Source organism: Taudactylus pleione, unplaced genomic scaffold (genome assembly GCF_031769625.1).
Source record: "Taudactylus pleione unplaced genomic scaffold, aTauple2 ptg001987l, whole genome shotgun sequence".
NCBI lineage: Eukaryota > Metazoa > Chordata > Amphibia > Anura > Myobatrachidae > Taudactylus > Taudactylus pleione.
This window is the reverse complement of record NW_028286383.1, coordinates 78,086-366,443: the sequence shown is the minus strand read 5'-3', so window position 1 is coordinate 366,443 and position 288,358 is coordinate 78,086. Positions and strand designations below refer to the sequence as shown.

Here is a 288,358-nt window from a genome sequence, read left to right as displayed (position 1 = left end):
TTTAATGATGGGTCAGGATGTAATGAAGGGTCGGTATGTAATGAAGGGTCAGGATGTAATGAAGGGTCGGCATGTAATGAAGGGTCAGCATGTAATGAACTGTCGGCATGTAATGAAAGGTGTTGGCATGTAATGAAGGGTCGGCATGTAATGAAGGGTCGGTATGTAATGAAGGGTCATTATGTAATGTAGGGTCAGTATGTAATGAAGGTTCGATATGTGATGAAGGGTCGGCATGTGATGAAGGGTCGGCATGTGATGAATGGTCGGCATGTGATGAAGGGTCGGCATGTGATGAAGGGTCATTATGTAATGTATGGTCACTATGTAATGAAGGGTCGGTATGTGATGAAGGGTCGGTATGTAATGAAGGGTCGGTATGTAATGAAGGGTCGGTATGTAATGTAGGGTCGGTATGTAATGAAGGGATGTAACGAAGGGTCAGCTTGTAATGAAGGGTCAGTATGTAATGAATGGTCGGTATGTAATGAAGGGTCAGTATGTAATGATGGGTCAGTATGTAATGAAGGGGCAGGATGTAATGATGGATCTGGATGTAGTGAAGGGTCGGTATGTAATGAAGGGTCAGGATGTATTGATGGGTCAGAATGTAATGAAGGGTCAGGATGTAATGATGGGTCAGGATGTAATGAAAATTTAAGATTTAATGATGGGTCAGGATGTAATGAAGGGTCAGGATGTAATGAAGAGTCAGTATGTAATGAAGAGTCGGTATGTAATGAAGGGTCAGGATGTAATGATGGATCAGGATGTAATGAAGGGTCAGTATGTAATGATGGATCAGGATGTAATGAAGGGTCAGTATGTAATGAAGGGTCAGGATGTAATGATGGGTCAGGATTTAATGAAGAGTCAGTATGTAATGAAGGGTCAGTATGTAATGATGGGTCCGTATGTAATGAAGGGTCCGTATGTAATGAAGCGTCAGTATGTAATGAAGGGTCAGGATGTAATGAAGAGTCAGTATGTAATGAAGGGTCGGTATGTAATGAGGGGTCGGTATGTAATGATGGGTCGGTATGTAATGAAGGGTCGGGATGTAATGAAGGGTCGGGATGTAAGGAAGGGTCGGGATATAATGAAGGGTCAGTATGTAATGAAGGGTCAGGATGTAATGAATGGTCAGGATGTAATGAAGAGTCAGTATGTAATGAAAGGTCAGGATGTAATGAAGGGTCGGCATGTAATGATGGGTCAGGATGTAATGAAGGGTCAGCATGTAATGAAGGGTCAGCATGTATTGAAGGGTCAGCATGTATTGAAGGGTCACGATGTAATGAAGGGTCGGTATGTAATGATGGGTCGGTATGTAATGAAGGGTCAGGATGTAATGAAGGGTCACGATGTAATGAAGGGTCGGTATGCAATGAAGGGTCGGTATGTAATGAAGGGTCGGAATGTAATGAAGGGTCAGGATGTAATGAAGAGTCAGGATGTAATGAGGGGTCAGTATGTAATGAAGGATCAGGATGTAATGAAGGGTCGGTATGTAATGAAGGGTCAGGATGTAATGATGGGTCAGGATGTAATGAAGGGTCGGTATGTAATGAAGGATCGGCATGTAATGAAGGGTCAGGATGTAATGATGGGTCAGGATGTAATGAAAAGTTAGGATGTAATGAAGGGTCAGGATGTATTGAGGGGTCAGTATGTAATGAAGGGTCAGGATGTAATGATGGGTCAGAATGTAATGAAGGGTCGGTATGTAATGAAGGATCGGCATGTAATGATAGGTCAGGATGTAATGATGGGTCAGGATGTAATGATGGGTCAGCATGTAATGAAGGGTCAGCATGTAATGAAGGGTCGGCATGTAATGAAGGGTCGGCATGTAATGATGGGTCACGATGTAATGATCGGTCAGGATGTAATGAAGGGTCAGCATGTAATGAAGGTTCAGTATGTAATGAAGGGTCAGTATGTAATGAGGGGTCAGGATGTAATGAATGGTCAGCATGTAATGAAGAGTCAGCATGTAATGAAGGGTCAGTATGTAATGAATGGTCAGTATGTAATGAAGGGTCCGTATGTAATGAAGGGTCAGTATGTAATGAAGGGTCAGGATGTAATGAAGAGTCAGTATGTAATGAAGGGTCGGTATGTAATGAGGGGTCGGTATGTAATGAAGGGTCGGGTTGTAATGAAGGGTCAGTATGTAATGAAGGGTCAGGATGTAATGATGGGTCAGGATGTAATGAAGGGTCAGCATGTAATGAAGGGTCGGTATGTAATGATGGGTCGGTATGTAATGAAGGGTCAGGATGTAATGAAGGGTCACGATGTAATGAAGGGTCGGTATGCAATGAAGGGTCGGTATGTAATGAAGGGTCGGTATGTAATGAAGGGTCAGGATGTAATGAAGAGTCAGGATGTAATGAGGGGTCAGGATGTAATGAAGGGTCAGGATGTAATGATGGGTCAGGATGTAATGAAGGGTCGGTATGTAATGAAGGATCTGCATGTAATGAAGGGTCAGGATGTAATGATGGGTCAGGATGTAATGAAGGGTCAGGATGTAATGAAAGGTCAGTATGTAATGTGCGGTCAGCATGTAATGAGGGGTCAGCATGTAATGATGGGTCAGGATGAAATGATGGGTCGGTATGTAATGAAGGGTCGGTATGTAATGAAGGGTCGGTATGTAATGAAGGGTCGGCATGTAATGATGAGTCAGCATGTAATGAAGGGTCAGCATGTAATGAAGGTTCAGGATGTAATGAAGGGTAAAGATGTAATGAAGGGTCAGCATGTAATGATGGGTCGGTATGTAATGAAGGGTCGGTATGTAATGATGGTTCGGGATGTAATGATGGGTCAGGATGTAATGATGGGTCAGGATGTAATGAAGAGTCGGTATGTAATGAAGGGTCGGTATGTAATGAAGGGTCGATATGTAATGAAGGGTCAGGATGTAATGATGGGTCAGGATGTAATGAAGGGTCAGGATGTAATGATGGGTCGGTATGTAATGAAGGGTCGATATGATGGGTGTCGGTATGCAATGAAGGGTCGGCATGTAATGAAGGGTCAGTATGTAATGAAGGGTCAGGATGTAATGAAAGGTCAGCATGTAATGTTGGGTCAGTATGTAATGAAGGGTCAGCATGTAATGAAGGGTCTGTATGTAATGAAGGATCGGTATGTAATGATGGGTCAGGATGTAATGAAGAGTCGGTATGTAATGAAGAGTCGGTATGTAATGAAGGATAGGTATGTAATCAAGGGTCAGGATATAATGACGGGTCAGTATGTAATGAAGGGTCAGGATGTAATGAAGGGTCAGTATGTAATGATGGGTCGGTATGTAATGAAGGGTCGGTATGTAATGAAGGGTCAGTATGTAATGAAGAGTCAGTATGTAATGAAGGGTCGGTATGTAATGAAGGGTCGATATGTAATGAAGGGTCAGGATGTAATGAAGGGTCAGGATGTAATGAAGGGTCGGTATGTAATGAAGGGTCAGGATGTAATGAAGGGTCAGCATGTAATGAAGGGTCAGCATGTAATGAAGGGTCAGGATGTAATGAAGGGTCGGTATGTAATGATGGGTCGGTATGTAATGATGGGACGGTATGTAATGAAGGGTCAGGATGTAATGAAGAGTCGGTATGTAATGAAGGGTCGGTATGTAATGAAGGGTCGGTATGTAAAGAAGGGTCGGGATGTAATGATGGGTCGGGATGTAATGATGGGTCGGGATTTAATGATGGGTCGGGTTGTAATGATGGGTCAGGATGTAATGATGGGTCGGTATGTAATGAAGGGTCGGTATGAAGGGTGTCGGCATGTAATGAAGGTTCGGCATGTAATGAAGGGTCGGCATGTAATGAAGGGTCGGTATGTAATGAAGGGTCAGGATGTAATTAAGGGTCAGGATGTAATGAAGGGTCGGTATGTAATGAAGGGTCGGTATGTAATGAAGGGTCAAGATGTAATGAAGAGTCAGGATGTAATGAGGGGTCAGGATGTAATGAGGGGTCAGTATGTAATGAAGGGTCAGGATGTAATGAAGGGTCGGTATGTAATGAAGAGTCGGTATGTAATGAAGGGTCAGGATTTAATGATGGGTCAGGATGTAATGAAGGGTCGGTATGTAATGAAGGGTCGGGATGTAATGAAGGGTCGGCATGTAATGAAGGGTCAGCATGTAATGAACTGTCGGCATGTAATGAAAGGTGTTGGCATGTAATGAAGGGTCGGCATGTAATGAAGGGTCGGTATGTAATGAAGGGTCATTATGTAATGTAGGGTCAGTATGTAATGAAGGTTCGATATGTGATGAAGGGTCGGCATGTGATGAAGGGTCGGCATGTGATGAATGGTCGGCATGTGATGAAGGGTCGGCATGTGATGAAGGGTCATTATGTAATGTATGGTCACTATGTAATGAAGGGTCGGTATGTGATGAAGGGTCGGTATGTAATGAAGGGTCGGTATGTAATGAAGGGTCGGTATGTAATGTAGGGTCGGTATGTAATGAAGGGATGTAACGAAGGGTCAGCTTGTAATGAAGGGTCAGTATGTAATGAATGGTCGGTATGTAATGAAGGGTCAGTATGTAATGATGGGTCAGTATGTAATGAAGGGGCAGGATGTAAAGATGGATCAGGATGTAGTGAAGGGTCGGTATGTAATGAAGGGTCATTATGTAATGTAGGGTCAGTATGTAATGAAGGTTCGATATGTGATGAAGGGTCGGCATGTGATGAAGGGTCGGCATGTGATGAATGGTCGGCATGTGATGAAGGGTCGGCATGTGATGAAGGGTCATTATGTAATGTATGGTCACTATGTAATGAAGGGTCGGTATGTGATGAAGGGTCGGTATGTAATGAAGGGTCGGTATGTAATGAAGGGTCGGTATGTAATGTAGGGTCGGTATGTAATGAAGGGATGTAACGAAGGGTCAGCTTGTAATGAAGGGTCAGTATGTAATGAATGGTCGGTATGTAATGAAGGGTCAGGATGTATTGATGGGTCAGAATGTAATGAATGGTCAGGATGTAATGATGGGTCAGGATGTAATGAAAATTTAGGATTTAATGATGGGTCAGGATGTAATGAAGGGTCAGGATGTAATGAAGAGTCAGTATGTAATGAAGAGTCGGTATGTAATGAAGGGTCAGGATGTAATGATGGATCAGGATGTAATGAAGGGTCAGTATGTAATGATGGATCAGGATGTAATGAAGGGTCAGTATGTAATGAAGGGTCAGGATGTAATGATGGGTCAGGATTTAATGAAGAGTCAGTATGTAATGAAGGGTCAGTATGTAATGATGGGTCCGTATGTAATGAAGGGTCCGTATGTAATGAAGCGTCAGTATGTAATGAAGGGTCAGGATGTAATGAAGAGTCAGTATGTAATGAAGGGTCGGTATGTAATGAGGGGTCGGTATGTAATGATGGGTCGGTATGTAATGAAGGGTCGGGATGTAATGAAGGGTCGGGATGTAAGGAAGGGTCGGGATGTAATGAAGGGTCGGTATGTAATGAAGGGTCAGGATGTAATGAATGGTCAGTATGTAATGAAGAGTCAGTATGTAATGAAAGGTCAGGATGTAATGAAGGGTCGGCATGTAATGATGGGTCAGGATGTAATGAAGGGTCAGCATGTAATGAAGGGTCAGCATGTATTGAAGGGTCACGATGTAATGAAGGGTCGGTATGTAATGAAGGGTCAGGATGTAATGAAGGGTCACGATGTAATGAAGGGTCGGTATGCAATGAAGGGTCGGTATGTAATGAAGGGTCGGAATGTAATGAAGGGTCAGGATGTAATGAAGAGTCAGGATGTAATGAGGGGTCAGGATGTAATGAGGGGTCAGTATGTAATGAAGGATCAGGATGTAATGAAGGGTCGGTATGTAATGAAGTGTCAGGATGTAATGATGGGTCAGGATGTAATGAAGGGTCGGCATGTAATGAAGGATCGGCATGTAATGAAGGGTCAGGATGTAATGATGGGTCAGGATGTAATGAAAAGTTAGGATGTAATGAAGGGTCAGGATGTATTGAGGGGTCAGTATGTAATGAAGGGTCAGGATGTAATGATGGGTCAGAATGTAATGAAGGGTCGGTATGTAATGACGGATCGGCATGTAATGATAGGTCAGGATGTAATGATGGGTCAGGATGTAATGATGGGTCAGTATGTAATGAAGGGTCAGCATGTAATGAAGGGTCGGCATGTAATGAAGGGTCGGCATGTAATGATGGGTCACGATGTAATGATCGGTCAGGATGTAATGAAGGGTCAGCATGTAATGAAGGTTCAGTATGTAATGAAGGGTCAGTATGTAATGAGGGGTCAGGATGTAATGAATGCTCAGCATGTAATGAAGAGTCAGCATGTAATGAAGGGTCAGTATGTAATGAATGGTCAGTATGTAATGAAGGGTCGATATGTAATGAAGGGTCAGGATGTAATGATGGGTCAGGATGTAATTAAGGGTCAGGATGTAATGAAGGGTCAGCATGTAATGAAGGGTCAGTATGTAATGAAGGGTCAGTATGTAATAAGGGGTCAGTATGTAATAAGGGGTCAGTATGTAATGAAGGGTCAGTATGTAGTGATGGGTCAGTATGTAATGAGGGGTCAGTATATAATGAAGGGTCAGGATGTAATGATGGGTCAGGATTTAATGAAGAGTCAGTATGTAATGAAGGGTCAGTATGTAATGATGGGTCCGTATGTAATGAAGGGTCCGTATGTAATGAAGGGTCCGTATGTAATGAAGCGTCAGTATGTAATGAAGGGTCAGGATGTAATGAAGAGTCAGTATGTAATGAAGGGTCGGTATGTAATGAGGGGTCGGTATGTAATGATGGGTCGGTATGTAATGAAGGGTCGGGATGTAATGAAGGGTCGGGATGTAATGAAGGGTCAGTATGTAATGAGGGGTCAGGATGTAATGAGGGGTCAGTATGTAATGAAGGATCAGGATGTAATGAAGGGTCGGTATGTAATGAAGGGTCAGGATGTAATGATGGGTCAGGATGTAATGAAGGGTCGGCATGTAATGAAGGATCGGCATGTAATGAAGGGTCAGGATGTAATGATGGGTCAGGATGTAATGAAAAGTTAGGATGTAATGAAGGGTCAGGATGTATTGAGGGGTCAGTATGTAATGAAGGGTCAGGATGTAATGATGGGTCAGAATGTAATGAAGGGTCGGTATGTAATGAAGGATCGGCATGTAATGATAGGTCAGGATGTAATGATGGGTCAGGATGTAATGATGGGTCAGCATGTAATGAAGGGTCAGCATGTAATGAAGGGTCGGCATGTAATGAAGGGTCGGCATGTAATGATGGGTCACGATGTAATGATCGGTCAGGATGTAATGAAGGGTCAGCATGTAATGAAGGTTCAGTATGTAATGAAGGGTCAGTATGTAATGAGGGGTCAGGATGTAATGAATGGTCAGCATGTAATGAAGAGTCAGCATGTAATGAAGGGTCAGTATGTAATGAATGGTCAGTATGTAATGAAGGGTCGATATGTAATGAAGGGTCAGGATGTAATGATGGGTCAGGATGTAATTAAGGGTCAGGATGTAATGAAGGGTCAGCATGTAATGAAGGGTCAGTATGTAATGAAGGGTCAGTATGTAATAAGGGGTCAGTATGTAATAAGGGGTCAGTATGTAATGAAGGGTCAGTATGTAGTGATGGGTCAGTATGTAATGAGGGGTCAGTATATAATGAAGGGTCAGGATGTAATGATGGGTCAGGATTTAATGAAGAGTCAGTATGTAATGAAGGGTCAGTATGTAATGATGGGTCCGTATGTAATGAAGGGTCCGTATGTAATGAAGCGTCAGTATGTAATGAAGGGTCAGGATGTAATGAAGAGTCAGTATGTAATGAAGGGTCGGTATGTAATGAGGGGTCGGTATGTAATGAGGGGTCGGTATGTAATGAAGGGTCGGGATGTAATGAAGGGTCGGGATGTAATGAAGGGTCAGTATGTAATGAAGGGTCAGGATGTAATGAATGGTCAGTATGTAATGAAGAGTCGGTATGTAATGATGGGTCGGTATGTAATGAAGGGTCAGGATGTAATGAATGGTCAGGATGTAATGAAGAGTCAGTATGTAATGAAGGGTCAGGATGTAATGAAGGGTCGGCATGTAATGATGGGTCAGGATGTAATGATGGGTCAGGATGTAATGAAGGGTCAGCATGTAATGAAGGGTCAGCATGTATTGAAGGGTCACGATGTAATGAAGGGTCGGTATGTAATGATGGGTCGGTATGTAATGAAGGGTCAGGATGTAATGAAGGGTCAGGATGTAATGAAGGGTCGGTATGTAATGAAGGGTCGGAATGTAATGAAGGGTCAGGATGTAATGAAGAGTCAGGATGTAATGAGGGGTCAGGATGTAATGAGGGGTCAGTATGTAATGAAGGGTCAGGATGTAATGAAGGGTCGGTATGTAATGAAGGGTCAGGATGTAATGATGGGTCAGGATGTAATGAAGGGTCGGCATGTAATGAAGGATCGGCATGTAATGAAGGGTCAGGATGTAATGATGGGTCAGGATGTAATGAAAAGTTAGGATGTAATGAAGGGTCAGGATGTATTGAGGGGTCAGTATGTAATGGAGGGTCAGGATGTAATGATAGGTCAGGATGTAATGAAGGGTCGGTATGTAATGAAGGGTCAGGATGTAATGATGGGTCAGGATGTAATGAAAAGTTAGGATGTAATGAATGGTCAGGATGTATTGAGGGGTCAGTATGTAATGAAGGGTCAGGATGTAATGATGGGTCAGAATGTAATGAAGGGTCGGTATGTAATGAAGGATCGGCATGTAATGATAGGTCAGGATGTAATGATGGGTCAGGATGTAATGATGGGTCAGTATGTAATGAAGGGTCAGCATGTAATGAAGGGTCGGCATGTAATGATGGGTCACGATGTAATGATGGGTCACGATGTAATGATCGGTCAGGATGTAATGAAGGGTCAGCATGTAATGAAGGTTCAGTATGTAATGAGGGGTCAGGATGTAATGAGGGGTCAGGATGTAATGAAGTGTCAGGATGTAATGAAGGGTCAGCATGTAATGAAGAGTCAGCATGTAATGAAGGGTCAGTATGTAATGAAGGGTCAGTATGTAATGAAGGGTCGATATGTAATGAAGGGTCAGGATGTAATGATGGGTCAGGATGTAATTAAGGGTCAGGATGTAATGAAGGGTCAGCATGTAATGAAGGGTCGGTATGTAATGAAGGGTCGGCATGTAATAATGAGTCGGCATGTAATGAAGGGTCAGCATGTAATGAAGGTTCAGGATGTAATGAAGGGTCAGGATGTAATGAAGGGTCAGCATGTAATGATGGGTCGGTATGTAATGAAGGGTCAGTATGTAATGATGGTTCGGGATGTAATGATGGGTAGGGATGTAATGATGGGTCGGGTTGTAATGATGGGTCAGGATGTAATGATGGGTCAGGATGTAATGAAGAGTCGGTATGTAATGAAGGGTCGGTATGTAATGAAGGGTCGATATGTAATGAAGGGTCAGGATGTAATGATGGGTCAGGATGTAATGAAGGGTCAGGATTTAATGATGGGTCGGTATGTAATGAAGGGTCGATATGATGGGTGTCCGCATGTAATGAAGGGTCGGCATGTAATGAAGGGTCAGTATGTAATGAAGGGACAGGATGTAATGAAGGGTCAGCATGTAATGATGGGTCAGTATGTAATGAAGGGTCAGCATGTAATGAAGGGTCGGTATGTAATGAAGGATCGGTATGTAATGAAGGGTCGGTATGTAATGATGGGTCAGGATGTAATGAAGAGTCGGTATGTAATGAAGGGTCGTTATGTAATGATGGGTCGGGTTGTAATGATGGGTCGGGATGTAATGATGGGTCGGTATGTAATGAAGGGTCGGTGTGAAGGGTGTCGGCATGTAATGAAGGTTCGGCATGTAATAAAGGGTCGGTATGTAATGAAGGGTCAGGATTTAATGAAGGGTCAGCATGTAATGAAGGGTCAGGATGTAATGAAGGGTCGGTATGTAATGATGGGTCGGTATGTAATGAAGGGTCGGTATGAATGGTGTCGGCATGTAATGAAGGTTCGGCATGTAATGAAGGGTCGGCATGTAATGAAGGGTCGGTATGTAATGAAGGGTCAGGATGTAATGAAGGGTCAGCATGTAATGATGGGTCGGTATGTAATGAAGGGTCGGTATGTAATGAAGGTTGAGGATGTAATGAGGGGTCAGGATGTAATGAGGGGTCAGGATGTAATGAGGGGTCAGTATGTAATGAAGGGTCAGGATGTAATGATGGGTCAGGATGTAATGAAAATTTAGGATTTAATGATGGGTCAGGATGTAATGAAGGGTCGGTATGTATTGAAGGGTCGGTATGTAATGAAGGGTCAGGATGTAATGATGGGTCATGATGTAATGAAAATATAGGATTTAATGATGGGTCGGTATGTAATGATGGGTCAGGATGTAATGATGGGTCAGGATGTAATGAAGGGTCGGTATGTAATGAAGCATCAGGATGTAATGAAGGGTCGGCATGTAATGAAGGGTCAGCATGTAATGAACTGTCGGCATGTAATGAAGGGTCGGCATGTAATGAAGGGTCGGCATGTAATGAAGGGTCATTATGTAATGTAGGGTCAGTATGTAATGTAGGGTCAGTATGTAATGAAGGGTCAGTATGTAATGAAGGGTAGGTATGTATTGAAGGGTCGGCATGTAATAAAGGGTCGGCATGTAATGAAGGGTCGGGATGTAATGACGGGTCGGGATGTAATGAAGGGTCGGGATGTAATGATGGGTCTGCAGGTAATGAAGGGTCGGCATGTAATGAAGGGTCGGTATGTAATGAAGGGTCGGGATGTAATGAAGGGTCAGTATGTAATGAAGAGTCAGGATATAATGATGGGTCAGTATGTAATGAAGGGTCAGGATGTAATGAAGGGTCAGTATGTAATTATGGATCGGTATGTAATGAAGGGTCGGTATGTAATGTAGAGTCGGTATGTAATGAAGGGTCGGTATGTAATGAGGGGTTGGTATGTAATGAAGGGTCAGGATGTAATGATGGGTCAGGATGTATTGAAGGGTCAATATGCAATGATGGGTCAGTATGTAATGAAGGGTCGGTATGTAATGAAGGGTCGGTATGTAATGATGGGTCGGTATGTAATGAAGGGTCGGTATGTAATGAAGTGTCGGTATGTAATGAAGGGTCAGGATGTTATGAAGGGTCAGGATGTAATGAAGAGTCAGGATGTAATGAGGGGTCACTATGTAATGAAGGGTCAGGATGTAATGATGGGTCAGGATGTAATGAAGGGTCAGGATGTAATGATGGGTCGGTATGTAATGAAGGTTCGGTATGAAGGGTGTCGGCATGTAATGAAGTGTCGGCATGTAATGAAGGGTCGGCATGTAATGAAGGCTCAGTAGGTAATGAAGGGTCAAGATGTAATGAAGGGTCAACATGTAATAATGGGTCAGCATGTAATGAAGGGTCAGCATGTAATGAAGGGTCAGGATGTAATGAAGAGTCAGGATGTAATGAGGGGTCAGGATGTAATGAGGGGTCAGTATGTAATGAAGAGTCAGTACGTAATGAAGGGTCGGTATGTAATGAAGGGTCAGGATGTAATGATGGGTCAGGATGTAATGAAGGGTCAGGATGTAATGAGGGGTCAGGATGTAATGAGGGGTCAGGATGTAATGAGGGGTCAGGATGTAATGATGGGTCAGGATTTAATGAAGGGTCAGTATGTAATGAAGGGTCAGGATGTAATGAAGGGTCGGCATGTAATGAAGGGTCAGGATGTAATGAAGGGTCGGCATGTAATGAAGGGTCGGTATGTAATGAAGGGTGTCGGCATGCAATGAAGGGTGTCGGAATGTAATGAAGGGTCAGTATGTAATGAAGAGTCAGGATATAATGATGGGTCAGTATGTAATGAAGGGTCAGGATGTAATGAAGGGTCAGTATGTAATTATGGATCGGTATGTAATGAAGGGTCGGTATGTAATGTAGAGTCGGTATGTAATGAAGGGTCGGTATGTAATGAGGGGTTGGTATGTAATGAAGGGTCAGGATGTAATGATGGGTCAGGATGTATTGAAGGGTCAATATGCAATGATGGGTCAGTATGTAATGAAGGGTCGGTATGTAATGAAGGGTCGGTATGTAATGATGGGTCGGTATGTAATGAAGGGTCGGTATGTAATGAAGTGTCGGTATGTAATGAAGGGTCAGGATGTTATGAAGGGTCAGGATGTAATGAAGAGTCAGGATGTAATGAGGGGTCACTATGTAATGAAGGGTCAGGATGTAATGATGGGTCAGGATGTAATGAAGGGTCAGGATGTAATGATGGGTCGGTATGTAATGAAGGTTCGGTATGAAGGGTGTCGGCATGTAATGAAGTGTCGGCATGTAATGAAGGGTCGGCATGTAATGAAGGCTCAGTAGGTAATGAAGGGTCAAGATGTAATGAAGGGTCAACATGTAATAATGGGTCAGCATGTAATGAAGGGTCAGCATGTAATGAAGGGTCAGGATGTAATGAAGAGTCAGGATGTAATGAGGGGTCAGGATGTAATGAGGGGTCAGTATGTAATGAAGAGTCAGTACGTAATGAAGGGTCGGTATGTAATGAAGGGTCAGGATGTAATGATGGGTCAGGATGTAATGAAGGGTCAGGATGTAATGAGGGGTCAGGATGTAATGAGGGGTCAGGATGTAATGAGGGGTCAGGATGTAATGATGGGTCAGGATTTAATGAAGGGTCAGTATGTAATGAAGGGTCAGGATGTAATGAAGGGTCGGCATGTAATGAAGGGTCAGGATGTAATGAAGGGTCGGCATGTAATGAAGGGTCGGTATGTAATGAAGGGTGTCGGCATGCAATGAAGGGTGTCGGAATGTAATGAAGGGTCAGTATGTAATGAAGGGTCGGCATGTGATGAAGGGTCGACTTGTGATGAAGGGTCGGCATGTGATGAAGGGTCATTATGTAATGTATGGTCAGTATGTAAAGCAGGGTTGGTATGTGATGAAGGGTCGGTATGTAATGAAGGTATGTAATGAAGGGTCAGTATGTAATGAAGGGTCAGTATGTAATGAAGGGTCGGTATGTAATGAAGGGTCGGTGTGAAGGGTGTCGGCATGTAATGAAGGTTCGGCATGTAATAAAGGGTCGGTATGTAATGAAGGGTCAGGATTTAATGAAGGGTCAGCATGTAATGAAGGGTCAGGATGTAATGAAGGGTCGGTATGTAATGATGGGTCGGTATGTAATGAAGGGTCAGCATGTAATGAAGAGTCGGTAAGTAATGAAGGGTCGGTATGTAATGAAGGGTCTAATGATGGGTCAGGATGTAATGATGGGTCGGTATGTAATGAAGGGTCGGTATGAATGGTGTCGGCATGTAATGAAGGTTCGGCATGTAATGAAGGGTCGGCATGTAATGAAGGGTCGGTATGTAATGAAGGGTCAGGATGTAATGAAGGGTCAGCGTGTAATGATGGGTCGGTATGTAATGAAGGGTCGGTATGTAATGAAGGTTGAGGATGTAATGAAGAGTCAGGATGTAATGAGGGGTCAGGATGTAATGAGGGGTCAGTATATAATGAAGGGTCAGGATGTAATGATGGGTCAGGATGTAATGAAAATTTAGGATTTAATGATGGGTCAGGATGTAATGAAGGGTCGGTATGTAATGAAGGGTCAGGATGTAATGATGGGTCAGGATGTAATGAAGGGTCAGCATGTAATGAAGGGTCAGCATGTAATGAACTGTCGGCATGTAATGAAGGGTGTTGGCAAGTAATGAAGGGTCGGCATGTAATGAAGGGTCGGCATGTAATGAAGGGTCATTATGTAATGTAGGGTCAGTATGTAATGAAGGGTCAGTATGTAATGAAGGGTAGGCATGTATTGAAGGGTCGGCATGTAATGAAGGGTCGGCATGTAATGAAGGGTCGGCATGTAATGACGGGTCGGGATGTAATGAAGGGTCGGGATGTAATGATGGGTCTGCAGGTAATGAAGGGTCGGCAGGTAATGAAGGGTCGGTATGTAATGAAGGGTCGGGATGTAATGAAGGGTCGGGATGTAATGAAGGGTCAGGATATAATGAAGGGTCAGGATATAATGATGGGTCAGTATGTAATGAATGGTCAGGATGTAATGAAGGGTCAGTATGTAATTATGGGTCAGTATGTAATGAAGGGTCGGTATGTAATGTAGAGTCGGTATGTAATGAATGGTCGGTATGTAATGAGGGGTTGGTATGTAATGAAGGGTCAGGATGTAATGATGGGTCAGGATGTATTGAAGGGTCAGTATGCAATGATGGGTCAGTATGTAATGAAGGGTCGGTATGTAATGAAGGGTCGGTATGTAATGATGGGTCGGTATGTAATGAAGGGTCGGTATGTAATGAAGTGTCGGTATGTAATGAAGGGTCAGGATGTTATGAAGAGTCAGGATGTAATGAGGGGTCACTATGTAATGATGGGTCAGGATGTAATGATGGGTCAGGATGTAATGAAGGGTCAGGATGTAATGATGGGTCGGTATGTAATGAAGGGTCGGTATGAAGGGTGTCGGCATGTAATGAAGTGTCGGCATGTAATGAAGTGTCGGCATGTAATGAAGGGTCGGCATGTAATGAAGGCTCAGTAGGTAATGAAGGGTCAGGATGTAATGAAGGGTCAGGATGTAATGAAGAGTCAGGATGTAATGAGGGGTTAGGATGTAATGAGGGGTCAGTATGTAATGAAGGGTCAGCATGTAATGAAGGGTCGGTATGTAATGAAGGGTCGGTATGTAATGAAGGGTCGGCATGTGATGAAGGGTCGACTTGAGATGAAGGGTCATTCTGTAATGTATGGTCAGTATGTAAAGAAGGGTCGGTATGTGATGAATGGTCGGTATGTAATGAAGGGTCGGTATGTAATGTATGGTCAGTTTGTGATGAAGGGTCGGTATGTGATGAAGAGTCGGCATGTAATGAAGGGTCGGTATGTAATGTAGGGTCGGTATGTAATGAAGGTATGTAATGAAGGGTCAGTATGTAATGAAGGGTCGGTATGTAATGAAGGGTCAGGATGTAATGAAGGGTCAGGATGTAGTGAAGGGTCGACATGTAATGAAGGGTCGGCATGTTATGAAGGGTGTCAGCATGTAATGAAGGGTCGGCATGTAATGAAGGGTCGGTATGTAATGAAGGGTCATTATGTAATGTAGGGTCAGTATGTAATGAAGGGTCGGCATGTGATGAAGGGTCGACATGTGATGAAGGGTCATTATGTAATGTATGGTCAGTATGTAAAGAAGGGTCGGTATGTGATGAAGGATCGGTATGTAATGAAGACTCGGTATGTAATGTATGGTCAGTATGTGATGAAGGGTCGGTATGTGATGAAGAGTCGGCATGTAATGAAGGGTCAGTATGTAATGAAGGGTCGGTATGTAATGATGGCTCGGTATGTAATGAAGGGTCAGCATGTAATGACGGGTCGGCATATAATGATGGGTCAGTATGTAATGAAGGGTCGGTATGTATTGAAGGGTCGGCATGTAATGAACGGTCGGTATGTAATGAAGGGTCAGGATGTAATGAGGGGTCGGGATGTAATGATGGGTCAGCATGTAATGAAGAGTCAGTATGAAATGAAGGGTCGGTATGTAATGAAGAGTCAGTATGTAATGAAGGGTCAGTATGTAATGATGGGCCAGTATGTAATAAGGGGTCAGTATGTAATGAAGGGTCGGTCGGTATGTAATGAAGGGTCGGGATGTAATGAGGGGTCGGGATGTAATGATGGGTCAGCATGTAATGAAGAGTCAGTATGAAATGAAGGGTCGGTATGTAATGAAGAGTCAGTATGTAATGAAGGTCAGTATGTAATGATGGGCCAGTATGTAATAAGGGGTCAGTATGTAATGAAGGGTCAGTATGTAGTGATGGGTCAGTATGTAATGAGGGGTCGGTATGTAATGAAGGGTCGGTATGTAATGTAGGGTCGGTATGTAATGAAGGGATGTAACGAAGGGTCAGCTTGTAATGAAGGGTCAGTATGTAATGAATGGTCGGTATGTAATGAAGGGTCAGTATGTAATGATGGGTCAGTATGTAATGAAGGGGCAGGATGTAATGATGGATCAGGATGTAGTGAAGGGTCGGTATGTAATGAAGGGTCAGGATGTATTGATGGGTCAGAATGTAATGAAGGGTCAGGATGTAATGATGGGTCAGGATGTAATGAAAATTTAGGATTTAATGATGGGTCAGGATGTAATGAAGGGTCAGGATGTAATGAAGAGTCAGTATGTAATGAAGAGTCGGTATGTAATGAAGGGTCAGGATGTAATGATGGATCAGGATGTAATGAAGGGTCAGTATGTAATGATGGATCAGGATGTAATGAAGGGTCAGTATGTAATGAAGGGTCAGGATGTAATGATGGGTCAGGATTTAATGAAGAGTCAGTATGTAATGAAGGGTCAGTATGTAATGATGGGTCCGTATGTAATGAAGGGTCCGTATGTAATGAAGCGTCAGTATGTAATGAAGGGTCAGGATGTAATGAAGAGTCAGTATGTAATGAAGGGTCGGTATGTAATGAGGGGTCGGTATGTAATGATGGGTCGGTATGTAATGAAGGGTCGGGATGTAATGAAGGGTCGGGATGTAAGGAAGGGTCGGGATGTAATGAAGGGTCAGTATGTAATGAAGGGTCAGGATGTAATGAAGGGTCAGTATGTAATGAAGAGTCAGTATGTAATGAAAGGTCAGGATGTAATGAAGGGTCGGCATGTAATGATGGGTCAGGATGTAATGAAGGGTCAGCATGTATTGAAGGGTCACGATGTAATGAAGGGTCGGTATGTAATGATGGGTCGGTATGTAATGAAGGGTCAGGATGTAATGAAGGGTCACGATGTAATGAAGGGTCGGTATGCAATGAAGGGTCGGTATGTAATGAAGGGTCGGAAAGTAATGAAGGGTCAGGATGTAATGAAGAGTCAGGATGTAATGAGGGGTCAGTATGTAATGAAGGATCAGGATGTAATGAAGGGTCGGTATGTAATGAAGGGTCAGGATGTAATGATGGGTCAGGATGTAATGAAGGGTCGGTATGTAATGAAGGATCGGCATGTAATGAAGGTTGAGGATGTAATGAAGAGTCAGGATGTAATGAGGGGTCAGGATGTAATGAGGGGTCAGTATATAATGAAGGGTCAGGATGTAATGATGGGTCAGGATGTAATGAAAATTTAGGATTTAATGATGGGTCAGGATGTAATGAAGGGTCGGTATGTAATGAAGGGTCAGGATGTAATGATGGGTCAGGATGTAATGAAGGGTCAGCATGTAATGAAGGGTCAGCATGTAATGAACTGTCGGCATGTAATGAAGGGTGTTGGCAAGTAATGAAGGGTCGGCATGTAATGAAGGGTCGGCATGTAATGAAGGGTCATTATGTAATGTAGGGTCAGTATGTAATGAAGGGTCAGTATGTAATGAAGGGTAGGCATGTATTGAAGGGTCGGCATGTAATGAAGGGTCGGCATGTAATGAAGGGTCGGGATGTAATGACGGGTCGGGATGTAATGAAGGGTCGGGATGTAATGATGGGTCTGCAGGTAATGAAGGGTCGGCATGTAATGAAGGGTCGGTATGTAATGAAGGGTCGGGATGTAATGAAGGGTCGGGATGTAATGAAGGGTCAGTATGTAATGAAGGGTCAGGATATAATGATGGGTCAGTATGTAATGAATGGTCAGGATGTAATGAAGGGTCAGTATGTAATTATGGATCGGTATGTAATGAAGGGTCGGTATGTAATGTAGAGTCGGTATGTAATGAATGGTCGGTATGTAATGAGGGGTTGGTATGTAATGAAGGGTCAGGATGTAATGATGGGTCAGGATGTATTGAAGGGTCAGTATGCAATGATGGGTCAGTATGTAATGAAGGGTCGGTATGTAATGAAGGGTCGGTATGTAATGATGGGTCGGTATGTAATGAAGGGTCGGTATGTAATGAAGTGTCGGTATGTAATGAAGGGTCAGGATGTTATGAAGAGTCAGGATGTAATGAGGGGTCACTATGTAATGATGGGTCAGGATGTAATGATGGGTCAGGATGTAATGAAGGGTCAGGATGTAATGATGGGTCGGTATGTAATGAAGGGTCGGTATGAAGGGTGTCGGCATGTAATGAAGTGTCGGCATGTAATGAAGGCTCAGTAGGTAATGAAGGGTCAGGATGTAATGAAGGGTCAGGATGTAATGAAGAGTCAGGATGTAATGAGGGGTTAGGATGTAATGAGGGGTCAGTATGTAATGAAGGGTCAGCATGTAATGAAGGGTCGGTATGTAATGAAGGGTCAGTATGTAATGAAGGGTCGGCATGTGATGAAGGGTCGACTTGAGATGAAGGGTCATTCTGTAATGTATGGTCAGTATGTAAAGAAGGGTCGGTATGTGATGAATGGTCGGTATGTAATGAAGGGTCGGTATGTAATGTATGGTCAGTTTGTGATGAAGGGTCGGTATGTGATGAAGAGTCGGCATGTAATGAAGGGTCGGTATGTAATGTAGGGTCGGTATGTAATGAAGGTATGTAATGAAGGGTCAGTATGTAATGAAGGGTCGGTATGTAATGAAGGGTCAGGATGTAATGAAGGGTCAGGATGTAGTGAAGGGTCGACATGTAATGAAGGGTCGGCATGTTATGAAGGGTGTCAGCATGTAATGAAGGGTCGGCATGTAATGAAGGGTCGGTATGTAATGAAGGGTCATTATGTAATGTAGGGTCAGTAAGTAATGAAGGGTCGGCATGTGATGAAGGGTCGACATGTGATGAAGGGTCATTATGTAATGTATGGTCAGTATGTAAAGAAGGGTCGGTATGTGATGAAGGATCGGTATGTAATGAAGGCTCGGTATGTAATGTATGGTCAGTATGTGATGAAGGGTCGGTATGTGATGAAGAGTCGGCATGTAATGAAGGGTCAGTATGTAATGAAGGGTCGGTATGTAATGATGGCTCGGTATGTAATGAAGGGTCAGCATGTAATGACGGGTCGGCATATAATGATGGGTCAGTATGTAATGAAGGGTCGGTATGTATTGAAGGGTCGGCATGTAATGAACGGTCGGTATGTAATGAAGGGTCGGGATGTAATGAGGGGTCGGGATGTAATGATGGGTCAGCATGTAATGAAGAGTCAGTATGAAATGAAGGGTCGGTATGTAATGAAGAGTTAGTATGTAATGAAGGGTCAGTATGTAATGATGGGCCAGTATGTAATAAGGGGTCAGTATGTAATGAAGGGTCAGTATGTAGTGATGGGTCAGTATGTAATGAGGGGTCAGTATGTAATGAAGGGTCAGGATGTAATGAGGGGTCAGGATGTAATGAAGGCTCAGGATGTAATGAAGAGTCAGTATATAATGATGGGTCAGTATGTAATGAAGGGTCAGTATGTAATGATAGGTCAGTATGTAATGAAGGGTAAGTATGTAATGAAGGGTCCGTATGTAATGAACGGTCAGTATGTAATGAAGGGTCAGGATGTAATGAAGAGTCAGTATGTAATGAAGGGTCGGTATGTAATGAGGGGTCGGTATGTAATGATGGGTCGGCATGTAATGAAGGGTCGGGATGTAATGAAGGGTCAGTATGTAATGAAGGGTCCGTATGTAATGAAGGGTCAGTATGTAATGAAGGGTAAGGATGTAATGAAGAGTCAGTATGTAATGAGGGGTCAGGATGCAATGAAGGGTTAGGATGTAATGAGGGGTCGGTATGTAATGAAGAGTCAGTATGTAATGAAGGGTCAGTATGTAATGATGGGTCAGTATGTAATAAGGGGTCAGTATGTAATGAAGTGTCAGTATGTAGTGATGGGTCAGTATGTAATGAGGGGACAGTATGTAATGAAGGGTCAGGATGTAATGATGGGTCAGGATTTAATGAAGAGTCAGTATGTAATGAAGGGTCAGTATGTAATGAAGGGTCCGTATGTAATGAAGGGTCAGTATGTAATGAAGGGTCAGTATGTAATGAAGGGTCGGTATGTAATGAAGGGTCAGGATGTAATGAAGGGTCAGGATGTAGTGAAGGGTCGACATGTAATGAAGGGTCGGCATGTTATGAAGGGTGTCAGCATGTAATGAAGGGTCGGCATGTAATGAAGGGTCGGTATGTAATGAAGGGTCATTATGTAATGTAGGGTCAGTATGTAATGAAGGGTCGGCATGTGATGAAGGGTCGACATGTGATGAAGGGTCATTATGTAATGTATGGTCAGTATGTAAAGAAGGGTCGGTATGTGATGAAGGATCGGTATGTAATGAAGGCTCGGTATGTAATGTATGGTCAGTATGTGATGAAGGGTCGGTATGTGATGAAGAGTCGGCATGTGATGAAGGGTCAGTATGTAATGAAGGGTCCGTATGTAATGAAGGGTCCGTATGTAATGAAGGGTCCGTATGTAATGAAGGGTCATTATGTAATGAAGAGTCAGTATGTAATGAAGGGTCGGTATGTAATGAGGGGTCGGTATGTAATGATGGGTCGGTATGTAGTGATGGGTCGGTATGTAATGAGGGGTCAGCATGTAATGAAGGGTCAGTATGTAATGAAGGGTCAGCATGTAATGAAGGGTCAGTATGTAATGAAGAGTCAGTATGTAATGAAGGGTCGGTATGTAATGATGGGTCGGTATGTAGTGATGGGTCAGTATGTAATGAGGAGTCAGCATGTAATGAAGGGTCAGTATGTAATGAAGGGTCAGTATGTAATGAAGGGTCAGTATGTAATGAAGAGTCAGTATGTAATGAAGGGTCAGTATGTAATGAAGGGTCAGGATGTAATGAAGAGTCAGTATGTAATGAGGGGTCAGTATGTAATGAGGGGTCAGGATGTAATGTAGGGTCGGTATGTAATGAAGGGTCAATATGTAATGAGGGGTCGGTATGTAATGATGGGTCGGCATGTAATGAAGGGTCAGGATGTAATGAAGGGTCCGTATGTAATGAAGGGTCCGTATGTAATGAAGAGTCAGTATGTAATGAAGGGTCAGTATGTAATGAAGGGTCAGGATGTAATGAAGAGTCAGTATGTAATGAGGGGTCAGGATGTAATGAAGAGTCCGTATGTAATGAAGGGTCAGTATGTAATGAAGGGTCGGTATGTAATGAAGAGTCAGTATGTAATGAAGGATCAGGATGTAATGAAGGGTCGGTATGTAATGAAGGGTCAGGATGTAATGATGGGTCAGGATGTAATGAAGGGTCGGTATGTAATGAAGGATCGGCATGTAATGAAGGGTCAGGATGTAATGATGGGTCAGGATGTAATGAAAAGTTAGGATGTAATGAAGGGTCAGGATGTATTGAGGGGTCAGTATGTAATGAAGGGTCAGGATGTAATGATGGGTCAGAATGTAATGAAGGGTCGGTATGTAATGAAGGATCGGCATGTAATGATAGGTCAGGATGTAATGATGGGTCAGGATGTAATGATGGGTCAGCATGTAATGAAGGGTCAGCATGTAATGAAGGGTCGGCATGTAATGAAGGGTCGGCATGTAATGATGGGTCACGATGTAATGATCGGTCAGGATGTAATGAAGGGTCAGCATGTAATGAAGGTTCAGTATGTAATGAAGGGTCAGTATGTAATGAGGGGTCAGGATGTAATGAATGGTCAGCATGTAATGAAGAGTCAGCATGTAATGAAGGGTCAGTATGTAATGAATGGTCAGTATGTAATGAAGGGTCCGTATGTAATGAAGGGTCAGTATGTAATGAAGGGTCAGGATGTAATGAAGAGTCAGTATGTAATGAAGGGTCGGTATGTAATGAGGGGTCGGTATGTAATGAAGGGTCGGGATGTAATGAAGGGTCAGTATGTAATGAAGGGTCAGTATGTAATGAAGGGTCAGGATGTAATGAAGGGTCGGCATGTAATGATGGGTCAGGATGTAATGATGGGTCAGGATGTAATGAAGGGTCAGCATGTAATGAAGGGTCGGTATGTAATGATGGGTCGGTATGTAATGAAGGGTCAGGATGTAATGAAGGGTCACGTTGTAATGAAGGGTCGGTATGCAATGAAGGGTCGGTATGTAATGAAGGGTCGGTATGTAATGAAGGGTCAGGATGTAATGAAGAGTCAGGATGTAATGAGGGGTCAGGATGTAATGAAGGGTAAGGATGTAATGATGGGTCAGGATGTAATGAAGGGTCGGTATGTAATGAAGGATCTGCATGTAATGAAGGGTCAGGATGTAATGATGGGTCAGGATGTAATGAAGGGTCAGGATGTAATGAAAGGTCAGTATGTAATGTGCGGTCAGCATGTAATGATGGGTCAGGATGAAATGATGGGTCGGTATGTAATGAAGGGTCGGTATGTAATGAAGGGTCGGCATGTAATGAAGGGTCGGCATGTAATGATGAGTCGGCATGTAATGAAGGGTCAGCATGTAATGAAGGTTCAGGATGTAATGAAGGGTCAGGATGTAATGAAGGGTCAGCATGTAATGATGGGTCGGTATGTAATGAAGGGTCGGTATGTAATGATGGTTCGGGATGTAATGATGGGTCAGGATGTAATGATGGGTCAGGATGTAATGAAGAGTCGGTATGTAATGAAGGGTCGGTATGTAATGAAGGGTCGATATGTAATGAAGGGTCAGGATGTAATGATGGGTCAGGATGTAATGAAGGGTCAGGATGTAATGATGGGTCGGTATGTAATGAAGGGTCGATATGATGGGTGTCGGTATGCAATGAAGGGTCGGCATGTAATGAAGGGTCAGTATGTAATGAAGGGTCAGGATGTAATGAAAGGTCAGCATGTAATGATGGGTCAGTATGTAATGAAGGGTCAGCATGTAATGAAGGGTCGGTATGTAATGAAGGATCGGTATGTAATGATGGGTCAGGATGTAATGAAGAGTCGGTATGTAATGAAGAGTCGGTATGTAATGAAGGATAGGTATGTAATCAAGGGTCAGGATATAATGACGGGTCAGTATGTAATGAAGGGTCAGGATGTAATGAAGGGTCAGTATGTAATGATGGGTCGGTATGTAATGAAGGGTCGGTATGTAATGAAGGGTCAGTATGTAATGAAGAGTCAGTATGTAATGAAGGGTCGGTATGTAATGAAGGGTCGATATGTAATGAAGGGTCAGGATGTAATGAAGGGTCAGGATGTAATGAAGGGTCGGTATGTAATGAAGGGTCAGGATGTAATGAAGGGTCAGCATGTAATGAAGGGTCAGCATGTAATGAAGGGTCAGGATGTAATGAAGGGTCGGTATGTAATGATGGGTCGGTATGTAATGATGGGTCGGTATGTAATGTCGGTATGTAATGAAGGGTCGGTATGTAAAGAAGGGTCGGGATGTAATGATGGGTCGGGATGTAATGATGGGTCGGGATTTAATGATGGGTCGGGTTGTAATGATGGGTCAGAATGTAATGATGGGTCGGTATGTAATGAAGGGTCGGTATGAAGGGTGTCGGCATGTAATGAAGGTTCGGCATGTAATGAAGGGTCGGCATGTAATGAAGGGTCGGTATGTAATGAAGGGTCAGGATGTAATTAAGGGTCAGGATGTAATGAAGGGTCGGTATGTAATGAAGGGTCGGTATGTAATGAAGGGTCAAGATGTAATGAAGAGTCAGGATGTAATGAGGGGTCAGGATGTAATGAGGGGTCAGTATGTAATGAAGGGTCAGGATGTAATGAAGGGTCGGTATGTAATGAAGAGTCGGTATGTAATGAAGGGTCAGGATTTAATGATGGGTCAGGATGTAATGAAGGGTCGGTATGTAATGAAGGGTCAGGATGTAATGAAGGGTCGGCATGTAATGAAGGGTCAGCATGTAATGAACTGTCGGCATGTAATGAAAGGTGTTGGCATGTAATGAAGGGTCGGCATGTAATGAAGGGTCGGTATGTAATGAAGGGTCATTATGTAATGTAGGGTCAGTATGTAATGAAGGTTCGATATGTGATGAAGGGTCGGCATGTGATGAAGGGTCGGCATGTGATGAATGGTCGGCATGTGATGAAGGGTCGGCATGTGATGAAGGGTCATTATGTAATGTATGGTCACTATGTAATGAAGGGTCGGTATGTGATGAAGGGTCGCTATGTAATGAAGGGTCGGTATGTAATGAAGGGTCGGTATGTAATGTAGGGTCGGTATGTAATGAAGGGATGTAACGAAGGGTCAGCTTGTAATGAAGGGTCAGTATGTAATGAATGGTCGGTATGTAATGAAGGGTCAGTATGTAATGATGGGTCAGTATGTAATGAAGGGGCAGGATGTAATGATGGATCAGGATGTAGTGAAGGGTCGGTATGTAATGAAGGGTCAGGATGTATTGATGGGTCAGAATGTAATGAAGGGTCAGGATGTAATGATGGGTCAGGATGTAATGAAAATTTAGGATTTAATGATGGGTCAGGATGTAATGAAGGGTCAGTATGTAATGAAGAGTCAGTATGTAATGAAGAGTCGGTATGTAATGAAGGGTCAGGATGTAATGATGGATCAGGATGTAATGAAGGGTCAGTATGTAATGATGGATCAGGATGTAATGAAGGGTCAGTATGTAATGAAGGGTCAGGATGTAATGATGGGTCAGGATTTAATGAAGAGTCAGTATGTAATGAAGGGTCAGTATGTAATGATGGGTCCGTATGTAATGAAGGGTCCGTATGTAATGAAGCGTCAGTATGTAATGAAGGGTCAGGATGTAATGAAGAGTCAGTATGTAATGAAGGGTCGGTATGTAATGAGGGGTCGGTATGTAATGATGGGTCGGTATGTAATGAAGGGTCGGGATGTAATGAAGGGTCGGGATGTAAGGAAGGGTCGGGATGTAATGAAGGGTCAGTATGTAATGAAGGGTCAGTATGTAATGAAGAGTCAGTATGTAATGAAAGGTCAGGATGTAATGAAGGGTCGGAATGTAATGATGGGTCAGGATGTAATGAAGGGTCAGCATGTAATGAAGGGTCAGCATGTATTGAAGGGTCACGATGTAATGAAGGGTCGGTATGTAATGATGGGTCGGTATGTAATGAAGGGTCAGGATGTAATGAAGGGTCACGATGTAATGAAGGGTCGGTATGCAATGAAGGGTCGGTATGTAATGAAGGGTCGGAATGTAATGAAGGGTCAGGATGTAATGAAGAGTCAGGATGTAATGAGGGGTCAGGATGTAATGAGGGGTCAGTATGTAATGAAGGATCAGGATGTAATGAAGGGTCGGTATGTAATGAAGGGTCAGGATGTAATGATGGGTCAGGATGTAATGAAGGGTCGGCATGTAATGAAGGATCGGCATGTAATGAAGGGTCAGGATGTAATGATGGGTCAGGATGTAATGAAAAGTTAGGATGTATTGAGGGGTCAGTATGTAATGAAGGGTCAGGATGTAATGATGGGTCAGAATGTAATGAAGGGTCGGTATGTAATGAAGGATCGGCATGTAATGATAGGTCAGGATGTAATGATGGGTCAGGATGTAATGATGGGTCAGTATGTAATGAAGGGTCAGCATGTAATGAAGGGTCGGCATGTAATGAAGGGTCGGCATGTAATGTTGGGTCACGATGTAATGATCGGTCAGGATGTAATGAAGGGTCAGCATGTAATGAAGGTTCAGTATGTAATGAAGGGTCAGTATGTAATGAGGGGTCAGGATGTAATGAATGGTCAGCATGTAATGAAGAGTCAGCATGTAATGAAGGGTCAGTATGTAATGAAGGGTCAGTATGTAATGAAGGGTCGATATGTAATGAAGGGTCAGGATGTAATGATGGGTCAGGATGTAATTAAGGGTCAGGATGTAATGAAGGGTCAGCATGTAATGAAGGGTCAGTATGTAATGAAGGGTCAGTATGTAATAAGGGGTCAGTATGTAATAAGGGGTCAGTATGTAATGAAGGGTCAGTATGTAGTGATGGGTCAGTATGTAATGAGGGGTCAGTATATAATGAAGGGTCAGGATGTAATGATGGGTCAGGATTTAATGAAGAGTCAGTATGTAATGAAGGGTCAGTATGTAATGATGGGTCCGTATGTAATGAAGGGTCCGTATGTAATGAAGGGTCCGTATGTAATGAAGCGTCAGTATGTAATGAAGGGTCAGGATGTAATGAAGAGTCAGTATGTAATGAAGGGTCGGTATGTAATGAAGAGTCGGTATGTAATGATGGGTCGGTATGTAATGAAGGGTCGGGATGTAATGAAGGGTTGGGATGTAATGAAGGGTCAGTATGTAATGAGGGGTCAGGATGTAATGAGGGGTCAGTATGTAATGAAGGGTCAGGATGTAATGAAGGGTCGGTATGTAATGAAGGGTCAGCATGTAATGAAGGGTCAGCATGTATTGAAGGGTCACGATGTAATGAAGGGTCGGTATGTAATGATGGGTCGGTATGTAATGAAGGGTCAGGATGTAATGAAGGGTCAGGATGTAATGAAGGGTCGGTATGTAATGAAGGGTCGGAATGTAATGAAGGGTCAGGATGTAATGAAGAGTCAGGATGTAATGAGGGGTCAGGATGTAATGAGGGGTCAGTATGTAATGAAGGGTCAGGATGTAATGAAGGGTCGGTATGTAATGAAGGGTCAGGATGTAATGATGGGTCAGGATGTAATGAAGGGTCGGCATGTAATGAAGGATCGGCATGTAATGAAGGGTCAGGATGTAATGATGGGTCAGGATGTAATGAAAAGTTAGGATGTAATGAAGGGTCAGGATGTATTGAGGGGTCAGTATGTAATGGAGGGACAGGATGTAATGATGGGTCAGGATGTAATGAAGGGTCGGTATGTAATGAAGGGTCAGGATGTAATGATGGGTCAGGATGTAATGAAAAGTTAGGATGTAATGAAGGGTCAGGATGTATTGAGGGGTCAGTATGTAATGAAGGGTCAGGATGTAATGATGGGTCAGAATGTAATGAAGGGTCGATATGTAATGAAGGATCGGCATGTAATGATAGGTCAGGATGTAATGATGGGTCAGGATGTAATGATGGGTCAGTATGTAATGAAGGGTCAGCATGTAATGAAGGGTCGGCATGTAATGATGGGTCACGATGTAATGATGGGTCACGATGTAATGATCGGTCAGGATGTAATGAAGGGTCAGCATGTAATGAAGGTTCAGTATGTAATGAGGGGTCAGGATGTAATGAGGGGTCAGGATGTAATGAAGTGTCAGGATGTAATGAAGGGTCAGCATGTAATGAAGAGTCAGCATGTAATGAAGGGTCAGTATGTAATGAATGGTCAGTATGTAATGAAGGGTCGATATGTAATGAAGGGTCAGGATGTAATGATGGGTCAGGATGTAATTAAGGGTCAGGATGTAATGAAGGGTCAGCATGTAATGAAGGGTCGGTATGTAATGAAGGGTCGGCATGTAATAATGAGTCGGCATGTAATGAAGGGTCAGCATGTAATGAAGGTTCAGGATGTAATGAAGGGTCAGGATGTAATGAAGGGTCAGCATGTAATGATGGGTCGGTATGTAATGAAGGGTCAGTATGTAATGATGGTTCGGGATGTAATGATGGGTCGGGATGTAATGATGGGTCGGGTTGTAATGATGGGTCAGGATGTAATGATGGGTCAGGATGTAATGAAGAGTCGGTATGTAATGAAGGGTCGGTATGTAATGAAGGGTCGATATGTAATGAAGGGTCAGGATGTAATGATGGGTCAGGATGTAATGAAGGGTCAGGATTTAATGATGGGTCGATATGTAATGAAGGGTCGATATGATGGGTGTCCGCATGTAATGAAGGGTCGGCATGTAATGAAGGGTCAGTATGTAATGAAGGGACAGGATGTAATGAAGGGTCAGCATGTAATGATGGGTCAGTATGTAATGAAGGGTCAGCATGTAATGAAGGGTCGGTATGTAATGAAGGATCGGTATGTAATGAAGGGTCGGTATGTAATGATGGGTCAGGATGTAATGAAGAGTCGGTATGTAATGAAGGGTCGTTATGTAATGATGGGTCGGGTTGTAAAGATGGGTCGGGATGTAATGATGGGTCGGTATGTAATGAAGGGTCGGTGTGAAGGGTGTCGGCATGTAATGAAGGTTCGGCATGTAATAAAGGGTCGGTATGTAATGAAGGGTCAGGATTTAATGAAGGGTCAGCATGTAATGAAGGGTCAGGATGTAATGAAGGGTCGGTATGTAATGATGGGTCGGTATGTAATGAAGGGTCGGTATGAATGGTGTCGGCATGTAATGAAGGTTCGGCATGTAATGAAGGGTCGGCATGTAATGAAGGGTCGGTATGTAATGAAGGGTCAGGATGTAATGAAGGGTCAGCATGTAATGATGGGTCGGTATGTAATGAAGGGTCGGTATGTAATGAAGGTTGAGGATGTAATGAGGGGTCAGGATGTAATGAGGGGTCAGGATGTAATGAGGGGTCAGTATGTAATGAAGGGTCAGGATGTAATGATGGGTCAGGATGAAATGAAAATTTAGGATTTAATGATGGGTCAGGATGTAATGAAGGGTCGGTATGTATTGAAGGGTCGGTATGTAATGAAGGGTCAGGATGTAATGATGGGTCATGATGTAATGAAAATTTAGGATTTAATGATGGGTCGGTATGTAATGATGGGTCAGGATGTAATGATGGGTCAGGATGTAATGAAGGGTCGGTATGTAATGAAGCATCAGGATGTAATGAAGGGTCGGCATGTAATGAAGGGTCAGCATGTAATGAACTGTTGGCATGTAATGAAGGGTCGGCATGTAATGAAGGGTCGGCATGTAATGAAGGGTCATTATGTAATGTAGGGTCAGTATGTAATGTAGGGTCAGTATGTAATGAAGGGTCAGTATGTAATGAAGGGTAGGTATGTATTGAAGGGTCGGCATGTAATAAAGGGTCGGCATGTAATGAAGGGTCGGGATGTAATGACGGGTCGGGATGTAATGAAGGGTCGGGATGTAATGATGGGTCTGCAGGTAATGAAGGGTCGGCATGTAATGAAGGGTCGGTATGTAATGAAGGGTCGGGATGTAATGAAGGGTCAGTATGTAATGAAGAGTCAGGATATAATGATGGGTCAGTATGTAATGAAGGGTCAGGATGTAATGAAGGGTCAGTATGTAATGATGGATCGGTATGTAATGAAGGGTCGGTATGTAATGTAGAGTCGGTATGTAATGAAGGGTCGGTATGTAATGAGGGGTTGGTATGTAATGAAGGGTCAGGATGTAATGATGGGTCAGGATGTATTGAAGGGTCAATATGCAATGATGGGTCAGTATGTAATGAAGGGTCGGTATGTAATGAAGGGTCGGTATGTAATGATGGGTCGGTATGTAATGAAGGGTCGGTATGTAATGAAGTGTCGGTATGTAATGAAGGGTCAGGATGTTATGAAGGGTCAGGATGTAATGAAGAGACAGGATGTAATGAGGGGTCACTATGTAATGAAGGGTCAGGATGTAATGATGGGTCAGGATGTAATGAAGGGTCAGGATGTAATGATGGGTCGGTATGTAATGAAGGTTCGGTATGAAGGGTGTCGGCATGTAATGAAGTGTCGGCATGTAATGAAGGGTCGGCATGTAATGAAGGCTCAGTAGGTAATGAAGGGTCAAGATGTAATGAAGGGTCAGCATGTAATAATGGGTCAGCATGTAATGAAGGGTCAGCATGTAATGAAGGGTCAGGATGTAATGAAGGGTCAGGATGTAATGAAGAGTCAGGATGTAATGAGGGGTCAGGATGTAATGAGGGGTCAGTATGTAATGAAGAGTCAGTACGTAATGAAGGGTCGGTATGTAATGAAGGGTCAGGATGTAATGATGGGTCAGGATGTAATGAAGGGTCAGGATGTAATGAGGGGTCAGGATGTAATGAGAGGTCAGGATGTAATGATGGGTCAGGATGTAATGAAGGGTCGGTATGTAATGAAGGGTCAGGATGTAATGAAGGGTCGGCATGTAATGAAGGGTCAGGATGTAATGAAGGGTCGGCATGTAATGAAGGGTCGGTATGTAATGAAGGGTGTCGGCATGCAATGAAGGGTGTCGGAATGTAATGAAGGGTCAGTATGTAATGAAGGGTCGGCATGTGATGAAGGGTCGACTTGTGATGAAGGGTCGGCATGTGATGAAGGGTCATTATGTAATGTATGGTCAGTATGTAAAGAAGGGTTGGTATGTGATGAAGGGTCGGTATGTAATGAAGGTATGTAATGAAGGGTCAGTATGTAATGAAGGGTCAGTATGTAATGAAGGGTCGGTATGTAATGAAGGGTCGGTGTGAAGGGTGTCGGCATGTAATAAAGGTTCGGCATGTAATAAAGGGTCGGTATGTAATGAAGGGTCAGGATTTAATGAAGGGTCAGCATGTAATGAAGGGTCAGGATGTAATGAAGGGTCGGTATGTAATGATGGGTCGGTATGTAATGAAGGGTCAGCATGTAATGAAGAGTCGGTAAGTAATGAAGGGTCGGTATGTAATGAAGGGTCTAATGATGGGTCAGGATGTAATGATGGGTCGGTATGTAATGAAGGGTCGGTATGAATGGTGTCGGCATGTAATGAAGGTTCGGCATGTAATGAAGGGTCGGCATGTAATGAAGGGTCGGTATGTAATGAAGGGTCAGGATGTAATGAAGGGTCAGCATGTAATGATGGGTCGGTATGTAATGAAGGGTCGGTATGTAATGAAGGTTGAGGATGTAATGAAGAGTCAGGATGTAATGAGGGGTCAGGATGTAATGAGGGGTCAGTATATAATGAAGGGTCAGGATGTAATGATGGGTCAGGATGTAATGAAAATTTAGGATTTAATGATGGGTCAGGATGTAATGAAGGGTCGGTATGTAATGAAGGGTCAGGATGTAATGATGGGTCAGGATGTAATGAAGGGTCAGCATGTAATGAAGGGTCAGCATGTAATGAACTGTCGGCATGTAATGAAGGGTGTTGGCAAGTAATGAAGGGTCGGCATGTAATGAAGGGTCGGCATGTAATGAAGGGTCATTATGTAATGTAGGGTCAGTATGTAATGAAGGGTCAGTATGTAATGAAGGGTAGGCATGTATTGAAGGGTCGGCATGTAATGAAGGGTCGGCATGTAATGAAGGGTCGGGATGTAATGACGGGTCGGGATGTAATGAAGGGTCGGGATGTAATGATGGGTCTGCAGGTAATGAAGGGTCGGCATGTAATGAAGGGTCGGTATGTAATGAAGGGTCGGGATGTAATGAAGGGTCGGGATGTAATGAAGGGTCAGTATGTAATGAAGGGTCAGGATATAATGATGGGTCAGTATGTAATGAATGGTCAGGATGTAATGAAGGGTCAGTATGTAATTATGGATCGGTATGTAATGAAGGGTCGGTATGTAATGTAGAGTCGGTATGTAATGAATGGTCGGTATGTAATGAGGGGTTGGTATGTAATGAAGGGTCAGGATGTAATGATGGGTCAGGATGTATTGAAGGGTCAGTATGCAATGATGGGTCAGTATGTAATGAAGGGTCGGTATGTAATGAAGGGTCGGTATGTAATGATGGGTCGGTATGTAATGAAGGGTCGGTATGTAATGAAGTGTCGGTATGTAATGAAGGGTCAGGATGTTATGAAGAGTCAGGATGTAATGAGGGGTCACTATGTAATGATGGGTCAGGATGTAATGATGGGTCAGGATGTAATGAAGGGTCAGGATGTAATGATGGGTCGGTATGTAATGAAGGGTCGGTATGAAGGGTGTCGGCATGTAATGAAGTGTCGGCATGTAATGAAGTGTCGGCATGTAATGAAGGCTCAGTAGGTAATGAAGGGTCAGGATGTAATGAAGGGTCAGGATGTAATGAAGAGTCAGGATGTAATGAGGGGTTAGGATGTAATGAGGGGTCAGTATGTAATGAAGGGTCAGCATGTAATGAAGGGTCGGTATGTAATGAAGGGTCAGTATGTAATGAAGGGTCGGCATGTGATGAAGGGTCGACTTGAGATGAAGGGTCATTCTGTAATGTATGGTCAGTATGTAAAGAAGGGTCGGTATGTGATGAATGGTCGGTATGTAATGAAGGGTCGGTATGTAATGTATGGTCAGTTTGTGATGAAGGGTCGGTATGTGATGAAGAGTCGGCATGTAATGAAGGGTCGGTATGTAATGTAGGGTCGGTATGTAATGAAGGTATGTAATGAAGGGTCAGTATGTAATGAAGGGTCGGTATGTAATGAAGGGTCAGGATGTAATGAAGGGTCAGGATGTAGTGAAGGGTCGACATGTAATGAAGGGTCGGCATGTTATGAAGGGTGTCAGCATGTAATGAAGGGTCGGCATGTAATGAAGGGTCGGTATGTAATGAAGGGTCATTATGTAATGTAGGGTCAGTATGTAATGAAGGGTCGGCATGTGATGAAGGGTCGACATGTGATGAAGGGTCATTATGTAATGTATGGTCAGTATGTAAAGAAGGGTCGGTATGTGATGAAGGATCGGTATGTAATGAAGGCTCGGTATGTAATGTATGGTCAGTATGTGATGAAGGGTCGGTATGTGATGAAGAGTCGGCATGTAATGAAGGGTCAGTATGTAATGAAGGGTCGGTATGTAATGATGGCTCGGTATGTAATGAAGGGTCAGCATGTAATGACGGGTCGGCATATAATGATGGGTCAGTATGTAATGAAGGGTCGGTATGTATTGAAGGGTCGGCATGTAATGAACGGTCGGTATGTAATGAAGGGTCGGGATGTAATGAGGGGTCGGGATGTAATGATGGGTCAGCATGTAATGAAGAGTCAGTATGAAATGAAGGGTCGGTATGTAATGAAGAGTTAGTATGTAATGAAGGGTCAGTATGTAATGATGGGCCAGTATGTAATAAGGGGTCAGTATGTAATGAAGGGTCAGTATGTAGTGATGGGTCAGTATGTAATGAGGGGTCAGTATGTAATGAAGGGTCAGGATGTAATGAGGGGTCAGGATGTAATGAAGGCTCAGGATGTAATGAAGAGTCAGTATATAATGATGGGTCAGTATGTAATGAAGGGTCAGTATGTAATGATAGGTCAGTATGTAATGAAGGGTAAGTATGTAATGAAGGGTCCATATGTAATGAACGGTCAGTATGTAATGAAGGGTCAGGATGTAATGAAGAGTCAGTATGTAATGAAGGGTCGGTATGTAATGAGGGGTCGGTATGTAATGATGGGTCGGCATGTAATGAAGGGTCGGGATGTAATGAAGGGTCAGTATGTAATGAAGGGTCCGTATGTAATGAAGGGTCAGTATGTAATGAAGGGTAAGGATGTAATGAAGAGTCAGTATGTAATGAGGGGTCAGGATGCAATGAAGGGTTAGGATGTAATGAGGGGTCGGTATGTAATGAAGAGTCAGTATGTAATGAAGGGTCAGTATGTAATGATGGGTCAGTATGTAATAAGGGGTCAGTATGTAATGAAGTGTCAGTATGTAGTGATGGGTCAGTATGTAATGAGGGGACAGTATGTAATGAAGGGTCAGGATGTAATGATGGGTCAGGATTTAATGAAGAGTCAGTATGTAATGAAGGGTCAGTATGTAATGAAGGGTCCGTATGTAATGAAGGGTCAGTATGTAATGAAGGGTCAGTATGTAATGAAGGGTCGGTATGTAATGAAGGGTCAGGATGTAATGAAGGGTCAGGATGTAGTGAAGGGTCGACATGTAATGAAGGGTCGGCATGTTATGAAGGGTGTCAGCATGTAATGAAGGGTCGGCATGTAATGAAGGGTCGGTATGTAATGAAGGGTCATTATGTAATGTAGGGTCAGTATGTAATGAAGGGTCGGCATGTGATGAAGGGTCGACATGTGATGAAGGGTCATTATGTAATGTATGGTCAGTATGTAAAGAAGGGTCGGTATGTGATGAAGGATCGGTATGTAATGAAGGCTCGGTATGTAATGTATGGTCAGTATGTGATGAAGGGTCGGTATGTGATGAAGAGTCGGCATGTGATGAAGGGTCAGTATGTAATGAAGGGTCCGTATGTAATGAAGGGTCCGTATGTAATGAAGGGTCCGTATGTAATGAAGGGTCATTATGTAATGAAGAGTCAGTATGTAATGAAGGGTCGGTATGTAATGAGGGGTCGGTATGTAATGATGGGTCGGTATGTAGTGATGGGTCGGTATGTAATGAGGGGTCAGCATGTAATGAAGGGTCAGTATGTAATGAAGGGTCAGCATGTAATGAAGGGTCAGTATGTAATGAAGAGTCAGTATGTAATGAAGGGTCGGTATGTAATGATGGGTCGGTATGTAGTGATGGGTCAGTATGTAATGAGGAGTCAGCATGTAATGAAGGGTCAGTATGTAATGAAGGGTCAGTATGTAATGAAGGGTCAGTATGTAATGAAGAGTCAGTATGTAATGAAGGGTCAGTATGTAATGAAGGGTCAGGATGTAATGAAGAGTCAGTATGTAATGAGGGGTCAGTATGTAATGAGGGGTCAGGATGTAATGTAGGGTCGGTATGTAATGAAGGGTCAATATGTAATGAGGGGTCGGTATGTAATGATGGGTCGGCATGTAATGAAGGGTCAGGATGTAATGAAGGGTCCGTATGTAATGAAGAGTCAGTATGTAATGAAGGGTCAGTATGTAATGAAGGGTCAGGATGTAATGAAGAGTCAGTATGTAATGAGGGGTCAGGATGTAATGAAGAGTCCGTATGTAATGAAGGGTCAGTATGTAATGAAGGGTCCGTATGTAATGAAGGGTCAGTATGTAATGAAGAGTCAGTATGTAATGAAGAGTCAGTATGTAATGAAGGGTCGGTATGTAATGAGGGGTTGGTATGTAATGATGGGTCGGTATGTAGTGATGGGTCGGTATGTAATGAGGGGTCAGCATGTAATGAAGGGTCAGTATGTAATGAAGGGTCGGTATGTAATGAAGAGTCAGTATGTAATGAAGGGTCGGTATGTAATGAGGGGTCGGTATGTAATGATGGGTTGGTATGTAGTGATGGGTCAGTATGTAATGAGGGATCAGCATGTAATGAAGGGTCAGTATGTAATGAAGGGTCAGTATGTAATGAAGGTTCAGTATGTAATGAAGGGTCAGGATGTAATGAAGAGTCAGTATGTAATGAGGGGTCAGTATGTAATGAGGGGTCAGGATGTAATGTAGGGTCGGTATGTAATGAAGGGTCAGTATGTAATGAGGGGTCAGTATGTAATGATGGGTCGGCATGTAATGAAGGGTCGGGATGTAATGAAGGGTCAGTATGTAATGAAGGGTCCGTATGTAATGAAGAGTCAGTATGTAATGAAGGGTCAGTATGTAATGAAGGGTCAGGATGTAATGAAGAGTCAGTATGTAATGAGGGGTCAGTATGTAATGAGGGGTCAGGATGTAATGTAGGGTCGGTATGTAATGAAGGGTCAGTATGTAATGAGGTGTCGGTATGTAATGATGGGTCGGCATGTAATGAAGGGTCGGGATGTAATGAAGGGTCAGTATGTAATGAAGGGTCCGTATGTAATGAAGAGTCAGTATGTAATGAAGGGTCAGTATGTAATGAGGGGTCAGGATGTAATGAAGGGTCAGGATGTAATGAAGGGTCAGTATGTAATGAGGGGTCGGTATTTAATGATGGGTCGGCATGTAATGAAGGGTCGGGATGTAATGAAGGGTCAGTATGTAATGAAGGGTCCGTATGTAATGAAGAGTCAGTATGTAATGAAGAGTCAGTATGTAATGAAGGGTCGGGATGTAATGAAGGGTCAGTATGTAATGAGGGGTCAGGATGTAATGTATGGTCATTATGTAATGAAGGGTCAGGATGTAATGAAGGGTCAGTATGTAATGAGGGGTCGGTATGTAATGATGGGTCGGCATGTAATGAAGGGTCAGTATGTAATGAGGGGTCAGGATGTAATGTATGGTCAGTATGTAATGAAGGGTCAGGATGTAATGAAGGGTCGGGATGTAATGAAGGGTCAGTATGTAATGAAGGGTCCGTATGTAATGAAGGGTCAGTATGTAATGAAGGGTAAGGATGTAATGAAGAGTCAGTATGTAATGAGGGGTCAGGATGCAATGAAGGGTTAGGATGTAATGAGGGGTCGGTATGTAATGAAGAGTCAGTATGTAATGAAGGGTCAGTATGTAATGATGGGTCAGTATGTAATAAGGGGTCAGTATGTAATGAAGTGTCAGTATGTAGTGATGGGTCAGTATGTAATGAGGGGACAGTATGTAATGAAGGGTCAGGATGTAATGATGGGTCAGGATTTAATGAAGAGTCAGTATGTAATGAAGGGTCAGTATGTAATGAAGGGTCCGTATGTAATGAAGGGTCAGTATGTAATGAAGGGTCAGTATGTAATGAAGGGTCGGTATGTAATGAAGGGTCAGGATGTAATGAAGGGTCAGGATGTAGTGAAGGGTCGACATGTAATGAAGGGTCGGCATGTTATGAAGGGTGTCAGCATGTAATGAAGGGTCGGCATGTAATGAAGGGTCGGTATGTAATGAAGGGTCATTATGTAATGTAGGGTCAGTATGTAATGAAGGGTCGGCATGTGATGAAGGGTCGACATGTGATGAAGGGTCATTATGTAATGTATGGTCAGTATGTAAAGAAGGGTCGGTATGTGATGAAGGATCGGTATGTAATGAAGGCTCGGTATGTAATGTATGGTCAGTATGTGATGAAGGGTCGGTATGTGATGAAGAGTCGGCATGTGATGAAGGGTCAGTATGTAATGAAGGGTCCGTATGTAATGAAGGGTCCGTATGTAATGAAGGGTCCGTATGTAATGAAGGGTCATTATGTAATGAAGAGTCAGTATGTAATGAAGGGTCGGTATGTAATGAGGGGTCGGTATGTAATGATGGGTCGGTATGTAGTGATGGGTCGGTATGTAATGAGGGGTCAGCATGTAATGAAGGGTCAGTATGTAATGAAGGGTCAGCATGTAATGAAGGGTCAGTATGTAATGAAGAGTCAGTATGTAATGAAGGGTCGGTATGTAATGATGGGTCGGTATGTAGTGATGGGTCAGTATGTAATGAGGAGTCAGCATGTAATGAAGGGTCAGTATGTAATGAAGGGTCAGTATGTAATGAAGGGTCAGTATGTAATGAAGAGTCAGTATGTAATGAAGGGTCAGTATGTAATGAAGGGTCAGGATGTAATGAAGAGTCAGTATGTAATGAGGGGTCAGTATGTAATGAGGGGTCAGGATGTAATGTAGGGTCGGTATGTAATGAAGGGTCAATATGTAATGAGGGGTCGGTATGTAATGATGGGTCGGCATGTAATGAAGGGTCAGGATGTAATGAAGGGTCCGTATGTAATGAAGGGTCCGTATGTAATGAAGAGTCAGTATGTAATGAAGGGTCAGTATGTAATGAAGGGTCAGGATGTAATGAAGAGTCAGTATGTAATGAGGGGTCAGGATGTAATGAAGAGTCCGTATGTAATGAAGGGTCAGTATGTAATGAAGGGTCCGTATGTAATGAAGGGTCAGTATGTAATGAAGAGTCAGTATGTAATGAAGAGTCAGTATGTAATGAAGGGTCGGTATGTAATGAGGGGTTGGTATGTAATGATGGGTCGGTATGTAGTGATGGGTCGGTATGTAATGAGGGGTCAGCATGTAATGAAGGGTCAGTATGTAATGAAGGGTCGGTATGTAATGAAGAGTCAGTATGTAATGAAGGGTCGGTATGTAATGAGGGGTCGGTATGTAATGATGGGTTGGTATGTAGTGATGGGTCAGTATGTAATGAGGGATCAGCATGTAATGAAGGGTCAGTATGTAATGAAGGGTCAGTATGTAATGAAGGTTCAGTATGTAATGAAGGGTCAGGATGTAATGAAGAGTCAGTATGTAATGAGGGGTCAGTATGTAATGAGGGGTCAGGATGTAATGTAGGGTCGGTATGTAATGAAGGGTCAGTATGTAATGAGGGGTCAGTATGTAATGATGGGTCGGCATGTAATGAAGGGTCGGGATGTAATGAAGGGTCAGTATGTAATGAAGGGTCCGTATGTAATGAAGAGTCAGTATGTAATGAAGGGTCAGTATGTAATGAAGGGTCAGGATGTAATGAAGAGTCAGTATGTAATGAGGGGTCAGTATGTAATGAGGGGTCAGGATGTAATGTAGGGTCGGTATGTAATGAAGGGTCAGTATGTAATGAGGTGTCGGTATGTAATGATGGGTCGGCATGTAATGAAGGGTCGGGATGTAATGAAGGGTCAGTATGTAATGAAGGGTCCGTATGTAATGAAGAGTCAGTATGTAATGAAGGGTCAGTATGTAATGAGGGGTCAGGATGTAATGAAGGGTCAGGATGTAATGAAGGGTCAGTATGTAATGAGGGGTCGGTATTTAATGATGGGTCGGCATGTAATGAAGGGTCGGGATGTAATGAAGGGTCAGTATGTAATGAAGGGTCCGTATGTAATGAAGAGTCAGTATGTAATGAAGGGTCGGGATGTAATGAAGGGTCAGTATGTAATGAGGGGTCAGGATGTAATGTATGGTCATTATGTAATGAAGGGTCAGGATGTAATGAAGGGTCAGTATGTAATGAGGGGTCGGTATGTAATGATGGGTCGGCATGTAATGAAGGGTCAGTATGTAATGAGGGGTCAGGATGTAATGTATGGTCAGTATGTAATGAAGGGTCAGGATGTAATGAAGGGTCAGTATGTAATGAGGGGTCGGTATGTAATGATGGGTCGGCATGTAATGAAGGGTCAGTATGTAATGAGGGGTCGGTATGTAATGATGGGTCGGGATGTAATGAAGAGTCAGTATGTAATGAAGGGTCAGCATGTAATGAAGGGTCAGCATGTAATGAAGGGTCGGTATGTAATGATGGGTCGGTATGTAATGAAGGGTCGGTATGTAATGAAGGGTCGGTATGTAATGATGGGTCGGTATGTAATGAAGAGTCAGTATGTAATGAAGGGTCGGTATGTAATGAGGGGTCAGGATGTAATGAAGGGTCGGTATGTAATGATGGGTCGGTATGTAATGAAGGGTCGGTATGTAATGAGGGGTCAGGATGTAATGATGGGTCGGTGTGTAATGATGGCTCGGTATGTAATGAAGAGTCAGCATGTAATGAAGAGTCAGTATGTAATGAAGGGTCGGGATGTAATGAAGGGTCAGTATGTAATGAGGGGTCAGGATGTAATGAAGAGTCAGTATGTAATGAAGGGTCAGGATGTAATGAAGGGTTATTATTATTATTATTATTATTATTATTATTATTATCCTTTATTTATATGGTGCCACAAGGGTTCCGCAGCACCTAACAAGTACAGAAACAGTACATAAAAACAGTTGAACAGAACAAGAAAACACTGACATACAGTGTAAGACATTGCGGGACAGGTACATGGTATATAAACACTGACGTATGTAATACCCACGCCTATTAGGACTTATACCTCCTTGGAGGTTATAAAGGAATTCACTAGGCGGTGTTGTTCCCTCTAATGGAATGGGTACAATTTCTAGTGGTTATTAGCACTAATCAACAGTCAACTAGTCATTTACGTGACTTTTATTAATACTTTTAAAACATATGACCGGATGAAGGTACTGACACTTGAGTAAATACTGAACAAACCAATGCACATATATCACTACTTTTCACATTTATCGCACACAATAAATAACTACAATTTTATTATGCAGGAATCACTGCACCTCCGGTCTGTGCGTCTGTGGATGTAAAGCAGGTAACACATGGCATTCAAAACAACTTAACTCAATATATTAATTCCTAACTATTCATCCTACCATCTATCTCAATATCTTTGGTCTATCTTAGCTAAAGTAGTCAATACGTTGCTGGCCAGATATCTCTTTACCGGTGGTGCACACTTGTCCCAATGTACATTTTACCCCTTAATACATCCGGTTCCCTCCTTAGAGCTCTGCGATGTAATGTGGCGATACTCCTATGTCACACTTTCTAAGGCTCGCCAGAGAGTATTTTAGCAACAGCTATTTAAATCCCAGTTTTCGCCTTTTATATCGGTCCCGTGCAATACTTGTAAACTGGCAAACTGTTTGTGGGACTGACACGGCGCAGCCGGTTTCCTGGCTTACTCTCGCACTGCAAGGTAGTAGTCCTTGGAATAGTATAGATTTAATTGCAGAAATCCTGTCTCACTCTAATCATCCTCATGAGGGTAGCTGACTTGTATGGGGTTAATCTGCAGGGGAATAGTCCGTCAGAGCGGAGCGGGTGAAAGGTATGGTATTCGGAGGGTTAATGGGAGGCGGAGGAGGTATTCTATCTGCTAGCGCTCCCTAGCGTCGGGGTACATTAGCTGACCACTAGTGTTAGTCTTTTTTAGTGTCCAGAATGGTCTAGCTGTGCGGATGAGGATAACGGGAAGACGGTTAAAGTGGCTATGCTTCTAGGCGGTAATTGGTGTGTGTCCTCCACTGAGCAGCTACAGGTTAATACAAGTCTATTTTGTTTTTATTACTACAGACCTTTTCCTATGGTCTCTCAGGATGAACAGGGCTGTCACTCAGTCCAAAGATCTCCGCCCCCTTTCGTCCGGGCCGGCCCCTCACCACAGGACTCAGCCACAGACACCGTCCTGGATCTCCTCCTCTCCCAGCTGCTCCGCCTCCTCGCTGCTCCGCCTCCCTCCGGCAGTCAAGCTTGCCCTTCTCAGTCGCTGCGGCTCCTTCTGGAAGACAGCCCTCTCTGGACCCGCAAAAGGATCGACGTCGTCAGGTAAGTGCGTTTCTTCCTATCGTCTACCCCGCGATGCCAACCGCTCAAAGACCACCAACCGTCCTTGCACCCCTCTTTTATACCCTCCGTCTAGGTCCGTAGCCCGCGGCGGGGTTACACTCGCGGCGGCTCTCCTCCTGCCGGTTCCGCGCGCCTGACCGCTGCTCTGGGCTCGCGGACAAGTGGCTCCCCTCTCCAGTCCTCCCCTGCCAGGGGCAGGCGTTCACTACGATGAGGTGGTCTATAGTCTCAGGGAGCATAAGGGAATTCTCTTGCATGGGGACATGACATAACTACATTTCTCCTTGGCCCAACATACGTGCACAATACAACTTTAGATAAACATACTATATTCCTTTACACTACTATCTATGGATAATATACTTTAAACATTTTACACCTGACCCCTCCCCACATTCGGGGTTGTCACACATACAGAATAAGACATTGCAGGACAGGTACATGGCATATAAACACTGACACACAGTGTAAGGCATTGCAGGACAGGTACATGGTATACTGTGTGTCAGTGTTTATATACCATGTACCTGTCCTGCAATGTCTTATACTGTATGTCAGTGTTTATATGCCATGTACCTGTCCTGCAATGTCTTACACTGTGTGTCAGTGTTTATATACCATGTACCTGACCTGCAATGTCTTACACTGTGTGTCAGTGTTTATATAAGACATTGCAGGACAGGTACATGGTATATAAACACTGACACACAGTGTAAGACATTGCAGGACAGGTACATGGTATATAAACACTGACACACAGTATAAGACACTGCAGGACAGGTACATGGTATATAAACACTGACACACAGTATAAGACATTGCAGGACAGGTACATGGTATATAAACACTGACATACAGTGTAAGACATTGCAGGACAGGTACATGGTATATAAACACTGACACACAGTATAAGACATTGCAGGACAGGTACATGGCATATAAACACTGACATACAGTATAAGACATTGCAGGACAGGTACATGGCATATAAACACTGACACACAGTATAAGGCATTGCAGGACAGGTACATGGTATATAAACACTGACACACAGTGTAAGACATTGCAGGACAGGTACATGGTATATAAACACTGACACACAGTATAAGGCATTGCAGGACAGGTACATGGCATATAAACACTGACATACAGTATAAGACATTGCAGGACAGGTCCATGGTATATAAACACTGACACACAGTGTAAGACATTGCAGGACAGGTACATGGTATATAAACACTGACATACAGTGTAAGACATTGCAGGACAGGTACATTGCATATAAACACTGACATACAGTATAAGACATTGCAGGACAGGTACATGGTATATAAACATTTCTGCAACAGTATCAGGATGGCAAAAATCAAGGGTTAGGTATTTTTATAAGGAGTATAGAGTAGATAATATAAGTAAAGGAAGGAAAAGCAAATGAGAGAAAAGGGCCCTGCTCGAGAGAGCTTATATTCTAAAGGGAAAGGGCATACAGACAGGGGTGACACAGATAAGGTAGCCAGTGCCCATGGAACAGAGGGTTACAATGACAGATGGGTGGATTCCAGTTTTACATTATGTGAGCAAGTAAAATGGAGTAAGATTTATACCTTTGACATTCTACTTTATGTGACAGTATTTGTAGGTGTCTGTGGAAAGCCATGGTTGTTACTGTAGGTCTCTGTGGAAAGACATGGTTGTTACTGTAGGTCTCTGTGGAAAGCCACGGTTGTTACTGTATGTGTCTGTGGAAAGCCATGGTTGTTACTGTAGGTGTCTGTGGAAAGCCATGGCTATTACTGTAGGTGTCTGGGGAAAGCCATGATTGTTACTGTAGGTATCTGGGAAAAGCCATGGTTGTTACTGTAGGTGTCTGGGGAAAGCTATGGTTGTTACTGTAGTCATCTGGGGAAAGCCATGGCTATTACTGTAGGCGTCTGGGGAAAGCCACGGTTGTTACTGTAGGTGTCTGGGGAAAGTCATGGTTATTACTGTTGGCGTCTGGGGAAAGCCATGGTTGTTACTGTAGGCATCTGGGGAAAGCCATGGTTGTTACTGTAGGCGTTTGTGGAAAGCCATGTTTGTTACTGTAGGCATCTGGGGAAAGCCATGGTTGTTACTGTAGGCGTCTGTGGAAAGCCATGGTTGTTACTGTAGGCGTCTGTGGAAAGCCATGGTTGTTACTGTAGGCGTCTGGGGAAAGCCATGGTTGTTACTGTAGGCATCTGGGGAAAGCCATGGTTGTTACTGTAGGCGTCTGTGGAAAGCCATGGTTGTTACTGTAGGCACCTGGGGAAAGCCATGGTTGTTACTGTAGGTGTCTGTGGAAAGCCATGGTTGTTACTGTAGGTGTCTGTGGAAAGCCATGGTTGTTACTGTAGGTGTCTGTGGAAAGCCATGGCTGTTACTGTAGGTGTCTGGGGAATGCCATGGCTGTTACTGTAAGTGTCTGTGGAAAGCCATGTTTGTTACTGTAGGCGTCTGTGGAAAGCCATGGTTGTTACTGTAGTCGTCTGGGGAAAGCCATGGTTTTTACTGTAGGTGTCTGGGGAAAGCCATGGCTGTTATTGTAGGTGTCTGGGGAAAGCCATGGCTGTTACTGTAGCTATCTGGGGAAAGCCATGGTTGTTACTGTAGCTGTCTGGGGAAAGCCATGGTTGTTACTGTAGGTGTCTGGGGAAAGCCATGGTTGTTATTGTAGGTGTCTGGGGAAAGCCATGGTTGTTACTGTAGGTGTCTGTGGAAAGCCATGGTTGTTACTGTAGGTGTCTGTGAAAAGCCATGGTTGTTACTGTAGGTGTCTGTGGAAAGCCATGGTTGTTACTGTAGGTGTCTGTGGAAAGCCATGGTTGTTACTGTATGGGTAAGGTGTGAACCAGCAGTCTCAGGTAAATGTAGAAATTGGTGAAAGTCGTAGTTGTAAAGAGATGATCAGATGTAAAATAATGATAAGTTGTGATAGCGTGTGATAGAGTGTGGATTCCATAATGCACATTTATTGATTTGGAGGGTGATGGGAGACACGTGATATTTATTCCATAGTAAAGCCGCTGTATGTGTGTGGGGCCTGGATTTGGTGATATGTCACCAGATAATAATAGCAGAAGGATAGAGAAGTAGATATAGTTCTAGGAGGTGTGTAAACGTTTTTTATAGTGACACAATGAGGTTGTAATAGTCAATGTATGATGAAAAGAAAGCTCATAAATTTTAGGAGGAGGGGAGTGAATCAATACGGCTGCAATGAGCACAGAGAGGTGAGATTGAGGGAGAGTTAAGGGTTTTATATCCTTAGAGAAAATATAAAGAATAGTTTTGATGAAAGGAAATGTGTAGTACATGGTGATTATTGGGTTTGTTACTTTAAAACTGATTTCCGTAAAATTTGTCTAAATCTGAAATTACCTTAGATGTTGGTCAATGTTTGTTCAACTGTTTGATTAACTGTTATGTAATCACACTTGGTGCTTTTAACCCCAGCTGCCCCTATACTGAATATAAAGGAGTTGTATCCTTGATTAAGACAGGCTACATCTGACTCAGTTGGTCTGCTGATCAAAGGAGATAACTTGCTCTGAGTTGGAGCAAAAACCAGGCCAGATATATACCATAAACTATGCTTCACTGAACAATATATACTACACATGTAAAAACAAATCTATGCAAGAGATTAAATATCACATACATTTAAAAACTGCACATGATTGCATGGTCAGTATGTAATGAAGGGTCAGTATGTAATGAAGGGTCAGTATGTACTGTGGATGGTGTAGTTGATAACTCAGGGAATAACTATTTTCAGCTTGACAAGACAGAGACTGAAATGTGTAATCATGCATGTTCTAGCCAATGTACAGTAGCCAATGATCTTACAACTATAACAGAGTCAGGGCAAAATATAAATGTTATGAACAGCCATGTAACCAAGGTTTTAGCAGTGACTACACACAGTGCTGCACTAAGGAAAGAGTGTACATTATCCTATTCACCCACTCTGTGGAGGCAACAGCATTGAAAGAGTATATATTAACCCCTGCAGGTGTGGAGGATAGCTCACTGGAAGGCAATCCCCCTTCCCCCTCCCTTCTCTACTGTAATAGCTGAGGAAGGGGGGCAGCCTCCCAGTCTGCTGCCCCCCACTGAGCACCAGAGTGTGTTTAAAGCCTGTCACAGCACAGACCCAACTCTGGAGTCTATAAGGGCTTGTGCCAATCAGGTGTGTGCAAAAGGTGACACAAATAGAATATTTTTGGAAAATGGGCTTTTGTATAGAGAGAAAAACATCAACAGTGAGCATTTAGCTGTAATGACTGATTGCATTGATGCAACTGATTGTGCCGCAGTCCTACAGGGATGTCTTGTTGAAGGTGGCCCATGAGATTCCCCTTGCAGGACATTTGGGGTATCCTGAACCAAAGCCCAGTTAATACACAATTTCTACTAGCCCGGCATGATGACCGACATAGCTAACTACTGTCATTCATGCCATGCATGCCAGGTTGTTGGGAAATCTTGGGCCTTTTTCACATCATACTTACTGCCCTTGCCAGTCATCTCAGAACCTTTTGAACGTGTTGCTTTAGATATTGTAGGGCCCCTAGTTATTCCCAGTAGCTCTGGGAAGGAATATATTTTAACAGTGGTAGATTATGCCACCAGGTATCCAGAATCAGTGGCTCTGTCATCCATCAGGGCAGATAAAGTTGCTGATGCCCTTATAGCCATATTTTTTAGGGTGAGGTTCCCAAAAGAGATGTTAACGGACCATGGTACCCAGTTCATGTCGAACCTCATGCAGATCCTCTGTAAAAATATGCATGCGGATCACTTCATTACGACCCCATACCACCCACAGACCAATGGTCTCGTGGAAAGCCTCAATAGTACCCTGAAACATGTTGCAGACCTTTGTGGAGTCCCAGGGAAGATATATGCTTTGCATACCATGAGGTGCTGCAGGAATCATCCAGATTCTCACCTTTTGAACTCCTATATGGGCGCCGCTTGGGAGGGTAAGCTGGTCACCCCTGAACAGTCATTGGTACACTATGTGGTACAGTTCAGGGAAAAGCTACAATCTCTGATGGGGGTGGTGCAGGAAAACTTGAAAGCTGCACAGGCAAAACAAAAGGGGTGGTATGATCACTACGCGAGAGAGGGCATACATGAGGTAGGGCAGAAGGCCCTGGTTCTAAACCCACTGCAGCAGAACAAGTTGCAGGCTGCCAGGAAAGGACCTTATACCCTAGTATAGTGCATTCATTATGTAAATCATGTAGTGGTACAGGAGGCAGGCCAGAAAAGACAGAAAATATACCACAGTAACATGCTGAAGGTGCATCATGACAGGGAAGCCTGGCACTACACACCTAGTGACACACTACACCCGTAGCAGGCACATATTACAGGGAAGCCTGGCAATACACACCTAGTGACACACTATACCCTTATCAGGCACATATTACAGGGAAGCCTGGCAATACAAACCTAGTGACACCCTACACCCGTATCAGGCACATATTACAGGGAAGCCTGGCAATACACCTAGTGACACCCTACACCCGTATCAGGCACATATTACAGGGAAGCCTGGCAATACACACCTTGTGACACCCTACACCCATATCAGGCACATATTACAGGGAAGCCTGGCAATACACACCTAGTGCCACACTACACCCATATCAGGCACATATTACAGAGAAGCCTGGCAATACACACCTAGTGACACACTACACCCGTATCAGGCACATATTACAGGGAAGCCTGGCAATACACACCTAGTGACACCCTACACCCGCATCAGGCACATATTACAGGGAAGCCTGGCAATACACACCTAGTGACACCCTACACCCGCATCAGGCACATATTACAGGGAAGCCTGGCACTACACACACTAGTGACACTACACCCATATCAGGCACATATTACAGGGAACCCTGGCAATACACAACTAGTGACACACTACACCCGTATCAGGCACAGATTACAGGGAACCCTGGCAATACACACCTAGTGACACACTACACCCGTATCAGGCACATATTACAGGGAACCCTGGCAATACACACCTAGTGACACACTACACCCGTATCAGGCACATATTACAGGGAACCCTGGCAATACACACCTAGTGACACACTACACCCGTATCAGGCACATATTACAGGGAAGCCTGGCAATACACACCTAGTGACACACTACACCCATATCAGGCACATATTACAGGGAAGCCTGGCAATACACACCTGGTGACACCCTACACCCGTATCAGGCACATGTTACAGGGAAGCCCGGCAATACACACCTAGTGACGCACTACACCCATATCAGGCACATGTTACAGGGAACCCCGGCAATACACACCTAGTGACACCCTACACCCGTATCAGGCACATGTTACAGTTCCCGGCAATACACACCTAGTGATGCACTACACCCATATCAGGCACATGTTACAGGGAAGTCCGGCAATACACACCTAGTGATGCACTACACCCATATCAGGCACATGTTACAGGGAAGCCTGGCAATACACACCTAGTGACACACTACACCCGTATCAGTCACATGTTACAGGGAAGCCTGGCAATGCACACCTAGTGACACACTACACCCGTATCAGACACATGTTACAGGGAAGTCCAGTGACACACTACACCCGTATCAGGCACATATTACAGGGAAGTCCGGCAATACACACCTAGTGATGCACTACACCCATATCAGGCACATGTTACAGGGAAGCCTGGCAATACACACCTAGTGACACACTACACCCGTATCAGGCACATGTTACAGGGAAGCCTGGCACTACACACACTAGTGACACACTACACCCGTATCAGGCACATATTACAGGGAAGCCTGGCAATACACACCTAGTGACACCCTACACCCGTATCAGGCACATATTACAGGGAAGCCTGGCAAGGCACACCTAGTGACACCCTACACCCGTATCAGGCACATATTACAGGGAAGCCTGGCAATACACAGATAGTGACACACTACACCCGTATCAGGCACATGTTACAGGGAAGCCTGGCAATACACACCTAGTGACACCCTACACCCGCATCAGGCACATATTACAGGGAAGCCTGGCAATACACACCTAGTGACACCCTACACCCGTATCAGGCACATATTACAGGGAAGCCTGGCACTACACACACTAGTGACACTATACCCATATCAGGCACATATTACAGGGAACCCTGGCAATACACACCTAGTGACACACTACACCTGTATCAGGCACATATTACAGGGAAACCTGGCAATACACACCTAGTGACACACTACACCCGTATCAGGGACACATTACAGGGAAGCCTGGCAATACACACCTGGTGACACCCTACACCCGTATCAGGCACATGTTACAGGGAAGCCCGGCCATACACACCTAGTGACGCACTACACCCATATCAGGCACATGTTACAGGGAAGCCTGGCAATACACACCTAGTGACACACTACACCCGTATCAGACACATGTTACAGGGAAGTCCGGCAATGCACACCTAGTGACACCCTACACCCGTATCAGGCACATGTTACAGTTCCCGGCAATACACACCTAGTGATGCACTACACCCATATCAGGCACATATTACAGGGAAGCCTGGCAATACACCTAGTGACACACTACACCCGTATCAGGCACATGTTACAGGGAAGCCTGGCAATGCACACCTAGTGACACACTACACCCGTATCAGGTACATGTTACAGGGAAGTCCAGTGACACACTACACCCGTATCAGGCACATGTTACAGGGAAGCCTGGCAATACACCTAGTGACACACTACACCCGTATCAAGCACATGTTACAGGGAAGTCCGGCAATGCACACCTAGTGACACCCTACACCCGTATCAGGCACATGTTACAAGGAAGTCCGGCAATACACACCTAGTGATGCACTACACTCGAATCAGGCACATGTTACAGGGAAGCCTGGCACTACACACACTAGTGACACACTACACCCGTATCAGGCACATATTACAGGGAAGCCTGGCACTACACACACTAGTGACACACTACACCCGTATCAGGCACATATTACAGGGAAGCCTGGCAATACACACCTAGTGACACCCTACACCTGTATCAGGCACATATTACAGGGAAGCCTGGCAATGCACACCTAGTGACACCCTACACCCGTATCAGGCACATATTACAGGGAAGCCTGGCAATACACAGATAGTGACACACTACACCCGTATCAGGCAGATGTTACAGGGAAGTCCGGCAATGCACACCTAGTGACACCCTACACCCATATCAGGCACATATTACAGGGAAGTCCGGCAATGCACACCTAGTGACACCCTACAGCCATATCAGGCACATATTACAGGGAAGCCTGGCAATGCACACCTAGTGACACCCTACGCCCGTATCAGGCACATATTACAGGAAAGCCTGGCAATGCACACCTAGTGACACCCTACACCCTTATCAGGCACATATTACAGGGGAGCCTGGCAATATACACCTAGTGACACCCTACACCCGTATCAGGCACATATTACAGGAAAGCCTGGCAATGCACACCTAGTGACACACTACACCCGTATCAGGCACATATTACAGGGAAGCCTGGCAATACACACCTAGTGCCACACTACACCCGTATCAGGCACATATTACAGGGAAGCCTGGCAATACACACCTAGTGACACACTACACCCGTATCAGGCACATATTACAGGGAAGCCTGGCAATGCACACCTAGTGACACACTACACCCGTATCAGGCACATATTACAGGGAAGCCTGGCAATACACACCTAGTGACACACTACACCCGTATCAGGCACATATTACAGGGAAGCCTGGCAATACACAGCTAGTGACACCCTACACCCGTATCAGGCACATATTACAGGGAAGCCTGGCAATACACACCTAGTGACACCCTACACCCGTATCAGGCACATATTACAGGGAAGCCTGGCAATGCACACCTAGTGACACCCTACACCCGTATCAGGCACATATTACAGGGAAGCCTGGCAATACACAGATAGTGACACACTACACCCGTATCAGGCAGATGTTACAGGGAAGTCCGGCAATGCACACCTAGTGACACCCTACACCCATATCAGGCACATATTACAGGGAAGTCCGGCAATGCACACCTAGTGACACCCTACAGCCATATCAGGCACATATTACAGGGAAGCCTGGCAATGCACACCTAGTGACACCCTACGCCCGTATCAGGCACATATTACAGGGGAGCCTGGCAATATACACCTAGTGACACCCTACACCCGTATCAGGCACATATTACAGGAAAGCCTGGCAATACACACCTAGTGACACACTACACCCGTATCAGGCACATATTACAGGGAAGCCTGGCATTACACCTAGTGACACACTACACCCGTATCAGGCACATATTACAGGGAAGCCTGGCAATACACACCTAGTGCCACACTACACCCGTATCAGGCACATATTACAGGGAAGCCTGGCAATACACACCTAGTGACACACTACACCCGTATCAGGCACATATTACAGGGAAGCCTGGCAATGCACACCTAGTGACACCCTACACCCGTATCAGGCACATATTACAGGGAAGCCTGGCAATACACACCTAGTGACACACTACACCTGTATCATGGACATATTACAGGGGAGCCTGGCAATACACACCTAGTGCCACACTACACCCGTATCAGGCACATATTACAGGGAAGCCTGGCAATACACACCTAGTGATACACTACACCCGTATCAGGCACATATTTCAGGGAAGCCTGGCAATGCACATCTAGTGACACACTACACCTGTATCATGGACATATTACAGGGAAGCCTGGCAATGCACACCTAGTGACACACTACACCCGTATCAGGCACATGTTACAGGGAAGCCTGGCAATACACACCTAGTGACACACTACACCCGTATCAGGCATATATTACAGGGAAGCCTGGCAATACACACCTAGTGCCACACTACACCCGTATCAGGCACATATTACAGGGAAGCCTGGCAATACACACCTAGTGACACACTACACCCGTATCAGGCACATATTATAGGGAAGCCTGGCAATGCACACCTAGTGACACCCTACACCCGTATCAGGCACATATTACAGGGAAGCCTGGCAATACACACCTAGTGACACACTACACCTGTATCATGGACATATTACAGGGGAGCCTGGCAATACACACCTAGTGCCACACTACACCCGTATCAGGCACATATTACAGGGAAGCCTGGCAATACACACCTAGTGACACACTACACCCGTATCAGGCACATATTACAGGGAAGCCTGGCAATGCACACCTAGTGACACCCTACACCCGTATCAGGCACATATTACAGGGAAGCCTGGCAATACACACCTAGTGACACACTACACCTGTATCATGGACATATTACAGGGAAGCCTGGCAATGCACACCTAGTGACACCCTACGCCCGTATCAGGCACATATTACAGGGGAGCCTGGCAATATACACCTAGTGACACCCTACACCCGTATCAGGCACATATTACAGGAAAGCCTGGCAATACACACCTAGTGACACACTACACCCGTATCAGGCACATATTACAGGGAAGCCTGGCAATACACCTAGTGACACACTACACCCGTATCAGGCACATATTACAGGGAAGCCTGGCAATACACACCTAGTGCCACACTACCCCCGTATCAGGCACATATTACAGGGAAGCCTGGCAATACACACCTAGTGACACACTACACCCGTATCAGGCACATATTACAGGGAAGCCTGGCAATGCACACCTAGTGACACCCTACACCCGTATCAGGCACATATTACAGGGAAGCCTGGCAATACACACCTAGTGACACACTACACCTGTATCATGGACATATTACAGGGGAGCCTGGCAATACACACCTAGTGCCACACTACACCCGTATCAGGCACATATTACAGGGAAGCCTGGCAATACACACCTAGTGACACACTACACCCGTATCAGGCACATATTTCAGGGAAGCCTGGCAATGCACATCTAGTGACACACTACACCTGTATCATGGACATATTACAGGGAAGCCTGGCAATGCACACCTAGTGACACACTACACCCGTATCAGGCACATGTTACAGGGAAGCCTGGCAATACACACCTAGTGACACAGTACACCCGTATCAGGCATATATTACAGGGAAGCCTGGCAATACACACCTAGTGCCACACTACACCCGTATCAGGCACATATTACAGGGAAGCCTGGCAATACACACCTAGTGACACACTACACCCGTATCAGGCACATATTATAGGGAAGCCTGGCAATGCACACCTAGTGACACCCTACACCCGTATCAGGCACATATTACAGGGAAGCCTGGCAATACACACCTAGTGACACACTACACCTGTATCATGGACATATTACAGGGGAGCCTGGCAATACACACCTAGTGCCACACTACACCCGTATCAGGCACATATTACAGGGAAGCCTGGCAATACACACCTAGTGACACACTACACCCGTATCAGGCACATATTACAGGGAAGCCTGGCAATGCACACCTAGTGACACCCTACACCCGTATCAGGCACATATTACAGGGAAGCCTGGCAATACACACCTAGTGACACACTACACCTGTATCATGGACATATTACAGGGAAGCCTGGCAATGCACACCTAGTGACACCCTACGCCTGTATCAGGCACATATTACAGGGGAGCCTGGCAATATACACCTAGTGACACCCTACACCCGTATCAGGCACATATTACAGGAAAGCCTGGCAATACACACCTAGTGACACACTACACCCGTATCAGGCACATATTACAGGGAAGCCTGGCAATACACCTAGTGACACACTACACCCGTATCAGGCACATATTACAGGGAAGCCTGGCAATACACACCTAGTGCCACACTACACCCGTATCAGGCACATATTACAGGGAAGCCTGGCAATACACACCTAGTGACACACTACACCCGTATCAGGCACATATTACAGGGAAGCCTGGCAATGCACACCTAGTGACACCCTACACCCGTATCAGGCACATATTACAGGGAAGCCTGGCAATACACACCTAGTGACACACTACACCTGTATCATGGACATATTACAGGGGAGCCTGGCAATACACACCTAGTGCCACACTACACCCGTATCAGGCACATATTACAGGGAAGCCTGGCAATACACACCTAGTGACACACTACACCCGTATCAGGCACATATTTCAGGGAAGCCTGGCAATGCACATCTAGTGACACACTACACCTGTATCATGGACATATTACAGGGAAGCCTGGCAATGCACACCTAGTGACACACTACACCCGTATCAGGCACATGTTACAGGGAAGCCTGGCAAAACACACCTAGTGACACACTACACCCGTATCAGGCATACATTACAGGGAAGCCTGGCAATACACACCTAGTGCCACACTACACCCGTATCAGGCACATATTACAGGGAAGCCTGGCAATACACACCTAGTGACACACTACACCTGTATCAGGCATATATTACAGGGAAGCCTGGCAATACACACCTAGTGACACACTACACTCGTATCAGGCACATATTACAGGGAAACCTGGCAATACACACCTAGTGACACACTACACCCGTATGAGGCACATATTACAGGGAAGCCTGGCAATACACACCTAGTGACACACTACACCCGTATCAGGCACATATTACAGGGAAGCCTGGCAATACACAGCTAGTGACACCCTACACCCGTATCAGGCACATGTTACAGGGAAGTCCGGCAATACATACCTAGTGACACCCTACACCCATATCAGGCACATATTACAGGGAAGCCTGGCAATACACACCTGGTGACACCCTACACCCGTATCAGGCACATGTTACAGGGAAGCCCGGCAATACACACCTAGTGACGCACTACACCCATATCAGGCACATGTTACAGGGAAGCCCGGCAATACACACCTAGTGACACCCTACACCCGTATCAGGCACATGTTACAGTTCCCGGCAATACACACCTAGTGATGCACTACACCCGTATCAGGCACATGTTACAGGGAAGCCCGGCAATACACACCTAGTGACGCACTACACCCATATCAGGCACATGTTACAGGGAAGCCCGGCAATACACACCTAGTGACACCCTACACCCGTATCAGGCACATGTTACAGTTCCCGGCAATACACACCTAGTGATGCACTACACCCATATCAGGCACATGTTATAGGGAAGTCCGGCAATACACACCTAGTGATGCACTACACCCATATCAGGCACATGTTACAGGGAAGCCTGGCAATACACACCTAGTGACACACTACACCCGTATCAGGCACATATTACAGGGAAGTCCGGCAATACACACCTAGTGATGCACTACACCCATATCAGGCACATGTTACAGGGAAGCCTGGCAATACACACCTAGTGACACACTACACCCGTATCAGGCACATGTTGCAGGGAAGCCTGGCACTACACACACTAGTGACACACTACACCCGTATCAGGCACATATTACAGGGAAGCCTGGCAATACACACCTAGTGACACCCTACACCCGTATCAGGCACATATTACAGGGAAGCCTGGCAATGCACACCTAGTGACACCCTACACCCGTATCAGGCACATATTACAGGGAAGCCTGGCAATGCACACCTAGTGACACACTACACCCGTATCAGGCACATATTACAGGGATGCCTGGCAATACACACCTAGTGACACACTACACCCGTATCAGGCACATATTACAGGGAAGCCTGGCAATACACAGCTAGTGACACCCTACACCCGTATCAGGCACATATTACAGGGAAGCCTGGCAATACACACCTAGTGACACCCTACACCCGTATCAGGCACATATTACAGGGAAGCCTGGCAATGCACACCTAGTGACACCCTACACCCGTATCAGGCACATATTACAGGGAAGCCTGGCAATACACAGATAGTGACACACTACACCCGTATCAGGCAGATGTTACAGGGAAGTCCGGCAATGCACACCTAGTGACACCCTACACCCATATCAGGCACATATTACAGGGAAGTCCGGCAATGCACACCTAGTGACACCCTACAGCCATATCAGGCACATATTACAGGGAAGCCTGGCAATGCACACCTAGTGACACCCTACGCCCGTATCAGGCACATATTACAGGGGAGCCTGGCAATATACACCTAGTGACACCCTACACCCGTATCAGGCACATATTACAGGAAAGCCTGGCAATACACACCTAGTGACACACTACACCCGTATCAGGCACATATTACAGGGAAGCCTGGCAACACACCTAGTGACACACTACACCCGTATCAGGCACATATTACAGGGAAGTCCGGCAATACACACCTAGTGATGCACTACACCCATATCAGGCACATGTTACAGGGAAGCCTGGCAATACACACCTAGTGACACACTACACCCGTATCAGGCACATGTTACAGGGAAGCCTGGCACTACACACACTAGTGACACACTACACCCGTATCAGGCACATATTACAGGGAAGCCTGGCAATACACACCTAGTGACACCCTACACCCGTATCAGGCACATATTACAGGGAAGCCTGGCAATGCACACCTAGTGACACCCTACACCCGTATCAGGCACATATTACAGGGAAGCCTGGCAATACACAGATAGTGACACACTACACCCGTATCAGGCACATGTTACAGGGAAGCCTGGCAATACACACCTAGTGACACCCTACACCCGCATCAGGCACATATTACAGGGAAGCCTGGCAATACACACCTAGTGACACCCTACACCCGTATCAGGCACATATTACAGGGAAGCCTGGCACTACACACACTAGTGACACTATACCCATATCAGGCACATATTACAGGGAACCCTGGCAATACACACCTAGTGACACACTACATCTGTATCAGGCACATATTACAGGGAAACCTGGCAATACACACCTAGTGACACACTACACCCGTATCAGGGACATATTACAGGGAAGCCTGGCAATACACACCTAGTGCCACACTACACCCGTATCAGGCACATATTACAGGGAAGCCTGGCAATACACACCTAGTGACACACTACACCCGTATCAGGCACATATTACAGGGAAGTCTGGCAATGCACACCTAGTGACACACTACACCCGTATCAGGCACATATTACAGGGAAGCCTGGCAATACACACCTAGTGACACACTACACCCGTATCAGGCACATATTACAGGGAAGCCTGGCAATACACACCTAGTGACACCCTACACCCGTATCAGGCACATATTACAGGGAAGCCTGGCAATGCACACCTAGTGACGCCCTACACCCGTATCAGGCACATATTACAGGGAAGCCTGGCAATACACAGATAGTGACACACTACACCCGTATCAGGCAGATGTTACAGGGAAGTCCGGCAATGCACACCTAGTGACACCCTACACCCATATCAGGCACATATTACAGGGAAGTCCGGCAATGCACACCTAGTGACACCCTACAGCCATATCAGGCACATATTACAGGGAAGCCTGGCAATGCACACCTAGTGACACCCTACGCCCGTATCAGGCACATATTACAGGAAAGCCTGGCAATGCACACCTAGTGACACCCTACACCCTTATCTGGCACATATTACAGGGGAGCCTGGCAATATACACCTAGTGACACCCTACACCCGTATCAGGCACATATTACAGGAAAGCCTGGCAATGCACACCTAGTGACACACTACACCCGTATCAGGCACATATTACAGGGAAGCCTGGCAATACACACCTAGTGCCACACTACACCTGTATCAGGCACATATTACAGGGAAGCCTGGCAATACACACCTAGTGACACACTACACCCGTATCAGGCACATATTACAGGGAAGCCTGGCAATGCACACATAGTGACACCCTACACCCGTATCAGGCACATATTACAGGGAAGCCTGGCAATACACACCTAGTGACACACTACACCTGTATCATGGACATATTACAGGGGAGCCTGGCAATACACCTAGTGACACACTACACCCGTATCAGGCACATATTACAGGGAAGCCTGGCAATACACACCTAGTGACACACTACACCCGTATCAGGCACATATTACAGGGAAGCCTGGCAATGCACACCTAGTGACACCCTACACCCGTATCAGGCACATATTACAGGGAAGCCTGGCAATACACACCTAGTGACACACTACACCTGTATCATGGACATATTACAGGGAAGCCTGGCAATGCACACCTAGTGACACACTACACCCGTATCAGGCACATATTACAGGGAAGCCTGGCAATACACACCTAGTGACACACTACACCCGTATCAGGCACATATTACAGGGAAGCCTGGCAATACACAGCTAGTGACACCCTACACCCGTATCAGGCACATGTTACAGGGAAGTCCGGCAATACACACCTAGTGACACACTACACCTGTATCAGGCACATATTACAGGGAAGTCTGGCAATACACACCTAGTGACACACTACACCCGTATCAGGCACATATTACAGGGAAGCCTGGCAATACACACCTGGTGACACCCTACACCCGTATCAGGCACATGTTACAGGGAAGTCCGGCAATACACACCTAGTGACGCACTACACCCATATCAGGCACATGTTACAGGGAAGCCCGGCAATACACACCTAGTGACACCCTACACCCGTATCAGGCACATGTTACAGTTCCCGACAATACACACCTAGTGATGCACTACACCCGTATCAGGCACATGTTACAGGGAAGCCCGGCAATACACACCTAGTGACGCACTACACCCATATCAGTCACATGTTACAGGGAAGCCCGGCAATACACACCTAGTGACACCCTACACCCGTATCAGGCACATGTTACAGTTCCCGGCAATACACACCTAGTGATGCACTACACCCATATCAGGCACATGTTACAGGGAAGTCCGGCAATACACACCTAGTGATGCACTACACCCATATCAGGCACATGTTACAGGGAAGCCTGGCAATACACACCTAGTGACACCCTACACCCGTATCAGTCACATGTTACAGGGAAGCCTGGCAATGCACACCTAGTGACACACTACACCCATATCAGACACATGTTACAGGGAAGTCCAGTGACACACTACACCCGTATCAGGCACATATTACAGGGAAGTCCGGCAATACACACCTAGTGACACACTACACCCATATCAGGCACATATTACAGGGAAGCCTGGCAATACACACCTAGTGATGCACTACACCCGTATCAGGCACATGTTACAAGGAAGCCTGGCAATACACACCTAGTGACACACTACACCCGTATCAGGCACATGTTACAGGGAAGCCTGGCACTACACACAGTATTGACACACTACACCCGTATCAGGCACATATTACAGGGAAGCCTGGCAATACACACCTAGTGACACCCTACACCCGTATCAGGCACATATTACAGGGAAGCCTGGCAATGCACACCTAGTGACACCCTACACCCGTATCAGGCACATATTACAGGGAAGCCTGGCAATACACAGATAGTGACACACTACACCCGTATCAGGCACATGTTACAGGGAAGCCTGGCAATACACACCTAGTGACACCCTACTCCCGCATCAGGCACATATTACAGGGAAGCCTGGCAATACACACCTAGTGACACCCTACACCCGTATCAGGCACATATTACAGGGAAGCCTGGCAATGCACACCTAGTGACACCCTACACCCGTATCAGGCACATATTACAGGGAAGCCTGGCAATAAACAGATAGTGACACCCTACACCCGTATCAGGCACATATTACAGGAAAGCCTGGCAATGCACACCTAGTGACACACTACACCCGTATCAGGCACATATTACAGGGAAGCCTGGCAATACACATCTAGTGACACACTACACCCGTATCAGGCACATATTACAGGGAAGCCTGGCAATACACACCTAGTGACACCCTACACCCGTATCAGGCACATATTACAGGGAAGCCTGGCAATGCACACCTAGTGACACACTACACCCGTATCAGGCACATATTACAGGGAAGCCTGGCAATACACACCTAGTGACACACTACACCCGTATCAGGCACATATTACAGGGAAGCCTGGCAATACACACCTAGTGACACCCTACACCCGTATCAGGCACATATTACAGGGAAGCCTGGCAATGCACACCTAGTGACACCCTACACCCGTATCAGGCACATATTACAGGGAAGCCTGGCAATATACACCTAGTGACACCCTACACCCGTATCAGGCACATATTACAGGAAAGCCTGGCAATGCACACCTAGTGACACACTACACCCGTATCAGGCACATATTACAGGGAAGCCTGGCAATACACACCTAGTGCCACACTACACCCGTATCAGGCACATATTACAGGGAAGCCTGGCAATACACCTAGTGACACCCTACACCCACCTGTACCAGGCACATATTACAGGGAAGCCTGGCAATACACACCTAGTGACACCCTACACCCGTATCAGGCACATATTACAGGGAAGCCTGGCAATACACACCTAGTGACACACTACACCCGTATCAGGCATATATTACAGGGAAGCCTAGCAATACACACCTAGTGACACACTACACCCGTATCAGGCACATATTACAGGGAAGCCTGGCAATGCACACCTAGTGACACCCTACACCCGTATCAGGCACATATTACAGGGAAGCCTGGCAATACACACCTAGTGACACACTACACCTGTATCATGGACATATTACAGGGGAGCCTGGCAATACACACCTAGTGCCACACTACACCCGTATCAGGCACATATTACAGGGAAGCCTGGCAATACACACCTAGTGACACACTACACCCGTATCAGGCACATATTACAGGGAAGCCTGGCAATGCACACCTAGTGACACCCTACACCCGTATCAGGCACATATTACAGGGAAGCCTGGCAATACACACCTAGTGACACACTACACCCGTATCATGGACATATTACAGGGAAGCCTGGCAATACACACCTAGTGACACACTACACCCGTATCAGGCACATATTACAGGGGAGCCTGGCAATACACACCTAGTGACACCCTACACCCGTATCAGGCACAAATTACAGGGAAGCCTGGCAATACACCTAGTGACACACTACACCCGTATCAGGCACATATTACAGGGAAGCCTGGCAATACACACCTAGTGACACACTACACCCGTATCAGGCACATATTACAGGGAAGCCTGGCAATACACAGCTAGTGACACCCTACACCCGTATCAGGCACATGTTACAGGGAAGTCCGGCAATACACACCTGGTGACACCCTACACCCATATCAGGCACATATTACAGGGAAGCCTGGCAATACACACCTGGTGACACCCTACACCCGTATCAGGCACATGTTACAGGGAAGCCCGGCAATACACACCTAGTGACGCACTACACCCATATCAGGCACATGTTACAGGGAAGCCCGGCAATACACACCTAGTGACACCCTACACCCATATCAGGCACATGTTACAGTTCCCGGCAATACACACCTAGTGATGCACTACACCCATATCAGGCACATGTTACAGGGAAGTCCGGCAATACACACCTAGTGATGCACTACACCCATATCAGGCACATTTTACAGGGAAGCCTGGCAATACACACCTAGTGACACACTACACCCGTATCAGTCACATGTTACAGGGAAGCCTGGCAATACACACCTAGTGACACTCTACACCCGTATCAGGCACATATTACAGGGAAGTCCAGTGACACACTACACCCGTATCAGGCACATGTTACAGGGAAGCCCGGCAATACACACCTAGTGACGCACTACACCCATATCAGGCACATGTTACAGGGAAGCCCGGCAATACACACCTAGTGACGCACTACACCCATATCAGGCACATGTTACAGGGAAGCCCGGCAATACACACCTAGTGACACCCTACACCCGTATCAGGCACATGTTACAGTTCCCGGCAATACACACCTAGTGACACACTACACCCGTATCAGGCACATGTTACAGGGAAGCCTGGCAATACACACCTAGTGACACACTACACCTGTATCATGGACATATTACAGGGGAGCCTGGCAATACACACCTAGTGCCACACTACACCCGTATCAGGCACATATTACAGGGAAGCCTGGCAATGCACACCTAGTGACACCCTACACCCGTATCAGGCACATATTACAGGGAAGCCTGGCAATACACAGATAGTGACACACTACACCCGTATCAGGCACATGTTACAGGGAAGCCTGGCAATACACACCTAGTGACACCCTACACCCGCATCAGGCACATATTACAGGGAAGCCTGGCAATACACACCTAGTGACACCCTACACCCGTATCAGGCACATATTACAGGGAAGCCTGGCACTACACACACTAGTGACACTATACCCATATCAGGCACATATTACAGGGAACCCTGGCAATACACACCTAGTGACACACTACACCTGTATCAGGCACATATTACAGGGAAACCTGGCAATACACACCTAGTGACACCCTACACCCGTATCAGGCACATATTACAGGGAAGCCTGGCAATACACAGATAGTGACACACTACACCCGTATCATGGACATATTACAGGGAAGCCTGGCAATACACACCTAGTGACACACTACACCCGTATCAGGCACATATTACAGGGAAGCCTGGCAATACACACCTAGTGACATACTACACCCGTATCATGGACATATTACAGGGAAGCCTGGCAATACACACCTAGTGACACACTACACCCGTATCAGGCACATATTACAGGGGAGCCTGGCAATACACACCTAGTGACACCCTACACCCGTATCAGGCACAAATTACAGGGAAGCCTGGCAATACACCTAGTGACACACTACACCCGTATCAGGCACATATTACAGGGAAGCCTGGCAATACACACCTAGTGACACACTACACCCGTATCAGGCACATATTACAGGGAAGCCTGGCAATACACAGCTAGTGACACCCTACACCCGTATCAGGCACATGTTACAGGGAAGTCCGGCAATACACACCTGGTGACACCCTACACCCATATCAGGCACATATTACAGGGAAGCCTGGCAATACACACCTGGTGACACCCTACACCCGTATCAGGCACATGTTACAGGGAAGCCCGGCAATACACACCTAGTGACGCACTACACCCATATCAGGCACATGTTACAGGGAAGCCCGGCAATACACACCTAGTGACACCCTACACCCGTATCAGGCACATGTTACAGTTCCCGGCAATACACACCTAGTGATGCACTACACCCATATCAGGCACATGTTACAGGGAAGTCCGGCAATACACACCTAGTGATGCACTACACCCATATCAGGCACATGTTACAGGGAAGCCTGGCAATACACACCTAGTGACACACTATACCCGTATCAGTCACATGTTACAGGGAAGCCTGGCAATACACACCTAGTGACACTCTACACCCGTATCAGGCACATATTACAGGGAAGTCCAGTGACACACTACACCCATATCAGGCACATTTTACAGGGAAGCCTGGCAATACACACCTAGTGACGCACTACACCCATATCAGGCACATGTTACAGGGAAGCCCGGCAATACACACCTAGTGACGCACTACACCCATATCAGGCACATGTTACAGGGAAGCCCGGCAAAACACACCTAGTGACACCCGACACCCGTATCAGGCACATGTTACAGTTCCCGGCAATACACACCTAGTGACACACTACACCCGTATCAGGCACATGTTACAGGGAAGCCTGGCAATACACACCTAGTGACACCCTACACCCGTATCAGGCACATATTACAGGGAAGCCTGGCAATGCACACCTAGTGACACCCTACACCCGTATCAGGCACATATTACAGGGAAGCCTGGCAATACACAGATAGTGACACACTACACCCGTATCAGGCACATGTTACAGGGAAGCCTGGCAATACACACCTAGTGACACCCTACACCCGCATCAGGCACATATTACAGGGAAGCCTGGCAATACACACCTAGTGACACCCTACACCCGTATCAGGCACATATTACAGGGAAGCCTGGCACTACACACACTAGTGACACTATACCCATATCAGGCACATATTACAGGGAACCCTGGCAATACACACCTAGTGACACACTACACCTGTATCAGGCACATATTACAGGGAAACCTGGCAATACACACCTAGTGACACACTACACCCGTATCAGGGACACATTACAGGGAAGCCTGGCAATACACACCTGGTGACACCCTACACCCGTATCAGGCACATGTTACAGGGAAGCCCGGCAATACACACCTAGTGATGCACTACACCTATATCAGGCACATGTTACAGGGAAGCCTGGCAATACACACCTAGTGACACACTACACCCGTATCAGACACATGTTACAGGGAAGCCCGGCAATACACACCTAGTGACGCACTACACCCATATCAGGCACATGTTACAGGGAAGCCCGGCAATGCACACCTGGTGACACCCTACACCCGTCTCAGGCACATGTTACAGGGAAGCCCGGCAATACACACCTAGTGACGCACTACACCCATATCAGGCACATGTTACAGGGAAGCCTGGCAATACACACCTAGTGATGCACTACACCCATATCAGGCACATGTTACAGGGAAGTCCGGCAATGCACACCTAGTGACACACTACACCCGTATCAGGCACAAATTACGGGAAGCCTGGCAATACACCTAGTGACACCCTACACCCGTATCAGGCACATGTTACAGTTCCTGGCAATACACACCTAGTGATGCACTACACCCATATCAGGCACATATTACAGGGAAGCCTGGCAATACACCTAGTGACACACTACACCCGTATCAGGCACATGTTACAGGGAAGTCCGGCAATGCACACCTAGTGACACACTACACCCGTATCAGGCACATATTACAGGGAAGCCTGGCAATACACCTAGTGACACCCTACACCCGTATCAGGCACATGTTACAGTTCCCGGCAATACACACCTAGTGATGCACTACACCCATATCAGGCACATATTACAGGGAAGCCTGGCAATACACCTAGTGACACACTACACCCGTATCAGGCACATGTTACAGGGAAGCCTGGCAATGCACACCTAGTGACACACTACACCCGTATCAGGCACATGTTACAGGGAAGCCTGGCAATACACCTAGTGACACACTACACCCGTATCAAGCACATGTTACAGGGAAGTCCGGCAATGCACACCTAGTGACACCCTATACCCGTATCAGGCACATGTTACAGGGAAGTCCGGCAATACACACCTAGTGATGCACTACACTCGTATCAGGCACATGTTACAGGGAAGCCTGGCACTACACACACTAGTGACACACTACACCCGTATCAGGCACATATTACAGGGAAGCCTGGCACTACACACACTAGTGACACACTACACCCGTATCAGGCACATATTACAGGGAAGCCTGGCAATACACACCTAGTGACACCCTACACCCGTATCAGGCACATATTACAGGGAAGCCTGGCAATGCACACCTAGTGACACCCTACACCCGTATCAGGCACATATTACAGGGAAGCCTGGCAATACACAGATAGTGACACACTACACCCGTATCAGGCAGATGTTACAGGGAAGTCCGGCAATGCACACCTAGTGACACCCTACACCCATATCAGGCACATATTACAGGGAAGTCCGGCAATGCACACCTAGTGACACCCTACAGCCATATCAGGCACATATTACAGGGAAGCCTGGCAATACACACCTAGTGACACCCTACACCCGTATCAGGCACATATTACAGGAAAGCCTGGCAATGCACACCTAGTGACACCCTACACCCTTATCAGGCACATATTACAGGGGAGCCTGGCAATATACACCTAGTGACACCCTACACCCGTATCAGGCACATATTACAGGAAAGCCTGGCAATGCACACCTAGTGACACACTACACCCGTATCAGGCACATATTACAGGGAAGCCTGGCAATACACACCTAGTGCCACACTACACCCGTATCAGACACATATTACAGGGATGCCTGGCAATACACACCTAGTGACACACTACACCCTTATCAGGCACATATTACAGGGAAGCCTGGCAATGCACACCTAGTGACACACTACACCCGTATCAGGCACATATTACAGGGAAGCCTGGCAATACACACCTAGTGACACACTACACCCGTATCAGGCACATATTACAGGGAAGCCTGGCAATACACACCTAGTGACACACTACACCCGTATCAGGCACATGTTACAGGGAAGCCTGGCAATACACACCTAGTGACACCCTACACCCGTATCAGGCACATATTACAGGGGAGCCTGGCAATACATACCTAGTGACACCCTACACCCGTATCAGGCACATATTACAGGGAAGCCTGGCAATACACACCTAGTGCCACACTACACCAATATCAGGCACATATTACAGGGAAGCCTGGCAATGCACACCTAGTGACACCCTACACCCGTATCAGGCACATATTACAGGGAAGCCTGGCAATACACACCTAGTGACACACTACACCCGTATCAGGCACATATTACAGGGAAGCCTGGCAATATACACCTAGTGACACACTACACCTGTATCAGGCACATATTACAGGGGAGCCCGGCAATACACACCTAGTGCCACACTACACCCGTATCAGGCACATATTACAGTGGAGCCCGGCAATACACACCTAGTGCCACACTACACCCGTATCAGGCACATATCACAGGGAAGTCCGGCAATGCACACCTAGTGACGCATCATGTCAACACTGGAACCCAAACCCCAATGTGACAGGCAGCCTATCGCACCTCCCCAGAAGTAATAGCATCCTTAAAATGGGAGATGCTGCAGCTAGGGGTGATTCAGAGGTCCCACAGTTCTTGGACGGCCCCAGTAGTACTGGTTCCAAGGAAATGTGGGGCACTCTATTTTGTGTTGATTACAGGAAGCTGAATGAGGCCAGTGTTTATTGCATACCCAATGCCTAGGATAGATTACTTGCTGGATCAGCTGACCCAGGTGCACTACATCACTATCATGGATCTCAGCCGAGGGTACTGGCAGATTCCATTGTCTCCTGAAGCCTACGAGAGGTCTGCATTTATCACCCCATTTGGGCTGTTTGAGTTCCTCCTCATGCCCATTGGAATGAAAAATCTCCCTGCGTCCTTCCAGCACCTGGTCAATGACCTGATGGCAGACCAGGAGGGATATGCAGTGGCGTATTTGGACAACAATGCTGCGTTCAGCCAGACCTGGGAGGAACACCTGAGAAATCTTGATAGTGTATTGAGCAAAATCACTGGGGCAGGTCTGACTATCAAGCCAGAAAAATGCCAGCTTGGTATGAGTGAAGTGTAGTACCTGGGACATCATGTAGGGGGAGGTATTCTGCACTCAGAACCGAGCAAAATGGAGGCTATCACAGTATGGCCTACCCCTTGGGACAAGAAACGGGTCAGGTCATTCTTGGGGACTGCAGGGTACTACCATAACTTTGTACCCAACTACAGTGCCCTTGTGTAACACACTAGAGGGTGAATGTATTGATTTGTGTAAATGCCATCCATTAGTAGGAACTTCACACCTTTTTTTAGTCTTTGGGATCTCCTGTGCCACAGCAGAGAGGAAGGTGGTTCCCAACCCTTACACAGTATCTGACACAATAGGTAATACAATTATTTTTATTACACCAGAACACATCACTTTTGCAAAATTCCTTGGGAAACAAAAGTTAGTACATAAATGTCACTCTGTAATATGGTATTAAGCTGATAACCAATTACCGTATATACTAATATTACAACTATCCCGTTTGAATACTTGGAAGTATGAAAATTCCAATTATCAATCTAGTAGTTACCGTACTTGCAATAATCTTACCTTAAACTAAGATTTGTTTATCAGAATCACTTGTTACAATCAGTTAAATATATGGATCCAATTACTAACCATAAATAACTTTATCCCTCAAATCTTCCTTGGCCAATCTTTCAATGGTGCACTTATGCAGCAATCCTAGTTAATTCCAATTTAACTAACAAAGTGATTTTCCTGGTAGTTAATTAATATGCTGCAGACAACCTTATCAATTCTTTCCTTTGACCTTGCAAACTTTATGAAGGACTCCGTTGGGAATTGCAGTCACTAATTAATTCGCAATAAAGTATTTTTACAACAGTAATGAAAATTTTATTATAACTGGGTACAATTGGTACAATTAAGCTAACAATCCAATTTCATTAGCAATCTCCCTTGAACTCTCCCCAGAAGCTCCAGTTGAAAACCTGTTAAATAGAAGAAAAAAAATGTTGTGCTCCCCCCCACCCCAAAAGAACAACCAGCCCATGGCTTTTAGTGACCCAGTGCTGATTGCACTAAATACAGGGGAAAAATGACATAGGAGCCCCCTGTATTAAGCACAACCAGAACCAGGGTATTCAGAATCAGCCCTGGTTGCCAAAACACAGGCAACAACCGATGAAGGGGTCCTGTGTATTTAGCACAACCAGCACTGGGCACTTATCCAGTCCTGGTTCTGGAAATACAGGGGGAAAAAATTTGCAGGTTGCCCCTGTAAATTCCAGGTTATAGAGCCATATCTGAGTACTCATTGGGTGAGAGAAGTGAGCCCCCACCTCTCTCAGCCAATGAACGGCTCCCTCCATTGAAGTCAATGGTGGGAACTGCAGAATAAACTTTAGTAACCTGTGGCTCCATTGACTTCAATGGAGGAGCTGTTCATTGGCTGAGAGAGGCAGTGTGACTGGATGGCTTCCAGCTCCTGATCACAGCTTGGGATTTTGATCCCCACTAGACCTTGGGGTATCAGGGATTCCCACTTACCATCAGTGACCGCCTGTCAGTGACTCTGCAGACCTGTGCTGTGGGCATGTAACGATGCTGCAACCACGAGCTCCTCCTATCGGCACTCGGAACCGCTTTCGAATATCCAGGCTCTTCCTCGGCACCTGGAACCACTTCTGCTGCGTATGCGTTTGACTAGCTGTGGCCACATCCCCTGATTGGTGTCGGCTGATTCCTCCTGATCCCTCGCAATGGACCAGGTCTGCACGGTAGCTGACAGAGGGCTTGAACTTGGAGACATGGAGCTCTTACCCAGCACAGCCGGAGGACGGAATAGCGTTTGACGCAATTCTGTTGGTCGCAGGATTGAGATACAATTGAAGTCAGGCAAGATGTTTATTGCTCAAAGTCTTAAAAAAGACTCAATCTTCCGAATGATGGGGGATATCATACAGAAATCTTCTCATTCAGCAGCTCTTCTCCTCAAAGAATTTACAGGGTTGTACAATTTTACCAGGCACGATACCTTCTTTTATGCCACTCCAATACACATTTCCACAGGGGGTAAGCCCGCCCTGTGGTTTCCAACCAATCATCTTAAGTGCATGACCTGTGCATGTGCTGGCCACATGCACGTTTAACATTGTCCCCTATGGACAGGGAGGAGTTGTCACTCCTCGGTGTCCGAGCCCGCCCACAGAGCTCTGCACACCCATAGCTCCGACTCATCTGGAAGGCCCAAAGTTTTTTCCTCCAAAACTGACTTCCAGGAATCTGCTAAAGGACCAAGCCAGCCACCTCTGCTTGAATCTGAGCTCCAGGGGTGGGCAAGCAGGGTCCCCGGGCACAGTTTCCTGGCCAAAGAACGAAAGCTATTTTAGAGCTCCCTGAAATGGTTAACTGGCTGCCTTAGCCAGCTTCCTATGCACCACCTCATACCACTTCCAGGCATGAGGCTGCATAGGAGGACATTTTATTTCTCTGGAAGGGGCTGGAGGACCCAGCAGCCCACCGAGGACTCTGGATCCCCTGGCCATCCAGAGAAATTATAGGTAAGTGCACTTTTTCCTTAAATTATACACTTAAAATGATACCTTTTACATACAATTTATATATACATTTTATTTAACAATATGTACCTGTCCTAGGGGTGTGTTTTTAACTGTGCCCAGTGCTGGGCTTTACTTAACTCAGCCCTTACATGCTGGGACACTGGGAGCCGAACTCCTAGTCCCCAGCATAGGGCTTTCAGCTCTGCAGCCTGGGACCCTGCCCTGGCTGCAGCAGCGTTAGCTGTACTCAGCAGTGCTCAGCTGCTGCTACCTTCTCAGCACCAGGGGTCCAGGGAGCTGGCTGCAGGCACCTAACCCCTGCAGCCCAGGGACTGTGGCTACCTAGGTGGTCTGCTCACAGCGCTGGAGGTCCTGGGAGCTAGATCTCCCTGTCCCCAGCATGCAGCCACTCGGCCATGCTGCTGGGACTAGGTTCCCAGCATTGGCGCACAGTGCCCCTGGTGCCGTGCACAAGGGGTTAACCAGCACCACACAGGGAGCTGGCTAGCCTGGTCTCCCTGCAGGTGGTGCTTATCCCTCAGTCTGGGACACTTGTCCCGGCTGCCATAACTTCCTGCCACCCTGGCATGCTGGGAGCACTGCTCCCAGTCCCTCAGCAGCAAGCACACAGCCCTACCATCTCCGGAGAAGGCCCAGGGGCTGTAGTGCAACACACAGCCCCCTGGCACCTACCACCTTGCTGGGTAGCTGGGGTGCCGGGCGCTGAGCTCCCAGCAGTTGGCATCCCACCCAGCAGTCCTGACTGCAGGGGCAGCCTCCGCCAGGTCCACCATTGCCGCCCCGCCAAAGCTCACCTCCGGCAGCATGCAGCACTTCACTACAGTCCCCTGGTGCAGCGCACCGGGGGTTAAACCACAGCGCTGCTGTGGCCAGAGCGGATCCGGCTGCGGAAGCATGAAACACCCCCCCACACACCCGGCGGCTAGCGCCAGTAATACATTTCAAAGATGGCGCCTAGCACCAATAATACATTTAAAATATGGCACCTAGCGCCCTTTGTCCCATTAAATATGGTCCTGCAGCACAAGGGGTTAACCCACTTCAGTGCTGTGGCTGCCATTAGCATTGTGTGGCCAGCCTCCGGCCACAGGCAGGGTTCAGGTTTTACATTTTTTTTGTTTTCTGAAGACCTTGGATGCCTACTTTGGACAAGGGCACCACTCCTGGTAATTTAGGTGAGTATGTATGTATGTATGTATGTATGTATGTATGTATGTATGTATGTAATGAAACTGTACTTTCATGGTGTGTGTTGTGTGCTTTTTTTACACATTTCTTTACATGTGAACTACAGGTACCAGCGGGCCTTTAATGCCCCACATGCTTGTCCTTGTGGTTCTCCAAGCATGCGGGGGAGGCTTGCTGGGACCTGCAGTTTGACTGTAAAGATAATGTTGATAATTCTACTTTTTACACACCACATACTCTATCAACCCGCCACCCACCACCCAGGGGTGGTGAGGATAGCCCTGGGCTATCAGCCTAGGCCAGGGGTGCCCTGGAGAGGGGGACCCCTTTATTGGGGGGTCCCCAACTCCCCAGAGATCCCTAGTGGTCAGGACTGATGCTGCGGCTGGGGGGCCCGGTCAAAGGGCTCCCCTGGCTGTGGCATTAGCCCCCCCCACCAGAAAGGGTCAAGTGCTGGTTTTAATTATAGGGGGACCCCTACGCATTCTTTTCCCCCTATAATTAAGACCAGGACTGGCCCTGCTGCCTGGTGCTGGAACCTATTTTACGGTGGAACCCTACTCAATTTGTTCCCGTAATTTTAGGTACCAGGACAGGGTGGCAAGTCTGGGGCCATTTAGCCTTTTTTTGGGGGGGGGAACCCTATGTCATCTTTTTTTCATAAAATTAACCCTAAAAATATATTTTTTAAAAACAAGCAGTCTGCATATATTTCACTGATATGTGCAGCCTACTTGTTTAGGAGATAAATTCGGGCTGTTAAATTGGGGCTTCAAATCAGACAGGATCGACCAAATACACCATCAAAACGATCCTGTCAAAACTGGGACCTTGGCAAATTCCTGATTTTAAAAGTGAAAAAAAATTCCATTTTTGATCGATCCAAGCCAATTTCAAAAACGGGAAAAATTGGGAACAACACGAATGTTAATAATTTTACCCCATTGTCTTTTGCTGTGGAACTACAGGTCCCTGCAAGCCTTCCCCGTATGCTGATACTTGGAGAACCACAAGTACCAGCAATCGGGGCATTAAGGGCCCACTGGTACCTAGTTCCATAGCAAAAGCAGTATTAAAAAACCACAGAACACAGACACCATTTATTAAAACTTACATGCGCACTCACACCAGCACCATCCATCATCACTGTGTCATAAACCTCATGCCACATTTACATAATAGCAAGAATCACAATTGCGGTCCTTGCTGAATCAGGTCCTGGGGTAGATGTGGAGTAAAGTGGATAATGACACTCTCAGCTGGGTTACAGATCTCTCCAGCTGTCACTCACCGCCTTCATGCCCAACCTCCGAACCACTGCCTTCCATACTATTGATCACTCCAGTCCACCTCCGACTCCACCCTGCAGAGGACCGCCTTTAGTTTACAATGGGTAGCCTTATGCATAGGCTGCTCCGCCTGAATCACACCTTTGGCTCCACTTTTCTCAGCTCCTTGCTGTTAGCTGTCCCACAGTGTCATGGTCCACACTCTCTCTCTTTCTCTTCACCCAGCCACCGACTGTTACCTCGCAGCCCAAGTGCCGATGAATGCTCTTTTTAAGTCCTCTTCACCCTAGCTCAGTCTCCATTGCTGCAAGCACCAGATTTTAAATGCATATTTTTGTGCAGACAGATGCCTCTAACTACGGTCAGGGAGCTGTCCTCAGTTAGGTAGATGGGCAGGGAAACGAGCACCCAGTCCTCTACCTGAGTAGGAAATTTCTCCCCCGTGAGGTGGCATATGCCACTATTGAGAAGGAATGCTGTGGGCATTGCAAAAGCTGCAGCTGTGCCTCTATGTGAGAGACTTCATGGTAATTACTGACAATAACCCACTCAGCTTGTTGCCGGGGATAACGGTAAATTGCTGAGATGTAGTCTCATTCTGCAGCAGTACTCATTCACCACACAAAAAAGTGGCAGAGCGTGGAAATGCCAATGGACTCTTCTGGCAAGGCATTAAGGTAGTCTCCATGGCACAGGAAAGTATGTAATGGATGATCGCCATCTCCCTAAGCCATATTTAGGAGGGAGGTTCAACCTTCGCCATTGGTTATGGCGATTCCTCTAAGTTAGAGCTGTATGCATTCTGTGTGCCCTGGGTAAAGTTGGCTCATGGTACTATGAGTAAAAACCTGGCCGTGACCATGATGTGGATTATTATAGTTCTCCCAAAATGTATATTTCATAAATGTCTGTTTGATATGAATTGGTAGTGAAAACTGTGTCTGCATTGCATAAGCCACTTGCTTGGAATTCTTAGAGTATATGTATTTATGTAACTTCCTGAAGTAAGACAGAGGAAACATATTATTCTTCATTCATTGTGGTTTTACCCAGCATTTTTTGTTCTGTGGATCGAGCATTGATCTTATGGGAGGGCATGACTTTTGTTACTAACACTTAACACCATTTGGTGTCTAATCAAAACCATATTCATGCTTGCATGTGCGTACTAACACTGTTCCATCGAGTTACTAACTCTTTATATGTGCCTTACCTTATCTGTCAACTTCAGCCAACTTCATGGTGTATTTTTGTTGTGTATTTTTGATGGTTATGTGCAACATTCATATTTTAAACCGATATTTCAATTTTATTGTATCACAGTATTTTCCACTTGCTATCCATGTGTAAATGTACTTTCAAATGTTTTTTTCAAGTAATTTTTTTTTTAAAATAAGCAGCCATATCCGAGCGCTCCTATTTCTTTTATTCTATATACAGACATTGCCAGTAGTAGCTAAACTTTGGGGATCCAATCATGTTCCTAAAATAGAGGCTTCTTAGTATAGGAATTGGGAACAGCTACTGCATCACACCTACCCTCCTGGGATGGGGGAACGCTATGCTTAAGTTAGTAAGAGGGTATTCCTATATGATTTTGTATGATTAAAAGCATTTTTTAATGGCTTATTAATCCAACCTTTTTCTTATTTGTGGTTCTATTCCTTAAGAAATTATGCTTAGATTCTTGCACAAGGTTACAAAAACCTTGGAACATGTTATCAGGAGAAATACCTATACTCAAGGCCTATACTTCGATGTTCCCAAAACAATCTGCATGCTCTCGGCACAATCAGTGTTCATGAAACCACTCAGAATTTGTCAATACATCATCTGGGACATTATATTGTCTTTTTGTTCTTAAATGTACCAAGTATTGTTATGTTCCTAAATCACAAACCCTGAAGAAAGGAATGTTAAACAATTCTATGAGAATGTACTTATGAAATTTGTTTATCTGAAAAGTAATGTGATTGGCTAAAATGTGTAATATACCCCTTTTATGTTTTCAATAAATATAGTTGATTTCTGAACGAGCCCTTAGAAGCGGTTCAGTGCAGCATTATACTCATATCTCTGTGTTGAGTGCCTTTACTGCTCTCCAGTCGACTGTCTTGGGTCATTGTTTTATTTCAGGTCCTCAAAGAACATTGAAGGTGGTTGATACAGGTGTTGGGACACCCCAATACCGGGACAATAGGCTGCTGTGTGCCTCCATGCTTCTCAGGGAAATGGCTTCTTTGTAACGCAAGGTCTGTGGACAGCAGGCTAGCAGGATCTTCCAACTCCTGTACCCAGCTCTGCCTAAGTCCTGCCGCTCGGGATAGGCACTCCACTCCACTCATATCTCTCTCAAAAACCCTCAGTTTGCTATTAGGTGACACCCCTGAGCCCTAGTATTGGGTGCTTTGAATACAGGGGCTGTCTACAAAGCAGTTAGTGAGTCTGTTGTTCCTTCCCCCCCGGCCCACCCTGTGGATTTCAGGTGCTGGGCAGTCTCACAAAGGCCACACTAGTACAGAGGAAACGTAGTCATATGAATAAGGGAGATGGCTCCCTGGGGCTATAGAAGGAGTCCCTGTTAGCCTCTTGTTGTCATTTGTGATGTCAGAGGCCATAGAGCTGATTCTAGCTTCCTGTCTTTAGCTTAGAGAGGAGGGGGCTGTGTGTGTATCAGCTTATGGACTTCCTGTAAGTAACCCAGCACCTGGCTAGGTTTAGAGTGCTCTCAGGCACACTATTTCACCCCCACCCCTGCATCCATAATGCTGATATACACCATTATGGGGATGCAAGGGCACTGTTCCCTAATACCATGCCTAAATACAAACATCATTACACAGGTCATATGCATTCTATAAATACCATATCAGGATTTAGAGATATTATGTAGGGTTAACTATTACAGACAGCAGTAACACAACATCTTCATTATTCACCAATATAAGGTCTTAATAATGTCAACAGCAATATGTGATGTATACACACTTCACATGGGCCAAGTTCTACTCACACACAGTGACCTGACTCAGCAGTGCCCTCTCCTGATTATCCTCCTGCCCTTGTATACTGGATAGCAGAAACAGGCTGTAAACCTGCCAAGCTGCATGGTTAGTACGAAGCTAGGGGGGGGGCACTTGGGTCATCACAACAGGTGACTACATAGATGGGTTTCAGCCCTCTGCACAACATGGAAAGTATTTTCCACTGAGCTTGAGTCAGGCTTTGGATGGCTTTGTGCTGTTCCTCCATCTGCTGAAGCATATAAAGGGTGGAGTTCCACCTCGTAACTACCTCTTGCAGCTGGTGACAGGGCAAATTCAGCATTTCCTGCAGGTGCTGCAATCTTCTACATGCGCCTGGTGAATGGCGAAAATGTCCAGACATGTTTGGGGGCATAGAAAGCATTTCCTGCATGGCCCTGTCATTTTTTAAAGCATTTTGCACCACCAAGTTAATAGTGTGAGCAAAACATGGCATGTGGGATAAAGTGTTCTGTCTTTATGTCTATATATCCACATAAACAGGATTGTTATATATAAATAATAGTACTGGTTATGGTCCTGCATAAGGTGGTAAGTCAGTAAGGAAATGGTTTAGCAATATAGATGTTGCAATTTGCATCAGACTGTGCTAATATAAAGGAATCTACTGCAAGATAGCAGACTTCACATTCTTACATAAGTCAGTCATGGCTCCAAAATAGGAAATTTGTACTCATTTATTAATATATTAATTTTTAATCTGATGTTTGTTCACAATTACAAATACACATAATCTACAGACAAATACAACTCACATTAGTCAATATATAAAATACACAAAACAATAAACCTCTATTGAGCATATATATCTACACTAAAAACCACTTTGCTACTTGTGCATGATATGGCATGAATATTTCACATCAATACAAAGGGTAAAACCAGAGCAATCCAATTAGAATATTGATCATGTGTCCCCCATATAACAGTTGAATGTCATGTACTGACTTGCCAGCCGAATATTAAAAACCGCTGTACCTATCCGTTGTACAGGTCAGGTAATATAGCGTTGCGGTGAGCAAATAAAGATGCCAATTTCTCCAGTGAAATAGGTTAATGCTATAGGAAGTATGGCTAGGCACAAACAATCATACCGTCTCCCTTGGCTCCTGCTGCGCTGATATGTTATCCTCAGCTGTCCTTAATACAGGTCAGCGGTGCAGCACCTCTGTATGTAATGGGAGCTGGTTTCTCCAGTTAAAGTGAGCAGGTGTTGGAGCAGGGGTATCTGGAATCAGTAGTCCCTCAATCTCCCCTCGTCTCTGCTCACTTGACAGTACCGCCCAGCTAAAATAACAATGCCGATGCCGGTCTGCAGTGACGCCGCGGAGAACAAATTGCGGCTGCAAACAAACCAGCTGGCGGTTCCACTGGAGATCGTCCACAAGTAGGAAATGCTGTGTAGTAAGGGGGAATCCACTGACGCGTTTCGCCCCTTTCAATGGGGGCTTTTTCAATGGTTTAAAATGGTTTAGCAATATAGATGTTGACATAAAAGAGAGGGGTATGTTAAATAATTTTTATCCTATATGTATAATCATTTGTAGATGATAATACAATATAATTGCAAACACAGTAAAAACACACTAAGAGAAGAAAAAAAAAAGGGAGGAAGGGAGGACAAGATGTGCAACAACACAAAAATAGATAATCAGGACTTGGAATCAACAGTCCTGTGACGACCTATGTACCCCCCGCCTGATACAAGCCTGCAGCTTGGGTCGTCCCAAAAGCGTGTACATTTTTACAGCCTGTTTCTGCTTTGCAGTGTATAAGTGCAGGAGGTGGGAAATAGATGTTTCTCCTGCTCAGCACCATGGCATGTGTGTCAGGGGAATGGGACATATTATATTCACATGAAGTATTTGTGCATCACATTGTGCTGGGGACAGAGAACTGTGTATTGGATATTAATAGGACCTTATATCAAGGAGTCTGACCATGGCGGGAAATAGTCCCTTATGTATATACAAGTGTTTGTGCCTATTAGTGTATTATGGCCCTGATTCAGAGCCGGACGCTCTGACCAGAGCGCTCGCTCTGAATCAGGGCTCACCTCCATAATTATGGAGCGTCCTCCTGGACGCTCATATAGCTGTGGGTCACCACCCACAGCCTATACGAGCATGCAGGATGATGGTCGCGATGGTCTTGACCATCGCGACCATCGCCAGTGCGAGCAGAAGCCTGCGGTTGAGTTTCTCAACCGCAAGGCCAGGAGTGATTTTGGCTCTATCAGAGCCAAAATCACTCCCACTGACATCACTAGTGATGTTAGTGGGCCGGCTTCTGACGTGCTGTCAATCAACATCGACAGCATGCCCCCTTTAATCAGACACTACGAGCGAAGGAAAGTCCTTCGCTCATCGCGTCTCACGCATGCGCACGACGGAGCTCCCTCCGTCGTGCACATGCGCAGTGCACACCATCGACCCACTTGCGAGCAGATAGCCGCTCGCGAGTGGGTCTGAATCAGGCCCTATATCTCTAAAGCCTGATATGTTACGTATAAGATGCATATGGCATATGTAATACTATAATGTGTGATAAGGAGGCAGGGGGGAGACATCCCCCTCCCACATGAATGTACAGACATGGTATCTGTGTATGCCTGCTGATACCACCATAGGAAGTTACAAAGCTGATACCCCCATGTGACGATTAATTGCAAGAATAATCGCCAGAAATAATATTTTGTGAAATATGAAGTCCTTTAATTGAACTGTGTGTGTCTAGAAGGGCTGAGGCATTACCCCACCTCTTTTGAAGTTAGGCATTCCAGGAAGAGGGGTTGATAATGATCTATGTCCTGTGATTTGAGGAGTGTTATATAACTGTGTGTCCTTTAGTTCTATAGACTGTATAAACATGGTATGTCCATTGCTATTTGGTGTGCTGGTCAGAAAGGGCTGGAATCAGCAAGTGAATGGCTGTCAGGTAACCAAATGATGTATATCCCTCACAGTGTGAGGCCATGTGTGACCAACTCTCCCTTTTTATGACCCCTGAAGTCAGTGTCCTAGATCATAATCCCAGAACCAGACCTCCTTGTACCCCAGTGCCCTACTTCTAAGGACTATTGTTATGCTATCGAGGCTGAGATAAGGATTCTGGTATTTACTATAGGTCTAGAAGGTGGAAGTTGAAGAGTGAGTTATATCATCACTTATCTTTAAAGCAGGGACCCTGCTAGTTTGGCCAGGTAACCCTGTATTGGAAATCTATTAATCTCAAACCCTGCTGACCTGATTGGGAGACCCTGTTAAGTATGAACAAAGAATTAGGGATGTATAAAAAGAGAATACCATCCAACATTCAATGTTCACTCCTTGGGGTTCAGACAGTCAGGTCTGGGAGTGCATCAGGATATTCCTGTGGGTGAGATCCCCCCCCCCATCACCAGTGCTAAGAACTTTATTGTGAGTTGTCTTAGGGACTCTGATTTATTTCTCTCTTTTATTTTGTAAGAGAATATTTGCATTATAATCTGTTTGTCATTTTATTAATATTTTTGTAACTAAGCCTTGAAAATATTTTTTGGATTAAACACATGTAATCTAGCATATTCTCCGTGATTCTTGTTGAACTTGCGTGCCTGGATAGGCCCATGCTACATATTTGTGTCTCATTTGAATGTGATTTATTATTAATCTGTTGGGAGATCGCAGACCTCCAGAGAACAGTCTGCGTGGTGGCAGAAGAACCATGTATTTTGGTAAGTGACCGCGGTGCGCCGGCATCACAACCAGCTGATCCAGATTGTTGTATCTGCGAGTCAGCCCGGGTTCGTGACACCCCATAGCCCCCCTCTCTCTAAGCGCTAGGTAGGAAGCTATAGTCAGCTGGATGGCATGTGACATCACAAATGACTATGAGGGGTAACAGGAATTCCTTCTATAGCCCCAAGGGAGCCAGCCCTCTTATCAACCTGATTAAGTTCCTTTGTACCAAAGGGGCCATTGCAAGACGGGCTGGCACCGATATCCACAGGGGGGAAGCAGGGAATGAGGTGATCACTAACGGCTCAGTACCCAGCCCCTGCGCTCAAACCAACCAATACTAGGGCTCAGGGGTGGCACCTAACCGTGGGAACATCAGAGGTTTTATAATGGCAGGTGCAAGGGTTTTGAGGGAGTTCTGCCCTGAGACCTGAGGGGAGAGGAGTCCTAGCTTACATAGCAGGATCCAGGCTGGGCAGGAGTCGGGAGACTCTGGCCAAGTGTACGCTCCCACTGGAGCAGTCCCGTGGCGTGGGACTGGTGTGCCCCCTGACGCGGGGTGACTGGTCTGCACGCCCTGCTCCTGCTGAGCAGAGAACGATCAGGCCAAACTGGCCGGGAATAGCAAGTCAGGGACGGAGGAGCCATTTCCTGGAGAAGTGTGGAGCCTCACAGCAGTCGTGCACAAGGGTACTTCACCCAGCCCAGGCCGGTAAGCCAGACAGAGTAACTGTCCACTGTTCTAACACTAATGCGGCCTCTGCTATAGGGACATGTATCTTGGTTCCCAAAAGTTTTAGCTAATACTACTCGCATTTCTGTATATATTGTATATAGTTGTAGTTGCTGTGTTACATGTAGAAGTAGAGTGATATGTAAAATAAAGGTATCGTTATACCTTTGGTATTGTGTCATTTCCTGTGCAATCTAAAGGGATTCCTAAAAGGACCCGGGGTACCGTGCGGAGCTATTTACAGTTGCCTTTCTCAAGGCGACGAGGGCCAGTAGGCGAAAATAACGCACTCATAAACCCGGGATCCTCACATGTCCTGAATTGTTAACCAGCAGTAAGTCATTAGGATCTGATGATATAAATGGATGAGGGGTCCACTGAATTGATTGTACAATCAGAATCCCCTCTGATGGTGTTAATGTAGATATTCAAGTAATAATTGAGCAAGATACAAAGTGCCTTTAAGGACATAAAGTCATCCTGTGGTATGTTCAAAGTTTGATCAGAGCTGATAGGTCCATGCAGTGTGGTATTCCTCATTGACCACGGCTCTGCAGTAGCCGTGGCCCGCACACAGCCAGCTTCGCTGCTAGTCAGACAGTTCTGGGGGTTCCCCTTTATGTAAATCAGGATGTCTCACCGGCCCGAATTCTGTGACAAGTGTAACAGACCAAACAGGCACGGCAGCCAGGATGTAGAGGTCATCCCCCCGCTCTGCTGCCGCGGAATATTCACTCTGCTCCAGTGAGCAAAGGGGTGACCGCAAACAGACAACCATCATGCAGTACGGGGTAAGTAGTGATTATTTACAGCCACAGCACAGGGAGTGGGCTCTACATCCTGGCTGCCGTGCCTGTTTGGTCTGTAATTATATTGTATTATCATCTACATATTATTATACATATAGGATTAAAATTATTTAACATACCTCTCTCTTTTATGTCAACATCTATATTGCTAAACCATTTCCTTACTGACTTACCACCTTATGCAGGACCATAACTAGTACTATTATTTATATATAACAATCCTGTTTATGTGGATATATAGACATAAAGACAGAACACTTTATCCCATATAATTGAGCGCTCGCTGACACAGACATTTTTATCTGTAAAACATGGCATGTGTTGGAATTCATCCAGCTGTAATGCTCGCACAATATTGGTGGATTGTCTGAAATCACAAATCCTGGGGATAGTCTAAGCAGGGTAAGCCATTTTGCAATGACTTCCCTGAGTTTTTCTAAGAGGTTGTCAGCAGTATGCCTCTCAGTGAAACCGGTGATACACAGAGTAGCCCGCCTCTGAATGAGCTGCTTTTTTAATATTGCGTTTTCCCTGTTCCACTTGTCCACATATCTGTGGATAAGTGGTCACTGGGTACAGCAGCATTTTGGAGGTCATTAATTAAGTTTTTTTTAACGTCCCTGTACAGGCTGTGAATTGCTTTTCTAGTGAAGTGGGATTTGGTAGCAGGGATAGAGGACCTCAATTAACTGTCTAAAACCGATTGCATTATTGGCAGATATTGAACGCACATCTAATACCAGCATAGATGTTATGGCGTCAGTGATCCGCTGTACAACTGGGTGACTGTTGTCATACTTGCTCTCCCTTGCCAAGGATTGTTTAACAGTCAATTGTTTTTAGAACTACTACTAGTAGTCTTCCTGGTCCCCTTCTGGGATGAACATCCACCCCCAGCAGCAGCAGCAGGCATAGTGCTCAATGATTTTTTATGAGGAATCCAGGATAGGGGAGGACTGAGTCAGCCTTATAAAATTGGATACAGGACTACTTCTGATCATGATTGAGGATATTCATTATGAAGGTGTTGGTGGTGAAGATGCTAGGAAAAGCCTTGCAGGTGCGGGATTTTTGCTATTCACGCACCCATTTGAATATGCCCCTTAGACTCTCCTCAGGGACTTGTGACATTTCTGAGTTGGTTCCTGTGCCTTAACAATTTAAATTTTTTTTAAATGCCTTTCCTTGCCACTTCGTGTGGTGAATGGCATGTTGCCAATTTTATGTCTTTCTGCAGCTAACTTTTCCTTTGATGTTATTTTTTTTACCAATGCAAAAGATTGATTTTGATTTTAGATGCCCTGACTTACGCCTTTCATGCCCTTGGGCATCAGCTTTATTAGATGTTGTAGACGGACTAGTATCATCATGACTGGTGGCACTGGCAGCAGCTCCAGCACTAGTATGTGGTTCCTGCTCTCCTCTCAACTGATTGTTCTCCATATCAACAAACACAAATGAAGTGGGGTACAGCACACATGTCAATTTGTATCAATTTTAAATATTACACTGCAGTATCAATGACCTACAATGTCACAATATTTTTTATGAGTAAAACGCTGCGCTACAATTTAGAGTATCACTAGTTTTTTAATGAGTAAAACATTGTGCTAACACTTACAGTGTCACAAGAGCACCCCTGGACTAGGCAGCAGCCCCTTGATGAACACCACAGCACCCCTATATGGACAACAAAGCACCCCTGTGGAGTGCGGACAGACCACCTGCAGAGTCACGAATACGTGGATGATAAACGGCGGTCTGGCTGGCAGTGTCACCGAACAATCTTTTATTTTTTGTGGAATGATAATTATTAATCTTAATTAACTTTTTATTTTTTGTACACTGGGGAAGAGCACACCTGAATTGACAGAGTACCCTTGGACAACACAGCGCCCCATTATGTACTGCAGCCCAAGGCCCTTGATGGACAGGACAATACAGCAGCACCCCTATGTGTACTGCAGCCCAAGGGCCCTTATGGACAGCACAGCAGTGGCCCTTTATGTACTGCAGCCCAAGGGCCCTTATGGACAGCACAGCAGTGGCTCTTTATGTACTGCAGCCCAAGGGCCCTTTTGGACAGCACAGCAGTGGCCCTTTATGTACTGCAGCCCAAGGGCCCTTATGGACAGCACAGCAGTGGCCCTTTATGTACTGCAGCCCAAGGGCCCTTATGGACAGCACAGCAGTGGCCCTTTATGTACTGCAGCCCCTTGATTGACAGGATAACAGTAACACAGCAACACCCCGATTTATGTACTGCGGCCCCAGCCAAGACAGCACGTCCTAGTTGTTTCCTTGACATAACCTAGGCAGAATGTTGCAATCAAAACACAACTTTATTTCAGAATAGACGGTACAGGGTTATACAGAAATAGAGTTCTCCAGATTGTTATGGAAAAGTTTTGGGAAAAAAATGCAAAAATGTTGCGCCTATTTGTACTAACAGTAACAGTAAAAGGCTGCAATCTGATTACATTACAATTATTCATACCTCTTACAATGGAATGATCACATGATAATTGTGTCATAATCAAATGACAGTTAAGCCTTGAGGAGAGATAAAGTGGATGGATGTAAAGTACCAATCAATCAGCTCCCAACTGTCACTGTACAGGCTGTGTTTAAAATATGTCAGAAGCTGATTGGTTGGTACTTTATCTCTCTCCAAGGCTTAGTGCATAGACCCTTAAATCTGTAGAAATCACAAGATATACTATTCTGGACATTGTAACTATAAGCAATTTAGTCATATCAATGTTGCAAATAAATTGTAAGCTACAGTATGTAAGATGTATAATATTTATTCCTTGCCATCCTAAAAAAAATCTGTTATCTCTACTTTTTACTGCCGTCCCTTGGAAAAAATTTCAGCTGTACTTGAATTAAAGTATACTTCCACAATTTCCAAAACAACTTCCAAAACATATTGATCAACCATATTAAGATGGATGCTAAACACACATTTGCTGGGATCACGGCTGACCGGCCTGACAGCAACCCTACTGCAGCAAGGTATGGCCATGGCAGTAACTTCCTGCTTTAGTCAGATACACAGAGTCACAAATATTCAAAGTCCTATGGATCACCAGCCATAGATTACACCTGGGATGGAAGCGCAGTTCCCAGTCACATAGTTACAAACATCATTTCCCTCCCCAAAATCACAGGTTATATTCACCTCAATATTCCCTCTGTTGGAGATAAAGTAGGGGAACTGGGAGCTAAGATAGGTGAACAGTAGATGAGACCTATTCCGTAGGTATCTCCCCCAATGGTTGGGGACAGTCGATTCGCTGTGTAGAGTGTGTCAGTGAGTCTGGACCCTGTCACTGGTAGCTAAACATGATAAGCATGATGTAATTATACAGGTCTACAATAACCATTTAACCCATGCCTCTATCCCTCTCCTAACTATACTTTAATAACAACCATGACCTGGCAACCTATAAGGAGAACAGTTATAGATCATATAATAACCCCATAGTGTAGATAATAACAGCATATTTCAACTGACCTCAGAAGAACAGCATAATGGTAATATTAATAGTATGGAAGCATGAAGGTAATGTCCGTAATATACAGTAAAGGAGATGGATCTTAAGTGCCTCTGTGAATTAGTAGCAAAAGTTTCACATTCATACCAAGAGGTCTCACAAACAAACTGCATGATGCTGTGTAATGTGCTGTGACCCAATAATCAGTGGCGTAACTACCGTGGGTGCAGGGGGTGCGGGACTATGGGGTCCGGACCAACCCGGGGCCCGGCTTTCCCCCTGCACCTACGGTGCCAGGCCACTGTCCACTGCCCTTCCCTCCGCACCCTCCTCACTCCCCTATCAGTCTCCTCACTCCACTCTACTGCACTTACCTGCTCCGGGAGCTGCATGGAGAAGGAGTGCCACTGATCGGCGCTCCACCTCTATTGGCGTAACTACGGAGGGTGCAAGGGGTGCAGTCGCACCCCTGCACCCTCCATTTGCCGGGCGCCCGCTGAGTGTGTTACCAGCGGGCGCCCGGCTCCTATCCTCCTGGCGGTAGCCGGAGGACGGAGCTCCCTCCGTCTTCCGGGTCCCGCAGTGTACTATGGGAGTGACGTCATAACGTCACTCCCATCGTGCCAAGGAGCGGACGCCGGGGATGGACGGCAGCAGCACTGGAGCGGGGATAAAGTAAGTGTTTGTTTTTGTTTTTTGTGTGTGTGCGCGCGCGGTGGGGGCCATCACTACTGGGGGCAACTACAGGGGCTCACTACCGGGGGCAACTACAGGGGCCTATTACTGGGGGCAATTACAGGGGCTCACTACTGGGGGCAACTACAGGGGCCTACTACTGGGGGTAACTACAGGGGCCTCACTACTGGGGGTAACTACAGGGGCTCACTACTGGGGCAACTACAGGGGCCAACTACAGGGGCTCACTACTGGGGGCAACTACAGGGGCCTACTAATGGGGGCAACTACAGGGGCTCACTACTGGGGGCAACTACAGGAGCCTCACTACTGGGGGCAACTACAGGGGCTCACTACTGGGGGCAACTACAGTGTCCTCACTACTGGGGGTAACTACAGGGGCCTCACTGCTGGGGGTAACTACAGGGGCCTCACTACTGGGGGCAACTACCGGGGGCTCACTACTGGATGTACTGCATAGGGGGACCATTACTGGGGAGCACTACATTAAATAAAAGGAACTGCATAAGGGGGGCGGCGGCAGCTGGGGCTGGCATAGGTGCTGGGGGGTGGTACATTTTAGTTTGGGGGGAGGCACCAACATTTATCTTGCCTCCGAGCACCTGGGATGAAGTTACGCCACTGGCAGGGGGGCCTCAGACCGGGGGGGGGGGCAAGAGCGGGACGAGATTGGGGGCCGCGGGCTGAGAGGGGGGCCCATAAAAATTTTTGCTATGGGGCCCCTGTAGGTATAGTTACACCCCCGCTATAATAAGCTGTGTAATGTGCTGTGTGATGTGCTATGTGACGCTGTGTAATGTGATGTGCTATGTGACGCTGTGTAATGTGATGTGCTATGTGACACTGTGTAATGTGATGTGCTATGTGACGCTGTGTAATGTGCTGTGTGATGTGCTATGTGACGCTGTGTAATGTGCTGTGTGATGTGCTATGTGACGGTGTGTAATGTGATGTGCTATGTGATGCTGTGTAATGTGCTGTGTGATGTGCTATGTGATGCTGTGTAATGTGATGTGCTATGTGACGCTGTGTAATGTGCTGTGTGACGCTGTGTAATGTGCTGTGTGATGTGCTATGTGACGCTGTGTAATGTGCTGTGTGATGTGCTATGTGACGCTGTGTAATGTGCTATGTGACGCTGTGTAATGGGCTGTGTGATGTGCTATGTGACGCTGTGTAATGTGCTGTGTGACGCTGTGTAATGTGATGTGCTATGTGACGCTGTGTAATGTGCTGTGTGACGCTGTGTAATGTGATGTGCTATGTGACGCTGTGTAATGTGCTGTGTGACGCTGTGTAATGTGATGTGCTATGTGACGCTGTGTAATGTGCTTTGTGACGCTGTGTAATGTGATGTGCTGTGTGACGCTGTGTAATGTGCTATGTGACGCTGTGTAATGTGATATGCTATGTGACGCTGTGTAATGTGCTATGTGATGCTGTGTAATGTGCTATGTGACGCTGTGTAATGTGCTGTGTGATGTGCTATGTGACGCTGTGTATTGTGATGTGCTATGTGATGCTGTGTAATGTGCTGTGTAATGTGCTATGTGACGCTGTGTAATGTGCTGTGTGATGTGCTGTGTAATGTGCTATGTGACGCTGTGTAATGTGCTATGTGACGCTGTGTAATGTGCTGTGTGATGTGCTATGTGACGCTGTGTAATGTGCTATGTGACGCTGTGTAATGGGCTGTGTGATGTGCTATGTGACGCTGTGTAATGTGCTGTGTGACGCTGTGTAATGTGATGTGCTATGTGATGCTGTGTAATGTGCTGTGTGACGCTGTGTAATGTGATGTGCTATGTGACGCTGTGTAATGTGCTGTGTGACGCTGTGTAATGTGATGTGCTATGTGACGCTGTGTAATGTGCTTTGTGACGCTGTGTAATGTGATGTGCTGTGTGACGCTGTGTAATGTGCTATGTGACGCTGTGTAATGTGATATGCTATGTGACGCTGTGTAATGTGCTATGTGACGCTGTGTAATGTGATGTGCTATGTGATGCTGTGTAATGTGCTATGTGACGCTGTGTAATGTGCTGTGTGATGTGCTATGTGACGCTGTGTAATGTGCTGTGTAATGTGCTATGTGACGCTGTGTAATGTGCTATGTGACGCTGTGTAATGTGCTATGTGACGCTGTGTAATGTGCTATGTGACGCTGTGTAATGGGCTGTGTGATGTGCTATGTGACGCTGTGTAATGTGCTGTGTGACGCTGTGTAATGTGATGTGCTATGTGACGCTGTATAATGTGCTGTGTGACGCTGTGTAATGTGATGTGCTATGTGACGCTGTGTAATGTGCTGTGTGACGCTGTGTAATGTGATGTGCTATGTGACGCTGTGTAATGTGCTTTGTGACGCTGTGTAATGTGATGTGCTGTGTGACGCTGTGTAATGTGCTATGTGACGCTGTGTAATGTGATATGCTATGTGACGCTGTGTAATGTGCTATGTGACGCTGTGTAATGTGATGTGCTATGTGATGCTGTGTAATGTGCTATGTGATGCTGTGTAATGTGCTGTGTGATGTGCTATGTGACGCTGTGTAATGTGATGTGCTATGTGACGCTGTGTAATGTGCTGTGTAATGTGCTATGTGACGCTGTGTAATGTGCTGTGTGATGTGCTGTGTAATGTGCTGTGTAATGTGCTATGTGACGCTGTGTAATGTGCTGTGTGATGTGCTATGTGACGCTGTGTAATGTGCTGTGTGATGTGCTATTTGACGCTGTATAATGTGCTGAGATGTGCTATCTGACGCTGTGTAATGTGATGTGCTATGTGATGCTGTGTAATGTGATGTGCTATGTGACGCTGTATAATGTGCTGTGTGATGTGCTATCTGACGCTGTGTAATGTGATGTGCTATTTGATGCTGTGTAATGTGCTGTGTGACGCTGTGTAATGTGATGTGCTATGTGATGCTGTGTAATGTGCTGTGTGATGTGCTATGTGACGCTGTGTAAAATGCTGTGTGATGTGCTATGTGACGCTGTGTAATGTGCTGTGTGATGTGCTATGTGACGCTGTGTAATGTGCTGTGTAATGTGCTATGTGACACTGTGTAATGTGCTGTGTGATGTGCTATGTGACGCTGTGTAATGTGATGTGTGATGTGCTATGTGACGCTGTGTAATGTGCTGTGTGATGTGCTATGTGATGCTGTGTTATGTAATGTGCTATGTCACGCTGTATAATGTGCTGTGTGACGCTGTGTAATGTGCTATGTGACGCTGTGTAATGTGCTGTGTGACGCTGTGTAATGTGCTGTGTGACGCTGTGTAATGTGATGTGCTATGTGACGCTGTGTAATGTGCTGTGTGACGCTGTGTAATGTGCTGTGTGATGTGCTATGTGACGCTGTGTAATGTGCTGTGTGATGTGCTATGTGACGCTGTGTAATGTGCTATGTGACGCTGTGTAATGTGCTGTGTGATGTGTAATGTGATGTGTGATGTGCTATGTGACGCTGTGTAATGTGCTGTGTGACGCTGTGTAATGTGCTGTGTGATGTGCTATGTGACGCTGTGTAATGTGCTATGTGACGCTGTGTAATGTGCTGTGTGATGTGTAATGTGATGTGTGATGTGCTGTGTGACGCTGTGTAATGTGCTGTGTGACGCTGTGTAATTGGCTATGTGACACTGTGTAATGTGCTATGTGACCCTGTGTAATGTGCTGTGTGACACTGTATAATGTGCTGTGTGACGCTGTGTAATGTGCTGTGTGACCCTGTGTAATGTGCTGTGTGATGCTGTATACTGTGCACTGTGAGCCTGTGAAAAGTAATGTGTGACCCTGTGTAATGTGATGTGTGACACTGTGTGATGTGCTGTGTGATGCTGTGTAATGTGCTGTGTGACACTGTATAATGTAGTGTGTCGCTGTGTAATGTGCTGTGTGACGCTTTGTAATGTGCTGTGTGACCCTGTGTAATGTGCTGTGTGATGCTGTGTAATGTGCTGTGTGACACTGTATAATGTGCTGTGTGATGCTGTGTAATGTGCTATGTGACACTGTGTAATGTGCTGTGTGATGTGCTATTTGACGCTGTATAATGTGCTGAGATGTGCTATCTGACGCTGTGTAATGTGATGTGCTATGTGATGCTGTGTAATGTGATGTGCTATGTGACGCTGTGTAATGTGCTGTGTGACACTGTATAATGTGCTGTGTGATGCTGTGTAATGTGCTGTGTGACACTGTGTAATGTGCTGTGTGACGCTGTATAATGTGCTGTGTGACCCTGTGTAATGTGCTGTGTGACACTGTATAATGTGCTGTGTGACCCTGTGTAATGTGCTGTGTGGCCCTGTGTAATGTGCTGTGTGACACTGTATAATGTGCTGTGTGACCCTGTGTAATGTGCTGTGTGACACTGTATAATGTGCAGTGGGGCCCTGTATATTGTGCTGTGTGACCCTGTGTAATCTGCTGTGTGACCCTGTGTAATGTGCTGTGTGACACTGTATAATGTGCTGTGTGACCCTGTGTAATGTGCTGTGTGACCCTGTGTAATGTGCTGTGTGACACTGTATAATGTGCTGTGTGACCCTGTGTAATGTGCTGTGTGACCCTGTGTAATGTGCTGTGTGACACTGTATAATGTGCTGTGTGACCCTGTGTAATGTGCTGTGTGACACTGTACAATGTGCTGTGTGACCCTGTGTAATGTGCTGTGTGACCCTGTGTAATGTGCTGTGTGATGCTGTGTAATGTGCTGTGTGACCCTGTGTAATGTGCTGTGTGACACTGTATAATGTGCTGTGTGACCCTGTGTACTGTGCTGTGTGACACTGTATAATGTGCTGTGTGACCCTGTGTAATGTGCTGTGTGACACTGTGTAATGTGCTGTGTGACCCTGTGTAATGTGCTGTGTGACACTGTATAATGTGCTGTGTGACCCTGTGTAATGTGCTGTGTGACACTGTATAATGTGCTGTGTGACCCTGTGTAATGTGCTGTGTGACACTGTGTAATGTGCTGTGTGACCCTGTGTAATGTGCTGTGTGACGCTGTATAATGTGCTGTGTGACCCTGTGTAATGTGCTGTGTGACCCTGTGTAATGTGCTGTGTGACACTGTGTAATGTGCTGTGTGACACTGTATAATGTGCTGTGTGACCCTGTGTAATGTGCTGTGTGACCCTGTGTAATGTGCTGTGTGACACTGTGTAATGTGCTGTGTGACAGTTCTCCTACATCTTCTGGCTTTGAAACATTATTGAGTTGAATTTGTGTTTAGAATTGGGAAAGTCTTCTCCATCTTCCTAGTAACCTCTTTGACACATTTATCTTTCACGGCAATGCTCACTCCATTTATTATCTGATCCGACATGAAAACAGAAAACTCATCGGATAGATGTTGAGATATTGTGCTCTGAAGCTCCTGTCTCACCCTTATCACATCGGGGAACTGGCTCCGGTTATCCTCACTGTAGCAGGAGCTGTCTGGTATGGTGCTGATAATAGTGGGTATAACCTTGTCATTGATCAGAGATTCAGTGGGAAAAGATTTAATAATGTTTGTGAGTGGTATTGTGCATTTTGCAAAAATGGCACCTAGATGAACTGCCGTCTTCAATTTCTTATGTTCTTTCAGTATAAATTCTGTGATATGTCCCAAGCTTGATATGGCTGATTGCACGAGCTCATGATTACTGAACACTTCTCTGCCTGCAATAGTGCATGCTGCACGTGCTGTTTCCTTTAGGAGCTCCTCATTACTGGATAATATATTATATTTCCCTGGATTCTCAGCTTGTAGCGTGATCTCTGGAACAGCCCTTGTTACAATGAATTTAATCAGAGCTCTCTCCAGATCCTTATTCTCATTCACAAAGCTGATCATTTGCTCTTGCATTGCTTTCTCTACTATTGCCTTTAGTGCTGCCTCTGATGCTTTGTCAATGCCATATAAGATTGCTTGTGTCCCTAGTTCTTTTACAACATTCACTACACTTTTTGTTATGGTTTCTTTGGTAGCGTTTGATGCAAGAACCTTGATAGATTGAGCCACAGCATCTTTACTGGAAATCAGTGATTTTACACCAGTGGCGGCTGAAGACAGTAACTTTCCTCCTGACTTTAATATGTTCTGTGCTACAGAGGTAAAACTTCGAGTCCCATTCAGAAGATCTCGGGTAACACTGAATATTGCTTTTCCTGCTTTCTTTATAGCACTGAATCCAGCTGTCACTAGTGATGTTCCAATGCTGATGGCCTTTTCGATTGCCCATTGTGCCCAGTCAAACGTCCCTGTTAGCATACCTTGTATTCCCAATATTATATCACTAACACCCTCAGCAATGAGGCCCAATGCAAACTGACTGGCTCCCCCAAGGGATAAAGCACATATCAGTCCCCCAGCCAGAACCTGCAATCCACCAAGTATAAAACACACCAGGGCATCAATACAGAACTTTGGCTCCTGTTCTACTTCAAATACAAATGACATTCCGTAATCGTAAAGCATGGACATTTCGTCAGAGACCACTTTACCATAGTTTGTAGATAGACTGAACACTGCTTTCTCTTTTGCTACTGCACATTTTTTTCTCTCCTGGAGATCCTTTAGTTTATCCAAGGAATGATCAATAAAACCAACCCAAGATTGCAGCAAGCTCATCCGTGTTTCCATCTGAGATGTAAAATTGGTCTTCTTGTTGTGTGGCTCATATTTTGTTTTGGCCATTTTCCCAAATAAATGAGTGTTAGAAACTTCAGAAACATAAATGCTCATAGTTTTCTTTACCTCTTCTAGATGTTCAATTGCTTCCTGCATGTAACCTGGTGTCTTTTTATTGATTTTTATAAAGGCACGATTGTAAAGCGAGATGGCCCTGTATACAGGATCAGTGCTTTCTGCTTTCTTCCAGTATTCCAATGCACCATAATCGTTCACCTTATTCTGAATATGTAAGAATGTGCGATCCATGGCCACCTTTATATAGTCATAAAAGTTATCAGATTCTCCCTTTAGAAGGCTTTGGGATCTCATTTCCAGGACTTTACACAGGTCCTCCGTCAGTTGTTCTATGTTTTCCTGGTTATTGATGTCTTCTTCATGAAGTGTCAGCCATAAGGCCCAGGTCTCTTTTAAGGCTTTAAGGGCTGGTTGGTAGTCTAGCATTTTACTTTCAGACAACGCTGACCACAAAGCCTTAATGTTTCCAGTATTGTAAATATCTACTTTCAGAGAAGGTTCATAGTTTCCCACAAATATTTCCAGATGTTTACAGAAGACAGCAAAGAGCTTATGGCGGTTGTTCACCTCCCTGAGTTCAATATTCTCCATGTTAGCAATATGTTCCTTCTCATAGTTTGCCCTCAGGTACCTCATGATCTCTAATGGTTGGCCTTGGTATGCACAAGGCAGATCCTGTTGATTTAAAATCATTTGCACCATGCCTGGGTTACCGCTACGAGACGTGCGTCCAAATACTTGTTTTTCAACTCTCCTGTTGGCAGGAAAATGAGTGAGAATCACAGCCAACCCTCCACTCTGGTTTACCTGCTCAGTGACCCTAAAGTCTGTTCCTCTGCCACCCAGGTTTGTAGCCAAGATAACTTCACCTGAGTCAAATGTTCTCATTTCTACATTATGTTTATCACTCCTGGTGTACAAGGTAATTTTATCTGAGCAGGGAAATGCCTCCAATTCTTTCAACTTCTGCTGAAGTTCTTCTGCTGTTTTCACATCTTCACAAATTACAAGGACAGCTTGACCTTTGACCCACCCTTTTGAGCAAGCTTTGGAAGCCACACACTTACAAATCTCTGTGATCCATGAGACTCTCCCTCCTTCCACCTGCAGTACCGGCAGCTCCACCCTTTTGGTGTAACGGTGGGTGGGCATGACATAGCAGGATGTTTTATAATGCTTCTTCAGGAAACTGAAGTCCGCCTCATCACCCAGGGTACCTGACACCCCATAGATCCCAGATTGAGAAACATATTGTTGGAAGAAGTGGTAGTTGGACATGAAGTTGGTAACACTGGACAAAGGGGTTATGGCCAATTGATGCTTGAGCTCTATGAACTGCTGCAGTCCATTTCCCCAGCGCTTGTTCTTCTCCAGAACACCTGTGGATTTGAAGTCAATGGGAATAATGCAGTCACTCTCATGTGAACACGCCACATCTCCAAAATCAATTGTATATTCCCTGTTGATCTCCATCAATATGGCCCTGAGAGCATTCTCTACAAAGACACAGAGTCGGTTTTCTGTGTATTCCCTCAGGGACTGTGGGAGCAGAATAACACATTCATCTTGGTCACTTATTACTTCAGAGTGTCTATAGTTGCCAGAATATTTTATTTTAGATTTTATAGCTTCCACTGTTGAATCTATTAGATCTTTTTCAGTCATCAATAAACAAGCCTGACCTTGTTCCAGAAGGAGCACACATATGGTGTCACTTTCTTCTGAAGTTGAACTAGAGCTTAGAAAAGCTGCTTTTCCATTCCTCAGTTCATAAAATTTAAAATTCACCAAATTTTTTAAGATCGTCCCAAACAAGGTCAATAGATCTTTCTGCTGAGAGGGTCCAAATTTACAGATTAGATTTTTCAACTTCTCATTCCCCTCATCTTTGTAGTTGGATCCAGAAGAATCAAATTTCTCCTCCTTTGTCACCTTTAGGTCCTCCTCACTGAGACCAATGGTCACCCCACATTGTATAATATCAATAGCATTGAAATGTTTTGATGTTCCCAGCCCCACAGCATCTGCAGCCAGTTTATGGAAATACTGGATTCCTGTTGCCCAGAGAATTTCTCCTGTCTCTGAATCTTCAATTCTCTGGCACATACAAACTTTTGCCCAGATTGCAGACAGCAGCTGGTCTAAGTGTCTCATGCCAGTGGCTTCATGAGAAAGGAAGGTGATCTGAACCCCACTGTCTAAAGTCATATAGTCCACCTCATCCACTATAGCTACATCAAACTTGCGATCCCCACGAGTATTTTTTTTCTCAAACGTTTGTCTCAGGGTGTCTGCAGCAAAGTTATCCACTGTTCCGTATACAATGTTTGATTTATATGTCTCCTGTATACATTTTTCTCTCTCCTGTAAATCAGTGCTTAGATCTAATTTTGGATGAGGAGCTACGCTACATGTAATGTCAAACATTTCATAGAGTTTCTTCCACTCCTCCAGATCACGGCGAGCTAACACTGGGGAGCTGGTTATGACATCAACAGTCTTTCCCCTTATGGCTTGTATTAGAGCAAACATTGCCACAATACAAGATTTTCCTTCACCTGTGGCGATCTCCAGCAGGCAGCCCTCACTGTCTGGGGTCTTGGACAGGAGCAAAACCAGAAGAGAAGCAAGCTGGGTGGCCCGTGGGAAATATCCTATACTTTGCTTTTCTGTATGACGAAGAGGAACATTTGTTGTAACCTTGACAGCAACTGACAAACCAATTAAAGTTTTCACTAAATATTCCAGATCAGGATTGTTCAAATTAAGGTCCCTGGTCTTTGATATGCATTCTGCCTTTATGTTTTCATCCAGAACTTTATGTAGAGGAAGTTCTTCAAATACTCTGGGTAGAACTTGTTTAAGGACATTCAGGATCCTGTCTGAATATCCAAAGTTCCTCATCTCCTGTAGGATTGACTCCACATCTTTGTCCTTCTGAATGTGACACTTTAGATAGTTCATTGGGTCATTTTTCTTTAGGGCACAAATTGCAAACTTCAGTCCTATATGGTATGTTTGTACTTGCTGAAGGATTTTTTCCACTTTATCCTGAGAAATTGCATTTTTACATGCCTCAAAGTAAAATTCAAAGGCATTAGATGGTGCCCAGATCTCACTGAATAATATCTGACTCAGGTATTTCTGACTTGGCTTTGAAAACTTGGTGACAATCCTGTTCATTAGATTTACAGCTAAGGTCTTGTTGTCTTGGTAGAGTGTATTTATGATGCATGAGATGTAATAACTCTCTGGGTTTTCCTTTTTGGTATATTGTTCTAGGGCAGAACCAATTATGGTGAGGTTTATCATTGCGTTAAGTAGATAGAGGTTTTCTGTAAGTGACTGTTTTACATAACCAAAATCCTTTACCACATTCTGCAGACACTTTTCTAGTTTATTCTTTGTAGCATATTCAGTCACCAGGTAATGCTGGAGAATCCTGATTCGAGCTGCAATGATTTTGGATTTAATGGCTTCGCCCTCTTTAATTTTGTACTTCCTCAATAAATTTGTAAACTTTTCTTCCACGTCTTTAATCTGGAAGAAATATAAACCTTTCATTAATGTGTTTTCTTCTAAATTTATAATAATATTAATAAATCATCATCATCACCACAGATTCTTGATCACATATTGGGGGATTGCAGCCAATATATTTTAAAAAATTGTCAGAATAATCACAATGAACTGTTATAGCAACAGAATGTTTAATAAATCTAATTTGTTCTATTAGATTATGGAAGACCTCTTGAACTGGCAGCACATGGGACAAATATGGTGGCCTTTGAAGTGGACCCACAATTGTATTGTACTAATATAATTGTACACTGTCGTTTCCTTAAGCAAATAGTAGCCCAGGAATCATAGTCGTCTCAAACCCATCTCCTGCTCTCATCTACTTTTGTTTGGGGTCTTGTAAAATATGGAACTGAATTTAGATTATTAGATAGACTGCAGTGGATGAATGGTGAAACATGCATAATGATTATAGGGGAGTGTAGATACAGTTGGACAACTCTGGAATGGAAAACGAGACATATTTATAGAAATTGGTAAAAGTGTTTGTTATGCATTCTGCCTTTATATTTCATCCACACTACTCGTGCCCCAAAATATGCAAACCTATACCTGGGGTGGTGGGAGAAAACATTTCTGTTTAACGAGGAGAATGAGATGTACACGGAGCACATTACTATGTTGCTCCAGTACATTGACGATATTCTCATCATTTGGGAAGGCGAGAAAAGAATGTCTGAGATCTTCATACAGAAATTGAATTTAAACTGATCTATTTACTGATTTGATTAGCACCTTTTGCTGTGGGAGGAGGGTTGTTTGTAAGGGGGTCAGGGTGAACCAGGAGGGACACGTTTGTTTATCATTATATGTTTAGTTCAGATTAGACTGGTAAGTCGTTTAGACTAGTGGGTTGTTTAGTATCTGAAGCAGTGGTCGAAGAGGGAATTTTGAAGTGGGGGTACGGAATATTTAGAAGTGGACAGAATGAAAATGACACTCCACCCATTTCTTGTCATTCTGGGAGCATTCCTCCCTAAGTACAATCCATGCATGTCATGGAATAAGGAAGCTGGCTGGGAGTGCTGGGACTTGTGGTTCCTGCTCTGCTGCAGAATGACAGCTCACTGACACCTATAAGGAGGTCACATTTACATTATGTTTCAGGACAGGTGCAGATGAGCAGGGGATAAATCAGGGTAGTCTCCCACAGGGGTAATGATCCCAGTTTATGAGAATAATTGAACATCTTGCTGCATGTCTTATATCTAAAGGCTGTCCCTCTCCTCCCATACACTCACACACTGCTACAGTACAGTACACAGAGCAGCCGGCCACCCTCTCCTCCCATACACTCACACACTGCTACAGTACAGTACACAGGCTGCCCTCACCTGAGCTGTACTGTCAGGGCCGGTGCTAGGGTGTTTGGCGCCCTTCCTTCCAGTTTTCTACAAAGGGATAGTGCACGCCGTAGGCACTCGAGGTACAGTAAGGGACATGGTCACACAATAGTAGCCCCAATTCAAATTAAACCACAGAGTAGCACAATCTTATTCACATTACGCCACACATAGGGTCTCATTCAGACCCGCTCGCGAGCGCAGGACGCTCGCAAGCGGGTCGATGGTACCCAAATGCGCATGCGCATGACGGAGGCTGCTCCGTTGTGCGCATGCGCGAGACCCGGCGAGCGACGGGGAGGCCGTCACTTGGGTCTCACACCAAAGGGGGCGTGCTGTCGATGGTGATTGACAGCACGCCCCCTTTGGTGGGCGTGCCGGGGGCGTGGCTGCCCAGATGGAGGCGTTCCCATGGGCAACCATCTGTGTCCGGCCCCACTGACATCACTAGTGATGTCAGTGGGACTGATTTTGGCTCTGATAGAGTCAAAATCACTCCAGGGCTTGTGGCAACGAGACCCTACTGCAAGGGTCTTGTCGCAAGCCCGATGGTCACGATGGTCTTGACCATCGTGACCATCATCATGGACGCTCGCATAAGCTGTGGGTAGGCCGGCCCTGATTCAGAGCGAATGCTCTGGTCAGAGCGTCCGGCTCTGAATCAGGCCCATAGTGATTCACATTACACCACATAGTAGTGTTGATTATTCCTGTTAAAATACACAGTAGTGCCCCTTATACACAATGCCCATAGTAGTGCCCCTTATGCAATGCCCACATTAGTAGAGCCCCTTTTGCAATGCCCACAGTAGTAGTGGTGCCCCTTTAGCAATGCCCCCCTGTAGTAATAGTGCCCCTTTTGCAATGCTCCCTATAGTAATAGTGCCACCTATGCAATTCCCCCTGTAGTAGTACCCCTTATGCAGTGCCCTCAAGTATTAATGCCCCTTACTTAGTGCCCCCAGTATATGTGCCCTTTACTCAGTGCCCCCAGTAGTAGTGCCCCTTATGCAGTGCCCACAGTAGTAGTACCCCTTACTCAGTGTCCATAGTAGTAGAGCCCCTTACACATAAAGTCACAGAAACACACAAACACAATACTATACTTACCTAAAGCCCTGCTCTTGCATCTGCCATGGTCTAACTACTCCATCTTTGGTCCTTGCACTGGGCAATTTGAGAGAAATGTCATAACATCTCTCCCTTCACCCACTGCGGGAGCTGGAAGGTGGAGCTCAGGAGTGAGATCCAGCCTCTGGCTACCGCTTTAGAGAAGGAGCGGCTGGGTGCCCGCTGGCAACAAAATCTCAGCGGGCACCCGGGAAATGAAGTAGGCAGCGGCAACGCCTCTCCAGGTTGCCGCTTCCCTGAATACATTGTGCCGGCCATGCCCCTAACCCTCCCTCCCCGCAGCCTAAACCTAACCCCCCTAGTGCCTAAACCTAATCTATCACCCCCTCGCATCCTAAACCTAACCCTCCCCTTAGTGCCTACCCCTAACTTTCCCCCTAACCCCAGTACTTACCTCCAGTATTCTGATAAGTGTCGGGATTCCAGCAATGGCATTCTGACCACCGGAATCCCCACAGTCAGGAATATGACCGCAATAATAATAAATAATAATAAATACTATATTTAATATTTTACATTAAACAACATTGTGTATATTTTATTTAAAATATTAAATATATTATAAACATTTAAAATAAAACACCTTTTTTTCTGCAACTATTTGCTTCTTCTGTTTTCTCCACTCCTTATCAATTTCTCCTTTTCGACTGGACGCCATCGGCACTGGAGACTGCCTTTGTTCAGATAGCCAGGTCAGGTGGGGAGGGGAGGCAGGGCCGGCCCTAGGCATAGACAATATAGGCAAATGCCTAGGGGCATCCCAAGCCTAGGGTCAGATGTAGATTTTTTTTCTTTAAGCTGGCTCGGGTTCGGCAATCCGAGCCAGTCAGGAGGCAGCAGCAGCAGCAGCAGGACACTACTCACACAGACAGGAAGTGTTTACTTTCACTTTTGCTGAGGCAGCTACTGCTGAGTGCAGAGGAGAAGCCACGCAACACCCGCGGAGCTGCTGCTAGTCCCGGCCCCATCACACAGCATAAAGGTAAGAGCGGGGACATATGGGGAGTAGGGCCTCAGGGAACTGATGATAGTTACTGCTATGAGGCAATGGGAGACAGATACATATGGGGAGTGGGGGCTGATGACACTGCTATGGGAGGGGGAGATAGACATATGGGGAGTAGGTGGGGTGTGGGGGTCTGCTTGTACTGTGAGAGATGGGTACTGTCTGTGCTGTACTGGCTGAGGGGTGATGGGTGCTGTGCTATAATCTGCTGTAAATGGTGTGTTGCTGGGTGAGGGGTGATGGGTGCTGTGCTGTGATCTATTTTGTGCTGGGTGAGAGGTGCTGTGGTGATGTGTTCTGTGCTGTAATCTGTGCTGTGAGGGGTACTGTGCTGAGTGAATGGTACTGTGCTGGCAGAGGGGTATTGGGTGCTGTGATGTGCTGGGTGAGGGGTGCTATACTGGGAGAGGGTTGCTGTGCTTATTAAGGGGTGTTGTGATCTGTGCTGTGAGGGGTGCTGTAGTGTAACCTGTGCTGTGAGGAGTGCTGTACTGTAATCTGTGCTGTGAGGAGTGCTGTACTGTAATCTGTGCTGTGAGGGGTGCTGTACTGTAATCTGTGCTGTGAGGAGTGCTGTACTGTAATCTGTGCTGTGAGGAGTGCTGTACTGTAATCTGTGCTGTGAGGAGTGCTGTACTGTAATCTGTGCTGTGAGGAGTGCTGTACTGTAATCTGTGCTGTGAGGAGTGCTGTACTGTAATCTGTGCTGTGAGGAGTGCTGTACTGTAATCTGTGCTGTGAGGAGTGCTGTACTGTAATCTGTGCTGTGAGGAGTGCTGTAGTGTAACCTGTGCTGTGAGGAGTGCTGTACTGTAATCTGTGCTGTGAGGAGTGCTGTACTGTAATCTGTGCTGTGAGGAGTGCTGTAGTGTAATCTGTGCTGTGTGGAGTGCTGTACTGTAATCTGTGCTGTGAGGAGTGCTGTACTGTAATCTGTGCTGTGAGGGGTGCTGTACTGTAATCTGTGCTGTGAGGAGTGCTGTACTGTAATCTGTGCTGTGAGGAGTGCTGTACTGTAATCTGTGCTGTGAGGAGTGCTGTACTGTAATCTGTGCTGTGAGGAGTGCTGTACTGTAATCTGTGCTGTGAGGAGTGCTGTAGTGTAACCTGTGCTGTGAGGAGTGCTGTACTGTAATCTGTGCTGTGAGGAGTGCTGTAGTGTAATCTGTGCTGTGAGGGGTGCTGTAGTGTAATCTGTGCTGTGTGGAGTGCTGTAGTGTAATCTGTGCTGTGTGGAGTGCTGTAGTGTAATCTGTGCTGTGTGGAGTGCTTTGCTGTAATCTGTGCTGTGAGGGGTGCTGTAGTGTAATCTGTGCTGTGTGGAGTGCTGTAGTGTAATCTGTGCTGTGTGGAGTGCTGTAGTGTAATCTGTGCTGTGTGGAGTGCTGTGCTGTAATCTGTGCTGTGAGGGGTGCTGTAGTGTAACCTGTGCTGTGAGGAGTGCTGTACTGTAATCTGTGCTGTGAGGAGTGCTGTAGTGTAATCTGTGCTGTGTGGAGTGCTGTACTGTAATCTGTGCTGTGAGGAGTGCTGTACTGTAATCTGTGCTGTGAGGAGTGCTGTACTGTAATCTGTGCTGTGAGGAGTGCTGTACTGTAATCTGTGCTGTGAGGAGTGCTGTAGTGTAACCTGTGCTGTGAGGAGTGCTGTACTGTAATCTGTGCTGTGAGGAGTGCTGTAGTGTAATCTGTGCTGTGAGGGGTGCTGTAGTGTAATCTGTGCTGTGTGGAGTGCTGTAGTGTAATCTGTGCTGTGAGGGGTGCTGTGCTGTAATCTGTGCTGTGTGGAGTGCTTTGCTGTAATCTGTGCTGTGAGGGGTGCTGTAGTGTAATCTGTGCTGTGTGGAGTGCTGTAGTGTAATCTGTGCTGTGAGGGGTGCTGTAGTGTAATCTGTGCTGTGTGGAGTGCTGTAGTGTAATCTGTGCTGTGAGGGGTGCTGTGCTGTAATCTGTGCTGTGTGGAGTGCTTTGCTGTAATCTGTGCTGTGAGGGGTGCTGTAGTGTAATCTGTGCTGTGTGGAGTGCTGTAGTGTAATCTGTGCTGTGTGGAGTGCTGTAGTGTAATCTGTGCTGTGTGGAGTGCTGTGCTGTAATCTGTGCTGTGAGGGGTGCTGTAGTGTAACCTGTGCTGTGAGGAGTGCTGTAGTGTAACTTGTGCTGTGAGGAGTGCTGTAGTGTAATCTGTGCTGTGTGGAGTGCTTTGCTGTAATCTGTGCTGTGTGGAGTGCTGTAGTGTAATCTGTGCTTTGAGGAGTGCTGTAGTGTAATCTGTGCTGTGAGAGGCGCTGTAGTGTAATCTGTGCTGTGAGGGGTGCTGTAGTGTAATCTGTGCTGTGAGGAGTGCTGTAGTGTAACCTGTGCTGTGAGGGGTGCTGTAGTGTAATCTGTGCTGTGAGGAGTGCTGTAGTGTAACCTGTGCTGTGAGGGGTGCTGTAGTGTAACCTGTGCTGTGAGGAGTGCTGTAGTGTAATCTGTGCTGTGAGGAGTGCTGTAGTGTAACCTGTGCTGTGAGGGGTGCTGTAGTGTAATCTGTGCTGTGAGAGGTGCTGTAGTGTAATCTGTGCTGTGTGGAGTGCTGTAGTGTAATCTGTGCTGTGTGGAGTGCTGTAGTGTAATCTGTGCTGTGTGGAGTGCTGTACTGTAACCTGTGCTGTGAGGAGTGCTGTAGTGTAATCTGTGCTATGAGTGGTGCTGTAGTGTAACCTGTGCTGTGAGGAGTGCTGTACTGTAATCTGTGCTGTGAGGAGTGCTGTAGTGTAATCTGTGCTGTGTGGAGTGCTGTAGTGTAATCTGTGCTGTGTGGAGTGCTGTAGTGTAATCTGTGCTGTGTGGAGTGCTGTAGTGTAATCTGTGCTGTGTGGAGTGCTGTGCTGTAATCTGTGCTGTCAGGGGTGCTGTAGTGTAACCTGTGCTGTGAGGAGTGCTGTAGTGTAACCTGTGCTGTGAGGAGTGCTGTAGTGTAACCTGTGCTGTGTGGAGTGCTGTAGTGTAATCTGTGCTGTGTGGAGTGCTTTGCTGTAATCTGTGCTGTGTGGAGTGCTGTACTGTAATCTGTGCTGTGTGGAGTGCTGTAGTGTAACCTGTGCTGTGAGGAGTGCTGTACTGTAATCTGTGCTGTGAGGAGTGCTGTAGTGTAATCTGTGCTGTAATCTGTGCTGTGTGGAGTGCTGTAGTGTAATCTGTGCTATGAGAGGTGCTGTAGTGTAATCTGTGCTGTGAGGGGTGCTGTAGTGTAACCTGTGCTGTGAGGAGTGCTGTAGTGTAACCTGTGCTGTGTGGAGTGCTGTAGTGTAATCTGTGCTGTGTGGAGTGCTGTAGTGTAATCTGTGCTATGAGAGGTGCTGTAGTGTAATCTGTGCTGTGAGGAGTGCTGTAGTGTAACCTGTGCTGTGAGGAGTGCTGTAGTGTAACCTGTGCTGTGTGGAGTGCTGTAGTGTAATCTGTGCTGTGTGGAGTGCTTTGCTGTAATCTGTGCTGTGTGGAGTGCTGTACTGTAATCTGTGCTGTGTGGAGTGCTGTAGTGTAACCTGTGCTGTGAGGAGTGCTGTACTGTAATCTGTGCTGTGAGGAGTGCTGTAGTGTAATCTGTGCTGTAATCTGTGCTGTGTGGAGTGCTGTAGTGTAATCTGTGCTATGAGAGGTGCTGTAGTGTAATCTGTGCTGTGAGGGGTGCTGTAGTGTAACCTGTGCTGTGTGGAGTGCTGTACTGTAATATGTGCTGTGTGGAGTGCTGTAGTGTAACCTGTGCTGTGAGGAGTGCTGTACTGTAATCTGTGCTGTGAGGAGTGCTGTAGTGTAATATGTGCTGTGAGGGGTGCTGTAGTATAATCTGTGCTGTGTGGAGTGCTGTAGTATAATCTGTGCTGTGAGGGGTGCTGTGCTGTAATCTGTGCTGTGTGGAGTGCTTTGCTGTAATCTGTGCTGTGAGGGGTGCTGTAGTGTAATCTGTGCTGTGTGGAGTGCTGTAGTGTAATCTGTGCTGTGTGGAGTGCTGTAGTGTAATCTGTGCTGTGTGGAGTGCTGTGCTGTAATCTGTGCTGTGAGGGGTGCTGTAGTGTAACCTGTGCTGTAGTGTAACCTGTGCTGTGAGGAGTGCTGTAGTGTAACCTGTGCTGTGTGGAGTGCTGTAGTGTAATCTGTGCTGTGTGGAGTGCTTTGCTGTAATCTGTGCTGTGAGGAGTGCTGTAGTGTAATCTGTGCTGTGAGGAGTGCTGTAGTGTAACCTGTGCTGTGAGGGGTGCTGTAGTGTAATCTGTGCTATGAGAGGTGCTGTAGTGTAATCTCTGCTGTGTGGAGTGCTTTGCCGTAATCTGTGCTGTGTGGAGTGCTGTAGTGTAATCTGTGCTGTGAGGAGTGCTGTACTGTAATCTGTGCTGTGAGGAGTGCTGTGCTGTAAACTGTGCTGTGAGGGGTGCTGTAGTGTAACCTGTGCTGTGAGGGGTGCTGTAGTGTAATCTGTGCTGTGTGGAGTGCTGTAGTGTAACCTGTGCTGTGAGGGGTGCTGTGCTGTAATCTGTGCTGTGAGGGGTGCTGTGCTGTAATCTGTGCTGTGTGGAGTGCTGTAGTGTAATCTGTGCTGTGTGGAGTGCTGTAGTGTAACCTGTGCTGTGAGGAGTGCTGTACTGTAATCTGTGCTGTTAGGGGTGCTTTGCTGTAATCTGTGCTGTGAGGGGTGCTTTGCTGTAATCTGTGCTGTGAGGGGTGCTGTGCTGTAATCTGTGCTGTGAATGGTGCTGTGCAGTAATCTGTGCTGTGAGGGGTGCTGTACTGTAATCTGTGCTGTGAGGGGTGTTGTGCTGTAATTTGTGCTGTGAGGGGTGCTGTGCTGTAACCTGTGCTGTGAGGGGTGCTGTGCTGTAATCTGTGCTGTGAGGGGTGCTGTGCTGTAATCTGTGCTGTGAGGAGTGCTGTAGTGTAATCTGTGCTGTGTGGAGTGCGGTAGTGTAACCTGTGCTGTGAGGGGTGCTGTGCTGTAATCTGTGCTGTGAGGGGTACTGTGCTGTAATCTGTGCTGTGTGGAGTGCTGTGCTGTAATATGTGCTGTGAGGAGTGCTGTAGTGTAATCTGTGCTGTGAGGAGTGCTGTAGTGTAATCTGTGCTGTGTGGAGTGCTGTAGTGTAACCTGTGCTGTGAGGGGTGCTGTAGTGTAATCTGTGCTATGAGAGGTGCTGTAGTGTAATCTGTGCTGTGTGGAGTGCTTTGCTGTAATCTGTGCTGTGTGGAGTGCTGTAGTGTAATCTGTGCTGTGAGGAGTGCTGTAGTGTAATCTGTGCTATGAGAGTTGCTGTAGTGTAATCTGTGCTGTGAGGGGTGCTGTAGTGTAACCTGTGCTGTGAGGAGTGCTGTAGTGTAATCTGTGCTGTGAGGAGTGCTGTAGTGTAACCTGTGCTGTGAGGGGTGCTGTAGTGTAATCTGTGCTATGAGAGGTGCTGTAGTGTAATCTCTGCTGTGTGGAGTGCTTTGCCGTAATCTGTGCTGTGTGGAGTGCTGTAGTGTAATCTGTGCTGTGAGGAGTGCTGTACTGTAATCTGTGCTGTGAGGAGTGCTGTGCTGTAAACTGTGCTGTGAGGGGTGCTGTAGTGTAACCTGTGCTGTGAGGGGTGCTGTAGTATAATCTGTGCTGTGTGGAGTGCTGTAGTGTAACCTGTGCTGTGAGGGGTGCTGTGCTGTAATCTGTGCTGTGAGGAGTGCTGTAGTGTAACCTGTGCTGTGAGGGGTGCTGTGCTGTAATCTGTGCTGTGAGGGGTGCTGTGCTGTAATCTGTGCTGTGTGGAGTGCTGTAGTGTAATCTGTGCTGTGTGGAGTGCTGTAGTGTAACCTGTGCTGTGAGGAGTGCTGTACTGTAATCTGTGCTGTCAGGGGTGCTTTGCTGTAATCTGTGCTGTGAGGGGTGCTTTGCTGTAATCTGTGCTGTGAGGGGTGCTGTGCTGTAATCTGTGCTGTGAAGGGTGCTGTGCAGTAATCTGTGCTGTGAGGGGTGCTGTGCTGTAATCTGTGCTGTGTGGAGTGCTTTGCTGTAATCTGTGCTGTGAGGAGTGCTGTAGTGTAATCTGTGCTGTGTGGAGTGCTGTAGTGTAACCTGTGCTGTGAGGGGTGCTGTAGTGTAATCTGTGCTATGAGAGGTGCTGTAGTGTAATCTGTGCTGTGTGGAGTGCTTTGCTGTAATCTGTGCTGTGAGGGGTGCTGTAGTGTAATCTGTGCTGTGTGGAGTGCTTTGCTGTAATCTGTGCTGTGTGGAGTGCTGTACTGTAATCTGTGCTGTGTGGAGTGCTGTAGTGTAACCTGTGCTGTGAGGAGTGCTGTACTGTAATCTGTGCTGTGAGGAGTGCTGTAGTGTAGTCTGTGCTGTAATCTGTGCTGTGTGGAGTGCTGTAGTGTAATCTGTGCTGTGAGGGGTGCTGTAGTGTAACCTGTGCTGTGTGGAGTGCTGTACTGTAATCTGTGCTGTGTGGAGTGCTGTAGTGTAACCTGTGCTGTGAGGAGTGCTGTACTGTAATCTGTGCTGTGAGGAGTGCTGTAGTGTAATCTGTGCTGTGAGGAGTGCTGTAGTGTAATCTGTGCTGTGTGGAGTGCTGTAGTGTAATCTGTGCTGTGAGGGGTGCTGTGCTGTAATCTGTGCTGTGTGGAGTGCTTTGCTGTAATCTGTGCTGTGAGGGGTGCTGTAGTGTAATCTGTGCTGTGTGGAGTGCTGTAGTGTAATCTGTGCTGTGTGGAGTGCTGTGCTGTAATCTGTGCTGTGAGGGGTGCTGTAGTGTAACCTGTGCTGTGAGGGGTGCTGTAGTGTAATCTGTGCTGTGTGGAGTGCTGTAGTGTAATCTGTGCTGTGAGGGGTGCTGTGCTGTAATCTGTGCTGTGTGGAGTGCTTTGCTGTAATCTGTGCTGTGAGGGGTGCTGTAGTGTAATCTGTGCTGTGTGGAGTGCTGTAGTGTAATCTGTGCTGTGTGGAGTGCTGTAGTGTAATCTGTGCTGTGTGGAGTGCTGTGCTGTAATCTGTGCTGTGAGGGGTGCTGTAGCGTAACCTGTGCTGTGAGGAGTGCTGTAGTGTAACCTGTGCTGTGTGGAGTGCTGTAGTGTAATCTGTGCTGTGTGGAGTGCTTTGCTGTAATCTGTGCTGTGTGGAGTGCTGTAGTGTAATATGTGCAGTGAGGAGTGCTGTAGTGTAATCTGTGCTATGAGAGGTGCTGTAGTGTAATCTGTGCTGTGAGGAGTGCTGTAGTGTAATCTGTGCTGTGAGGAGTGCTGTAGTGTAACCTGTGCTGTGAGGGGTGCTGTAGTGTAATCTGTGCTATGAGAGGTGCTGTAGTGTAATCTCTGCTGTGTGGAGTGCTTTGCCGTAATCTGTGCTGTGTGGAGTGCTGTAGTGTAATCTGTGCTGTGAGGAGTGCTGTACTGTAATCTGTGCTGTGAGGAGTGCTGTGCTGTAAACTGTGCTGTGAGGGGTGCTGTAGTGTAACCTGTGCTGTGAGGGGTGCTGTAGTGTAATCTGTGCTGTGTGGAGTGCTGTAGTGTAACCTGTGCTGTGAGGGGTGCTGTGCTGTAATCTGTGCTGTGAGGAGTGCTGTAGTGTAACCTGTGCTGTGAGGGGTGCTGTGCTGTAATCTGTGCTGTGAGGGGTGCTGTGCTGTAATCTGTGCTGTGTGGAGTGCTGTAGTGTAATCTGTGCTGTGTGGAGTGCTGTAGTGTAACCTGTGCTGTGAGGAGTGCTGTACTGTAATCTGTGCTGTCAGGGGTGCTTTGCTGTAATCTGTGCTGTGAGGGGTGCTTTGCTGTAATCTGTGCTGTGAGGGGTGCTGTGCTGTAATCTGTGCTGTGAAGGGTGCTGTGCAGTAATCTGTGCTGTGAGGGGTGCTGTACTGTAATCTGTGCTGTGAGGGGTGATGTGCTGTAATTTGTGCTGTGAGGGGTGCTGTGCTGTAACCTGTGCTGTGAGGGGTGCTGTAGTATAATCTGTGCTGTGTGGAGTGCTGTAGTGTAACCTGTGCTGTGAGGGGTGCTGTGCTGTAATCTGTGCTGTGAGGAGTGCTGTAGTGTAACCTGTGCTGTGAGGGGTGCTGTGCTGTAATCTGTGCTGTGAGGGGTGCTGTGCTGTAATCTGTGCTGTGTGGAGTGCTGTAGTGTAATCTGTGCTGTGTGGAGTGCTGTAGTGTAACCTGTGCTGTGAGGAGTGCTGTACTGTAATCTGTGCTGTCAGGGGTGCTTTGCTGTAATCTGTGCTGTGAGGGGTGCTTTGCTGTAATCTGTGCTGTGAGGGGTGCTGTGTTGTAATCTGTGCTGTGAAGGGTGCTGTGCAGTAATCTGTGCTGTGAGGGGTGCTGTACTGTAATCTGTGCTGTGAGGGGTGATGTGCTGTAATTTGTGCTGTGAGGGGTGCTGTGCTGTAACCTGTGCTGTGAGGGGTGCTGTGCTGTAATCTGTGCTGTGAGGGGTGCTGTGCTGTAATCTGTGCTGTGTGGAGTGCTGTAGTGTAATCTGTGCTGTGAGGGGTGCTGTGCTATAATCTGTGCTGTGAGGGGTGCTGTGCTGTAATCTGTGCTGTGTGGAGTGCTGTAGTGTAACCTATGCTGTGAGGGTTGCTGTACTGTAATCTGTGCTGTGAGGAGTGCTGTAGTGTAATCTGTGCTGTGTGGAGTGCGGTAGTGTAACCTGTGCTGTGAGGGGTGCTATGCTGTAATCTGTGCTGTGAGGGGTACTGTGCTGTAATCTGTGCTGTGTGGAGTGCTGTGCTGTAATCTGTGCTGTGAGGAGTGCTGTAGTGTAATCTGTGCTGTGAGGAGTGCTGTAGTGTAATCTGTGCTGTGTGGAGTGCTGTAGTGTAACCTGTGCTGTGAGGGGTGCTGTAGTGTAATCTGTGCTATGAGAGGTGCTGTAGTGTAATCTGTGCTGTGTGGAGTGCTTTGCTGTAATCTGTGCTGTGAGGGGTGCTGTAGTGTAATCTGTGCTGTGTGGAGTGCTTTGCTGTAATCTGTGCTGTGTGGAGTGCTGTACTGTAATCTGTGCTGTGTGGAGTGCTGTAGTGTAACCTGTGCTGTGAGGAGTGCTGTACTGTAATCTGTGCTGTGAGGAGTGCTGTAGTGTAGTCTGTGCTGTAATCTGTGCTGTGTGGAGTGCTGTAGTGTAATCTGTGCTGTGAGGGGTGCTGTAGTGTAACCTGTGCTGTGTGGAGTGCTGTACTGTAATCTGTGCTGTGTGGAGTGCTGTAGTGTAACCTGTGCTGTGAGGAGTGCTGTACTGTAATCTGTGCTGTGAGGAGTGCTGTAGTGTAATCTGTGCTGTGAGGGGTGCTGTAGTGTAATCTGTGCTGTGTGGAGTGCTGTAGTGTAATCTGTGCTGTGAGGGGTGCTGTGCTGTAATCTGTGCTGTGTGGAGTGCTTTGCTGTAATCTGTGCTGTGAGGGGTGCTGTAGTGTAATCTGTGCTGTGTGGAGTGCTGTAGTGTAATCTGTGCTGTGTGGAGTGCTGTGCTGTAATCTGTGCTGTGAGGGGTGCTGTAGTGTAACCTGTGCTGTGAGGGGTGCTGTAGTGTAATCTGTGCTGTGTGGAGTGCTGTAGTGTAATCTGTGCTGTGAGGGGTGCTGTGCTGTAATCTGTGCTGTGTGGAGTGCTTTGCTGTAATCTGTGCTGTGAGGGGTGCTGTAGTGTAATCTGTGCTGTGTGGAGTGCTGTAGTGTAATCTGTGCTGTGTGGAGTGCTGTAGTGTAATCTGTGCTGTGTGGAGTGCTGTGCTGTAATCTGTGCTGTGAGGGGTGCTGTAGTGTAACCTGTGCTGTGAGGAGTGCTGTAGTGTAACCTGTGCTGTGTGGAGTGCTGTAGTGTAATCTGTGCTGTGTGGAGTGCTTTGCTGTAATCTGTGCTGTGTGGAGTGCTGTAGTGTAATATGTGCAGTGAGGAGTGCTGTAGTGTAATCTGTGCTATAAGAGGTGCTGTAGTGTAATCTGTGCTGTGAGGAGTGCTGTAGTGTAATCTGTGCTGTGAGGAGTGCTGTAGTGTAACCTGTGCTGTGAGGGGTGCTGTAGTGTAACCTGTGCTATGAGAGGTGCTGTAGTGTAATCTCTGCTGTGTGGAGTGCTTTGCCGTAATCTGTGCTGTGTGGAGTGCTGTAGTGTAATCTGTGCTGTGAGGAGTGCTGTACTGTAATCTGTGCTGTGAGGAGTGCTGTGCTGTAAACTGTGCTGTGAGGGGTGCTGTAGTGTAACCTGTGCTGTGAGGGGTGCTGTAGTGTAATCTGTGCTGTGTGGAGTGCTGTAGTGTAACCTGTGCTGTGAGGGGTGCTGTGCTGTAATCTGTGCTGTGAGGAGTGCTGTAGTGTAACCTGTGCTGTGAGGGGTGCTGTGCTGTAATCTGTGCTGTGAGGGGTGCTGTGCTGTAATCTGTGCTGTGTGGAGTGCTGTAGTGTAATCTGTGTTGTGTGGAGTGCTGTAGTGTAACCTGTGCTGTGAGGAGTGCTGTACTGTAATCTGTGCTGTCAGGGGTGCTTTGCTGTAATCTGTGCTGTGAGGGGTGCTTTGCTGTAATCTGTGCTGTGAGGGGTGCTGTGCTGTAATCTGTGCTGTGAAGGGTGCTGTGCAGTAATCTGTGCTGTGAGGGGTGCTGTACTGTAATCTGTGCTGTGAGGGGTGATGTGCTGTAATTTGTGCTGTGAGGGGTGCTGTGCTGTAACCTGTGCTGTGAGGGGTGCTGTGCTGTAATCTGTGCTGTGAGGGGTGCTGTGCTGTAATCTGTGCTGTGTGGAGTGCTGTAGTGTAATCTGTGCTGTGAGGGGTGCTGTGCTATAATCTGTGCTGTGAGGGGTGCTGTGCTGTAATCTGTGCTGTGTGGAGTGCTGTAGTGTAACCTATGCTGTGAGGGTTGCTGTACTGTAATCTGTGCTGTGAGGAGTGCTGTAGTGTAATCTGTGCTGTGTGGAGTGCGGTAGTGTAACCTGTGCTGTGAGGGGTGCTATGCTGTAATCTGTGCTGTGAGGGGTACTGTGCTGTAATCTGTGCTGTGTGGAGTGCTGTGCTGTAATCTGTGCTGTGAGGAGTGCTGTAGTAATCTGTGCTGTGAGGAGTGCTGTAGTGTAATCTGTGCTGTGTGGAGTGCTGTAGTGTAACCTGTGCTGTGAGGGGTGCTGTAGTGTAATCTGTGCTATGAGAGGTGCTGTAGTGTAATCTGTGCTGTGTGGAGTGCTTTGCTGTAATCTGTGCTGTGTGGAGTGCTGTAGTGTAATCTGTGCTGTGAGGAGTGCTGTAGTGTAATCTGTGCTATGAGATTGCTGTAGTGTAATCTGTGCTGTGAGGGGTGCTGTAGTGTAACCTGTGCTGTGAGGAGTGCTGTAGTGTAATCTGTGCTGTGAGGAGTGCTGTAGTGTAATCTGTGCTGTGAGGAGTGCTGTAGTGTAACCTGTGCTGTGAGGGGTGCTGTAGTGTAATCTGTGCTGTGTGGAGTGCTTTGCTGTGTGGAGTGCTGTAGTGTATTCTGTGCTGTGAGGAGTGCTGTGCTGTAATCTGTGCTGTGAGGGGTGCTGTGCTCTAATCTGTGCTGTGAGGAGTGCTGTAGTGTAATCTGTGCTGTGAGGGGTGCTGTGCTGTAATCTGTGCTGTGAGGGGTGCTGTGCTCTAATCTGTTCTGTGTGGAGTGCTGTAGTGTAATCTGTGCTGTGAGGAGTGCTTTGCTGTAATCTGTGCTGTGAGGGGTGCTGTGCTCTAATCTGTGCTGTGTGGAGTGCTGTAGTGTAATCTGTGCTGTGAGGGGTGCTGTAGTGTAATCTGTGCTGTGAGGAGTGCTGTAGTGTAACCTGTGCTGTGAGGGGTGCTGTAGTGTAATCTGTGCTGTGTGGAGTGCTTTGCTGTAATCTGTGCTGTGTGGAGTGCTGTACTGTAATCTGTGCTGTGTGGAGTGCTGTAGTGTAACCTGTGCTGTGAGGAGTGCTGTACTATAATCTGTGCTGTGAGGAGTGCTGTAGTGTAATCTGTGCTGTAATCTGTGCTGTGTGGAGTGCTGTAGTGTAATCTGTGCTATGAGAGGTGCTGTAGTGTAATCTGTGCTGTGAGGGGTGCTGTAGTGTAACCTGTGCTGTGTGGAGTGCTGTACTGTAATCTGTGCTGTGTGGAGTGCTGTAGTGTAACCTGTGCTGTGAGGAGTGCTGTACTGTAATCTGTGCTGTGAGGAGTGCTGTAGTGTAATCTGTGCTGTGAGGGGTGCTGTAGTGTAATCTGTGCTGTGTGGAGTGCTGTAGTGTAATCTGTGCTGTGAGGGGTGCTGTGCTGTAATCTGTGCTGTGTGGAGTGCTTTGCTGTAATCTGTGCTGTGAGGGGTGCTGTAGTGTAATCTGTGCTGTGTGGAGTGCTGTAGTGTAATCTGTGCTGTGTGGAGTGCTGTAGTGTAATCTGTGCTGTGTGGAGTGCTGTGCTGTAATCTGTGCTGTGAGGGGTGCTGTAGTGTAACCTGTGCTGTAGTGTAACCTGTGCTGTGAGGAGTGCTGTAGTGTAACCTGTGCTGTGTGGAGTGCTGTAGTGTAATCTGTGCTGTGTGGAGTGCTTTGCTGTAATCTGTGCTGTGTGGAGTGCTGTAGTGTAATCTGTGCAGTGAGGAGTGCTGTAGTGTAATCTGTGCTATGAGAGGTGCTGTAGTGTAATCTGTGCTGTGAGGAGTGCTGTAGTGTAATCTGTGCTGTGAGGAGTGCTGTAGTGTAACTTGTGCTGTGAGGGGTGCTGTAGTGTAATCTGTGCTATGAGAGGTGCTGTAGTGTAATCTCTGCTGTGTGGAGTGCTTTGCCGTAATCTGTGCTGTGTGGAGTGCTGTAGTGTAATCTGTGCTGTGAGGAGTGCTGTAGTGTAATCTGTGCTGTGAGGAGTGCTGTGCTGTAAGATGTGCTGTGAGGAGTGCTGTACTGTAAGCTGTGCTGTGAGGGGTGCTGTAGTGTAACCTGTGCTGTGAGGGGTGCTGTAGTGTAATCTGTGCTGTGTGGAGTGCTGTAGTGTAACCTGTGCTGTGAGGGGTGCTGTGCTGTAATCTGTGCTGTGAGGAGTGCTGTAGTGTAACCTGTGCTGTGAGGGGTGCTGTGCTGTAATCTGTGCTGTGAGGGGTGCTGTGCTGTAATCTGTGCTGTGTGGAGTGCTGTAGTGTAATCTGTGCTGTGTGGAGTGCTGTAGTGTAACCTGTGCTGTGAGGAGTGCTGTACTGTAATCTGTGCTGTCAGGGGTGCTTTGCTGTAATCTGTGCTGTGAGGGGTGCTTTGCTGTAATCTGTGCTGTGAGGGGTGCTGTGCTGTAATCTGTGCTGTGAAGGGTGCTGTGCAGTAATCTGTGCTGTGAGGGGTGCTGTACTGTAATCTGTGCTGTGAGGGGTGATGTGCTGTAATTTGTGCTGTGAGGGGTTCTGTGCTGTAACCTGTGCTGTGAGGGGTGCTGTGCTGTAATCTGTGCTGTGAGGGGTGCTGTGCTGTAATCTGTGCTGTGTGGAGTGCTGTAGTGTAATCTGTGCTGTGAGGGGTGCTGTGCTATAATCTGTGCTGTGAGGGGTGCTGTGCTGTAATCTGTGCTGTGAGGAGTGCTGTAGTGTAATCTGTGCTGTGTGGAGTGCGGTAGTGTAACCTGTGCTGTGAGGGGTGCTATGCTGTAATCTGTGCTGTGAGGGGTACTGTGCTGTAATCTGTGCTGTGTGGAGTGCTGTGCTGTAATCTGTGCTGTGAGGAGTGCTGTAGTGTAATCTGTGCTGTGAGGAGTGCTGTAGTGTAATCTGTGCTGTGTGGAGTGCTGTAGTGTAACCTGTGCTGTGAGGGGTGCTGTAGTGTAATCTGTGCTATGAGAGGTGCTGTAGTGTAATCTGTGCTGTGTGGACTGCTTTGCTGTAATCTGTGCTGTGTGGAGTGCTGTAGTGTAATCTGTGCTGTGAGGAGTGCTGTAGTGTAATCTGTGCTATGAGATTGCTGTAGTGTAATCTGTGCTGTGAGGGGTGCTGTAGTGTAACCTGTGCTGTGAGGAGTGCTGTAGTGTAATCTGTGCTGTGAGGAGTGCTGTAGTGTAATCTGTGCTGTGAGGAGTGCTGTAGTGTAACCTGTGCTGTGAGGGGTGCTGTAGTGTAATCTGTGCTGTGTGGAGTGCTTTGCTGTAATCTGTGCTGTGTGGAGTGCTGTAGTGTATTCTGTGCTGTGAGGAGTGCTGTACTGTAATCTGTGCTGTGTGGAGTGCTGTGCTGTAATCTGTGCTGTGAGGGGTGCTGTGCTCTAATCTGTGCTGTGAGGAGTGCTGTAGTGTAATCTGTGCTGTGAAGGGTGCTGTGCTGTAATCTGTGCTGTGAGGGGTGCTGTGCTCTAATCTGTGCTGTGTGGAGTGCTGTAGTGTAATCTGTGCTGTGAGGAGTGCTTTGCTGTAATCTGTGCTGTGAGGGGTGCTGTGCTCTAATCTGTGCTGTGTGGAGTGCTGTAGTGTAATCTGTGCTGTGTGGAGGGCTGTAGTGTAATCTGTGCTGTGAGGAGTGCTGTAGTGTAATCTGTGCTGTGTGGAGTGCTATAATGTAATCTGTGCTGTGTGGAGTGCTGTACTGTAATCTGTGCTGTGACGAGTGCTGTGCTCTAATCTGTGCTGTGTGGAGTGCTGTAGTGTAATCTGTGCTGTGAGGGGTGCTGTAGTGTAACCTGTGCTGTGAGGGGTGCTGTAGTGTAATCTGTGCTGTGAGGGGTGCTGTACTGTAATCTGTGCTGTGAGGGGTGCTGTGCTGTAATCTGTGCTGTGTGGAGTGCTGTAGTGTAATCTGTGCTGTGTGGAGTGCTGTAGTGTAACCTGTGCTGTGAGGAGTGCTGTACTGTAATCTGTGCTGTCAGGGGTGCTTTGCTGTAATCTGTGCTGTGAGGGGTGCTTTGCTGTAATCTGTGCTGTGAGGGGTGCTGTGCTGTAATCTGTGCTGTGAAGGGTGCTGTGAAGGGTGCTGTGCAGTAATCTGTGCTGTGAGGGGTGCTGTACTGTAATCTGTGCTGTGAGGGGTGATGTGCTGTAATTTGTGCTGTGAGGGGTGCTGTGCTGTAACCTGTGCTGTGAGGGGTGCTGTGCTGTAATCTGTGCTGTGAGGGGTGCTGTACTGTAATCTGTGCTGTGAGGGGTGATGTGCTGTAATTTGTGCTGTGAGGGGTTCTGTGCTGTAACCTGTGCTGTGAGGGGTGCTGTGCTGTAATCTGTGCTGTGAGGGGTGCTGTGCTGTAATCTGTGCTGTGTGGAGTGCTGTAGTGTAATCTGTGCTGTGAGGGGTGCTGTGCTATAATCTGTGCTGTGAGGGGTGCTGTGCTGTAATCTGTGCTGTGAGGAGTGCTGTAGTGTAATCTGTGCTGTGTGGAGTGCGGTAGTGTAACCTGTGCTGTGAGGGATGCTATGCTGTAATCTGTGCTGTGAGGGGTACTGTGCTGTAATCTGTGCTGTGTGGAGTGCTGTGCTGTAATCTGTGCTGTGAGGAGTGCTGTAGTGTAATCTGTGCTGTGAGGAGTGCTGTAGTGTAATCTGTGCTGTGTGGAGTGCTGTAGTGTAACCTGTGCTGTGAGGGGTGCTGTAGTGTAATCTGTGCTATGAGAGGTGCTGTAGTGTAATCTGTGCTGTGTGGACTGCTTTGCTGTAATCTGTGCTGTGTGGAGTGCTGTAGTGTAATCTGTGCTGTGAGGAGTGCTGTAGTGTAATCTGTGCTATGAGATTGCTGTAGTGTAATCTGTGCTGTGAGGGGTGCTGTAGTGTAACCTGTGCTGTGAGGAGTGCTGTAGTGTAATCTGTGCTGTGAGGAGTGCTGTAGTGTAATCTGTGCTGTGAGGAGTGCTGTAGTGTAACCTGTGCTGTGAGGGGTGCTGTAGTGTAATCTGTGCTGTGTGGAGTGTTTTGCTGTAATCTGTGCTGTGTGGAGTGCTGTAGTGTATTCTGTGCTGTGAGGAGTGCTGTACTGTAATCTGTGCTGTGTGGAGTGCTGTGCTGTAATCTGTGCTGTGAGGGGTGCTGTGCTCTAATCTGTGCTGTGAGGAGTGCTGTAGTGTAATCTGTGCTGTGAAGGGTGCTGTGCTGTAATCTGTGCTGTGAGGGGTGCTGTGCTCTAATCTGTGCTGTGTGGAGTGCTGTAGTGTAATCTGTGCTGTGAGGAGTGCTTTGCTGTAATCTGTGCTGTGAGGGGTGCTGTGCTCTAATCTGTGCTGTGTGGAGTGCTGTAGTGTAATCTGTGCTGTGTGGAGGGCTGTAGTGTAATCTGTGCTGTGAGGAGTGCTGTAGTGTAATCTGTGCTGTGTGGAGTGCTGTAATGTAATCTGTGCTGTGTGGAGGGCTGTACTGTAATCTGTGCTGTGTGGAGTGCTGTACTGTAATCTGTGCTGTGACGAGTGCTGTGCTCTAATCTGTGCTGTGTGGAGTGCTGTGCTCTAATCTGTGCTTTGTGGAGTGCTGTAGTGTAATCTGTGCTGTGAGGGGTGCTGTAGTGTAACCTGTGCTGTGAGGGGTGCTGTAGTGTAATCTGTGCTGTGAGGGGTGCTGTACTGTAATCTGTGCTGTGAGGGGTGCTGTGCTGTAATCTGTGCTGTGTGGAGTGCTGTAGTGTAATCTGTGCTGTGTGGAGTGCTGTAGTGTAACCTGTGCTGTGAGGAGTGCTGTACTGTAATCTGTGCTGTCAGGGGTGCTTTGCTGTAATCTGTGCTGTGAGGGGTGCTTTGCTGTAATCTGTGCTGTGAGGGGTGCTGTGCTGTAATCTGTGCTGTGAAGGGTGCTGTGCAGTAATCTGTGCTGTGAGGGGTGCTGTACTGTAATCTGTGCTGTGAGGGGTGATGTGCTGTAATTTGTGCTGTGAGGGGTGCTGTGCTGTAACCTGTGCTGTGAGGGGTGCTGTGCTGTAATCTGTGCTGTGAGGGGTGCTGTGCTGTAATCTGTGCTGTGTGGAGTGCTGTAGTGTAATCTGTGCTGTGAGGGGTGCTGTGCTATAATCTGTGCTGTGAGGGGTGCTGTGCTGTAATCTGTGCTGTGTGGAGTGCTGTAGTGTAACCTATGCTGTGAGGGTTGCTGTACTGTAATCTGTGCTGTGAGGAGTGCTGTACTGTAATCTGTGCTGTGTGGAGTGCGGTAGTGTAACCTGTGCTGTGAGGGGTGCTATGCTGTAATCTGTGCTGTGCGGGGTACTGTGCTGTAATCTGTGCTGTGTGGAGTGCTGTGCTGTAATCTGTGCTGTGAGGAGTGCTGTAGTAATCTGTGCTGTGAGGAGTGCTGTAGTGTAATCTGTGCTGTGTGGAGTGCTGTAGTGTAACCTGTGCTGTGAGGGGTGCTGTAGTGTAATCTGTGCTATGAGAGGTGCTGTAGTGTAATCTGTGCTGTGTGGAGTGCTTTGCTGTAATCTGTGCTGTGTGGAGTGCTGTAGTGTAATCTGTGCTGTGAGGAGTGCTGTAGTGTAATCTGTGCTATGAGATTGCTGTAGTGTAATCTGTGCTGTGAGGGGTGCTGTAGTGTAACCTGTGCTGTGAGGAGTGCTGTAGTGTAATCTGTGCTGTGAGGAGTGCTGTAGTGTAATCTGTGCTGTGAGGAGTGCTGTAGTGTAACCTGTGCTGTGAGGGGTGCTGTAGTGTAATCTGTGCTGTGTGGAGTGCTTTGCTGTGTGGAGTGCTGTAGTGTATTCTGTGCTGTGAGGAGTGCTGTGCTGTAATCTGTGCTGTGAGGGGTGCTGTGCTCTAATCTGTGCTGTGAGGAGTGCTGTAGTGTAATCTGTGCTGTGAGGGGTGCTGTGCTGTAATCTGTGCTGTGAGGGGTGCTGTGCTCTAATCTGTTCTGTGTGGAGTGCTGTAGTGTAATCTGTGCTGTGAGGAGTGCTTTGCTGTAATCTGTGCTGTGAGGGGTGCTGTGCTCTAATCTGTGCTGTGTGGAGTGCTGTAGTGTAATCTGTGCTGTGAGGGGTGCTGTAGTGTAATCTGTGCTGTGAGGAGTGCTGTAGTGTAACCTGTGCTGTGAGGGGTGCTGTAGTGTAATCTGTGCTGTGTGGAGTGCTTTGCTGTAATCTGTGCTGTGTGGAGTGCTGTACTGTAATCTGTGCTGTGTGGAGTGCTGTAGTGTAACCTGTGCTGTGAGGAGTGCTGTACTATAATCTGTGCTGTGAGGAGTGCTGTAGTGTAATCTGTGCTGTAATCTGTGCTGTGTGGAGTGCTGTAGTGTAATCTGTGCTATGAGAGGTGCTGTAGTGTAATCTGTGCTGTGAGGGGTGCTGTAGTGTAACCTGTGCTGTGTGGAGTGCTGTACTGTAATCTGTGCTGTGTGGAGTGCTGTAGTGTAACCTGTGCTGTGAGGAGTGCTGTACTGTAATCTGTGCTGTGAGGAGTGCTGTAGTGTAATCTGTGCTGTGAGGGGTGCTGTAGTGTAATCTGTGCTGTGTGGAGTGCTGTAGTGTAATCTGTGCTGTGAGGGGTGCTGTGCTGTAATCTGTGCTGTGTGGAGTGCTTTGCTGTAATCTGTGCTGTGAGGGGTGCTGTAGTGTAATCTGTGCTGTGTGGAGTGCTGTAGTGTAATCTGTGCTGTGTGGAGTGCTGTAGTGTAATCTGTGCTGTGTGGAGTGCTGTGCTGTAATCTGTGCTGTGAGGGGTGCTGTAGTGTAACCTGTGCTGTAGTGTAACCTGTGCTGTGAGGAGTGCTGTAGTGTAACCTGTGCTGTGTGGAGTGCTGTAGTGTAATCTGTGCTGTGTGGAGTGCTTTGCTGTAATCTGTGCTGTGTGGAGTGCTGTAGTGTAATCTGTGCAGTGAGGAGTGCTGTAGTGTAATCTGTGCTATGAGAGGTGCTGTAGTGTAATCTGTGCTGTGAGGAGTGCTGTAGTGTAATCTGTGCTGTGAGGAGTGCTGTAGTGTAACTTGTGCTGTGAGGGGTGCTGTAGTGTAATCTGTGCTATGAGAGGTGCTGTAGTGTAATCTCTGCTGTGTGGAGTGCTTTGCCGTAATCTGTGCTGTGTGGAGTGCTGTAGTGTAATCTGTGCTGTGAGGAGTGCTGTAGTGTAATCTGTGCTGTGAGGAGTGCTGTGCTGTAAGCTGTGCTGTGAGGAGTGCTGTGCTGTAAGCTGTGCTGTGAGGGGTGCTGTAGTGTAACCTGTGCTGTGAGGGGTGCTGTAGTGTAATCTGTGCTGTGTGGAGTGCTGTAGTGTAACCTGTGCTGTGAGGGGTGCTGTGCTGTAATCTGTGCTGTGAAGAGTGCTGTAGTGTAACCTGTGCTGTGAGGGGTGCTGTGCTGTAATCTGTGCTGTGAGGGGTGCTGTGCTGTAATCTGTGCTGTGTGGAGTGCTGTAGTGTAATCTGTGCTGTGTGGAGTGCTGTAGTGTAACCTGTGCTGTGAGGAGTGCTGTACTGTAATCTGTGCTGTCAGGGGTGCTTTGCTGTAATCTGTGCTGTGAGGGGTGCTTTGCTGTAATCTGTGCTGTGCTGTAATCTGTGCTGTGAAGGGTGCTGTGCAGTAATCTGTGCTGTGAGGGGTGCTGTACTGTAATCTGTGCTGTGAGGGGTGATGTGCTGTAATTTGTGCTGTGAGGGGTTCTGTGCTGTAACCTGTGCTGTGAGGGGTGCTGTGCTGTAATCTGTGCTGTGAGGGGTGCTGTGCTGTAATCTGTGCTGTGTGGAGTGCTGTAGTGTAATCTGTGCTGTGAGGGGTGTTGTGCTATAATCTGTGCTGTGAGGGGTGCTGTGCTGTAATCTGTGCTGTGAGGAGTGCTGTAGTGTAATCTGTGCTGTGTGGAGTGCGGTAGTGTAACCTGTGCTGTGAGGGGTGCTATGCTGTAATCTGTGCTGTGAGGGGTACTGTGCTGTAATCTGTGCTGTGTGGAGTGCTGTGCTGTAATCTGTGCTGTGAGGAGTGCTGTAGTGTAATCTGTGCTGTGAGGAGTGCTGTAGTGTAATCTGTGCTGTGTGGAGTGCTGTAGTGTAACCTGTGCTGTGAGGGGTGCTGTAGTGTAATCTGTGCTATGAGAGGTGCTGTAGTGTAATCTGTGCTGTGTGGACTGCTTTGCTATAATCTGTGCTGTGTGGAGTGCTGTAGTGTAATCTGTGCTGTGAGGAGTGCTGTAGTGTAATCTGTGCTATGAGATTGCTGTAGTGTAATCTGTGCTGTGAGGGGTGCTGTAGTGTAACCTGTGCTGTGAGGAGTGCTGTAGTGTAATCTGTGCTGTGAGGAGTGCTGTAGTGTAATCTGTGCTGTAAGGAGTGCTGTAGTGTAACCTGTGCTGTGAGGGGTGCTGTAGTGTAATCTGTGCTGTGTGGAGTGCTTTGCTGTAATCTGTGCTGTGTGGAGTGCTGTAGTGTATTCTGTGCTGTGAGGAGTGCTGTACTGTAATCTGTGCTGTGTGGAGTGCTGTGCTGTAATCTGTGCTGTGAGGGGTGCTGTGCTCTAATCTGTGCTGTGAGGAGTGCTGTAGTGTAATCTGTGCTGTGAAGGGTGCTGTGCTGTAATCTGTGCTGTGAGGGGTGCTGTGCTCTAATCTGTGCTGTGTGGAGTGCTGTAGTGTAATCTGTGCTGTGAGGAGTGCTTTGCTGTAATCTGTGCTGTGAGGGGTGCTGTGCTCTAATCTGTGCTATGTGGAGTGCTGTAGTGTAATCTGTGCTGTGTGGAGGGCTGTAGTGTAATCTGTGCTGTGAGGAGTGCTGTAGTGTAATCTGTGCTGTGTGGAGTGCTGTAATGTAATCTGTGCTGTGTGGAGGGCTGTACTGTAATCTGTGCTGTGTGGAGTGCTGTACTGTAATCTGTGCTGTGACGAGTGCTGTGCTCTAATCTGTGCTGTGTGGAGTGCTGTAGTGTAATCTGTGCTGTGAGGGGTGCTGTAGTGTAACCTGTGCTGTGAGGGGTGCTGTAGTGTAATCTGTGCTGTGAGGGGTGCTGTACTGTAATCTGTGCTGTGAGGGGTGCTGTGCTGTAATCTGTGCTGTGTGGAGTGCTGTAGTGTAATCTGTGCTTTGTGGAGTGCTGTAGTGTAACCTGTGCTGTGAGGGGTGCTGTGCTGTAATCTGTGCTGTGAGGAGTGCTGTAGTGTAACCTGTGCTGTGAGGGGTGCTGTGCTGTAATCTGTGCTGTAAGGGGTGCTGTGCTATAATCTGTGCTGTAATCTGTGCTGTGTGGAGTGCTGTAGTGTAATCTGTGCTGTGTGGAGTGCTGTAGTGTAACCTGTGCTGTGTGGAGTGCTGTGCTGTAATCTGAGCTGTGTGGAGTGCTGTAGTGTAATCTGTGCTGTGTGGAGTGCTGTAGTGTAACCTGTGCTGTGAGGAGTGCTGTACTGTAACCTGTGCTGTGAGGGGTGCTGTGCTGTAATCTGTGCTGTGAGGGGTGCTTTGCTGTAATCTTTGCTGTGAGGGGTGCTGTACTGTAATCTGTGCTGTAACCTGTGCTGTGAGGAGTGATGTGCTGTAATCTGTGCTGTGAGGGGTGCTGTACTGTAATCTGTGCTGTGAGGGGTGATGTGCTGTAATTTGTGCTGTGAGGGGTGCTGTGCTGTAACCTGTGCTGTGAGGGGTGCTGTGCTGTAATCTGTGCTGTGAAGGGTGCTGTGCTGTAATCTGTGCTGTGTGGAGTGCTGTAGTGTAATCTGTGCTGTGAGGGGTGCTTTGCTGTAATCTGTGCTGTGAGGGGTGCTGTGCTGTGTGGAGTGCTGTAGTGTAACCTGTGCTGTGAGGGTTGCTGTACTGTAATCTGTGCTGTGAGGAGTGCTATGCTGTAATCTGTGCTGTGAGGAGTGCTGTAGTGTAATCTGTGCTGTGTGGAGTGCGGTAGTGTAACCTGTGCTGTGAGGGGTGCTATGCTGTAATCTGTGCTGTGAGGGGTGCTGTGCTGTAATCTGTGCTGTGTGGAGTGCTGTACTGTAATCTGTGCTGTGTGGAGTGCTGTACTGTAATCTGTGCTGTGAAGAGGGCTGTGCTGTAATCTGTGCTGTGAGGAGTGCTGTAGTGTAATCTGTGCTGTGTGGAGTGCTGTAGTGTAATCTGTGCTGTGTGGAGTGCTGTACTGTAATCTGTGCTGTGTGGAGTGCTGTAGTATAATCTGTGCTGTGAGGAGTGCTTTGCTGTAATCTGTGCTGTGAGGGGTGCTGTGTTGTAATCTGTGCTGTGAGGAGTGCTGTGCTGTAATCTGTGCTGTGTGGGGTGCTGTGCTGTAACCTGTGCTGTGAGGCGTGCTGTGCTGTGAGGGGTGCTGTGCTGTAATCTGTGCTGTGTGGGGTGCTGTGCTGTAACCTGTGCTGTGAGGCGTGCTGTAGTGTAATCTGTGCTGTGAGGGGTGCTGTGCTGTAATCTGTGCTGTGAGGAGTGCTGTAGTGTAACCTGTGCTGTGAGGGGTGCTGTACTGTAATCTGTGCTGTGAGGAGTGCTTTGCTGTAATATGTGCTGTGAGGGGTGCTGTAGTGTAACCTGTGCTGTGAGGGGTGCTGTGCTGTAATCTGTGCTGTGAGGAGTGCTGTACTGTAGTCTGTGCTGTGAGGGGTGCTGTGCTGTAATCTGTGCTGTGAGGGGTGCTGTGCTGTAATCTGTGCTGTGAGGGGTGCTGTACTGTAATCTGTGCTGTGAGGGGTGATGTGCTGTAATTTGTGCTGTGAGGGGTGCTGTGCTGTGAGGGGTGCTGTGCTGTAATCTGTGCTGTGAGGGGTGCTGTGCTGTAATCTGTGCTGTGTGGAGTGCTGTAGTGTAATCTGTGCTGTGAGGGGTGCTGTGCTGCAATCTGTGCTGTGATGGGTGCAGTGCTGTAATCTGTGCTGTGTGGAGTGCTGTAGTATAACCTGTGCTGTGAGGGTTGCTGTACTGTAATCTGTGCTGTGAGGAGTGCTGTGCTGTAATCTGTGCTGTGAGGAGTGCTGTAGTGTAATCTGTGCTGTGTGGAGTGCGGTAGTGTAACCTGTGCTGTGAGGGGTGCTATGCTGTAACCTGTGCTGTGAGGGGTGCTATGCTGTAATGTGTGCTGTGTGGAGTGCTGTACTGTAATCTGTGCTGTGTGGAGTGCTGTACTGTAATCTGTGCTGTGAGGAGTGCTGTGCTGTAATATGTGCTGTGAGGAGTGCTGTAGTGTAATCTGTGCTGTGTGGAGTGCTGTACTGTAATCTGTGCTGTGTGGAGTGCTGTAGTGTAATCTGTGCTGTGAGGAGTGCTTTGCTGTAATCTGTGCTGTGAGGGGTGCTGTGCTGTGAGGAGTGCTGTGCTGTAATCTGTGCTGTGAGGTGTGCTGTGCTGTAACCTGTGCTGTGAGGGATGCTGTGCTGTAATCTGTGCTGTGAGGAGTGCTGTGCTGTAACCTGTGCTGTGAGGGGTGCTATGCTGTAATCTGTGCTGTGAGGGGTGCTGTGAGGAGTGCTGTGCTGTAATCTGTGCTGTGAGGAGTGCTGTAGTGTAATCTGTGCTGTGAGGGGTGCTGTGCTCTAATCTGTGCTGTGTGGAGTGCTGTAGTGTAATCTGTGCTGTGAGGAGTGCTGTGTTGTAATCTGTGCTGTGAGGGGTGCTGTGCTGTAATCTGTGCTGTGAGGGGTGCTGTGCTGTAATCTGTGCTGTGAGGGGTGCTGTACTGTAATCTGTGCTGTGAGGGGTGATGTGCTGTAATTTGTGCTGTGAGGGGTGCTGTGCTGTAACCTGTGCTGTGAGGGGTGCTGTGCTGTAATCTGTGCTGTGAGGGGTGCTGTGCTGTAATCTGTGCTGTGTGGAGTGCTGTAGTGTAATCTGTGCTGTGAGGGGTGCTGTGCTGCAATCTGTGCTGTGAGGGGTGCTGTGCTGTGTGGAGTGCTGTAGTATAACCTGTGCTGTGAGGGTTGCTGTACTGTAATCTGTGCTGTGAGGAGTGCTGTGCTGTAATCTGTGCTGTGAGGAGTGCTGTAGTGTAATCTGTGCTGTGTGGAGTGCGGTAGTGTAACCTGTGCTGTGTGGAGTGCGGTAGTGTAACCTGTGCTGTGAGGGGTGCTATGCTGTAATGTGTGCTGTGTGGAGTGCTGTACTGTAATCTGTGCTGTGTGGAGTGCTGTACTGTAATCTGTGCTGTGAGGAGTGCTGTGCTGTAATATGTGCTGTGAGGAGTGCTGTAGTGTAATCTGTGCTGTGTGGAGTGCTGTACTGTGTGGAGTGCTGTAGTGTAATCTGTGCTGTGAGGAGTGCTTTGCTGTAATCTGTGCTGTGAGGGGTGCTGTGCTGTGAAGAGTGCTGTGCTGTAATATGTGCTGTGAGGTGTGCTGTGCTGTAACCTGTGCTGTGAGGGATGCTGTGCTGTGAGGAGTGCTGTGCTGTAATCTGTGCTGTGAGGAGTGCTGTGCTGTAACCTGTGCTGTGAGGGGTGCTATGCTGTAATCTGTGCTGTGAGGGGTGCTGTGCTGTAACCTGTGCTGTGAGGAGTGCTGTGCTATAATCTGTGCTGTGAGGAGTGCTGTAGTGTAATCTGTGCTGTGAGGGGTGCTGTGCTGTAATCTGTGCTGTGAGGAGTGCTATAGTGTAACCTGTGCTGTGAGGGGTGCTGTACTGTAATCTGTGCTGTGAGGAGTGCTTTGCTGTAATATGTGCTGTGAGGGGTGCTGTAGTGTAACCTGTGCTGTGAGGGGTGCTGTGCTGTAATCTGTGCTGTGTGGAGTGCTGTAGTGTAAACTGTGCTGTGAGGGGTGCTGTACTATAATCTGTGCTGTGAGGGGTACTGTAGTGTAACCTGTGCTGTGAGGGGTGCTGTGCTGTAATCTGTGCTGTGAGGAGTGCTGTAGTGTAACCTGTGCTGTGAGGGGTGCTGTGCTGTAATCTGTGCTGTGAGGGGTGCTGTACTGTAATCTGTGCTGTGTGGAGTGCTGTAGTGTAACCTGTGCTGTGAGGGGTGCTGTGCTGTAATCTGTGCTGTGAGGGGTACTGTGCTGTGAGGGGTGCTGTGCTGTAATCTGTGCTGTGAGGGGTGCTGTACTGTAATCTGTGCTGTGAGGGGTGATGTGCTGTAATTTGTGCTGTGAGGGGTGCTGTGCTGTAATCTGTGCTGTGAGGGGTACTGTGCTGTAATCTGTGCTGGATGTCAGGTGCTGGGAGAGGGGTATTGTACTGGGTGAGGGGTGATGGGCTGTAATCTGTGCTGTGGGGGGAACTGTGCTAGGTGACAGGTGCTGTGATGGGTGAGGGGTGCTGTGCAATGAGGGAAGAGGAGTGCTGTGAGGGGAGAATTTGCCCTGTAGAATACCTTCTGAAGTGGGGTTGTAATGAACTTTCCCCTAAAACCTGTCCCTTTAATCTTTAGTTACAGCAGTGTGCTGTGAGGGGAGAACCTGTGATTTTCAGCTGGGGGCACCAGAAAAAATCTTGCCTAGGGCATCAAATTGTTTAGGGCCAGCTCTGAGGGGAAGAGAGCCAGGTCAGGTGGGGAGGGGTGCTGTACTGTAATCTGTGCTGTAACCTGTGCTGTGAGGAGTGCTGTGCTGTAATCTGTGCTGTGTGGAGTGCTGTAGTGTAACCTGTGCTGTGAGGAGTGCTGTACTGTAATCTGTGCTGTGAGGAGTGCTGTAGTGTAATCTGTGCTGTAATCTGTGCTGTGTGGAGTGCTGTAGTGTAATCTGTGCTATGAGAGGTGCTGTAGTGTAATCTGTGCTGTGAGGGGTGCTGTAGTGTAACCTGTGCTGTGTGGAGTGCTGTACTGTAATATGTGCTGTGTGGAGTGCTGTAGTGTAACCTGTGCTGTGAGGAGTGCTGTACTGTAATCTGTGCTGTGAGGAGTGCTGTAGTGTAATCTGTGCTGTGAGGGGTGCTGTAGTATAATCTGTGCTGTGTGGAGTGCTGTAGTGTAATCTGTGCTGTGAGGGGTGCTGTGCTGTAATCTGTGCTGTGTGGAGTGCTTTGCTGTAATCTGTGCTGTGAGGGGTGCTGTAGTGTAATCTGTGCTGTGTGGAGTGCTGTAGTGTAATCTGTGCTGTGTGGAGTGCTGTAGTGTAATCTGTGCTGTGTGGAGTGCTGTGCTGTAATCTGTGCTGTGAGGGGTGCTGTAGTGTAACCTGTGCTGTAGTGTAACCTGTGCTGTGAGGAGTGCTGTAGTGTAACCTGTGCTGTGTGGAGTGCTGTAGTGTAATCTGTGCTGTGTGGAGTGCTTTGCTGTAATCTGTGCTGTGAGGAGTGCTGTAGTGTAATCTGTGCTGTGAGGAGTGCTGTAGTGTAACCTGTGCTGTAAGGGGTGCTGTAGTGTAATCTGTGCTATGAGAGGTGCTGTAGTGTAATCTCTGCTGTGTGGAGTGCTTTGCCGTAATCTGTGCTGTGTGGAGTGCTGTAACCTGTGCTGTGAGGAGTGCTGTACTGTAATCTGTGCTGTGAGGAGTGCTGTAGTGTAATCTGTGCTATGAGGGGTGCTGTAGTGTAACCTGTGCTGTGAGGAGTGCTGTGCTGTAATCTGTGCTGTGAGGAGTGCTGTAGTGTAATCTGTGCTGTGAGGGGTGCTGTGTTGTAATCTGTGCTGTGAGGAGTGCTGTAGTGTAACCTGTGCTGTGAGGGGTGCTGTACTGTAATCTGTGCTGTGAGGAGTGCTTTGCTGTAATATGTGCTGTGAGGGGTGCTGTAGTGTAACCTGTGCTGTGAGGGGTGCTGTGCTGTAATCTGTGCTGTGTGGAGTGCTGTAGTGTAATCTGTGCTGTGAGGGGTACTGTAGTGTAACCTGTGCTGTGAGGGGTGCTGTGCTGTAATCTGTGCTGTGTGGAGTGCTGTAGTGTAACCTGTGCTGTGAGGAGTGCTGTACTGTAATCTGTGCTGTGAGGGGTGCTGTGCTGTAATCTGTGCTGTGAGGGGTGCTGTACTGTAATCTGTGCTGTGAGGGGTGATGTGCTGTAATTTGTGCTGTGAGGGGTGCTGTGCTGTAACCTGTGCTGTGAGGGGTGCTGTGCTGTAATCTGTGCTGTGAGGGGTGCTGTGCTGTAATCTGTGCTGTGTGGAGTGCTGTAGTGTAATCTGTGCTGTGAGGGGTGCTGTGCTGTAATCTGTGCTGTGAGGGGTGCTGTGCTGTAATCTGTGCTGTGTGGAGTGCTGTAGTATAACCTGTGCTGTGAGGGTTGCTGTACTGTAATCTGTGCTGTGAGGAGTGCTGTGCTGTAATCTGTGCTGTGAGGAGTGCTGTAGTGTAATCTGTGCTGTGTGGAGTGCGGTAGTGTAACCTGTGCTGTGAGGGGTGCTATGCTGTAATCTGTGCTGTGAGGGGTGCTTTGCTGTAATGTGTGCTGTGAGGAGTGCTGTGCTGTAATCTGTGCTGTGAGGAGTGCTGTAGTGTAATCTGTGCTGTGAGGGGTGCTGTGTTGTAATCTGTGCTGTGAGGAGTGCTGTAGTGTAACCTGTGCTGTGAGGGGTGCTGTACTGTAATCTGTGCTGTGAGGAGTGCTTTGCTGTAATATGTGCTGTGAGGGGTGCTGTAGTGTAACCTGTGCTGTGAGGGGTGCTGTGCTGTAATCTGTGCTGTGTGGAGTGCTGTAGTGTAATCTGTGCTGTGAGGGGTGCTGTGCTGTAATCTGTGCTGTGAGGAGTGCTGTAGTGTAACCTGTGCTGTGAGGGGTGCTGTGCTGTAATCTGTGCTGTGAGGGGTGCTGTGCTGTAATCTGTGCTGTGAGGGGTGCTGTGCTGTAATCTGTGCTGTGTGGAGTGCTGTAGTGTAACCTGTGCTGTGAGGGGTGCTGTGCTGTAATCTGTGCTGTGAGGGGTACTGTGCTGTAATCTGTGCTGTGAGGGGTGCTGTACTGTAATCTGTGCTGTGAGGGGTGATGTGCTGTAATCTGTGCTGTGAGGGGTGCTGTGCTGTAGTCTGTGCTGTGAGGAGTGCTGTAATCTGTGCTGTGTGGAGTGCTGTAGTGTAATCTGTGCTTTGAGGAGTGCTGTAGTGTAATCTGTGCTGTGAGAGGTGCTGTAGTGTAATCTGTGCTGTGAGGGGTGCTGTAGTGTAACCTGTGCTGTGAGGAGTGCTGTAGTGTAATCTGTGCTGTGAGGAGTGCTGTAGTGTAACCTGTGCTGTGAGGGGTGCTGTAGTGTAATCTGTGCTGTGAGAGGTGCTGTAGTGTAATCTGTGCTGTGTGGAGTGCTGTAGTGTAATCTGTGCTGTGTGGAGTGCTGTAGTGTAATCTGTGCTGTGTGGAGTGCTGTAGTGTAATCTGTGCTGTGTGGAGTGCTGTACTGTAACCTGTGCTGTGAGGAGTGCTGTACTGTAATCTGTGCAGTGAGGAGTGCTGTAGTGTAATCTGTGCTATGAGGGGTGCTGTAGTGTAACCTGTGCTGTGAGGAGTGCTGTACTGTAATCTGTGCTGTGAGGAGTGCTGTACTGTAATCTGTGCTGTGAGGAGTGCTGTAGTGTAATCTGTGCTGTAATCTGTGCTGTGTGGAGTGCTGTAGTGTAATCTGTGCTATGAGAGGTGCTGTAGTGTAATCTGTGCTGTGAGGGGTGCTGTAGTGTAACCTGTGCTGTGTGGAGTGCTGTACTGTAATATGTGCTGTGTGGAGTGCTGTAGTGTAACCTGTGCTGTGAGGAGTGCTGTACTGTAATCTGTGCTGTGAGGAGTGCTGTAGTGTAATCTGTGCTGTGAGGGGTGCTGTAGTATAATCTGTGCTGTGTGGAGTGCTGTAGTGTAATCTGTGCTGTGAGGGGTGCTGTGCTGTAATCTGTGCTGTGTGGAGTGCTTTGCTGTAATCTGTGCTGTGAGGGGTGCTGTAGTGTAATCTGTGCTGTGTGGAGTGCTGTAGTGTAATCTGTGCTATGTGGAGTGCTGTAGTGTAATCTGTGCTGTGTGGAGTGCTGTGCTGTAATCTGTGCTGTGAGGGGTGCTGTAGTGTAACCTGTGCTGTAGTGTAACCTGTGCTGTGAGGAGTGCTGTAGTGTAACCTGTGCTGTGTGGAGTGCTGTAGTGTAATCTGTGCTGTGTGGAGTGCTTTGCTGTAATCTGTGCTGTGAGGAGTGCTGTAGTGTAATCTGTGCTGTGAGGAGTGCTGTAGTGTAACCTGTGCTGTGAGGGGTGCTGTAGTGTAATCTGTGCTATGAGAGGTGCTGTAGTGTAATCTCTGCTGTGTGGAGTGCTTTGCCGTAATCTGTGCTGTGTGGAGTGCTGTAGTGTAATCTGTGCTGTGAGGAGTGCTGTACTGTAATCTGTGCTGTGAGGAGTGCTCTGCTGTAAACTGTGCTGTGAGGGTTGCTGTAGTGTAACCTGTGCTGTGAGGGGTGCTGTAGTGTAATCTGTGCTGTGTGGAGTGCTGTAGTGTAACCTGTGCTGTGAGCGGTGCTGTGCTGTAATCTGTGCTGTGAGGAGTGCTGTAGTGTAACCTGTGCTGTGAGGGGTGCTGTGCTGTAATCTGTGCTGTGAGGGGTGCTGTGCTGTAATCTGTGCTGTGTGGAGTGCTGTAGTGTAATCTGTGCTGTGTGGAGTGCTGTAGTGTAACCTGTGCTGTGAGGAGTGCTGTACTGTAATCTGTGCTGTCAGGGGTGCTTTGCTGTAATCTGTGCTGTGAGGGGTGCTTTGCTGTAATCTGTGCTGTGAGGGGTGCTGTGCTGTAATCTGTGCTGTGAAGGGTGCTGTGCAGTAATCTGTGCTGTGAGGGGTGCTGTACTGTAATCTGTGCTGTGAGGGGTGATGTGCTGTAATTTGTGCTGTGAGGGGTGCTGTGCTGTAACCTGTGCTGTGAGGGGTGCTGTGCTGTAATCTGTGCTGTGAGGGGTGCTGTGCTGTAATCTGTGCTGTGTGGAGTGCTGTAGTGTAATCTGTGCTGTGAGGGGTGCTGTGCTATAATCTGTGCTGTGAGGGGTGCTGTGCTGTAATCTGTGCTGTGTGGAGTGCTGTAGTGTAACCTATGCTGTGAGGGTTGCTGTACTGTAATCTGTGCTGTGAGGAGTGCTGTAGTGTAATCTGTGCTGTGTGGAGTGCGGTAGTGTAACCTGTGCTGTGAGGGGTGCTATGCTGTAATCTGTGCTGTGAGGGGTACTGTGCTGTAATCTGTGCTGTGTGGAGTGCTGTGCTGTAATCTGTGCTATGAGGAGTGCTGTAGTGTAATCTGTGCTGTGAGGAGTGCTGTAGTGTAATCTGTGCTGTGTGGAGTGCTGTAGTGTAACCTGTGCTGTGAGGGGTGCTGTAGTGTAATCTGTGCTATGAGAGGTGCTGTAGTGTAATCTGTGCTGTGTGGAGTGCTTTGCTGTAATCTGTGCTGTGTGGAGTGCTGTAGTGTAATCTGTGCTGTGAGGAGTGCTGTAGTGTAATCTGTGCTATGAGAGTTACTGTAGTGTAATCTGTGCTGTGAGGGGTGCTGTAGTGTAACCTGTGCTTTGAGGAGTGCTGTAGTGTAATCTGTGCTGTGAGGAGTGCTGTAGTGTAATCTGTGCTGTGAGGAGTGCTGTAGTGTAACCTGTGCTGTGAGGGGTGCTGTAGTGTAATCTGTGCTGTGTGGAGTGCTTTGCTGTAATCTGTGCTGTGTGGAGTGCTGTACTGCAATCTGTGCTGTGTGGAGTGCTGTAGTGTAACCTGTGCTGTGAGGAGTGCTGTACTGTAATCTGTACTGTGAGGAGTGCTGTAGTGTAATCTGTGCTGTAATCTGTGCTGTGTGGAGTGCTGTAGTGTAATCTGTGCTATGAGAGGTGCTGTAGTGTAATCTGTGCTGTGAGGGGTGCTGTAGTGTAACCTGTGCTGTGTGGAGTGCTGTACTGTAATCTGTGCTGTGTGGAGTGCTGTAGTGTAACCTGTGCTGTGAGGAGTGCTGTACTGTAATCTGTGCTGTGAGGAGTGCTGTAGTGTAATCTGTGCTGTGAGGGGTGCTGTAGTGTAATCTGTGCTGTGTGGAGTGCTGTAGTGTAATCTGTGCTGTGAGGGGTGCTGTGCTGTAATCTGTGCTGTGTGGAGTGCTTTGCTGTAATCTGTGCTGTGAGGGGTGCTGTAGTGTAATCTGTGCTGTGTGGAGTGCTGTAGTGTAATCTGTGCTGTGTGGAGTGCTGTAGTGTAATCTGTGCTGTGAGGGGTGCTGTGCTGTAATCTGTGCTGTGTGGAGTGCTTTGCTGTAATCTGTGCTGTGAGGGGTGCTGTAGTGTAATCTGTGCTGTGTGGAGTGCTGTAGTGTAATCTGTACTGTGTGGAGTGCTGTGCTGTAATCTGTGCTGTGAGGGGTGCTGTAGTGTAACCTGTGCTGTAGTGTAACCTGTGCTGTGAGGAGTGCTGTAGTGTAACCTGTGCTGTGTGGAGTGCTGTAGTGTAATCTGTGCTGTGTGGAGTGCTTTGCTGTAATCTGTGCTGTGTGGAGTGCTGTAGTGTAATCTGTGCAGTGAGGAGTGCTGTAGTGTAATCTGTGCTATGAGAGGTGCTGTAGTGTAATCTGTGCTGTGAGGAGTGCTGTAGTGTAATCTGTGCTGTGAGGAGTGCTGTAGTGTAACCTGTGCTGTGAGGGGTGCTGTAGTGTAATCTGTGCTATGAGAGGTGCTGTAGTGTAATCTCTGCTGTGTGGAGTGCTGTAGTGTAATCTGTGCTGTGAGGAGTGCTGTACTATAATCTGTGCTGTGAGGAGTGCTGTGCTGTAAGCTGTGCTGTGAGGGGTGCTGTAGTGTAACCTGTGCTGTGAGTGGTGCTGTGCTGTAATCTGTGCTGTGAGGGGTGCTGTGCTGTAATCTGTGCTGTGTGGAGTGCTGTAGTGTAATCTGTGCTGTGTGGAGTGCTGTAGTGTAACCTGTGCTGTGAGGAGTGCTGTACTGTAATCTGTGCTGTCAGGGGTGCTTTGCTGTAATCTGTGCTGTGAGGGGTGCTTTGCTGTAATCTGTGCTGTGAGGGGTGCTGTGCTGTAATCTGTGCTGTGAAGGGTGCTGTGCAGTAATCTGTGCTGTGAGGGGTGCTGTACTGTAATCTGTGCTGTGAGGGGTGATGTGCTGTAATTTGTGCTGTGAGGGGTGCTGTGCTGTAACCTGTGCTGTGAGGGGTGCTGTGCTGTAATCTGTGCTGTGAGGGGTGCTGTGCTGTAATCTGTGCTGTGTGGAGTGCTGTAGTGTAATCTGTGCTGTGAGGGGTGCTGTGCTATAATCTGTGCTGTGAGGGGTGCTGTGCTGTAATCTGTGCTGTGTGGAGTGCTGTAGTGTAACCTGTGCTGTGAGGGTTGCTGTACTGTAATCTGTGCTGTGAGGAGTGCTGTAGTGTAATCTGTGCTGTGTGGAGTGCGGTAGTGTAACCTGTGCTGTGAGGGGTGCTATGCTGTAATCTGTGCTGTGAGGGGTACTGTGCTGTAATCTGTGCTGTGTGGAGTGCTGTGCTGTAATCTGTGCTGTGAGGAGTGCTGTAGTGTAATCTGTGCTGTGAGGAGTGCTGTAGTGTAATCTGTGCTGTGTGGAGTGCTGTAGTGTAATCTGTGCTGTGAGGAGTGCTGTAGTGTAATCTGTGCTATGAGATTGCTGTAGTGTAATCTGTGCTGTGAGGGGTGCTGTAGTGTAACCTGTGCTGTGAGGAGTGCTGTAGTGTAATCTGTGCTGTGAGGAGTGCTGTAGTGTAATCTGTGCTGTGAGGAGTGCTGTAGTGTAACCTGTGCTGTGAGGGGTGCTGTAGTGTAATCTGTGCTGTGTGGAGTGCTTTGCTGTAATCTGTGCTGTGTGGAGTGCTGTAGTGTATTCTGTGCTGTGAGGAGTGCTGTACTGTAATCTGTGCTGTGTGGAGTGCTGTGCTGTAATCTGTGCTGTGAGGGGTGCTGTGCTCTAATCTGTGCTGTGAGGAGTGCTGTAGTGTAATCTGTGCTGTGAGGGGTGCTGTGCTGTAATCTGTGCTGTGAGGGGTGCTGTGCTCTAATCTGTGCTGTGTGGAGTGCTGTAGTGTAATCTGTGCTGTGAGGAGTGCTTTGCTGTAATCTGTGCTGTGAGGGGTGCTGTGCTCTAATCTGTGCTGTGTGGAGTGCTGTAGTGTAATCTGTGCTGTGTGGAGGGCTGTAGTGTAATCTGTGCTGTGAGGAGTGCTGTAGTGTAATCTGTGCTGTGTGGAGTGCTGTAGTGTAATCTGTGCTGTGTGGAGGGCTGTACTGTAATCTGCTGTGTGGAGTGCTGTACTGTAATCTGTGCTGTGACGAGTGCTGTGCTCTAATCTGTGCTGTGTGGAGTGCTGTAGTGTAATCTGTGCTGTGAGGGGTGCTGTAGTGTAACCTGTGCTGTGAGGGGTGCTGTAGTGTAATCTGTGCTGTGAGGGGTGCTGTACTGTAATCTGTGCTGTGAGGGGTGCTGTGCTGTAATCTGTGCTGTGTGGAGTGCTGTAGTGTAATCTGTGCTTTGTGGAGTGCTGTAGTGTAACCTGTGCTGTGAGGGGTGCTGTGCTGTAATCTGTGCTGTGAGGAGTGCTGTAGTGTAACCTGTGCTGTGAGGGGTGCTGTGCTGTAATCTGTGCTGTAAGGGGTGCTGTGCTGTAATCTGTGCTGTAATCTGTGCTGTGTGGAGTGCTGTAGTGTAATCTGTGCTGTGTGGAGTGCTGTAGTGTAACCTGTGCTGTGTGGAGTGCTGTGCTGTAATCTGAGCTGTGTGGAGTGCTGTAGTGTAATCTGTGCTGTGTGGAGTGCTGTAGTGTAATCTGTGCTGTGTGGAGTGCTGTACTGTAATCTGTGCTGTGTGGAGTGCTGTAGTGTAATCTGTGCTGTGTGGAGTGCTGTAGTGTAACCTGTGCTGTGTGGAGTGCTGTGCTGTAATCTGAGCTGTGTGGAGTGCTGTAGTGTAACCTGTGCTGTGTGGAGTGCTGTGCTGTAATCTGAGCTGTGTGGAGTGCTGTAGTGTAATCTGTGCTGTGAGGAGTGCTGTAGTATAATCTGTGCTGTGAGGAGTGCTTTGCTGTAATCTGTGCTATGAGGAGTGCTGTACTGTAACCTGTGCTGTGAGGGGTGCTGTGCTGTAATCTGTGCTGTGAGGGGTGCTTTGCTGTAATCTTTGCTGTGAGGGGTGCTGTACTGTCATCTGTGCTGTAACCTGTGCTGTGAGGAGTGCTGTGCTGTAATCTGTGCTGTGAGGGGTGCTGTACTGTAATCTGTGCTGTGAGGGGTGATGTGCTGTAATTTGTGCTGTGAGGGGTGCTGTGCTGTAACCTGTGCTGTGAGGGGTGCTGTGCTGTAATCTGTGCTGTGAGGGGTGCTGTGCTGTAATCTGTGCTGTGTGGAGTGCTGTAGTGTAATCTGTGCTGTGAGGGGTGCTGTGCTGTAATCTGTGCTGTGAGGGGTGCTGTGCTGTGTGGAGTGCTGTAGTGTAACCTGTGCTGTGAGGGTTGCTGTACTGTAATCTGTGCTGTGAGGAGTGCTATGCTGTAATCTGTGCTGTGAGGAGTGCTGTAGTGTAATCTGTGCTGTGTGGAGTGCGGTAGTGTAACCTGTGCTGTGAGGGGTGCTATGCTGTAATCTGTGCTGTGAGGGGTGCTGTGCTGTAATCTGTGCTGTGTGGAGTGCTGTACTGTAATCTGTGCTGTGTGGAGTGCTGTACTGTAATCTGTGCTGTGAGGAGTGCTGTAGTGTAATCTGTGCTGTGTGGAGTGCTGTAGTGTAATCTGTGCTGTGTGGAGTGCTGTAGTGTAATCTGTGCTGTGTGGAGTGCTGTACTGTAATCTGTGCTGTGTGGAGTGCTGTAGTATAATCTGTGCTGTGAGGAGTGCTTTGCTGTAATCTGTGCTGTGAGGGGTGCTGTGTTGTAATCTGTGCTATGAGGAGTGCTGTGCTGTAATCTGTGCTGTGTGGGGTGCTGTGCTGTAACCTGTGCTGTGAGGCGTGCTGTGCTGTAATCTGTGCTGTGAGGGGTGCTGTGCTGTAATCTGTGCTGTGTGGGGTGCTGTGCTGTAACCTGTGCTGTGAGGCGTGCTGTAGTGTAATCTGTGCTGTGAGGGGTGCTGTGCTGTAATCTGTGCTGTGAGGAGTGCTGTAGTGTAACCTGTGCTGTGAGGGGTGCTGTACTGTAATCTGTGCTGTGAGGAGTGCTTTGCTGTAATATGTGCTGTGAGGGGTGCTGTAGTGTAACCTGTGCTGTGAGGGGTGCTGTGCTGTAATCTGTGCTGTGAGGAGTGCTGTACTGTAGTCTGTGCTGTGAGGGGTGCTGTGCTGTAATCTGTGCTGTGAGGGGTGCTGTGCTGTAATCTGTGCTGTGAGGGGTGCTGTACTGTAATCTGTGCTGTGAGGGGTGATGTGCTGTAATTTGTGCTGTGAGGGGTGCTGTGCTGTAACCTGTGCTGTGCGGGGTGCTGTGCTGTAATCTGTGCTGTGAGGGGTGCTGTGCTGTAATCTGTGCTGTGTGGAGTGCTGTAGTGTAATCTGTGCTGTGAGGGGTGCTGTGCTGCAATCTGTGCTGTGAGGGGTGCTGTGCTGTAATCTGTGCTGTGTGGAGTGCTGTAGTATAACCTGTGCTGTGAGGGTTGCTGTACTGTAATCTGTGCTGTGAGGAGTGCTGTGCTGTAATCTGTGCTGTGAGGAGTGCTGTAGTGTAATCTGTGCTGTGTGGAGTGCGGTAGTGTAACCTGTGCTGTGAGGGGTGCTATGCTGTAACCTGTGCTGTGATGGGTGCTATGCTGTAATGTGTGCTGTGTGGAGTGCTGTACTGTAATCTGTGCTGTGTGGAGTGCTGTACTGTAATCTGTGCTGTGAGGAGTGCTGTGCTGTAATATGTGCTGTGAGGAGTGCTGTAGTGTAATCTGTGCTGTGTGGAGTGCTGTACTGTAATCTGTGCTGTGTGGAGTGCTGTAGTGTAATCTGTGCTGTGAGGAGTGCTTTGCTGTAATCTGTGCTGTGAGGGGTGCTGTGCTGTGAGGAGTGCTGTGCTGTAATCTGTGCTGTGAGGTGTGCTGTGCTGTAACCTGTGCTGTGAGGGATGCTGTGCTGTAATCTGTGCTGTGAGGAGTGCTGTGCTGTAACCTGTGCTGTGAGGGGTGCTATGCTGTAATCTGTGCTGTGAGGGGTGCTGTGCTGTAACCTGTGCTGTGAGGAGTGCTGTGCTGTAATCTGTGCTGTGAGGAGTGCTGTAGTGTAATCTGTGCTGTGAGGGGTGCTGTGCTCTAATCTGTGCTGTGTGGAGTGCTGTAGTGTAATCTGTGCTGTGAGGAGTGCTGTGCTGTAATCTGTGCTGTGAGGGGTGCTGTGCTGTAATCTGTGCTGTGAGGGGTGCTGTGCTGTAATCTGTGCTGTGAGGGGTGCTGTACTGTAATCTGTGCTGTGAGGGGTGATGTGCTGTAATTTGTGCTGTGAGGGGTGCTGTGCTGTAACCTGTGCTGTGAGGGGTGCTGTGCTGTAATCTGTGCTGTGAGGGGTGCTGTGCTGTAATCTGTGCTGTGTGGAGTGCTGTAGTGTAATCTGTGCTGTGAGGGGTGCTGTGCTGCAATCTGTGCTGTGAGGGGTGCTGTGCTGTGTGGAGTGCTGTAGTATAACCTGTGCTGTGAGGGTTGCTGTACTGTAATCTGTGCTGTGAGGAGTGCTGTGCTGTAATCTGTGCTGTGAGGAGTGCTGTAGTGTAATCTGTGCTGTGTGGAGTGCGGTAGTGTAACCTGTGCTGTGTGGAGTGCGGTAGTGTAACCTGTGCTGTGAGGGGTGCTATGCTGTAATGTGTGCTGTGTGGAGTGCTGTACTGTAATCTGTGCTGTGTGGAGTGCTGTACTGTAATCTGTGCTGTGAGGAGTGCTGTGCTGTGATATGTGCTGTGAAGAGTGCTGTAGTGTAATCTGTGCTGTGTGGAGTGCTGTACTGTAATCTGTGCTGTGTGGAGTGCTGTAGTGTAATCTGTGCTGTGAGGAGTGCTTTGCTGTAATCTGTGCTGTGAGGGGTGCTGTGCTGTGAGGAGTGCTGTGCTGTAATCTGTGCTGTGAGGGGTGTTGTGCTGTAATCTGTGCTGTGTGGAGTGCTGTAGTGTAATCTGTGCTGTGAGGGGTGCTGTGCTGTAATCTGTGCTGTGAGGGGTGCTGTGCTGTGTGGAGTGCTGTAGTGTAACCTGTGCTGTGAGGGTTGCTGTACTGTAATCTGTGCTGTGAGGAGTGCTATGCTGTAATCTGTGCTGTGAGGAGTGCTGTAGTGTAATCTGTGCTGTGTGGAGTGCGGTAGTGTAACCTGTGCTGTGAGGGGTGCTATGCTGTAATCTGTGCTGTGAGGGGTGCTGTGCTGTAATCTGTGCTGTGTGGAGTGCTGTACTGTAATCTGTGCTGTGTGGAGTGCTGTACTGTAATCTGTGCTGTGAAGAGTGCTGTGCTGTAATCTGTGCTGTGAGGAGTGCTGTAGTGTAATCTGTGCTGTGTGGAGTGCTGTAGTGTAATCTGTGCTGTGTGGAGTGCTGTACTGTAATCTGTGCTGTGTGGAGTGCTGTAGTATAATCTGTGCTGTGAGGAGTGCTTTGCTGTAATCTGTGCTGTGAGGGGTGCTGTGTTGTAATCTGTGCTATGAGGAGTGCTGTGCTGTAATCTGTGCTGTGTGGGGTGCTGTGCTGTAACCTGTGCTGTGAGGCGTGCTGTGCTGTAATCTGTGCTGTGAGGGGTGCTGTGCTGTAATCTGTGCTGTGTGGGGTGCTGTGCTGTAACCTGTGCTGTGAGGCGTGCTGTAGTGTAATCTGTGCTGTGAGGGGTGCTGTGCTGTAATCTGTGCTGTGAGGAGTGCTGTAGTGTAACCTGTGCTGTGAGGGGTGCTGTACTGTAATCTGTGCTGTGAGGAGTGCTTTGCTGTAATATGTGCTGTGAGGGGTGCTGTAGTGTAACCTGTGCTGTGAGGGGTGCTGTGCTGTAATCTGTGCTGTGAGGAGTGCTGTACTGTAGTCTGTGCTGTGAGGGGTGCTGTGCTGTAATCTGTGCTGTGAGGGGTGCTGTGCTGTAATCTGTGCTGTGAGGGGTGCTGTACTGTAATCTGTGCTGTGAGGGGTGATGTGCTGTAATTTGTGCTGTGAGGGGTGCTGTGCTGTAACCTGTGCTGTGCGGGGTGCTGTGCTGTAATCTGTGCTGTGAGGGGTGCTGTGCTGTAATCTGTGCTGTGTGGAGTGCTGTAGTGTAATCTGTGCTGTGAGGGGTGCTGTGCTGCAATCTGTGCTGTGAGGGGTGCTGTGCTGTAATCTGTGCTGTGTGGAGTGCTGTAGTATAACCTGTGCTGTGAGGGTTGCTGTACTGTAATCTGTGCTGTGAGGAGTGCTGTGCTGTAATCTGTGCTGTGAGGAGTGCTGTAGTGTAATCTGTGCTGTGTGGAGTGCGGTAGTGTAACCTGTGCTGTGAGGGGTGCTATGCTGTAACCTGTGCTGTGATGGGTGCTATGCTGTAATGTGTGCTGTGTGGAGTGCTGTACTGTAATCTGTGCTGTGTGGAGTGCTGTACTGTAATCTGTGCTGTGAGGAGTGCTGTGCTGTAATATGTGCTGTGAGGAGTGCTGTAGTGTAATCTGTGCTGTGTGGAGTGCTGTACTGTAATCTGTGCTGTGTGGAGTGCTGTAGTGTAATCTGTGCTGTGAGGAGTGCTTTGCTGTAATCTGTGCTGTGAGGGGTGCTGTGCTGTGAGGAGTGCTGTGCTGTAATCTGTGCTGTGAGGTGTGCTGTGCTGTAACCTGTGCTGTGAGGGATGCTGTGCTGTAATCTGTGCTGTGAGGAGTGCTGTGCTGTAACCTGTGCTGTGAGGGGTGCTATGCTGTAATCTGTGCTGTGAGGGGTGCTGTGCTGTAACCTGTGCTGTGAGGAGTGCTGTGCTGTAATCTGTGCTGTGAGGAGTGCTGTAGTGTAATCTGTGCTGTGAGGGGTGCTGTGCTCTAATCTGTGCTGTGTGGAGTGCTGTAGTGTAATCTGTGCTGTGAGGAGTGCTGTGCTGTAATCTGTGCTGTGAGGGGTGCTGTGCTGTAATCTGTGCTGTGAGGGGTGCTGTGCTGTAATCTGTGCTGTGAGGGGTGCTGTACTGTAATCTGTGCTGTGAGGGGTGATGTGCTGTAATTTGTGCTGTGAGGGGTGCTGTGCTGTAACCTGTGCTGTGAGGGGTGCTGTGCTGTAATCTGTGCTGTTAGGGGTGCTGTGCTGTAATCTGTGCTGTGTGGAGTGCTGTAGTGTAATCTGTGCTGTGAGGGGTGCTGTGCTGCAATCTGTGCTGTGAGGGGTGCTGTGCTGTGTGGAGTGCTGTAGTATAACCTGTGCTGTGAGGGTTGCTGTACTGTAATCTGTGCTGTGAGGAGTGCTGTGCTGTAATCTGTGCTGTGAGGAGTGCTGTAGTGTAATCTGTGCTGTGTGGAGTGCGGTAGTGTAACCTGTGCTGTGTGGAGTGCGGTAGTGTAACCTGTGCTGTGAGGGGTGCTATGCTGTAATGTGTGCTGTGTGGAGTGCTGTACTGTAATCTGTGCTGTGTGGAGTGCTGTACTGTAATCTGTGCTGTGAGGAGTGCTGTAGTGTAATCTGTGCTGTGTGGAGTGCTGTACTGTAATCTGTGCTGTGTGGAGTGCTGTAGTGTAATCTGTGCTGTGAGGAGTGCTTTGCTGTAATCTGTGCTGTGAGGGGTGCTGTGCTGTGAGGAGTGCTGTGCTGTAATATGTGCTGTGAGGTGTGCTGTGCTGTAACCTGTGCTGTGAGGGATGCTGTGCTGTGAGGAGTGCTGCTGTAATCTGTGCTGTGAGGAGTGCTGTGCTGTAACCTGTGCTGTGAGGGGTGCTATGCTGTAATCTGTGCTGTGAGGGGTGCTGTGCTGTAACCTGTGCTGTGAGGAGTGCTGTGCTGTAATCTGTGCTGTGAGGAGTGCTGTAGTGTAATCTGTGCTGTGAGGGGTGCTGTGCTGTAATCTGTGCTGTGAGGAGTGCTATAGTGTAACCTGTGCTGTGAGGGGTGCTGTACTGTAATCTGTGCTGTGAGGAGTGCTTTGCTGTAATATGTGCTGTGAGGGGTGCTGTAGTGTAACCTGTGCTGTGAGGGGTGCTGTGCTGTAATCTGTGCTGTGTGGAGTGCTGTAGTGTAATCTGTGCTGTGAGGGGTGCTGTACTGTAATCTGTGCTGTGAGGGGTACTGTAGTGTAACCTGTGCTGTGAGGGGTGCTGTGCTGTAATCTGTGCTGTGAGGAGTGCTGTAGTGTAACCTGTGCTGTGAGGGGTGCTGTGCTGTAATCTGTGCTGTGAGGGGTGCTGTACTGTAATCTGTGCTGTGAGGGGTGCTGTAGTATAATCTGTGCTGTGTGGAGTGCTGTAGTGTAATCTGTGCTGTGAGGGGTGCTGTGCTGTAATCTGTGCTGTGTGGAATGCTTTGCTGTAATCTGTGCTGTGAGGGGTGCTGTAGTGTAATCTGTGCTGTGTGGAGTGCTGTAGTGTAATCTGTGCTGTGTGGAGTGCTGTAGTGTAATCTGTGCTGTGTGGAGTGCTGTGCTGTAATCTGTGCTGTGAGGGGTGCTGTAGTGTAACCTGTGCTGTAGTGTAATCTGTGCTGTGAGGAGTGCTGTAGTGTAACCTGTGCTGTGTGGAGTGCTGTAGTGTAATCTGTGCTGTGTGGAGTGCTTTGCTGTAATCTGTGCTGTGAGAAGTGCTGTAGTGTAATCTGTGCTGTGAGGAGTGCTGTAGTGTAACCTGTGCTGTGAGGGGTGCTGTAGTGTAATCTGTGCTATGAGAGGTGCTGTAGTGTAATCTCTGCTGTGTGGAGTGCTTTGCCGTAATCTGTGCTGTGTGGAGTGCTGTAGTGTAATCTGTGCTGTGAGGAGTGCTGTACTGTAATCTGTGCTGTGAGGAGTGCTGTGCTGTAAACTGTGCTGTGAGGGTTGCTGTAGTGTAACCTGTGCTGTGAGGGGTGCTGTAGTGTAACTGTGCTGTGTGGAGTGCTGTAGTGTAACCTGTGCTGTGAGGGGTGCTGTGCTGTAATCTGTGCTGTGAGGAGTGCTGTAGTGTAACCTGTGCTGTGAGGGGTGCTGTGCTGTAATCTGTGCTGTGAGGGGTGCTGTGCTGTAATCTGTGCTGTGTGGAGTGCTGTAGTGTAACCTGTGCTGTGAGGAGTGCTGTACTGTAATCTGTGCTGTCAGGGGTGCTTTGCTGTAATCTGTGCTGTGAGGGGTGCTTTGCTGTAATCTGTGCTGTGAGGGGTGCTGTGCTATAATCTGTGCTGTGAAGGGTGCTGTGCAGTAATCTGTGCTGTGAAGGGTGCTGTGCAGTAATCTGTGCTGTGAGGGGTGATGTGCTGTAATTTGTGCTGTGAGGGGTGCTGTGCTGTAACCTGTGCTGTGAGGGGTGCTGTGCTGTAATCTGTGCTGTGAGGGGTGCTGTGCTGTAATCTGTGCTGTGTGGAGTGCTGTAGTGTAATCTGTGCTGTGAGGGGTGCTGTGCTATAATCTGTGCTGTGAGGGGTGCTGTGCTGTAATCTGTGCTGTGTGGAGTGCTGTAGTGTAACCTATGCTGTGAGGGTTGCTGTACTGTAATCTGTGCTGTGAGGAGTGCTGTAGTGTAATCTGTGCTGTGTGGAGTGCGGTAGTGTAACCTGTGCTGTGAGGGGTGCTATGCTGTAATCTGTGCTGTGAGGGGTACTGTGCTGTAATCTGTGCTGTGTGGAGTGCTGTGCTGTAATCTGCGCTGTGAGGAGTGCTGTAGTGTAATCTGTGCTGTGAGGAGTGCTGTAGTGTAATCTGTGCTGTGTGGAGTGCTGTAGTGTAACCTGTGCTGTGAGGGGTGCTGTAGTGTAATCTGTGCTATGAGAGGTGCTGTAGTGTAATCTGTGCTGTGTGGAGTGCTTTGCTGTAATCTGTGCTGTGTGGAGTGCTGTAGTGTAATCTGTGCTGTGAGGAGTGCTGTAGTGTAATCTGTGCTATGAGAGTTGCTGTAGTGTAATCTGTGCTGTGAGGGGTGCTGTAGTGTAACCTGTGCTGTGAGGAGTGCTGTAGTGTAATCTGTGCTGTGAGGAGTGCTGTAGTGTAATCTGTGCTGTGAGGAGTGCTGTAGTGTAACCTGTGCTGTGAGGGGTGCTGTAGTGTAATCTGTGCTGTGTGGAGTGCTGTAGTGTAATCTGTGCTGTGTGGAGTGCTGTACTGTAATCTGTGCTGTGTGGAGTGCTGTAGTGTAACCTGTGCTGTGAGGAGTGCTGTACTGTAATCTGTGCTGTGAGGAGTGCTGTAGTGTAATCTGTGCTGTAATCTGTGCTGTGTGGAGTGCTGTAGTGTAATCTGTGCTATGAGAGGTGCTGTAGTGTAATCTGTGCTGTGAGGGGTGCTGTAGTGTAACCTGTGCTGTGTGGAGTGCTGTACTGTAATCTGTGCTGTGTGGAGTGCTGTAGTATAACCTGTGCTGTGAGGAGTGCTGTACTGTAATCTGTGCTGTGAGGAGTGCTGTAGTGTAATCTGTGCTGTGAGGGGTGCTGTAGTGTAATCTGTGCTGTGTGGAGTGCTGTAGTGTAATCTGTGCTGTGAGGGGTGCTGTGCTGTAATCTGTGCTGTGTGGAGTGCTTTGCTGTAATCTGTGCTGTGAGGGGTGCTGTAGTGTATTCTGTGCTGTGTGGAGTGCTGTAGTGTAATCTGTGCTGTGTGGAGTGCTGTAGTGTAATCTGTGCTGTGAGGGGTGCTGTGCTGTAATCTGTGCTTTGTGGAGTGTTTTGCTGTAATCTGTGCTGTGAGGGGTGCTGTAGTGTAATCTGTGCTGTGTGGAGTGCTGTAGTGTAATCTGTGCTGTGTGGAGTGCTGTAGTGTAATCTGTGCTGTGTGGAGTGCTGTGCTGTAATCTGTGCTGTGAGGGGTGCTGTAGTGTAACCTGTGCTGTAGTGTAACCTGTGCTGTGAGGAGTGCTGTAGTGTAACCTGTGCTGTGTGGAGTGCTGTAGTGTAATCTGTGCTGTGTGGAGTGCTTTGCTGTAATCTGTGCTGTGTGGAGTGCTGTAGTGTAATCTGTGCAGTGAGGAGTGCTGTAGTGTAATCTGTGCTATGAGAGGTGCTGTAGTGTAATCTGTGCTGTGAGGAGTGCTGTAGTGTAATCTGTGCTATGAGGAGTGCTGTAGTGTAACCTGTGCTGTGAGGGGTGCTGTAGTGTAATCTGTGCTATGAGAGGTGCTGTAGTGTAATCTCTGCTGTGTGGAGTGCTCTGAGGGGAGGAGAGCCAGGTCAGGTGGGGAAGGGAGGAGAGACAGGTCAGGAGGGGAGGAGAGCCAGGTCAGGTGGGGAGGAGAGCCAGGTCAGGTGGAGGGGAGAGCCAGGTCAGGTGGGGAGGAGAGCCAGGTCAGGTGGGGAGGAGAGCCAGGTGGAGGTGGGGAGGGGAGAGCCAGGTCTGGTGGGGAGGGGAAGATAGCCAGTTTGTCAAACTGAATGACAGAGCAGCAGACTGCAGGCAGACTCTGGCTGGATGCTGACAATGTGAAGTACAGTACTTCACATCGTCAGCGTGCAGCCAGAGTCTGGGTACTGAGAGACTGGTCATGGCGTACAGCTCTGTGCTGAAGCTGCTAAACACCCGGCATAATATCTGTCTCTGCCTCCTCGCTCCCATCTCCCAGGCACCAGGAGCAGCTTAGGCAGAGCATGTAACACCGCCGCAGCATCGCTCTGCCCCTCGGTTCCTGCTCGTCTCAGCCCGACTCCTCTTGCAGCATGTCAGGTGGCCAATCAGCAGCCCCCCCAATGCCGGCTGTTGATTGGCCGCCTGAGAAGCCAGTGCTAAAGTGATGCCTCCACCTGCCCTGAAACGATAAAAAAAAAAATTCAATGCTTGAAGGATGTACCGGTATGTCATACCATTGATTACCGGCACACTTTGAGCACTGATCTGAAGTGTTTAGTTCTAAAGTGTATTGAGCATTTAAAATCAATATTTGTGTTATACCGGCATTCCTGTTAGCTGTGCTGTGACACTGCCTTATTTCATCTCCAAAATGGATCACAGACTACTGACTACTCCCATCAGATGCAACTGATCTATGTTTTTATAGCACAGCAGCAATTACATTGCATAGATAAATTAATATTAGTTTTGTAAGTTATTTTAAACTTTTATAAATTACAGGGCATTACAGTGGAATACTGACCTCACTATTTACTGATTTGATTAGCACCTTTTGCTGTGGGAGGAGGGTTGTTTGTAAGGGGGATGGGGTGAATCAGGAGGAACACCTGCAGTCTGCATAACCTACATACTCTACACTGATCTCCCTGGTTTGAACACTGCATAGCCTCCACACTACACTGATCTCCCTGGTTTGGACACTGCATAACCTGCACACTGTACACTGATCTCCCTGGTTTGGACACTGCATAACCTGCACACTCTACACTGATCTCCCTGGTTTGGACACTGCATAACCCGCACACTCTACACTGATCTCCCTGGTTTGGACACTGCATAACCCGCACACTCTACACTGATCTCCCTGGTTTGGACACAGCATAACCTGCACACTCTACACTGATCTCCCTGGTTTGGACACAGCATAACCTGCACACTCTACACTGATCTCCCTGGTTTGGACACTGCATAACCTACATACTCTACACTGATCTCCCTGGTTTGAACACTGCATAGCCTCCACACTACACTGATCTCCCTGGTTTGGACACTGCATAACCTGCACACTGTACACTGATCTCCCTGGTTTGGACACTGCATAACCTGCACACTCTACACTGATCTCCCTGGTTTGGACACTGCATAACCTGCACACTCTACACTGATCTCCCTGGTATGGACATAGCATAACCTGCACAATCTACACTGATCTCCCTGGTATGGACACAGCATAACCTGCACACTGTACACTGATCTCCCTGGTATGGACACAGCATAACCTGCACACTCTACACTGATCTCCCTGGTTTGGACACTGCTAAACTTTTCTCCTCAGCTGCAGCTACTTGCATTTGAAATGTCAGATTCTAAGAAACACCTGAATGCACATTCCAAACAATGTCATTTTGCTTTTTATGCATTTGATTGCCCTGTCTAAATGTACTTCTCACCAGTTTATTATTTACTACTCCTCATTTTACTTTACATTACATTATTTACCTACTCTCTTCCACTACCTCACTGCCTCATTGTCTACCTCCCCTTTAAATACCTGCATCCTCTGCCATGCTCTCCTGCCCACCGCCTATTTGCACACTTGTCATCCTTTGCTCTCGCCTTCTTACCCCCTCTCTTTCTGCCCTGTGTCGGCCACTATACCTCCTCACCCCTATCCCATACCAACCATCTAACTAATCCTTCTTGCCCTCTCCTCCTCCTTTGAACTTTCTCAATGGAATTCCACTGCCAACCACTGTCTCAGCCACTCCTTTGACCCTTGTTATCACCCATCTGTATGCTCTCTCTGACTTCTCCAACTCTCCCTTCCCTTTTTATGACCACCATCTGGTCTCCTTCACTCTCAACTCCTCCCCTCCTCCCCTCACCCAAAGCTACCATCAGCAGATGCAATCTTGAGGCTCTCGACCCTGCTGTCCTGTCCTACTTGACACTCTCCCCTATTAACCATGATCTACCCTAACCAGGTGGCCTCCTTCTACAACATGACCCTCACTTCTGCACTTGACTCTGTTGCACCCATTTTCTATGTCCCCTGTCATTCCAAACCCCAACCCTGGCACTCCAAACTGACCCGGTTTCTCCAAAAATGCTTGCGCTCCGCCGAGCACCTCTGGAGGAAATCTCGCTCTCTGGCAGACTTCCTTCACTTTAAGTTTGTCCTCTATTTCTATAGCTAGGATCTCTCCCTCTTCATGCACTCCTTCTTCCAGTCGCTCATTTCCGCTCAGCCCTCCAATCCCTGCCGCCTCTTTGGTACTTTCAACACTCTTCTTCGGTCCCCCTTCTACCCCTCCTATCCTTCCTCACTGCATTTTACTTTGCCTCCTTCTTCAAAATTGAGGCAATCTGCCACATTATATCCTCCAATCTCGCTGCTGCAACCCCATCTCCCCCACCATCCACACCTCCGAGCCACCCAATCTTGTGCTCCTTCAGCCCCACAATGGGTGATGAGATCCACTCCCTCATCTTGTCCTCTCCCCCTCCACCTGCCCCCTTGACCCCCTCCCTTCTCACCTTCTATGCTCCCTCTCTGCCATCGCTTGATCCCACCTTGCTCACCTTTTCAACTTATCTTTCTCCACTGGCATCTTTCCCTCATCATTCAAACATGCTCTTGTCACACCTATTCTAAAAAAAACAAACCTTGATCCGTACTCACCCACCAACTACTGCCCCATTTCTCTTCTCCCTTTCACCTCCAAACTACTTAAGTGGCTTGTCTACAGCTGCCTCACCAGCTATCTCACAGACAACTCCATCCTTTATCCTCTCCAATCTGGCTTTTGCCCACTTCACTCCATTGAAACTGCCATGGCCAAAGTCACCAATGACCTGCTTACAGCCCAATCCAGGGGCCACTTCTCTCTGCTTATCCTCCTGGACCTCTCTTCAGCCTTCAAAACCAGGGATCATCCTCTCCTCTTCCGCACCTTTCAGACCTTTGGCATCTCTAACACTATCCATGCCTGGGTCACCTCTTACCTCACCAACCGCTCTTTTTCTGTTTCTGCCTCTAGCTCTACCTCCTCCCTTCCATCCTTACCATTGGTGCCCCACAGGGTTCTGTCCTGGGCCTGTCGAAACCGTATAAATTGGTTTCGATCGCTTAATTGCGCACGAATCACAACACGACATCCATTGGATGATTTGATCGTCCACGGCCATTTTATGCGAACACACGCTCCTGCCGCATTCGCGCATGCACTTGTGCATGCGCAATTGCACATGCTCGCTATACATGCACACGCATCCCATGCCCCTGCAACTCGCCATATTGTGAATGGCGAGCCATGCTTCTGTGCTCACAACGGTTAAGCGCCATTTTACATTACATAAACACATAACAAAGTTAGTACAGCAATACTGTTTAAATACTGTTTTGCGTTTCAATCGCATAGCCAGCTTTTTAGTATTATTGTCAGGAACCTTACCCCGACGGACAGCAGCCTTTCCTTACAATAAACTTATATCCCATTTAAGCCTAAACTGACTGAGATACGCACAATGCTATGTGTTTTAAAGGTATACAGTGAATGTTACATGTTAAATAGCAGTTATATGATATCTGGGATTAGGAATAAGATAAATGGGTCATGAGTAGTATCTACTGATTTCCCTCTGTATCAACAGGAATATGAAACCAACAGAATGAATATGGAAGGGATCACTATCGAGTTATGAAGACCTGCCAAGAATTATACTCTATACTGTAAAAATCACTGTACACCTCCCCTGTAGAGTTGCATGCCAAATGTTAGGACAAAGGGATTTTCTAACACAGTTCAACCTCCAGTGACGTCAACCATCTACTAACCAATGAATAGCAACAACCATTGTGACTCAGTAATAAAGGGCCAATAGGGAACCCCTCTGAGTATTCAGCTTATGTTCAAAGGAAATTGTAAACCTATAAATTCCTATGCAGTCTGGATCCCAACCCCTTTCTTTCCTTCCTTTTTCCCTGCCTGACCCTAAAGAAACACACAGCAATCCTGATGGACAGCTGTTAGTCTAGGATCCAGACCGCATGGCGAAGTATTGGTAATTGTATCTTTGTCTTTATCCTGTATATAGCTGCATTGTATAGATTAAGGCTGATTATACCCTTTTTACAATATAGTACCTTTGTGTGTGTTGGAACCGCAAACTGTTTCTGTGTGACAAATTTATTTTATATTGAAATGGGAGGTATGTGCAATCTGGTCTGTGCAATCAAATCTCTCTAATATCGATGCTGTTCAAACGGTATCAATAATTTGGGGGCTCACCGAGTTGGATATCACCCATCACTGTGTTTTTGAACTGCTCCCCTCGTCTTTTAACAAAAGACTGGAAAGGCGCCCGCAGACTTTTTCCTGCATTACTATTTTTGTTCAGAGACAGAGACTCGCAGTTTGCGAATTCAGAGAGGGCTGATTAGAATTGGGATAGTGAGAGAGATTTGTGCTTGCCCACGTTGTTGTAGAACGGCCACGCATTGCATGCGCAACCGATCACACAATAATGCCACAAAGGTTTTAGTGTACACCACGTGCAAACAGTCGCAGCATAGTGCATGCGACCGGATGTACGGCCACTTCCTGCCACGTGTAGCGATTACATCTAATTGTTTGTAACCGAGCGCACAATAGCAAGTGAAGCATGTGACTAGCATTTCTGTTAGAATTCAAATAAATCATCAAGACTGAAATATGTCATATTGATAGGGCTGTAATCTCCAAAAGGCTATTAATCAAAAGAAAGGTATTTTTTTTTATTTTTGTTATTTGCCCACAAAATAGAAGTGTGTAAGGTGTATGATTGAGATTGTTAAATAGGTTGTGCCTTCGTGGTCCCTATTTTAGGTAATAAATATAGGGTATACATAACAGGTATACTGGCAGAGGGGATCCTCCTGGTTTCCTATCGTTAAAGAGAGTTAACGATAAAATATAGCTTCCAGTGTAGTTGTAATGTTCATCGGTCAGTTAGGGCCTTTGAGTGTTGCGACCGGACCATACGAGTGTGGCATCTCTGACTGAGGCTGGTTGCGGGGACAAAAGGACAATAGGTGGTTACTGTGGTTTATCTATAGCTAGATAACTCCTGTGTTCCCTATTATAGGTGGTACTGTGCTTGCCTTAGTAGGTATTGCTGTGTTCCCTATTTTTAGATATTAGCTAACTGTAGAATAGGTGCGTGGAGGCAGCCTATCGGTTAATTCTTCCACCGGTCTCATCATTGTTGCTGTTTTTTTCGCAAAATGGGCGCAAAACAGTCAACAGGGATGGTAGACGATGCGCTGTATATGCAAGGTCCGACTGGGTCGGCTCTTCATATAATGTACACTAAATATGGTGCGTATGCAATGACGCACTGTACTGTGTGGGTTAAGATGACGAGTAAGAGTGAGAAACCTTTCCCAAAGATTGGAAGCTTTAATATGGAGATTTTAAATAACCTTAGGGATCACATATGTAGAGTGAAATCCCTAAAGAAAAGAGTGGAGTATGATGATTGTTTGAAACTCTGGCAGAATGAGAGTCGCACATGGGTTAATGGCGTGCATGGGGCACCGCGTGGAGCCACGTGCATGCCTAGGGGTGATGTGCATGCAATGCTACACAGCGTAGCATACGCATCACAGGGAAATGCAAACTTGCGGCACGGTAGTGTTGCCAAAGGTATTGTGAATCGCGCTTGCGCACCCCTGCCACCTTATGTGGTGGGCGGTGATGATACATTACCACATAACAAAAACTATAAAAATGTTGTAACTGAACCAAGTAAGTTGTACCCGGTCCTGAGTGAATATTTGGAAAATATCTATGATGCAGAAAGTGATCCTGTAGCAATGTCTGCTGTATCCCATGCTGTGCAGTTATTAAATGTCCCTTCCCAGCAAGTACAAGTAGCTGCCCCTATGGCATCAAGAGGGGGGGAGGGATCCTTAGCTCATGGGGGAAGGCCCTAGTAGAACCCATGGTGGGGAAGGCTCCTTTAATAAGGGTGCAGGAAGTATTAGAACCAACTGCTTCAATAGCGGAGGTTACTAATACCGTTCGCTGCAGTAATAGGCTTAAAGGTATAGAGGTGGGAGGCATCCACCCTGTAAGGACAATTATTGTCCCTAATGGGAACGCAGATGCGAATGGTGTCGTACCCACAAGGGAAGTAGCGATGCACTGTCCTTGGACACGGGCGGAACTATATTCCATTATGTCTGAATTTCCTGACCCCAAGAAACATCTGGCAAAATGTCAGCGTTTCATAAAGGATCTAGGCAATGCCCATGAGCCAACCAACAAGGATTGACGAGTGGTGTTAAGAGCATGTCTCCCAGAAGGTACAGATGTGAAAAAGTTTATCACAGCATGTACTCTGGATGCAGACATCCCCATAACTGATCAAGGTAATCAGGATTGCATTGCCCGTATAGTTGCCCAATTAGCCATATTTTTCCCGTTAGTTGTTAATTGGAGTAAAATCTTCTCCATTAAACAAAAGGAAAGTGAACCTGCAGAAGATTACTTTAATCGTGGGCTGCAGACGATCACTCTGTTCACTGGGATTGAAAACATTAAGGATAGCACGCACTACCGGGGAATGGACGGTCTAAAAGACAGTTTGAAAGACAGAGTTCAGACCTCACAACCTGGTTGGAGAGAGATAACAGTTGACGCGCTCAGGGAAACTGCAATAGACCATGACAAGAATATCACCAGGAAAAGTGAAGCTCAGAGCGAGAAATTGATGGCTGTTAGCATTCGAGCTCTAGAAGATATGAACTTACAGCCAACAGACACATATCCACCTGTGCAGTTACAAGTCTTAAACACCTACCATCCTGCACAGGCCCAACCCATACAATTCCCTCACACATACCACACCAGACCACAACACACTCTTCACACACACCCAAAACCATCATACCCACACTCAAAATCCCCTCCTCCCGGACTTCAACAAAATTTCCCCAACAGATCAGCTAAGAAATGTTTTAACTGTAACCAAGTAGGACACTTTAGGAAGGACTGTAGAGTCATAATTCAGGAACCCCACATGCAGCAACATATTGATGCATCTCGTAACCATAAGAACTGCCAGATAAATCCTGCCCACATAGTTTCTGCAAATGCCTTGCTGGGGGAAGATAGCCAACTATAGGGGTTAGGTCATACCTGTAGTCTGCAGGCAGTCAGGATAATGGGAGGTACTAGGGAAGAGCCGGTAATAAAGGTTAATGTAGCTGGTACTGAACGTTCCTTCCTAGTAGACACAGGGGCGACCAGGTCTGTTTTAAAATCTCTTGAAAATCTACAGATAAACCAGACAGTACCAGCAATGGGTGTAACAGGTAGCATACAGCATTACCCTTTAACCAAACCCACGGAGGTTACCATTGGGCCTTTGCATGCCAGGCATTCTTTCCTCCTGGCAGCAACAGCCCCTACTAATCTCCTGGAAGAGATTTATTGTGCAAAATGGGATGTATTAACTATTGTACCCCTGACGGGATATTTATGGATGTCCCAGGAAGGTTTGCACATGAGGTAAGGGATGTGCTAGACACTCCCCAAAGGTTAATGCTGCACACCATAACATCAGACAAGGGTTCAGCTCAGGTAGATGAAATGTTAGTCCAAAGGAAACTAGGTATTTGTTCTAAGGATGGACAGGACACTGGGTTAATGGCAAATGTATCTCCCATCATGGTAAACCTGAAAAACGGTAGACACGCTCCTAAAATTCCCCAATACCCATTAAAGCCAGAAGTGGAGTTAGGGGATCACCCCATAATTGAGCGTTTACTACAGCAGGGAATTTTAGTCCGTACAGCCAGTGTAGCCAACAGTCCCATCTTCCCTGTGAAAAAGAGTGGTGGGAGGGGGTACAGGCTGGTACAGGACCTTAGAGGGGTTAATAAGGTGGTAGAAAGCCAATTTCCCATAGTGCCTAACCCAGCTGTCATCCTCATGCAAATCCCATCAACCGCAACCCATTTCACGGTAACAGATTTATGCTCCGCTTTCTTCTCCATCCCCCTTCATCCTGATTGCCAATACCTATTTGCCTTCACATACAAAGGCGTACAGTACACATGGACACGACTACCCCAGGGCTTCATTGACAGCCCCAGTATCTTCTCCCAGACCTTACATGATTGTTTACAGTCTTTTCAATCTGCCAATGGATCGGTACTAATCCAATATATAGACGATTTGTTGTTATGCTCTGATTCGTTTATGTCATGTTTAAATGATACTAAACTTTTGTTGCTTCACCTCTCGCACACAGGGCATAAGGTTGCTAAGGACAAGTAACAGCCGTGCCAGACCAGGGTTAAATACTTGGGACACTGTCTTACCCAAGGCCTCTGACATCTGACAGCAGACAGAATCCACGCCATACAGACCATGACACTACCGCAGAACCAGCACCAGATCTGTACCTTCTTGGGCATGTGTGGGTATTGCAGGTCATAGATACCCGGTTTTTCCATTCTGGCTTTACCACTGCAGGAGTTAGTATCTTCCACAAAACCAGACCGTGTCTTGCACTCTGAAGAGTCAGAGCAAGCCTTCCTTAATCTTAAGGACAGTCTGATAAGAGCACCTGCATTGGGGATTCCAGACTATGGGAAACCCTTTGATTTATTTTGTACGGAGGCTGCTGGTTGTGCGGCAGGAGTTCTCACACAAAAACATGGTGATGCCAATAGACCAGTAGCATACTACAGTGCCCAGTTGGATGCTGTGGCAAGAGCACTCCCAACGTGATTAAGGAGCATAGCTGCAACCGCACTCTTAGTGGAAAAGAGTGAGGATGTAGTGTTAGGCCATGACATGACTGTACATACACCACATGCTGTTTCTGCCCTGTTAAATTCGGCCCAGACCAGACACATTTCCTCCGCTAGGTTCACTAAATGGGAACTAGCGTTAATTGCACCGACCAACATTACTATAAAGAGGTGTAATACTTTAAACCCTGTTACATATTTACCAAGTGTGCCTCATGATGCACAAAGGGTGGAAGGTAAAGGTAAATCGTTACCAGTGGTAGAAGGTGAGTTTGGTACAGGAATTAATAGGCATGACTGTATGGAGTATTTAAATCAAAATTTTACAGCTAGGCCTGACATTCATGACACACGGCTAGAAAATGCAGACTTAACGTTTTACACGGATGGGAGTTGCCATAGACAGACTGATACAGGCGAGTTATGTACAGGTTATGCTGTGGTTGATGACAAGGACGTTATAGCGGCCGAACCACTCGGTCCACCCCATTCAGCGCAGGTGGCAGAACTCGTGGCACTAAGGAGAGCGTGTGAGTTGGCCGAAGGAAAAATGGCCAATATTTACACAGACTCCAGGTACGCTTTTGGGGTGGTGCACGATTTTGGGGCCCTATGGCATCTAAGAAATTTTCTAACGGCAGCAGGCACACCAATCGCACATGCACATCACATAAAACGACTGTTGACGGCAATACAGCTACCCAAGACAGTAGCTGTCATTAAGTGTAAAGCCCACACCTGCGAAGATGATCCAGTATCATTGGGTAACAACAGGGCTGATGAAGCTGCCAAATGGGCAGCAGGTTTAAAACTTTATCCATTTGATTAAGTGTTGGTATTTGAAACGGTTGACATGCAGAAACTGGTTGAAATGCAAGGTGTGTGTACCCATCAGGAAAAGGCAAGCTGGAGATCCACGGGATGTGAGCAAGAGTCCTCTGGGCTTTGGAGAAATGGACAAGGGAAGCCAGTAGCTCCTAAGGCATACTACCCAAGCTTAGCAGAAGCAGCACATGGTCTGAGCCATCTGGGTAAGCAGGGTATGTGTAAGTTAGTGAAGGCATACTGGTATGCACCTGGCTTTTCTTCCCAAGCAGAGAAGAGGGCAATGTCCTGTTTGACCTGCTTAAGGAAGAATATAGGAAAAACTGTACCCACCGAACCATCTCACATCCCTCCAGCAGACGGCCCTTTCCAGGTCATACAAATTGACTTCATCCAGTTACCACCCTGCAGGAACTTGAAGTATGTTTTGGTTTGCATAGACGTATTCTCTAATTGGGTAGAGGCATACCCAGCTGCTACCAACACTGCTGCATTCACGGCAAAGAAAATAGTTCAGGAGTTTGTATGTAGGTATGGTATCCCTAGAGTAATTGAAATTGATAGGGGTACCCATTTTACCAGAGATGTTTTTCAATGTATGTGTAAGTTGATGGGTATTAATAGTAAGCTTCACACCCTATATCGACCGCAGGCCAGTGCCAAGGTGGAGAGGGTAAATGTTACTATTAAAAACAAGCTGAGTAAAATCATGGCTGAAACTGGTTTGGGATGGCCAGAAGCTCTGCCTCTTGTGCTCCATAGTATCAGGACCACCCCTAGATCCCCTCTTAATCTTTCCCCATTCGAAATACTGTTCGGGAGGCAACCTCATTTAATTATAAGTCCTCAGGAAGATTTGAAAAGTAACAACGAGGTTACTGTGAGGTACCTTATTGGGATGAGTAAGCAGCTCCAACAGCAGCAGCAGAAACTAAAACTGTTATCACCTGATATGCCTGAAATGAACTGTCATGATGTTGAACCTGGAGAGTATGTTATGATCCGAAACTTTTACGTTCAGGTTGTTTGACTGACCGTTGGGAAGGACCATAGCAAGTGCTACTGACAAGTACAACATCCGTGAAAGTAGCTGAGAGAGACACCTGGGTCCATTCCAGCCATTGTCGGAAGGTCAAAAATCCAGAGGAGAACCAGACCAGGGGAGAGACAGAGAACCTGGACCTGTCGATTGCAAGCCTGTTCCGTGAAAGCTACTAATTGTATCAGTAGCACTTGAACAAGGCTGGTAAGACCTGTATGGTGATGGGGTTTCAGGTTGTAACTGCTTTTGTGTATCCTCCCAGAGTTCATATCATACTGTTGTGTTTCGGGATGTCCTGGTTCTGTGCTGGTGGTCGGAGGATGGAGAGAGAGATCGGTAGTGGTGTCGGTGGAGAGGCGCTAGGAGAGAAAGAGCTGCAAAAACAAGGCCAGTACAATATTAGCACTGTAATGGTTTAAAGATCTGCTCTCTTGGAACCTCTGAGGCAGTGTGAAGGTTTATTGTCTGAATAGTATTGTATATGCGCAAATTGTGGGCCTATAGTCAATGATAAATGCATCCTACGATGTCAGACCCAGAGTAATTTATACTTGGGCGAGCATCCGTTAGAGGACTACCATTCCCTAGTAGGTAAGGTTTTGAACCAAACCGAATGTTGGGTATGCTCCCAGGTTCCTCAAGGACAGCATAATGTAGGGTTAGTCCCATTCCCCTTAAAGGTCTCTGAAGTCATTGACTAACAGGGAGGCAAACCGGTGGACAGAAAATTTAACATATCCGATTCCCCTAATTTGAAGCTCCACCAATATCAAGTAGATAAATCCCTGTTATGTTTCAACTTCACCAATCCCAACAAACCTGGGAATTGGGAAGTCACAGGAATTAATCAGACAATGACCTTCTCACTGACAGCCGATAATGTATCTATAGACTCAGCACTTTTATACAACATTGTTACAAGTGGGAAATTCTATCGGTACAGGTATACGCGGAGTAATGTTAAAGTGATGGTTGGAAGAGTACCACCCGGGTACTGTGCGAAGATCATACAACCTGATACTTGTATTAGCCAAATGGAGGAGATAGGGATGGGATCATTCATAGAAAAGATGTGTACCGGTATCATGAAACATTCCATCCCATTCATCCTCCCAGATGATGTATATTATATTTGTGGTAGAAAAGCGTATAAATGGCTCTCTCCAAGTTCCAGTGGACTATGCTATTTGGGAAAGGTACTCCCTGAAGTCATGACTCTTGCACATAATGAAATGATTGATGTCCATTGGAACATACCTTCTCCATACCTTCATACGCATTATGAACACAGAAATAAGAGAAACATGATTCCTGGTGATGTGCATAAAGCCACTCAAATGATAAGCGAGACTGGCTTCCAGATTTTAGTTGCACTTGATCCCACCAGGATTCCTCGGGGATCTCTAAATTTTAGGTATATTCAAGATCTCGCAAAATTAATAGATAATATCACCGAGCTATATGATGACACCTTTAGATACACTGGTAAGGAGTTGCAAGCATACAAGAAAGAGCTGGTCCAACATCATTTAGTGCTGAATTATTTAACTGCTGTCACTGGAGGGTATTGCATAACCCTAGCCACCCAGTTTGGTGTTAAATGTTGTACTTATATCACCAATAGCACTAGTGACCCAAAGGAGGTGATAGACCGGAAAATGGATGAAATTCTGCAGTTGAAATGGGAATTTCGGAAGAACCATAATGCTTCAATCGCTGAAGTGGAGGAACAGGTCGAAGAGTGGTTCTCCTGGTTGAACCCTATGAAATGGTTCTCGGGTCTAGGAGAGTGGGTCCAAGGACTGATTGCGAGTATAGGGAAACTCCTGATCCTAGTGTTGGTGGTCATCCTAATAATTGGCATATGTATCAGATGTGTTCCAGGGGCTATGAAGTGTGCAAAAGGTTGTTCCAATGTAAACCAGGAAAATGAAATAATGATGGTAGTTACCCATGATGCTGTGAATACTAATGTAACTAATACCCTACATTATAACCCTGAATTAGAGAGTACGATCTAATGTTAGCTTGCATATTGCCATGTATAATAAAGTATTGTCAATGTTTCTTTAGAACACCCTAGTTTAAATGTAGTCTTCATCTCCCCTTTCTTCCAAGGTTGTCCTCTCCATGGAGTGGTGCTTTCCCACACTAGCTCCCCATTCTTCCTCGACTTAAAGTAGCCCCTCGTAAGCATACCACATTGACTCTATGTCCCCAGGGGCGCATTATTCAACGATTCAAATGACCACACAGAGTCATATCGTTAAGAACATTGAACAATACTTTATAATACAGTGTCCACATGAAATAAGATCCGAATGATAGTAGAAGTCCCATAAGAACACGTACCTTGTAATGATGTGATTTAGATTTATTTAGCAGTGCATAAAAGTGTTATTAATGCTATTTCAAAACATCTTAAAATGAAGTCTCTACACAATTCAAAATTATCCTTATGGGTTAGGTGCATTCCCACATCTAACATATGGTCACGACCTCTTCAGTCTGGCCTGTGGTGTGCACATAAGGCTAGTTTTATGTCCCGTCCCCCAAGAGCGCTTCATTGATGGGTAAATTAACAACTCATGCCATCCCATAACAATAACATTAACTAATGTCTTATAGTATGGCTAATCATGTAACCAATTATTAATTGTTGCTTGCGTATGGTGATAGCTATTATACGCTATCAAAGGGTGGACTGTCAAAACCGTATAAATTGGTTTCGATCGCTTAATTGCGCACGAATCGCAACACGACATCCATTGGACGATTTGATCGTCCACGGCCATTTTATGCGAACACACGCTCCCGCCGCATTCGCGCACGCGCAATTGCACATGCTCGCTATACATGCACACGCATCCCATGCCCCCACAACTCGCCATATTGTGAATGGTGAGCCATGCTTCTGTGCTCACAATGGTTAAGCACCATTTTACATTACATAAACACATAACAAAGTTAGTACAGCAATACTGTTTAAATACTGTTTTGCGTTTCAATCGCATAGCCAGCTTTTAAGTATTATTGTCGGAAACCTTACCCCGACGGACAGCAGCCTTTCCTTACAATAAACTTATATCCCATTTAACCCTAAACTGACTGAGATACGCACAATGCTATGTGTTTTAAAGGTATACAGTGAATGTTACATGTTAAATAGCAGTTATATGATATCTGGGATTAGGAATAAGATAAATGGGTCATGAGTAGTATCTACCGATTTCCCTCTGTATCAACAGGAATATGAAACCAACAGAATGAATATGGAAGGGATCACTATCGAGTTATGAAGACCTGCCAAGAATTATACTCTATACTGTAAAAATCACTGTACACATCCCCTGTAGAGTTGCATGCCAAATGTTAGGACAAAGGGATTTTCTAACACAGTTCAACCTCCAGTGACGTCAACCATCTACTAACCAATGAATAGCAACAACCATTGTGACTCAGTAATAAAGGGCCAATAGGGAACCCCTCTGAGTATTCAGCTTATGTTCAAAGGAAATTGTAAACTTATAAATTCCTATGCAGTCTGGATCCCAACCCCTTTCTTTCCTTCCTTTTTCTCTGCCTGACCCTAAAGAAACACACAGCAATCCTGATGGACAGCTGTTAGTTTAGGATCCAGACCGCATGGCAAAATATTGGTAATTGTATCTTTGTCTTTATCCTGTATATAGCTGCATTGTATAGATTAAGGCTGATTATACCCTTTTTACAATATAGTACCTTTGTGTGTGTTGGAACCGCAAACTGTTTCTATGTGACAAAGTTATTTTATATTGAAATGGGAGGTATGGGCAATCTGGTCTGCGCAATCAAATCTCTCTAATATCCATGCTGTTCAAATGGTATCAATAGGCCTTTTGCTCTTCTCCCTGTACACCTCTACACTAGGAGAACTCATCAGTTCCTTCAGCCTCCGATACCACCTCTATGCCGATTACACACAACTATACCTCTAGTCTCCTGAACTCTCCCCTTCTGTCCTCTCTAAGGTACTGTGCTGCCTCTCACCATCTCTTCCTGGATGTCCGAGTGCTCTCTGAAGCTTAACGTGGACAAAACCAAACTCATCATCTTCCCCCTAACAGAGTCTCCACCCCAACCAATCTCTCTATCACTGAAGACAACACCATCATCTCCCCTGTCCCCCAACTTCGCTGATTGGGTGTCATCCTTGACTCCGCCCTTTCCTTCACCCCCCACATTCAATCTCTGGCTCAATCCTGTTTGTTTCAGCTAATCAACATCGTTTGCTTTAGGCCTTTCCTCTCCCAGAATGCTACCAAACTGATTATTCATTCACTAATCATTTCTCAGCTCGACTACTGCAACCTTCCCACTGGCCTTCCATGTTGCTATCTTGCTCCCCTCCAATCTCTTCTCAATGTTGCAGCTAGACTTATCTTCTTCTCCCGCTGCTCCACTTCCACCGCTCCCCTTTGCCAAAACTCACACTGGCTCCCATTCCCCTACAGAATCCTCTTCAAACTCCTCACCTTCACCTATAATACCCTATCTAAATCTACTGCTCCCTATATCTTCAACTTCATCTCCTTACATACTCCCTCCTGACCATTCCAGTCTGCCAATGACCACTGCCCCTCCTCAACCCTGGTTACTTCATCTCATGTTCGTATCCAAGATTTTGCCTGTGCAGCCCCCCTTCACTGGAATGTGCTCCCTCACTCGATCAGGCTCTTCCCGACCTTGCAGAGTTAGAATTGTGCACTGAAAACCCACCTGTTCATCAAGGCATACCCTTCCACCACATAACTCTGTCACCAGGTCACTCTACCTCCTGCCTCAGCAATCTTTACTTTGCAAACTTCCTGCACTCAGGTCCCCAGGTACACACTCATGCCTCATGTCAACTGTCTGTCTCCCCTCTCCAATCGATTATAATCTCCTAGGAGCAGGGTTATCCTCCCTACTGTCTCACAGCCCTCTTCTCTAGCACTTTAATGACAGCCTTCACCTTCCAAGCTGTATTGTATATGGAGAATTGTTTTGCTAATTGTCACCATCAGCCCCCAAGGCTGCTCCAACAGCCCAAATGCTGCTCCACATCATCAGTCCCTTGGCCACAACTATAAAGCCCACAATCAGACCTCAAGGCCGCTGCAACAGTCCAAAGGCTGCTTCACATAGTCAGTCCCTTGGCCATGACTATAAAAGCCACCATCAGCCCTCAAGGCTGCTCCTTGTCGAAGACTAATTTACATAATTCCATATTTACATATGCTTTATGCTGTATAATGAAGCAGTACATGAGATTTAATAGGGCATTGGTACTTCCATTTTGTTTCTCTGTCCAAACTCAGATTTAAATGGAAAGTAGTGTGATGTCTTTAAGGCCGCTCCCAAGGAAAACTGTTTATCTAACAAAGTGAACAAGATCATGCCCATATATGTATGCTTGTGTTGGGGAAACTATTTTGACTAAATATGGGATGCAGCACGCCATTAGTATCACTCAAAAGGAATTCAGTTTCGAGTCTGATTGCTAAGGAGGAGTTAACAAAAATAAGCTTTGTCTATCTGATAATGTTAGTGGGTGTATGAAAGGGGCGTATAATCTGAATATTGTAATAATGTATAAGTACTGTGTGACAATGTCAATCATTGTTATTCCTGCATTATAACCCTGGGAGAATATGTCCCAGTTAAAAGGGCTTGATCTAATTATTTAATTAATTAATAAAATAACAAATTCTTAAGTATACTGGTTTGGAGAATATTACTTATTATGGAACAACACCTGTTAAATGTAACATAAACAGTTGGAGGCACTTGCTTACGACTTTACAACATACATCATCTACCTGTGCACCTGTCAGATTTCCTCACTACCTCAACAATGGGAGAGGAGTGGCTGTACCTGCTGTCTGGCCAGCAGCTGGGACATCCAATCTCCAGAATCTTCGTGAGTATCAGAATTAATTATATATATACATTATGTGTATATATATGTATGTTTCTGTGCTCCGAGATGTTATGTAATGAGAGGAAATGGTGTACCACGTGATGAGAGGGGTGTAGCTAAAGTTGGACTCAGAGATGATTTTATATTGTGTGTTGTTGCATTTAAGTAATATTGCTAAAAATAGAGTTAACTGTATTAAGATGCTTTAATAATTTTATACTGTGATCTGATCACTCACAGTCAAAGGTTTATTTAATATTTGTGTAGTGAGTAATGCATGAATTATGAGTGTATGAAATGTGGAGATGTACCTGTTTTTCGATAGACAGACGTGTCGCAAGAGGTAATACAAATGTGTTTGTATTTGCTTGGAGAAAAACAGGTGATCATAGAAAGCTTGTTCTGACTATGTGCGTTTCTATGGTGAGTGTTAAAATGACAAGAGATGATAAAATGTGTATTCCACTGGATGGAAATAAAAAGTGCAGCGTAAAGTGTTAATTTGTAATGTTTACGTAATTAGTATAAGTAATTCTATCAGTCCGCGCGCGTGCATAAAGTATGTCTTTAAATCTCTAAAAAAAAATTAAACAAATGTATGTTGTTGGGAACACAGTGGCAGGCTGCAGCTGCTATTGCTATTTATATAGTTGTGTCAGTAATGTTTAAAAATATTCTTAAAAAACTGTAAAATAGTGTTTAGTATCTGAAAAAGTACAGGCACAGTTTACGTTATTGTTTGCCAAGAAAAGTTCTTATAAGTTCAGAATGTCCCAGACAAAAGACAGAGTTTACAAAAGCAAGATAACTATAAAGGTTTATAGATTTATTACATTATCATTGTTACATAAACTAATAGAGAAAGTTTGGAAACAGCTAATTTTTAGAGAAATGTGATTTTTGAGATAAATAGTGTTGATGTTATTAATGACCATAAGCCAAATGTTTAATGCTACGTTATACCAGACTAAATAAGAATAAGACAGTTGCTGCTAATCATAAAGGATTCCACATGATTACATGCTTAAGGGACTTTTTAAGGCTAGGTTTAATGATGCATAACGTAATAGGGCAGCATTTTAATATCTAGAGTGGGAAGAACTATACTTTAACATAATTGCCAACTTAACAAGGAGAGGACAGACACAGATCTTGTGCAGAACAGAGATGTTGGGTTGGAAGATATTTGGATATAAGTGAAGAGATGTTGGGTTGGTTTGGTTAATAGCGTCATTCGTGAGTGTAAGTATTTTAAATTGAATATGGTAGAAGACCGGCAGCCAATAGAGAGACTGACAGAGTATATTAGCAGACACTGAATGTTTGTTGAGAAAGTTCAACCTCGCAGCTATATTCAAAATGCCGTATAGTGGGGAAAACCAATAATGAGACTATTACAATTGTCTATGAGGAAATAATGACTCCATGTGTTAGATTTGTTGCATTGTCCTGTGTAAGATATGGTAGAATTTTGGCTATGTTTTTTGGATGTATGTAACAGGATTTAGAGACAGTTGAATGTGAGAAACATTAGACAGTTTATAGTCAAGGATGACACCAAGGCAGCGAGCTTGTGAAGTGGGGTTTATTGTCGAGTTATCAAGTTGTCAATAGTTATAGAGATATCAATATGGTAACTATTGTTGACTGGTAGATATATAATTAATTCTGCTGTGGATATATTAATTTTGAGGTGGCAAGATGACATTCCAAGATGTAATGATGGAGAGATATACAGTGACACACATGAGCGCAGTTAGTGACAAATCTGGGAAGAATAGGGAGAATTTGAGTATCCTCCTCATACAGATGATACTGAGAACCAAAGGAGCAGATTAGTTTACTAAGAATGGAGGTAAAATCAGAAAAGTGCACAGTATAAGAATGATTCTATAAGTAGGATGTCAATCAAGAAGGAATGTGTCTTGAAAACCTAAGGATTATACTGTTTATATAGGAAGAGAATGCTGGTTCTGTGGAGTATTAGGAATGAGATGAGAAGAGTGTAGATACTTCATCTATTTTAGAAGGGACTAATAAACATGATCCTATATACTTCCTATGTTCACAGCAGGATTGTAAACATTTGTAGTGACAACTGTTTAACTCATTCTTTCAGTATTTTCAGAGTGAGAAACTGTCTGTCTGTGTAACTAGTGCGTCAGTGTGAGTTTATCACTCTCTCTGTGTAACTAGTGCGTCAGTGTGAGTTTATCAGTCTCTCTGTGTAACTAGTGCGTCAGTGTGAGTTTATCACTCTCTCTGTGTAACTAGTGCGTCAGTGTGAGTTTATCACTCTCTCTGTGTAACTAGTGCGTCAGTGTGAGTTTATCACTCTCTCTGTGTAACTAGTGCGTCAGTGTGAGTTTATCACTCTCTCTGTGTAACTAGTGCGTCAGTGTGAGATTATCACTCTCTCTGTGTAACTAGTGCGTCAGTGTGAGTTTATCACTCTCTCTGTGTAACTAGTGCGTCAGTGTGAGTTTATCACTCTCTCTGTGTAACTAGTGCGTCAGTGTGAGATTATCACTCTCTCTGTGTAACTAGTGCGTCAGTGTGAGTTTATCAGTCTCTCTGTGTAACTAGTGTGTCAGTGTGAGTTTATCACTCTCTCTGTGTAACTAGTGCGTCAGTGTGAGATTATCACTCTCTCTGTGTAACTAGTGCGTCAGTGTGAGTTTATCACTCTCTCTGTGTAACTAGTGCGTCAGTGTGAGATTATCACTCTCTCTGTGTAACTAGTGCGTCAGTGTGAGTTTATCACTCTCTCTGTGTAACTAGTGCATCAGTGTGAGTTTATCAGTCTCTCTGTGTAACTAGTGCGTCAGTGTGAGTTTATCACTCTCTCTGTGTAACTAGTGCATCAGTGTGAGTTTATCACTCTCTCTGTGTAACTAGTGCATCAGTGAGTTTATCACTCTCTCTGTGTAACTAGTGCGTCAGTGTGAGTTTATCACTCTCTCTGTGTAACTAGTGCGTCAGTGTGAGTTTAACTCTCTCTCTGTGTAACTAGTGCGTCAGTGTGAGTTTATCACTCTCTCTGTGTAACTAGTGCGTCAGTGTGAGTTTATCACTCTCTCTGTGTAACTAGTGCATCAGTGTGAGTTTAACTCTCTCTCTGTGTAACTAGTGCGTCAGTGTGAGTTTATCACTCTCTCTGTGTAACTAGTGCATCAGTGTGAGTTTATCACTCTCTCTGTGTAACTAGTGCATCAGTGAGTTTATCACTCTCTCTGTGTAACTAGTGCGTCAGTGTGAGTTTATCACTCTCTCTGTGTAACTAGTGCGTCAGTGTGAGTTTATCACTCTCTCTGTGTAACTAGTGCATCAGTGTGAGTTTAACTCTCTCTCTGTGTAACTAGTGCGTCAGTGTGAGTTTAACTCTCTCTCTGTGTAACTAGTGCGTCAGTGTGAGTTTATCACTCTCTCTGTGTAACTAGTGCGTCAGTGTGAGTTTATCACTCTCTCTGTGTAACTAGTGCATCAGTGTGAGTTTAACTCTCTCTCTGTGTAACTAGTGCGTCAGTGTGAGTTTATCACTCTCTCTGTGTAACTAGTGCATCAGTGTGAGTTTATCACTCTCTCTGTGTAACTAGTGCATCAGTGAGTTTATCACTCTCTCTGTGTAACTAGTGCGTCAGTGTGAGTTTATCACTCTCTCTGTGTAACTAGTGCGTCAGTGTGAGTTTATCACTCTCTCTGTGTAACTAGTGCATCAGTGTGAGTTTAACTCTCTCTCTGTGTAACTAGTGCGTCAGTGTGAGTTTATCACTCTCTCTGTGTAACTAGTGCGTCAGTGTGAGTTTATCACTCTCTCTGTGTAACTAGTGCGTCAGTGTGAGTTTATCACTCTCTCTGTGTAACTAGTGCATCAGTGTGAGTTTAACTCTCTCTCTGTGTAACTAGTGCGTCAGTGTGAGTTTAACTCTCTCTCTGTGTACCCCTCCCAGATGGAGAAGCTGCACGGAGGAGGAGGAGAAAAAAAAAATACAGTTTTGTTTCAGACAAATACTTTAACTATCTCAGAGCATGAAACTGTGTCTGTATTCTTGCATCATAGGTTTCATTAGATAAACCTGACTTAGTTCTCTTTACTGATGATAACTGTTACAGACAGATACATAATGTTTTTTTTGGTTATAGGGTATGCATTACAGTGACTACTACAATCAACGTAGTTAGCTGAATGTAATGTACAGTATTGATTATAGCATTTGGAAGCATAGGGGTTACAGCATAGCTTCTGGGAACTACAATTTTACATGTACAAATAGTTAAAGAACTGAAAGAAGCGATATGTTTACTAATAATAAGTTGCTGTAATTAAGTGTTGGGTACAAACCAAAGAGATTGATATTATTCTCATGGGTAACATATTAGCTGACAAGCTAGTTTGAAAGGTAATTGTAAGTACATATGATGAGCCAGTTATAGAAACTCGGTTGATGTTGTTTAAGGATATCACATTTGACCAATTAAGACAATATCAGGAAAATACTTCTCACAATGAGGTCAATGTCTGGAAATTAGAGCATTGTTACAAGAGAAGATGATAATGGGTATTTGAGTAGAATTGAAATTAATACAAGCCATATAGAGATGTTCATGGGTTAGTACATTTAAGAGCAGACAATATGAATCACATTGTACAATCTTACTGGTATGCTCGAGCTAGAGATAAAGCGAAAATGTGAATGTTTATGTAATTCAGATGATAAATAATGAAGAAAAAATGATACCTACTAAAAAATTTTCAAAGTACTATTGATAATTGATATTATTCAGTTACCAATGAAGAAAAAAGAAGGATTGGAGTATGTCGATGAGAAGGATTTGAAGTATGTCGATGAGAAGGATTTGTGGTATGTTGATTAGAAAGGAGTGGGGCATGTCGTTTAAGAGGATTAAACTATGTTATTATTAAGGTTTCAGGATGTTGTAAAATATAGTGTTAGCATGTTCTTTGAGTTTACTGAATTTATAGCTCCTTAAAGCTAAGAGAAGAGATTTTGGAGGAATTTGTATGTAAGGTATAGTTGCTTACTGTAAGTGTTTTTGAAAGTTACAGGGGAAGTTTTTCAAATAAGTGAAATGATGGGAATAAAATGAAAGTTACACACAATGGTGTTATAAAAAATAGATTAGTTGAACTTACAAAAGAGACAGGAATGGCAATGTATGAAGGCCTATATTTGGTGCTTCATAGTAATAGAATCACACCTGAGCCTTATCTCACTCTCTCCTTATTATTAATTTTTTTGAACTACAATCAAGATGTGTTACTAGATTACAACAATCAAGATTTGAGATTACAACATGATTTGACTGTTCAATATTTTATACAATTGTCTAAGCAGCTACAACAAGAAGACTTTTGGGGAAGCTCAACAGGATATACAACCAACACCAGCATTTGATGCAGAAGATGAAATACAGTCTAGAGACTATGATGGTATGATGAGAAGTTTTGTTACATTCTGGTTCCCTTACAGATCAATGGGATGGTCCTTGGCATGGCAAAGTGATGCTGACAACAGATACAGCTATAAAGATTGCTGAGAAGGACACCTGGATTCATGGCTCACATTTAAAAAGGTCAGAAAGATCCGAGCTTAAACGGGACTAAAGACTCAGACTCAAGTGCTGATATAAAGACTGTGATATAAGACTAACTAAGTTGCATTTATGAGAACTCTTCAATCAAAATGGAGATTATTGCTCACAATAGACTATGATATAGACTGATGACAACGGAACCATATTTTTTCTTAGCTGCGTGATGGAAACAATCGTGTTTATTGCAACATTGAGACTTATTTTTATTTTGGAGAGAGGGCGAGCAAGGGTTCATGGTCTGGTATGACTACACATCCAGTAGTGTGGATGATGGGGTTATTGTAATAAATCCTTTCCTTCCTCTTTTCTATGCAGGGAAAATGATCGGTATCAGAAGTCTGATTTATCATCTATTGAAAAGTGCATTTGCATTTACTGTAGTAAAGCAGAAGAAAGGTGTATACTATGGTGTATGGATATTATTCAAAAGAGTATCCAATTCTACAAAAATATTCATTGATGAGTAAAGTATTAAATGGAACCATTCTTGAGTTGAAATATACTGAAAATACTAAGATAATTAACATAAAAACATGTGAGAATTGTGAAAAAAGTTGTAAACAGGAAAAGGGGTTACTGATAACTATAACTTGAAAAAAACACTAATAATTATGTTATTTTCATATGTAAGTGAACACATTCCATTCTGTTTTAATAAGAAAGTATATGAATTGAAGCAGACTACACTTCAGATCTGAATAACTGCAGGAATATTTACTAATCCAATACAAGTAGAAAATGTTGAGTCATAATATTGTAATAAAATCTTTACTGTGTACAAACCTTAAATTCCTTGCTATAATAAACAATGTAAGGAAGATTTTAAAAGAACTAAATGCTTATTATGTACAATGTATTTTTACAATGAGGCATTTGATTATACACTACTAGGGATTAGTTCCAATATTGAGTGTTCCAAATAGTGATACAGATCATATAGTTCAGACATGTTAGTAATGCTAATTACTACCATATTTGGGTTTGATGTTATTTTCTTGTTACCAGATAATCTTTATTACCAATGATGAAAATATGCTTACAAATTATTGCCAATTAATTCTGAAGATATTTCCTTTTTAGGCAAACTGATACTAGAATTTTATGTTATAACTCATAATAATTTGTGATAAATTCTTTTGCAGGATGCCAGACGTTTTACAAGAGATATTAATCCAGTGAATAAAAATAAATTTCTCTGATTGATACTTCAGTGAGACATCATGTTGGAAACAACTTTGCTAACATCCTTACATATGATAATTGGGGATATTTGAATATTCAACATGAAATGATTGAACTGGACAAATTTATTGACAATGATACTGGACTTTATATGATAAGACATTCATATATATTGGACATTTATTAAAAATATTCCGGAATGAACTATTACTACAACACCGTCATAATTGATTGCTTAATTGTACAGACTGGAGGATATTATCGAACTTTTATACAAATCTTGAAATTCAATGTTGAAGTTATTTGACCAATAATGCTACAGATGAAGAAACCATTATTTTCAATTGCATAAATGAGGTTTATGTTATAAAAGAAGAATTTCTATGAATACATTGAGATAAAGACTCTAAAGTGATTTATGATGATCATGATTAGATACTAATTTTTGATTTTCAGGTTTACAAATGTTTTTTAACATATTTTATGTACAGACAAAGTTTATTCTTGAAATCTTAATCCTGATTTTTGTAGTTGGCCTATGCTGTATTCAGATGGCTACTTTAAAAAATGAAAACATATAAGAGATGGAGATGAGATATAGCACATATAATTAATGTGCTTATCTAAGGGTGGAGCTGTCGAAGACTAATTTACATAATTCCATATTTACATATGCTTTTTGCTGTATAATGAAGCAGTACATGAGATTTAATAGGGCATTGGTACTTCTATTTTGTTTCTCTGTCCAAACTCAGATTTAAATGGAAAGGAGTGTGATGTCTTTAAGGCCGCTCCCAAGGAAAACTGTTTATCTAACAAAGTGAACGAGATCATGCCCATATATGTGTCCTTGTGCTGGGGAAACTATTTTGACTAAATATGGGATGCCGCACGCCATTAGTATCACTCAAAAGGAATTCAGTTTTGAGTCTGATTGCTAAGGAGGAGTTAACAAAAATAAGCTTTGTCTATCTGATAATGTTAGTGGGTGTATAAAAGGGGCGTATAATCTGAATATTGTAATAATGTATAAGTATTGTGTGACAATGTCAATCATTGTTATTCCTGCATTATAACCCTGGGAGAATATGTCCCAGTTAAAAGGGCTTGATCTAATTATTTAATTAATTAATAAAATGACAAATTCTTAAGTATACTGGTTTGGAGAATATTACTTATTATGGAACAACACCTGTTAAAGGTAACATAAACATCCTACAGCCCAGAGGCTGCATCAAAACCATTGGCCACAACTAGTACTATACATTCCAGCCCTCAAGGCTGCATCAAAACCCTTGGCCACGACTAGTACTGTACATTCCAGCCCTCAAGGCTGTCATCAGCTGGCTCTACATTTATACAGTAGATTCCCCCCAGGAATCACAACATTATCACTGGCCATAAAAGATTTGTAGAGCCACGTATTGATCATGGAGCCTAGTCAGAACCCAGCCCAAATCATTGCTGCCCAAATGCAGGTCCTAGCACAAAAGGTCCAGGAACTATCTCTCCAGGTGGAAGAGACATGAGTAGCTCCAGTTTCTGCCCCAGTTCACTCCCTGAGCCTAAACTCAATCTGCCAGATTGTTTTTCTGGCAATCGTAAAGATTTTCTCAACTTCCGAGAAAGCTGCAAATTGTACTTCAGGCTTCGGCCTGCTTCTTTTGGGTCAGAGACTCAACGAGTCAGTATTATTATTTCTTTGCTTCAAGGTGACCCCCAGACCTGGGCCTTCGGTCTACCTCCAGCTCATGGTGTTCTCCAGACAGTGGATGCTTTCTTTGCCGCTCTAGGTCTTCTCTATGATGACCAAGACAATTCGATATTGACTGAATCAAAACTCTGATCTTTATCACAAAATGAAATAGCTGCAGAAGATTACTGCACAGAGTTCTGTAAGTAGGCCAATGACTCTGGTTGGAAAGATCGTGCACTAAGAAGTCAATTCTGCCTTGGTCTCTTGGCTCAGATAAAGGATATACTTGTCTGGAGACATTGGATGACCTCATGCACCTAGTCATTCAGATTGATCACCGCATCCAGCAACAAAGAATGGAGAGGGAGCTCTCTACATCTGCTCCTCGGTCTCATTTGGGTAAGTCCACCAGATCCTGGAGAACCTATACAGTTGGGTGCCTATCGGCTCTCAGCCGAGAAGAAATGAAGAATATGCTCCCTGGGCCTCTGCTTATATTGTGGAGAGAAAGGGCATTCAGCCTTGAAATGTCCTGTTAAATCAGGAAAAGGCAAGGACTAGGTGTCTTAGGAGAGCTGCACCTAGGCCTTGCATCTGTCTCTCACGCTAATTCAGTCCTTATCTCCATCATTATTCAAGGTAAAGGTGGTCAAGTTTCCGTTCCAGCATTCTTGGTTCGTGGAGCAGCTGGACATTTTATGGACATCTCCTTTTTTGAATCATTGGGACTGGCATCCGAACCTCTTATACAACCTCTCTCAGTAGTTGGACTTAATGGAGAAGAACGTTCCAGAGTTGTCGTTGTCTCTCAGACATATCCCATCCAGTTATCCATAGGGGCTCTACATTCTGAGGAGATCACATTCTTATTGCTCCAGTGTCCGCTGGCTCTATTAGTGTTGGGTCTTCCTTGGCTCAGAAGACATAACCCTGTCATTAATTGGCAAACTGGAGAAATTCTTCAGTGGAGTGATTCCTCTTCCTCTACCTGCATCACGCTTCCTGTCCATCTGGCTGCTGCCGTTCAGTCCAAATCGGCTTTTAGGATTCCAGCTCCTTATCAGGACTTGGCAGAAGTCTTTTCTAAAAGAAAGGCAAATATCCTTCCACCTCACCACTCCTATGACTGTGCGATTGATCTCCTTCCTGGTGCTAAGCTTCCCAAAGGCAGACTTTATGCTCTATCCCTTCCTGAAAGCAAGGCTATGGAGGAATATATCCAGGACGCTTTGGAGAAAGGATTTATTCGGCCTTCCAAATCACCAGTTGGAGCGGGCCTCTTTTTTCGTGCAGAAGAAGGATGGCTCTCTTCGACCGTGCATTGATTTTCATGGATTGAATGACATCACGTTTAAGAACTCCTATCCTTTGCCCTTGATTTCATTATTGTTTGAGAGGGTGACAAGTGGAAAACGGCCTTTAACACCCATTTCGGCCATTATGAATACTTTGTTATGCCAATTTGGCCTGTCTATTGCCCCAGCTGTTTTTCAGGACTTAATTAATGATGTATTAAGGGAATATCTTGGGGTATTTGTGGTATCTACCTCGATGATATCCTAATTTATTCTAGCTCCCTGGAGGAACACCGCAAGCATGTGAGATTGGTGTGGCTAAAAGTCCTGGAGAACAATTTGTATGCAAAACCAGATAAAAGCGATTTCAAGTTTCAAGAAGTGTCATTTCTGGGGTACATCATCTCCTCTCAAGGATTCTTGATGGATCCGAGCAAGGTAAAGGCCAACTTAGATTGGGTTCATCCTACCAATCTAAAAGCAATACAGCGCTTCCTTGGCTTCGCCAATTATTACAGGAGATTTGTTGATTCCTTCTCATCCATAGTCACACCTATTGTGGAGCTCACCAAGAAAGGAGCTGATGTGGCCAACTGGCCGGTCAAAGCTCTTCAAGCCTTTGACTCCTTAAAAATTGCCTTTACCTCCGCTCTGATTCTTTAGCATCCCAATACTGACTGTCGAAGCTGAATAATTGGCTGAGACAAGTTCAGTTTAAAATTTAATCACGGTGACGCCATCTTGCGAATGGCCACAAGACTCCATTTTGGAAATGAGATCGCAAGACACCATTTTGTGGCCAGTGTCAATTCAAGTTATAACTCAGGAGCTAAGAACAGATGGCAATGTTTTTGTTAATCTACCAAGGGCAACTGGAAAAACAAGCTTTCTGAGTAAAAGTAAATAAGAATAGACAATGGGTATTTTTACATACAAATTGGGAATCCCTGGATGCAGATAAAGTATAGTTGTGGCAATTGTAATATAATCCAGGCATTGATCTACACAATTGGATTTGTCTGAATCCTAGACAGGATGGCCCCAAACTCCACAGCTTGAGGTGGTAATACATTTGCATTTCACACAAGAGTCTGTGAGAACAAAAGAGGTTTTGTTTTCCTTTGAACACACAACAGGTGGGGGCCTGCTGACAGAGGGCATGTAGAGCTACAACCCTCAGCCATCCACACTGCTGGATGTTCACTTCGTGTATGAGAGATTATGCACTTAAATCTCACCCATTAATAACTAGCGTCCTTATACCAAACCCCGAATACTCACACACTACATATTCGCACACAAGGTTCCATTAGCATCAAATTGTATGATTCAAGTTGGTTAAGTTCATTTAAATGCTAAGAAATAGAGGTTTTTGATAACTAAGGTATTATACATGATAAGCAAGGTGTGTTTGGTTTCGTTCTGATGTGTATGCTTTTTACAGCATCCCGGTGTTATCGGTGGAGAGATCGCATCATGCAAACTCAAGTTACGGATCGCAGAACTTACAAGCAACAAAATGTTTAGCTGATGGAATGTTACAGGAGGCGTTACTAGAAAGACCCCTGTTGTCGGAGGCAGGGAAAGTCTATTTGAAACAACCTGTTAAATGTGCCGTAACATATGCTTCTCCTCTGGGAACCAATGAGATCAGCAGGAAGTTTTCCCTTTGTCCTGTTTCAGTCTGGGGGGGAATAAATACATGTGTCCAAATACTGGTTTGCCAGTTCATGCTGAATTTTGGGTGTACTGAGGATATCTAGTCTGAGGTCTATCTCTGGGTCCAGAGGCGCAGCGCAAGTATAACTGTACTTGGGTCTGTATTATTTCCTTTTACGCCTAACTTGTGTATGAATAGATTGTGTGTAACTGACTGTACTTTTACCTGAATAATACTTGTGCGTTGGAAACACAGATTCCACTCCTGTCTTTATTTGCGGTTATACTGCGTACGCAATTAGCGTTCTGTTTAGAGGTTATAGGCAGGTTTTTGTCTTAGAGGTTCTAGGAAGGTGAATCTTAGAGGTTTATAGGCAGGAATATATTAAAGGTTAATACTGACGATTCAACAGTGGGGGCTCATCGGTTTATCACACTATCTGATACACGATAACACTCGGTCAGTCCTCTCTCAGCAAAAGGGTGGAGGCGCCTTTTGAGAGACGCATTAGTCTTTCATTACCACAGTGTTGCTTAGAGTGTACTGTTGGTTATTGTGTAGAGGAAGTGCTGACCAGAATCCAGGGACAAGAGAGAAAAAAAAAAGTTTGTTTTTCCTCTGTTGATAGAACCTTGTGTTTAGAGGGGTGCTGCAGTATTGCGTACGCAGCTAAAATGCATTTTTGCATACGCAGTTAAAAAAGTAATTATACGCTTGTGTGGTAGTCGCATAATTGTGTATGCGGCCGATCGCACAATAGCGTATATGCAGTTCCGGATCTGCTGCCACGTGTTAGAAAAAAAAAATTTAAACCTCAATGGCTTTGTTCAATCTACCAATATCTGGGTTAACGTTTATTTTCTGCGCAGGAAAAAGTGTGTAATAGTGAGTGTATTGTTGGTAGGGGTAATTTATTCCCTAAAGTTAAGGGTACCGTATGATCCTTAAGGGCTAGGTGCAAGGGTTAGCCTAGTCGCTCGGTAAGCAGCTTTACCATTCTAAACACAGTAGCAGGTGTACATGTTGTCTTTGTTGTATAGAGGTGCGTGAGAGTGGCCGACATATAAACTCTCATAGGTCTGGAAGTTACCTTACTAAAGCTTATCCGGGTCTGGAAGTTGCCTGTTTCAAATCTTATCTAGGTGTGGAAGTTGCCTTATCAAATCTTATCCAGGTGTGTGGACGCCGCCGACTTAAATCGTTCACCGGTAAGTGAAAGTATCTTGATTGTCTTTCACCAGCTTAAATTTTTATTGAAAAGTGTAGGAGTTGTCTTCAGAATGGGAGCCACGCAAACAGTAGAAATGTTAGGCAATGATGTGCTGCTAATGGAAGCGCCGATCGGGTCGGCCCGTCGTATCATGCATACCAAGTATGGTACTTATGCAATAAGGTATTGTGATATATGGTTTAAAATGACGAGAAAGAGTGTTAGACCGTTTCCCAGAATTGGTAGTTTTGACAAAAATGTGTTAGATAATGTCCAGGATCACATCAGTATGGTGCGATCCCGAGAGAAAAAGATTAAGTATTTTGAATGTTTAAAAATATGGCAGCATGAAGGGGATGCTTGGTTTAAAAATGTGCAAACGACGCAAACTAGCATTGCGAACGCATTGCCAGAAAATACATCCACGACACTGAGTTGCAATACGGGCGAGCCGCAAATTGGCGCGCATGTACGTAGAGTATTGCCAGCAGTTCACGCTCACCTCCCCCACCTTATGTGGATGGAGGTGCAAGTACAGTTACCAAAAATACCAATAAAAATGTAACAAGTAATTTGTACCCCCTCTTAAGTAACCATAAAGAAAATGTTTATGATGTAGAAGATGAGCATATTGTAATGTCTGCCATTTCCCATGCTGTGCAAATGATAGATGCTGCATCACCACAATCATGGGTGGTGCCGCCATCTCCATCGGTAACAGCAAGGGAAGTGTTAATACACTCTGCACCCATTGAGGAAGTTGTTAATACCATACGTAGCAGCAGCAGATTAAACCCCCAGCCAGGTAACCAGGTCAGAGGTAGCAGCGCTGCCGGTCTGCATCCCATTCGGACAATAACTGTTCCGAATGGAAATGCGGATGCAAACGGTATAGTGCCCACGAGGGAAGTAGTAATGCATTGTCCATGGACAAGGGCAGAACTAAATTCCATCATAAATGATTTCCCTGATCCAAAAAAAGAATTAGCCAAATGTCAAAGATTTTTGAGAAATTTGGGTAGTTCTCATGAGCCCACTAATAAAGATTGGCGTGTGGTGTTAAGGGCCTGCCTGCCACGCAATACCGACGTGACAAAATTTATCACGGACTGTGTATTGGATGGCGACGTTCCCTTAACAGACCAAGTAAACCAAGGTAACATTTCCCGCATTGTGACTCAATTGGGTGTATATTTTCCAGTAGTAGTTAACTGGAACAAAATCTTCACAATCAAACAAAAAGAGAGTGAAACTGCAGAAGAATATTGCGACCGGGCTTTGCAGGCTATCACCCAGTACACTGGGATAGAAGAGATTAAAGATAGCATTCACCACAGGGGAATGATAGTCACAATATTAATGGATGGGTTAAAAGAGAATTTAAAAACTCAGGTTCAGACCTCACAGCCTGGCTGGCGGGGACTTACAATACATAACCTCATAGAGTCTGCCATAGAACATGACAAAAACATCTCAAAAAAGAGGGAGACCCAGAACGAAAAATTAATGGCTGTCAGTATACAAGCTCTCTGGAGAGAATGACGTTAACATCACACAACAGACACGCTTGCACTTGCACACACACTAATGTCAGAACAAGTTGCTCTCACTAACCCCACTTAACAACAAACACAATTCTATCCCACTAACCCAATGCAACCACAGGTCCCAGGATATCCACCCACGTCTTTTCACCCACAATACCCTTACCCTCCCTATCCTTACCCATATCCACCACCTTTACCCTCTGCTCAAACTTCACAACAACACATGCTTTCACCTGAATCACGGACATGTTTTAATTGCAAACAAACATTACACTTAAGTAGAAACTGCACGGTAAAAAGAGTATGGACCCCACACCAAGGAAAATCTGGACACCCCCATAAGGGATATGCACAGAGACCAGCAAATGCTCAGCAAGCACCAGCTTCAATTGTAGCCATAAATGCTTTATTGGAGAATGGTAGCCAACGCTAGGGGTCAGGTCATGCCTGTAGTCTACAGATAGTCAGGTTAACGGGAAGTACTAGGGAAGAACCGGTCTTGATGGTTGATGTAGCTGGTACTGAACATCCTTTTCTTGTAGACACAGGGGCGACCAAGTCAGTGATGAAATCTCCCGTTAATTTACAGGTGACCAACGAGACAATACCAACAATGGGTGTGACAGGTAAAGTGGAACGTTATCCTTTAACAAGGCCCGCAGAGGTTAGTATCGGGCCGTTGCATACCAGACATTCTTTTCTTCTGGCTGCAGCAGCTCCTACTAATCTGCTGGGCAGAGACTTGTTATGTAAAATGGGATGTGTCATATATTGCACCCCTGATGGTGTATATTTAGATATCCCAGAGAGAATGGTATACGAGGTGCGGGATATGTTAGACACCCCTCAAAGGATAATGTACCACTCTACAGTTTTAAAAGAAAATCCATCACAAGTAGATGAAATTCCAGATTCCCTCTGGACAGGACACTGGATTAATGGCAAACGTAAGCCTGGTAATGATAAACTTAAAAAGCGGTAGGCAAGCTCCAAAAATTCCCCAGTACCCACTTAAACAGGAAGTGGAACTAGGGGTGTTTCCAATAATCGAGCGATAATTGCAACAAGGAATTTTAGTTCGTACAGCTAGTGTATCCAACAGTCCCATCTTTCCAGTAAAGAAGAGTGGTGGGAGGGGTTATAGGCTGGTGCAAGACCTTAGAGGTGTTAATAAGGTAGTAGAGAGCCAATTCCCTGTAGTGCCAAATCCAGCTGTCATCCTGATGCAGATCCCACCAAATTCAACCCATTTCACTGTCAGTGGCCTCTGTTCTGCTTTCTTCTCTGTGCCTCTCCATCCTGACTGTCAGTACCTATTCGCATTCACATACAGAGGTGTGCAATATACATGGACACGATTGCCCCAAGGTTTCATAGACAGCCCCAGTATTTTCTCCCAGGCATTGCATGACTGTTTACAAGCTTTTCAACCTGCCAATGGATCAGTTCTAATTCAATATGTGGACAATTTATTGCTATGTTCTGACTCTTTTATGTCATGTGTGAATGATACTAAACTTTTGTTACTTCATCTCTCGCAAACAGGACACAAAGTGGCTAAGGACAAGTTAAAGCCGTGCCAGCCCAGAGTAAAATATTTGGGACACTGCCTAACCCAGGGGTTATGACATCTCACAAATGATAGAATCCAGGCCATACAAGACATGACACTGCCGCAGAATCAACAGCAAATTCGTACCAAATTGTTTAAACATAACCAACCCCAATAAACCCGGAGGTTGGGAAGTGACGGGGAATAATCAGATGATGACCTTCTCACAAAGAGCTGATAATGAGTCCATAAACTATGATCTGCTACGCTCAATTAAATCAAGTGGGAAATATTTTAGGTACCGGTATACATTGAGTTCCACCAAAAGAAATGATTGGTAAAGTACCAGATGGTTATTGTGCTAAAATAATACAACCAGAAACATGCATATACCAGATGGAAGAGCCTGAGATAGGATTGTTTGCAAGAGAAATGTGTTTAATGATAATGATGCATACCATTCCTTATATTCTCCCTGATAATGTATATTTTATATGTGGAAGAAAAGCGTATAAATGGCTCTCCCCGAGTTCCAAAGGTTTGTGTTATCTGGGAAGAGTAGTCCCAGAAGTTATGACCCTCACACATGTTGAAATGTTGGGAATACATAAAAACACACCGTCACCATATCTTCACACACAATATGAACACAGAGGCAAGAGAAATATGATACCTGGTGATATGCATAAAGCCGCTCAGTTAATCAGTGAGACAACTGGCTTCCAAGTTTTAGTCGCCCTGGATCCCACCAGAATTGCTAGGGGTACATTCAATTTTAGATATATCCAGGAACTTGCTAAATTAATAGATAATATCACCGAGATGTACGATGACACATTCAGGTACACAGGGAGAGAATTGCAAGCATACAAGAAAGAACTAGTGCAACACAGGCTAGTGTTGAATTATTTAACTGCTGTTACTGGAGGGTATTGCATAACGTTAGCCACCCAATTTGGAGTAAAGTGTTGCACTTATGTCACCAATGATACCAGCGACCCTAAGGAGGTGATAGACCAGAAGATGGATGAGATTCTGCAGCTAAAGTGGGAATTTCATAAGAACCATAACGCATCAGTGGCTGAAGCAAGGGAAAAGATAGAAGGATGGGTGTCATGGCTGAACCCAGTGAAATGGTTCTCGGGTCTAAGAGAGTGGGTCCAGGAAGTGGTCGCCAGCGTAGGCAAATTCTTGATCCTTATACTGATTGTCATCATAGTAATTGGCATATGCGTCCGGTGTGTTCCTATTGTGTTGAAGTGTGGAAAATGTGAAAACAGAGTGAAACGAAGGAATGAAACTATGATGGTGGTCAGAAATGATAATATGTATACCGAGGTAGATACAGAGCTGCACTACAACCCTGAGCTAGGAAGTACCATCATTTAAATGTATAATATTTAGACATGCATAGAAGATATTATTAAAATGTTATTTATAGAACACCCAGACAATGTAAAGTCTCAAATTCCCCTTCAAAACTGCTGTTATAAGACTGGTGCATTCCCACATCTGTCACATGATCTCCCAAGATCCGCGGTGTGCGTATAATAGTAGTTTTATGCCCCCGCCTAGAGACACATTATTGATGGATTAAGAACCACCTTGTGCCATCCCATAATAACACCAAATAATATGTAAATGTAAGCCTAAATTAAATTCTAATAGCAGATTGTGATAACATGTTGTTTGCTATCAAAGGGTGGACTGTCGAAGCTGAATAATTGGCTGAGACAAGTTCAGCTTAAAATTTAATTGCGGCGACGCCATCTTGCGAATGGCCGCAAGACTCCATTTTGGAAATGAGATCAGATGGCAATGTTTTTGTTAATCTACCAAGGGCAACTGGAAAACCAAGCTTTCTGAGTAAAAGTAAATAAGAATAGACAATGGGTATTATTACATACAAATTTGGAATCCCTGGATGCAGATAAAGTATAGTTGTGGCAATTGTAATATAATCCAGGCATTGATCTACACAATTGGATTTGTCTGAATCCTAGACAGGATGGCCCCAAACTCCACAGCTTGAGGTGGTAATACATTTGCATTTCACACAAGAGTCTGTGAGAACAAAAGAGGTTTTGATTTCCTTTGAACACACAACAGGTGGGGGCCTGCTGACAGAGGGCATGTAGAACTACAACCCTCAGCCATCCACACTGCTGGATGTTCACTTCGTGTATGAGAGATTATGCACTTAAATCTCACCCATTAATAACTAGTGTCCTTATACCAAACCCCGAATACCCACACACTACATATTCGCACACAAGGTTCCATTAGCATCAAATTGTATGATTCAAGTTGGTTAAGTTCATTTAAATGCTAAGAAATAGAGGTTTTTGATAACTAAGGAATTATACATGATATGCAAGGTGTGTTTGGTTTCGTTCTAATGCGTACGCTTTTTACAGCATCCCGGTGTTATCGGTGGAGAGATCGCATCATGCAAACTCAAGTTACGGATCGCAGAACTTACAAGCAACAAAATGTTTAGCTGATGGAATGTTACAGGAGGCGTTACTAGAAAGACCCCTGTTGTCGGAGGCAGGGAAAGTCTATTTGAAACAACCTGTTAAATGTGTCGTTACATATGCTTCTCCTCTGGGAACCAATGAGATCAGCAGGAAGTTTTCCCTTTGTCCTGTTTCAGTCTGGGGGGGAATAAATACATGTGTCCAAACACTGGTTTGGCAGTTCATGCTGAATTTTGGGTGAACTGAGGATATCTAGTCTGAGGTCTATCTCTGGGTCCAGAGGCGCAGCGCATGTATAACTGTACTTGGGTCTGTATTATTTCCTTTTACGCCTAACTTGTGTATGTATAGATTGCGTATAACTGACTGTACTTTTACCTGAATAATACTTGTGCGTTGGAAACACAGATTCCACTCCTGTCTTTATTTGCGGTTATACTGCGTACACAATTAGCGTTCTGTTTAGAGGTTATAGGCAGGTTTTTGTCTTAGAGGTTCTAGGCAGGTGAATCTTAGAGGTTTATAGGCAGGAATATATTAAAGGTTAATACTGACGATTCAACATGACCTTCCATTTATTGTCAAAGTGGACGCCTCAGAGGTTGGCGTGTGGGCAGTACTGTCTCAGAAGGATCCTGTGAATGGCAAACTCCATTCCTGTGCTTATTTCTCTTGGAAATTCACCATAGCAGAAAGGAATTATGACAAAGGGAATCATGAGCTTTTGGCCATCAAGTGGGCATTTGAGGATTGGAGGCACTGGCTGGAGGGAGACAATCATGTCGTCACGGTGCTCACCGATCACAAAAATCTCTCATACATTGAGACCGCCAAAAGGTTGAATGCCAGACATCCTCGGTGGGCATTATTTTTTACTCGTTTTAATTACGTCATCTTGTTCTGGCCTGGCTCCAAGAACTTAAAGGAGGATGCTTTGTCTCGCAGTTTTCAACAAGTTCAACCACTTACCATGCTGGAGGAGACCATCATCCAGTTTGCTGTGACCTGAGACCTTGCAGATCTTATTTGTTCCTGCCAATCGGAAGCTCCAGCAGAAATGCCACCAGGGGTCTTGTTCATTACAGAGAGATTTTGGAAAGTGATGCTATTGTATTTTCATTCTTCCAAGCCACCTGGGCACCCAGGTATTGCGAAGACCACCAAGTTGCTGTCCCATGTCTGGTGGCTGTCTATGGGTCAAGATACTCGTGAATTTGTATTGGCTTGTGATGTCTGTGCTCGCAACAAGTCTCCTCACATAGCTCTGTCCGGACTCCTGCTTCCTCTTCCTATGCCCTCCAGGCCATGGACCCATATTGCCATGGACTTCATCATGGATTTATCATCTTCTTCCCACTGTACTGTCATATGGATGGTTGTTGACCATTTTAGTAAAATAGTTCACTTTGTTCCACTCACCAAACTGCCTTCTGCTAAAGAGTTATCTTCACTATTTGTACTCCACATTTTCAGACTTCATGGCTTACAGATGGATTTCGTTTCTGACCGAGGGACGCATGTTTGTAGCGCGGTTTTGGAAGAATTTCTGCTTGGCCCTGGGTATCACCATCAGCCTATCTTCTGGGTACCTTCCACAGTCAAACGGGCAGATGGAGCGGATGAACCAGTCATTGGAGCAGTATCTCTTACTCAGTCATTCTGGTACTTGGAGATGAAGAATATCTCTTCTTCCCATTGTGGAATTTGTATTTAATAATTCTCGTCACTCCTCTTCATCGGTTTCACCTTTTTTCTGCAACTCTGGGGTGCACTCTAGAACAAACTCCTTTGAGACGGTTTCAGCAGGTATTCCAACCTCCACATTGGTGTTGAGGCTACGGTCTGTTTGGAAGAAAGTTTGCCAATGTCTGTTGAAAGCATCAGGTTGTGCCAAAACTTGGGTGTATAAACATCGATGACCATGCAATTTCAAAGTGGGCGATTTGTTGTGGCTGTCTTCCAAGAATATTAATATCTGTCAATGATCGCAGAAGTTAGGTCCCAGATTCATTGGACCATTTAGGATTATCTCTCGTATCAATACTGTGGCTTTCCATCTGAAGCTGCCTGCTAACCTGAAGATTAATAATACGTTTCACTGCTCTTTACTCAAGCCGGTGTCCTCTTCCCTCAGGTACAGCTCTAGACGGCCAGCAAGACCTCCACCAATCCTTGTCCAAGGACGTCGAGAGTTTGTGTTGGAGACAATTCTGGACTCCAGACTCTCACAAGCAGCCCTTCAGTTCCTGGTCCATTGAAAAGGGTATGGGCCAGAGGAATGCTCCTGGGTGCCTATGAGATCATTGAATGATCCTGCCTTAGTAAGAATTTTATTTCAACATTTTCCAGAAAATCCTGGAACTAGCGGTTCCTTAACCCCTCATCAAGGGGTGGGTACTGTTAGGATCTGTGGTTAAGCAGATCATGTTGTTTGCAGCTTCCATCCTTGGGCACTGCATTAATTACTGCCTGTGTGTGCAGTGTCAGGTGCATGCTAATTGTTTATCCTGTCTGTACACAGCACAGGTGCATTGTTAAGGGAGGCTGGCTCTGGATGGGCGCTTCCTATCCCTGAAGCATATGACACCATCTGGTGGCTTGTGTCATCCTGGCGGCACTGGTAGCTACTCTGCGTTCAAGGTGCACAATCTAGCACACCGTTGCGAGTGTCAACCCGGCGACACTGGTAGCTACTCTGCATTCCAGGTGTGCAATTCAGCACACCATCGCCAGTGTCATCTCGGCGACACTGGTAGTAACTCTGCATTCCAGGTGCGCTATTAAGCACACCGTCGCCAGTGTCATCTCGGTGGCACTGGTAACAGCCCATGTTCTTGTTGCATACCTCACCTGAGTCTCATCAGCCCAAAAGCTGCAATGGTCCTGGGGCCCCAGGTCACTATCAGTCCCCAAGGCTGCTCCAACAGCCCAAAGGCTGCTCCACATCATCAGTCCCTTAGCCATGACTATAAAGGCCACAATCAGCCCCAATGCTGCTCCAACAGCTCAAAGGGTGCTCCACATCATCAGTCCCTTAGCCACGACTATAAAGGCCACAATCAGCCCCAATGCTGCTCCAACAGCCCAAAGGGTGCTCCACATCATCAGTCCCTTTGCCACGACTATAAAGGCCACCATCAGCCCTCAAGGCTGCTCCTTACAGACAAGGTGGATTTTCCTCATGGGAAGTATGAAATTCAGGTCTTAATGAAAATAATAGTTACCTTCCTTTTCTTTGAATACAAAATACAATAACAAGTTATAAAAAAAGAATAATATAACCGCTGTAACAATATCATCTTGATATGGTGAACAAATTATTTTACATAATATTACTGTTGTCAAAACATCAAACATAAATATATTTGGAAGATACTCCCCTTTCTGTTTTTCAGTTGTCAAAACATCCCAGGTTTGAGTAGAACTTTTGAGGAGTAATCACAGTAACAGTGATAAATAAAAGAACTCTCAATAACAGTAATACAATTCTAATATTGAATTGTTTTTAAATACAGCATTTATTCTCGAAGTAAGATGGCAATTCTATTCTTTGGATATATGATGACAAATGGAAAACTAACCTATAAGGAGTTACATTATGACTAATGGGAATTTAGCTTCTAAGAAGTTATTATAATATTAATATCAACATGATATATTAGATATGCAATAATAAATATTGGTTCCTTATTATATAAAAAAAACATAAGATCTACATTAAAGGGAGTTGTTATATTAGTGCAATATATATATAGGATGATTGGGAAAATCAGGAGGATTCAGTAAGAGTTTGAGAGATTCAATTATGGATAACATTTTTACAATAATTATATGAGTTAGGATATAGAGATGTACTTATACTGTCTGCACCGAAGGATCCTTCAGCATCTGGTCATATAATTAAGAAGAACATTTCTTTTAAAAAATATTTTATGCAATGAAATTCCTGATCAATAAAGAGTATTAGATATGTATTACTGTACCAGACATGAAATGAAACTATGAACGAAGGTGTGGAAATGTTATTGTGATTGATATTTTTTTCCTCCCTCATTTCCAATATTTTTGTGAATAAACTAATAGTGTTACATGCAATTTGTAAAATATAATGTAAGTAATAGCTTTTTAGATATGTTATTGGGTTCACATATTTGTTTGTTTTTAGCACTCTTCATTTTAATATGAATAATGTATGCCTTTCACAGTACTTACATTAGTATTCTTTGTAATTAAGCATTATATTAAACACTACATTCACATTACTATCTCACATAATGAAACACTATTTTTCATAATTAAGCACTATCTGTCAAGGTTTTATTCTTATGATTTGTACACATACTACATAATTAATTATATTTAACTAAAATGTATGTATAAGAAATATATGATCTGTATACACACACTTAATTTGAAGACATTTTCTGGCACATAATCACATAATCTCACTATTTATGGGATTAGATATATATATTCCTATTATTTTTTATTTTTGTGTTTAATTTCTTATTTATTACTTTACTACTAATTACTTAAAATATTTTGCACAAACAAATCAGTAATATTGTGGTCTAATTTTTTTATTTTACATTTTTTTTATTATTTCTTGTACAGTATGATTTGTATATATGGTTATGTAAAATGTACACAATTTTTAGATCACAAAATATCACTATCTATGAGAGTAATGTGTATATATGTATATATTTATGTGTGTGTGTGTTGTGTGTGTATATATGTATATATACAGTATATTCTAGTTTGAGCAATATAACTTTTTATTGATATCATTGTGCCAATATTGGATTTGTTCAGTGATCATTTATTATTTTGACTCTTTAATAATATAAATATGGTGTGTCCAGGGCCGGACTGACCGTCGGGCACTTCTGGCAAATGCCAGAAGGGCCGATGGCTACGTGGGCCGGTCTGTCCGTCTACATGGAAACAGTACTATTGAAATTGTCTCTCCCAAAATGGCCGCCACCTCATAGGAGACATCGTAGCACATTGACATTTGAGAGGTCTTCATTTGCCATGTTCTGCTGCCAGACACTAGAGGACCAGCTGTACCTCTAGTAACAGGGAGCAGCTAGTTCGGCAAAATCCCAGGCAAGACCTGCATGCAGCCTCCCCTGCCTTTCAGGTAAGTGTTTTTTTTTTCATTATGTGTGTGTCTACTGGGGGCTGGCACTACTGTGGGGGGATTACTACTAGGGGGACTACTACTACAAGGGGGGGACAACTACTAGGGACACTGCATCGGGGGTGGTACTACTGTGGGGGGATTACTACTAGGGGAACTACTATTACAAGGGAGGGGACAACTACTAGGGGTACTATTGTGGGGGTATTACTACTAGGGGGACTACTACTACAAGGGAGGGGCTACTAACAGGGGCACTGGATCGGGGGACCACTACTGGGGGTACTGCATATGGGGGGACTACTAATAGGGGCACTACAAGGGGGGGACTACTACTAGGGGCACCACAAGGGCTACAAGGGGGGACTACTACTAGGGGCACTACAAGGGGAGGGGACTACTACTAGGGGCACTACAAGGGTAGGGGACTACTACTAGGGGCACTACAAGGGGAGGGGACTAATACTAGGGGCACTGCATAGGGGGGAGACTACCACTGGGATCACTGCACCACTACTGGGAGCTCTATATAAAGGGCCTGTGTCATAAGTAAAGGGCCGGCTGGCTTGTCCGTTAAAGGGTGCTGTAACCCTCAAAGTGCACTCCAAACAAAACATAGAAAATTATTTTTTGTTTGTGAATTGTGTGCACTGTACGTGCATCCTCAAAGCAGCAGTGCCAAGCGTACGTCTGTCTGTTAAAGGGTGGTGTAACCCCTAAAGTGCGCTCCACAAAAAAAAAAAATATATTTTTTTTCTGTGTTTGTGTGCGAAATGTATGCGCAGTAGCTGCACGTGAATCAACACAGCAGCAGTGCCAAGCATGCGCCTGTGTCATAAGTCAAGGGCCGGTTTGGACATCTGGTCCGGACTGAAGGATGTGGCAACAATTTCTGACATGTCTACTGCATATGATACTGTCACCACTGACAGAATGGTGGAGGATTACATCGGTGACAGCATCCAAGTAGGGATGTCAGACAGTCCGTACCTGTACTGGCAGGAAAAAGAGGCAATTTGGAGGCCCCTGTACAAACAGGCTCTATTTTACCTGAGTTGCCCCCCCTCCAGTGTGTACTCCGAAAGAATGTTTAGTGCAGCCGGGAACCTTGTCAGCGAAAGGCGTAGGAGGTTGCTTCCACAAAATGTGGAGAAGATGATGTTCATTAAAATGAATTATCAACTCTTCCAGGGAGACCAGCCTCCAGAACGTACAGAGGGACCTGTGGTTGTGGATTCCAGCGGGGACAAATTAATACTCTGTGAGGATGAGGATGTACACAACACTGAAGAGGGTGAGGAATCGGTGGATGAGGAGGATGAGGACGACATCTTGCCTCCGTAGAGCCAGTTTGTGCAGGGACAGATTAATTGTCAGCTTGTTTTGTGGGGGCCCAAACGAACCAATCATTTCAGCCACAGTCGTGTGGCAGACCCTGGCACTGAAATGATTGGTTTGTTAAAGTGTGCATGTCCTGTTTATACAACATAAGGGTGGGTGGGAGGGCCCAAGGACAATTCCATCTTGCACCTCTTTTTTTTCTTTGCATTATGTACTGTTTGGGGCCTAGTTTTTCAAACTGCCATCCTGTCTGTCACTGCAGTGTCACTCCTAGATGGGCCACGTGTTTGTGCCGCCCACTCGTGTCACTTAGCATAGTCATCCAGCTACCTCGGTGCAACCTTTTGGACATAAAAACACTATTGTGAGGTGTGAGGTGTTCAGAATAGACCTTTGTGCCCCCTGTTCCCCTCTCCCCACGTCTGTACCCCTTCTGCTCTCCTGTGTATTCTGCCCTCCCACCTCTGTGCCCCCTGTTCCCCTCTCCCCATGTCTGTACACCCTCTGCTCTCCTGTGTACTCTGCCCTCCCACCTCTGTGCCCCCTGTTCCCCTCTCCCCATATCTGTACATGTTCTGCTCTCCTGTGTGCTCTGCCCTCTCACCTCTGTGCCCCCTGTTCCCCTCTCCCCATGTCAGTACCCCTTCTGCTCTCCCGTGTACTCTGCCCTCCCACCTCTGTGCCCTGTTCCCCTCTCCCCATTTCTGTACCCCTTCTGCTCTCCTGTGTACTCTGCCCTCCCACCTCTGTGCCCCCTGTTCCCCTCTCCCCATGTCTGTACCCCTTCTGCTCTCCCGTGTACTCTGCCCTCCTACCTCTGTGCCCCCTGTTCCCCTCTCCCCATGTCTGTACCCCTTCTGCTCTCACGTGTACTCTGCCCTCCCACCTCTGTGCCCCCTGTTCCCCTCTCCCCATATCTGTGCCCCTTCTGCTCTCCCATGTATTCTGCCCTCCCACCTCTGTAACCCCTGTTCCCTTCTCCTCATGTCTGTGCCCCTTCTGCTCTCCTGTGTATTCTGCCCTCCCACCTCTGTGACCCCTGTTCCCCTCTCCCCATGTCTGTACCCCTTCTGCTCTTCTGTGTTCTAAGTGCCCCCTATTCTCCCCATGTCTGTACCCCTTCTGCTCTTCTGTGTACTAAGTGCCCCCTATTCTCCTCATGTCTGTACCCCTTCTGCTGTTCTGTGCTTTTTTTATGCACTACACGCAGTGAGGCATAAATTTTCATAGGACCCAGACAGTATGGAGTAGGACCCCATTTTTTTAAAGTGAGGGGTCCCTTGGAGCCACACTTTTTTTAATTTAGCACGACCACTGGGTGTAAGGGGCATTACTGTGTGTAACTTGAATGAGGGGCACTTCTCTGCAGTGTAATGTGACAAAGGGGCACTATGGTATGGAATAATTTGAATTGGGGGTACTATTGTGTGCTCACGCCCCTTCTCAGCGAACACACTGTTTTTTTCGACGCGCGCCTACGGTGCGCATACTACCATATTCTTTTGTGTCAGGGGGAAACCAAAGTTCTTTATGTCTACAGGGCATCAAAATGTGTAGTAACAGCTCTGCTTTGGTGGCACAGACGTGTCCTCCTCTGCTCAGCTCCCCTGCCCTAAAAAATTCCTACAGTGAACACCATCTAATCCTCTACAACTGCTAGGCTAGGCCTTGGTCAATTGGAAAATGCCTTTCCTTTACATTGTGTGTGACATATACCAATGTAGTGCCAGCTTTACCTAACAGAACTAACCAAATTCCAAATGTTTAAATATGGCACATGTATGAATCCCCTGCAGGATGTACTCTTTTGTGTGTATTTTAATACAGAGAATGATGTACACTTTTATGTTCTAATATTAATTATATGTATAAGCGCATAGACTAAGATGTGGGAGGAGTCAGGAGGAGTCTATGCCAGGAGCCAGGTGCTGACGCGAGGTGGGCCCGTGTGCTTTAAAATGCCAGGGCCTATTTTTAGTCCCAGTCCGGCCCTGGATGTGTCCATAAAGAACAATGGAAGGGAATGAGAAGCTGATGAATTGCATCCTAAAGTAAAGCAGCAGATGCAAGCCAAAATTATATTCACGCCCCTGTATGATGTGGCAACAATCATATCCGGTACTCTGGCTCTGGTTAGCCTCGTTAAAGCAATAGCAAAAGGTGCGTTTGCATGTGTCTTCTGGTCTTAAGAATAATGTCTATCAAATCATGAAATAGTATTGTGGTTATGTATATTGCCTTTATTTACTAGCATTGGATTAACTTCAGCAGATAAAGTGGATCTGTATTAGCATGTAGTATAATTACTGTTCTGTCACTGTCAGCCCACAAGCTGAGCAGCGTGCGGATTATACCCCTTTTACACTAAGCTAAAAATCCTGGGATTTTTGTCGGTGTAAATGGATCTACCTGGGTCCAGGTATCCGGGGATCCAACTTGGGTATTTGCAGGGTTGGCCACAGGCCATTCCTGTGCCACCTTGCAGTGTACACAGAGCGATCTGGGTCATGATGATCCGGATCGCACCGCATGTCACCCAATTGGCTGGCTTTAGAGGTGCTTGGAGATTGGCACTTGGGTCTGCAGACCCGGTTCCGGTGTGAACAGCGCTGACTTGGGAATATCCTGGATCGGTCCCGGGTAAGTTCCAGCTCTGATCCAGATTGGAACCCTGTTCCAATCCCCAGGTCAGACCCGGAACTTTAGTGTAAAAGAGGTATAAGGAATAGGGCTGTAAATCATCTAAATCCCCCTGCAAAGTGGCCAATATAGTCCTTTGTTTGCACAAAGGAAGATAAGTCCTTATCTCCAATCTTACAGTATGTTTGTAGCAGAGACGGATACACACTTCATGGGGCCCCCCCACCCGTCCCTTCAAGAAAGAATAAATAAAAATTTGACATAAACTAAAAATATTCTGCAAGGAATAAAGCATTTTTTTTTATTATTTTAAACAGCTGAAAGAGCAGGTACTGTGGCGATTCAAGTCTCACCATAATATTTGTGCTGGGAATAATGGGAAGATTCACTGGCAAACACTGGTTTTCTCCAGCGACAGCAGCATTATAGAGAAACATAAAGAAGATTGTGCTTATCTGCGATCCTCAGGTTTCTCCACACCACTTCTTATCATCAACCAGCAGGACTCCATCACCTTCAGTAGAAAATGAGGCAGAAGGTAAGGGGTGAAGGAGGGACTAGTGAAAGAAGAAATGGGGTGGCAGGATAAGAGGAACAGTGGTTTGTGAAAGATGGGTGATGAGGGATACATGATTGAATTAGGTGGGGGGACAGATATAAATGGAGTAATGGAAAACACAGGTAAAACGATAAAACACAAAGGCCACTGACACACACAAAGATGATACAGAGACACTCTGGGGCCTGGGGAGACATAGAGACATACACACTGCTGACTGGGGAGGGCATGTAGAAGTACACACTGGTGATGTGAGGGCATGGAGACATACACACTGCTGGTGGGGGAGGGGGGCATGGAGACATACACACTGCTGGTGAAGGGACAAGGACATGGAGACATACACACTGCTGGTGAAGGGACAAGGACATGGAGACATAGACACTGCTGGTGAGGGGACAGGGACACGGAGACATACACACTGCTGTTGATTGGACAGGGACACGGAGACATAGACACTGCTGTTGATTGGACAGGGACATGGAGACATAGACACTGCTGGTGGAGGAGGGGGACATGGAGACACACACTGCTGGTGGAGGAGGGGGACATGGAGACATACACATTGCTGGTGAGAGGACAGGGACATGGAGACATACACACTGCTGTTGATTGGACAGGGACATGGAGACATACACACTGCTGGTGAGAGGACAGGGACATGGAGACATACACACTGCTGGTGAGAGGACAGGGACACGGAGACATAGACACTGCTGGTGACTGGACAGGGACATGGAGACATACACACTGCTGGTGAAGGAGGGGGACATGGAGACATACACATTGCTGGTGAGAGGACAGGGACATGGAGACATACACACTGCTGTTGATTGGACAGGGACATGGAGGCATACACACTGCTGGTGAAGGGACAAGGACATGGAGACATACACACTGCTGGTGAAGGGACAAGGACATGGAGACATAGACACTGCTGGTGAGGGGACAGGGACACGGAGACATACACACTGCTGTTGATTGGACAGGGACATGGAGACATACACACTGCTGTTGATTGGACAGGGACATGGAGGCATACACACTGCTGTTGATTGGACAGGGACACGGAGACATAGACACTGCTGGTGACTGGACAGGGACACGGAGACATAGACACTGCTGGTGACTGGACAGGGACATGGAGACATACGCACTGCTTTTGGGAGAGGAGCACATGAAGATATATTGAGTTCTGAGGGAGGATATGGAGACATACACACATATGATTGGGGGAGACAGACAGACATATAAAGTAAAGGAGAGAGAGCAGGGCAGGGGCAGAGGTGCTGAGACAGAAAAGACAGAGGGAGAAGGAGCACAGCACAGCGCAATTACACTGATACCGCATATCCACTACGCGATTAAACAGAGTGATTAAGTGATAACGATGTCGTTATTGTTCAATCACTTGTTAATTGTTTTTAATTCGGGCAGTGTAATGTAAAAAATACCAGCGATGTGCGCACCCGCTGGTCATTTTTGACATCTATCATTGCCCAAACATGCTGCTCAACCTGACGATATTGTCAGGTTGAGCATGTTAGGGGATGATTGATTAATGTACCTGCACTGAGCGACTGATCGTTCTGTGTCAGCACAGATTGTGAAACAACTGCACAATTACATTGTCGTTTCCAAGTCTGCTAGTGGATGTGCCCCATTACTTTATAGTGTGGGGCCAGTTTTGGGTCTTTCACTGCTCATCTGTGCTGGGCAGAAAGCATCACTGTTCCCCACCCCAACTCCTCATCAGCGCTGGTGGCTCCACCGACACATCTGTATCGGCAGCCCTGCACTACCTTATTCATTAGATACACTTTTTATCTTTACATATTTTACTGGCAGGGAAATGCAACAAGCAGCACTGAAAGCAGCAGTCTCCCTCCTCCGCTCCTCACTTTAGTGTGTGCTGGGACTCATTGGTAGGTGCGGGAGTGTGGGGCGGCCGCGGGACCATGCAACATCAGGACATCACGTGGTGCTGTGCTGGGAGAAGTTTTGCAGAGGCTCGGTAACAGAGCCCAGCATCAGAATGGAGCCTCTGCAAAATACTACTAAATCAATGAGAATCTTGCCTTTCTAATGGTCAGGGCTGGATTTCAGGGGGGCATGGCTGTGGGCCTCTAGGGACCCGCCGGGCCCTAGGTGCAGTGGCAAACGCAGGATTTCTAGAGGGGGGTTTCCAAATGCTTGATTTTAGAGTGAGTGTGGCCATTCCATGAAGAGGGTATAATTAGCATTTATCCAGCTATAATATGTTACATACAAAATAAATTGTGTTGCACAATTCCAGTATATACAGGACTAGTGATCACTGTAACCCATTATATGCGGCAGTAGGTCGATCCTGTCCAAGCACAATGTTTTTCTTCAGATGTGGGAAACATTCCAGAGGAAGTCTGGGACTCTGGGGGAGCGGCAGAAGAACCTAGCACTGCCCTGGACATCAATATGTATATATATATATATGTCTCCTTATGTACTAGATAGTGTATTATTATACAGTATTAATAATTAACCCTATTGATGGTCTACAGAAGTGCACCCCGAACAGTGCATGTTTTCCACATGTTCTAGTTGGTGCAGAGGTATATTTATTACTAGCTGACACATTTTAAAAGATCCACAGATGGTGCTAATCATTTCATTTGTGATACTGAGAAGAACATGCAGCACTAGTAACATTCTATTATATTATACCCCTTTTCCACCTAAATTCCGGGTCTGACCCGGAGTTGGAACAAAGGCCCTCATTCAGAGCAGCTCGTTAACAGCAGTACGCTCGTTGCGTTCCGATGTTGACTAACCACGCATGCGTCGGTGTTACACTGCGCATGTGCGTACGGCAGATTGCGAGCTTTTCTTGTCTCGTTCGTCAAATAGCGTACAGGAAGTGACATGTCAAATGTGATTGACAGAACAGGGCGTTTTTGGGTGTTGACGGGGGAGGAGATGGAAAAACGCAGGCGTGGCGAGGCGTTTTTGGGGCGTACATACATTAACAAATGCGAACATCAAATGTGTTCGTACCAACTCATACGTCACTGGATGATCCTCTTTCCCTTCAAAATGCTCGCACAGCTGGATAACTCGACCACAGTAGCTATGGCCTTCTCCTCCGTCCCGGCACTCCACGATGTTGCATCGATTAATCACGGCTTGTCAGAAAATCAATTAGTGTTGGATTGAAAACCGGCTTGGTATGTGTTTGGAAAGCAGTTTTTTTGGATAGCACAAAACCGAACACAGGTGGAAATCATAGATGCTAATGTCTGGATTACACAATCAATTAGCGTACATTTGTGGGGGTGTATTTTGGCCGCAATGTGTTGTTTTTGGACTATTGTAACTATAATGTCATCATGTTTAGGTTTGGTGCCTCATTTTGTGTTTGCAAGGTGATTTTTCCTCCTTAGGTAATGTTTTAAACGTTCCTTAACGAGCCCTTTTTTTCCAATGTGTAATTTTTTCGGTTGAACGTTGTTGGCTTGTGGGCCCGGATTAAATGTAACCCATTTTTACAATAATGTCAGAATACAAAGTCGTACATTTGATGTAAATTTATTGGTATCCCCAAAAAAATTAATGCACATATTTAACACAAACATTTTTGGCAGTGTTCATTCCACAATATTTATTAATTGTGCAAACAATAATTTTTTGGTAAACATAAATGCAAAAATTAAAAACAATTCACAAGAAAGGAGAGGGAAGTTTTGGCCAGAAAGGAATATGAGGCAAGCACAGAAGGAGTGTGGGAAAAGTAGCCAATGCTGTCACCGTTTTTTCGGCCGTTTGGCTGGGGGAGGGAGGGCGCCAGACCGGGTCCAGGATGTCATCGGGCTGGCCCTTCCAGAGGCAGATGTTGTGGTCTCTGGACTAGGCACAGGGCTAGGCACATTTGGAGGATTGGCTGATGTTGTGCCAGAGGTGGAGGATCCTGATGTTCCGGCAGGAAGGGAGGTCGGCTCCACCATGTGCTGGCGAACGAGCTGCTCCAGGGCATTGGCGATGCGGATGTTGGCCCTGGTATTTTCCGCCAGGGGCTGACCAATGGTCACGTTGGCTGCAGCATTTTGCTCCAGGGCCTCAGCCACCCGTACCAGACTGGCGTCCATCCTCTGCAGAATCTCTGTATGGAAATCCGATTTAAAATTGAGTTCTCTGAGGAGGGACACTGCCTGCGAGGGGGATTGCCCAGGACTGGCTTCTGCAGGGTCCTCAGCCAGATGTACTGGTTCATCCCCTGCAGAAATTCTGCGGCCAAGGCTCCCCTCTGGAGCAGACTCATCCACCTGTGTCTCTGTTGGAAAAATGAGAAAAGAGTCACATTAGAATCTACATATTGGCACAATAACATTTCAGAGTTGGTGACATCACAATATTTACCTGGGACAACATGAGGAGCCGCAAAGTCTGGCATGTCCGTATCCATGTTGGACACGCCAAACACCTCCACAGGCTGCACACACCCCTGTGCCAGCTCTTCTAAATCAGTCAACTCCAATGACACAGGGGTGGGACCTCCACCTATCCCCCTTGCATGCCTAGCCCTGTCCGCCTTTTTTTGTTTCAGGCGATATTTGAAGTCTTGCCATCTGTGGGTGAAAAAGGAACCATTATTTTTTATTTTATTTTGTTTTTGGTTTTAGGGTGGTCAAGTGTTTACTTACCGCCGTTTGACATCCCGGGCTAGACGGACATAATCACCCACCCTATTGACCTCAACGGCTACCTCTTCCCACATTCTCCACTTCTGGCTTGAACCCATATTCCTGTCTGCCTGTGGCAGGATGTCCACACACTTCTGAATCAAAACCTCCATCTCCTTTCTTGTGAATTGTGGCTGCCTTTTCTTTTTGGCAGCTTTGCCCGGAATACTGGGCCCAGCAGCCTCTTCCATGTCATCCTCCTCACCTATTTGTGTAAATTTGGAGAATTCACAACTTGCACAATATTATGTTTCTAATTAATCATTGAGTCAAAATGCCTGAAATACTTACCGCCAGACTGTTGTCCATTGTTTCCCTGGTCTGTAGCCATGTCTGAGCTCCAAACAAGAAATACACCAGAATGTTTTTTTGGCTCGTGACGTATTTATACATGCGTCCTTATTTTGCGGCCGCATCATTGATTGTGCGTTCCTATGATCCCTCCTTAATTTGTGCGGGAAACGAAACACTATTTATGGCTTGGGGCGTCTCGATTCGAGGTGGTGTTTTTTGAATGTTGGAGGTTACGTTGGTTGGAGTTGATTGTTGGCTGGTGTAGGAGTTTGCGTTGTTGGAAGTAGTTTTTTTGGATATATTCGTTTTTTGATTTCCGTTCGTATTTTTTTCGGTTGTAATTTTTTTGGTCGTTTCCAGTTTTGGTAAGTTTTGTGAAGTCTAACTTTGGGTCAATTTGTGTCTCCTTCTGTTTAAGAATTTTCTAATTTTTTTTTTCCGTCATTTCATCTCTCTTAGGTTTTATTTTGGCTCTGCCCCAAAGACCTTTTGATCCGCATTCTTATATATTATCTCTTGGTAAGTTAGTTTGTGAAATTGTTTTGTAAATGTTCTTGTTTGTCTTTACGCAACTTTGGTTGGTCTTACACATGTAACCTTTGTTTTTCCAAATCCGAAATCTGTGTTTATTTTTTGTTTATTTTAGCTGTTTTTTTAACTTGTATTTGCGAACTAATTAGCGCATTTTTATTACTTTCAATTGTGACTTGTCTTTGCGAACTAAATAGCGCATTTTTATTACTTTCTATTGTGACTTGTCTTTGCGAACTAATTAGCACATTTTATTACTTTCTATTGTGACTTGTCTTTGCGAACTAATTAGCGCATTTTTATTACTTTCTATTGTGACTTGTCTTTGCGAACTAATTAGCGCATTTTTATTACTTTCTATTGTGACTTGTCTTTGCGAACTAATTAGCGCATTTTTATTACTTTCTATTGTGACTTGTCTTTGCGAACTAATTAGCGCTTTGTGAAATGCTTATTCATCCTGTAAAATTGTTTGTGTTTTCTCTGGAGCATTTGTTGCTTACATTTGGCCTCAATTTGACGTAGTGTGCGCAATGTCATTTTGCTCTTTGCCCAAATGTGTGTTTCTCCCCTTTTATGTTTGGTCTTGCTTAAAATTTGGAATCAGAAATGGCCAGCATAAAATGATGTATATTTATGTTGTGATTATTTCCAGTTTGCACATATCATGACAATACCCCGGCATGTAAGCATCAATGGATGGTATCTTCAAGCTAAGTGAAAATTTTAATTTTTGAGGGGGTTAAAAAGCCTGACATTCAAATCTTGCCATTTCAGGTTGATCTGGGTCGGATTGTTCTGGCCATGCTCCCGGAAGCCGACCAACCTCAATCTCGTCCCAGGCGTAGGCATCGTAGGCGTGCAAGGCCCCAGATATTTCGAACACGTGTCACCCTTTTTGGAATGCCCGATGATGAGGTTTTAAGATGCTACCGTCTTCCTCCAAAAATCATCATAGACACTCTCTCATTAATAGAGAGTGATCTTGAGCGGCAAATTGACAGTCCTACAGCAATACCACCACTTACGCAATTTATGGCGGTGTTACATTTCTGTGCCTCAGGATCGTTTCAAACAACGGTGGGAATAGTGGCGGGCATATCACAATCCTCCTTTTCCCGGATCCTGAGGGCAGTGATGGAGGCACTTTTCAAGCACCTCCATCATTTTATTCAAATGCCTTTGGATATGGGTGCCCTTAGTGTGGCCAAGGCCAATTTTTACCAAATAGCTGGCTTCCCACACATCATAGGGGTTGTGGATGGTACTCACATACCACTTCAGCCTCCAGCACGGCTGGAGCCAATATTTAGAAACCGGAAACACTATCACTCCCTCAATGTAATGGTGGTATGTGATGCCTCCCTCCAGATCCTGTCCCTGAATGCAAAATTACCAGGAAGTGCACATGACTCCTTCGTCATCCGGCAATCAGGGATATGGCACAAATTACCCAGAAGCCACGCATCACCAGCTTGTAGGTTGGTTAAGTGGAGACCTTTAGTACATAACAATGTTAAGCTTCATACAGAGTGATCCTGATGTTGTCTATTCTTTTTCACAGGAGACAGTGGCTACCCTTGCACGCCCTGGCTGCTCACTCCTTATTTGGCTCCCACACCAGGGCCACAAAGTGAGTATAATTCCACACTTACAGTGCTCCACCACTTGCCTGGTGGCTGTATCGGCCTTTTAAAAGGCTGATTCAGATGCCTCCACCGCTCTGGTGGCGAGCTCATGTATTTGCCAGATATGGTTTCGAAAATTGTGGTCCTGTGTGGGATATTTCACAACATCGCCATAAGGAGTGGTGTCCCAATGCAGCCAGAGGATGCCTTACCTGAGGATGGCCCCCCCGAGGTTGGTCGGAGGTCAGTATGTGGGGGGGCCATACGCGATGATGTGGTGGCCAGATTTTTTAGGTAATTATTGTCAAAACAACAGTGTTTATACCTAATGTGGTAGGGTTTGTTTGAGAACATCTAATTATTTATTTTTATTTTCTCCATCTTCTGTTTTTTCACATAATCTTTGGCACTCCAACGATGACTAAATTTTGGTGATATATTATGGAACCCATATTGCAACGCCATATTTGTGGAATCATGTTGGCATGGTCCTTCGTCAACCAGTTCTTGATTTGTTGTTTTTTGTTTTGTTTTGTTGGTATGTGTTGTATTTGTGATTATCACTGTGTGTTTTGTTTGTGAGTGACCACTTTGATTTTTCAGTTATGTTGTGAATAAATGTATTGAGAGTGAAATTTTGTAACTTTTTTTGAACGTTACAAGCAAGTGTAACCAGGTTCACACACGTTACATTTGACTAAGGGGTAATCCAGTACTGACGCCAGTTGAGCTAAAATGTAATATGTTTTCAGGGTCCAAACCAACACCCAAAGGAATCCTGTACAATCATTTGGCTTCGTAATATTGGCCTAAGCAGGTTGCCCCCCAAATAGGAACCTGTAAAATGTAGTAATATCTAATTATGACTACACCAAAAAAGGGAAATGAGATTGTTACTGTTATGTGTTTCTTGTGCATGTTTTACATACAAATACAACACACAATCTTAGTGTCCAAAATTGGTAATCCTCGCAGGAAGAGTCTACTTATGTCAGGGTAAACAATCTCTGATTTTGATAAAATGAATGAGCCAGAACGTTACTTAGAAAATAACACTTTATTTATAATTGGGCAAAAAACAAAAAAAACTAGTCCCTAAGGAGGACCGACATATGGTCAAGGACCACCAGCAGACCGATGATATTGTGCCGCATCCGGCCCACACAGGCGGCTAATTCTGCCCGACGCCTCTGTTCCTCTGTGGGTGAGAAAAGTGTGGGGATTAATACAACAATAATGAAACCACATTAAAAAACAAACCAAAACCAAAAAAAAAACTAACCATAATTACACCATTAAAACCCATCAACCAAAAATGGTGTAGGCCAAAAATACAAGGCCAATGTACAAATTCCGACAGGTGTGATATGTGTATGTTGAAATCAGCAGTAACAGGTAAAGGCAATCTGCAAAATCCCCAAAAGTCTAGCAAAAAACGCCAAAAAAAGGAACGACACATGATTACATACAAACAGTTTGTGGCAAAAAAAAACCCCAAAGAAAAACATACCGGAAGATAAAACGGCAGCTCCAGAAGGCCCTCCCTCATCCTCCTCGGAGGTGCCTCCATTCCCCAATGATCGGGGCGGGGTAATTACCGATTCCGGGGAGGGGGTAATTCGAAGAGGGGTGGTTGGAGGAGAGGGGGAATTGGGACGGAGGGGAAGGAGCCCCGAAATTTCAGCCAGAGGGTCTTGGAAGGCTGGGGAGGAGTGGGGAATAGGGGAATTTGTGGTTGTGGAGGGTTGGCTGGGGGTTGGGGAGAGTGGCCGTGAGCGCCGTCTGGGCTGACAATGACGGCGTAGTCTTCGCTGGGTCCCTAAAAGATGTGAAACAAATTGTGGTTAGTTTCAACACAAATCCGCGAAAAACACCATTTTCTAATCACCCAAAAAAAAAAAAGGGACATGCAGATATGAGTACAATGAATAAATATGAACTACATGGAAAACATGGCCATGCAGATATGAGTACAATAAATAAATATGAACTACATGGAAAACATGGCCATGCAGATATGAGTACAATGAATCAATATGAACTACATGGAAAACATGGCCATGCAGATATGAGTACAATGAATCAATATGAACTACATGGAAAACATGCACATGCAGATATGAGTACAATGAATAAATATGAACTACAGGGAAAACATGCACACGCAGTTAGGGCCACAAAGACAAACATGAAAACCACAGTCCATAAAACTTACTTTCGCCGATCTGCATGCAAAAGCATGCCAGCAAGCGGGGCGTCCGCCGTTGCAGGTCCGACCACCTGCGCTCCAGCTGCCCGATCTGGCGGTGTGAGCCGAAGGAGCGCAGGCGGACCCGTACCTCCGCATATGCGGAACGCTTTTCGCGGTTGGTGATGGGTGGAGGCTGGCTGGTGATCCGCCTATCCATGACCTCCGTAAGCACAAGCAGCTCGTGCCTGGTGAATGCGGAGGCTCTCATGATGGCAATGGTGTATTTGTGAAAAATCATTTTTAATAAAGTGCCCAAAAAATTTTTGATTGGCTAATGTATTTGGGTAATTAACAGGACCAATTCTATTGGTTAGTGTATGAGTCATGTGTTCAACAGGGCCAGAAATCTCTTGAGACTTATGATAGGCTTGATGCAGTGACATGTGTAAGCAAATTTAAATAAAGAAATGAACTCCGGGAAATATGCGGGTAGAAAAACAAATAGAACAATTGTTTAATTGGGGCTAACATGGATTTTGACAATTAAAAGCGAATGTTTAAGCCGTACGTATTCTGCGGGTAAACACAAACACGGACATGAATAAAGTTTATTGCATTGTGTTGAAAAAAAAATTAAATTAATTAAGCTAATTGATATATTGATTGGCATGATACGATTGAGGGAGGTAGGCAGAATAAATGAGCAGTTAATCGAAATCTGACAGTCCAACTTCCGGGTAGTACTTGTGCGCGCGTTCCCTTCAAGCCACTTCGGGGATGTACGCTCGCTATTTGGCACGCTCGTTAATTAGAGGGGTCGCTCGAGTTTGTGGAGGATGTTTGGCTGCGAACGAAAATACGAGCGAGTGCTTGAATTTAAATATTTTTTTACGTACGCCGAACGTATGAACGGCCACTTGCGTCCGGGTCTGAATGAGGGCCAAAGTTCCTATCCGGATCAGACCCGGAATTTTGCCGGCGCTGACTCGGGATATTCCTGAGTCAGCGCCGCTCACACCGCAGTCAGGTCTCCATAGACCCGGCTTTTGCGGAGTGAAAGTGGACGCTTGGAGATGACGTCATCTCCAAGTGCCACTGAAGCCGGACCAATCGGCCGGCTAGCAGCGCACTCCAGGTCATCGTGACCCGGAGTGCGCTGTTCCCATAGCAGGGTTTCACGGGCTATGCCCGTGTTAAACCCTGCTAGTTACCTGGGTTGGATTGCCGGGTCACTCGACCCGGTGATCCAACCCTCTGCCCTTTTACACCAGGGAGCTGCCCGGGTTAACCCTTCAAAAACCCGGGTTTTAGCTCCGGTGTAAAAGGGGTATTACTATTTCTATTGTGGTCATGGTGTGTGCTGGGGAGGGGGGTTTCCAGGCAGATGGAAACCCCCCTACGTTTGCCTATGAGGTGGGTGCCTAGGTTGCCTTGCATAAATCTGTCCCCGTTTGTAGTGTTTGTCAGACTCTTGGCAGAACTAGGAAGTATCTATACAAGATAAGCCACTGGGCTATACAAGTTAAATTATGGCATGTCTGCCTGCTATTGTAACTGAAAAGGAGAAGTGTTGAATTGTAATCAGAACAAAGCCAGGCTGGGGATCTTTGGGGAGGTGGGGGTTTTGGGAGAGGGGGGGTCCCCACCTCCCCTGAGATCCCCGACCTGGCCTGACCTGCTTGGGGTGAGAATGCTTTGGCCATGGAGCCCCGGTGAAAGGGTCACCTGGCTGTGGCATTACACCCTAGTCGGTTTGGGTCCGGTGCTAGTTTTACATGTAGGGGGACCCCTATGCATTGTTTCCCCCTATATTTAAAACCAGGACTGGCCCTGCAGCCTGGTGCTGGTTCCTACATTACAGTGGAACCCTACTTGTTTTGTTCCATGTAATTTTTGGAACCAGGACTGGCTGACCATTCCGCGGCTGGTTATGCTTTTGGGGGATGGACCCTACGTCATTTTTTTTTTTTTTAACCCTTTTTTTTATTTACAGGCAGAAACATACATGGATCACAGATTACAGGCATAAACACATGGATAACAGATTACAGACAGAAACATACATGGATCACAGATTACAGGCAGAAACATACATGGATCACAGATTACAGGCAGAAACACACATGGATCACAGATTACAGGCAGAAACACACATGGATCACAGATTACAGGCAGAAACACACATGGATCACAGATTACAGGCAGAAACACACATGGATCACAGATTACAGGCAGAAACACACATGGATCACAGATTACAGGCAGAAACACACATGGATCACAGATTACAGGCAGAAACACACATGGATCACAGATTACAGGCAGAAACACATGGATCACAGATTACAGGCAGAAACACACATGGATCACAGATTACAGGCAGAAACATACATGGATCACAGATTACAGGCATAAACATACATGGATCACAGATTACAGGCAGAAACACACATGGATCACAGATTACAGGCAGAAACATACATGGATCACAGATTACAGGCATAAACATACATGGATCACAGATTACAGGCAGAAACACACATGGATTACAGGCAGAAACACATGGATCACAGATTACAGGCAGAAACACATGGATCACACTGATCTGTGTATGTTTTTGCCAAACTCGCAGATCACAGGCAGGTGAATTGATTTCACAAGTTTTTACAGGAGTGTTGTCCATTCTCATGAGAGTTTATAAACTCTCTGCTTGGTAAATTCCTAAATCCTATCTTCACTAGTGAAAAGGTTCTCGAGTTTTGCCGATGGTGAATTGAAAAGAGTTTGCTAACTCTCCAGTATTTTCCTGTAGCAAAGGAGATTTCTCCCGAGTTTTACATTTGTAAATTTGAGAATAGAAAAAAATGCCCAAACTCTCCAGAGATTGCTAACTCGACCAGACTCGATTCTTAGTAAATTTATTCTTAAAGGGGTAAATTTACTAAGGTGAGAGTTTTTAGAAGGGAGTTTTAGAAGAGATATTGCTCATAGCAACCAATCAGATTCTAGCTATTATCTTCTAGAAGGTGCTAGTTAAATGTTAAGTAGAATCTTATTGGTTGCTATGAGCAACATCACTTCTAAAACTCACTTCTAAAAACTCACTTTAGTAAATTTACCCCTTGGGGCTCTATTTACTACAATCCGCATATTGAATGCGGATTGTAGTGTGATATTACCGAGTGAATTCGCATTGCGAATTCAGGTAATATCACAGGGATTTACTATAAATCCCTTGCAGGGACAGAGCTTGTGATAAAGCTATGTCCCTGCGGATCCCATCCACACTCTAGTCACGGTATTTTCGAAAAAAATACAGCGACTAAGAGCCCACGCATGCGCCGACCGACCACCGCTACTTCCCCCCCACCGACGCTAAGCCCCACCCCCGCAATCGCGGACCCCTGCGACCCCCCCTCCCCCCCCCCCGTGACCCCCCCTTCATTACACTTACCTGCATCATCCTGGCCTCGGGTGATCTTCTCCGGGCTTCCCGATCAGGTGATCTCCCATACTGCACTGGGGCCCGATCACCTGATGACCGGGCCCCAGTGTACTATGGGAGACCTGCTGACTGGAGAGGAGCCATCACCGGAGGCCCGATCACCGGTCCCTGGATTCAGGTAAGGAAAAAAAAATGTAATTTTTTTTTTTCTTTTTTTTACAGCAATCAGCTTGCGGTCTGCTTAGACCACATAGCTGATTACTGGTACCGGCTCCCGGCTCTGCTATCCCCATTAGAGCAGAGTGGGAGCCCGGTAACCGGGTGAGACCCTGGATAATGCCACCTCCAGGTGGCGTTATTATCACAGGGCTTCCCCCGGTATTTTTTTACAGTTTATTTTTAGTAACTTAGGTCGGATCACATTTCCCATTACAATTATGGGAAATGCGATCTGCTTTACTAAAAATAAGTGATAATAGGGGTTGGAGTAGAATTTTACTAATTCTACTCCAATTGCCCTATAGTAACTACAGGTGAAACTAAAATAATGTGAAAAGGGTGTGAAAACACCCTTTTTCACTTTACTTTAGTAAAAATGTTAATAAATAGAGCCCTTGGTCTTAATCCATATATACAGTACCTCTTCACACATTGAGGACTAAAGGCCCCCATACATGGTGCGAAATGCAGCCGATCCAATGGATTGGATCACTATAGCTGCCATATCGTACTGTGTGTGGGTATTTTATTGGCTAGTGCACGCTCCCGTGGGGTCGTACATCGCTCCTCCAGATCTTACTGCATGGTCACTTGATCTGGGGATGTGATGTACAATCCCATGCAGCGCTATGTGGGTGAAGGGGGTAGTGCTGGCATATCGGGTGGTCGGCCATTGTGTGTGGGATGCACCTGATATGTCGGCCATCGGATTGCTAGTCATGTCGCAAGGTGCATATCGCACTATGTATGGGGGCCTTAATACTTATAAGGAAATAAGAAGACCAGCATGGGTATATAGGGCCTGATTCAGACCCGCTCGTGAGCGCACAGCGCTTGCAAGCGGGTTGATGGTCCCCCACTGCGCATGCGCGAGACCCGGCCAGCGACGGGCGCTCCATCACTACGGGTCTCGCACCAAAGTAGGGGCAGCTGTTTATTGTGATTGACTGCTTGCCCCGTTTTGGAGGCGGGCAGGGGGGGTGGCTGGCCAAACGGAGGCGTTCCCGAAGGAATGCCTGCCATTTGGTGGCGGCCCCACTGACATCACGAGTGATGTAAGTGGGTGAGCTTCCAGCTCTATTATAGCCGATAGGGTCTCATTCCCGCAAGACCCAGTGAGCTATCACAAGGGTCTCGTCGCAAGCCCTGATGGTCGCGATGGTCATGACCATTGCGACCATCACCTGGCCGCTTGCTAAAGCTGTGGGTGGTCACCCACAGCTTAGCGAGTAGCCAGGAGGCCGTCTTTAAAAAAAAGACAGGGACACCCTGATTCAGAGCGAGCGCTCTCAAAGATCGCCTGGCTCTGAATCAGGCCTATAGTGTGGTTTTTCACATTTCATTCTAATTGACACTTCATTGACTATTTTATAATATTTCACTATATTAATATGTTGAATTTATTTTAGATATGATTAAATAAAAGTTATGTTTTAAAGTTTAGTGGGACATATACAGATTCTTTCTTATTCCTCTCCCTTGTTAAATTAAATTCAGTCTATCTGCGGCAGCACCCCCTATCCCATATAGGAACCGATATTTAAGACTTGGGAATATCTAGGGGGTCTCTGTTTAATGATTGATATTTGTATGGTAAATTCAAGTGCAATAGATACCCCCTTTGTATTCTAAAAGTGTTTGTGTCAAAGGTGAAGCCTAGACTGAAGCTCAGGGAAGTCAGACATAGGGGTAAATTTACTACGATACAAGCTTGGTTGAGATTACAATCTTGGGTGAGTTTTCCAACTCACAAATTTACTAAAGATAACCTCTGTAGATATTTCTCTCTTTTCACTTAAAAACTCAGGTGAGATTGCAAACTCGAATAAACTCACCATCGGCCAAACTTGGAAGTACTTTTCATGAAAAAGATATAACTCGGGAATTTACTTAGAATGAGGTGACAATCTCAGGTGTAATTGTGGCAAACTCACACAGAGGTAACGCTGATAAATGTTTAGGATTTATTGAGAAAATATCTCCAGGGTTAAATTACAAGGAAACACATGTAAATAAACAAGACATAAAGATATACAGGCACAGATATAATACAGATATACAGGCACAGATATAATACAGATATACAGGCACAGATATACAGATATACAGGCACAGATATAATACAGATATACAGGCACAGATATAATACAGATATACAGACACAGATATACAGGCACAGATATACAGGCATACAGATATACAGGCACAGGTATAATACAGATATACAGGCACAGATATAATACAGATATACAGGCACAGATATAATACAGATATACAGACACAGATATACAGATATAATACAGATATACAGGCCCAGATATACAGGCCCAGATATTGTCACAATCCTGGCTAGTTTTTACCTTTTGTGACTTACCTCTGCCAGCTGCTCCATGAATCTGTGTTTGTAATTCTCCTGGGACATCTGCTCTGGCTGAATCATGCTGGCTGTTACATCTCTGTGTGTGCAGAGCTCTCACCTCTCCATACTGATTAAACACCTGGACCCTGCTCTGTCTGTGAGCATTGCTAGTCTTAATTGGAATCACAGGTGTGGTCCTGATTCTCAAGGGCTGCAGAGATGAATACTCCCTCTGCATGCTGTGCCTTGCTCCACTCTGAATGCCACTGCCAGACCACCTGTCTGTATCCACCAATCGCTGCCAGACTCTAGGTATATAGATCCTCCTCTAATAGCACTCAGTGCTTGAACATCTCGTTACGTTCTGTGGTGTACAACTTGTGCTGTAGTTGTTCCTGAGTTCCAGTGTGTCCCAGGCTCCTGCTGGTTCCTAGACCAGTGCTATCTGTAAAGCCTGCTATGTTCAGTTATCCACACGGCTCCCAGGCCGCACCAAGTAGCTTCCACGCTACCACCTCTCACCTACGGCTCCCAGGCCGCTCCAAGTAGCTTCCACGCTACCTGCTTCTCCACACGGCTCCCAGGCCGCACCACGTAGCTTCCACGCTACCATCTCTCACCCACGGCTCCCAGGCTGCTCCAAGTAGCTTCCACGCTACCAGCTTCTCCACACGGCTTCCAGGCCGCACCAAGTAGCTTCCACGCTACCTGCTTCTCCACACGGCTCCCAGGCCGCACCACGTAGCTTCCACGCTACCACCTCTCACCTACGGCTCCCAGGCCGCTCCAAGTAGCTTCCACGCTACCTGCTTCTCCACACGGCTCCCAGGCCGCACCACGTAGCTTCCACGCTACCATCTCTCACCCACGGCTCCCAGGCTGCTCCAAGTAGCTTCCACGCTACCAGCTTCTCCACACAGCTCCCAGGCCGCACCAAGTAGCTTCCACGCTACCTGCTTCTCCACACGGCTCCCAGGCCGCTCCAAGTAGCTTCCACGCTACCAGCTTCTCCACACGGCTCCCAGGCCGCACCAAGTAGCTTCCACGCTGCTATCTCTACCCACGGCTCTCCAGCCGCTCCACATAGCTACCCAGCTACCAGCATCTACCCACGGCTACCCAGCCGCTCCACGTAGCCACCCAGCTACCAGCGTCTACCCACGTCTATCCAGCCGCTCCATGTAGCTACCCAGCTACCAGCGTCTACCCACGGCTATCCAGCCGCTCCACGTAGCCACCCAGCTACCAGCGTCTACCCACAGCTATCCAGCCGCTCCACATAGCTACCCAGCTACCAGCGTCTACCCACGGCTACCCAGCCACTCCATGTAGCCACCCAGCTACCAGCGTCTACCCACGGCTATCCAGCCGCTCCATGTAGCTACCCAGCTACCAGCGTCTACCCATGGCTATCCAGCCGCTCCACGTAGCCACCCAGCTACCAGCGTCTACCCACAGCTATCCAGCCGCTCCACATAGCTACCCAGCTACCAGCGTCTACCCACGGCTACCCAGCCGCTCCACGTAGCCACCCAGCTACCAGCGTCTACCCACGGCTATCCAGCCGCTCCATGTAGCTACCCAGCTACCAGCATCTACCCACGGCTATCCAGCCGCTCCACGTAGCCACCCAGCTACCAGCGTCTACCCACGGCTATCCAGCCACTCCATGTAGCTACCCAGCTACCAGCGTCTACCCACGGCTATCCAGCCACTCCACGTAGCTACCCAGCTACCAGCGTCTACCCACGGCTATCCAGCCGCTCCACGTAGCCACCCAGCTACCAACGTCTACCCACGGCTTCCCAAGCCACAACAAGTAGCTTCCACGCTACCATCCGTCTGCAAGCCCATCTACTAGTAACCCGACCAGCTCAGTCAGCCTTCCTGCCGGTCCCAGTCCGGTTCCTCCAAGTCCACTCACCTCACGGCTCATTAGCTGCACCAAGAAGCTTCCGTGCTACCATCCATCTGCAAGCTCATCTTCTGGTACCCCGACCAGCTCAGTCAGCCTACCTGCCGGTCCCAGTCCGGTCCCTCCAAGTTCCTTCTGGTCTCATTCCAACGTCTCCAGTTTCCAGTTCCAGTCACTCATCACCAAAGGCAGTTCTCACTGCTACCCACTTCATACAATAAAGAGCTATTCATGTTAACCATGGTTCCAGTCCGGCCAGCCTCCAGTGATTCAAGTTCATCACCTGATACAGGTAACCCTCGAGCACCAACTGTGACAGATATACAGACACAGATATACAGGCATACAGATATACAGGCACAGGTATAATACAGATATACAGACACAGATATAATACAGATATACAGACACAGATATAATACAGATATACAGACATACAGATATAATACAGATATACAGATATACAGACATACAGATATAATACAGATATACAGACATACAGATATAATACAGATATACAGGCACAGATATAATACAGATATACAGACACAGATGTACAGGCACAGATATAATACAGATATACAGGCACAGCTATAATACAGATATACAGACACAGCTATAATACAGATATACAGGCACAGATATAATACAGATATACAGGCACAGACATAATACAGACATACAGGCACAGATATAATACAGATATACAGGCACAGATATAATACAGATATACAGGCACAGACATAATACAGATATAATACAGATATACAGGCACAGATATAATACAGATATACAGACACAGATATTATACAGATATACAGACACAGATATAATACAGATATACAGGCACAGATATACAGACACAGATATAATACAGATATACAGACACAGATATAATACAGATATAATACAGATATAATACAGATATACAGGCACAGACTGATTTCAAATAACAGAAAAGGATAAAAAGTCAGAACCCTAAATTATATTACTCTGCAGTTTTAGGAGATCTGTGTGATTGGAGACCACAGTAGACAGAAGATGGGGAGCACTCATAGCATGAAGCTTCTCCCTTGTAGAGTGAACACAGAGTAGTGTGGGTTGCTGGTCCTTTTAGTTCCACAACTCCTCTGTCCCTCAGCAGCCCCCACCCTTTCTAGGCTCAAAAGGACTGGCCCTTTGTTCTCTCATGGTATGTGTATATGTAAATTAGAAAGGCTACAGGAACCTACGCCTCATATAACTCTCTGGGCTTTAAAGATATTTGATAGTAGGTAGGCTGATAAGCTAAGGTGTAAATATTACTCTCTAGCAGCCGGTGTGTCTGTGTGTAGGGCTTGCACAAGGGCCCCCTAGGGTGAAGAGCAAACACTACATCCATTAAATTTTTGTCTTCAAAGACTAGGTAGCACCTGACTAATTGGTTCTGAGTAGCTGATGCAATGCAGACAGTTTTTACATACCAATTCATAGCAAATGGACATTCCTAAAATATACTTTAGGGGAACTTATAAGAATACACATTATGCTCATGGCCATGTTGTTACTCAAAGTAACATGAGTACACTTTACCCAGGGTACACAGAATACTCACAGTCATGACACGTGACTTTGAGGAATCGCTGTAACCCATGGCAATGGCCACACTTCCCTCCCAAAAATGGTGCAGGGAGATGGCATTCATCCATCACATCCTTCCCTGTGCCACAGTGACTACCTCGTCTCCTTGTAGTGGGTTATGATCATTAATTACCGTGAAGTCTCTCCCATAGAGGTACGGCTGCAGCTTTTGCAATGCCCACACAATACCTAAGCATTCCTTCTCAATAGTGGCATATTCCATCTCACGGGGGAGCAGTTTCTTACTCAAGTCGAGGACTGGGTGCTCATTTCCCTACTCATCTACTTGACTAGTTAGAGGCATCAGTCTGCACAATAAATGTGTTTAAAATCTGGGGCTTGTGGCACAGTAGACTGAGCTAGAGCAGACTGCAGAGTTCCAAAGGCCTGCTCACAGTCTGCCGTCCACGTGACCAGATTCAGAGAATTCTTCTGGGCCAGGTCAGTTAGGGGTTTGACGAGGGGACCATAATTGGGTACAAATTTACGGTAGTATCCCGCAGTCCCCAAGAATGCCCTGACCTGTCTCCTGTCCTAAAGAGTAGGTACTGTGATAGCCTTCCATTTGCTCAGTTCTGAGCACAGAATACCTCCCCCTACACAGTGTCCCAGGTACTGCACCTCACTTATACCAAGCTGGCATTTTTCTGGCTTGATAGACATGCCCCAGTTATTGCTCAATACACTATCAGGGTGTCATAGGTGTTCCTCCCAGGTGTGGCTGAACACAGCAATGTCATCCAAGTACACCACTGCATGTCCCTCCTGGCCTGCCATCAGGTCATTGACCAGGCGCTGGAAGGACGCAGGGGTATTTTTCATTCCAAAGGGCATGACGAGAAACTCGAACAGCCCAAATGGGGTGATAAATGCAGACCGCTTGCGAGCTTCAGGTGACAATGGATCTGCCTGTACCCTCGGCTGAGATCCATGACAGTGATGTAGCGCGCCTGAGCCAGCTGATCTAGCAAGTCATCAATCCTAGGCTTTGGGTAAGCATCAAACACTGTGGCCTCATTCAACCTCTTGTAATTACTCAGATTCGGGTAGCCCACATTTCTTGGGAACCAGTACTACTGGGGTCACCCAAGAACTGTTGGACCTCTGAATCACCCCTAGCTGCAGCATTTCATCAATCTTTGGGTGCCAGTGTTGACATTGTCGAAGCTGGATAATTGGCTGAGACAAGATCAGTTTAAAATTGAATCGTAGCGATGCCATCTTGCGACTGGCCGCAAGACGCCATTTTGCGAATGGCCACCCAAGGGCCATTTTAGATAAACTCACAATTAAGTACATATGGCCATATTACTATTAGCATCAAGCGATTGCATCTTTCACCATTTCTCATATACACATTAATACGCACAATTGCGCTGTTAACTAGTCGCATATTAGCGAATGCATAAGATCCTGTATGAAAACACTGTTTATTAGCTCTATGCGTACGCATCTGCCCCAAGTTAACTAGCGTCCTTACATCACACCCCGCATACTTACATATTACATATTCGCATAAAAGGTTTAATAAGCTTAAGGTATAAGATTTAAGTTTGTTCATTTAGTGTAAATGCTGTGAAATAAAGATTATTTGGTAACTAAGGTTTTATACATGATAAGTAAGCCATGTTTGGTATTGTACTAATGCGTACTCTTTCAACAGTATTCCGGTATCATTGGTGTGGAGATCGCATCATGCATTCTCAACTTATGGACCGCAGAGACTTCAAGCAACAAAATGTATATTATATGAACTATTAGGATGTTGCATGAGGCAGGAAACCAGAGACCCCCAGTTGTTAGAGGCTGGGTTGTGTCTATTTGAATCAGCCTGTTAAATGCTCTGTAACAGATGCATCCCTCTTGGGAACCAATGGCATCAGCAACAAACTTCTCTATTGTTTTGTCTATTTCTGGGGGGTATAGATATGTGTGCTCCAACCCTGGGTCTTAGTCTTCTTGCTGAATGCTGATTGACGAGGGTTTCTTGCTGATGCCTACATCTGGTCCAGAAGCACTGCGTATGTATACTGTACTTGGGTCTATATAATTCCTTTGCGCTGAATTGTATTTGGATCAATAAGCGTGTAACTGACTGTACTTTTACTTGAATAATACTTTGTGCTTTGGAACCACAAGTTCTATATCGGGAGTCTTTATTTACTGTATGACTGCGTACGCAAATTAGCGTCATCCTTAGAAGGTATAGGCAGGATATTAGAAGGTATAGGCAGAATATTAGAAGGTATAGGATGGAGTGTATAGAGGTTCTAATTCAGTATCGTTAACATGATGCATCACTAGGTGTGTCTTGCCAGGCTTCCCTGCAAAATGTGCCTGATACGGGTGTAGTATGGCAGAGAGCTGACCTAGCTGTACTTTGGACAGCATCTTACTTCAGCTAGCATCTGTCAGAGACCCTCCTTCCTGGGCAGCAACTGCCAGGTCTAACAAGGGGTCAGATTCACGCTCAGGCAAGATACACACAACTGAAACACACACTTCCCTGTCATGATACACCTTAAGCATGTTAATATGGTATATTTTCTGTCTTTTCCGGCCTGCCTCCTGCACCACTACAAAATTTACATCATTAATGCACTGAACTGTGGTGTAGGATCCTTGCCAGGCATCCTGCAACTTGTTCCACCTCAGCAAGTTGAGAACCAGGACCTTCTACCCTCCCTCCAATATGTGCTCTCTTGCGTGGCGATAATACCACCTCTTCTGTTTCGCCTGCGCAGCGTTAAGGTTATCCTGAACCATTATTATTATTATTATACTTTATTTATATGGCGCCACAAGTGTTCCGCAGCGCCTTACATAGTACATAGAACTAACAAGTGAATAAGAAACAAGTAACTTACAGTACATTACAGTGCAGGACAAGGACACGATTTATATACATTGCTGCAATAGCGATTGAAGCACTCACAATAAGCAGCAGGGAGTTGGCAGTCACGTGTTAAGTGCCCTAATGGGGAGAAAAGAGTCGAAGAAAATGTAAGGAGAAGCACATGAGGGAAGAGGTCCCTGCTCATGAGAGCTTACATTCTAAAGGGGAGGGCAGACAGACTGGCATGACACAGAAGGGGAAGATAGTGAGGAAAGAGCATGAGCTGGGTTAGGTTGAGAGCTGGAAGGCCTTGATGAAGTAGTGAGTCTTGAGAGCCCGTTTGAAGATTTGTAGAGAGGTGGAGAGTCTGATAGGAAGAGGGAGAGCGTTCCAAAGGTGGGGAGCAGCACGGGCAAAATCTTGGATGTGGGAGTGGGAGGAAGTAATCAGTTGGCAAGAGAGACGGCATGCATTAGATGAGCGAAGTGGACGGGCGGGAGTATGAAGGGAGAGAAGGTCAGAAATGTATGTGGGAGAGGATGTGGTAAGGGCTTTGTAGGCGAGTGGAAGAACCTTGAATTGGCATTTGAAGGGGAAGGGGAGCCAGTGTAGGGCTTGAAGGAGAGGGGAAGCAGATGTAGAACATCTGGAGAGGAAGATGAGCCGAGCAGCAGAGGTGAGAGACTGGGAGCCCAGCTAGGTGAAGGTTGCAGTAGTCCAATCTGGAGATGACCAGTGAGTGGATGAAGGTTGTAGTGGCATCCTGGGTGAGGAAGGGTCTAATCCTCGAGATATTTCTTAGGTGGCAGGACTGCGAGAGGTGCTGAATGTGTGCTTTAAATGAGAGGGAGGAGTCTAGGATAGCTCCAAGACAGCACACTTTGGGGCTAGAGGAGATAGTTGTGCCATCAATAGATAATGAAATTGTGGGAAGTGAGGTAGTGGAAGAGGGTAGGAAGATGATCAGCTCAGTCTTAGACATGTTAAGTTTAAGAAAGCGCTGGGACATCCATGAAGAGACAGCCGAGAGACAATTGGAGATACGGGTAATGGTGCATACACACGATCAGATTTTTTCTTCAGATTTGGACGATAACGATTTAAAAATCGTTCAGTCGTTCATATCTGAAGGAAAATCGTTCATATCTGACATGCCTGAACGATGGACGATCAACGATGCGCGTTCCCGTTTGTCAGATAACGATATCTGACATCTGATGGGTTTGCAGTCAGACTTGGACGATTCCATTCATTTTAATGCAGTCAAAAATCGTTCAATCGTTCAAATCGTTCAAAACTTTGGTCAAATCGTTCAAATCGTTCAAAACTTCAAATCGTTCAGTCGTTCATCTGACAAATCTGACAAGTCTGACAAATCTGACCGTGTGTACGCTCCATAAGGAGTGAGGGGGAGAGCTCAGTGGTGGAAAGGTAAATTTGAGTATCATCAGCATAGAGATGATATTGGAGGTCAAAAGGAGTTAATGAGTTCACCTAAAGAGGATGTGTATAGGGAGAAAAGGAGAGGTCCAAGAGTTGGGGAACTCCTACTGTTAGTGGAAGTGGGGGGGAAGAGGAGTCATGAGAGGACACAGAGAAGGAACGATCAAGGAGGTAGGAGGAAAGCCAGGAGAGGGCAGTGCCACGTAAACCAAGAGAGTGAAGGATTTGCAGGAGGAGAGGGTGGTCAGCATACCACTGACTGTTCAGGAGTCTCCCACTCCTCCCTCAACAAATCTAAAGGGCCACACAAACAGCACCCATATTCAAAGGGAGAGAATCCAGCTGATTTCTGCGACACCTCGTGATATGCAAAGAGGAGGTGCGGCAGGACCCTCTCCCAGTCTCTTCCCTGGGACTCCACAAAGGTCCACAACATCTGTTCAGGGTACTTTTAAGTCTTTCCACATGCCCATTGGTCTGGGGGTGGTAGGGGGTCGTAATGCAGTGATCCACATGCATCTTTTTACAGAGGGTCTGCATGAGGTTTGACATAAACTGGGTACCTTAGTCCATTAATATCTCTTTTGGGAACCCCACCCTGAAAAAGGTGGCTATAAGAGCATCAGCAACCTTATCTGCCCAGATGTATGAAAAAGCCACTTCTTCCGGATACCGGGTGGCATAATCTACCATTGTCAATATATATTGCTTTTAATAAAACAAAATATAACCGCTTCACAGGAGGTATAATCCTTTGCGGGAGCTGCTTGATAGGCGAGAAGTCCTATCTCGCAGGGTTTAGTAGATAAAAAGATTGGCAACTACTGGCAACATGCAAACGTTAGCATTATTCCACACAGTTCCGATCACGTGATCGCGTCAACAGAGAGGTCTCGCGAGGACGCTGCAGACATACGAACATCACAGTCGCACGGAGGTGGAAGTCTGAAGATTCCCACACAGGACAAGGGCACAAAGGTGGCGGGAGGATGGCGTATCCAGTGTTGGATCAGGTAAGTTTGCCCCATAGTGTGGAGGAAGCACCCAGCGTCAGGATCACACCTCCTCCCCAGACCGGCTTAGACTCACACAGAGGGTCACAGTGGCGTGTGACTTCCTATAGAAGCACAGCACTGCCACAGACCACTGGTGTCAGCGGCAAGTCCGGGCCAACACATTGATCACGCGGACACTTGTCCCCCCTCCAAGCCTGAAGACATCCTGGGCAACAACCAGCACAACCAGCACGAATCATAAAGAATATTTTTTATTTCAGACTTCCATTTACTGGAACATAGACTCTCAGAGGTCACGGGACGCCGTGATCCATTCACTTGTTAGGATATTGGCCCTCATTCAGACCCGCTCGCAAGCGGGTCAATGTTTAGGGTCTGTGCATGCGCAGAGAGAAATTCTCTTGCTACAGAGCACACTACAAAAGGGGCGGCTGTCGATGGTGATCGACAGCTCGCCCCGTTTTGTAGGCGTGGCGGGGGAGTGGCTACAAAAACGGAGGAGTTCCTTAAGAACGCCTGCCATTTTGTGGGCGGCTGCACTGACATCAGCAGTGGGTGTTCACCCACAGCTATGCGAGCGTCAAAAAGGCAACAAGCTATTAACAAGCTGATCGATAGCGTATGCAAACATGACATGTGGGCATCAAGCGGCCGCAACCATCAGAAGAGAATTAACATACAGCGACAGACAACGCCTGACAACGATCGACTCGAACGTTAGCTGCTATCACTCGTTAGCTAGAGGAGGTGCTTTGTTCATGTATGGGCGTCACTTTGGTTGCGATTGCCCGGCCGTACGATTGCTTTTTTTTAGAGATTCTCGATCGTTAAACGTACGACTGAGCGGCTGCAATGACCGACTCTGAATGAGGGCCTGTGTGTAGTCACTGCTAAATCCTTTGTTACAGGGCTGCTCATAACATTTATATTCTGCCCTGACTCTGGACCTGATTCAGAGCTGCTCGTAAGCGGCCGATCATTCGTTCCGAGCGATGTTCGCACATCTGCGCATGCGTATGGGTTGTAATACACACGCGCGAACCAGTCAGTGTGGTCGGAATTCGTGTGCTCGCAAAATAGCGAATGCCTGCTAATTTGAGTGACAGAGTGAGGCGTTTGTGGGTGGTAACAGGGGAAGGTGCTTGAAAACAGGGAGTGGAGATCAGAACGCAGGCGTGCCAAACGGTCAAAACAGGAGTTTTATGGGTGTGCATAATTAACAAAGCAGCGTCATCGACCACGTCACTTAGTTGTCTTTTAGCCTGAACTGCTTGCATGATTGCGGTAGGAAAATGATACCACAAGAATAGCAAGCAGTTCATACGCCGTTCGATGTACTTGATTAATCTAATAAATAGCGGAGATGATGTATGATGCGAGCGGCCAGGGGGCGTTTTTTTCAAAATAGCGAGCGCATGTTTCGTTTGCTCGTTCAGACATAGAGGCGTCAACAGACCGCAAAGAGCGAGCGCTCAATTTAAATAGCCAGCCCCTTTTTCTGAACGAACGTCCGCAAATAGCGTCCGGCTCTGAATGAGGTCCACTGTTATAATTGTAAGATCATTGGCTAGAACATGCATGATTATACATTTCAGTCTCTGTCCTGTTAAGCTGAAAATAGTTATTCCCTGAGTTATCAACAACACCATCCACAGTACATACTGACCCTTCATTACATGCTGACCCTTCATTACATGCTGACCCCTCATTACATACTGACCCTTCATTACATGCTGACCCCTCATTACATACTGACAATTCATTACATACTGACCCTTTATTACATGCTGACCCCTCATTACATACTGACCCCTCATTACATGCTGACCCTTCATTACATACTGACCCTTCATTACATGCTGACCTCTCATTACATACTGACCCTTCATTACATGCTGACCCCTCATTACATACTGACCCATCATTACATACTGACCCATCACTACATACTGACCCTTCATTACATGCTGACCCCTCATTACATGCTGACCCCTCATTACACACTGACTCTTCATTACATGCTGACCCCTCATTACATACTGACCCTTCACTACATACTGACCCTTCACAACATGCTGACCCCTCATTACATGCTGAATCTTCATTACATACTGACCCTTCATTACATGCTGACCCTTCATTACATACTGACCCTTCATTACAAGCTGACCCCTCATAACATACTGACCCATCACTACATACTGACCCTTCATTACATACTGACCCCTCATTACATACTGACCCATCACTACATACTGACCCCTCATTACATACTGACCCATCACTACATACTGACCCCTCATTACATGCTGACCCCTCATTACATACTGACCCTTCATTACATGCTGACCCCTCATTACATACTGACCCATCACTACATACTGACCCTTCATTACATGCTGACTCTTCATTACATACCGACCCTTCATTACATGCTGACCCTTCATTACATGCTGACTCTTCATTACATACCGACCCATCATTACATCCTGACCCTTCATTACATGCTGACCCTTCATTACATACTGACCCTTCATTACATGCTGACCCCTCATAACATAGTGACCCATCACTACATACTGACCCCTCATTACATACTGACCCATCACTACATACTGACCCTTCATTACATGCTGACTCTTCATTACATACCGACCCATCATTACATGCTGACCCTTCATTACATGCTGACCCTTCATTACATACTGACCCTTCATTACATGCTGACCCCTCATAACATAGTGACCCATCACTACATACTGACCCTTCATTACATGCTGACCCCTCATTACATGCTGACTCTTCATTACATGCTGACCCTTCATTACATACTGACCCATCATTACATCCCGACCCTTCATTACATACCGACCCTTCATTACATACTGACCCTTCATTACATGCTGACCCTTCATTACATACTGACCCCTCACTACATACTGACCCCTCATTACATACTGACCCATCACTACATACTGACCCTTCATTACATACTGACCCCTCATTACATGCTGACCCCTCATTACATACTGACCCCTCATTACATGCTGACTCTTAATTACATACTGACCCTTCATTACATGCTGACCCTTCATTACATACTGACCCTTCATTACATACTGATCCTTCATTACATACCGACCCATCATTACATACCGACCCTTCATTACATACTGACCCATCATTACATACTGACCCTTCATTACATACTGACTCTTCATTACATGCTGACCCTTCATTACATACTGACCCTTCATTACATACTGACCCCTCACTACATACGGACCCTTCATTACATACTTACCCATCATTACATCCTGACCCTTCATTACATCCTGACCCTTCATTACATACTGACCCATCATTACATACTGACCCTTCATTACATACTGACTCTTCATTACATGCTGACTCTTCATTACATGCTGACCCTTCATTACATACTGACCCCTCACTACATACTGACTCTTCATTACATACTGACCCATCATTACATCCTGACCCTTCATTACATACTGACCCATCATTACATACTGACCCTTCATTACATACTGACTCTTCATTACATGCTGACCCTTCATTACATACTGACCCTTCATTACATACTGACCCCTCACTACATACGGACCCTTCATTACATACTGACCCATCATTACATACTGACCCTTCATTACATACTGACCCATCATTACATACTGACCCATCATTACATCCTGACCCATCATTACATCCTGACCCATCATTACATACTGACCCTTCATTACATACTGACTCTTCATTACATGCTGACCCTTCATTACATACTGACCCTTCATTACATACTGACCCCTCATTACATACTGACCCTTCATTACATCCCGACCCTTCATTACATGCTGACCCTTCATTACATGCTGACCCTTCATTACATCCTGACCCTTCATTACATCCTGACCCTTCATTACATCCTGACTCTTCATTACATACCGACCCTTCATTACATACCGACCCTTCATTACATACTGACCCCTCATTACATACTGACCCTTCATTACATCCCGACCCTTCATTACATGCTGACCCTTCATTACATGCTGACCCTTCATTACATGCTGACCCTTCATTACATCCTGACCCTTCATTACATCCTGACCCATCATTACATCCTGACCCCTCATTACATCCCGACCCTTCATTACATACTGACCCATCATTACATCCTGACCCCTCATTACATCCCGACCCTTCATTACATGCTGACTCTTCATTACATACTGACCCTTCATTACATCCTGACCCATCATTACATCCTGACCCCTCATTACATCCCGACCCTTCATTACATACTGACCCATCATTACATCCTGACCCCTCATTACATCCTGACCCTTCATTACATCCTGACCCATCATTACATCCTGACCCCTCATTACATCCCGACCCTTCATTACATGCTGACCCCTCATTATATCCTGACCCTTCATTACATCCTGACTCTTCATTACATACTGACTCTTCATTACATGCTGACCCTTCATTACATGCTGACCCTTCATTACATCCTGACTCTTCATTACATGCTGACCCTTCATTACATCCTGACACATCATTACATCCTGACCCTTCATTACATCCTGACACATCATTACATACAGGCATCAGTGTCAGCTGTGGAGAAAAAATGTTAACATACAACTTCACATCAGGGACAACATTTTGGTCAGTTACATACGTGGCAAACATCCTACCCAGATCTGTACCCAATAAGACAGTGGCGGGCAAGTCCGCAAGTACCCCAACATCACGGATTCCATGATCTGCCCCCCAATCTAAATAAACCTTGGCTGACACCTCCCACTTCTTAGTCTATGCTCATACAAATATAATTAATATTAGAACAACATACAAGCAGTAACGTAACAAGGGTATTTAGAGCCCAGGGCAAATTTAAAAATGGAGACTTCCCCCCTATGTGTGCGTGTCAAAAAAATGGACGTGGTCACTTAAAAATGGGACACGTCAACATGACACACACCCCTTTCTCATCACTCTGAACATGCCTTTCCATATGCACCTTAACTAGTGTTCACTCTAGCTCTGGCGGCAGGCCCGAAAAGGGGGCATGGCCCTTGAAAAAAGGGCGTTTATATAAGACGCATTTCTTCTTCGTTACTCTTGGGGTCGTGCCCAGCACTTACGGACACGCCGGGCACCCCCAAGTGCTGCCGACAGGGAAAATAGATACCGGGCACATTTCCCCACCTGCAAGACACTGCGACCCGCGGGTGAAGACGGCACCCTCAGGCTGTGATGGCAGGGTGCATTTTGCCCTCCAAAAGGAGGGCAGGGCACCACGCCCCACTAAAACAGCCTAGCAAGAACGCTAATTAACCCCAGTAGTGTCCCTTATACAGTACCCCCAGTATGCAATGTCCCCAGTTGTGGTCCTTCTTATGCACGCCCCTAGTAGTGCCCGTTATACAGTACACCCAGTAGTGGTCCCCCGATTGAGTGCCCCCAGTAGTAGCCCCCCAATAGTAGTCCCCAGTAGAAGTCCCCCCCAAGTAGTGCCCCCAGAAGTGCCCCCCCCTCCGATGCAGTGCAGATACAAACATGTAAAAAAAAAAATACACTTACCTGAATCCATGCTCTGGCCACAGCTTTCGCCACACATCAATCCTCCCGGGCTGGCGCGCTCTGCGTTATGGGAGAGATGTCATGACGACTCTCCCATTACCCACTGCAGGAGCCAGAAGGCGAGTGACTTCCAGCCCGGCTCTTGCAGTGGGCGCAGCAGCCAATGCGAGTCTGTGTTAATCAGCAGCCAATGAGAGTCAGACACACATCACCGCCGCGTGGCAACGATGTGTGTGCAGCAGCCATCCTCAAACCCGGCCACCACATGCGTAATGACGTCATTATGTGGCCGCATCATGACATCATCACACAATGATGCGGCCGCAGCGAAAATAGTAAATAAACAGGTGAACTCAGTCGGGTAAGCCTGCGCTCGCCCAGACCGGCCCATCTGGCCATCGGCCCTTCTGGCATTTGCCAGAAGTGTCCGATGGCCAGTCCGGCACTGCCCTGCACAGACATTGTTCTCCCAGACAGACAGAACACCCAGAGCACCCCTAGACTGACAGAGCAGAGCACCCCTGCAGGACACAGCAGCCCCTTAATGGAGGAACAGAGCACAGCACATCCATTCACTAGCACTCTCCACAGCCGGAGTGAAATGGCGCCGATGAAACTTTATAGATTCAAAACTCGCGAGAATCAGACAGTGACAGGATGATGTTTTGCCTCGTTTTGTGATCCGAGTCAGGCAGGAAAACCCGAGCCTCACTCGGATCCTACTCGAATCCCCTATGTTCGAGTGGGTCTGGTTCCCAGAGAACTGGACCCGCTCTTGTCTATTCAATACTTATTTTATAGCAGTCATTGTCTTTTCTCTTCACAGTGTTAGGCTAACTCTTGACCCTCCAGATTTCTACAGAGAAGCCTTTTCCATCTGGGACAAGGCCTATCATGTACAGATGTCCTGCTACATCTTTGATCATAGCGCAGCATTCTGGTATCCCTGCTGCGGCATGTTAATACGCATTATGACGTGGCGTATTGAATACCGCAAATGACTACACACCACATGCAGTACACAGTTTAACCACTGGATGATAAATGATCCATGGATGAAAACTACCGCACTGAATACAATACTGTAGCAGTGGACGGTGTCCATGAGAGACTGGCCAATCATGTTCAGGCAGTGTAAACAGTCACTCCTCAGGTGCTTGCAATGATCACATTGTGTCAAGACTCAGGGGTCTCTTTACTAAGTCTTGAATGGAGATAAAGTCCGAGCCAATCAGCTACTAACTGTCATTATTCAAACCGCCTGTAACATGGCAGTTAGGAGATTGGCTGGGACTTTACCTCCATTCACTTTACCTGCTTTGAAAGCTTAGTAAATAGACCCTTAAACCTCTATAGACATTACTATATATTGTACTCATTATGGGCCATCCGTACTGTATACTAAGCTACATGGTGTAAAGACGCCTGGCCTAAAGACACATGGGCAGTTTTTTATAAAGAAATATCATTTCAGGTTCAATACTTTGAAAGTGCTCTACTCAACTTTATGCATTGCTGCACACGTTCCTCATCCCTTCATCTCTGTTATGCCACCAAACTGCATTATACTTTAAACCGCTATAGACAATGTGTTGCTGGATGGGGCCCTTCACCCCGAACCCGCCAGCATGAGTCATTCATTACAAATCTCCCAGGGGAGTGTAAGCTGCCGACAGAATGCCTACGATTTATATATTTTTTTAAAGTTGATGGCAAGCGGCTTGTCCCACCAGTGCAGGAGGACGAGCAGCTCACCCCTGCAATATGTAAGACGGCAGGATGTAACTTGTACAATACAATGTCTACATCGGTTTAGCGATAAATGCAGCTGTGTGGTGTACAGTAGCATAAACATGACAGGTGGTAAGAAGATGGGAGCAAATGTTTTGAGTTCGGCAGAGTTCTTTAAGAATATTGAACTTGAATTGCTCTCTTTATTTAATACGGAGTGTGCATCTTCTGGCCAACACAGATAGGTATTTTTTTAAATGACAAAACTCACACATCAAATGATTTCATTCTTAATTTAATCCTGTATTATTCCTGTATTAAAGATTAAAAAAATAAAATAAAAAAATACTGATGTACAAAATTAAATAGTCCCTTTCTGGGCCTCGAATCTGAGGCACTGGCTCTGTAAAGCGCTTACCTTACCCACTTGCCCACACATGCCAGCTGTATCACCTGTTGTCTATGTGATGCTAAGTGTGCGACTTTACACCAGGAAGAGTGTACAATACAATGTCAATAGCAGTTTAGAGTGTAAAGCAGCTGGTGCCATAGAGTAACTTAGAGATGAAGGGGGGGGGAAAGTGCGGAGCAATACATGAGGTTGAGTAGAGTGTTTTTAGAGTATTGAACCTGAAATGATCCCTTTTTAGGAAAAACTTACAGTGCGTCTTCACAACAGGCTTTTACATCATGTAAGGACAGTTTACTGTGCAGTATTGTATTGTACACGTTACTGCCCTGTAGCTTGTACAATACAATGTCTATAGCGGTTTACCATAGAATGCAGGATGGTGGCTTCAGTATCATCAAAATGACAGGGGGAGAGAAGCAGGGAGCAATGTACTGAGTTTGGCAAAGTTCCTTAAGAATATAGAACTAGATTTGCTCTGTCTTTATTAAAGCTGGGTGTGTGTCTTCTGGCCAACACAGGTATATAACTCACACACCAAATGATTGTGTTCTTTATTTAATCCTGCATTCATGACAAAACGCAGTTCAGTACTACTGCATAGTGTAATGAATGACGGGTTCCGTTAGCCTATCAGCAGAAGGCGCTACAAAAGCTTTATTGGCTATTTGACACATGCACTATATAGCTTAGGAAAAGTGACATCTGGTGGACTGTATTACATGCTCCAGCTTTTCCAGTGCTTCAGTATGTTATGTTGTGTCTAACTGCAACTTAGGGCCTGATTCTGACCCACTCGCGAGCGCTGTACGCTCGCAAGCGGGTCGATGGTGCCTAAGTGCGCATGCGCACGACGGAGGGAGCTCCGTCGTGCGCATGTGCGAGACCCAGCGAGAATTTTGAGAATTTTTCTCAAAACATATTGCAAAATATTTCGCTATTATTTTTTCTTGGGGGATAATAATATAACAAAACTACTTATATGTTTAATGTATGTTCTGTATCACATGTCTGTATATTAAGTAAAAGTCCCACTTATTGGGCATAGTCTCCTATTTACCTTATGGTACCACAATTTTAAAAGTATATATTAAAAGCTATATTTTAACATAGATGATGAGATAAAAGAGTGCCCCACAAAAAGAGCCTTCTTTTTCCCTCCCTTTTGCCTAAAATACTGTATTTGGCTCCTGGGTGCACCACCAACTGTAAGATCAGGTGAGAGACAGTTAAAAGTCTCGCATATAATTATCTATAACTTTGGTTTAACTATATCTATAAATTATACAATTTTTACTCTGTGCGGAGTAAAAAAAGTTCTTTTTCTGTAAGAGCCAAAATCACTCCAGGGCTTGCGGCAGCGAGACCCTACTGCAGGGTCTCGTCGCAAGCCTGATGGTCGTGATGGTCTTGACCATCGCGACCATCATCATGGACGCTCGCTATAGCTGTGGGTGGTAACCCACAGCTATGCGAGCGTCCAAGAGGCCGCTCCATTTTTAGGTGGGAGGGCCCTGATTCAGAGCCTTCCGGCTCTGAATCAGGCCCTGATTCAGAGCATCCGGCTCTGAATCAGGCCCTTAGAGCGCCCAGCAGTGGTACGGCAGGGTGCAACTAGCAAGACGATCTACATGGCGTATGGAGCAAACATGGAGAAGGACACAACTGTATTTTCAAAGCTCACATTTATTTGTGCCCCTTATGTTCATTTTTAGTTTTCATAAAAAAAACAAAAAGAGTTCTAAGGATGGCTGCCACCCTGCATTTATAAGGGAGTCATGAGACAGTACGGTTGAAACCCCAGCATTCTTGCTCACATAACATCTATTGGAGTGTTTTGTTACCTCAGTGTTTTGAAGAGAAGTGTTGTGCAGGATGTGGAATTGCTGCTGGGATTTAAATCCTTGTTGACTCTTCACTTGGAGCTTCTCTAAAGTATTGGCAAGTTTAATTTGAAGAGCCTGACGATCTCGTTCTATCTCCTCCTGAATCCGTCTCTCATGCTCGATCTGATCATTTCTCCGCTGCTCTTCCTCACTCTCCCTTTTCCGTCTGTCTTCCCCCTCTTTACCTGTAATGAGAAACATTGTATGATTTGCCTTATATAGATCTGTGTCATGATGTTGTTGAAACTGTAGTGTGCTTTTCAAGAAAATATTTTTATAGTTAGAGATGTTTGCAGACCCTCATGTTGTGGTTCTAATTTATCATCACTTTTTGGTTTTGGTAAAACCACCCTCAAGTGTTTTGGTTTGATTTTGGATTCCTTTAAAAATTGATAAACATCAATTAAAAACAGTTAAAATTATGTAATTTGGACCTGTTTACATGGAAACCCAAACATGAATTCAGTTTTTATATCCGAGTTCCTAACTGACATCAGATGCCAAATGTAATATGGTGAGAGTTTAGAAAATGTGAGAGTTTAGCAGTAACCTGACACTATTACATTGGTGGAGTTTTACATTCAAAATGGGAAAACATCTGATCGAGAGTTTAAACTGTGAGACTTTTTTGAGTCTAAAAACATGCTAGTTTCCATGTTCTCAGACTCTATTACATTGGGAGAGTTTCCATGTTCTCAGACTCTATTACATTGGGTGAGTATCCATGTTCTCAGACTCTATTACATTGGGAGAGTTTCCATGTTCTCTGTCTCTATTGCATTGGGTGAGTATCCATGTTCTCAGACTCTATTACATTGGGGGAGTTTCCATGTTCTCTGTCTCTATTACATTGGGTGAGTTTCCATGTTCTCAGACTCTATTACATTGGGCGAGTTTCCATGTTCTCAGACTCTATTACATTGGGGGAGTTTCCATGTTCTCGGATTCTATTACATTGGGGGAGTTTCCATGTTCTCTGACTCTATTACGTTAGGGGAGTTTCCATGTTCTCAGACTCTATTACATTGGGGAGTTTCCATGTTCTCTGGGCCTGATTCAAACCTGCTCGTGAGCACTATGCACTCGCAAGCGGGTTGATGGAGTTCATGTGCGCATGCGCACGATGGAGCCTGCTCCATCGTGCGCGTGCGCGAGACCCGGATAGCGATGGGCAAACCGTCGCTCCGGGTCTCGCTACAAAGGGGGCGTGCTGTCTATGTTGAGTGACAGCACACCCCCTTTGGTCGGCGGGCTGGTGGGAGTGGCTGCCCAAGTGGAGGCGTTCCCATGTGAACGCCTCCGTTTCGGGCCGGCCCCACTGACATCATGAGTGATGTCAGTGGGAGAGATTTCGGCTCTGATAGAGCCGAAATCTCTCTGGGGCTTGCGGCCACGAGACCCTACCACAAGGGTCTCGTCGCAAGAACGATGATCATGATGGTCTTGACCATCGTGACCATCTTCCTGGACGCTCGCTATAGCTGTGGTTGGTCACCCACAGCTATGCGAGCGGCCAGGAGGCCGCTCTAAAAAACAAGAAGGCCGGCCCTGATTCAGAGCGAGCACTCTGTCAGAGCGTCCGGCTCTGAATCAGGCCCTCTGTCTCTATTACATTGGGAGAGTTTCCATGTTCTCGGTCTCTATTACATTGGGTGAGTTTGCATGTTCTCAAGTTCCTGTACATTGGGCAAGTTTCCATGTTCTCAGACTCTATTACATTGGGGGAGTTTGCATGTTCTCTGTCACTATTACATTGGGTGAGTTTCCATGTTCTCGGTCTCTATTACATTGGGTGAGTTTGCATGTTCTCAAGTTCCTGTACATTGGGCAAGTTTCCATATTCTCAGACTCTATTACATTGGGGGAGTTTGCATGTTCTCTGTCACTATTACATTGGGTGAGTTTCCATGTTCTCTGTCTCTATTACATTGGGGGAGTTTCCATGTTCTCTGTCTCTATTACATTGGGGGAGTTTCCATGTTCTCTGTCTCTATTACATTGGGGGAGTTTCCATGTTCTCTGTCACTATTACATTGGGGGAGTTTCCATGTTCTCTGTCACTATTACATTGGGCAAGTTTGCATGTTCTCTGTCACTATTACATTGGGGGAGTTTCCACGTTCTCTGGCTCTATTACATTGGGCGAGTTTCCATGTTCTCTGGCTCTATTACATTGGGCAAGTTTGCATGTTCTCTGTCACTATTACATTGGGGGAGTTTCCATGTTCTCTGTCTCTATTACATTGGGGGAGTTTCCATGTTCTCTGTCGCTATTACATTGGGGGAGTTTCCATGTTCTCTGTCTCTATTACATTGGGGGAGTTTCCATGTTCTCTGTCACTATTACATTGGGGGAGTTTCCATGTTCTCTATCACTATTACATTGGGGGAGTTTCCATGTTCTCTGGCTCTATTACATTGGGCGAGTTTGTATGTTCTCTGTCACTATTACATTGGGCAAGTTTGCATGTTCTCTGTCACTATTACATTGGGCGAGTTTGCATGTTCTCTGTCACTATTACATTGGGCAAGTTTGCATGTTCTCTGTCACTATTACATTGGGCAAGTTTGCATGTTCTCTGTCACTATTACATTGGGCAAGTTTGCATGTTCTCTGTCACTATTACATTGGGCAAGCTTGCATGTTCTCAGATTCTATGACATTGGGGGAGTTTCCATGTTCTCAAGTTCCTGTACATTGGGCAAGTTTGCATGTTCTCTGTCACTATTACATTGGGCAAGTTTGCATGTTCTCAGATTCTATTACATTGGGGGAGTTTCCATGTTCTCAAGTTCCTGTACATTGGGCGAGTTTGCATGTTCTTGGACTCTATGTTATTGGGCGAGTTTAAAAAGTGTGAGAGTTTACTGCTGATCTCTCACAATTATCTACACTGTCACCCTATTACTTTTGGCCCCAGAACTCTCTTCCTCTCAAAATCCCAAAGTGATTCCAAACTGAGACACAATTTGCCTCAGAATCCCTTAGTTCTTATGTGTTCATATTTCAGGAAAACTGAACCGCACATCTCTAGTATTAGTATGAGTTTGTATAGAGGAAATCCTTCTGTTTTTATACATTGCAAGCTGTACAAAATAAAAAACACATTACAAACTGAATAAAGTATATGTAATGACTGTGGGGTCTATTTATGACCCATTGTTGTAGCCCTCACTATGTACCACTGCAAATCTCAGCTGTACATAAAGAGGCACTGCTATAATTGCTCTGGCAGCCCGAGTATTAACCTCCACTTCCTCTGACATGAGCCCAAAGCTGTCAGTAAATGGACAAAGGCCCTCATTCAGAGTTGCTCACAAAATGCGAGTGCGCGCTCTGAATGTGGGCGGCCACTTGCCTTCTGAAGGGCGGCCTCCTGGTCGCTAGCTAAGCTGTGGATTACCACCCACAGCTTTAGCGACTGACCAGGTTGATGGTCGCGATGGTCAAGACCATTGCGACCATCGGGGCTTACGACGAGACCCTAAGGTTGGGTCTCGGCAACCGCAAGCACCAGGGAGCTTCCTGCTCTGATCAAGCAGGAAGTTCCCCACTGACATCACTGCTGACGTCAGTGCGGCTTCCCAAAAAATGGCAGACATTCCTTAAGGAACGCCTCCGTTTGTGAAATCACCCCCCCGCCATGCCTACAAAACGGGGCGAGATGTCGATCAACATCGACAGCCGCCCCTTTTGTAGTGAGCTCCGGAGCTAGAGAATTTCTCTCTCGCTCTGGGGCTTGCGCACGTGCAGGCCTAAACATCGACCTGCTTGCGAGCACTCAGCGCGAGCGGGTCTGAATGAGGTCCAAAGTGCTATGCAAAGTACAGATGTGCACATACCTGTGTATTTTATCATATTGTTTTGTTTTGATTTAGTTTTGCCAAAACCACTCTTAACTTTTCTGGTTTTGGATCTGGATTTAAAAAAAAAAATGATGAAAACAGCTAAAATCATGCCATTTGTGCCTTTTTTTGTTCCTACAAAATTACTAAGCTCAATAACATTAATTTCTTCCTCACGTTCCATAGAGGACATAGGCTTAAACCATGGGTATAGGGTGGAGCAGGAGGAGTCCAGGCACCAACTAGTTAAACTTCTTCTACAAGCATCCCCGGCTTTTCCCCCTATACCCGCCCCCAGCCTCAGGCAGGCCAGTTAAGTTTGGTGCCCTGCAGGAGCAAGGCACGTGCTAGAGACTGCTCTGTAGTCTATTTTTCTTTTCTTTAATTTTTTTTTATTTTACAATAGGACGCCTGCACTGCCGCTCCACCAACCCTCAGCAACTGCAGCCGCGGCACTGTCGAGCGGGTCAGTGACCTCGGCAGTTCCCACAGCACTCGCCGGGGACCTGCACCCAAAGCCAGATGTCGGGGAAGGAGCACGGATGGTGCTAAGAGGTAAGATGTAACACTGTATTTACTGGGAGCTGTGCTGCAGTTGCTGTTACTGCCATTGTGGGAGACCACCGGCGGTGCTGACAGCTGTCGCCAAGGCCACCTGGTGCCTCCACTAGACCACCAGGGCACAGGCAATGGGGCACTTCATTAGAAGCAGTCATTGCCCTGGAGGATCTTGTTCAGGTAGGGGGAGGTAGGCTCTCCCCATTCAGCCCCTCCCCTGCTCCCTTTGCATGCTCCCTCATTGTGACAGTCATGCCACAGGGAGTCTCCCCCCTCTCAGTCCATCCCAACTGTCACATTGAGCAGCCATTTTAAATAGTGTCTGCTACAGTTAGTCTCTGGAGAGTAGTAAGGGCTCCTGTCTCTCTGTATACCTATTCCCATGGGGTCAGGTTATACACTACACTCCTTCCTACCAACTGGGGATTGGATTATTGAGCTTTAATTGAGAATTAATACAGCATTGAATGTTTCTGTGTGCATGTATTTTTTTTCTAATTTTCTCCTGAAAATCCCTTGCCTGTAAAGCCCCGCTTATTGTGGGGTGAGGTCAAAATATTTGCTCTCCCCCTTTTATTTCACATAGTAGTTTACCTAACTTGTCTGTGGGGATTGCCCTGGATTGCTTTTCAGGTTCTCCAGGTATAGGGGTGCTTTAATGTGGTGCATACACACACAGCGATTTTTTGAACGATTATCATTAAACGATAATCGTTTGAAAAAATCGTTCACTTTCTGAGTCAAATGATGAACGATTATCGTTCATGCGCGTTCACGTTTGTAGTTCAGTCAGACTTGTCAACTCAACGATTTTCAGTAAGGGAATATGCAAAAATCGTTTGTAGTTCATAAAAATCGTTCATTACACTTTAAAAAATCTGACAGATAATCTGACAGAAAATCGTTCATAAAAATCGTTCATAAAATCGTTGGTAACAAAATCGTTGTGTGTGTGTATGCAGCTTAATGGTGCATACACACGATCAGATTTTTCCTTCAGATATGAACGATAATGATTTAAAAATCGTTCAGTCGTTCATATCTGAAGGAAAATCATTCATATCTGACATGCCTGAACGATGGACGATCAACGATGCGCGTTCCCGTTTGTCAGATAACGATATCTGACATCTGATGGGTTTGCAGTCAGACTTGGACGATTCCATTCATTTTAATGCAGTCAAAAATCGTTCAATTGTTCAAATCGTTCAAAACTTTGGTCAAATCGTTCAAATCGTTTAATCGTTCATCTGACAAATCTGACAAGTCTGACAAATCTGACCGTGTGTACGCTCCATAAGACTTGTATCTCTGTACTTTCTCCTCAGGCTCCTTACCACAATAGGGTCTGTGTCCAGTGTTTCACAAAGTGGCAGCTAGAATGTCAGTCAGCCATGACTTTAACCTGGAACTGGCCAGGACTACCTCTCTTATAGGTAATGTTGCAGTTGGCTAAGGGCTAGTGCACACCCTCTGCAGTGTCAGAGAGTGTCCATCACACAGTCCTGCCAAGAGCCGTGCCGGGCCCCGGTAAAAAAAGGGGCATGACCTAATTTCGGGAGGTGTGGCCATGTCCCCTTAGGTTAAAGAAAATATGTTTGCTGTGCACAGGTGAGGGGGGCACAGTGAGCCCCCTTCAGCCTGGTGCATAACCAGTGGGGGGCGCGATCAGCTTGATTGCTCCCCCCCACAGGCATAGGAGACTGCTGTGGCTGCTTCTTAGCAGCCGTGAGCAGTCTCCAAGTGCAGCCCAGCACACAGCAGCTTGTGCTGGGCTGCTGTGATGTAAGAGGGGGGGAGCGGTGCCAGACCCGGGCCCCCACTGGGCCCCTCCAGCAAGCTCGGGCCATTTGTACCCCCCTCTCGGCGCCCCTGCTGTCACATGGACTAGCAATCCCAGGGCCTGCTCCCCAACTAGTATCCCTACTGGGACCTAGCTGGGTACCTTATAGCATTCTGCCTTTGGAGCCATGGATACAGCCCTTCTCACTTTAATTGCGGGTGTCTGCATCTTTCCAGAAGAGGCTGGACAGGAGCCATACTTCAGGTGCTAGTGTAGATTGTGCTCTGTCCTAGTCTAGATAGTGTCGCATCTCTGCCCGGTGACATCTGCTCGCTGGGACATTATGTCTAATGTTTCAGGCGAGACCTTCATCTATCCCATACTGCAGCTAGATGTAGCCACCCAGTTTAATGGGATAAGAGCTGTTCTTCACTTCACTTGGTGGTATAGCTCAGTGGTACAGTGCCGAGGCCTAAGGCAAGACAAGCCTAATATCATTTGAAAGCTAAGCAGGTCAGGCATGATTAGTACTTGAACCACCTGGGAATACCAGGTGCTTTAGGCTTCAGACCACTAAAACTAGCGCTTCAGATCATCAGTGAGTTGATCCTTACCTGTTCCTCCTTTTGGATTAACAGATATGATGTATGGGGGAGGCTGAGTATGCGTTTACCCTGATCCCCAGCACCTCCCTGACCAACAACCAGGGTGGGTTTCATTCTGATACCTGAAAACTGCACTGATGATCGATGGTTACAAGCTTGGGTAGACGGTTTCTACAGAATTCCCGTCTTTTGCACAGCGAGTGGACCTTCTATGGAGGGCTCATCCTAATAAGCATCTCCAGTTTTCTAAACACATTGCCTCCTTCAGTTCTCTACCTGCTGTGAACCTCCTCCTCAGAGGATGCTCACATTGCCCGCCTAGTCAAAATTGCTACCTTCCTTGTCCAAATATGGCAAATAGAGGAGAGCAGGCTGTTACAGAGGCATAACAAAAAAAACACAAAATATACCTGGCGCCAATCTAATTAGAACTTGAAGTAAGAATTTTTTTTTTTTCAATTAATAAATGCTGATTCTGCAGCTCTCTAGGTGGGAGATCTACTCAGAACCTCCTGGCCTAATAGGTAAACAGAAAAAATAATGAAACAGAGCGCTGAAAACAGCAATATTAAAAATATTTATTAATAAAATAGAAAACTAGCATAAAATTATATTATTATTATTATTATAATTAATATATAGCAATTGCCGGCCAGCAGTAACACAATCCAATAATTAGTTATTGATCTGTATCAAATTAATTATAACACACACACAAATATAGAAAGAATTACCAAATGAATAAATATATGTATAACCTTTTGCATCTAAGGGATGTTTTTTGTATACCCACTCTAAACAAGCCATATATCGAGAGGAAAAAAAAAAAAGCAGGAGTATTTCCTTGGAGAATCAGTTATAAAGATACTTTTGTAGCAATAAATATTGCTTATTTTCAGAATAAAATGATACACAGTTTGTCTCCTGTTTAATTAAGTCACCCATTCGTTTTATCATTCTATTTGTTAACTTATCTTAACCTAAGCCTAGAAATGAACACACTGACACATGTAATGCAATTAAAGAGGTCACAGCCATAATTTATTGATCGAATTTGAATTGGTAATGGGTGGCAGGACAAAAGCAGCGCTCCGAGGCCACAGCCTTGCTGGAAACAATAATAAATAAACGGAAGCGGATTCCCGCCCCGCGCAGACTGGCCTGAGGTAGTACCATCCCCCCTTAATTGGCACAGCCTTCGGCCCTTCCCTTGGACAGGGACCAGGTCCCCCCTTATGGGCGGTGACCAACTTGCCGCTCTCAAAGGAAAGATGCTACCCAGGCACTCCTGCGCTAAATAATAGGCCGCCCAGGAGCACTGCTTCCCGCCAAAGCCCGGTTCATAGAACCAGGCCCGCCACCAAACTGTGACCCTCCAATACCTAAAGGAAACTACATAAGTCACTGATAAACAGCTCTAACCCTACTCCCGTTAGGTGTACCCCATCAGGCCTATAGAAGCTCTCTTCTTCGTAACGTAAACGTGGATGCCATATGACGCGGCCACCCACACTGAGGACAAAATGGCCAACTGCCATATTGACCTTATGACGAACTCCGTCTAATGCCTTACCACCCTGGGGTCCTCGCCAAACTCGCCGTGGAACAATGTCCGACCAAGCGATACGCACATTGGGCCAACGGTTAACTAGCACTTGCAAGTCATTCCTAACAGCATGTATTAGCTCGATGCCTTTGCAAGTGCCCAAATCGTTCCCCCCTAAGTGAATGACCACCCAGTCCGGGGCCCCGAACTTATCCTCTGCCGTCCATAAGGCTTCCAGTAGTCGCTTCCAGTGCATACCGCGGAAACCTAACCAACGGACGTCATCTGCACCTAACAAAAGGGGGGCCTGCAAAGCTAAGGGGTGCCGACCAGCCCAAAATATAAATGAGTGTCCTACAAACCACACCCGACTGTTAGCATTCCTGGGTAACCCTGCAAGAAAAGTTACCTAGTCAGAAACTGAATCACAATATAACAAATAAATGCATCTTAAGGAAGGGAAAACAATAGTTGGGTGACCCAGCTGAAGGTGAAAAACATAAAACCTCTTTGAGGGCAAACCTGAAAAGCCCCTCAAACTCCAAAGCGGCAGTAGGCATAAGGCCCCTGGGTTTCCCAACAAACTCGCAAGGAGCGCAGCTACTTAAGCAACTTGTCCTCCCTTAAATAAGTTTTATAAGCTGATGACTTCCATCGACCCAACTTTTGTAAGGTGTCGACCGAAGCACCATCAACCGCTGCGCAGGTTGCTGCCCCTATCCTAAATGAATGTGTCCCAAACCGGTCTGTGGGCAGGCCTAAGGCTATAAGGCAATTTTGAAACAGCTTTATGAACTGAAACTTAGATAAAGGTGTAAGATTAACATGTACAAGCCACTGCGCGCCACTTGGAGAGCGAAGAGCATTAAAACGCCGCGCCAAGGCAACTGGGCAGATAACAGCGTCTGAGTGTTCTTTTATAGAAATCCAACGACCCCTGCCAAGTTGGTCAGTCTTGGACCTATGAATTTTACACAATATCAATTCCTTGTTAACTACCACGTGTTTAAACAATAAACCCGATGTCGTGGAACTCTTACTAGACGCTACAAGCTCGCCGATTCTAAACGCCCCGAAATATGCCAATGAAAAAGCTAAACTAAAAAGGGCCGAATCGTACTCGCCTAAAGCAACCCCTGATACAGCCACAATCAAATCTTTAAGCAAAGCCGGGTCAATTGGTCTACGCGTGTCGCCTATGCTAGGGTGTTCCTTCGCCCACCCCTTCATCGCTTTGGATAGCAGAAACGATTTTGTGGGATCTTCTACGCCATGTAGTTTAGAAAAGTAAGTGATACCAGACAGCGCCGCAGACATAGCAGCCTTAGAACGACCCCTTTCATGCCAGTTCCAAACAAACTCTGCCATACGGTCGTCAACCGTCTTACCTCCCTCACGTGTGGAAGCCAAGAAACCCTGCCAATTGTCCCAAGCTGCCGTGTAGGTCCTTAACGTGCTAGGGGCCAGAGACTTCATTGCGAGGCCTTTGATGCCGGCACGACAATCTGCCATACATGGGAGGGGCAGTTTAAACCATGAATAGAAGCGTAAGGAGCGAGAGAACGAAACCTGTCCCACTGCAAACGAGATAAGGCGTCTGCTATCTCATTAGACACTCCCGGAACATGCTGCGCCCTAAACTCAATGTTCCTCCATAAGCAAAGAAGCGTCAAGTGCCTCAACAACTTCAAAGCCAACGGAGACTCCGCCCTCTGATTATTTACTGCCTGAACAACACCCAAATTATCGCACCAAAAAAGGATCCTCCTATTACAAAGCCTGTAAGCCCATAACTCAACTGCCACTACGATGGGGAAAAGTTCTAGGAGCAGTATGTTCTTCGTAAGGCCCAAAACTCCCCAAACTTCTGGCCAAGGCTCCGCGCACCAATCTCCTTCAAAAAAGGCGCCGAAACCGATGGAACCGGACGCGTCAGTAAATAGCTGAAGCTCTGAATTATCTACTGGGGCCCGGAGCCATATCCGAACACTGTTAAACTCACGCAGGAAAAGTAACCAAACTCGAAGGTCTTCCCTCAAATCTTGGGATATTCGAACGAGGTGATGGGGCTTCTTGATACCCGCCGTGGCTCTTTCGAGCCGCCTACAAAAAACCCGACCCATGGGAATGACTCTACAAGTAAAGTTAAGGAGCCCTAGCAACGACTGCATCTGCTTCAGCGAGACTTTCTTTGACAAAACAAACGCTTCAAGCAACTCCCCCAAACGTCGCACCTTTTCAATCGGCAAACGGCATAACCCTAGCACAGTATCTATTTCTATGCCCAAATACGTCAAAAGTGTAACCGGACCCTCCGTCTTGTCCCTGGTAACAGGAACGCCTACCACTGTGAACAAGGCCTGCAAGGAAAAAAGCAATTCCTCACAAACCTGGGTATCCGCTGGCCCCACCAACAGAAAATCATCTAGGTAGTGGGTAACCCCCGCTTGCCCTGTGCCCGCCTGTAAGCTCCATTGCAAAAAGGAGCTAAAACATTCAAAAAAGGAACACGAGATGGAACATCCCATCGGTAAGCATCTATCTACATAATAGAGCCCCGCAACTCTAAAACCCATGTACTTAAAAGATTCGGGGTGAAGGGGCAACAGCCGAAAAGCAGACTCGATATCCACCTTGGCTAATAACGCCCTTCTCCCAAAACTCTGTACTATATCTAGAGCCTGCTCAAATGATTGGTAAATGACCCGACAATCCGATGGATCTAGCGCGTCGTTGACCGACCCTCCCTCGGGGTAAGAAAGATGCTGTATCAACCTAAACTTACCCGGTTCCTTTTTTGGTACGACCCCTAAAGGCGATATGCACAAACCTTCCAATGGTGGGGACTTAAAAGGGCCGCACATGCGCCCCAACCCTATTTCCGCTTTAATCTTAAGTCGAACTACTTCCGGGTGTAGGCGTGCCGACTTAAGATTTCTTTTAGACACAACCGAGACCTCCCGTGTCACCAGTAAACGAAAACCTTCACTAAACCCATGAAACAAAAAGGCTGCTTCCTCCCTGAGAGGATAACGAGCCAACCAGCTCTTCAACGCCCCTAGGTCCACTGGCGAAGGTGCTTTACCTAACACCGCCCCGCGACTCGTCGGGCTGATCACCTCGATTTGTCCTTCCACCGCTGGTACGAGCGCACTCTTTAGCCGGGTGCCCGCTCCCGCAGAGCATGCATATGTGTCTATACCGACAGCCTGACCCTCTATTACATTGCGCGTTATTATATGCGTAGCATTTTCCTCTGCCGGCTCCTGCACTGCCTGGCCGGAAAGGGCTGTTTACGCACTACCAAGGAATCCGCAGAAGCGCGAGGCAGTTGGTTGACTTCCAGCCACACCTCTACGTCCTTGAAGCCAAACTGAAAATTCGCCTGCCCCTCTTGCTTTTTCCGGAATGTCTCATCATATTTCCGCCAAGCTGTACCTTTGCCTGACGAGTGCATGCCATGCATCATATGCATATACTTGAGAACATTCATGTACTCAGTCGGGCGTGACTCAAGGTATGAAGCTGCAAAAACGAACATCCCTGCTTCCCAATTCTGAAATGAATGGAAGCTTTCTTCCGTGCCTGCACCAGCTGATTTTGCCCAATCTAAAGCCTTTTTAGCATCTGCTGTAATGGAAAACATGTCCACGAATTTCCCCTTCCTGATCCTTTCCCTAACCTTAGACCTCAAACCCCTAAGAATGGCCGTGTTTGCGCAATGCACCATATCCCCCGTAGCATCTGGGACCTTAGCTGCTGACACTGTGCTGGTCTTTTTGGGGACTCCCCCGTTTCCCTTTAATCTTGTGCGCTAAGTATCGCATAAGCTTACGCGGCCTCTCTGATGAACTTACGGAGTCGCTAGAGTCAGTGGAAGATGAGTGTGTGCTGTGCAATGTGGAAACAGCATGCTCACCAGAAACTGCCGTCGAAGGACCAGCCACTTCGTCCAGAGTGTTCGCCAAAAGTCCCTCGTTGCGCGGTGCGCCCACCACGACTTGACTCGCCGATGCCATCTCGCTGTCCGTCCGCTGAATCTCAGCTGCCCGATTGGAATGCTCCCCAACTGCAACCTGAGGACTTGACGTAATCACAGGTGACTCAGACTGCACATCAACTCCCCCCGTGGAAAGGGGGGCATGGGGGGGAGGGGGAGGCAGCAGGGGCGCATGGACAGCTGCAGGTGGCTGAGGGGGAGGGGGGGCGGGGTGGGATATGCATGGGCTGGGCATATGCTGCAGAAGTGGCCGGAGGAAGGGCGAAAGGTGGCGGCAGGGCATGGTAATACGGGCCGAACCCTTGCGGAAGGGGGGCGGGCCCGGGGGTTAACGCAGGGTGGGCGTGCTGGAACATAGTGGGGGGTGGGGCCTGGTGGAGCCCGATGGGGGCAGAAAAGTAAGGTGCTGCATTTGAAAAATGGGGTGGGCCGTAGGGGCCGGTGAAATATGGTGACCAGCTGGGCTGCTGCGCTGGTAAAGGGTTGAATGCAAGGGGGGGTTGCTGCATGTTGTAACCGCCACCCATAGGTGCGGGGGTGGCGATGGGCAATAACAAGCTGGGGGGGCACTTAGGGTACCAGACCTGATGGACCCTGCAACTGATGCCACGCTGCAGGGGGAACCCTGGTGGCTGAATAATAGAGGTGAGGGCTGAGGAGGAGGGGGCCCCCTCGCTCCAGGGGTAGAGGGGGCTGAAGGGGGGGATGCCAAAATGCATAGGGCCCCCTGTGCTGGATCCTGGTTTAAAATGGCTGCCGCGACCCTGTGGGCGGGGCCAACTGCGGGCGCAGGGCGCGGGCTGGCCGAGACAAGTGTGGGGAGAGGCGCTGGGCTACGGCCACCCGTGCTTCTCACGGCGCCGCCGGAGAGCCAGGCGGCCATCAATTGCGGAGAGGCAGCGGGGGAGCTGAGGGAGCGGGAGCCGGCGGGGGGTGCCCACGCGGGAACGCGGGTTGGCACATGCTCGCGGCCTGCAGCGTGGTGCGGCCCGCGTCTGGATGGAGGGGGAGCCGCAGATGTAAGGGGCCTGGAAGCCTCCATCAATCGGCGGGGGGGGGGGGGCGCTGAGCAGCGGGGTCTAGGCATTATGAAAACAGGAATGAGGGGGGGGCAGTAAAATCAGGGAACAGAGGGAGGGGGGGGCTGAAAACAGCAGGTGGATGGGATGCTAAACACAAAAGGGGGGGGTTGGATAGAAGGAGCTGGAAGGAAAGGGGTGAGAGAAAGATGAGAATAAAAGAGATAGGTAGGATGTGAAATAAAAGAGAAGGAATTAGACAAAGATATAGAGCTATGTAAGATACTATATGGGTCACTTTGCCAGCCTGGTTTGAAGAAATTGGAAAAGAGGAAAATGGCTCCTCTTACCAAGGAATATATAGGGGTAATTTGTAACCTCCCACAAATCCTATGATAGGCTTATCTCATCAACTGACCACTACCTAACCACACCTTACCCAGCCTTAACCCTTAACTAACTAACACATTTTAAATATCAAACAGGGTGCTTATCTATCCTCAAACTTAATTAAGTATTCGTATGCATATAGTGTCCAGCTGTCTGATAGCACACATGTTCTCTGTTTACAATAGTTCAACAGCTTCACCTGTGTAACAGCTGTGAACAATTTATAAAGTCTTATGGCAATGTTATGTTCTGTTTTCAGCTTAAATAAGTATGTTGAATATATGCAGATAGCTGTAATCATATATTGCCAAAGATAATATGTATCAATCCTCTATTTATGTTAAATATCCATCATGGCCATGTGGTAAAGAAAAAAAAAATGTATATATAAAAGTGGATAAAAAGTTCTTTTACCAGGATGATGAGCCCGCAATTTTCAAAGGTCCTCCAGACTGTGAGTCCGCTCCCAATAACTGTCACTCTATTGTTCCTCATAGGGATTAGAATATTCTGTCCCCTCTCCGTGTCACCTAGCAGGTAGACAGTGAACCCGCTGTTTAAACTTCGGGCTGAGTGCTCGTCTCTGGGGGTTAAGGTTGAGAGTTCCCTCTGTGCAGGTAGTGTGTAGCCAGTCAGTGTGGATATAGAACTGTCGGCGTCACCTGGCAGCCGGACATATAGTCCGCTGTACTTTCCTTCGGGCTAGTACTCGTCTCTGGTAGTTGTAAGGTAGCAATTCCCTCTTTGCAGGTAGCGTGTAGCCAGTCAATAAGATGTGCATCTGCCGGTGTGCATGGGGTGTGCATGGGGTGTGCATGGGGTAAAACGTGTTTCTCCACCTACAAATTTATTTATTTATTTTTGTTCCTTTCTGTGTCATTTGATATACAAATTATGTTATATGTTCGATGGATATATTGTATGTCTGGAAGAATAAGAAAACAAGATAAAATTTGTTATAAAGAATAAGCTATCACTCCAGGACACAATGGAGATGTAATATAATTTTATGCTATTTTTCTATTTTATTAATAAATATTTTTAATATTGCTGTTTTCAGCGCTCTCTTTCATTATTTTTTCTTTTACAGAGGCAGTGTACTCAAGATCTTTCTAGCTGACAGGAGTGACAATGCAGTCTGATGCCCTCCACCTGCCGGCTACCCCAAGCCACTGCCAAGAAAATGGGATCCGATGGACAGGACAATACAAGTTCCCTCAAGAAGGACATGTGTTCTGCAGATGCTATCGAGCGTCCAGCCCTGACTTCTGCTAGGGAATCTACAGCCATTGGAGGTTGGATGAGAACATCAGAGGGTGGCCTCTTATATAGGAGAGACAACATTAGATACTGGTGTCCTGACTTTTTCACATGTCAGACTTTAGGAAGGTCTTAGGATCTCAGTGAATGACCTGAAAGCAAAACCCCCTGTTTAATTCGGGATTGTAGCCACAATGACGGCATCCAGGACAGCCTTCCTCCCTTCTGTGACCTAGGTCACAAATTTCTAATTTTCGCTCCTTTCCTCAGAGGCAAGGGACAAAGGCCAATCTTTCTCCAGGCTCCAGGTTACTCTTACCAGGCCCCGAGCTAAACTGCCCAGGTCTACCAGTTGTCCTACCTCTAGGCATACTGACAGGCTGGCGCTTGACAAGACAGACCTCCACCTAGGGGAGTTCCAGCATGGGAGGCTGACTTTGCTGTTTACATCACCGGGATGGCGACCGCATAGGATGCCTGAGTGTCACAATACGAGTATGAAAATTACACTGTGGTACGGCCTGCAGCTTTACAATACATGTATGAAATTAAATATTCCACTGAGGTATGACCACCAGCATCACAATATGGCCTACAGCATCACAATACATGTATGAATATTAAACTGTGGTATGACCTACAGCGTCACAATACTTCTATGAATATTACACTGTGGTATGTCCTACAGCATCACAATACTTGTATGAATATTACACTGTGGTATGACCTACAGCGTCACAATACTTGTATGAATATTACACTGGGGTATGACCTGCAGCGTCACAGTACTTGTATGAATATTACACTGGGGTATGACCTACAGCATCACAGTACTTGTATGAATATCACACTGCGGTATGACCTACAGCATCACATTACTTGTATGAATATTACACTAGGGTATGACCTACAGCATTACAATACTTGCATGAATATTACACTGCGATATGACCTACAGCGTAACAATACTTGCATGAAATTGAATATTCCACTAGGGTATGACCTACAGCATCACAATACTTGTGTGAATATTACACTGCGGTACGGCCTAAAGCGTCACAGTATTTATATGAATACAACACTGCGGTATGACCTACAGCATCACAATACTTGTGTGAATATTACACTGCGGTACGGCCTAAAGCGTCATAGTATTTATATGAATACAACACTGCGGTATGACCTACAGCATCACAGTACTTGTATGAATATTACACTGCGGTATGACCTACAGCATCACATTACTTGTATGAATATCACACTGCGGTATGACCTACAGCATCACATTACTTGTATGAATATCACACTGCGGTATGACCTACAGCATCACATTACTTGTATGAATATCACACTGCGGTATGACCTACAGCATCACATTAATTGTATGAATATCACACTGCGGTATGACCTACAGCATCACATTACTTGTATGAATATCACACTTGGGTATGACCTACAGCATCACATTACTTGTATGAATATCACACTGCGGTATGACCTACAGCATCACATTACTTGTATAAATATCACACTGCGGTATGACCTATAGCGTCACATAACTTGTATGAATATCACACTGCGGTATGACCTACAGCATCACAGTACTTGTATGAATATTACACTGCGGTATGACCTACAGCATCACATTACTTGTATGAATATCACACTGCGGTAAGACCTACAGCATCACAGTACTTGTATGAATATTACACTGCGGTATGACCTACAGCATCACAATACTTGTATGAATATTACACTGTGGTATGACCTTCAGTATCACATTACTTGTATGAATATCACACTGCGGTATGACCTACAGCATCACATTACTTGTATGAATATTACACTGCGGTATGACCTACAGCATCACATTACTTGTATGAATATCACACTGGGGTATGACCTACAGCATCACATTACTTGTATGAATATCACACTGCGGTATGACCTATAGCGTCACATTACTTGTATGAATATCACACTGCGGTATGACAAAACAGCATCACATTACTTGTATGAATGTCACACTGCGGTATGACCTACAGCATCACATTACTTGTATGAATATCATGCTGCGGTATGACCAACAGCATCACATTACTTGTATGAATATCACACTGCGGTTTGACCAACAGCATCACAATACTTGTATGAATATAACACTGGGGTATGACCTACAGCATCACAATACTTGTATGAATATTATAGTGGGGTATGACCTACAGCATCACATTACGTGTATGAATATTACACTGGGGTATGACCTACAGCATCACAATACTTGTATGAATATAACACTGGGGTATGACCTACAGCATCACAATACTTGTATGAATATTACACTGGGGTATGACCTACAGCATCACAATACTTGTATGAATATTATAGTGGGGTATGACCTACAGCATCACATTACGTGTATGAATATCACACTGCGGTTTGACCTACAGCATCACATTACTTGTATGAATATCACACTGCGGTATGACCTACAGCATCACAATACTTGTATGAATATTACACTGGGGTATGACCTACAGCATCACAATACTTGTATGAATATTATAGTGGGGTATGACCTACAGCATCACATTACGTGTATGAATATCACACTGCGGTTTGACCTACAGCATCACATTACTTGTATGAATATCACACTGCGGTATGACCTACAGCATTACATTACTTGTATGAATATTACACTGGGGTATGACCTACAGCATCACAATACTTGTATGAATATCACACTGCGGTTTGACCTACAACATCACATTACTTGTATGAATATCACACTGCGGTATGACCTACAGCATTACATTACTTGTATGAATATTACACTGGGGTATGACCTACAGCATCACAATACTTGTATGAATATCACACTGCGGTATGACCTACAGCATCACATTACTTGTATGAATATTACACTAAGGTACGACCTGCAGCGTCACATCACTTGTATGAATATTACACTGGGGTATGACCTGCAGCGTCACATCATTTGTATGAATATTTACAATGGGGTATGACCTAAAGCATCACAGTACTTGTATGAATATTACACTGGGGTATGACCTACAGCATCACAGTACTTGTATGAATATTACACTGAGGTATGACCTACAGCATCACAATACTTGTATGAATATTACACTGGGGTATGACCTGCAGCGTCACATCATTTGTATGAATATTTACACTGGGGTATGACATACAGCATCACAATACTTGTAGAATATTACACTGGGGTATGACCTGCAGCATCACATTACTTGTATGAATATTACACTGCGATGTGGCCTATAGCTTCACAATATTTGTATGAACATTACACTGCGGTATGACCTACAGCATCACAATACTTGTATGAATATTACACTGGGGTATAACCTGCAGCATCACAGTACGTGTATGAATATTACACTGCAGTATGACCTACAGTATCACAATACTTGTATGAATATTACACTGCGATGTGGCCTATAGCGTAACAATACTTGTATGAAAATAAATATTCCACTGATATACGGCCACCAGCATCACAATACGTGTATTAATATTACACTGCGGTATGACCTACAGCGTAACAATACTTGTATGAAATTGAATATTACATGGAGGTATGGCCGGCAGCATCACAATACTTATATGAAAATTACACTGGGGTATGACCTACAGCATCACATTACTTGTATGAATATCACACTGCGGTACGACCTACAGCATCACATTACTTGTATGAATATTACACTGGGGTATGACCTACAGCACCACAATACTTGTATGAATATTACACTAAGGTACGACCTACAGCATCACAATACTTGTATGAATATTGCACTGGGGTATGACCTACAGCATCACATTACTTGTATGAATATTACACTGGGGTATGACCTGCAGCGTCACATCATTTGTATGAATATTACACTGTGGTATGACCTACAGCATCACATTACTTGTATGAATATCACACTGCGGTATGACCTACAGCATCACATTACTTGTATGAATATCACACTGCGGTATGACCTACAGCATTACATTACTTGTATGAATATTACACTGGGGTATGACCTACAGCATCACATTACTTGTATGAATATCACACTGCGGTATGACCTACAGCATCACATTACTTGTATGAATATTACACTGGGGTATGACCTGCAGCGTCACATCACTTGTATGAATATTACACTGGGGTATGACATACAGCATCACAATACTTGTATGAATATTACACTGGGGTATGACCTGCAGCATCACGGTACGTGTATGAATATTACACTGCAGTATGACCTACAGTATCACAATACTTGTATGAATATTACACTGCGATGTGGCCTATAGCGTAACAATACTTGTATGAAATTGAATATTACATGGAGGTATGGCCGGCAGCATCACAATACTTGTATGAATATTACACTGCGGTATGACCTACAGCATCACAATACTTGTATGAATATTACACTGCGGTATGACCTACAGCATCACAATACTTGTATGAATATTACACTGCGGTATGACCTACAGCAGTGATTTTCAACCTTTTTCAACTCGAGGCACACTAGGCAAGATTTTTAAATTGCCAAGGCACAGCATCCGGCGATGCGGCGTGCTTGACCTATGCCAAAACATACACATTGGCTCTCGCATAAAAAACACACCCATTGGCCTCCACAGGAATAAAACACACATACAATGGCCCCAAAGATATAACACACACATACATTGGCCCCCACAGAAAAAAATTAACATAGACCCCCACAGAAAAAAAAATAACAAGGACCCCCACAGAAACAAACAAAAAAACAACAACACATTGTTCCCCACAAAATCAAATCATACTGCCTACCACATCAAAAATAAATGTACATATTTTTAGACTTACCTGTCTGTCATCGGCTGCAGGTTCCCACGGTGCAGAGCTGTCAGCAGTGGCTGGCTGGTCGCGGGTGGCTAGGAGGAAAATGTTTCCTGGCCGCTGGAGGGAGAGATGTACTGACTGGCCACGGGCGGGTGGGAGAGAAGGGGTGGCTGGTTGCGGGCGGGTAGTACTGGTTGGCTCCAGGCAGGAGGAAGAGAAGGGGTAGCTAACCGCTGGCGAAGGTGGGAATACTGGCTGGCCACAGGCGGGAAGGAGAGAAGGGCTGGGTGGCCGCGAGCGGGAGGAATAGACTGGCTGAGACTCTGTTGGGCGGGCAGGCAGGCCAGGCAGGCAACGCGGCATGCGTGACCTGTGATGTCACGCTGCCGCGTTCAGGCAGGTCACGGCCCGGGCGTGCCTGAGCCTCCCAGAGGAGCTCAGCGGCAGCGCTGCAGGGCCGCAGCTCTTTAATGTGAATGGCGGCTCTAGCGCTGCGGCACACCTCACAACCGCCCGCGGCACACTACTGTGCTGCGGCACAGCTGTTGAAAACCTCTGACCTACAGTATCACAGTACTTATATGAACATTACACTGTGGTATAACCTACAGTATCACAATACTTATATGAATATTACACTGCAGTTTGACCTACAGTATCACAGTACTTATATGAATATTACACTGCGATGTGGCCTATAGCTTCACAATACTTGTATGAAAATAAATATTCCACTGGTATACGGCCACCAGCATCACAATACGTGTATTAATATTACACTGCGGTATGACCTACAGCGTAAAATACTTGTATGAAATTGAATATTACACTAAGGTACGACCTGCAGCGTCACATCACTTGTATGAATATTACACTGGGGTATGACCTACAGCATCACAATACTTGTATGAATATTACACTGGGGTATGACCTACAGCATCACAATACTTGTATGAATATTACACTGGGGTATGACCGACAGCATCACAATACTTGTATGAATTTTTCACTGGGGTATGACCTACAGCGTCACAATACTTGTATGAAATTGAATATTATACTGTGGTATGACATACAGCATCACAATACTTGTATGAATATTACACTGTGGTATGACCTACAGCATCACAATACTTGTATGAATATTACACTGGGGTATGACCTACAGCATCACAATATCACAATACTTGTATGAATATTGCACTGGAGTATGACCTACAGCATCACAATACTTGTATGAATATTACACTGGGGTATGACCTACAGCATCACAATACTTGTATGAATATTGCACTGGAGTATGACCTACAGCATCACAGTACTTGTATGAATATTACACTGGGGTATGACCTACAGCATCACAACACTTGTATGAATATTACACTGGGGTATGACCTACAGCATCACAATACTTGTATGAATATTACACTGGGGTATGACCTACAGCGTCACAGTACTTGTATGAAATTGAATATTATACTGTGGTATGACATACAGCATCACAATACTTGTATGAATATTACACTCGGGTATGACCTACAGCATCACAATACTTGTATGAATATTAAACTGGGGTATGACCTACAGCATCACAATACTTGTATGAATATTACACTGGGGTATGACCTACAGCATCACAATATCACAATACTTGTATGAAATTGAATATTACACTAAGGTACGACCTGCAGCGTCACATCACTTGTATGAATATTACACTGGGGTATGACCTACAGCATCACAATATCACAATACTTGTATGAAATTGAATATTACACTAAGGTACGACCTGCAGCGTCACATCACTTGTATGAATATTACACTGGGGTATGACCTACAGCATCACAATACTTGTATGAATATTACACTGGGGTATGACCTACAGCATCACAATACTTGTATGAATATTACACTGGGGTACGACCTGCAGCGTCACATTACTTGTATGAATATTATACTGTGGTATGACATACAGCATCACAATACTTGTATGAATATTACACTCGGGTATGACCTACAGCATCACAATACTTGTATGAATATTACACTGGGGTATGACCTACAGCGTCACAATACTTGTATGAAATTGAATATTATACTGTGGTATGACATACAGCATCACAATACTTGTATGAATATTACACTCGGGTATGACCTACAGCATCACAATACTTGTATGAATATTACACTGGGGTATGACCTACAGCATCACAATACTTGTATGAATATTACACTGGGGTATGACCTACAGCATCACAATACTTGTATGAATATTACACTGGGGTATGACCTACAGCATCACAATATCACAATACTTGTATGAATATTGCACTGGAGTATGACCTACAGCATCACAATACTTGTATGAATATTACACTGGGGTATGACCTACAGCATCACAATATCACAATACTTGTATGAATATTGCACTGGGGTATGACCTACAGCATCACAATATCACAATACTTGTATGAATATTACACTGGGGTATGACCTACAGCATCACAATGGGCTCTATTTACTACAATCCGCATATTGAATGCGGATTGTAGTGTGATATTACCGAGTGAATTCGCATTGCGAATTCAGGTAATATCACAGGGATTTACTATAAATCCCTTGCAGGGACAGAGCTTGCGATAAAGCTCTGTCCCTGCGAATCCCATCCGCACTCTAGTCGCGGTATTTTCGGAAAAAATACCGCGACTAAGAGCCCGCGCATGCGCCGACCGACCACCGCTACTACCCCCCCACCGACGCTAAGCTCCGCCCCCCGGCGCTAAGCCCCGCCCCCCGCGATCGCGGACCCCCCCTCCCCCGTCGCAACCCCCCCCGTGACCCCCCCTCCCTTCATTGCACTTACCTGCATCCTCCTGGCCTCCGGTGATGTTCTCCGGGCTCCTCGATCAGGTGATCTCCCATACTGCACTGGGGCCTGATCACCTGATGACCGGGCCCCAGTGCACTGTGGGAGACCAGCTGACCGGAGGGAAGACATCACCGGAGGCCCGGTCACCGGTCCCTGGAGTCAGGTAAGTAAAAAAAAAAAATGTTTAATTTTTTTTTTACTTTTTTTTACAGCAATCAGCTTGCGGTCTATTTAGACCACATAGCTGATTACTGGTACCGGCTCCCGCCTCTGCTCTCCCCGTTAGAGCAGAGTGGGAGCCCGGTAACCGGGGGAGACCCTGGATAACGCCACCTCCAGGTGGCGTTATTATCACAGGGCTTCCCCCGGTATTTTTTTACAATTTATTTTTAGTAACTTTGGCCAGATTACATTTCCCATTACAATTATGGGAAATGCGATCTGCTTTACTAAAAATAAGTGATACTGGGGGTTGGAGTAGAATTTTACTAATTCTACTCCAATTGCCCTGTAATAACTACAGGTGAAACTAAAATAATGTGAAAAGGGTGTGAAAACACCCTTTTTCACTTTATTTTAGTAAAAATAATGTTAATAAATAGAGCCCAATATCACAATACTTGTATGAATATTGCACTGGAGTATGACCTACAGCATCACAATACTTGTATGAATATTACACTGGGGTATGACCTACAGCATCACACTTGTATGAATATTACACTGCTGTATGACCTACAGCATCACAGTACTTGTATGAATATTACACTGGGGTATGACCTACAGCATTACATTACTTGTATGAATATTACACTGGGGTATGACCTACAGCATCACAATACTTGTATGAATATAACACTGGGGTATGACCTACAGCATCACAATACTTGTATGAATATTATAGTGGGGTATGACCTACAGCATCACATTACGTGTATGAATATCACACTGCGGTTTGACCTACAGCATCACATTACTTGTATGAATATCACACTGCGGTATGACCTACAGCATTACATTACTTGTATGAATATTACACTGCGGTATGACCTACAGCATTACATTACTTGTATGAATATTACACTGGGGTATGACCTACAGCATCACAATACTTGTATGAATATTACACTAAGGTACGACCTGCAGCGTCACATCACTTGTATGAATATTACACTGGGGTATGACCTGCAGCGTCACATCATTTGTATGAATATTTACACTGGGGTATGACCTAAAGCATCACAGTACTTGTATGAATATTACACTGGGGTATGACCTACAGCATCACAGTACTTGTATGAATATTACACTGAGGTATGACCTACAGCATCACAATACTTGTATGAATATTACACTGGGGTATGACCTGCAGCGTCACATCATTTGTATGAATATTTACACTGGGGTATGACCTACAGCATCACAATACTTGTATGAATATTACGCTGGGGTATGACCTGCAGCATCACATTACTTGTATGAATATTACACTGCGATGTGGCCTATAGCTTCACAATATTTCTATGAACATTACACTGCGGTATGACCTACAGCATCACAATACTTGTATGAATATTACACTGGGGTATGACCTACAGCATCACAGTACGTGTATGAATATTACACTGGGGTATGACCTGCAGCATCACAGTACGTGTATGAATATTACACTGCAGTATGACCTACAGTATCACAATACTTGTATGAATATTACACTGCGATGTGGCCTATAGCGTAACAATACTTGTATGAAAATAAATATTCCACTGATATACGGCCACCAGCATCACAATACGTGTATTAATATTACACTGCGGTATGACCTACAGCGTAACAATACTTGTATGAAATTGAATATTACATGGAGGTATGGCCGGCAGCATCACAATACTTATATGAAAATTACACTGGGGTATGACCTACAGCATCACAATACTTATATGAATATTACACTGGGGTATGACCTACAGCATCACAATACATGTATGAATCTTACACTGGGGTATGACCTACAGCATCACAATACTTGTATGAATATCACACTGCAGTTTGACCTACAGCATCACATTACTTGTATTAATATTACACTGCGGTATGACCTGCAGCATCACAATACTTGTATGAATATTACACTGGGGTAGGACCTACAGCATCACAATACTTGTATGAATATTACACTGGGGTATGAGCTACAGCATCACAATACTTGTATGAATATTACACTGGGGTATGATCTACAGCATCACAATACTTGTATGAATATAGCACTGGGGTATGACCTACAGCATCACAATACTTGTATGAATATTACACTAAGGTACGACCTGCAGCGTCACATCACTTGTATGAATATAACACAGGGGTATGACCTACAGCATCACAATACTTGTATGAATATTACACTGGGGTATGACCGACAGCATCACAATACTTGTATGAATATTACACTGGGGTATGACCAACAGCATCACAGTACGTGTATGAATATTACACTGGGGTATGACCGACAGCATCACAATACTTGTATGAATATTACACTGGGGTATGACCTACAGCATCACATTACTTGTATGAATATTACACTGGGGTATGACCTACAGCATCACATTACTTGTATGAATATTACACTGGGGTATGACCGACAGCATCACAATACTTGTATGAATATTACACTGGGGTATGACCTACAGCATCACAATACTTGTATGAATATCACACTGCAGTTTGACCTGCAGCATCACAATACTTGTATGAATATTACACTGGGGTATGACCTACAGCATCACAATACTTGTATGAATATTACACTGGGGTATGAGCTACAGCATCACAATACTTGTATGAATATTACACTGGGGTATGACCTACAGCATCACAATACTTGTATAAATATTACACTGGGGTATGACCTACAGCATCACAATACTTGTATGAATATTATACTAAGGTACGACCTGCAGCGTCACATTACTTGTATGAATATTACACTGGGGTATGACCTACAGCATCACAGTACGTGTATGAATATTACACTGGGGTATGACCTACAGCATCACAATACTTGTATGAACATTACACTGCAGTATGACCTACAGTATCACAATACTTGTATGAATATTACACTGCGATGTGGCCTATAGCGTAACAATACTTGTATGAAAATAAATATTCCACTGATATACGGCCACCAGCATCACAATACGTGTATTAATATTACACTGCGGTATGACCTACAGCGTAACAATACTTGTATGAAATTGAATATTACACTAAGGTACGACCTGCAGCGTCACATCACTTGTATGAATATTACACTGGGGTATGACCTACAGCATCACAATACTTGTATGAATATTACACTGGGGTATGACCTACAGCATCACAATACTTGTATGAATATTACACTGGGGTATGACCTACAGCATCACAATACTTGTATGAATATTACACTGGGGTATGACCGACAGCATCACAATACTTGTATGAATTTTTCACTGGGGTATGACCTACAGCGTCACAATACTTGTATGAAATTGAATATTATACTGTGGTATGACCTACAGCATCACAATACTTGTATGAATATTACACTGGGGTATGACCTACAGCATCACAATATCACAATACTTGTATGAATATTACACTGGGGTATGACCTACAGCATCACAATGGGCTCTATTTACTACAATCCGCATATTGAATGCGGATTGTAGTGTGATATTACCGAGTGAATTCGCATTGCGAATTCAGGTAATATCACAGGGATTTACTATAAATCCCTTGCAGGGACAGAGCTTGCGATAAAGCTCTGTCCCTGCCAATCCCATCCGCACTCTAGTCGCGGTATTTTCGGAAAAAATACCGCGACTAAGAGCCCGCGCATGCGCCGACCGACCACCGCTACTACCCCCCCACCGACGCTAAGCTCCGCCCCCGGTGCTAAGCCCCGCCCCCCGCGATCACGGACCCCCCCTCCCCCGTCGCGACCCCCCCCCCGCGACCCCCCCTCCCTTCATTGCACTTACCTGCATCCTCCTGGCCTCCGGTGATGTTCTCCGGGCTCCTCGATCAGGTGATCTCCCATACTGCACTGGGGCCTGATCACCTGATGACCGGGCCCCAGTGCACTGTGGGAGACCAGCTGACCGGAGGGAAGACATCACCGGAGGCCCGATCACCGGTCCCTGGAGTCAGGTAAGTAAAAAAAAAAATGTTTAATTTTTTTTTTACTTTTTTTTACAGCAATCAGCTTGCGGTCTATTTAGACCACATAGCTGATTACTGGTACCGGCTCCCGCCTCTGCTCTCCCCGTTAGAGCAGAGTGGGAGCCCGGTAACCGGGGGAGACCCTGGATAACGCCACCTCCAGGTGGCGTTATTATCACAGGGCTTCCCCCGGTATTTTTTTACAATTTATTTTTAGTAACTTTGGCCAGATTACATTTCCCATTACAATTATGGGAAATGCGATCTGCTTTACTAAAAATAAGTGATACTGGGGGTTGGAGTAGAATTTTACTAATTCTACTCCAATTGCCCTGTAATAACTACAGGTGAAAGTAAAATAATGTGAAAAGGGTGTGAAAACACCCTTTTTCACTTTATTTTAGTAAAAATAATGTTAATAAATAGAGCCCAATATCACAATACTTGTATGAATATTGCACTGGAGTATGACCTACAGCATCACAATACTTGTATGAATATTGCACTGGGGTATGACCTACAGCATCACACTTGTATGAATATTACACTGCTGTATGACCTACAGCATCACAGTACTTGTATGAATATTACACTGGGGTATGACCTACAGCATCACAATACTTGTATGAATATTACACTGGGGTATGACCTACAGCATCACAATACTTGTATGAATATTACACTGGGGTATGACCTACAGCATCACAATACTTGTATGAATATTACACTGTGGTACGGCCTGCAGCGTCACATGACTTGTATGAATATTACACTGTGGTACGGCCTGCAGCGTCACATGACTTGTATGAATATTACAAATAACGGAGGGTTCAGATGAGCAGTGGCTTTAACCAGAAGGCTGGGGGCTGGCTTGGGTGATTTATGGACTTAGATGCTGCCTATTGCCATCAATCCAGACTAATGACTGACATGCCACGCTAGCTGGATGATACTAACAATAGGGGGGTGCAGAAATGATCTTAGAATCAGTGGTGTCCATGAAGATATCCCACAACAGGGTCTGATTGATGCCCTGTCTAAAATCTGTAATGAGTTGCCAGGGACAGCCCCGGACTCAAAGATTTGGTTTGACTGAGCTCATCGAGCATTGAGTTCTAGAGGTATTGTATGTCTTCGGAAAAGCCCCGGGATATTATATGCCGCTTTTACCATTACACAATTAAAGAAGATATTCTGAAAAGGGCTCGATTGAATTTGATGGCCAATCGATTCAGATTTGTCAGGACTTATCCTGGCACATGCTACAACAGAGATGTTTTCTATGACCTCTTTTGGATGAACTGAGGAAGCAGAACATTAGGTTTATATGGGGGTTCCCTCTTAGTGTCCAGGTTGTCCATGAAGGGGCCCTGTGCATACTCCGGGACTATGAAGATATGCCAAAGTTCTGCTCCATTTTAGGCCTACCAACAATTTCCTTGCCAACTTAGTTAGACCCCTCGATGCCGTCTATTCCTACCCCCACTCAAAATGAGGTCTGGCAGAAGGTCAGCAATTCTAGACACAGAACACGCCACACACCTGCTGCTGATACACCGATGGGACCCTGAACTTGGTCTATATGTCTGATATGTGCAAACTGTTCTGCTTTATATGGTGGTTTCTTTGATATGCTGTGTTTTTTCTTTTCAACTCCCCTGGTATAATTATTTCTGATGTGGTTCATATTTGCTGTTCTAACTGATAATTATATTGCAGTCAAACTATAAGGCTGGGTACACATGTAAAGATTTTCTGGCCAACCACCAAACTAGTTGATTGGTTGGAATGAAAATCTGGTAACGTATGGGATTAACTGATGATCAGCAATTTGCTCCTAAATGCCAGAAAACAGATGAAAATGGTCGGTCAGACAAGTTTGTTAAATGTTTGATCTAAACAATTTGTTCAAACAACAGTTTTTGTCCATTTTCCGGCATTTGGGAGCAAATTGCTGATTGTCTTTGTTTTCATACCTTAACGGATTTTCATTCCAACCAGTCAACTAGTTTCTATGGTTGGACAGAAAATCTTTACGTGTGTATGCACCTTAAGATTCCATTTTCTTATGTTTACTTCTCAGTTTCATAAACCCTAATGATTAATCTCATTTCCACACAGATTGTTCACACACATATTTTATGCATATGTCTATTTATTAAATTTAGGCTATAACACTTATTTGAAATATATTTCACACTATATCGCTTGTTTGTACTGTTTTTGTGTGTATATGTCCCCTGGTTTGTCTTGTTTTCTTTCCACATGTGTTTCCCTTCTGTACGCAGTCGTTGGATACTTGGTCGGTGGCGGACAGAGTATGAGCTTCAATATGGTCAATACATCAGCAGATCTGTTTCATTTTCCTTGCAAATGACGTTGTTAAATGTATATTCCAATAATGTTAAGGGCCTTCATATACCAGAGAAAAGGTCCCATCTCCTCAACTTTTTTTTGCATTTTTGCAGGAGACACATTTTAGGAGGGATGCTGCCCCAAAGTTGTTGTCCCGCCATTTTCTTTTGGATATTTTAACCATTACTCTGATGCCAAGGCAGGGGGGTTGCTATTTTGTTTTAAAAAAATTTGAGGCTGTTAGATGTCCTGGAGGTGCCCATAGGGGATGGTAGGGGACTTCTTGTCAAAACTACAATAGCTGGGTAGCAGTACACTTTTGTGAATGTGTGTTTCCCTAATACGGGGCAATTGCGTTTCCTTTGAGAGTCTTTAGAAACCACTGAATCCCATTTGGAAGGTGTTTTGGTTATAGGGGATGATTTTAATTGAGTATTGGAACACCAGTTGGACTCTTCTTCTGGGGCCCCTAGATCATCCCTCAAAGAGGCTTGTAATTACAGAGCTATTCTTCATGAGTTCCAGCTGGTGGATTCCTGGAGGTTACTCCACCCATCTGAGAGAGATTATACATTCTACTCTACCTCTCATAGGTCATACTCTCGTATAGACTATTTTTTTGTCAATCACTCTCATCTGGAGTTATTAGCAGATGCCACTATTGGCCAGATAATGGACTCAGATCATGCCCCCATTACTCTATTACTATGGCTCAACCACCCTGCACCTCGTCACTGGCGTTGGATGTTTTAATGAGCAGCTCCTTAGAGATGTTAACTGTAGAACACAATTACTGGATGCCATTGACCAATACATATCATCCAAAGTGACTGACAATGTTTCACCAGTGGCGATATGGGAGACTCACAAATGCTTCATTAGGGGCAAGTGTATTCAATTGGGCTGAATGCAGGAATGCGCTGCTTTCTAAGATTTAAACTCTGGAACAAACGCATAAAACTGCACTGACCTCGGATGTGTACATGGAATTGCAAAAAGCGAGAGAGGCACTTAATACACTGTTATCAGAGGGGGTCAGGAAAGTGTCAGGAAAGCGTTTCTACGCTGTAGACACAACTACTATCAGTGGAGGAACTAGCCCGGGAAGATGTAAACAAATGCCCTCTGGGCACATTGGTCCCAGACCTATATCCACAAACTAAAAAATCCTACTGGTACTCTCTGTTCCTCGGGCTTGGAGATCACTCGGAATCTGAGAGATTATGTCATGAGTCAGAGGTTCAGATATACTTGGATGATTTAAAGTTCCCCACTCTTCCGGAGGTTGTAGTTCAGGCTCTGGACTTACCTGTCACAGAGATCAAACATTCTGAGGCTCTTAAAACAACACCTAATGGGAAAAACCCAGGCCCGGATGGGTTTCCTATCACGTATTTCAAGACCTTCCAAGATAGGCTGCTTCCCCTTCTTCTACGAGCCTGCAGTGCAGTCTCAGAGCGGAATCCATTTTATGTCTCTGGGTGCTCACATAACCATTATACCTAAAGAAGGTAAAGACCCGTGCTTACCTGAAAGTTTTATAGATCTATCTCACGTCTAAATGTGGTTATAAAATTACATGCAAAACTTATGACCAACCGCCTTAAACAGTGGTTACCGAATATACTGTAGGGCCCGATTCAGACCCGCTCTCTAGGCTGCGTTCGCACGCAGCTGGCCGATTTTTGCTACCTGCGCATGCATAAAATACACAGTGCGCGAACCAGTCACTGCGATTAGGAAGCGAGTGCAAGTTGAACATAGATGGTTCGCTAGAATGAGTGACAGGGCGAGCCATTTGTGGGTGGTGACAGGGGAATGTCAATGAAAACGGGGGTGTGGTGGTGCGAATGCAGATGTGCCTTAGCGTTATAATGTCGTTGCAGGGGCGTGCATAGTTTAGATGAAGCATCATAGTACAAGTAACCTGGCTGTGTTACACATTGCAGCGATCACAGTGCTTGCAGTAGGGTATGGTCAACCACAAGTGCTGCATATGGGCAGGGCCGGCAACAGAAATCTCGGGGCCCGGTACACTGATGTGTCTGGGGGCCTCCAGTTTCTCACCATCACCCCGATCCTGCACATCCCTCTCCTGCATGTGTGATATGTGAAGCATGAGAATGTTAACTGAAAGATATACCAGCCTTTACATAAAGTAAAAAAACATATACTATGACTTACCACATGGTCTCTCTGTCACTGATGATGCAGCTGTAGCTCTTGTCTGCTGTCTCTTACAAGGTCTTCCTTCTGACAGTGCTGTGGATGCATCAGGGGTAGGAGGAATGGTGTCAACAGGCAGCAATCCACAGTCCTCAGCCCCTCATCAAAATCCTCAGTCCAGAAGCCCTCCATCAACTTCTTCCATCCCCAGCCCGCATCAGCTTCCTCTGCCCCCAGCCCATGTGACCTTCTGCCCCCCAACTCCCATCACCTTCCTCTGATCCCAGCCTGTGTCACCATCTGACCCCAGCACCTTCTTCTGCCCCCAGCCCCATCCTCTGTCCCCAGCCCCATCACCTTCCTCTGACCCCAGCCTGTCACCCTCTGCCCCAGCACCTTCTTATGGAAACAGCCCCTTCCTCTGTCCCCAGCCCCATCACCTTCCTCTGACCCCAGCCTGTCACCCTCTGCCCCAGCACCTTCTTATGCAACCAGCCCCTTCCTCTGTCCCCAGCCCCCTTCACCTTCTTCCCCAGCACCCATCCTGTTCTCCTGCCCACCGCCCCTGTTCCTCTAACATCCCCTATCCCCTACAAAATGCAGCCTGCCTGACAGGCAGAGATGCGCGGCGACATCACTATGGCGTGACGCCGCCGTGTTGCTCATAAGGTCATGTGCACGGCAGTCAGCAGGTCCTGGCCCGGACTCGCGCTGAACCACGGGGAAGAGCCCAGCGCTGCCCGGGCCAGGCTATAAGGAACAGAGCAGCAGCTGGGCGGTGGCAGCTATGGGTCCCAGTGGCCGTGGCCTGCTGGCTTGAACAGAGAGTCCGCGGCCCTGTTATGTGCCTGTCCAGTCCTTGGGGCCCCTCTGGACCCTGTGGACCGGTATGGGTGTGCCCCTAGTCCCCCCCTGTCGCCGGGCCTGCATAATGGTCCGATGGTACTCAATGTTACTGATAAATGCAAACACTTCCTGGAGATGACGTGTGTAATGAAGGGAAAGTGGGCATCTTATGACAGGTTGTTGGGCGTCTTACATACAGTCAGCGATCGCACACTAAGACATAGTGGCCATACTAATGTCTTGCCGTGCGATCGCAGGATTTGCAAACTTTAGCAGCTGACAGCTGCGTGTGAACGGATCTAGTGAGCGGGTCTAAATCGGGCCCATAGTCCATCCTATTGGGTCGGTTTTGTTCCAGGGAGAGAGGCTAAAGACAATACCACCAAACTTATAGATTTAATAACATATGTGAAAAGCAATAATATGCCTCTGATGCTTCTCTCCACTGATGTATCGGGCGCCCTCGGCGCAGGTTAGGGTTAATGTGGTCCTATCTGATGTTATACATAACTATTGGCACAAGACAGGGATGCCCTCTCTCTCCCCTAATTTTTGTGCTCTTGATAGATGTATTAGCGAGGGCGATTAGAACCAACCCAAATATAACTGCTTTAACAGTGGGCTCTTAGGAGTATCATCTCGCTCTATTTGGTGACTACCTGCATGCTCCCGCGGGATCGTAGATCGCATCCCCAGGTCTTCCCACAGGTTCATCTGATCTGGGATGTGATGTACGATACCATTCAGATGAAGCAGTGGGGAGCTGGAATATCGTGCGGTCAGTGGGGACCGCATGATTGCCAGTGGTGACAGCATGATCCGTCTGCTGACGGATCGGCAGTCGCCCTACATGGTAATCCCAATATCAGCGAAATAAAGGTTAAGATTAAGAAAAAAGTGACACGTAAGTGAATATATGGTGAATGTATGTGCAAAAATAAAATATTTTTTGGTGTTTTTCAATTTTTAATAAAATTGCATTGGAGTCCCGCTGTGTATCTTCATTTATTCAATTATGATAGTTGTGAGCTGTTGTAATGGTATAATCCAGTATTCATAACATTATTGGTTGATACTTGAAAAAACGAGCTCAAAGAAGTTATATTATTGATCCATTATTACGGAAAATATGTAACTTAATATCAATATATAATCTCAATCGAATGATGGGGGAACCCTTCTATTCCGTTATCTCGTTGTATACGGATACTCATGAACATATTCCTGAATTACTCAATTAGTGGTATTACTTCATTAGAACTACTAATTGGGAGTAGTAAAGATGTCAAAATATTTTCCGTCTGTCATTAAACACCAGCTGTGTGTATTACTCAGACACCTAGGATTGGTAATACAATCAGAGTCTGGTAGTCACGTTGTATATATAGACAAATATGTTTTATTGGCTGGAGTGATTCACACAGTTGGTGAAGGGGCAGTTTCAGGAGTTATAAATAAAGTTTTTTTTTAAATAAACCTAATTTGCCATACTTGGTAGTTTATTATAATGACAGAATTCGAATAGCAGATAAAGACTCCCCCAGTACCATGTGCAAAGGGTGACAATTCACTGCAATATTAATGATCTTCCTGCATCCTATACTGCTAAATTGCTATTGAAGATTAGCAGGAGTGAGCTCTTTCCTACTGCAGCGTCATATATCTCAGCTGGATCTATCCAATGTTAATATTACGGATATACAGATTGCAACAATGTTGCCATTAACAGATTAGCTCACACGTGAGCGTTGTCAAGCTACGGCGCTGTATTTATCAGTAGGACTCGCCATAATATACTGTATCAAACAATCAACTTCATTAACCACATAGTCACAACATTATAGTATAAACAGATTGGAAGAGAGCACAGTAAGTGCTCGGCGCCCTGTCTGTAATTATACTATTCCCTGTGCATCTTCTTTACCCCTCTTTCTCTCCCTGATTTTCCCTTTGTTCCACCCCCCTTTCTGTTATATGTTTTCAGTATGATGTCAGATAAGTTTAGGAATTGAAGGTTCACATTTGTTTATAATGCGAGATATTATATTACTTATTGTGAATTTAGGAAATAAAGTACAATTTTTTTAGTGAGTAATATGTTATTGTCTTGGTTTCTGTATGATTATGTGGTCACAATATTTTTACTGGAAATGTTCAAGTTGTTTGATATGAAAACCTTTAATAAAGAATTTATAAAAAAAAAATATAGACATAGGAATGTGCCACTTGAAGGTCTCACATAGGGAACTACAACTAGATTCTCAGGAGGTCTCCCATCCAAAAATAAACTCAAACCCTTACTGCTTAGCTTCCCAAATTAGACAGAAGAATCCTGTCTAAAGCTCATTGATGTAGAAATACAAATAGCACTCAAAAAGAGTGATTTACAAAATACGCTCCTACAGTTAATGTCACTGCAAGCTAGTAACAAAGAAGGGTTCAATTTAGCTACTTATAAATAAGCAGCTAGCAAAATGGTATGCAGTTATATTTTCACTACATTAATAATGTATACATTCTTAAGCGATCTTAATAATTCCAGAATGATAATTCAATAAACATGAGAGTAATTGCAAGACTCAGTAATTTCTTCTGTTGGTATGCAGTAAACTGCAGGATAAGACATTTCAAAACACATGGACTATCCAGAGTAGTATATTAACCAGGTGTATATCTGCTAGCAATAATGTATAATAGAATGTTTCCAGGATACTTAGCAGATGAAGAAACCAGCAATCCCTCCTCAGCAGCTTGCAAACAGCTACAACCAGGGACCAAGCAAGATGGGATACACAACCAGAACAGAAACCACACAGACCTAAGACCCAACAGAGGATTAAAACTGCTCTCAAAAAAATCAGTCAACCAGGCAAATCCCCAGACTGACATAACATGGGAACATTCAGCAACCATTCCAATGATTTAGTCTAAACTCAACTAGCAGAGTACAGATATAACAACCAGTGTTCAACATATAAGGGAAGGGAGGAAGGTGGGAAAAAGATTCTGCACAGGATTGAATTTGAAATATAATTTCTGTTAATGAAAATATGAAGAAAACCAACAATATTGTAATTATGTAGATAGAGAATCTATTATAAATCAAAACTCAGGTTGGTGGTGCACCCTGGAGTCAAAGTCAGTAGATACAAAAAGATTTCTTGTTGAAGCAAGAAAAGATAACTCCTTAGTGGGGCACTCTTAATCAAGAAATAAATATAAATATATTATTAGGAAATGGTGATGGATATTAAAAATAACAAGTTTATTAGTATGCTCTTAAAATATATAAACAGCATTAATCAACTGACACATCTATTCAGTAAGATACAAAATGTCAAAAAAAGTCAACAATTGGCTCTAATTAACTGATAATTAGGCGAAAATAATAAAAAAAAATACTCCTAAATTAGGAACATCATATTTCCCTGTGAAATATATAAGGAGTAATATTGCTCACTCATAAAAACTAATCAGATATTCATGATTCAGGGGTTATACTGTCAGACACAATTATGATTATATCTTATGTTCAGTAGATCACAATATTAAGTGAAAAAAAGATTATTTTGCAAGACAGTGTCAGAATCAAATCAAATCAAGGAAGTAATTAACAGCTTAGAACAAATTATCACAGTAGATGAATATATAATATGATAAGTGATTCTGAGAGAATCAGATACAGTTGTCCCTTTTATAACATATGTATTTATTATATTTTAACTAAGCAAATGTATGACTCCTAAGGTCATATTAGCTTCCATGTGTCTTATCACAATATTGAATGAATAAATTCCTTTGCATACAAATAACAGATTTAGCTCAACTCAACGTAAATCGAGGTGAATTAGTTGGTGAAATGAAACCTTCATGTAACGATGAAGGGACACATGAAAAATCACTAGGGGACAAATTTAATAGGGTGAGAGTTTAGAAAATATGAGAGTTTAGCAGTAAACTCTCACATTGGTTGAGTTTTATCCTCAAAATGGGAAAACATCTGAATGAGATTTTAAATCGTGAGAGTTTTTTAAGTCTAAAAAAACATGCAAGTTCGCTCTGTTACTTTGTTTTCGGACTCTATTACATTGGCAAAGTTTAAAAAGTGTCAGAAACACTTTTCTAAACTCTCACCCTATTACATTTGGCCCCATATGCGTGATAACTAATATATATACACAAAAAAGGGGGGTTTAAAAGGAATATGAGAATGTGTGAAAAAAAATCTGTGAAAGAAAAGGAAGGGGTAAGTGTGAATGAGGAGGGTAGAGGGAAAAAGAATTGGAAGAAAAAGGATGGGAAAAAAAGGAGAGAGAGAGAAGGGGAAAGGGGGAGGGGAGGGAAGGGGGAGGAAAAGGGAGGGGGGGAGGGAAAGAGGGGGAGAAAAAATAAAAAGAATAAAAAGGAAAAAAGGGAAAATAAGGGGAAGAAAGGGATTAAAAATAAAGGTAGAGTGTGTTGTGTGGTGATGATATGATATTGATTGTGATACATAATGATACATGTGCTCAGTGAACGAAATGCATAAAGGTCAGAAGGTGTATCAAAAAATAAATTAATTATAAGGACTGATAAATAAATGTGCGAAAAATGTAAATGATCGAAACTATTAAATTGTTGATGTACAATTAGGTCATCATCATTATAAAAATTCATAATAGCAAGACAAGAAAAGAGAAGAGAAAACAAGAGAAAATGAATTTATGGTTATAATTGAAAGATTTGGATATTAATAGAGCAGGTTTACAGGTGATACACCTTCTGACCTTTATGAATTTCATTCACTGAGCACATTTATCATTATGTATCACAATCAATATCATATCATCACCACACAACACACTCTACCTTTCTTTTTACTCCCTTTCTTCCCCTTATTTTCCCTTTTTTCCTTTTTCTTCCACAAAACCAGCAGCAAATCCGTACCTTCTAGGGCATGTGTGCATATTGCAGGACGTGGATCCCAGGTTTTTCTATTTTGGCATTACCATTGCAGGACTTAGTTTCATCCTCAAAACCCGACCGTGTCATAAACACTGTGGGAACAGAACAGGCCTTCCTTAACCTTAAGGATAGTCTGACGAGAGCACCTGCCTTGGGAATACCAGATTATGAAAAACCATTTGTTATATTGTACGGAAGCTGATGGCTGCACAGCAGGTGTCCTTACACAGAAACATGGTGATGCTAGCAGACCTGTAGCATACTACAGTGCACAAATGGACACTGTGGCAAGATCACTCCCAACGTGTTTAAGAAGTGTAGTTGCAACTGCTCTTCTGGTAAATAAGAGCGAGGACGTAGTATTAGGGCATGATACAATTGTCTATACACCCCATGCAGTATCTGCTTTGTTCGAATTCTGCCAAAACCAGACATATCTCTTCAGCAAGGTTCACAAAATGGGAACTAGCTCTGATGGCACCTGCAAATATTACTATTAAACGGTGCAATACATTAAATCCAGCAATGTACTTACCATATTTGCCTCGAGATGCACAAAGGGTGGAAGGAGGTGAGTTTCTGGTTGGAGGTGAGTTTTGCAGGTATACTGACATACGTGACACACCATTAGACGATGTAGATTTTACATTTTAGACAGATGGGAGTTGTCATAGACAGACAGACACAGGAGAACTATGCACAGGTTACGCTCTTGTAGATGATGAGGATGTCATAGAGGCTGAACCCCTTAGTCCACCTCACTCAGCCCAGGTGGCTGAACAAGTGGTATTAAGGAGAGCATGTGAGTTGGCAGAAGGTAAATCAGCTAATATATACCGCCTTCGGGGTAGTACATAATTTTGGGGCTCTTTGGCATCTTAGGAACTTTATGACAGCAGTAGGCACACCAGTAGCACATTCACAAAACATAAAAGGACTTCTGACAGCAATTCAGTTACCAAAGGCAGTAGCTGTCATCAAATGCAAAGCCCACACATGCGAAGAAGACCCGGTGTCGATGGGCAATAAAAGAGAAGATCAAGCTGCCAGACAATAGACACACAGAAATTAATTGAAATGCAAGATTTGCGTTCCCTACAGGAAAAGGCAGTCTGCAGATCGAAGGGATGTGGTCAAGAGTCCTCTGGACTCTGGAGAGATGGACAAGGTAGGCCTGTTGCTCCCAGTGCATACTACCCAAGCCTGGCTGAGGCAGCACATGGTCTGACTCACCTGGGAAAAGAAGGTATGTGCAAGTTGATCAGAGCATATTGGTGTGCACCATGCTTTTCTTCTCAAGCTGGAAAGAGGGCAATGTCCTGTCTGACTTGTTTGAGGAAAAATGTTGGGAAGACAATACCAACCGAGCCATCCCATATCCCTCCGATAGATGGACCTTTTCAGCTAATACAAATTGACTTCATATAATTACCACCTTGCAGGAATCTCAAGTATGTATTAGTTTGTACTGATGTATTTTCTAATTGGGTAGAGGCATATCCAGCGGCCACTAATACTGCTATTTTTACTGCTAAGAAGATTGTTCAGGAGTTTGTATGCAGACACGGTATCCCTAGAATCATAGAAATTGATAGGGGTACTCATTTCACTGGTGATGTTTTCCAGAACATGTGTAAGCTTATTGGAATCAATAGTAAACTTCACACCCCCTACCGACCACAAGCCAGTGCCAAAGTGGAGAGGGTAAATGGTACTATTAAGAATAAACTGAGTAAGATAATGGCTGAAACTGGATTAGGATGGCCAGAAGCCTTACCGCTCGTCCTCCATAGCATCAGAACCACTCCCAGACCTCCTCTTAATCTGTCCCCCTTTGAGATACTGTTTGGAAGGCAACCTCATTTGATTATAGGTCCACAGGATGATTTGAAGTGTAATAATGAGGTTACTGTGCAATATCTTATAAAAATTTCGCAGACGATTGAAACAACAGCAACAGAAACTGAAAATGTTGTTACCTGGTATGCCAGAAACAAACTGTCATGATGTTGAACCTGGAGAATATGTTATGATCCCAAATTTCTTATGCTCAGGTTGTTTAACAGTCCAGTGGGAAGGTCCTTACCAGGTGTTGATGACAAGTACCACATCTTTGAAAGTAGCAGAACGAGATACCTGGGTCCATTCCACTCACTGCAGAAAGGTCAACCACCTGAAGGTGGTACAAGGCGAAGTCGAGACAGACAACGTGGACCTGTCGATTGTAAACCTGTTCCGGGAGAACTAGAGACTGCAGAGAAAACACCTAAGCCAGAGACGTGTACAGACTACTATCCCAGCAATGGAGTTGCGATTTGTTTCTTTCTTGTTCCAGGGTTCTTCCATTTTTATTTGTTTCAGTATTTCTTATTTCTGTAACAGAGGACAGATGACGGAGAGGGAGGCCGATAGTGATGTCGATAGAGTGAAGTCAGAGGAGAGAGCGATAGAATGATCAGGGTAACCTATGGTCAAACTCAGTTCAGGGATTATTAAGAGATCTGTTAGCCATGGAACTCGGAGACAGTGTGAGGGGCTATTGTCTGAGGAATATTGTATCTGTGAGTTCTGTGGATCTCTAGTTAATAAGAAATGCATCCAACAATGCCAGTCCAAGAGTAATCTGTATTTGGGCGGGCATCCTTTAGAGGATTACCATTCCTTAGAGGGTAAGGTCTTAAACCAGACTGAATGTTGGGTGTGCACTCACGTGCCTCAGGGACAACATAATGTAGGATTAGTACCATTCCCATTAAATTTCTCTGAGGTCCTTGAATTACAGGGAGGGAGGTCCATAGACGGGAAGTATAACATCACCAGATCCCCTAGTTTAAAGCTCCGCCAATACTCCATAGATTGGTCTTTGCTGTGTCTATACATTTCATACATAGAAAGACTGGAGAATTGGGAAGCAGACTTATTGGATCAGACAATGGCTCGCCACACCAGTAGTGACGAACACCAGAGATGAGGACATCTGAACAAACCAAGTGTGGTATTTATTGGAATAGTTCCTATGGGTTATTGTCAAAATGTTATTCAGGCCGAAACGTGTCTTGAGCAGATGAGGACAACAGGCATAGGTAGTTTTGTTAAAACTTTATATGATATTGTGCAGGATCATAATATATCTTATGTCCTCCCAGATAATGTATACTATGTTTGTGGAAGAAGGGCTTATTCTTGGTTATCTCTGAGTTCCAAGGGTTTATGTTTTATAGGTAAATTGGTCCCAGAGGTAATGACCCTTACACATGATGAAATGATTGGTATCCATAAAACCACACCACCTCCATACATACACACACAGTATGAATATTGTGACAAAAGAAATATGATCCCTGGTGAAGAACATATAGCCACACAGTTGATTAGTGAAACAACTGGTTTCCAAATTTTGATAGCATTAGATCCCACCAGAGCTACTCGGGGAACTTTAAATTTTAGATATATCCAAGACCTGGCTAAATTAATAGACAACATCACCGAGATGTATGATGACACTTTCAGGTATATGGGTAAGGAGCTACAGGCTTATAAAAAGGAGTTGGTACAACATACAGTAGGCTAGTGTTAAACTACCTGACATCTATTACTGGTGGATATTGTGTGACTTTGGCCACCCAGGTTGGTGCCAAGTGTTGCACGTACATCACAAATAATGCTAATGACCCCAAAGAGGTGATTGACGGGAGAATGGATGAAATCCTACAACTGAAATGGGAATTTCGGGTTGGACCATAATACTTCCTTGTATGAGGTAAAGGTAGAGAAATGGTTCTCATGATTAAACCCTATAAAATGGTTCTCCGGTCTGGGAGAGTGGGTACAGGAGATGATTGCTAGTATAGGTAAGCTTCTTATTCTAATACTTGTTGTCATTTTCGTAATTGGTTTATGTGTTAGATGTGTTCCTACTGTGTTGAAGTGTGGAAAATGTACCACCAAGGTAAACAGTGAAAATGAAATCATAATGGTGGTGAGTAGTGGTAGTATAGGTACTAAGGTCGATAAAGTACTGCATTACAATCCTGAAATTGAATGTACCATCAGATAATAAAATGTGAATATGCTGAGTCAGATATAATAAAATGTATTATCAATGTTACATTAAACATAGATAATATAGTCCAAATTCCCCCAAACTTCCTTTATAGGTTAGATGAATTCCCACATCCTACCAATGGTCCCCTATAGATCCGCAGATGGCGTATAAGGGTTGTTCTACCCTTTCCTGAAACGCATTATTGACGGTTCAATGACCGATTTGTGTCACACCATTTAGAACATTGAATAATAATTTATTATGTCTGACTAAATAGGTTAAGAATAGAATATGATAGTGTTATCTTTGCTATCAAAGGGTGGACTGTCAAAGTCAAATAATTGGGTATGATCACTTTACAATTATTTATAGGAAAGTTATTGTGAAGAACAAAAACTAAAGAAAAAGACAAATATGTCTTTGTAGGCGCACTCTTAAGACAGTATGTAGAGATAAGAAGTAGAAGTGTGGACACTTTCTTTTTTTCTTATCTCGTCGTTTTTTTTCTTTTTCTTCCTTCTCTATTTTCTTCTCATTTCTCATGTCTTTTCTATTTCCTTCTGTTGTTTCACTCTAGATCACTTTTTGTCCCTCTTGTAATTTTCACTCCCTTGTCTTTTCCCTTCCTTTTTTTCTTTCATTTATCATGTTCTCTCACACTCTCAGGCACTCTTCCTAATCATTTTATTTTACCACATTATCACTATTTGGATTATTTACTTTTTCTTTCCTTTTTTCATTAATTCCTCCCTTTTCTTTCTTTCTTTCTTTCCCCCTCCCTCCCCCTCTGTGTCTCTTCTCTAGCCGTCATTTTGTTCCACTCCTATCTTTACTTTCCTTCTCCCATCCTATTCTCCTTTTCCATTTTTGCCTCATTCTTGTTTTCATTACCCAGTCTCATTTTCTCTATTTTTTATCTTCTCTTTGTTATTTTACTTTATAATTTACAATTTTTATTTTATTTTATTTTATATATTTCATTTTTATATTTATGTTATTATAATTTACTTTATCACATAATTTTTCTCTATTTTGATATTTATTTTATTTAATTTGTTTTATATTATCACTGTTAATTTCTCTCTCTTCTATATTTCACAGCATTAATGCCTTACACATATATTGATATTGTATCCATTATTAAAATTTTTTTTTATGTTACACACATGGTTATCACTTAATGTACACTTATCTATTCACATTTTTCTATTGCTATACTCTCTGTTTCATTTTCAGTCTCATTAACCATATAGATCACTGACTGGTCTCTTTATATGTATTTCTGTTGCTAATTACACTTTCAGCACAGCACTACTCATCATTTAACATAGTTATACACTTATCTTCATCAGCTTTTTTCACTAGTATAAATGTTCACCTTTTTGCTCAATTCATTTTTATCTAGCGTATGATATACACTTACTCCTGTCTGTAGGTTACAAATACCTGTTTTCTAATTGAGATTACAGGTTCTTTTGTTCTTTAATCCTTTTACATTATACAATGTTTACATATGGTAATTCCATGTCCTGTTAAACACCCCTACAACTCCGTGGATGCACGCATTGGTTAACACTATCCTGCTATAATTGGCTGTTGCATCAGTCACTTGTAAGTACAGCCCTATGATTGGGCGCATGTTCCTTAACTACAGGTTATAAATACTTGTTTTCTAATTGAGATTATTAGTTTCTTTTGTTCTCTAATCTTTTTACGCTATACAATGTGTATATATGGTAATTCCATGTCCTGTTAAACACCCCATAACTCTGTGTATGCACGCATTGCTTAACACTATCCCGCTATGATTGGCTGTTACATCAGTCACTCGTGAGTACAGCCCTATGATTGGGCGCATGTTCCTTAACTACAGGAAGCAGCAGTGCAGTCCGATGATCAGGTGACCAAGCATTCCCGGCGAAACGTGCGTCCTGTGACAGCATTCAGCTCCGGATCTTACACACACTGCAACCCAGTACAGTCGACCTTGACACAGGTATCCTTTACTATCGCTCAGATGCGCTCTCTCATTTGAGTCCTTAGTCTGTGACTCCCCCTGCAATGCCCAGCCGGTACCAGGGCTCAGATGCAGCTACATCTCAGAAAGCAGAAGTGCTTTGCTGTTGTTTCTTCTGAGGCAACGCAGCTGTCACTCTCTCATTCCCAGTTCGATTTGACTGGGAACAGTAGAAGTGACTTTGTGTGTTTCTTTCACCTCAAACCTTGCTCTTTTCAATAGAAAACTCATACATTTACATTCCAGATATTTTTATATTGAGCTACATTCCTGATTGTTTTGCCCTATAGACGGCACTTTGTTATGAAGTGAGCTTGTTACATTTTACCTGTGTCTTAATACTGTTACTCATTTAACAGCACTGGGAGAGTTAAACTGCAGTTGGAATTACTGTCTACTAAATTGATTGATTTCCAACATATTACTTAATTTGAATTATTTGTTTATTTATCTCATGTCAGTCAGATTATTTGTTTGCTGTGTGTGTTGTCTCTGTGTCCATTGCGGACTCCATTAGTAGTAACAGGACCTTAGAGATCCATCTAATTTAAGTATAAATGTTCGCCATTTTCTTTATTATGCATATATCCACTGGCTAATAATAATATATAATTTTTTTCTATACACTGTATACCACTTTTCCCTCTTCCCACACTGACTAGTGTGTGTTAGATTCAGAAAAGGGTCCTAATCTGAAGTTTAAAATAAATTTATTTTTCAGTTAACCTTTGGCTCTTTATGCATAAAATACAATCATTATGTATCACCTTGATTCTTTCTCATTTTGATCATAGTATCAATATGCCGACATTTATCTAAAATATTTAAGTGTGAAATTTTATATTTATCACCATATTGAAGAGAATTCTTTTTAGTAAGCTTATTCATTAAATGCTAAGTTTTAATAACTTTCTACTTATTATCTCTACATACTGTCTTAAGAGTGCGCCTACAAAGACATATTTGTCTTTTTCTTTAGTTTTTGTTCTTCACAATAACTTTCCTATATGTGTATTGCACAAGTTTTTGTGGGTGCACCACCAACCTAGTGTCATCCAGAATTTATTGTATGTGATAGACCATCATGTTGGTATTTATTAATTTGTTCTAATCCTTATATGTCATATTTTCAATTAATTCTTGTATTACTTGTGCAGATTCATGTTTTTACATTTCCACTTTACAATTATTATCTGACGATATAGTCATCTATAGTCTAATGATGTGTTACTTGGATGCTACTTTGCGTCGGTGCAAATCCAATGCACATCAATGCGAATCGGACGCACATATGCGAATGCATACATACATACATACACACACATAGGCACACACATAAAATGGTTCCCACACATTATAGTTAATAACCAGAGTTGTTAAAGGTATTGTTAGCTAATAATTATGATGTAAGATGTACTTAAAAGAGATCTAAGGTTCAGAATACAGTGTACATGCATGTTTGGTATCATACTAAATCCCTGTTTATTTGCAGACATCCGTTTCTATCGGCAAAGTAGTCGCACCATGCATCCGCTAGTTATGGATGATAGGGAGTTATTAAGTAGAATGTTATTACTTGTATGCAGTGTTTTAGCCAGTTTTAACCAGTTCTTCAGTGAGAAAATACACAATGTGACCGTTGGAAGACTGATCCATACCACTGATGACACCGTATGAACTGACCAATGACCAGATTGACCAGACGCAAGAACCAATGAAAACCTGCCAACTTGTCCCGTTGTTATCTCTGTAACCTGTACCGTATATAGGCTTGTGTACTGGCTTCAGTGTACAGACATCTTCTTTGTGACCGCTTACTGTATACTGGGACCATTGCACATGTGTATGTATCGGCTGTACTTATTGTATAATACTTGCTTTTTACTCTAATTGTTAAACTTACATCGTGTTACCCCTTTCACATAAAATAACTTTTGTGCTTTGGAACCACACGATTAGACTGGAAAGCGACTTGCACTGCAAAATAGCGACTGCACAGCATTAATAACACATACAACTAAAAAGGGAAAAACATTGTCATTAATCGATGCACTATGATTACAACATAACCTTTATTTTCCGTATCGTAAAATATATCGGTAAAATATGTTAAAACAGTGAATATATAAAATAGAATTGTGTTACTAGAGAAGAAAATGTGAATGAAAATAGAATCTGCACCAGTTAGGGCTCCTCTTAAGACCTTGATTATTGTGTATTTGTTAATAACGTAATATCTATAGTGCTCCACAGAAATAAATAAACACATAAATATTTCCAATGATCACGTGTGAGTATTTCTTCTCAGGAAGTAGTTGATCTGATTACTATACAAAATCAGTATTTTCAAAGAGTGAATCCTATTTCCTCAGTAGTAATATATGTAATATACATAACGTATCTGGTACTCTGACAGGGTAGCTCTTATTTCTCCTTTGCGCTAGGGACCTGGAAGTGACATGAGTGAGGGCGGAAGTGCAGTTCCAAGGCCACCTAAAGACGAAAGTATTCCCCTCGTGGGCTCACTGCACTCGCCACAAGATTGTGTTCCCCCTCTGTGCCCACATGGATGGTAGGGAATGACGTTGGACAGTAGCTGATGATGTCAGGGTCCTCTCCGTGAAGGGAATTAGACACTACCACTCTGACAGACTCTGGGGTCTAGTTACTAAGCAGTGTTAGGGGACAGAGTGAAATGAGATGAGGTATCAGCCAATCAGCTCCCAACTATCATTTTTCAAACTCAGCGAGATGGCAGTTAGGAGCTGGTACCTCATCTCATTTCACTTTGTCCCCTAACACTGCTTAGTAACTAGACCCCAGAGTCTGTCAGAGGAAACATTCCATTCTTTGTTATTGTATCAAATCATCCATGTAACAGTTGTCTTGTATAAAACTCACTGAAACCTATGGATATAACAGTAGTCCAGTGGGATTTATTGGAATATCACACTGTTTCAATCTGAATTCTAGTGCACACATGAATTAACTACACATCTACCTACTAAGTTTATATAGATGCTTCTCTTTAGTTTCTTAATTCATATAAGCCTCATTGGTGACTATATTAGTGACACCTTTTATTGTAGGCACAACTATTGTCTCTCTTTATGATAGTGACATCACATAGTTTATATTTATATGATCAAAGGTAATGCTGAGAAATATGCTTCATATCCAGGACAGACATCCTGTTATACTGGGCTATATACTAACAAAATACAAGATCGCAATTCATATAGGGCAAGATATATACTGTATAAATATATACCTAGTTGTCTTCCTATATAATGAAGTTGTAGCACTATCTATAGGGAAATTCAGATGGAGATGTTAAACTTCTCTCTCCGTCCCTATTCCTCCTAAATATAATTATATTATACAGCCCATAAAGATTATTTATGTGGTTTGATTATGGAGGCTTCAAAGCTTCTTCCTATTAATAAATGGTAGCTGTGCTACTAAGTGCCCTTCAGGTATATAGCGACAGGTTTAATTGATATCTTGCCGTTTTTCAATATACCCCAATGAGAGGGATATCACTAATTGTGCTCATATAGCCCCAAAAAATAAATTACAAGTCCTATGAGGCTTTATATATCAGATATACACCCCATTATATTGGGGTATACACTTAGGTATCAATGTTTATTATTATTATTATTATTATTATTATTATTATTTATCTATATGGCACCACAAGTGTTCCGCAGCGCCTTACATAGTACATAAACAAATAAGTAACCAGTGACTTACAATACAATATTGCTGGGTATTTTCCTGTGAGTAGCGTGGAAAAGCAATCCCCGCTGCCACGAGCCGCGGCTTCCACTTTCATAGGCAGTTAACCTGACGGCTGGATAACTTTCATGAGAGCAGCTTGGGGAATGAAACCCCGCCGCGGGAGCCGTGTATATATTGCTGCCTATGAGTCATCAGCAGCCGGGCACCTTCCTGAGAACAGCGCTGAGAAGGAATTCCCGCTGTCATAGCTGCATGATTCAGTCTATGTGCAAGCCCCTACCTACAGAGCCTTTCAGATAGGACACGGAAGACCAGACTACTCTCTAGGCTGAAGATAGAAGGGAACCTTCCACTATACTATCATCCACAAAAGCAACATGTAATTACTGCGGGGAACATCAATTAGCTAAGTATCACTGATTTTCTCTTTCAAAATCTCACTTCTAATACAATGTGCAGAGCTAATGTTATGTTACACGGAGGCAGAAGTTAAACCAACATTGAAACATTGTATCATCTTGTTTCTTTCCATTTCCCTCCGTCTCTAGTTACATACACTTTGTCCTATGCAGTATATATAGAGGGGTATTTAATATGGGTGTGAAAAGTCCGTGCTGGAGTTTTCGCTCCACATCGGAGATTTTTCTGGGATAAAGTATCGGGCGCGCGCCCCCTTTATCCCCGTATTCAATATAAAATCTACGAAAACGGGACCTGGCGAAGTGGAATTTGCGATAAACTACGAAATTTTCCTGGAAAAAATTGTAGGACCCCCCTAAAGCTGTAAAAACATGGGGGATCACTATGGGTACCCCCGTTTTAGTCTGCAAATGTAAGTCAGGGATTTAAATAGCTGCGGCAGGTGCTTTTTTCCCGACATTGAAGAAGTGATGCAGAAGAGCACTTAGGTTATTTTTTTTCATTTTTTTAAGTGGTCCCATCAAATTTGGGGTACATGAAAATGGGTAATCGCATATTTTTATGTCCCTAAAGTATTTTTTTAAAAATTCTGCAACTGTGCACCTGCCGCTATTAATCTATTCTAGAAAACACCTGCCGCTATTAATCTATTCTAGAAAACACCTGCCGCTAATAATCTATTCTAGAATACACCTGCCGCTAATAATCTATTCTAGAATACACCTGCCGCTAATAGCCTATTCTAGAAAACACCTGCCGCTAATAGCCTATTCTATAATACACCTGCCGCTAATAGCCTATTCTAGAATACACCTGCCGCTAATAATCTATTCTATAATACACCTGCCGCATACTTGCAGATTAGCCCTGAACCTATTTCCCTATCGTTAAAAAAAAATTTCCCATTTTTTTTTTTCACCCCAATTTTTAAATACATTTTTTGGGGTGTCCCTATTTTTATTTTTTATTTTTTTTGACACAGTTATTTTTAAAATGTCATTCCCAGGGGCGCAGGCTATTTTTTTTAAGCCTGCACCCCTAAACCCCAGTTCTGCACTTTTTTTCGCCACCTATTCAGTGGTGAAAAGTTATCCCCTTTTTTTTTCAAAGACTTCCATGATAAAGTCATAAGTTTGATTTAGGATTGTTTAGTTTGTCCCATTACTTTTGGCCCCTTAAAAAGTGGGAGGCACATATAGAAACCGTAGTAATTCCTACACCGTTCCCCTGATTTGGATGTAATTACCCTCAAATTAAATCTGAAAGTCTGCAGGTAAATCACATCTTGTTTGTTTCATTTCACAGCCATTGTGGTGGTGACTAGAGGCCAAAATATGAATATTCTGTCACTGTCCCAATATTTATGCACCTGACTGTAGATGCCTCACAAGTCCTCAACTGGCAGCTTCATTAAATGGTACCTGCAAAACTCCAGTGTCACCGTCTACAGTAAAGAGGCGACTCCGGGATGCTGGCCTTCTAGGCAGAGTGGCAAAAAAAAGCCATATCTGAGACTGGGCAATAACAGGAAAAGATTAATAGGGGCAAAAGAACACAGACATTGGACAGAGGAAGATTGGAAAAAAGTGTTATAGACAGACGAATCGAAGTTTGAGGTGTTTGGATCACACAGAAGAACATTTGTGAGACGCAGCACAAGTGAAAAGATGCTGGAAGAGTGCCTGACACCATCTGACAAGCATGGTGGAGGTAATGTGATGGTCTGCGGCTGCTTTGGTGCTGGTAAAGTGGGAGATTTGTACAAGGTAAAAGGGATTTTGAATAAGGAAAGCTATCACTCGGAAGGCTATCACTCCATTTTGCAATGCCATGCCATACCCTGTGGACAGCGATTAATTGGAGCCAATTTCCACCTCCAACAGGACAATGACACAAAGCACACCTCCAAATTATGCAAGAACTATTTAGGGAACAAGCAGACAGCTGGTATTCTGTCTGTAATGGAGTGGCCAGCGCAGTCACCAGATCTCAGCCCCATTGAGCTGTTGTGGGAGCAACTTGACTGTATGGTACGCAAGAAGTGCCCATCAAGCCAATCCAACTTGTGGGAGGTGCTTTAGGAAGCGTGGGGGGAAATTTCTTCAGATTACCTCAACAATGTAACAGCTAGAATGCCAAATGTCTGCAATGGTGTAATTGCTGCAAAAGGAGCATTCTATGACAAAAGCAAAGGTTGAAGGTCAAAATTATTATTTCAAATAAAAATCATTATTTCTAACCTTGCCAATGTCTTGACTATATGTTCTATTCATTTTGCAACTCATTTGATAAATAAAAGTCAGTTTTCATGTAAAACACAAAATTGTCTGAGTGACCCCAAACTTTTGAATGGTAGTGTATATTTTTTTGATATTTGGTAAATGTGATTTGATGGATTATTTTAGTTACACCATAACACAATTTATGTTGCATATTGACATTTAAGTTCTAATATATAACCAGATAAGGGTCTATGGGGCATTACTGTGCCCTATGTGACACGTATTTGTTATTATCTCTTTCTGTTTTAGTCTTTTGTATTCTTACGAAGCCTTGACAAAGATTCTGGAGTGGAACCGAAACGTTGGCAACTATGGATTATGTGCATGCTAATAAAGCTTAAAGCATGTTTTTGACTTAAAAAATCTGGCGAGTGCCTTTATCTCTATGTGCAGTAGATGTGATATCCCCTATCATTGGGGAACCTACACTCCAGTGGAAACTCTAAAGAAGCACCCCAGCAAATTACAAGATATAAGGTGTGAGTGCTGGACCACAGATACCATGAATATATATACATATATATATATATTAATATATATATATATATATATATAATCACAACTTTTGTTGCCCAGGGGCTCCCACAGACCTGGGCAAATCTGTCCCTGACCCTAATATAAAGAGGGGTATATTTGACATCTCATTGAAGCATACTATGATTCGGCATACTAATAAACATGTGGGGAAATAGCCAGATACAAGCTACTCCATTCAAACTGCAATCCTAAACATCCTTGATCCTAACATTCTCTCTAACTACCGACCAATCTCTCTCCTCCCATTTGCCTCCAAACTCCTTGAGTGGATTGTCTACAACCGCCTTACTACTTTTCTTTCCTCCCACTCCCTGCTTGACCCTTTTCAGTCTGGCTTCCATTCTCTCCACTCCACTGAAACTGCCCTCACAAAAGTCAGCAATAACCTCCTTGCTGCCAAATCCAAGGGCCACTACTCTCTGCTCATTCTCCTTGACCTCTCTGCTGCTTTTGACACTGTGGACCACCCTCTACTGCTGCATATCCTTCACTCCCTTGGTGTACAGGACACTGCTCTCCTGGCTATCCTCCTACCTCTGACCATTACTTCTCTGTTTCCTCTAACAACTCCTCTTCCCCCGCACAGTCACTTACAGTAGGTGTTCCCCAAAGTTCTATTCTTGGACCTCTACTATTCTCCCTTGTCGAAGCCGGATGGTTGGCTGAGACCTATAAAGATAGGTATAAAGATTATTAGGTATTCATAGTTGGGGGCTCGTAGTGTGAGGTCAAGCTACCAGAATTTACACGGTAACACATGGTTATCGATCTCTCAACAAAGGGTGGACGGCGCCATACACATGAAAGAATGCACTCTGGCCCTGATTCAGAGCCGGATGCTCTGAAAGAGCGCTCGCTCTGAATCAGGGCATTTTTTTTTTTTGGTGTGGCTTCTGGGCCGCTTGCATAGCTGTGGGTGACCACCCACAGCTATTGTGAGTGGCCAGGTGATGGTCGCGATGGTCTCAACCATCACGACCATCGGGGCTTGCGATGAGACCCTTGCAGTAGGGTCTCATTCCCGCAAGCCCCAGTGAGCTTCTGGCTCTTAATAGAGCCAGAAGCTTACCACTGACATCACTCGTGATGTCAGTGGGGCCACCCCCAAATGGCAGGCATTCCATCGGGAATGCCTCCATTTGGCCAGCCCCCCCCCCTGCCCGCCTCCAAAATGGTGCGAGCTGTCGATCAAAATCGACAGCCACCCCTTTTGGTGTGAGACCCGGAGTGACGGAGCACCCATCGCTAGCCGGGTCTCGTGCATGCGCATGTCGGAGCCGGCTCCGGCGTGCGCATGCGCACTGGCCAAACATCGACCCGCTCGTGACTGCTTAGCACTCGCGCGTGGGTCTGAATCAGGCCCTGTGTTCGAAAACCTGCTACCAGTCAATGTTGAGAGACCGATATCTGTTATTGTGTGAGTTCAAGGAGCGCTGATTATAATCCAGGGACAAGGAAGGAAAAGTTTGTTTTCTTTCATTGTTAATGTTTTGTGTTAGGGGGTAAGTCGCACAATAGCATACGCATATTTCCTCTATTGCTGCCACGTGTTCAACCAGTCATTGTATTCATAGCGTGATTGCTTGTTAAACCTCTGAATTACACTACTATATTTAGGGAAAAGGTTTAATTTTTTTCTGCGCAGAAAAGGTGTATGAAATTGAAACGTGATTGTAAAGTGGAGGTTACTGTCTGTTAAGCCTAGGTTGAAACTCAGTAGGTGCCTGACGGGGCCGTACAAACTACTGGGCCAGTGTACAAAGCAGGTACATTGTGGTTATCGAGAAAATAAGGGGCTTCTAGGTCTGACACCCATTAATCGCAAAGTTCATTTATCAGTTAGGTTCTTTGGGCAATGCGATTGGACCTCTCGGTTATATAAACTGTGATTGTGAAGTGGGTTGTTGTGGGAGTGAAACTGCTGGCAAGGTTAGGAGTTATTGGAACTCCTAGATGCTACTAGCTGGGAGTAAACTCAACATAGGTAGCAACTGGTGAAGCTTGGAGTTAAATTCATCACAAGTAAAATAATCAGCTAGGCGGTTATTTTACTCCTCGTTTATGCGCACTGACCATTTCGCTTATCAGGAAGGTGGTGCATAAAGGGAAGAAGCGAGCGGCCGAAGCTTGGGTTGAATTCACCGTAGGTAGAATAATTTACATAGGTGAGTATTCTGCTCCTCGTTGTGCAAGCTGATTAAAATGCTCTGCGGGCCGGCTGTGCATAACCGGAGGGAGGGAGTGCATGAACGTAGCTCACTGAAAATCATTCACCAATCAAAATTCTCTAGAAATTGCTAAGCATTTTCTCAGATGGGTGCGAAGCACTCTCTGGTAATGGTTGATGATGTGCTGCTGGTTGAAGGGCCGACTGGTTCGGCCAGGTATATCATGTTTAAAAAGTATGGTGCGTATGCTACTGCGTACTGTGACATATGGGTCAATATGACCAAGGAATGTAGAAAACCTTTTCCTAAGATTGGTAGTTTTGATTCTGAAGTACTGAATAATGTTAGAGACAGTATATATTTAGTGAAATCTCTGAAGAAAAGTATAAAGTTTAATGATTGTTTAAAGTTGTGGCAGCACAAGGGGAACATGTGGCTTAGTGGTGTGCACGCGGCGCAAACTAGTGTCACACTCATGACACAAGGGAGCATGTATGCAACGCTAAATAGCATTGTGTGCATGCCGCAAGGGTGCGCGCATGCACAGCAAGGTAGCATTGCCGAAGGGAATGTTAGTAGGACATGCGCACCCCCTCTGCCCTATGCGGATGGGGTGAAGGTACAGACGATCTCAAAAATCATAAAAATGTAACAAGTAACTTGTACCTACTCCTGAGTAACTATAAGGAACATGTTTATAATGCAGATGATGAACCTGTTGTAATGTCAGCTCTTTCCCTTGTTGCCCAAATGTTAAATGTACCATCACAGCAAGCACAGGTAGCTGCCCCACCAGAACCAGTAGTGGAGGTAGCCCCACCATTGATAGTGCAGGAAGTATTAACACCGGCTGTTTTTAAAACCATACGTAGTAGTGGTAGGCTGAACCCTCCACTAGGTAGCAAGGCCAGAGGTAGCGGTGTGGCAGGCTTTCATCCCGTCTGGACAATAACTGTTCCCAATGGGAATCTGGAAGCAAATGGTATAGTGACCACAAGGGATGTAGCTATGCATTGTCCATGGACGAGACCAGAGCTACATTTCATAATGACAGATTTCCCTGACCCTAGGAAAGAACTAGCAAAGTGCCAAAGATTTGTAAAGGATTTAGGTAATGCTCATGAGCCAACCAACAAAGATTGGCGAGTGATATTACGGGCATGTCTTCCACACAATACCAACGTGAAAACGTTTATCACAGCCTGTGTATTGGATGGAGATAGTCCCATAACTGATGAAGGCAATCAGGACAACATAACCCGCATTGTCATACAATTGGCCATATATTTCCCAGTAGTAGTTAACTGGAGTAAAATCTTTTCAATTAAGCAGAAAGAGACTGAGTCTGCAGAAGATTATTTCACCAGAGTGCTGCAGACTATTACCCAATACACAGGTATAGAAGATATAAAAGACAACACACATCACAGGGAAATGACCATAACAGTGCTTATGGATGGTCTTAAAGAGACTCTAAAAGCCAGGGTTCAGACCTCACTTCCTGGATGGAGGGGAATTACGGTAGTCACACTCAGGGAATCTGCAATTGAACATGATAAAAACATCCTTAGGAAGAGAGAAATGCAGAGCGAGAAACTAATGGCTGTTAGTATTCAAGCTCTGGAAGGAATGCAAATATCACCGCAGCACTCTTATTACACACAGCCACAATACACTTATCCCACACAACCTCGAAACCCATATTCCCATACACAACCACAATCTTTCCACACTCCCCAACCCACACGACAACAACCTTTCAATATACGTCAACCACGAAGGTGTTATAGATGTAACAAGGAAGGACACATAAGTAGGTTTTGTTAAGCTAGAAAATGGGAAACGCCAAACCAGGGAACACCAAGATACCCACATAAAGGGCACCCACAACAGTCAGGACAGTTCCAGCAATCATCTGCCCACATTGTGGCGTTAAATGCTTTACTGGAGGAAGACAGTCAGCTCTAGGGGTCAGGTCACACCTGTAGTCTACAACCAGTCAGGTTAACTGGGGATACTAGGGAAGAACCTGTAATGATAGTTGATGTAGCTGGTACCAAACATTCTTTTCTTGTAGACACAGGGTCGACCAGATCAGTGTTAAATTCTCCATCCAATTTACATGGTGATGCCAGTAGGCCCGTAGCATACTACAGTGCACAATTGGACACTGTGGCAAGATCACTCCCAACGTGTTTAAGAAGTGTTCCTGCAACTGTTTTGGTAAACAAGAGCAAGGATGTAGTATTAGGTCATGATACAACTGTCTATACACCCCATGCAGTGTCTGCTTTGTTAAATTCAGCCCAAACCAGACATCTTTCCTCAGCTAGGTTCACGAAATGGGAACTAGCCCTGACAGCACCTGCAAACACCACCATTAAGTGGTGCAATACGTTAAACCCAGCAACGTACTTACCATATGTGCCTCGGGATGCACAAAGGGTGGAAGGTGAGCCTCTGGCAGAAGGTGAGTTTTGCAGGGATACTGACAAACATGACTGTATGGATTATTTGAATCAAACCTTTACTGCAAGACCTGACATACGTGATACACCATTGGAAAATGCAGATCTGCCATTTTACATGAATGGGAGTTGTCATAGACAAACTGACACAGGAGAGTTATGCACAGGTTATGCTGTTGTAAATTACAAGGACACCATAGAATCCGAACCCCTTGGTCCACCTCACTCGGCCCAAGTGGCGGAGCTAGTGGCACTAAGAAGAGCGTGTGAATTAGCAAAAGGCAAATCTGCTAACATCTACACTGACTCTAGGTACACCTTTGGGGCAGTTCATGATTTTGGTGCTCTATGGCGTCCAAGAAATTTTATGACAGCAGCAGGCACACCAGTTGCACATTCAAAACATATAAAAGCACTATTGACAGCGATTCAAATGCCTAAGGCAGTGGCCGTCATTAAGTGTAAAGCCCATACATGCGAGGACGATGCGGTGTCACTGGACAATAACAGAGCAGATGAAGCTGCCAAATGCGCTGCAGGGTTAAGAATTAACATGCCAGTTAGTCAAATGATGGTTTTCCAGGCAATTGATATGCAGAAGTTAATGGAGATGCAAAATTTGGGTTCCATTCAGGAAAAGGCAGTCTAGCGATCAAAGGGATGTGGACAGGAGTCCTCTGGACTCTGGAGAGATGGACAAGGTAAGCCGGTGGCACCCAAGGCATACTACCCAAGCTTGGCTGAGGCAGCACAAGGTCTGACTCACCTGGGAAAGCAAGGTATGTTCAAGTTGGTCAGGGCGTATTGGTGTGCACCAGGTTTCTCTTCCCAAGCCGAAAAGAGGGCAATGTCCTGTTTGACATGCTTGAGGAAGAACGTTGGAAAAACAATACCAACTGAGCCATCCCACATCCCTCCGACAGACGGACCCTTTTAGGTAATACAAATTCGTTTCATCCAATTACCACCCTGCAGGAATCTCAAGTATGTATTAGTTTGTACAGATGTGTTTTCTAACTGGGTAGAGGCTTATCCAGCTGCCACTAATACTGCTGTGTTCACTGCTAAAAAGATTGTTCAGGAATTTGTATGCAGATACGGTATCCCTAGAATTATTAAAAGTTATAGGGGTACTCATTTCACAGATGATGTCTTCCAGAGGGAATCGGTATGAAATCCCGGCTGCCACATGGCCGGGAGTTCAATTCACGGCAGCGGCAGCCCGACAAAACAGCAGAGCCCGGCAGCGGAAGCCCAACAGCTCTGGAATTTCCAATCGTCCCTAAGGTAAGTATCTACTAACCTAACCTAACCCCCTAACCCTCCTTAGGGGTGCCTAACCCTAGCCTCCCCCCCCAAATGCCTAACTCTAACCCCCCCTCTAAGTGCCTAACCCTAACCCCCCTTCCCCGCTGCCTAAACCTAAGTCCCCCGGGGTGGTGCCTAACTCTAAGTCCCCCCCGGGGGTGCCTAACCCTAACCCACCCTCCCCCTAGCCTAATTCTAACCCTCCTGGGGGGGTGCCGAACCCTAAATCCCCCCCAGGTGCCCTAAACCTAACCCTCCCCCCCGTGGCTGTCCGCTCGTGGCGCCCGGCGTCGGGAAAATGACTGGCATCTAGAAATAGATGCCGGTCATTTATCCCATGCTGGGATAGAGCAGTCGGGAAGCCGGCTGTCAGGATTCCGGCAGCCGGGTTCCCGATTGTATACCCTTCCAGAGCATGTGTAAGTTGATTGGTATTAATAGTAAACTTCACACCCCCTATCGACCACAGGCCAGTGCCAAGGTGGAGAGGGTAAACGGTACTATTAAGAATAAACTGAGTAAGATCATGGCAGAAACTGGACTGGGATGGCCAGAAGCCTTACCGCTAGTCCTTCATAGCATCAGGACAACTCCTAGGCTCCCTCTTAATCTGTCCCCCTTTGAAATACTCTTTGGGAGACAACCTCATTTGATTGTAAGTCCTCAGGAAGATTTGAAGAGTAACAACAAGGTTACTGTGAAGTATCTTATAACAATGAGTAAACAGTTGAAACAGCAGCAGCAGAAACTGAAATTGTTGTCACCTGACATGCCAGAAACAAAATGTCATGATGTTGAACCTGGAGAATTTGTTATGATCAGAAATTTCTTACATTCAAGTTATATGACAGATCGGTGGGAAGGTCCGTATCAAGTGTTGCTGATGAGTACAACTTCCTTGAAAGTGGCAGAGAGAGATACCTGGGTCCATTCCACTCACTGCAGTGGAGATACAAGGCGGAGTCGAGGCAGATAACGTAGACCTGTCAATTGCGAACCTGTTCCGGGAGAGTTAAAAGTTGCAGTGAGACACCTGAGCTAGAGAAATTTGTAGATCACTGTTCCAGCAATGGAGTGGTGTGCTGGTGTTACGTTTCGGGATTTCTGTTTTTTGTGACGGAGGGCAAATGACGGAGAGGGGAGCTGATGGTGATATCGATGGAGTGGAGTTGGGAAAAGGAGTGTTAAACCAAACGGGGGAGTATCTGACCAAACTGAGTACAGTGATTGCTAAGAGATCTGTTAGCCTGGAAACTCGGAGACAGTGTGAAGGTTTATCGTCTGAGGAATATTGTATTTGTGATTTTTGTGGGTCCCTAGTTGATGAGATATGCACCCAACAGTGCCAACCTAAGTATGACCAGTATTGGGGTGGGTATCCTTTAGAGGATTATCATACCATGGTGGACAAAGTTTTAAACCAAACTGACTGTTGGGTGTGCTCTCACGTGCCTCAGGGACAGCATAATGCAGGGTTAGTGCCATTCCCATTGAATGTCTCTGAGGTTTTAGAATTGCAAAGAGGGGAGGAACTGGATGGAATATTTCTTATGTCCAAACCACCCCATTTTAAACTCCACCAGTATCAAGTAGACAGATCACTTTTGTGTTTGAACATTACCAACCCCAACAAACCAGGAAGTTAGGAGGTGACTGAGAATAACCAGACAATTACCTTTTCATTAAGAGCTGATAATGAACCTATCAATTTTGAACTTTTACACTCCATTAGACTAGGTGGGAGACACTTCCGGTATAGATATACACTTAGTTCCACCAAGGTAATGGTTGGCAGAGTACCAGAAGGGTACTGCGCAGTTATTGTACAACCTAAAACATGTACTAGTCAAATGGGAGAATCTGAAATAGGATTATATGTTAGAGAATTATGTCCGACGACAATGATGCATTCTATCCCTTATGTACTCCCAGATGATGTGTATTTTATATGTGGAAGGAAAGCGTATAAGTGGCTCTCTCCGAGTTCCGAAGGTTTATGTTATCTGGGAAGAATACTTCCAGAGGTTATGACCCTTACACATGATGAAATGCTTGGTATCCACAAGAACACACCATCTCCACATCTTCTAAGGATACTGAATCTGAACCTCTATACGCTCCTACCTAAAACTTCTAAAAATTGCCTATAAACCTCTAAACATTCCTTCCTATAAATCTCTAAACATTCCTTCCTATAAACCTCTAAACATTGCTTCCTATAAACCTCTAAAATTGACGCTATTTGCGTACGCAGTCATACAGTAAATAAATGCCTTCAGACCTTGAACATGTGTTTCCAAAGCACAAAGTATTATTCAAGTAAAATTACAGATAGTTACATGCTGTGATTTAAGTACAATTTAGCGTAAAGAAATTATACAGACCCAAGATACAGTTATACATACGCACGCGTTTCTGGGCCCAGAATACTGGCATCAGCAAGAAACCTCCGCCAATCAGCAATCAGCAAGAAGACTCCAGAAGGGGGTCACAACACACATATTTATACCCTTACAGAAATAGACAACACAATAGAGAGGTTTGTTGCTAATCCTATTGGTTCTCCATCACAGTGCTTCTGTTACAAGACATTTAACAGGTCGATTCAAATGGACACAGACCAGCCTCCGACAGCCTATTGTCTCCTCTATTCCCCCTGCATGCAAATCTAAGCTGTTAATTTTACAAAGCACATTTTAGTGTTTTAAATCTCTACGGTCCATAAGTTGAGAATGCATGTTGCGATCTTCACACCGATGATACCGGAAAGCTGTTGAGAAAGTGCAGATCAGTATAACATCAAACACGGCTTACTTATCATGTATTAAACCTTAGATACCAAATAGCCTTTATTTCACAGCATTTGTAATAAATGGATAAAACTTGAATCTTATACTTTAAAGCTATGGAGCTATGGAACCTTTTATGTGAGTGTGGATTGTGTAAGTATTAGGGGTTTAGGAAAAGACGATAGTTAGATTTATCTGATTTGGGGCAGATGTGCACGCATGCGGCTAATAAACAGCATTCGCATGCAGAATATTGTGCATTTGCTAATGTGCGTCATGTTAACAGCGCAACTGTGCATAATGTGCGGTGTTTATGCATGAGATTCTATTTATGATGGATTTAATATATATTAGGGATGTGCGCCGGACCATTTTTGCCGGATTTGGATTTGGATTTGGTTCTAATTCGTCGTCCGGCTTTGGATTTGGATTTGGATTTGCCAAACTGCGGTGACTGGTTTTGGATTTGGATTTGGATTTTTTTACAAAAATTGACAAAAAAAGCTAAAATCACATAAATTGGTCTTTTTTTTCATCCTAGAGTATTATTAACCTCAATAACATTAATTTCCAGTCAATTTAGACCATATCACAGCTTATAATATTGTTTTCAACATTATTGGCCAAAGGTTGCAGTGAGCTGACTGGTTACTAAGCGACAAAGCAGCGGCACAATGACACAGACACCACAGTATAAAGCACATCTATGACACATTGCCACCCAGCAGTGGCAGAAATGAAAAGTAGTGCACCCACCCAGTGGGGTACGGCCAGCAGAATCACAGTACTTGTTTACATAGTGGGCTACAGCCCAAGGAGTCACAGTGCACAATCTTATTCACATTACACCACACATAGTGCCCCTGATTCACATTACACCATAAAGTAGTGTCTCTTATTTATGTTACGACACACAGTAGTGCCCCTTTTACACAATGCCCACAGTAGTGACCCTTTTACACAATACCCACAGTAGTGCCCCTTTTACACAATGCCCACAGTAGCGGTGTCCCTTACACAATGCCCCCAGCAGTGGTGCCCCCTATGCAGTCCCCTTAGTAGTAGGGTCCACTATGCAGTTCCCCCAGTAGAATGCCCCCCATTAGCAGGCCCCCCCAGTAGTATGCCCCCCATTAGCATGCCATCCAGTAGTATGCCCCCCATTAGCAGGCCCCCCCAGTAGTATGCCCCCCATTAGCAGGCCCCCTCAGTAGTATGCCCCCCATTAGCATACCCCCCATTAGCATGCCACCCAGTAGTATGGCCCCCCCAGTAGTAGGCTGCCCCAGTAGCAGGCCCCCCCCAGTAGTAGGCTGCCCCAGTAGTAGCCCCCCCTGTAGTATGGGCCCCCCCTGTAGTATGCCCCCCCCCCTGTAGTATGCCCCCCCCAGTAGTATGGCCCCCCCAGCAGCAGGCCCCTCAGTAGTATGCCCCCCCCAGTAGCAGACCCCCCCAGTAGTATAGCCCCCCCAGTAGCAGGCCCCTCAGTAGTATGGCCCCCCCAGTAGTATAGCCCCCCCAGTAGTGCAGACCCCCCAGTAGTATGGCCTCCCCGCACCCCCAGTAGCAGACCCCCCAAGTAGCAGACCCCCCCCAGTAGTGCCCCCGGCCCTTGCACAAATAAAAGATAAAAAAATATAAACTTACCTGATTCCCCGCTCCCGCGCCGTCCGCTCTGTCACACGCTGAGGAGGGAGCTGGAAGACGGAGCTCATGTGTGAGCTCCAGCCGGCTCCCTCCGTGCAGCAGCCAATGAGAGTCTGTGTGACTCTCATTGGCTGCTGTGACAAACACACAGCTGCCACTGGCGGCTGTGTGTCTGTTTCTGTGTAGGGCAGAGCGCTATCACAGCGCTCTGCCCTACACAATAGGAGCCCTGATGTCGGATTCTCTAGTGAGAATCCGACATCAGGCGGCCGCCGTTCGGCCCCGAACGGGGATCCGAGTCAGGCGGGGAACACCCGAACAGGGTTCGGGTGGACTCGGATCCCCAATGTTCGGAGCGGTTCGGATTCCACAGAATCCGAACCGCTCATCTCTAATATATATATATCATTCTTTACTAACATTTTTAACTGCAATGCAATGTGTTATTAGTAATGAGATTCACTCTCAAACAGGGTGGAGACCCCCAGCTGTATGCTGGTGCCGGCCTGTCTGATAGTGAGTTTATATACCATTGTTCAATCAGTCAAATTCAAGTGTCTGGGCCATATTACAATTGCCACAGCTACACCTGTCCACATGTGGGGTCTCTCCCTTTACATCCCAAAACACCAACAGTTCCTGGTGTATTGTCTTTTCTATTTACTTTTCTCAGGAGGCTGTCTTTCTAGTTGCTAACTGATACTGTGTTTATTTTGGTATATTTCTTATGCAAAGTTGTCCCTAGAATGGGCCTGTTATGGCTTCTAAAAGGATTATCAAAAACATTGCCATCTGCACTTAGCTCGTGAGTTGTAACTTAAAATGGAGTCTGGTTGCTATTCGCAAGATGGCATCGCTCCAAGCTAATTTTACACTTATTCTGTCTCAGCCACTAAACCAGCTTCGACACTTCATACGCATTATGAACACCGTGACAAAAGAAATATGATACCTGGTGACATACATACAGCTACACAGTTGATTAGTGAAACAACTGGTTTCCAAATTTTGGTAGCACTAGATCCCACCAGGATCGCTCGGGGTACTTTACATTTTAGATATATCCAAGACCTTGCTAAATTAATAGATAATATCACCGAGATGTATGATGACATGGTTAGGTACACAGGAATGGAGTCACAGGCCTATAAGAAAGAACTTGTGCAACATAGGCTAGTGTTAAATTATTCACTGGAGGGTACTGTGTGACTTTGGCCACCCAATTTGGTGTCAAGTGCTGCACATATATCACTAATAATTCTAGTGACCCCAAGGAGGTAATAGATGAGAAGATGGATGAAATTCTGCAGTTGAAATGGGAATTTCAAAAGAACCATAATGCTTCACTGGAAGTAGAGGAAAAGGTAGAAGAGTGGTTCTCTTGGATGAACTATGTGAAATGGTTCTCCGGTCTAGGGGAGTGGGTCCAAGAACTGGTTGCTATTGTGGGTAAGCTCCTGATCCTCATACTGATTGTCATCGTAGTAATTGGCTTATGTGTCAGGTGTGTTCCTAATGTATTGAAGTGTGAAAAATTTACAAGGGCGAACCGAGAAACCAAGATGATGGTGATGAGCAATGATATTATGGATACCAAAGTCAATGAAGAACTGTATTACAACCCTGAATTAGAGTGTACCATCAGATGATGAAATATGAAATTGTGTGGTCATGCATAGGTGTATTATTAAGGTTATTTTTTAAACATCCTAGATAATGTATTCTCAAGTCCCCAAACTTCCTTTATAGGTTCGATGAGATCCCACATCCCACCAATGATCCCTATAGATCCGCAGATGGCGTATAAGGGTTGTTCTACCCTCTTGAAATGCATTATTTAATGGTTCAGTGACCTGCTTGTGTCACACCGTGTATAACTATAAGTAATCCATTATCATGCATGACTACAACTGGTTAAGATCAGAGTGTGATAGCGTATTGTTTGCTATCAAAGGGTGGACTGTCGAAGCTGGATGGTTGGCTGAGACCTAAATTGTAAAAATAATATTTGCACAATGCCATTTTGCATTGTCCACATGATGCCATTTTGCGGCGCCTACACCACACCTCTGTGTACGGCACTATGATTATTAGCGTTGTGCGTCTGCCACTGTCCTATATTAAAAGTCCTCACAATACAATACGTACATTTATTAATACACATAATATGAACAACCCTGCAAAGCATGTACCATGGTGTACTCCACAAACATGTAGACGCACAACGCATACTAGCGTCTTTACTTAATATCCCCACACTGACACATTGCATACCTACACTGAAAAGTTCCCTAGCATTAAGGATAATATTAGAGGTTTTATTCATTATCAGTTATGTTGTGAAATGAATGTATTTGATATCTAAGGTTTAGTACATAATAAGCAGACCATGTTTGGTGCCATTCTAAACCACTGTTTATTTGCAGATCTCTGGTTCCATCGGCAAGGAGATCGCAATATGCGTCCGCGAGTTATGAAGTATGGAGAATTAGGTGATAGAATGTACTTTGAATGTAGTGTCTATTGATTACTTATTCGGCAGGAAAACACACACAAAAAGCCGTTGGATGGCTGAACCTCTACTCTACTAATTGACATATGAACTGGATCATAACAGAACTCGTTTCTATTGTATTGCTTACTCTCTGCAAGGGTATATATTCAAGCGCTCTATATCCAGTAGTCAGTCAATATATTCTTTCTTTTGACGGAGGCTTCACCTATGATGCCGGGAATCTGGATCTAGAGTGCCTGCGTATGTATTGACTGTACCTTGTGAATGTATAATCTTTTGTGCTAAATTGTGTCTAGATCAAGGCATGTAACTGAATGCTTTTATGTGAATAATAACTTTTTGTGCTTTGGAACCACACTCAAAGTCTGGAAAGCAATTATTTCTTGTGCAACTTGCAAAGCTAAATAGCGACATTAGGGTATAAAGATTATTTGGTATTCATACCCTCTATATGTCCTCTCTAGGTGAGCTCATCAGCTCTTTTGACCTCCATTATCATCTCTATGCTGATGATACTCAGATCTACCTTTCCTCCCCTGATCTTTCCCCCTATCTACTGACTCGTATCTCCAACTGTCTCTCTGCTATCTCTTCCTGTATGTCCCAGTGATTTCTCAAACTTAATATGTCTAAGACTGAGCTGATCATCTTCCCACCCTCCCACATAACCTCACTTCCCACTATTTCTTTAACGATCTCATCTAGTCCTAAAGTGCATTGTCTTGGAGTCATCCTGGACTCCTCCCTCTCCTTCAAACCACATATTTAGAACCTCTCACAGTCCTGTCATTTCCATCTCAAAAATATTTCCAAGATCAAAGTCTTTCTCACCCAGGATGCCACCAAAACCCTCATACATTCACTGGTCATCTCCAGATTGGACTACTGTAACCTTCTCCTATCTGGCCTCCCCAACTCCCATCTCTCTCCTCTCCAGTCTGTGCTCAATGCTGCTGCTCAGCTCATCTTCCTCTCCAAATGCTCTACATCTGCCTCCCCTCTCCTACAAGCCCTCCACTGGCACCCCTTCCCTTTCAGAACCCAATTCAAGGTTCTCACACTCCCCTGCAAAGCCTTCACACACTCCTCTCCCATTTACATCTCTGACCTCATCTCCCTTCACTCTTCTGTACGCCCTCTTTGTTCACTTAATACACGCCGCCATTCATGCTGATTACTTCCTCCCATTCCCACCTCCAAGATTTTGCTTGTGCTGCTCCCCACCTCTGGAACTCCCTCCCTCTCCCCATCAGACTCTCCACTTCTCTACAATCATTCAACTGAGCTCTTAAGACCCACTACTTCATTAAAGCCTTCCTGCTCTCATCCTAACTTGCTGCAACATCTTTCTTCCTCCCTGCCTACCCCATCGGTTACTCCTGTTTGTCTACCCCTCCCTTAAAGAATGTAAGCTCTACCCTCTTGTGTTCTCCCTACTGTAATTTAATTCATCTCTTACTCCCCACTAGGGCAACTAACACTTGGCTGCTTATGTAGGTGTAAAGGTTGCTAATATAACAATGTTTATTATATATATCCGTGTTCTGCTTTGTATTGTAAGTATAAATGGAGAAAGGGGTGAGCGCTGCACAGGATTGGGCTAATGGGTAGTGAAATATCATAAACCAACTTAGAGAAATTGAATTCATATCACAAATGATAATTGGTATATTCGTTGGTGATGCTCCCCAGAGTCAAGGAATCAGTAGAGCAAAAAAAAGAGAAAAAGAAGACTCTTGTTTGGGAGCACTTACTTGTTATGAAATCTGTTAACATTAAAACTTAACATTTATTCTGATCATTCTAAAATAAGATAGGACATACAACAAACAAACATATAATAACAAGGATGGATCATGGGCAAGACCCTCCTTAAGTGTGATTAGATGCCTTATTGCGATATTATGTAAGTCTTAATAACAGGTTTGTCATATTCAACAATACTCAGGCAATTAAAATTTTGCCAAATTGCATGCCACTAAAATTACTACAAGTGTCAAAGCCTGTCTATCTAAAGATACATTATTGGCACATAGAAGACCAGTAAGTACTATGCTAATCACCGTATCTGATATTCCAACCACAGTTGATACACAGAGACACAAAAGGAGAAATATGCAGTTCATATATCAGTGTCAATTTAAAAATTGTAAACAATAAAGGAACCATTGGATTGATCAAGTGACTCTGCACCCTAGTTCTGTTAAATCATGTACTTAAGTATATTTTCATAAATCAAACCGCCTTGGATGAGCTGGTGAGAAAGTATAAACCTTATTATTTACCTCCCAAAACCACATTAATATGCGTGCAACAGAGTAGGCGGAATAAGCATGATACTGATTACCGTGCCTATTACTGCATCCACAGTATAACACATAGGAACAAAGGAGGAGAGAAATGTAATATATACATCAGTGACAATTACTGAAATTGACAATAATATAGGAACCAATCACATTAGAAAAATGACACTGTACACTTTAAATATTATATCATGTACATAAGTATATGCGGTTAATCCATCCTCCTTAAGTTAGCTGGTAAACAAGTATTCAGTTCTAATTTAATTTCAAAGCACTGCTTTACCATAAGATATGAATCCTTAATTACACATGCATGAAAACAGCCTTTATAATAAAAAATATTCACTCATTTCTCCTCCAAAGGACCTATTTAGGATCACAATTACCTCACAGTTCCATGTTCCTAAAATACATACAAAATTAACATTTATTGATTCAAGATATATGCCAATTATTTCATCAAAATAGAATAGAGAGAAATCTCACATTATTAGGGGTATTCAATATGGGAGCGAAAACTCAGTTTTTGCGTTCATTTTGCACCTATGACGTCATTATCGCAGGTTTTAGTTTTACGCTGTATTCAATTACAAAGACTTTTCGCAGGTTCGAAAAGTCTTTGAAAAAAAAGGGGATAACTTTTCACCACTGAATAGGTGGCGAAAAAAAGTGCAGAACTGGGGTTTAGGGGTGCAGGCTTAAAAAAAATAGCCTGCGCCCCTGGGAATGACATTTTAAAAATAACTGTGTCAAAAAAAAAAAAATAGGGACACCCCAAAAAATGTATTTAAAAATTGGGGTGAAAAAAAAAAATGGGAAATTTTTTTTTTAACGATAGGGAAATAGGTTCAGGGCTAATCTGCAAGTATGCGGCAGGTGTATTATAGAATAGGCTATTAGCGGCAGGTGTATTCTAGAATAGATTATTAGCGGCAGGTGTATTCTAGAATAGATTATTAGCGGCAGGTGTATTCTAGAATAGATTATTAGCGGCAGGTGTGTTCTAGAATAGATTATTAGCGGCAGGTGTATTATAGAATAGATTATTAGCGGCAGGTGTTTTCTAGAATATATTATTAGCGGCAGGTGTATTCTAGAATAGATTATTAGCAGCAGGTGTTTTCTAGAATAGATTAATAGCGGCAGGTGTATTCTAGAATAGATTATTAGCGGCAGGTGTATTCTAGAATAGATTATTAGCAGCAGGTGTTTTCTAGAATAGATTAATAGCGGCAGGTGCACAGTTGCAGAATTTTTAAAAAAATACTTTAGGGACATAAAAATATGTGATTACCCATTTTCATGTACCCCAAATTTGATGGGACCACTTAAAAAAATGAAAAAAAATAACCTAAGTGCTCTTCTGCATCACTTCTTCAATGTCGGGAAAAAAGCACCTGCCGCAGCTATTTAAATCTCTGACTTACATTTGCAGACTAAAACGGGGGTACCCATAGTGATCCCCCATGTTTTTACAGCTTTAGGGGGGTCCTACAATTTTTTCCAGGAAAATTTCGTAGTTTACCGCAAATTCCACTTCGCCAGGTCCCGTTTTCGTAGATTTTATATTGAATACGGGGATAAAGGGGGCGCGCGCCCGATACTTTATCCCAGAAAAATCTCTGATGTGGAGCGAAAAGTCCAGCACGGACTTTTCACACCCATATTAAATACCCCTCTATATATACTGCATAGGACAAAGTGTATGTAACTAGAGACGGAGGGAAATGGAAAGAAACAAGATGATACAATGTTTCAATGTTGGTTTAACTTCTGCCTCCGTGTAACATAACATTAGCTCTGCACATTGTATTAGAAGTGAGATTTTGAAAGAGAAAATCAGTGATACTTAGCTAATTGATGTTCCCCGCAGTAATTACATGTTGCTTTTGTGGATGATAGTATAGTGGAAGGTTCCCTTCTATCTTCAGCCTAGAGAGTAGTCTGGTCTTCCGTGTCCTATCTGAAAGGCTCTGTAGGTAGGGGCTTGCACATAGACTGAATCATGCAGCTATGACAGCGGGAATTCCTTCTCAGCGCTGTTCTCAGGAAGGTGCCCGGCTGCTGATGACTCATAGGCAGCAATATATACACGGCTCCCGCGGCGGGGTTTCATTCCCCAAGCTGCTCTCATGAAAGTTATCCAGCCGTCAGGTTAACTGCCTATGAAAGTGGAAGCCGCGGCTCGTGGCAGCGGGGATTGCTTTTCCACGCTACTCACAGGAAAATACCCAGCAATATTGTATTGTAAGTCACTGGTTACTTATTTGTTTATGTACTATGTAAGGCGCTGCGGAACACTTGTGGTGCCATATAGATAAATAATAATAATAATAATAAACATTGATACCTAAGTGTATACCCCAATATAATGGGGTGTATATCTGATATATAAAGCCTCATAGGACTTGTAATTTATTTTTTGGGGCTATATGAGCACAATTAGTGATATCCCTCTCATTGGGGTATATTGAAAAACGGCAAGATATCAATCAAACCTGTCGCTATATACCTGAAGGGCACTTAGTAGCACAGCTACCATTTATTAATAGGAAGAAGCTTTGAAGCCTCCATAATCAAACCACATAAATAATCTTTATGGGCTGTATAATATAATTATATTTAGGAGGAATAGGGACGGAGAGAGAAGTTTAACATCTCCATCTGAATTTCCCTATAGATAGTGCTACAACTTCATTATATAGGAAGACAACTAGGTATATATTTATACAGTATATATCTTGCCCTATATGAATTGCGATCTTGTATTTTGTTAGTATATAGCCCAGTATAACAGGATGTCTGTCCTGGATATGAAGCATATTTCTCAGCATTACCTTTGATCATATAAATATAAACTATGTGATGTCACTATCATAAAGAGAGACAATAGTTGTGCCTACAATAAAAGGTGTCACTAATATAGTCACCAATGAGGCTTATATGAATTAAGAAACTAAAGAGAAGCATCTATATAAACTTAGTAGGTAGATGTGTAGTTAATTCATGTGTGCACTAGAATTCAGATTGAAACAGTGTGATATTCCAATAAATCCCACTGGACTACTGTTATATCCATAGGTTTCAGTGAGTTTTATACAAGACAACTGTTACATGGATGATTTGATACAATAACAAAGAATGGAATGTTTCCTCTGACAGACTCTGGGGTCTAGTTACTAAGCAGTGTTAGGGGACAAAGTGAAATGAGATGAGGTACCAGCTCCTAACTGCCATCTCGCTGAGTTTGAAAAATGATAGTTGGGAGCTGATTGGCTGATACCTCATCTCATTTCACTCTGTCCCCTAACACTGCTTAGTAACTAGACCCCAGAGTCTGTCAGAGTGGTAGTGTCTAATTCCCTTCACGGAGAGGACCCTGACATCATCAGCTACTGTCCAACGTCATTCCCTACCATCCATGTGGGCACAGAGGGGGAACACAATCTTGTGGCGAGTGCAGTGAGCCCACGAGGGGAATACTTTCGTCTTTAGGTGGCCTTGGAACTGCACTTCCGCCCTCACTCATGTCACTTCCAGGTCCCTAGCGCAAAGGAGAAATAAGAGCTACCCTGTCAGAGTACCAGAT

The 288,358-nt window shown here is 45.1% G+C and overlaps 2 protein-coding genes and 1 non-coding gene across 3 annotated transcripts; 1 reads left to right on the top strand and 2 right to left on the bottom strand.

The window, feature by feature from the left end:
• Positions 1-79,156: 79,156 nt before the first annotated feature.
• LOC148435880 (uncharacterized) lies at positions 79,157-219,458 on the bottom strand. Its single transcript, XM_088465381.1, is given in 4 exon segments — positions 79,157-79,294; positions 89,029-89,064; positions 89,066-94,072; positions 219,216-219,458. Coding segments are annotated over 4 exon segments (5,424 nt in total).
• A 6,578-nt stretch (positions 219,459-226,036) lies between these two features.
• Positions 226,037-226,169, top strand: LOC148435879 (U8 small nucleolar RNA). Its single transcript, XR_015876509.1, has one exon. It is a non-coding gene; the product is annotated as a U8 small nucleolar RNA (small nucleolar RNA).
• A 2,026-nt stretch (positions 226,170-228,195) lies between these two features.
• LOC148435878 (uncharacterized) lies at positions 228,196-229,240 on the bottom strand. Its single transcript, XM_088465380.1, has one exon. The coding sequence runs from the start codon at positions 229,105-229,107 to the stop codon at positions 228,196-228,198; it is 912 nt and encodes a 303-aa protein (XP_088321506.1). The 5' UTR covers positions 229,108-229,240.
• Positions 229,241-288,358: the final 59,118 nt, after the last annotated feature.

What these genes read in the sequence shown, in the direction of transcription:
- LOC148435878 (XM_088465380.1), bottom strand. Translation starts at nt 229,107, where the DNA reads ATGGCAGATTGTCGTGCCGGCATCAAAGGCCTCGCAATGAAGTCTCTG.